Source organism: Gobio gobio (genome assembly GCF_949357685.1).
Source record: "Gobio gobio genome assembly, chromosome: 13".
NCBI lineage: Eukaryota > Metazoa > Chordata > Actinopteri > Cypriniformes > Gobionidae > Gobio > Gobio gobio.
Window position 1 is genome coordinate 13,438,766 of NC_137106.1, and position 258,884 is coordinate 13,697,649.

The following is a 258,884-nucleotide window of genomic DNA, read 5'->3' on the forward strand; positions in this document are numbered from 1 at the left end:
GCATGTTTAATATCATTCTGACATGGCAGAATTTTTCTCTGCAAATCATGCGTTTAAAAACAAGGGGGACATAATTTCAATTAATGGGAAAAAGCCATAAAAACCACGCAGCCAAAACCTTCTATTAGAGATTGAGAGAATGACACAACCTTTCATTTGCATGTTAAAACCTTGCTCTTTCACATGTGCCTTTGGTTTCTGATCCCAAATCAGATGCATTTCACACCTGTGGCTGCAGACTCTCAGTCTTTTATATGAGTGTTAATGAGTTACACCCCCCCCCCCCCCAACCCCACACACACACACACTCAAAACACACTCACACACATGCTGAAGTTTCTCTCCAGCAAGGGAGGATACACCTGTCCTATCACACACCTGTTTCAGGCTGGCAGCCAATCAGAGCAAAGAAGGCAACCTGGATAAATAGTGAGACGATTTAGATTCAAATCAAACCACTTCATTTGTCAGGATATAAACACACAGACACACTTTCGACCAGACGTACGCACATCTGGGAGAAGAGACAAGATAACAAACTAAGGATTTTATCACCACTGCCTGTCGGAAGAGTCATGACCAAGGAGATTGAGTAAGTGTCATTATTTGTTACATTTATTTCCATTAGATTTTATGGTCTAGGGCTTTTTTTTTTTGTTGAACACATGCCAGTTTTTTTTTTTTTTTAGATGAAGAGTATACCTTTATTCTTAAAATCAGCCACTGTCTAGACATTTTCAAAAGAGCCGTTAGCGCAGGACTAACAAATGCATTTCGTTTCATATGATTCATCAGATTTTTTTGTGTGGGTTGTGTTATAGTTTGCGGTTTCACCGCTCTTCTCCCACTCTCCCTCTGCTCACGTGTTAACGGGTCCCCACATGAATGAGAACATGAAGATAATTTCTGCTGAAAATTGACACCAGCACCCAAACACGCATTCTCTCGCTCACAGACAGCCTGATGTAACTGTCCTAAGGGCCCGAGTGCATAAAACCAAAAACACATCAGTCTATGTCAGGTCTATGTCAACATGCAGGTGCCTAGAATTCGTAAATAAGGGTATTTATTTAATAGGGATTTTTCCTCATCTGGAAGTTTTCATTTGTTTAAAGGAATGAACGGAAAACGCTCATTCATTAAATGTGAGCACAGGTGCCTAAACAGCTCTGTTTGCACTTCAGCTTACCAAAGCAGACCACCTCATTGCTAATCCTAGTAGTTTGGAGTTCTTTTGAAAGTCCCAAAACAAATCAAACCGTTTGAGGAGTTCTTCAAATCCTTGTCTATTATTTACGGTGCTTGTGTTACGTTAAAATTAAGTTCCTTCGCTTAGGCTTTGCTTCTGACCGTTGATCCGTTACAAGTGTAGGTGAGAAGAGAGAGTCAGATGTTTTGTCTTCACATTTTGTGATGGCATTATATAGGTTTGAAGTCTGACGGCTAGATGAAGAGCAGCTCGCATCTTCACTGAGCATCGTATGCGCACCAGAGGCACATTTTTGTGGCCTTTAAAGCTGTTATTAAATCATTTTGCCATACATCACGCTAGTTACTATGTTGCTGCTCTTGGGAATGCTTGGTGTTTTATCTATGCTGTCTATCCCTAGGGCTCTCATGGTACAACAGAACGAGAGTTTCAACTACTTACGCTATCCGGACAATTACATGATGGACTCTTGGACTTACGAGGACAGGTACGTTTGACCATATCGTTTTTTTGATTTATGAATCCAAATGCTTACACATACAGTGTCAGTAGCATTAGACGGAAGGCAAGACGAATATATGTCACAACAGTGCTAAATCATCCAGATGTAAATGTCACATTTCCCCCATCCAGTATATCGCTAGGTTGAGTAATTTAGCCAAAGATTGTCTGAGGTCAGAGCTGGTTCAGCTTTTAATCCTCTTCTTCAACCCATCCCAAAAACGACTGAGTCACTGCACAGCACCCTTTTGTGCAAGTGAAAAATAGCTATGCCTATAGAGCTCGTTGGTCTCCCTGATGTCAAACCCTGCCGAGAAACTCAAACAGTGAGAAAGAAAAAAAAGAAAATCAGCGTTAGGTAGCAAACAGCTCCCGCCCAGTGTGTTTGGCTTTGCTTTTCACGGAAAGAAAGCTCCATAAACAATGCAGAGATTGAGCAAAGCTTTTATTGACTTTAACACTTTTTTTTTTGTCGGCATTGTTTAGATAGGTAACAGATTCCCTTGTGTAAATAGCATTACGGATTGACTACCATATAATGTACAACTAGAAAGTTCACAATATGTAATGGCATTTATCCCTTAGGACATCCAACAGCTCTTCCCCTGAGCTGGCCACACTGGAGAACGCTCAGATCATGAAAATTCTTTCTGACAATATTCCCTTCAGCCACGTAAAGCAACCATTAGCGGGCACTGACAGCTACCCGGTCAACATCAACAACATCTTGGAGTCCCTCCTCCCTCCACCGTCACAGAAATCATGGCCATCTCATCAACCCTTTCTGGAGGTCACACCTGAGGTTTGCATACACACATTTATATTAATACTATGATACTTTTTATTTAAAAGTATATGAATAATTGTATGTCTTTTTTGTCGTTTCTGAGCCATTACAACAAATCGAAATTCCATGAATGCGTTGTCGTCTATAATTACCATCGATTTATGACACATCTGTTTGTTTTCTTCAAAAAACAGCCTCTTGGCAACAGCAATGCGTTTGTGGGACAGACAAGCCCTGTATACTCCTACCCCAACTCTTCTCCAGACAGATACAGGTGAGACCGGCTTCTTAACTGACGGAGTCTTTTTGACTCTATAAACAAATTTGGGGACTTTATACAAGCTATAAAAAGCGATAGATGTTTTAATTTGACTGTTTTTTTCCCTGCAGGAATGACTTCCAATTCGTTCTAGGCGCCCCACAAGCTTCCCAGCACAAAACTACAGAAATACCCATGGTGTACCTCAACAAGGGGCAGTTTTACCCCATCAAGCTGCAGGGAGTGGACAGCAATGCTGGGGTGTCATGCAGCAAAGTAAAAGTAAGTTATGCTTTCATAAACACACACTGGGGATTCCTAAAATAGCATACTTGTTGGAAATGAAGGTCAGAATTCATGCTTTTCCATGCTCCAAAAAGAAGGAGTAACTAGCCAATTTAGCTTCTTTTTTTGAAGTACAATATTTTGTGGCTTTGTATTCATGACGCACAACAGCAAAGAAGATTCAGGGCAACTGTAGGCCACTCGTATGCCTTTTGTATATAAGACTCTGAACACAGGTGACGGATAAGAAGGTGTGACAGATCGGCTCTTTTGTTTAAAGCATACACTGCTATGGTCAGTGACAAAGCAGAGAGAAAGGGGTATTAGTGTGGTGACATCGCTTGGTAAACCGCAAAAAGACGAGCATTTGTCCTACAGGGAGTCGCCGTTCTCTAAAAACCACAAAGTAACAGGTTCTAATAATGCTTTATTTTTCTTCCTTTATCTCTTTCAGACGGTGATCATGGCTGTGTTTGAGAATGACAAGAGCCCTGAGATGCAGCTGAAGTACTGGAACCACTGGCACGCTCGACAGCCTACCGTCAAACAGAGGGTGATTGATATCGGTGCGTATACCTCACTATTACTCTACCCAAAGAACAGCAAAAAATGCGCAAAAAATCTTACACTGTAAAACCGGATAAGTTGGCAAAACTCCCAAAAAATGGAGGCAGGAATTTTAAGTTAGAAAATGTAAGGTTTAAGTACGCAGAATTTGTAATCATACATTTTGATTGCTCTGCACTTGAAATATTTGAGTTAGCTAATTCATACATTTAGCTTAAAAATATCAATGCATTTTTAGTAGTGGAAACTTAACTAGCTAATTCAATAAATTCCACCTTGGTAATCGGTTACACAATGCTTTGATAGCATTAGCACTTGCTGAATGAGAAATATAATACATTTAATATATATCTGTTCTTAAGCTAAGTTCACGCTCCACTCGTCGTCATGATGGTAACCCTACAAAAAAAACAAAAAAAAAACAACATAAAAGAAACTCTTCTAAACTAGCATAACAAAACATTAAACACCACTAAATCCCCCACTTAAGTTTAATCTTGCACAAAAAAAATATTATATAACACTTAATTTTGGCATTTAATGTCCATTTTAAGTGTCATGGCAAAGCATGCAGGGAAATAGAAATCCCAACCCAGTTTTGGGTAAATTTAAGTTTGTCTAAATTAAAAGAAACAAGTTCATAATACTCATAAAAGTTCATTTGTTTGAACTAATTTGATTAATTTGAGTTGGCTCTATTCAAAGCCATTTTTACAGTGTAATATTTTGTCTATTTCCAGTTAAAATATAAAAAGATTTGTTGAATTACAATATTTTCGATTACCTCATTGGCTACATTTGATTATTTTATATACTGATTAAGAAAATGAAAATGTTTTTTTATTATATACTGGTAATTATAGCCGCACCCACCATTATCTTTAAGGTCAAATGTCATATAAGGTGGAAGGTTTTGATTTATGTGTTTAATTTATATTAATACATTCTTATATATTGCCTCTCAGCTGACTACAAGGAAGTTTTCAGTGGAGTGAGTAATTTGGAAGAGGTTGCTTTCAACGCACTGTCCTTCATCTGGAACACCAATGAAGAAGCAAAGGTACAAACACACACACGCACACACGCACAGATCCATCTGTCACTTGTTTTTGTTAAGTGACGGGTTAAAAGGAGGATCATTTAGAGGAGTGTCAGAGAGCACTGGTATCTACGGCATGCAGCCTCCTTAGGCACCTGTCATCATAGGGAATAAGAGAGAAAGAAAGAAAGAAAGAGGGAGGGAAGGAAGCAAGCAGGAAAGAAGAGAAAGAGAAATAGGGCACATTTCAGCATGCCCCCGGGGTAGTGATGGGTGGGACAACGAAACTCACAGCAGGTGGAGCAGAGACAGAAAGAAAGAATACAATCACTGTAACGCACTTTTATGAACTTAATTAAATGGCAGCAATGTGTTCAAAGTCATTTCTTTAGCTAATAATTGGAATAAACAATTCTTCTGCCAAATATTCATAAGTCTAATGTTAGAATGTTTATGGTTGCCAAGCAATGTAGCAACAACCCTTTTTTTTCCAAATAGAATTGAAATATTTCTAATGTTAATCTGAAAACTCATTCTGTGGGCCAGTGTGTGCCAAATTAATCACCAGCCTTGAGGAACTAGAAAGAAATTTCTGGACATCGGCACATGTTTTATTCCTTCAGTTTATCCATCATATTACTTAGATGATTGTTTTTTTATTGTTTTGCCTCCAGTTCTAACATGTCGGATCACGCCACGTCGTTCTCCATATGGACACTCCTTTTCTTTTGAAATTATTTGGAATTATTGAACAATCATTCATGCCGTATTTGCATATGACACATCTAATGTGTCTTATCCCTGACCCTTCCTTTTATCAAAGCATAGGTTTTTTTTTTTGACAGGCCTACGCATGAACTAAACAATGCATGTTCTTTTACTTTTTCTGTGTTAAATGTACAACTGTGTCATCTTTTTGAGTAACAAAACCCAGCTTCCTAATTTCCTTTCCTGAGATTTCATGCATCCAATGTGTTTTACAGGTGCACATTGGCATCAACTCTCTGAGCACTGACTTCTCCTCGCAGAAGGGGGTCAAAGGTCTTCCTCTGAATCTTCAGATCGACACGTATGATTTCAGCTCAGGGAACAACCGTCTCATTCACAGAGCTGTTTGTCAGGTCAAGATCTTCTGCGATAAGGTGAGCCAGTGCGCAATTATGTGTAACTTTTTTTTATTTATTTTTTTAAAGAAAAATGTATATTTAAAAACTTTTTAAAAATTTGTAAAGCAAAACCCACAAGGGAATCTTATAAGAGGCTTGATGAAAACGAAAACATTAAGATTCATTATCAGGGTGTGCATTAGATTTCTGTCGCTTGTTTGGCTCATCTTGGACTGCGTCATTAACTCTCAAACAAAACATAGTCCTGACTCATGACCTACTAAGTTATTTCCTCAAAGCGGTGCATGTCTGACCTCTGATCTCTTACTGGCACATTTTCAGTTATGCTATAACTGTTTTCACTGAAGCAGAAAAAAAAACCGACTAAAGTATTTGTGATTCTTTTTTTCCTCTCTTTCAATGTCTCTCACCCTCACTCTGTCTGCTACCTCTATCTTCTGATTCCCATTGATCCCTTTTGGTGAGCTGATCAGATAAAGTCATCACGCTGCCTTATCTCCTTAAAGCTCGTTTGTGTGTTCCACGGCGGCCATAGTTATTAGCTGATTGACTGTGTGGGGGCAATGCATGATGGGAAGGTCAGATTTAACACGTCTGACTGGTTTAGCAGCAGAAGGTGATCTGAGTGCATTACTGCATTGCTGTGGTTTCTCTTGCTGGATCAAATGCATATTTACCACACAGCTGGCACCTGAACTAGAGTTGTTCATAAGAAGGGATATAAATAGGGCCTATTAAATATATTTCACAATAAACATTATTATGCATGGAAGGAGAGAAAGAAATTAAGACATTTATAATGATATAATGATATTCCTTACTGGTAATACACTCTAAAAAGTGCTGGGTTAAAAACAAGTGATTTTAACCCAGCGATTGGGTTGGTTTAAGCAAAAATTGAACCCAACCGCTGGGTTAAAACGACCCATTCACTGGGTTAGTCCATTTTCAACCCAACTTGGGTTGTTTTTAACCCAGCATTTTTTAGAGTGTTGTACCTTTTGTTTCTTTTATTTTTATTAAAACCCCCAAGCATCTGTGCAGTTGCAGTGATTTAAGAGAATGGTTTTGTTTTGTGTATTATTGCGTGTTTTACAAGCTGTCCTAATATGCCAGAGCAATTTTGAATTCGCTCAGATTCTAAATGTTTTATTGCTCTCAAATGCTTGCAGGGGGCTGAGAGGAAGATGAGAGATGAGGAGAGGAAGAGAAGCAAAAGGAGAACCAAGACTGTTGCAGACTCCAGCAACAATAGTGAGTGCCATCAGTCACATAATTACATCCTGAGACTCTCAGGGAACACCAAAATTGTAAAGAGAACACAGTAAATATTTCCCCGTTTGGAGCCAATGATGTGTAAAAGAGGGCTCTCAAAACTTTTTCCACCAGGGTCTAGTTTTCATGAATTATGCCTGTATGAACCGTTTTCACTTGTTGCTTTGTTTTATATTAAAACTGTTTTTCTTCTCCTCAGGTTGCAAACAGGCCCTAGTCTCCAGCTCTGTTGGAAAGGACTCTACCTTCTTTAAAACTCTAGAGGATCACGTCACACAACCCGTTTTATTCATCCCAGAGATGCACTTCAGCACTATGCAGCGCTGTGGCCTGGTACGTCTGTCTTTCACGCATACACACACACACACACACACACACACACATGCTCTTCCCTACATCCTAGGATATGCGGCTTACCGCAGCATTGTCGAGTCATGTTCACCAACACCCCGAGGGCTGAGAGTATGGGAAAAGTGTGGGAAAAAATGTGGTGGGAAAGAAGTGGGCTTGGGAAAAAAAAAGAGAGAGAGAAAGTGATCTCGAGATCAGACATGCTAACTGGTGCGCTCCAGAGTTTACACGACAGCGAGCGAAACTCACCTGAGACGGGGACGGCCATGCTGACTGACACCGGGATTAACCCGTGGGAGCTCAAACACATGCGCGCACACACTTCTTCAGAGGGTGTTGAAGATATGCTTTTCAGCTGTGTTTACACAGGCTAAGAGAGGAGGGATGGAGACTGTTCCGACAGGCCTTTTTCCCACAGTCCAGATTTCAACATCATTTCATAACACCCGTCGTTTGGCCTTTTTACACGTAGCCAGAGCCCATATTAATGCTTTTATTAGCAAAGGATTTGGAAATCATGAGATCACCCTACTGCTTTGTTCTGCATTGGCGCAGCTTTTCGCATTCAAGATGTCACTTTGATAATATCGCTATCATGTGAACACGCAAGAGACATTTGAACAACGTTGATTTTATCTGTTTTTTATTGTCCAGGTGCCTCCTGTAAGCCTAGAGGAAATAGACAAGACATCACGGAAACGTACCAACAGCTACCCAGATGGCGGAGACCAGAGCAGCTCCCCTCCGACCAAACAACCCCGCCGGGACGAGCAACAGAGAGGTACGGAAGACACAAGATCTTTCTAGTTACGCAGGAACATTCTCTCTCACTTTGTTTTGCGTTAAGAATCACAGCGTGTTAATAGTCGATTCTTTCTTTTTTCCACAGTTCTACTGTACGTCAGACGAGAGACTGAGGAAGTATTTGATGCCCTCATGTTGAACGCGCCAACCCTCAAGGGCCTGAGAGAAGCGGTGAGTGTCTCAACCTCTCTTTCCGTTACACATATTTGCGAAGGTCTCACTTCGAACCTCGAGAGGAACTGTACCCAAGACGTGACTCATGTCCTCTTTCTGCATTCTCAGATTTCAGAAAAGTACGGTATGCAAGAAGACACCATTGGGAAAATCTTCAAGAAGTGCAAAAGAGGGTGAGCGAGATTTTTTCAAGCTGAACTTCATTGGGCGAAAACGTTTCGGGGACTGTTCGGGGACAGATAGAGGGATGTCGAAACGCTCTTTCAAAGAGATGAACGGCTGTTAAACCCATTTCTTATAATCTGAGCTCCATCTCAACAAGCTGCCAGGAAGCAAAGTCGACAGACCGGGTTGACAGGAGATCTGTAGTGTTTGGAATGTGATGATTGCTGCTCCCCTTCAAAAAAAAGAGGGTGAATTAAAACAAGCGAAACAAAAGGAGGAAGACGGGATGATTTCAACATAGGTAGAATCATCTGACTGCACTGTATGTGTGTGGTTTATGAAGCTCGGAGAGAACCAGTAGAGATGAGGGCTCTGATAAGAAGGCGACACTGGCGTCTGGTTGTGTAAGAGGCACTACGTGCAACCTAATGAGAACATCATTCATCTCTTTGGTTGGTGATCACCCATGACATTTCAGAACACGTGTGGGAATAACTCACCTCAGTGCATCATAAAGTATAAGGCACTGAAATGAAGCGTATAATTATATGGCTGTGTTTCACACGCCTGCTGGAAAGTTTAAGGAGCGTTCGACCTAGATGGGTCAAAGAAACATGTCCAGGGTTTTAAAAGGTATTTTGTCTTAATCAACCTAGCCTAGAGCTGTGTAACTTGGAGCTCGACTTTCCTCAGGCCGTTAGCTGGTGATATGGCTGAGGGATAGGGACAGGTCGGGCCGCATTCTCGCTGGTTCTCTCTCCCCAAACTTCAATCAGACTACCTCCACCCTCAGGGCTGGGAGAGCTGGCACAACCTCGCTCATACACCTGCACGTCGTATACATGTTAGACGGTGGAGACGACTGTTGTGCCAAATAATTGTTTGCGTAAGTCATGAGATAAGGATTTGTGTTTTCAAGGATCTAAATCAGGGTCTGCCCTTAGAGAAGGAATGATGAATGCTTTAGAAGAATGCTTAAGGTGTCTTTCAGCAGTCGGTAGGGCACAGTTCATCTGTACGTCAGTCAGTGTCACTCAACAGTGACTAAAAGAAATAAAGTGGAGTGATGTGCAAATGTCAACGAGCAGGCGTCAGGGTTACAGCGCAGTGGCTTTGAGCAACTTTAGATCGAAAATACGCAGTTTGAATTGAAATGGGAAAAAAGCGTAAGAGCCAATGATTGGATCATTATTGCAGTGATTTTAATCCTCTTTCTTACATCCACAGGATCTTTGTGAACATGGATGACAACATCATCGAGCATTACAGCAACCACTCGGCCTTCCTCATTGAGATCTCTGAAGTTATGATCAACCACTTCCAGGTCACGCTAATGGAGTTATAAAGGACATCATCAACTAGCGAGACCACACCTGGTCCTGCTGGCAGCTTCTCTCTTGCCCTCTCGATCGAAAAAGCACAACTGTGAGCCAGATTCTGCGGTGCCAGAACTGTCGCTATGGAAACAAAAGAGCTCAACTGCCAGTTATATACTTTTCAGTTTCAACAGACATATCAATATCGACCAGTGTAAATACCAGTTACCTCTTTTGTACCTTTTTTTTAATTATTTTATCTACAACTATTTTATAACGCGAGCAATTATGATCAACAAGGTACATTGTACATATTAATTGTAAATAGACATAATTATCATTATATTGTGTGTTGACATGATTTTTAAAAAAAGTTATATGTTATTATTTCAACGATAAACTTGCCTTTTTAAACGCTGCCTCTTTGCTGCTTATGATAGGCCCATCATTTCTTGGTCAGGATGTGAGGCGTTTGTATCGCTTTATGGTTTGCATGTTTATTAATCTTGCCGCGTGTTACTTAAGCATACTTCCAGTCAGGTTGCAGTAACTATCAGCCTTTTAGTTTCACATCTGAAACGCTCCACAAACACACACACACCCACACGAGTGTTTTAGATCTTTAAGTTGCACATTTCCCCCTTAAAGAGCTGTGCATCTGTCAGTGTTTCGATCATCACTTTTTGAAAACTGGCTCCACACATTTCGAATCTTGTGTGGCTGTAACGGTTGTCAGGACAACCGGCCATTTGTCCCCCGACATTTAAACAAGAAAGTTCGGACGAACCACTGCAATATCGAACTTGCCCAAATATCAGATTAAATAATGCTTCATTTTGGGGCTTTTGCTTCACAAAACTTGTACATTTCAAATGCTTTGTAATGCTGTCAAACATTATTGATATACTAAAGCTGTGTTTCCTTTTTTTTTACTGCCTTTGCTTTTGTAAGGAAAATAAAATCAAAAATCCAGAACATATTGGACTGTTTTGTCATTGAATTTCCTTGCGTAAATCAGCAATTCTTGCACAAATTAGGGTGAAGTAAGAAATATGAAAAATATAGCGCAAGTAACTTAGGCCTACTCAAATTCAAGTTCACAAATGGCCACAATCGGCACTTCCCTATTTCATGTGCCTATGTTCACAATCGACCCCGGAAAAAACTTATTTGGCACGTCGCCAATTTCAGTAAAATACAGTCGATTTTCGCTGTAGGCTAAAACATACAATACGCTTCAAACCATTATTCCTGTAAATATGCACTATAAAAGTTTCTTTAACGACACGACAAGGTGATGTAGCTGTCGTGGAAAGAAAATAAGTAAAGAAGAATACCATGCAAATCACAGTGCAATATCGTTCTCCCCTCCGCATATGTTGAAAGTTTATGGCCCACCCAACTCGAGAACGTGGGTGTTAAAATGATCTCAGAGTTTCCCAGTGGTAAATACGACTTAAGAGGGCGATTATGTCCTAATTTGAACTAGGAAACTCATATTTATGATAATTCCGATGCAGTGCAAGATCGATGCAATGCGTCTTAAACAGACTTAATAAAGCAAATATAGTCAATATTCTATGTTTATATGTAGGGTAAGATATGGACACCCACCTTAATATATATATATATATATATATATATATATATATATATATATTGAAGCTTTGGTCTCATTTTAAAGAAGACACTAGGCAGATTATTGTTGAAGTAAAAAGTGAAACCAAAAAAAGCTAGAGAGGTTAAAGTTTATAAAAAATTATTTATGAACATTATTTGATATAAAATATATATTTGATGAAACATGTTGAACTCTAAAACTGCTAGAAAATCAAAGCCATAAATCGAAACAAGTTTCGTTCCAAATTTGAGGTTGATATCTCAAAAAATTAGCTTTTGTTTGGGTGCAAAACCAAATTCTCCAATATTAGATGCCATATTTCTCTCTCAAATATTACAAGCACACACACATACAAACCACACTCTGACATCCATACCAACACTCACACACAATTATAGCTGCATAATTTATCCAATTGGCTCTATTTATGGCTAAATGCATAAATGTAATGTAAATGTCTATAATATCCAGAAGAAGAAAACAGGAATAAATTGACTATTTGCTTTATAGGCCAAAAAGAATATGGTGCCATCTGGTAAAAAACAATAGTACAAATTTAAATTTTGAAGCCTTGCCAACAGAATGAAAGCCTAACAAAGACTGCATCATTTTATAGTTAAATGGCCCTTAAAATTGCCAATTAAAAATTGCAGTTTTAATGGGCTTCATTGGGGACATTTTTTGTCCTTAAAGGGACAGTTCACCCAAAAAATGTTCTGCTTACCCCCAATGCATCCAAGATGTAGGTGTCTTTGTTTCTTCAGTAGAACACAAATGAAGATTTTTAACTCCAACCGTTGCCGTCTGTCAGTCGTATAATGCATGTGAATGGGGTCCAATTCTATTAGAGTAAAAAAAAACATGCATAGACAACTTCAAATTAAACCCTGCGGCTCGTGGCGACACATTGATTTCTTAAGACATGAAACGATCGGTTTTCGTGAGAAACCGAACAGTATTTTTTCAACAGTTATTATTTCACCTATTATCAGATGAATGACATCAGCTCTCCAGACCGCCATAACTTCCTGCGAATAAGGTCAAAATACCAGCGCGATCATAGATATATACATAGATGCCTCATATGTGCCTGCGCAGATCGGTCGAATGAGGAATCTACGTATATATATCTATGATCGCGCTGGTATTTTGACCTTACTCGCAGGAAGTTATGGCGGTCTGGAGAGCTGATGACATTCGTCTGATATGAGGTGAAATAATAATATAAATACTGTTCGGTTTCTCGTAGAAACCGATCGTTTCATGTCTTAAGACATCAATGTGTCGCCACTTGCCGCAGGGTTTAATTTGAAGTTGTCTATGCATGTTTTTTTTTACTCTAATAGAACTGGACCCCATTCACATGCATTATACGACTGACAGACGTCAACGGTTAGAGTTAAAAATCTTCATTTGTGTTCTACTGAAGAAACAAAGACACCTACATCTTGGATGCCTTGGGGGTAAGCAGAAAAACATCACATTTTCATTTTTGGGTGAACTATCCCTTTAAGGTCCTGAGAGGAACTATTTTGTGAATATTGCAAAATAGATTTATTAATGGAAATGGGGGTGAAATAGTAAAATAAAAAAAATTAAAAAAATCACACCTGTGCCAAAATGTATGCAAAATGTAACTAAAAAATGATAAATAATAATAATAAAAAACCCTGAAAAAGACAAAAATGTCAATAAGGGTTAAAGAATGGCTTATTTTGTCTCTGGAAAATAGTGATCTGTGACATTGTATGTTTTTGTGTCTATTTTATAATGAGGGATTTGTGGACACACACACAAAAATTATTTTTTTTATTTTGAAGTGCGAAGGTAAAATTAGACCCTTGGGGTAAGATTCATTATTAATAGATATGATAAAAGACTGGATTTTAAATTAATCTTCGTTTTCTATCCATATTTCCATGTCTCTTTTTCTTTCATCAGATCATCTGGTTCAGCAGGCAGTCTGCATTTTGCAGTCAGCACACGTCGGACTTGCTGTTTGTTCTGTTCTGTTGTGTGTGTGTGTGTGTGAGTCTGCTTAAAAGGATGGGGGTGTATGGAAAGCCTCATATACAAAACTAGAGAGAATCAGAGAATGAGGGAGAGAGAAAAAGGACAGAAAGCACAAGGATTCATCTCAGAATTCACAAAGAGAGCAGCTGAATGATCATTCATTCTTCTCCAGAGAGGTAAGTGGATGACATCTCTGCTATGTGTGATTCCAATAGAGAAGCAGATGACCGCAACATCTCCGGCAAACAAAAACCCGGGTCAGGATAAAAGGTCAATGCACTTATCTTTGCTTTCTCTTTGCGGCATCTGCTGTGAGTAGATTGCAAAAGCCTCATCTTTTTGATCCTTCTCGTGATGGAATGAGTTTATCACGCTGTCATGTTGTTTTTCCAGATATTTAATAACTAGTACGGTTTGAAGACAGCCGTCAAATCTGGCAGGTGCTTTCACAATGTGTGTAGCCACATTTCGTTGGTGTGGCAGATTCTGTTGTGTTTTCATTAAGGTATGGATGCCAGTGCACCCTTTTAAATGTTTGTTTTTCGGTTGCCATGCAACAAAGGTGACTGAAACAGGGAATTAATGTGATGATAGATAGTACTGTACTCCAAGAGCTTGAAGTGATTGACCAATCTGTTGAAACGTACACACACACCCCTTGCGCAGACACATTTGAAGGTGGTATTGTCTAGACGACCAAAAATACACTGCTGCTGTCAAACAATATTGGGTGACTGTGGAAGGTTCATGTATTAAAAAATAACATCAAGTCAATCGCAGGTTCCCTTTTGTCCTTGTCGTCTATGAATGTGTATGTTGGAACAGACATCAGCCCGCTCTCTCGGCGCCCAGATGTCTGGCTTCCTGTCTTAAATGTCCGTAAGATGTGTCCGGTTCGACATTTGCGTCAGAAGACACTCTTCAAAGACTAGCACCTGTGGCTGCGTATAGAACTGTTTCAGATGTACCACAAAAGATGCAACCATAGGATCGTCCAGGTTACTGTCTCTTAGCAACAGCAGGCCATTCACCTCCACTGTGCTGGTTGCCAGGAGTGACGATGTTTCTTGGAGCTCAAAGGAGAGTCAGCGGCTAACAAGACATGCATATACGCACTCTTTCTCTTGTAGATCTAACAGACTGCAAAACCAGGAGTGTATTTCTACCAATGGGCATCAGAGGGGATTTAAATGAGAGCATCTTCTAGAATCTGTCCTTCGGATGCGAGTTGAATGCGTGTAACTGACATTTGATTCTTTTCACCAGGTCTTCGCCGCTGGTTTCACCCTTAGCATCGTCCTGAAGAGCTACACGTCAACAAAGACATGATGCACACGCCGACGTCCATGCTGATGGGAGTGGTGTTCGCGCCCTTGGGCCTTGTGCTGATGTTCACTGCCGCAATCACACCGCAGTGGAGGGAGGGACAGGCGCGGCTAGGTGCTGCAGGGCGGGGCGGGGCAACGGAGCTCCTCCTACTCCGCTCAGACGGCCTATGGGAGAGCTGCCTGCAGGTGGTGCACTCAGAGGTCAAAGAGTGCTGGCCCGTGTCGGGGTCCTACCAGAGGGATGCTCGGGTTCGAATGGTCCAGGGGTTGGTGCTGTCGTCTCTCTTCCTGTGCGGCGCGGGGATCGTGCTCGCCAGCGTGGGGGTCCGCTGCTGGACCGATATCCCGCTCAGGAGTGTAGCGGCAGCCGGTGGCCTGTTGGTTGCGCTGGCAGGCGTGCTCAGTCTGGCTGCGTTAGGAGTGTATACATGCAATCTTACGAAGCTGGGGATCGAGGTGGATTCAACCGTATCGGAGACGCAAGGACTCAACGTACACAAGCCACCCCGACTGACACTACACCCGGCCGGGTCGCTCTACTTTGGCTGGGTGGGAGCTTGGGTCCAGGTGCTGGGAGGGGCCGCACTACTCTTTGGGTTCAAAAGCATGAAGTGTTCATTCTGCCACAAGCAGAGACTCAAAGACAGTGCTGAGATGTATGAGGTGAACTGTTAGACGGGCCGAACACTTATGACAGATGAAGAGACTCTAATGGCGTCCAAACACAATGAGCTTGGATGAAGTAATGTGAAACAATATGCGTGATGTTTCTAAAGAGAAACATGTAAGGGATAATCCATGACTAGCTGTGCATTAAACTATTTTAATGCATGACGTGGAGGCAATTGCCTCAATTAAGTGCATTAAAGTTGTTTAATGCACAGCTAGCCGTAGATTATCCAGCTTATACCATGGTCAATTGCCATTGACAACTTAAAGCTGGTATTGATGTTTGCAGTGCAATATTTCACCGAAAGGGTCAAATTAACAGTTATTTTCAGTCAGTTACAGTTCGTTAGATCTAGCATTCTGCACGCTTTTAATCAAACACAGAGATAAAGTAGTGCGTAAGATTACATTTATTTGAATTAATTATCAAGAGAGAGAGAGCGGGAGAGAGAGATGCGTACCTGCGTCTATTCAGCGTCTCTATATTAACAATGAAGCTGCATGAATGTAATTACCGGCACTTCAGAATAGTGATGTAACCCCCTCGTTGCTGAGAAATGTAATGTAGCGGTTCAGTAGCGAAGCTATTTTATGACTAAAAGTCGCGGGGCAGCGTTGATAACAAGATTCCCTGCTCCTGAATGTTTGTGTGTGTGTGCAGCGCGATCTCCGCTCTCTGTAATGCAAACAGCACATTAACATAGAACAGTGATTAAACTGACTTGGAACTACCTGTGCATTAAATGTTTTTATTGCACACCTTCCAGCCAATCAGAATCAAGTATTTAGACAGACCATGGTATAAATTAAAATGTTATATGTGCAAAACCCGATACCAGAAGCCTTAAGGCCCGTTCACACCATGAACGCTAACTATAAATTTAACGATAACTATTGAACTAACATTGTTTATCAGAAGCATGTAAGTAGTTCTGAAAGGGATTCCATTAATATCGTTCTTCTCTGTCGTTAATTAGAACAATTATTAAAACGTTATAGTTCAAGTTATCATTTTTTTGTGTGAGCAGGCCTTCAGGGCCGGTTCACACAGAATGCGCTTTTGCATTACACTGCAGTGTATTTAATTGTTTTTCTAGGTAAACATTTTCAGCATTTTGCACATGGGCGCCATGCTTTTAAGATGTCTTGTCAAGTTTTGTTAAAGGCACAGTATGTAAGTTTCGCTGCTAGAGGTCGCTTATTTAAAACAAAGGCGTAGCTTGATGATGCCTTCACCTCTACAGACGGTGGAAAATAATTCAACGGGACTCGGGCAGAAATCATATTCATGGATGAGCTGATGTATTAATGATTTATTAACGTTACTGTAGTATGAAGGAACGAGGCCGCTGGATCGTTTACTAATGAGAAACAAGCGTGACACACGGCTCGAAAGCAGCGGAGCTTTTATTATGCTGCAGACGAGCGCTTCCGCTTCTGGTCATGTGTATGTGCGGTAACAGCGCTGTTTTATCATATTAGATACATTTGAGTGTGTTGGGTTATGTTATAATGCTACTCTGTGCATTCACTCAGCGGCTACTATGAGACACTAGTTGCTCATTGCAGTAAGCTAGATCGATATTAGGCATGGTAAAACATGGTACTCGCGGTAAATCATGAAAACGAGATTTAAACAATAGACTAACTGTGTTGAGCTATATAACAATCATTAGTTTTCTGTTGTTGAATGTATCCAAACAGTTGCTCACTTGTCTAATAAAACACACAATATATTAAAGCATCTTTGGTGTTTCCATGGTTTCTACAAAATAAAACCTGAAATCGAGGGTAACGCAGGATTGATGTCATTGACAGGCGATGCACGGACACTGTGCGTGTCCTGGTTAAAATTGCGTATTTCTCTGGATTTAAACATTCTTGGAAACATTTGGGATAATGTAAGTACACAAGTCAACAAAATATATAACATTGTTCTAGTGGTTTGTGGATATTTTAATCCAAAAACTTACATATTGTGCCTTTAACTTCTTGTTGGCATATCGAGACCTTGCGTTCTTTTCCATTCTGCTGCGATGTGTCTAGCGTTTGAAGCACAAAGATGCCTTCCGTGTGAACGGTTCCTTAGTTGCTAAGACGTTAATGATTGTATGCGCTGTCTCTCTTGCTTTGTCTCATTTCGAAGTCTGCGTCCCCTGGAGGTCAAATTTGTCAGCCACACATACATTCAAAAGTAAAACGAAATAACAATCATTTATGCCAATTTAAGTAATTTTGTAATGGTTATTTTTCTGAAATGACCTCCTCAAATGTGACCATCAGAGGGCACAGCTAGCCTTCAAAATGACACAGCTTTTATTAACTGTTCATCATGACAGTACTGTAATATTCTTTCCAAAGCTGTCGTGAAATGTAAGCAATGTAGGCTACTAGTGTCACAAGGCTGTAGGCAATTTAGGCTTTTCCCCACTAGTGCGTGAGATGGGTGTCCTGTCAATTCGCTCAAGCCTTATGACTGACACATCTTTAATATTTGGACCAACAGTATTTATCTGTAATATACTGATCTGTATTACTAATTACTAACTGTACTTGTACATATTTATGTTGTAAATATGCGTTGTTATTGACTGTAATGCCTATGTGCAAGGCTACTGATTAAATGTTTCAAAGCAATGTTTTTTCCTGCTTCTCATGTCAATTTGAAAAGTCAGACTGCTTGTTATATTTCAGTCATCACATCTGCTCAAACTATCTTTTGGTTTGTCATGCTAACTAATGATTTTACACTAAACAGCTTGTTTTGGTAAATATATAGTCCTACATTAGCCTAGAAATCTAGACGCACACTAGCTGTCCGTTGGCTTGCGAGCTGGAAAAACCAACTCTAGTCAGGCCGGTCAAGGCCAATCACATTGTGTATAGAGTCGGTGGGCGGGCTTAACATAATGATGGCAGAGTTGCGCTTCACCTTCTTTGTTGCTCTGGTTGGTTGTTGCGTGAAGAGGGAATTTGAAAGACAACCGTTTATCCCGCCCCTCGGATTGAGCCCTGCTAATGGTGTGTTCCAAGACCCAACATCTTGATGTGGGTCTGGCTTGTGAGGCTAGTCCCACTTTACAGGATCACTCAATTACTTAAAAAAAACCCAAAAAACAGGCCTCTCACAATGTGATATTCTACTGATTTATAATATCTGATCAATTGTTACAATAAAAAATACTCCAAAACATTTCTATGCAAGAAGGAAAACATTGTTTAATGGTTTATTAGCACGGCAGAATTACTGTAAGGTAAGAATGAATGCTTAAAGTCTTTATGCATAATGCATTATAAAGGTATTCATAATGTACATTATATCTTTTAATAAATAAGCATAACCAAAGGTAAAATGCATTATAATATTTTCAGAATCCTTGTTATATCCGAACTTTCTAAAGGTGTGTTCAATGAATTGATAAGTATTCATACGGAGGAACAAATGCAGTGAGATTGGCATTGGCTCTGCATAAACAGTAATTGCACACTTTATATAAACATAAGGCAAATGACAAATCTCATTGAAATATCAAATTTATATTTCTTTTATCCTTTTTTTTAATCTACGTCTATACATTGTATGAACAGAAAATCAGCAACATGAAATAAATTATTATAACATATCGTGATTCCAATTTGTCTACAAGGGCATGATACACAAGTCATTTAACACTCACTCCTCTCTTTGTAGAGACGAGTTTAGCGGATTAGGACAAAAATGTCTGACTTTACAACCAGTTTTTGTCTTTGATCAACTGAAAAATTCTAGCTATTTGGCCGGTAATATTTTAGAATTTAAAAAAAAGAGAAGAATCAGATGCGACAACATATATAAACATGCAGCCATTATACGCATGAGTATACAGTGTTGGATTAAAAACACTGAAAGACTAAAAGGAACAGGTGGCATACGCAACACCTCATGAACAAAACACAGGGCGCCACTGTGTGGCAAGTCTGGGAAAATGACCAACGCTGGGCATTTAATACAAACGCAATGCGAGGTTGAGGTATTCATTTCTTTTTCCTCAGGAAATATAGCTTTTGAGCCTGCTAAACTTGTTCTCAGGATCTGCAAAGTCAGAAATTTTCTACATAATAAAAAGTATAAATTCTTATAAAAGAAATACTTTGTCTATTGTGTCTGAACATACCGAAAACATTCATAAAACTTTTCTTAAGCAAACCTTACACACATACCTAACGTAAAAATCAAATAATTAATCTAAAATATATTTGTAAAATTACATACATCAGTATAATCAACGTCCTTTAGCAAGTGCGTAAAGTTAAATTTGTTCTTTTGCCAGCATTGCAGTCCGTCAAACCTGATCGTTTAAAGTTAATGTACAGTAGAAGTACAAAGTTGTTCTGAAAAGCTCCAGATCTTACTTCTTGTGAAACAGCCATCGCTCTGTGCCAGATGGCTGCAATTCGGCTCCACACATTTGTCCCAGTGTTGCACTCTCGTTTCTCTATTTGTTTTAATACAGTGTGTTTGTACATTCTGTACACGTGTCATATGTAAAAGTAGTTCTCTGTAGGTGTTTCGCCCGTGACTGTGGTGTGCGTTTGCATCCGCACCTGTGCATCTGTAGGAGTGGAGCATCCGTCATCAGGTGTCTCTGAATCTACCAACTGTTCTCCATCACTCAGGGCCAGTCCGCTTGCCTCGTCGTTGGCCCTGGACACTGTGTCTATGATTGGCGACTCCGTCTGTTTCTGCTGTTTCTCAATGTCCTGAAGCAGCTCTTCGTTGAACTGCTTCCACTGACGGAACTTCTGCGGTGAGAACTCAGAATCCTCTAGGATCCTGTTAATCAGGTGAAGCTCCGCCTCCTTTGCCTAAGAAACACAGGCAGCCAATGACAAATGTTGAGACCTTTATGTGTAATTATGTAGAACTGCATGTAGTACTGTAACTATGTAGGACTGCTGTCCATCTATTATTGTTGACTTGAATAGGAAATAATCCCAATAACAGTTAATATTGGGTTTGGTAGTGTGTGTGAGCGTGTGTGTGTGTGTTCATGTTTTTCTATCCTGGTAGGGACTTCAACTTGAATGCACACTGACTCATGGGGACTCGTGTCACTGTGGTCTTTACTATGGCATACACATAAAACACTTTTTCAATGAAATGATTGTTAGGCTGCATTAACTAGGTCAGCCGGAACCGGGAACACTTCCCATAACACCTGATGTACTCGTTACATCATCAGAAGAATGGCATCTACGCTAATGATAGTCTCTCTGTTTTATCCCGAGGTTTACTGCAGTCAGCCGGATCCAGGCCGTATCCAGTTCAGATGGTGGACCTGCGCCCAGACATGACCAACGCATGACCCTGAAGTGTCTGCAGAGACTGTGTCAATTAGACTCCCCCTGAAATTGCCTCGTCGACACGGCATCCTCAATAAACCCGTCTCCGGCGTGATGACTCCGATTGTTCGAATATTACAATTGAATAATTGTTAAATCGATATGTCATCCTCAATAAACCCGTCTCCGGCGTGTTGCCTCCGATCCTTCGAATATTGCACTTTAATAATTATTTAATCAACACATCATCCTCAATAAACCCGTCTCCAGCGCGTTGCCTCCGATCATTCGCATATCGCACTTTAATAATTATTTAATCAACACATCATCCTCAATAAACCCGTCTCCAGCACGTTGCCTCCGATCATTCGAATATTGCACTTTAATAAATATTTAATCAACACATCATCCTCAATAAACGCGTCTCCGGCGTGTTGCCTCCGATCTTTCGAATATTCCGATCTATTATGACCTCTGACTAGGGGTGCACCGATCCGATATTAGGATCGGATATCGGCCGCGATACTGACAAAATAGCTGGATCGGGGATCGGAAAAATTAACAGATCCACAAGCCGATCCAGGTGTTTTTTTCCGTCGCAGCAGAACCTACGTCATTCGTCAGCTTCACGTGTGTCGCATGCTAGAAGGGAGCGAGCCAGAGAGTCGGCTGTGTGGAGGAGATATTTCACGCTTGCCACGCCAACTAGTTCGTCGCTGTTTCGAGGGTATTACTGCAAAGTCAGGGTCTTTCCTGCATTGACATTTTTTTGACGGCCAAAGCCTAATTTGATGAGTTATTGTGATTTACGAGTGATGTAGAACAGATGCTGCGCTTGTGACTGAGTGACAGAGAGACCGATCTGAGAGCTCCTCCCCCGCGCGCGCTCTCTGGGTCTTCAAAATAATCAGTGTTCGCTCTCATATTTCACATATTAATCCAAATCAAAAGCTCGGAAGACCGAAACCATGTTGCACGTGACACATTCGGACAATTTTGTCCTTGAATTATCACTGGGTGTGAATTGCGCTCAAAAAACATTTGACTCTTCTCTGACCAGCTGACATAAAGCATACTTTCAATAAGCGGGAGACAAATTATATCCAGTTATGAAGTGTTTTCTGTGTGTTGACATCTTTCGCGATGTTCTAACAGACGGGATTCGCACACAACGCGTCTGCTAATGTCCGATTCGTGACCTAATGACTCCTTTGAACCGAATCATTTTAACGACTGGCCAGAACAACTGATCTGTCCAACACTGAACTCATGAACTCAGTTTATTAATTTACTCAGAACGCAACTGAAATGAGAACACAAGTGTGCTTACCCATTTTAGCAAGAGTGGGTAGTAAGAATTATTTTTAATTATCAACAGCATTTCATCTTATTTCTGTTGACAATGTGTAGTAAAATAAATACACATTATACACACAAATACACACAAAAGTTTTTTGTTTCCACTGCTACATTTTATTTATTTAAAGAAGTTAGATTACATTCTATTTTAGATTTGAATGCACAATTGTTTTTTAAATAAATAAGAATTCAACACCTTACATACATCTGTTATTTTGTCTTAGTTATGTTTAGTTAGTAAAGTCTGGTGCCTTTAGTCTCTTCAAGGAAGGTATAAGGTGGAAGATATACAGTTTATTATTAATTCAACAATATATCGGATCGGTATCGGGTATCGACAGATACACAAAGCCCAGGCATCGGTATCGGGACTGAAAAAGTCGGATCGGTGCACCCCTACCTCTGACCTGTAAAGTTGCCAGAATAATAATCATAAGCTGCTTGTTAATTGGCCAGAGGAGAACTGGCACCCCGACTGAGCCTGGTTTCTGCCAAGGTTTATTTTTCTCCATTAGGTCACATGATGGGGTTTTGGTTTCCTTGCCACTGTTGCCTCTGGCTTGGCGTGCTCAGTGGGGGACACTAAATTTTTCAACTCAATATCCAAATAAATCTAATTAATAAACTAAATTAACCATATAAACTAAATTACTGATCTAATTACTGATCTAAAGCCCACACTGTCACTGTATGATAATTGAAATGAACTGATGACATCACCATTTTCTCCGGAATGGCTATATAGCTGAATAAAATTATGTTGCATTATTTTGCTGTTTAACACTGTAAAGCTGCTTTGCAACAATCTGCATTGTTAAAAGCGCTATATAAATAAAGTTGACTTGACTTGACTTGACTGTGGGGACCTAAATTGAAGTACTCATGAGGAAACAAGCTTATAAATCATATAGAATGAGTTTTTTTGAAAATGTAAAAATGCAGAAAGTTTTGTGTGATGGGTAGGTTTAGGAGTAGGGCTAGTGTAAGGGGAGAGAATATACAGTTTGTACAGTAAAAAAAACATTACGTCTATGGAGAGTCCCCACAAAGATAGCGAACCAAATGTGTGTGTGTGTAAATGCATGTCTTACCTTGAGTGTGCTCTGGAGGGTACGGAGTGTGTGTATCTTCTCATTGATAACAGGGTTTTTGTTGCGTTTAATGAAGGATTTACGAAGCTGGTCATGAGTCGTCGGCTGATTCTGACCAATCAGAGACACTCCTCCTTTCTTCAGGCTGTGGAACATTTCATCCATCTCATCTACATTTCCTGAGACATAGATAGAATTTGTCTTTAATTTCCAATTTGTCTTTTAATTTGTCTTTAAATCCTTTTTGCCAAAGGATTTAAAGATACAGGATATAAAGAAGCTGATAGGAGGATACAGTTTATGATGATCCTTTACCTGCAATTTTACTGCCCCCTGCTTTTGAAATGGTCAATGGCTCTGAAAACCTGTTCTGCTTACCCTTCGTTCGAGGAAGCGTGTTTGATTGAGTTTGAGTTTTCTGTGACAAAATAAAGGGGAAACTCTGTTAAAAATGTTATGTTCCAAGGAAAAGTATACAGTACACAGCCATTTTTCAATTTTTTTCAGCATTGATAATAAGAAGAAATGTTTCCATAACCAAACCAGTTAATGATTACAATAAGAAATGTTTTCCCTGACACTAGAAATGTGACACTAGAAACCGCTGAAAATTCAGCTTTGTCGTCAAAAGAATACATTACATTTTAAAATATATTTAAACAGAAAGGTTATTTTAAATTGTAATAATATTTCACAATATTACTGAATTTTTAATCAAACCCCAAACTTTTGAATGGTAGTGTAAATATCTAATTTTGTTTTGCACACAAAAAATTCAATCATAGAGGTTTGGAACAACATGAGGGTAAGTAAATGGACGATCCCTTTAATTTGAGGTTTTATTTTATTCTTGTTTTGTGCATGGGTGTGTCTGTGTTTATCCTCACCGTATTCAGTTTCTTCCGATGAGAAAGGGGGGAACGTGATGATTCCTCCTCAGATTCGGTTTCACTGTAACAGTCTGACAACAGAAACATCATTCATGAATCCAGCACTGCCAGCATTTCTATAATTAGTTTTAATTATAGAACACAACATAATATATGGTGACATACATTATGTCACCATATACTGGTATTAAAGCTGGTATTGCATGGTATATATTAGTTTACTGGAATGAAATGGGGATCAGGCATCTGTGTACTAAAAGAAAGGATACCAAACCCAGTCGAAGGCATGTAAATTTGGACTTTACAGCTACGCCAGAACTAAATCACAATTCTCTATGACTGTTTACATTGAAAATGTAGCATAGAAACAGCAAATGTATTGCCATATATAGGGGAGACCGGGGGGTTTTGTAACACGGGGTTATACTGTTATGTAACACTGTAAGTTCGACAGGTCAGAAAAGAGCTGTGGTAACGTCATCAATATCATTCACTCCCGTCTTCTTTTTGAGCTCACACAAGAAATGGCATGTGACTGTGAGCAAATTTGTAGATTTTATGTCCAAAGAACTTATTTTCAGGTAAGAAGTAAATTTTTTTTGAAAACGTTACAAGTACAACCAACCCCTATGATGATTTCAGTGAGTGAAGTTATCAATCACATTCTCAGTTGCGTATCGAAGGATTTATTCAGTAAATGTGTTTCCACCGTAGTCTATGCGCATGTCTTTTTATCAGATAAAAAAGTTTTTTGTGCACATTATTCATGTGCATCTTGATGATTCCATCAGCGTTTTTTATGCAAAATGAACCCTTATGTGACAGGAATACAGTACACGCACACTCACACAAACACGCGCGAGAATTGTTTTGCTCTACATTTAAAGTTCTAAAAAAAATACAATATAATGCTTTTGTCAATTTTAATTGTTTTCTTTGTTCTTCAGTGATGTTTATGCAAAAATCGGATAGTGTGGATGTTATTTCAGCAAATTGCCTCTTAGTGTTACATCTATCCCCGACTAGTGTTACAATTCACCCCAGTAACAGATTGTAACAACGGAACATTTTGTATTTGACATTAAATCATATAATCTGTGATTATGAGATACATATCCAAGTGAGCTTTGTGGCGCCAAGTGAGTGATGTCAAAATTGGAGACATCTATCACAAACAACCACTGAGCAACTGATGCTCAAACAAAAAGTGCTACAACAATCCCCGGTCTCCCCAACCATGAATGCGTTAACACACATCATTTCCTACCTTCTTCGTTGTCTGGTTGACTTTGGACATACTTCTTGTGTTTCTGAATGGCTGCGATTAAGCAGTTAATCCATCTGTTAAGAGAGAGTGAGAGAAAAAGAGATTTATCACATATCAACATGTCTCACCACTTACCAAGTGATTTGTATTGTGTTGTATTAGGCTATGACCAGTGGGGGGCATAAGTGACGCGTGAGAGATCCTGAATGTGTAAAAACTAGTGATTATGTGTGTGTGCAGTAGAAAAGAGTAATAATAGGCAGGTACACATGAAGTGGGAGTGTTAAATAGGTTAAAAGGTGTTGGCATTCACATTGTCTCCAGTGCAGCAGACAGACCGACACTGTTTCTCTCGGTGTCTGACTCTGAGCGTCTGCTGACTCACTGCTATACTGCAGCTCCTCAAGTGCTGCTCAAGAGGTCAAAGTCATTAAGAGCATTTCAGAGTTTAAAGCTTTTCACACTGAAGCTCAGAACAACCAGTGCAACTTGGCAATAGAATAACAATCGTGCCTGCAAATAATGGAAACAAATGGCATAAATCTCTTCAGATGAGACAAAGTCACCTAATTGGTCTAATATTATCATCTGGCGAATGAGTGGGGGGATGATACATGGTATGATAGTTAACATAACTGCCCAAGATTCTCTCCTGAACATCATATCATCGGCTCTATTATTAGATGTGTGAAGCACCAGAGTTTGACTGGTCATTGGACAAATCATGCAGTGTAAAAGAGAGCACCAATCTGTAGTGCTATTACATAAGGTGCTCAGCCCTGAATTACTGCAGAGGTGCTAAACTAAACTAAACTAAACAGCTATTTTCACAAAATATGTTTTTAAAAGAACAAATACAAACCTTTCCAGCTTATTCACTGTATTATATTAAATAGTAGGTTACACTTTATTTTAAGGTGTCGGTGTTACACTGCAATTATACATTTAAGTAGGCCTACTGAGTGATATTAAGTAACTACATGTACTTACTATAGGGTTAGGAGGATTAAGGTTTCGTTTGCTTTTAGGTTAGTTGCATCTAAGTATTCAGAATTGACAGTTATTACTATTGTAACTACATGTAACATATGTAACAATGACACTGCAAAATAACGTGTTCCCAATAATATTAATGGTGAAATATGGAATTTCTGTGCTATAGACACCAAAAGAGAATGGCAAAATCAAACAGGTTTCCCAAAATATCCTACTGTCCCTTTCGTCCTGTTTTAATGCAAAACTCTATCTCAAGAAAATTGTAATGTATTAGTTTTATGCTAAGCTTGTAGACTAAGCTGTTTGCTTGTTACCCAAATTTTTATTTTACCATTGACTTTAGACCAGGTTTTTGTGGGTCAATGGCACGGTCGTTTTCAGTTGCCTCAAAATAGCAACGCGCCAACAATGCGCCTGGACACGCCTCGTTCTCAGACTAGCGCACCCATGGGCGAACAGATGGCCGCCAATGCATTTGCTATGTAAACAACGTGGCATTGGACGTGAAAATGATAACTGCGTCGGGCTGAAACTAGCAAAAAATACTTGCGTCACGCCTGGTGTCGCATTGCAATAACAAGCACTTAGAACTGACCCACAAGATCAGGAATTGTGCAAATTGCATTAAGCACACATTTTTGAGTGTACTTACGCCATAACCTGATTTGCATATTTTTCTAAATCAATAAAACAGGGCAGAGAGTGTCCAAATTCATTCGGCTGTCAGTATATGCATGTTGTTCTGAATTCCCAGTGAACACCCAGTGTTTACACTTTTTGTTAAGTCAACCTGTTAATCCATCACTTTTATATATATATTTACTTGGCTATGCGCATAAAGTATTTTCAGAGGACAGAAGTTCCACATTACACTTTTAAAAATTCAATGTCATTGCATCTAACACATCTATTTCAATTCAAAGGTCAAAGCTCAGTCATTTGCACATGAAGAGAAACTGCAGATACACAGCAAGATCTAATCATTGTGACATTTTGCTACACAATGATTTTTACAAAACGCTCTCTAAGACATAATGCCAGGAATGACTGTCGTTTAGACGCGGCTGTCGGACAAATGCTTGTTTATATGCAGCCAGACTCACTTGCTCATGTCGGTTACATTATCAGCAGCGAAGAAAAAATCCTGGAAGCGCAGGTGGCACATTTTAAATACACTAGGAGAAAAAAGAGAAAGAGATCAGATGTTAATAACCATTAATCTTAGGGCAGAAGCTTTAGCAGCTTAATGAAAACTCGTTTGTCATCATGGTGGCAGGTTGTGCTGTTCAGCGTCTGTGGACTGCGGGGGAAGATCGGAAGAATGTAAAGTGTAATTCTGTTATTCACACATCTCCGGCTAACTGCCCTCCTGTGCCAGATACTCTCACTCTCACAGCCAAACACAAACACAGAGTCCGAGGGGCTTGGCGACTTCTGTTTCTTTATGACGGTGTGAACACAAACAATCACGCTGAACGGGGTTTAATGTCGTTCAGTCAATAGATATGCTTCAAATTTGATTCAGCATCAAATAATGAATGGGTAAACCAAAGCCAGCATGTTTTGTATAGTGCAGAAGATACTCACTACTTCCTCTTGTGTTCTCCAGCGCTCTCTATACTGTAGCTTCCGATCTTGATTAAGCCCTCCGCCTTCTCTTCCTGCACAAAAAAAGAAGAAGATACAAAGATATAAAAATTCTGTCTGATACTGATAAACTTATAATTAGTGTCATGTAGTGGGCGATATTAAAATTCTACACCATTTTGTCTCAGAAAATGAAAGGGATAGTTAAAACTCTTAATTTACTCGCTCTCATGTCCTTCCAAACCTGTATGCATTTCTTTCTTCTGCAGAACATAAAATAAGATATTTTGAAGAATGTTGGTAAACAGTTTTGGTTCCCATTGAAAAAAAATAAAAATAAATACAATGGAAGTCAATGGGAACCGAAACTATTTCACAGATTCTTCAAAATATCTTCTTTCATGTTTCATAGAAGAAAGACGTTCAGAAAGTTTTAGAATAGCATTTTCATTTTCCCTTTAAAAACGAAACTCTTGAAAATACAGTTAATGCTTTTAAATGCAAGTTAATTTAAGAATCACAACATTATAATGTACAGTATGAAGGATGGATATTCATTTTGAGATCTATTAGAGATTATATTTAACACCGTTATTAACTCTTTCCCTGCCATTGACAGAATTTTAAGACTTTCTGTGTTTTCACTGTTATACAATAGGGGGCGCAATGACACATCTTCTGAAAGAGTACCGAATCACCTGATCAAAACATATGCGAAGAAGACACAGAAACAAGCAATAGCATATGTAATCATATGCATATGTAAAATAATGTGATCATCAACCTTTAACAGCATATCAAAACTGCCTAATGTTACTGAATGAAATGTCGACCCAGGAAGTGGTTACGACTGTGTTGATGGACTCGATCTGCTTCATCTATGTTTTGATCATTGTTCTGAATATGATCCAGATGTAGTCTTTGACAAAATCGTGATTTTCTCAGCTTTTTGCTCAAAATGTTGCTTTTGTAGAATTGAAAATAATCAAATATATTTGAAAATGAGCAAATACATTTGCTTTACTATTTCAACCCTGCTCTTTTTTTACCACAAGGGCCATTTGGAATTCCTAGAGACAGAGGTGTTGATAGTCCTCGAGGTCTGTAGGCCAAAATGTGTGTCACACCTTTGGTACAGTGGGGGTAGTTGTAATTATCTGATTGGTCAGTTTGAATGTCTCACATTTGGGTTTTAGTCACATGGTCAAGGAAGGGATAAAAGAATATTGCAACTGTTGCTCTGCTCTGTTATGCTCTCTCTTTTCTTGGGGCCTGCTCTTTGTTATTCTCTCTCTCTCTCTCTCTCTCTCTCTCTCTCTCTCTCTCTCTCTCTCTCTCTCAGGTAACATTCTATACATGCTGGATAAGATTAATGGTATAAGTTTTTAACAACTCATTCATCTATTTTGTAACTATTTTAAGTCTAACATAACCATATTGCCATTTAATCCTTTCAGTTACAAATACTGTGCTAACTATTTTTGATTTTGGTATTAAATGTGCTACCTATTGCAATACAAACGTCACACTATAACGCTCTCCAACATATTTTGCTATTGTAACACCGCTTATTTCCGTCGTTGGTATAAGTAGCAGTGGGTGGTAATAGAAGAGAAATGTAGAGTTTTATATCATCTTGCCGATAACATTTCTTGTCATTCAGCAACCCTGAGGCCTGAACCACTGTAGGCGAACCACCCTTACACTTTTTTATGAAACATACCCACATTCGAGTATTGATTAAAAAAGAATGCATGAAGCTAGAATAATTAGGGCCCAAGCCCTGAAAGGGCGCAGAGCCCTATTGTTCTTCCTCAGATTATTAGGGCCCAAGCCCTGAAAGGGCGCAGAGCCCTATTGTTCTTCCTCAGATTATTCTTTGTTTTTTTTTTTTTTTTTTTTTTTTTCGACTTCTCGGGTACTTTTGGGGCACTTAACATGCTCGAAAACTCTTGAAACTTCGCACGGGCGTCGGAATGCGCGGCCATCAGAGCCGGGCTGAAGCTGGTACCCGGGCGTGGCAGGGGGGCTCGACAGCGCCCCCTAAAGTGGGGTCTGAAAACTTGGTCCATATATCAAACACACTTGCACGTACATGTATGAAACTCGGTACACATATAGATCTCATCAGGCCGAACAACTTTCGTGCTCTAAGTTATGCGTCAGCCCTACAGGAAGTGAGCTATTATGGGTTGTTCGGAAAACGCATGCTCTGGAATTTAATATACTCCTCCGAGGCCATTGTTTCGATCATTGCCAAACTCGGTCAGCATGAAGAGAACATATACAGGATGCTAAATTGCGAGCGGATTTTTGATATCTCAAATGGTTTGGCCGTGGCGAAGCAACGAATTTATGGCGAGAAAAGGGAAACAGGAAGTGTGTTATAACTTGTGCAAACATTGACTGGTTTGGATGAAACTTCAGCTGTGTGTTCGTTGTAAGAAGCCGATCACATGGATATGACTTTTGTGAGTCAAAGTTATAGCGCCACCAACTGGCAGCAGGAAGTGTGTCACTTTCAAAAATGCTTTGAATCACCATCTTATTTTGACCCGATTTATTTCAAACTTCATCAGTATAATGTGAAAACATGACAGATAGAGACGTATGAAATGGATTCCTGAAATTTCAAATACTGTTGCCATGGCAACGTGTCAAAGTTTAATAATCTTTTGGCTGTTCTGAGGCTCTTAGCATGCTTGAAATTGCTTGAAACTGCTTGAAACTCAACACACACATCAGAGATGTCAGTCAGTACACATGGACAAAGCCTCAGAAACGGGCGGGGATGAGGGCCTCTCTAGCGCCACCTTTTGACAAAAGTGGGGGGGTTAGTTTTATCTTCAGTCACCAAACTCGGTACATATATTGTTCTCTTCGAGCCGGACAACTTTCTAATTTACAGTCATTAGCTCCGACCAACAGGAAGTCAGATATTTTGGTTTGAAGGTGAATATTTATGTAATTCAGGGTCTGAGTTTTTACGTTCTCCTCGTAGGCGATTTATTCAATCTCCACCAAACTCGGTCAACATGAAACAAAGATACGGAAGATGCTAAAATGCGAACGAATATTGGATATCTCAAACGGTGTTGCCATGGCGAGGGATTAAATAAGGACAAAAAAAGGGGAACAGAAATTGTCTCATATCTTGTAAAATAATATTTTGATTTAAATTAAATTAAGATTGTATGTTTGGTAATTGAACTTAGATTAATTTAAAATGACTGTACTATTTTTCAGATGAATATATATATATTTTATAAATATTTATTTGTATAATGTATTGTGCCCGTGTGTGCTGCCCTTCCCTCAATGAACACAAGATGGCAGCATTGTGTTAGTTTTGAAGCAGGATAAAAAAAAAACTTGTTTCTCTCTCTCTCTCTCTCTCTCTCTCTCTCTCTCTCTCTCTCTCTCTCTCTCTCTGTGTGTGTGTGTGTGTGTGTGTGTGTGTGTGTGTGTGTGTGTGTGTGTGTGTGTGTGTGTGTGTGTGTGTGTGTGTGTGCTTCTGTGATTTCTGAGGACATACATTTGTAGACATTTCATGTGTCCCCGTACATATATTGTTCTCTTCGAGCCGGACAACTTTCTAATTTAACTAATCTAATTTAACTAATTTAAAACTTTCTAATTTTAAATAAAAACGTCATGTGCTGTGTTTGCCAAGATCACGTATGATGCATATGCAGGGTATATGCAGGAATCCTGAAGTAAATTTTAATACCTTTTTAAGACTTTTTTAAGACCTTCTCAAAATATTTAAAGACCTCATCGGCGATGAGAACTACTGTTGAGCAATAAAATAAAAATATATAATCATAAGCTATAACAAAAATATATATTAAATTAGGTGAGTGGATAGTTAAAAAAAATTGCAATTACAAAAAGTAATTCTTGAAAAAACATCTCTGGACTAATTATCTTATCACCTGACAGCCGTGATTCCATGTACTCATTCAGACATAACTCTTTTTTAAAACAGAGGAGTGTGAGTGTGTTTTCTATACATGTGCTTTAAGGTCATGTGCTGTGTTTGCAAAGATCACTTTTGACACATTTGTCTTTAAATTCATTATTTACTGGCATAGTTCAAATTTATTTTAAAACAAAATTCACATTGTTTTCTACAAGTGTCTGTTTATAAGTGTCTTTTTTTCACAGAAAGTTTTTGTTTGAACGTGAATATTTGTATAATTCAGGGTCTGAGTTTTTACGTTCTCCTCGTAGGCGATTTATTCAATCTCCACCAAACTCGGTCAACGTGAAACGGAAGCTTAACGCATTAAAAATATTTAACAAAAATAACGCAGCGTCCGTTTTTATATCCATTTTTGCTTAGCGTTACATGATCACGCTCCTATTCATGTAAATGCTTCCAAGTGTGTGTGTGTCAGTGTCCTGTCTGTGTGTGTGTGTGTGTGTGTGTGTGCCAGTGTCCTGTCTGTGTGTGTGTCAGTGTCCTGTCTGTGTGTGTGTGTGTGTGTGTGTGTGTGTGTGTGTGTGTGTCAGTGTCCTGTCTGTGTGGATGCGTCTCATGTCAGCTAATCAAGGGACACTGACACACACACACACACACACACACACACGCACACACACACACACACACACACTCACTCGACGCATAGATAGACACGCGTTAGTTTCCTGCTCACATCGAGTTCTCTTTTGCTCTTGAACAACCAATAACACAGAGGATTTTGAGTATTCTCATATTTAATCATCTTTAAGTGCACAAAACTATGAAAATATATGAAAGCGCGGCACAATGCGCTTATGCGCATCCCGGGTGCAGAATGATGCGCTTAAAGCAACATGGAGTCAGAGGGCGCAGTGCACCGCGAGTGCACATTAAAAAGTTCACGGCATAAAGAGACGATGAGCGTTGAGCGCACAAATCCTAGTCTATGTATATCGGTCGGTTTCTTCACAGTTTTAAATTCCGGTTATTGTGCGTGTGATGCCTTGTGTTGTCACCCGGGTAGGGAGCACAACATCGTTCAGAAACCGCTAGATAAACTCCAGGAAGATAAATTATTTTATCTGCATATCAAGTATTATAACGGGAATATATCATCTTGGAGTGAGCTTTACCGAGCAGCTGACTGACTGTAACCAAACACGACGCAAAGTTTGAATGCTGAACGGAGAATGATGGACAGCTACAGCGGAGGAAAGACATTCAGCTATGGAATGGCTTTAGATGACTTTGTACTAGCAAATCATAAAATACTAATAATGATTGCTGAAAGATCATGTGACAATATATATTTCTGATGATTATTTAATTACCACGACATGCCTAATCTGAGCAAGTGACTGCCTGTCTTGAGTTTTGTCGACAGACGGAGGTGGCACGAAATGTGACGGAGGCGGCCGCTATGCAGGAAAAACCATAGAAAAACCCTGCAGTCATTGTTTAAACTCATCCTACTCCAACCAGGAGTCCGCAAATTTACATTTCCCCATTTCGGAGTCTATTTCGCAACGTGTGGAGGGCGACACATCACCTAACTGCGCATTTCGCAAAATACGTGACATCACCCATAGACGGTGTGCGCGCCCCGAGCTGATCTCACTGACATATCACTATTCAGACAGGACTAGTTTTCTAAATTATATTTGAGTTACAATTCTCATCACCCAACATCTGTGATTTCAAATATATTCAAAATAATGTTTTCAGAGATTGAAGTAAAAAAAACTTTCTCCCACCATTTAGATTTTATTTCTTTTTGTTGTTAAAATCTTGTGAATCTTGTTCAATGTGCAGATTGCCTCTCTCTCAGTCCTTCCCCTCCCCCCTCACTCTCAGGCTCACCCTGGGTGTGTGTGTGTGTGGGGTCTCTCTCTCACCCTGTGAGTTTGTGTGTGTGCCTTTCTCTCTTGATGATGATAATTTACCCCTTTCATATCATAGACTATCACAAATAACTATCACTTGTGAATAAGTAAAAAAAGAACTATACAAATACCTTGAATTAAATACTGGCCTTCTGGACTTATAACATTTTGAGCAGGAAAAGATAACTTTTCACATATTTGAAAGAGATCTATTTCATCCCATGACATTAAAAATCATCTACATTTAAATGACATCATGGGTGTGGCTTGTGGTGATAGTGGCACCAGCTGCTGCGGTTAATGTGACATATTCGAGCGATTTAAAAAAATTATCCTGTTTAAATGCATATTGCCTGCCGTGCACAGTTATGCTGATGCCACCGGCGTGGCGGTGCCACCGGCTTGGGCCCGTCATCGCTGCTCGCAGCTTTAATTCTTTTTTTTTTTTTTTTTTTTTATTGTTTTTTTCGACTTCTCGGGTACTTTTGGGGCACTTAACATGCTCGAAAACTCTTGAAACTTCGCACAGGCGTCGGAATGCGCGGCCATCAGAGCCGGGCTGAAGCTGGTACCCGGGCGTGGCAGGGGGGCTCGACAGCGCCCCCTTAAGTGGGGTCTGAAAACTTGGTCCATATATCAAACACACTTGCACGTACATGTATGAAACTTGGTACACATTTAGATCTCATCGGGCCGAACAACTTTCGTGCTCATAGTTATGTGTCAGCCCAACAGGAAGTGAGCTATTATGGGTTGTTCGGAAAACGCATGCTCTGGAATTTAATATACTCCTCCGAGGCCATTGTTTCGATCATTGCCAAACTCGGTCAGCATGAAGAGAACATATCCAGGATGCTAAATTGCGAGCGGATTTTTGATATCTCGAAAAGTCTGGCCGTGGCGATGCAACGAATTTATGGCGAGAAAAGGGAAACAGGAAGTGTGTTATAACTTGTGCAAACATTGACTGGTTTGGATGAAACTTCAGCTGTGTGTTTGTTGTAAGAAGCCGATCACATGGATATGACTTTTGTGAGTCAAAGTTATAGCGCCACAAACTGGCAGCAGGAAGTGTGTCACTTTCAAAAATGCTTTGAATCACCATCTTATTTTCACCAGATTTATTTCAAACTTCATCAGTATAATGTGAAAACATGACAGATAGAGACGTATGAAATGGATTCCTGAAATTTCAAATACTGTTGCCATGGCAACGTGTCAAAGTTTAATAATCTTTTGGCTGTTCTGAGGCTCTTAACATGCTTGAAATTGCTTGAAACTGCTTGAAACTCAACACACACATCAGAGATGTCAGTCAGTACACATGGGCAAAGCCTCAGAAACGGGCGGGGATGAGGGGCTCTCTAGCGCCACCTTTTGACAAAAGTGAAGGGCTTCGTTTCATCTACAATCACCAAACTCAGTATATATATTGACCTCATCGAGCCGGACAACTTTCTAATTTACAGTCATTAGCTCCGACCAACAGGAAGTCAGATATTTTGGTTTGAAGGTAAATTTTTGGTTAAATCGGGGTCTGAGTTTTTACGTTCTCCTCGTAGGCGATTTATTCAATCTCCACCAAACTCGGTCAACATGAAACAAAGATACTGAAGATGCTAAAATGTGAACGGATATTGGATATCTCAAACGGTGTTTCCATGGCAAGGGATTAAATAAGGACAAAAAAGGGGAACAGAAATTCTCTGTGTCTGCTGCTCTCCCCTCAATGAACACAAGATGGCAGCATTGTATTAGTTTTGAAGCAGGATAAAAAAAAAACTTGTTTCTCTCTCTCTCTCTCTCTCTCTCTCTCTCTCTTGTTTGTGATTTATGAGGACACAAATTTGTATAATGACATGGGTATTACACTGGTATTATAACGTGTATGTGTGTGTGTTTAAAAACATACTAAAACAATGTTTTATTAAAATGTAACGAAATAGCTTTAAAATAATCATACTATTTTTCAGATCAATATATTTATTTTATTTAATATATTTCTTCTGAATATTTATTCTCTGTCTGCCCTCCCCTCACTAAAAGGTAGCAGTGTTGTTCTGAGGCTCTTAGCATGCTTGAAATTGCTTGAAACTGCTTGAAACTCAACACACACATCAGAGATGTCAGTCAGTCAACTTTCTAATTTACAGTCATTAGCTCCGACCAACAGGAAGTCAGATATTTTGGTTTGAACGTGAATATTGGTATAATTCAGGCTCTGAGTTTTTACGTTCTCCTCGTAGGCGATTTATTCAATCTCCACCAAACTCGGTCAACATGAAACAAAGATACGGAAGATGCTAAAATGCGAACGGATTTTGGATATCTCAAACGGTGTTGCCATGCCGAGGGATTAAATAAGGACAAAAAAGGGGAATGTGTGCTGCCCTTCCCTCAATGAACACAAGATGGCAGCATTGTCTTAGTTTTGAAGTAGGATAAAAAAAAACCTTGTTTCTCTCTCTCTCTCTCTCTGTGTGTGTGTGTGTGTGTGTGTGTGTGTGTGTGTGTGTGTGTGTGTGTGTGTGTGTGTGTGTGTGTGTGTGTGTGTGTGTGTGTGTGTGTGTGTGTGTGTGTGTGTGTGTGTGTGTGTGTGTGTGTGTGTGTGTGTGTGCTTCTGTGATTTCTGAGGACATACATTTGTAGACATTTCATGTGTCCCCGTACATATATTGTTCTCTTCGAGCCGGACAACTTTCTAATTTAACTAATCTAATTTAACTAATTTAAAACTTTCTAATTTTAAATAAAAACGTCATGTGCTGTGTTTGCCAAGATCACGTATGATGCATATGCAGGGTATATGCAGGAATCCTGAAGTAAATTTTAATACCTTTTTAAGACTTTTTTAAGACCTTCTCAAAATATTTAAAGACCTCATCGGCGATGAGAACTACTGTTGAGCAATAAAATAAAAATATATAATCATAAGCTATAACAAAAATATATATTAAATTAGGTGAGTGGATAGTTAAAAAAATTTGCAATTACAAAAAGTAATTCTTGAAAAAACATCTCTGGACTAATTTTATAAAATCTAAAAATGTTAATGAAAAGGTACAAATTACTTTGTGTTCTTATTAAATACATTTATAAAAAAAACAATTTATATTTAATTTATATATGAATGTAAATAATTATATGGGCCTACACAAATAATATAACATTTCAAGATTTATAGTTTATTGTAAACGTAATGTGCAGCTCTGTAAAGGGGCAACAAATATATGATAGATACGTGAGAACAAGATTTTTTTTAATCATCTTTAAGTGCACAAAACTATGAAAATATATGAAAGCGTGGCACAATGCGCTTATGCGCATCCCGGGTGCAGAATGATGCGCTTAAAGCAACATGGAGTCAGAGGGCGCAGTGCACCGCGAGTGCACATTAAAAAGTTCACGGCATAAAGAGACGATGAGCGTTGAGCGCACAAATCCTAGTCTACTATGTATATCGGTCGGTTTCTTCACAGTTTTAAATTCCGGTTATTGTGCGTGTGATGCCTTGTGTTGTCACCCGGGTAGGGAGCACAACATCGTTCAGAAACCGCTAGATAAACTCCAGGAAGATAAATTATTTTATCTGCATATCAAGTATTATAACGGGAATATATCATCTTGGAGTGAGCTTTACCGAGCAGCTGACTGACTGTAACCAAACACGACGCAAAGTTTGAATGCTGAACGGAGAATGATGGACAGCTACAGCGGAGGAAAGACATTCAGCTATGGAATGGCTTTAGATGACTTTGTACTAGCAAATCATAAAATACTAATAATGATTGCTGAAAGATCATGTGACAATATATATTTCTGATGATTATTTAATTACCACGACATGCCTAATCTGAGCAAGTGACTGCCTGTCTTGAGTTTTGTCGACAGACGGAGGTGGCACGAAATGTGACGGAGGCGGCCGCTATGCAGGAAAAACCATAGAAAAACCCTGCGGTCATTGTTTAAACTCATCCTACTCCAACCAGGAGTCCGCAAATTTACATTTCCCCATTTCGGAGTCTGTTTCGCAACGTGTGGAGGGCGACACATCACCTAACTGCGCATTTCGCAAAATACGTGACATCACCCATAGACGGTGTGCGCGCCCGAGCTGATCTCATTGACATATCACTATTCAGACAGGACTAGTTTTCTAAATTATATTTGAGTTACAATTCTCATCACCCAACATCTGTGATTTCAAATATATTCAAAATAATGTTTTCAGAGATTGAAGTAAAAAAAACTTTCTCCCACCATTTAGATTTTATTTCTTTTTGTTGTTAAAATCTTGTGAATCTTGTTCAATGTGCAGATTGCCTCTCTCTCAGTCCTTCCCCTCCTCCCTCACTCTCAGGCTCACCCTGGGTGTGTGTGTGTGTGGGGTCTCTCTCTCACCATGTGAGTTTGTGTGTGTGCCTTTCTCTCTTGATGATGATAATTTACCCCTTTCATATCATAGACTATCACAAATAACTATCACTTGTGAATAAGTAAAAAAAGAGCTATACAAATACCTTGAATTAAATACTGGCCTTCTGGACTTATAACATTTTGAGCAGGAAAATATAACTTTTCACATATTTGAAAGATATCTATTTCATCCCATGACATTAAAAATCATCTACATTTAAATGACATCATGGGTGTGGCTTGTGGTGATAGTGGCACCAGCTGCTGCGGTAAATGTGACATATTCGAGCGATTTAAAAAAATTATCCTGTTTAAATGCAGATTGCCTGCCGTGCACAGTTATGCTGATGCCACCGGCGTGGCGGTGCCACCGGCTTGGGCCCGTCATCGCTGCTCGCAGCTTTAATTTTTTTTGTTCTTTCTTTTGACATATTGCATGTTCAGATATAAATACAACAAAATATTCTAGGGGCCATGAAACTTTTGTGAAAATTATCAAAAACACTGGCGGGGAAATAGTTAAAGACTAAATAAAAATAAAAAACTCTAATATCTAATACCTTCTTAATATAATATGTTACTTGTGTTTATAAAGTGCAAATGTGTGTATCCAACTATAAGTTTACTAATTCAACTTCTTTACAAGTAAACTCGTACTAACCTGTTGGCTGGTATACCAATACATTGTAGGACCTTTCAGGACGAACCAAAATCTCTGCCATTTCTGAGTCAGGAAGACGTTTATTTCTTTTCTCTTCTTCCAGAGCCAACCATCACAGTCTGGGCGGCCAAGTTCACGACAGGACACCTTCCTGCGGCTCATCGCTGTCCGCGTTCCTTTACGTAAACATACGAATCAGGTTAGATTCATTATTTTGCAATAGATGAAATTAGCGAATGAACATCAAAACAAATCCATGCCTGACCTTTAGTAGAGCTCTTCTTGTTCTCCTTTTCTTCCTGCGGTTAGAAGAAACTTATCATTAGATCACAGGGTTTAAAGAACATCACCTTCTGCTGATGTCATCCAATGTCACTTTATTGTGAGATGCCTCAACAGATGCTTCTCAATGACTCATATACTCGAGTGTACCACACTTAACTCAAGGGCACAAGCGTGACAAATCATTATAGTATCTCTCCAAAATGCATCTTGCTTTTTTGACTAGGAGAAAGTACAAAGTGTGCTGAATTGTATGTCATACCAAATGAAAGTATTTTTTGTGTTCTTACTCTTAGTCCTGCCATGTCAGGACAGGAGCTGGTACTGCCTCGGTCAATCTCGATCTGTGGGGAGGGACTTCTTTCTGCAGATGAACTGACTTCCAAACTGTTTCGACTCGCACGCTGAGAGTCTACAAGTGTGAAGACACATATACTGTATATATTTATCTTATAGAGCTTAAAAGCTACAGATGCAGCTTTAAATGTATAGTCTATAAATGAAGAAACAATTACATGCTCAGCAACATATAAACAATGAAATTATGGCTGCTGAAAAGACCATGAGTTATGGAGCTGTTTCATGCTTTTAATGGTACCCTAGTGAAAAATACATAAACCAAAAAGTATTTGAAAGTATACAACAGATACATTTACATATTTATGTACTTAATATAAATACCCTGCAATTGTACTGTGGGTATACTAAAATGATGTAACGTCTGCTTAATTGGAACAACTAATTTTGTACTTGATGTCCTTTATTTATCCAGAAATAGTGCTGAGGTTCAACTAAAAAATGGAACTATTGCAAGTATACTTTAGGTACACTGTAAATATCTTGCATTTAAATACCGATATTATACAGAGATCATACTATCCTTACTAATAGTGATATTAAAAAAACATTTAAGGCTTAAAGGTGCACTATGTATGATTTTTGCAGTACAATATCAAAAAATCACTAGGCCAGTGTAATATATTTTGTTCACTTGAGTACTTACAATATCCGAAATGTTTCCAACTATTTGTAAATCGTGAGAAAATTGCTATTTTAACCAAGGAACCGGGATGTGTGAGGAGGTGCCTGTCAATAGCGTACTATCCACTTTACCCTCGATTTCCACTTTTACTGCCGTAGAAACCATGGCAACAGACGTGGACAACTGTGTAACGCTCAAACAATATAGACCATGGCAAACAGACTTTGGAACATAATGAGAAATCAAAAGAGGGCCAGTATCGACATGGCGTTTTCGAGATGGCGAAAGCTTTGCAACAAAATTCGACTTGACAGAGATGCCGTTCTTGCATGTGCTTATGTGCTTTATTAGACAGGTGAGCAAATTAACATAAAACGAATCAATGTTATGAAGCTCAACACGATGAAATATTAGAATATCATCAGTATGATGTTCTAATGTTGACAGCTAGTTACTGCTACCAACAAACTAACACACAGAATAACATTATTACTTTCAACACACTCAAATGCAATTTAGATAGTGTAGACCACGTGAAACAGCATTGTTTCCTCACAATTTTAATTTGTCGAATAAACTGACCTGTATGAGTAGTAATTCAGCACTTGCTGTAGTTCGGTAGAATGAAATGTCCTCCCCCGGGACTCACGTGTGATATCTGTCTCTTATTAGTAATTCTGCCCTGCTTCACACCACAGTCATGTTAAAAAAACATGAATACATTTACTCATCCAGAAACATTATAAGATCCATCGGTATGACGACAAGTTCCATGATCCCACGCTCAGTCACTGCGTTATCAATCTACACCTTTTTTATTGTTTTGAAGAGGTTAGCGACCCCGCGTCGAAAACTTACATAGTGTAGCTTTAATATTAAGAAATGTGCATTGTGCAATAAAAAAGTAGTACAAATACATTTTAATTATAGTATTTATATCAGTCTCAAGCGATATGCCAGTAAATATGTTAATGGATTTATAGTATATTTAGTATGAAATAAACATATTTTAATTTATATTTTGGTATACGTGTTTTTCACTAGGGTAGTTTAGCTGGTAGACATGCTGTTGACTAGAAAAATATTTTTCTTTCTTTAGGACATCCTTGGGACAATTTTATTATTTCATACAGAGATTCTGTATCTAGAACCATTTCTATTAACCATCTTCTTAATTTTCTCTAATAATTTTTCTCTAATAAAAATAATCTAAAAATATTTACTAACTTACCTCTGTTCTGCTATAATATTTGTCTTAGCCTTGTGTTTTTGTATAATGAGAAGAGATTGCCTGGATCATGTTAAATCAAAGCTACTGAGAGTTTTCTATTTTTATATATTTTAAAAGGCAATTTATTCCTGTGATGGCAAAGCTGAATTTTCAGCATCATTACTCCACTCTTTAGTGTCACATGATCCTTCAGAAATCACTCTAATATGCTTAGTTGGTGCTCAAGAAACATGCTGTCACTTTTGATCAATTTAATGAGTCCTTGCTAAATTATAGTATTTAAAAAACGCACAGAAGCCAAACCTTTGAATGAGAGTTTGCGTGAAGCTAACAGTACATATTATGATTTGTGATGTCTGTGAATTTTTTTATTTATTACTTCTGGGTGGACAAAATGAAGAAACTCTGCATACATAATTTTTTGGGGCCTGATGTCTGAAGTTTTTTTTTGTATGGTCTGCAGTGACTTTTACCTGTCCCTGGCTGGTGGCGTTTTAAGGCGTTCGACTGATCATCAGAGCTTTGATCACTAGAGAGCGCTGATTTCTCCCGTTTGAAATGATGTGTGCCGTCTGATGCTGATCTATGGTACATAAACACACACAAATATGTTATGATAGCATATTACACTGAAAAATTAATTGAGAAAAACACAGTCACCTAAATGGCCCTTTGCAATGCTATTTATACAGATACAGCATTAATGCTATGAAAGCTGACCAAACACACACATACTATAGTTTAGCCATGCAGTACACACGTCTGGTTCACTATCTTTGTGGGGACTCTTCATAGATGTAATGTTCTTTATACTGTATAACTGTATAACTTACAGCATTTATACATTTTCAAAAAAACTTGTTCTGTATGATTTATAAGCTTGTTTTTTTCATAGGGACCTCAATTTAGGTTCCCACTATGACACGAGTCCCCATGAGTCAGGTTGAAGTCCCCACCAGGATAGAAAAACATACACACAGAGACCTGAGATAGCGGAGTGCTCGTATGTCCTCACTGTAGCTCACAGAAAAGAGTTATGAAACAAGAATTCAGTTTATGAAACACACAGGCAGAGAAATGGAGACTTTCACTTCTTATACAATAAACTGAATACATGACGTTAACTAACCACATAATATGTATTATCGAATGGAAATTACTTTGACACACTCATCTCTGGCTGATAACAAAATACTTTTTAAATTGTAACAATGAAACAAGCATTTTCTGTAAAGCTGCTTTAGAAACAATTTGTATTGTGAAAAGCGCTATACAAATAAACTTGAATTAAAAATAAACTTAAATAAAATTTAATAAAACGTTTATGGTTAAATAGTAAAATGATGGAAAACAGAATCTGTAGTAAGCATCATGGGTTATCTGAGAGAAACAGACAAAACTGTTCTAGTACAGTATTGTAAAACCACTAGCTACTATAATTTCATCTCCTCAATGTTTGAACAACAAACATCATATGAGAGACTTGAAATGGTTCTATAGTGTAAGGTTGAAAATAATCAAAGATATTTGCTTTACTGATGGCAACCTCCACCTTACCCAAGATATTTGAAATTGACTCTACTGTTGTCAACCCTCACCTTAATCTCATCAGAAGGACAATTTGGAATTTCTAAGGACAAAGGAAAGCCTGCAGACCAAATGTATATCACACCTTTAGTACAGTGGGAGAAGCTTGGTCTGATTGGTTAGTTTGAACGTCTCACGTTTGGTCTGATTGGTCAATTTGAATGGGTAATGTTTGAAGTTGGTGACATCAGGGAAAAGGATAAAAGAAGATCACAACGGTAGCTCTGTCTCTTTTTACCCTCTGATTTTCTCTGGTTAGGGCCTGCTCTTTGGCTCTCTCCTTCCTCTCTCTGTTTCTCTCTCAGGTAACATTCTATACATGCCGAGTACAATTAAGGGTTTAAGTTTATCATCACATACATCCATTTGAGACTATTTTAAGTGTAACCATAACCAGAATTTGTGTTTCCATTTGAAAGAGATTTCTGTCTATTATGTAATTGGCATTATACATTTACCTGACTGTTAATAAATTGTTACATTTTCGATCTATTCTGACTTACTCTATAATTCTCTAGTAGATTATGGCAAGGAAGGGTTAAACGGAATGATTAAATGTGTGACTGACTATTAAATATAAATGACCAAAAAAACCAATTGGTCGTCTAACCTAAATTCGAGTTTATGATAAAATGGAGTCAGATAAAGAAAATTAGAATCAAATCCATTTTGCCCAGCTGAAACAAGAACGCGCAGCGACCTTCAACCGCGGATCGTTACGATTTTAGCGGTCTTACAATAGACCCTGAAATTATGCAAATTTAGCATCAGAAACAGGAGCATATAGTGATTATAGGAGCGTCTGAGGAAATTCAGCATCAGAAACAGCAGCATATAGTGATTATAGGAGCGTCTGAGAAAATTCAGCATCAGAAACAGCAGCATATAGTGATTATAGGAGTGTCTGAGAAAATTCAGCATCAGAAACAGGAGCATATAGTGATTATAGGAGCGTCTGAGAAAATTCAGCATTAGAAACGGCAACATACGGTGATTATAGGAGCTTCTGAGGAAATTCAGCATCAGAAACAGCAGCATATATTGATTATAGGAGCTTCTGAGGAAATTCAGCATCAGAAACAGGAGCATAGAGTGATTATAGGAGCGTCTAAGGAAATTCAGCATCAGAAACAGCAGCATATAGTGATTATAGGAGCGTCTGAGGAAATTCAGCATCAGAAACAGCAGCATATAGTGATTATAGGAGCGTCTGAGGCAATTCAGCATCAGAAACAGCAGCATATAGTGATTAAAGGAGCGTCTGAGGAAATTCAGCATCAGAAAAAGCAGCATATAGTGATTGTAGGAGCGTTTGAGGAAATTCAGCATCAGAAACAGCAGCATATAGTGATTGCAGGAGCGTCTGAGGAAATTCAGCATCAGAAACACCAGCATATAGTGATTATAGGAGCGTCTGAGGAAATTCAGCATCAGAAACAGCAGGATATAGTGATTATAGGAGCGTCTGAGGAAATTCGGAATCAGAAACAGCAGCATATAGTGATTATAGGAGCGTTTGAGAAAATTCAGCATCAGAAACAGGAGCATATAGTGATTATAGGAGCGTCTGAGGAAATTCAGCATCAGAAACAGCAGCATATAGTGATTATAGGAGCGTCTGAGGAAATTCAGCATCAGAAACAGCAGCATATAGTGATTGTAGGAGCGTCTGAGGAAATTCAGCATCAGAAACAGCAGCATATAGTGATTGTAGGAGCGTTTGAGGAAATTCAGCATCAGAAACAGCAGCATATAGTGATTGCAGGAGCGTCTGAGGAAATTCAGCATCAGAAACACCAGCATATAGTGATTATAGGAGCGTCTGAGGAAATTCAGCATCAGAAACAGCAGGATATAGTGATTATAGGAGCGTCTGAGGAAATTCAGCATCAGAAACAGCAGCATATAGTGATTATAGGAGCGTTTGAGGAAATTCAGCATCAGAAACAGGAGCATATAGTGATTATAGGAGCGTCTGAGGAAATTCAGCATCAGAAACAGCAGCATATAGTGATTATAGGAGCGTCTGAGGAAATTCAGCATCAGAAACAGGAGCATAGTGATTATAGGAGCGTCTGATGAAATTCAGCATCAGAAACAGCAGCATATAGTGATTATAGGAGCGTTTGAGGAAATTCAGCATCAGAAACAGGAGCATATAGTGATTATAGGAGCGTCTGAGGAAATTCAGCATCAGAAACAGCAGCATATAGTGATTATAGGAGCGTCTGAGGAAATTCAGCATAAGAAACAGGAGCATATAGTGATTAGAGGAGCGTCTGAGGAAATTCAGCATCAGAAACAGCAGCATATAGTGATTATAGGAGCGTTTGAGGAAATTCAGCATCAGAAACAGGAGCATATAGTGATTATAGGAGCGTCTGAGGAAATTCAGCATCAAAAACAGCAGCATAAAGTGATTATAGGAGCGTCTGAGGAAATTCAGCATCAGAAACAGCGGCATATAGTGATTATAGGAGCGTCTGAGAAAATTCAGCATTAGAAACGGCAACATACAGTGATTATAGGAGCTTCTGAGGAAATTCAGCATCAGAAACAGCAGCATATAGTGATTATAGGAGCGTCTGAGGAAATTCAGCATCAGAAACAGCAGCATATAGTGATTATAGGAGCGTCTGAGAAAATTCAGCATCAGAAACAGCAGCATATAGTGATTATAGGAGCGTCTGAGGAAATTCAGCATCAGAAACAGCAGCATATAGTGATTATAGGAGCGTCTGAGGAAATTCAGCTGAGATGGCCGAACTTACCTGAAGGACAGAGAACGGACTGAAGCTGCCACCCTCCCAAATAGAGAGTGTCTGTTTTTCTCTTCCTCTTCTTCCTCTTCCTCCTCTTTCTGAAAGTAAAGAATCGATGAGATCCACGATTGGAAAATCCCAACGTCACCGCAGAGAGTGACTCCTCTCATGTGTCAAGTGTTTTTTTTGTGGTGAGACATGTGTATGTTCATGTCTTGTGAATGATCATGGTTAGTTTGTGGCATGCATTAGTGCTTTTGTGTGCCTGTTTCAAGTGAGACTGTGCTAGTGCCTGTGTGTGTGGGTGGGTCAAAACTGTCCCCAAAAATAATTAGATATACAGTATATTTTTTCAAAAAATTCAAAAAATGCAAAAGATTACTTTTAGCTTTAGACTACATCAAACAGTAGATGTATATTTGTCCTTATTTAAATGTGTCTGGGTTATTATAGTTAAATAGTAAAAATTCTGTCATTAATTACTCACCCTCATGTCATTCCAACCCCATAAGACATTTGTTCATCTTCAGGGCACAAATGAAGATCTTTTTAGTGAAATCTGAGAGCCTACGCAACTAGCCCTTTCAAGCCCCAGAGTGGTAGTAAAGACATCATTAAAGTAATCCATGTGACTCTAGTGGTTTAACCTAATTTTATGAAGCAACACGAGTGCTTTGTTTGCCCCAAAAAAAACATAATTTACCACTTTATTTACAAAATATGAATCTCCAACGCTGCTCTCATGTCAACACAACACACATGCGTCGTGGTGCTCTCGTGAACGCGCATTGAAGGTCAATATTTTGTAAATAAAGTGCGTAGGCTGTAAATGGAGGGATGGAAAGCTGTCAGATTTCATCAAAAAGACCTTCATTTGTGTTCTGAAGATGAACGAATGTCTTATGTGTTTAGAACGACATGAGGGTGAGTAATCAATGACAGAATTTTCATTTTTGGGTGAACCCTTTAACTATGAGTAAAAGTAAAATTATAAAAAAAAAAGATTAGAATAATGAACATTAATTGAAATAAAATAAATTATTAGAATTTTTTTTTAGGATGAAGTACTAAAAGAACTAAACCTAAATAATTTAAAATATAAAAGAAGACAATTAAAAAAAAATACAAATGACAAAAACACTAAACGAAATTGAATTACTTTTGAGTAATTGAGTTTTTGAGAATTGAGTCCTTAAAATGAAAAGAAATATACAAATAAAATCTAATTCAAAATATATAAATAGTAGCAAAAACTATAATAGTATACTAAATGATAATGAAATAACACTGGAATGTGTTTGATAGCTCAGAAAGTGATTGTGTCCGGATTTATCAGTAAGTAATGGGTCTGGTAAGAATATGTGCGTTTGTCTGAGCTCTTTGTACAGACCCAAGGATCAGTCCCTCAGGGTCACCAACAGACCCAATCATTTTAAAAGCCACATGACTGCTACTACATCGCACACTGCTTCACTGGTAAAACACATACTAGATCAAACAACAAGGAGATCCAGCTGAGAACAGTACTATATATATATATATATGTGTGTGTGTGTGTGTGTGTGTGTGTGTATGTCTATGTTTGCATTGTTACCGGAGGGAAGGAAGTCACTGTTGTCATGACGATGCACTCAATAGACAACAAGTTCAAATGAAAATCAGATTGTTTCTTTCATTTGAAAACATTTATTGTAAGTGTGCAAGTCTGAGTAAGTATGTGTGAGAGACTGTGTATTCATAGCAGTGTCACAAAGAGGAAATGTGCTCATCGAACAAGAACGGCCATGTGTGACGTGTGAACATGTGATGTCAATAAATCTGTTGCAAAGCAACCACTAAAAGAATCAACAGTGTAAAACGCTGGCAGCACCTCATATGAGACTCATGTGTTCATGTCGTGCTTATTATTAACACCGTCAAAACACTTAGCTTTTGTTTCGTCAAACAGCAATACCAAATGAATGCAATACAACAACAAAAAACCTGTTTATAAAATGTTTATAAACCCCATCCAAAGCACATTTGTAATTGGTTTGAATTGGTGAAATCAGATTTTTTTTGGTCGTTAAAACTACCTGAATGTATGTCAGAGCTGATAGCTGATAGCCAGCACCAACATGTAGCACAATTGCTCTTCGGGCGACCCAAGTTCTAGTCCTGGCCTGCGGACCTTTCCCGATCCCATCCCCCTCTCTCCCACTTCGCTTCCTGTCTACTCTATACTGACTTGATCACAATAAAGGCAAAAATTGAATATACATTAACTTGCGCTCCCTCTTTCATCATATAAGGAACTACATAACATTCATTATATAGTGAATAGTAAATGAATGAACAAAAGGAGTGAATATACGCCTGAGATGTGAGATGTGACGCGTAATGAAGCCTATTTCAGCCACAAAAGAAAAAAAAATGCTTTGGGAAATCATAATTATGACATTAATCAATTAAGACATACAATGACAAAATTATGAGATACTACATCATAATAATGAGATAAAATGTCTAAATTATCTAATAGTCCTAATTATGATAATTTTTTTTAGTTATTATAAAAGTGTGAGATGCATAATAATGACATTATCACAGTTTATTTGCTATAGTTTAGAAAATGGTAATAAATGGTAATAAATCTGACAAGAACTCAGAGTTAAACTGTGTCAGAACAAATTCATCTTGATAATGTCAGATAACTTTGATAGAAAGGTATGTCATGGATTACAATCAACCAATCAGCTGTCAGCTGTTAAATTTAGGTCAACCAATTACCAAGCAATGCTTAATTTTGTTCAGTCCTCATCTATCCTAATCCTCATCTATCCTCACTTACATAAATTAACTATTGTGTCCTGCACCCACTAGTAAAAAACTATATCTGGTGTCTGTATAATTTTTGGTTTGACTATATACAGTGAGGAAAATAAGTATTTGAACACCCTGCTATTTTGCAAGTTCTCCCACTTAGAAATAATGGAGGGGTCTGAAATTGTCATCGTGGGTGCATGTCCACTGTGAGAGACATAGGGCCCTATTTTAACGATCTGAAACGCAAGTGTCAAAGCGTGAAGCGCAAGTAACTTTGTGGGCGGGTCTCGGCGCTGTTGCTATTTTCCCGGCGGGATAAATGGCTCTTGCGCCCGGCGCAAATCTAAAATGGGTTGGTCTGAAGTAGCTTCATTATTCATAGGTGTGGTTTGGGCGTAACGTGAATAAACCAATCCGAGCGTCATCCAACATTCCCTTTAAAAGCAGGTGCGCAAGTTCCATTATGGATTGCTATTATTATGGCGTATTTACCAGGCGCACGCCAGGAGCGGTTCACAGCCGAGGAGACTGATGTTCTTGTAAGAGCAGTGAAAGACAGAGAAGTGAAGTTGTAATGTTGTACATTATGGTAAAGGTGATTTCACAGTCTTTTTTTTTTTCAGTCTTTCAGTTTTTTCAGTTTTTCAGTCGATTTTTTTTCCTGGTTCTTGACGGACAAACCAATTTGTCAGATGTCCTTATATACATATATGTCTTGCCACTATTGGGCAAACAGGTCTTATCCTTAATTATTACAATTAGCCTGAATCATATGTAAGCTAGATTTATGCCTATTTTTTCACATCTTCGTGGCACACCACAATGATTTCCGTCATCTCATGTGTTAATATTTTTTTAGTGTAACAATTTATGATTTGCAAAAATAACTGTTGCATCTGTGTAGATTACATGAGCAAAGTGTATGCGCGTTGTGCACGCTAATTATGGTCAAGCATGCGCCCTTAAAATAGCATAATGAACAACGCGCAACGCGCCACTGACTTTAGACTAGGTTTTTTCTGGTCAGTGGCGCAATTGTTTAATGGAACAGCAAAATAGCACCAGGGATTGTTTGCGCCGGAACACGCCTCCTTTTTTGCGCTGAACCGCCCAGGGAGCGCAAGTTCATTCACTAGTTTAGCGACGTGCTTCTGTGGAGGGAAAAGCGCGCTTTGCGCGGGTGCAAAATAGGAATGACACATGCGTCGGTGTACAAAGTCAATTGCGCTGGGTGCAAGATAGGGCCCATAATCTAAAAAAAAAAAATCCAGAAATCACAATGTATGATTTTTTAACTATTTATTTGTATGATACAGCTGCAAATAAGTATTTGAACACCTGAGAAAATCAATGTTAATATTTGGTACAGTAGCCTTTGTTTGCAATTACAGAGGTCAAACGTTTCCTGTAGTTTTTCACCAGGTTTGCACACACTGCAGGAGGGATTTTGGCCCACTCCTCCACACAGATCTTCTCTAGATCAGTCAGGTTTCTGGCCTGTCGCTGAGAAACACGGAGTTTGAGCTCCCTCCAAAGATTCTCTATTGGGTTTAGGTCTGGAGACTGGCTAGGCCACGCCAGAACCTTGATATGCTTCTTACAGAGCCACTCCTTGGTTATCCAGGCTGTGTGCTTCGGGTCATTGTCATGTTGGAAGACCCAGCCTCTGAGGGAAGGAGGTTGTTCCCCCAAATCTCGCAATACATGGCCCCGGTCATCCTCTCCTTAATACAGTGCAGTCGCCCTGTCCCATGTGCATAAAAACACCCCCAAAGCATGATGTTACCACCCCCATGCTTCACAGTAGGGATGGTGTTCTTGGGATGGTACTCATCATTCTTCTTCCTCCAAACACGTTTAGTGGAATTATGACCAAAAAGTTCTATTTTGGTCTCATCTGACCACATGACTTTCTCCCATGACTCCTCTGGATCATCCAAATGGTCATTGGCAAACTTAAGACGGGCCTGGACATGTGCTGGTTTAAGCAGGGGAACCTTCCGTGCCATGCATGATTTCAAACCATGACGTCTTGGTGTATTACCAACAGTAACCTTGGAAACGGTGGTCCCAGCTCTTTTCAGGTCATTGACCAGCTCCTCCCGTGTAGTTCTGGGCTGATTTTGACCTTTCTTAGGATCATTGAGACCCCACGAGGTGAGATCTTGCATGGAGCCTCAGTCCGAGGGAGATTGACAGTTATGTTTAGCTTCTTCCATTTTCTAATGATTGCTCCAACAGTGGACCTTTTTTCACCTTGGCAATTTCCCCGTAGCCCTTTCCAGCCTTGTGGAGGTGTACAATTTTGTCTCTAGTGTCTTTGGACAGCTCTTTGGTCTTGGCCATGTTAGTAGTTGGATTCTTACTGATTGTGGAAATCAACTAGTTTTGAAGTGCATAGACTACACTTGAAGGAGCTTATTACATCACTGAATGAGATGATAAAACAGACCAGGTCGGTCTATTTGTCTAATCTTATAGTTGTGAACAAGAAAAATCCCAAAGTCTTGTTTGATACAATATCTAAGATTGTCTCTCCTCTAGCCCCAAAAGTGCCGGTTCACTCAAAGGTTGATTGTAACAGGTTTTTACACACTTTTGTAAACAAGGTACAAGATATGTTGTACCGACTTCATTGCTATTAAATGTGTTTGACTTAGTGGGACCATACGTTGTTAAACTGATCAATCTTTCCCTTTTAACCGGATCTGTGCCAAGCCCTTTTAAACAAGCTGTTGTCAGCCCCATACTGAAAAAACCGAACTTGGATTCTTTTGAACCAGCTAATTACAGACCTATATCTAAACTGCCTTTTTTGTCTAAAATCCTTGAGAGAGTAGTGGCCGAACAGTTGAATGCGTTCCTTGAAGGAAAAATGTTGCTTGATAAATTTCAGTCAGGTTTTCGCAAATGTCATTCAACCGAGACTGCACTTTTAAAAGTATCAAGTGACATTTTGATGGCTGCAGACTCTGGACATTACACTGTGTTGATTTTACTTGATTTATCATCTGCATTTGATACATTAGACCATAAAGTGTTGATAAATCGGCTACAAAATGATATGGGGTTTTCAGGGTCGGTTTTAAATTGGTTCTCCTCTTATTTGAGTGACAGATCTTTTTGTGTGTTTGCTAATAACATTCTTTCAGAAATGACCCTACTGTTATGTGGAGTTCCTCAGGGCTCGGTTTTAGGTCCTATTTTGTTTTTAATATACATTAGCCCTCTTGGTGAAATTATTCGAAATTTTAAAAATGTATCCTATCACTTTTATGCCGACGACATTCAGTTGTACTGCTCATTTAAAGAGTCAGAATTAGGTAAGTTAACTGAATTGCTGGAATGCATGTCTTGCATTAAGATCTGGTTAAATAATAATTACTTACAACTAAATGCAAAAAAGACGGAAACCTTAATCATTGCTCCAGACAAAAAAATACCTCTAATAAAACTGCATCTCGGTTCCTTGGACTCAACCGTTCAGTTGAGCCTTAGAAACCTCGGTGTTCGGTTCGACCAATCAATGTCTCTGGATGGTCATTCTAGACAGTTGGTCAGAAACTGTTACTATCATTTGAGAAATATCTCTAAACTGAGGACTTTGTTGCCCAAAGCTACTATGGAGTTGATAATTCATGCTTTTATTTCATCACGTCTAGATTACTGTAATTCTCTTTTTACTTGCTTTAACAAATCTTCTCTGAGTCGTCTCCAGACGGTGCAACACGCTGCTGCCAGGCTTTTAACAGGAACCAATAGAAGGACACACATTACTCCAATTTTATTTACATTACATTGGCTGCCTGTTAAATCCAGAATTGATTATAAAATTTTAGTTCTAACTTTTAGAGCACTAAATGGTCAGACCCCCCAATACATCACAGACTTGCTGTCACCGTACTCTTCCTCTCGTACTCTTCGTTCCTCAGGTCGAAATTTCCTGAGTGTCCCCAAAACCCGTCTTAAAACATGGGGAGACCGGTCCTTTCAGGCAATTGCCCTTAAATTATGTAACGCTCTCCCCCCGCGTTGCGTGTGGCAGAATCTGTTGATTCTTTTAAAAAGCAGCTGAAGACACTTTTATTCAGACAAGCTTTTAGTTAATTTTGGGCTTCTGTTTTATTTTGGGTTTGTTTTGTTTGTTAAATTGTATATTCTTTGTAAAGCACTTTGTGATTTGTATCTGTGATAGGTGCTATATAAATAAAGTTTACTTACTTACTTACTTACTTACTTGATTGTATGGGGTGGACAGGTGTCTTTATGCAGCTAACGACCTCAAACATATACGTATACTTAACCAGCAGCCATATCACCCTGCAGCCCAAGACTGGTTTCCCACTGAAGCTAAGCAGGGCTGAGCCTGGTTAGTATCTGGATGGGAGACCAACTGGGAAAACCAGGTAACTGTTGGTAGAGGTGTTAGTGAGGCCAGCAGGGGGACTGTGTGCTCACCCTGTGGTCTGTGTGGGTCCTAACACCCCAGTATAGTGATTGGGACACTATACTTATTTGCAGCTGAATCATACAAATAAATAGTTAAAAAATCATACATTGTAATTTCTGGATTTTTTTTTATTTAGATTATGTCTCTCACAGTGGACATGCACCTACGATGACTATTTCAGATCCCTCCATGATTTCTAAGTGGGAGAACTTGCAAAATAGCAGGGTGTTCAAATACTTATTTTCCTCACTGTATATATGTGTGTGTGTGTGTGTGTATGTATACTGTATATGTCGAATATTTTGAAAATGCTTATACTGGCATGTGTTGAATAAAAGGATGAGCCTTTAGTACCTCAGACTTGACTCGGCTCTCCTTGCGTTTCAGGAAACCTGGAAGCCTCCTCAAAACCAGAGTTACTCCATTTGGGTTCTCCTCCAGTTTTTTAACAAGGTTAGTCCTGCTCCAGCCAATCTGGAATTGTATTTATCATTTACATACACATTTACAAAAATTTCATTTTTTACATGAAATAAATATATATTTGCATCAAAAATGGAGAGATGCGGCACCTTTCTATGGGTCATTTTCAGAAAACTGTAGATTTTTTTATTTGTATTAATTTCATTTACAGACGACATTTTTTATTCAAAACTTTTAGCCAACCCTGTTGCATACCCTGTGTTTAACATCAAGAAGCATCAACGTTTGTCTTTCTTCTAGTCTGCCTATAAGTAATAATAGGGCACTGGGCCACAAACTAACAATAATCCAATTTAGTGGGCTAAAGACATCTGCTCAAATCCAGCAGGCAAGTCATCAAATGGACGAAAGAGTCTCACTGTGCTAACCCGGGGTTCCGCTCCTCTTATTAGAACCCCGCTCTAATTTCCTTCCTTACAGAATCTTTATGTAAATAACCCAGCATATTACTATTAGTACAGTTATCATTAGCATTGAACTGTTATCACTTACCACTATCTGTCCGTTGACCTGAATGACTTCATCTCCCGCTAAAATCTTTTCGCAAATCTCTGTAGGAGACTGTAAGACAGGATTTATGATTATGTACAACACAAAAGTGTTCTTATACACACTACTACTGACTATATTAGTACCAAAAATTGCAATGGCTTAGAAGGAACAGCCCAGAAACAGAAGCATCATGCCCTTTCAAACTGACACGTCCCCCTTTTGAAACCAAGTGCATCTCATATGCAACATCTCCTTCCTCCATCTTTAAGGTTGGACGATTATTATACACTACCGTTTAAAAAGTTTGGGGTCAGTAAGATTTTACAATGATGCATTAAATCGGTCAAAAGTGAGAGTAAAAACTTCAATAACGTTACAAAAGATTGCGATTTCAAATAAAAACTGTTCTTTTGAATCCTGTCATTGTCAACATTGATAGCAAATCAGCATATTAGAATGATTTCTGAAGGGTCATGTGACAATGAAGACTGGAGTAATGACTGCTTTGCCATCAAATGTATAAATACAATTTTATTAAAATAGAAAACCGTTGTTTTAAATTGTAATATTTTTCACAGTATTACTTTTTACTGTATGTTTGAAAAAAATCATACTGCCCCTAAACTTTTGAATGATATTGTAGGTTACGTAAAAACTGTTTGACTAGAAGTTGTGTGTGTGAATGATTAAATATGCCTATTTTCTGTATCCAATATATTTAATGAAACTAAAGGAAATGACATAACTCCCTTCTTCCCTCATTCCTGACCCTCAGGAAGGCAGTTTACGTTGAAGCATTATTTTCTCTTATTATAAAGGAAAGAAAAATGTGCAAAAAAACTAAAAACAATTCAAATACAAGATTCTCATTTAAACTAGCCCAGTTTTTCCCCAAGGAGGAAGTTAAGATTTCGTTCACACTGTTCTGAGAGCCAAGTTTGACTGACATATGTGCCGTCAATTCATTTACGGGATCATTTACAGCAGACTTCAAAAACACCCTCACCCTCATCTCCCAGCAGACGATTCAAAGTCTGTTTATGCTAGAAAAACACTAATGTTCTACCTAAATAACAAAATGTTTCCATCTTCTTAAAAAATATGAAGCACTGGGTTACCATTAACCTGTCCTACCTCAGCTGCTGTTCCAGTGACAAAATGATTTCTGGATCCTGTGGTGGTGATCTCAATTCCCTATGTGAAAGAAATAATGTGCATATCAAGCCAAGATTATCTTAGACCTCAGCTAGACTATAATTCAATGGCTTATATAAAAGAGATGAGAATCTGGGCTGCTAACTGGTCTGTGAACCCTGCTGGTTCGCTATAATATTCAGCCTTCCTACCATCTAGATCAGCGAGCATTATGGGGAAAAAATTCAAAGGGAGAACTGAGGGAGCATGTTCAAACCGGGGCTGGTCAATGAATCGACTGCAGTAAAAGATGTCAAACAAAGTCTGATCTAAATAGTATTAATTCTGCTGAAAATGTGCTGTAAATATAGAGACGTCCTGCTTAAAAGACAATTGAACCAGGCTGGTCCAACCTCTGTTAGTATCTGTCAGATCAATAATAAACAATCATGTCCGTTATTATATTCTCTGACTCTTGTTTCTCAAAGCATGCAGGCTAAAGGTATAAAAAACTTACAGTTTTTTCATTGGCAAGAATCACAAGACAGACGTCTCTTTGACATTAAAGTATGATGTACTGAACAGTGTTAAAAAAACGTTAGATTTCCGTAAATGGTTTGTGGATGACTGCCAATGTAATCGTGCATGTTGCATTGTGTGTTTGAGTCCGATATGAAGATACGCAAAACATAAAGACACCTCACAGAAAAGCTTCTCTTTTGTGGAGCTGCTTAGTGTTTTTTAAGGTACAGAAAGGATATGCTTTACATAATTAAACTCTCTTTACATAATTAAATGGCTTCTGCCTTAGCAACATATTAGCTGAAAACAATACAAAGTTCAAGGACTGTCTGAATAGAAATGATTTACGATCATTTCAATGAACTGTGTTTAATGAAAGAGAGTGGAGAAAGAAGATGCATTTGGTTTAAACTCCATCTGTACATCTATAAGCATGATTAGTTCTTTAACACTTGCAAAACTAAGTTGTAAATTTAATAGCACCAAAGTATTTGAATAAATTATGAATCTAGTAAATGAATTGAATCTTATAATGCTGAAAGCCCGAGAAAAACAGGGAAGCAAACTGGACAACATGGAGCGAGAATGAAACAGAGAAAGAATGAATGACTGTAAATAACTTTAAATAATATATATGATAAGATGTATTACCACATGATCTCCTGGTAAGGTTGGGACCAGGTCAACACTCTCCAGCTGTGCAGTATGGGTAAGAAGAGACAACGGACTAACTGTCAAAATCTCATCACACACTGCTACCAACTGACGACACTAGAAAGAAAGACAGAAAGAGAAAAACAGATGTCAGTTTAACTGAAGATGGATCATCTCTTGTAAAGTAAGTTATATTTTCATGTCACAATGTACACTACCGTTCAAAAGTTTGGGGTCAGTAATTTTTTCAGCAAGGACACATTAAATTAAATCAACAGTGACAGACATTTATAATGTTACAAAAGATTTATATTTCAAATAAATGCTTAGTTTCATTTGAACATTGTACAGTATTCAAAGAATCCCCAAAAATATATAATAGTTTCCTTGGTGCACATAAGAGATTTTCAATTACTTTAAAATACATCACCAACCCCAAACTTAAAAAAAAAAACTGTGTAAGTATACTGTACATATAATATAATGTAATATATGCTTTATCAACAGCATCTGTGACTCTTGTTTAGCACAGTTAATACATCTTCAACTATACCATATTTTAAATATGTAATAAAGTGCTGTAACAAAAATACAAGTTGCACATTTGCTCTTTCATTGTAAGCTCATTACACTAAATTATTATTCTGTGGTAAATGACAGAATACAACAGAATCTAATTGATTTCCACTGCCATTCACATGATAACGCATAATAACTATGATATGCATTACGTTTGTAAAAATATAAAGAATGTTTATATAAATAAAGTAGGGCTTTTGAATCGAATTAATCCCATCTAACAAAAGTTTGTGTTTTTATAATATATGTATGAGTATTATATACATACATTGATCAGGCATAACATTAATAACTTAATATTGTGTTGGTCCCCCTTTTGCTGCCAAAACAGCCCTGGACCGTCGAGGCAGCAGATCCTTTATGTCCTGTAAATTGTGAGGTGGGGCATCCATGGATTGGACTTGTTTGTTCAGCAGATCCCACAGATGCTCGATTGGATTGAGATCTGGGGAATTTGGAGGCCAAGTCAACACCTCAAACTCGTTGTTGTGCTCCTCAAACCATTCCTGAACTATTTTTGCTTTGTATCAGGGTGCATTATTATTTTTGCTTTGTATCAGCCACCAGGGAATACCGTTTACATGAAAGGGTGTACACAGTCTGCAACAATGCTTAGGTAGGTGGTACGTGTCAAAGTAACATCCACATGGATGCAGGACCCAAGGTTTCCCAGCAGAACATTGCCCAAAGCATCACACTGCCTCTGCCGGCTTGCCTTCTTCCCATAGTGCATCCTGGTGCCATGTGTTCTCCATGTAAGCGACGCCCAGCCATCCCCGTGATGTAAAAGAAAACGTGATTCATCAGACCAGGCCACCTTCTTCCATTGCTCCGTGGTCCAGTTCTGATGCTCACGTCCCACTGTTGGTGCTTTTGGTGGTGGACAGGGATCAGCATGGGAGCCCTGACTGGTCTGCGGCTATGCAGCCCAAACTGTGATCAATGAGCCTTGGCTGCCCATGATCCTGTCACCAGTTCACCACTGTTCCTTTCTTGGAGCACTTTTGATAGATACTGACCACTGCAGACCGGTAACACCCCACAAGAGCTGCAGTTTTGGAGATGCTCTGACCCAGTCGTCTACCCATCACAATTCGGCCCATGTCAAACTCGAACAGTTTTCCTGCTTCCTACATATCAACTTTGAGGACAAAATGTTCACTTGCTGCCTAATATATCCCACCCACTAACAGGAGCCGCGATGAAGAGACAATCAGTGTTATTCACTTCACCGGTATGTAATATATATATATATACACACACACACATATATTATTTAAACACAAACTTTTATGTTAGATGCGATTAATTACGATTCATCAATTTGAAAGCACTAAAATAAAGATAAAGAAAAACCTTTATATTAATTCAAATGGTCAAGAGACATGTGGAAAGTAAGAGTGAAAACAGAAGACCCATGATCTCTTACTATGGAGATGATGTCCTTCTCCTTTTCAAACACAGCGGTTTCCTACAGGGAAGAGAGAGAGAGAAGAGAGAACATTTACTAAAAATGCAAGTGCTTCCACCCACTGAGGAGTTTGATGCGCAATTCAGAGATCTACAAACACATCTAACCCACTCACTTCTTGGCTGATCCAGCTCGTTCAGCCCTCTCAATGAAACACTTCCTTAAACAGAGTGACGCTACACACCACTAACATACAACCAACAACCCTCAGACCACTGAATCCACAACAGGAGCTGAACTAAGAGCATGATTTCATACACACAAACACACTCTCTTATCCGTAATACCTGGAACATGTAGATCATAGTCTAATTAAAGGATTAGGGTGGCTGCTGAGGATCGGTGGCAACAGGAAGTCTTTAGACCAGATTTACTGATGAGCCACATCTTATGTAACATCCCTAAAGATAAACATTGAATCCCAGACCACAAACAGATTCACTTCAGCCAATAAACAACTCACTCAGCCATGAAGTTCAGTACAAATAAAAGCAAAACAAATAAGGGCTCATATCCAACCTCAGATCTATTTGAATAAGCTGAACGCTTTCAGTTAGTCCATCTGAAGCATAAAGTATGTACTTACTTGACTCAGGTGTGTGTGAGAGAGAGAGGATATGACAAGGCATGCAGCTGAATAATTTTAAGGGAGGTATGTGTGTGACACCGATGGCTCACTTCTCGTTACATTAAACAAGTGTGTCACTTCCCCTCCTGACAGAGCGACGCACACAAAAACATGTAGACACAAAGTCAGAATGTAAAAATATCAGCATGTGGAATACAGATTCAGAGAAATAAACAGACAGACAGATAGAAATTGTAAGATCACAGACAGACAGATAGACAGATAGATAGATAGATAGATAGATAGATAGATAGATAGATAGATAGATAGATAGATAGATAGATAGATAGATAGATAGATAGATAGATAGATAGATAGACAGACAGATCACAGACAGACAGACAGACAGACAGACAGACAGACAGACAGACAGACAGACAGACAGACAGACAGATAGATAGATAGATAGACAGACAGATCACAGACAGACAGACAGATCACAGACAGACAGACAGACAGACAGACAGACAGACAGACAGACAGACAGACAGACAGACAGACAGACAGACAGACAGACAGACAGACAGACAGACAGACAGACAGACAGATAGATAGATAGATAGATAGATAGATAGATAGATAGATCTTCTATAAACACAACAGTTTCGAGTTAAACAATGAGATCTGACAGAGAGTTGGTGCTTTAACACAGCAAAGATTCCACTTTAAATGAGAGCAATTATCTGCTTTGTTTGAGGTGTTTGGATAAGCATACGTTGTGCTTCCAAGCAGGTTTTTATGCACAAGTGCTTGGAAGATGTGCCGTTGCCATGGAAACAGATGTAAACGTAAAAGTTAATGGAATGACAGGATGTGGAAAGTCAAACAGGACACACATACACACTGGTCATGTCTTTAATACAATTTAGCATATATCTTCAATATTCACACCCTGTCAAAGAAAACTGCCAAAGTGTCTTTTTATAGGTCATTATGGTTCAGTTCAAGCACAGGTCAGTACTTAGTGTTGATTTGAGAGCCGTCTTGCTGATTTACCACATTAGATCTCATACTAGTAGGAACTATCTAGGAACTACAACTGACTTTGCTCTCACTGGTGACGTATGCTGGACTTCTACAATCTTTTAATCTGCTTAAAGGGATAGTTCACCCTAACATTAAAGTGTAAGTCATCATTTACTCACCCTGGTATTGTTCTAATGCTGTATGCCCTTCTTTCTTTTATGGACCACAAAAGGAGAATTTTTCAACAACAAAAAAAATCGTCCATATAATAGCAGTGGATAGGACCAACTCCAGCTGCTACAGCGAGGATACAGAAATGGCGGACTTCTCACTCATGGCTGTGTCTATGCTAATAGGGCAGATCGTCACCAATTGTGAGCGGGCTTCTCCCAACAATTATGTCATTGTATTGGGGAATCTGAATCAGCTCGTTTGAAGAGACTGCTCTTGATTTATGGGAATTATTTTAACAAATGAGTGAGAGGATTTTTATCATTATAGGCTGGTTGTTCTTACAAACTACAGACACACATCAGTGTTCAAACACCTTATAAAAGTGAATTTTGCATAATAGGTTCCCTTTAAATAATAAATTAAATTTTGGGTTGTTTTTCACTAAACCTTATCGTTTATGAGAACACGTGCATGTCGCATTGGATCATTCTGTGATACTTTTGCATATTTCTGTTTTTCTGCCAATAAAGACAAACACACTAAACATGCACAGATGCAATTATATCTGATAAAAAGAGATTAAAAAAGAGATGATCAGTTCATCAAAGCCACCACTCACCACCAGTGAGCAAGTCACAATCATCCATGCATGACACACACTGGTATCATCAGAAAGGTTTGCTTGACATGGTGACCTTTGGCTTTCATCGCAACTTAAATTGAGAGATTACTTCTCCTATTGCTTTTGCTTAATTTGCTTAAAAGTTTGCCCTTTCTCTACATTTATTTTATTGTATTAAGTTATTCTTTTTTTTGTCACTATAGACATTTTGTCTTGATAATTTCAATTGTTTGCCCTATTTTCTTTGCATGCACACAGCTGAGCAAAACTAAAAACGAGTGAAAAGGAGAGACATCTGTGTGTGAGAGACACACCTGATATTCATTTTCTCCCCAGTTCTGCTGTTTTCCTTGTCTTTTAGCTCTATTGAGGATGACATTCTCACACAAAGGAGCTTCGTTCAGCTCAAAAGCTTTTACCTTGTTATCTTCTAGTTCTCAACAAAGCTCCTCATTTCACACTGTAAATGGTCATTAACTCTGTTTTCAACACTGTAGAAAGAGAAAGACAGCTTCCCTCAGTGATAAAAGACAGGTCAGCTGTTTTCTCGTCATTATCTTTCTCTCCCTCTCCTTTTTCTATGGTTTACTGGCATGACAAATAACTGCATTTGCAGCTGCATACAAATCACAAAATTGGAGCACACCAAACTATTTGAATGCGTCTGTCTCCAGGCAGAGACAAACAGCTAAATCAAATGCTCTATTAAGGGGTCACAGGCCAGCAGCCCTGGAGATACTAAAAAAAGATCTGCCTCACATCCTGCATGGATTCGTTTACAGCTCTCCAAGGCATAAACAACACACATGCTTGTTTTCCCCATCATGGTGGGAACTTTCCATTGACTTTGAGCTGATGAGATTTTACACCCCTATAACTAAACAGAAACTCTCACTCTCACACTCAGACACCTTGCTACATTTTAAAGTGCTCCTATTATGGTTTTTCGAATATTCCCTTTCATGCAGTGTGTGATATAGTTTGTGAATGTAAACATTCTGCAAGGTTGTAAAGTCAAAAGTGTACGATAAATAAAGATTACATACAATAACAACTTGACCAGCCCTTCAATGCGGGATTTTGCTGATGACTGCTTCTCAAATCTCGGGAGTTCAATGCAAAACGCTTGCTCTTGAAAGATGGATCAGTACCCAGTTTATTTGGACCACCTTGCTCCTCAGAATCACAACTTGTAAGCATGAATAATTATTGATGTACAGGTGCTGGTCATATAATTAGAATATCATCAAAAAGTTGATTTATTTCACTAATTCCATTCAAAAAGTGAAACTTGTATATTATATTCATTCATTACACACAGACTGACATATTTCAAATGTTTATTTCTTTAAATGTATGATGATTATAACTGACAACTAAGGAAAATCCCAAATTCAGTATCTCAGAAAATTAGAATATTGTGAAAAGGTTCAATATTGAAGACACCTGGTGCCACACTCTAATCAGCTAATTAACTCAAAATACCTGCAAAGGCCTTTAAATGGTCTCTCAGTCTAGTTCTGTAGGCTACGCAATCATGGGGAAGACTGCTGACTTGACAGTTGTCCAAAAGATGACCATTGACACCTTTCACAAGGAGGGCAAGACACAAACGGTCATTGCAAAAGAGGCTAGCTGTTCACAGAGCTCTGTGTCCAAGCACATTAATAGAGAGGCGATGGGAAGGAAAAGATGTGGTAGAAAAAAGTGTACAAGCAATAGGGATAACCGCACCCTGTAGAGGATTGTGAAACAAAACCCATTCAAAAATGTGGGGGAGATTCACAAAGAGTGGCCTGCAGCTGGAGTCAGTGCTTCAAGAAGCACTACGCACAGACGTATGCAAGACATGCTGTCGCATTCCTTGTGTCAAGCCACTCTTGAACAACAGACAGCGTCAGAAGCGTCTCGCCTGGGCTAAAGACAAAAAGGACAAAAAGTGGTCCAAAGTTATGTTCTCTGATGAAAGTAAATTTTGCATTTCCTTTGGAAATCAGGGTCCCAGAGTCTGGAGGAAGAGAGGAGAGACACACAATCCACGTTGCTTGAGGTCCAGTGTAAAGTTTCCACAGTCAGTGATGGTTTGGGGTGCCATGTCATCTGCTGGTGTTGGTCCACTGTGTTTTCTGAGGTCCGAGGTCAACGCAGCCATATATCAGGAAGTTTTAGAGCACTTCATGCTTCCTGCTGCTGACCAACTTTTTGGAGATGCAGATTTCATTTTCCAACATGACTTGGCACCTGCACACAGTGCCAAAGCAACCAGTACCTGGTTTAAGGACCATGGTCTCCCTGTTCTTAATTGGCCAGCACACTCGCCTGACCTTAACCCCATAGAAAATTTATGGGGTATTGTGAAGAGGAAGATGCGATATGCCAGACCCAACAATGCAGAAGAGCTGAAGGCCACTATCAGAGCAAACTGGGCTCTCAAAACACCTGAGCAGTGCCACAGACTGATCGACTCCATGCCACGCCCCATTGCTGCAGTGATTCAGGCAAAAGGAGCCCCAACTAAGTATTGAGTGCTGTACATGCTCATACTTTTCATGTTCATACTTTTCAGTTGGCCAAGATTTCTAAAAATCCTTTCTTTGTATTGGTCTTAAGTAATATTCTAATTTTCTGAGACACTGAATTTGGGATTTTCCTTAGTTGTCAGTTACAATCATCAAAATTAAAAGAAATAAACATTTGAAATATGTATTTGTAAGTTTCCAGCTAATCGGCTAACTCGCATATTTCTGAAATGTCTTCCTGAAATATTTCTGCTAATCAGCTTTAGGACACTTTAGGACACTTATTTGTTAAATAAAACTGTCTATAAATGCAGATTGTCTGTCGCTCTTACTACTTTTAGTAAAGATAAAGGATGGAGCAAGATTTGTTTTACAAACTTTAATGTTACATCAGTCATTCTGTCATGTGCCTTTTACTGAGGTAACATAACAAAATAACAAAACGTATGTTATTTTGCATGCATGCATCCAGAAAGTATTCAGAGCGCTTCACTTTTTCCACATTTTGTTATGTTACATATGTTAGCCGAACACGTTAGTGTTATTGATACAGTTCCCGCATGTGCACTGCAATAAATGAGAAATATACACATGGGTTTGTTGATGGATATACACTTGTTAATGCTGATGTTGAGGAAATACAGCTGCAACATCTCATAATGTACCTCAAAATGAGTAGCATATCGTTGAGAAACGTCCTGCTCAAGTCGTCCTTGCGATGGAGGTTCGGGTTGAATAACTAGTTCTTCCAGTGATTCATCATCGGACTCGCGCTCGGATTGATATGGTAAAATGAACGTCATCGTTACTGTCTTTACAGTGTGTCGAATCACTGAGGACTGAGGAAACCTCCTGAGCTGAAGTTCAGTTATGGTAATAGGCATTTAGCTTTCGACACGCGCTATAAGCTGTAGACCAATCACAACAAACCATCTGACCAATCAGAGCAGAGTAGCTCACAGAAAGGAGGGATTAAAAGAGACTCATCCGTCGAGTAGTTTGAGAATCATTGAATATTGTGGTGATGTGCAATGTATATTATGAGAAAAGTGTTTTTTGACCTTTGATGCATGTAAACCTGTTGTAGGAGTCTTTAAAATGCTGTAGCATAATAGAGGCACTTTAACATTGTCAATAAGGCATTTTAGTATGTTTATTAAGCTTACATTCTATACTGTACTACCTTCTAGAACTCTGACCTTAATTTGAGGCACTCTACAGAAGAGACGACTTCAAAAAATTCCACGAGACAGACTGTTTATGAAATAAAACAACCATTTCCTCTCAATACAAACTGGAAAATATTACACTAAATATTTCTGAAGTAACTTCAGACATGTGAACGTTGAGGGAAAAGTGTATTTAGGGTAATAAAAGATAAAACAAGCACACACAGTACCTCTACCTAATCGACGTGATCTTTTCTTCTTAATCACTGATGTGTTATTTCAGTACAGTCAGTGTGTGTGTGTGTGTGTCTTCTTTTGCACCCTCCCTGCTCTTATCTCTCTTTTAATTAATCTATCTTTCACTCCTTCACCTCTCCTTCTTTTAAGTTCATTACTCCTCTCTCTCTCTCTTTCTCCTCTTTTTCGATAAAGTCATCAGCTGACTGCTAATTATTCCACACTCCCCGGGGCAGCGCTGCCAATACAGACAAACACACCAAACATGCACAGATGCAATTATATCTCTGATAAAAAGAGCTTCCCTTCATATCTGGGTTAACCCTGGAGACACTGAATATTTCTTCATCTGTTCATCAAAACCACCACTCACCACCAGTGAGCAAGACAAAGTCATCCATGTATGACACACACTAGTATCATCAGAAAGGTTTGCTTGACATGGCGACCTTTGGCTTCAGGTGACGTGGTTTCTATGAAGATCAGAGGCCCACCTGTCCCCTAACACCTGTTCTAACACTCACCTTCATGGCTTCAAATGTCACAAGCTTATTAAAATGTAAGCAGAATAAACACTCTATTCCCAGAAACCTTTAGACTTAAAATCCCACTGTAATTATTAATAGAGACTGGAGTGGTCTGGCCTCAGTAAGATGTGATTCGTTTTGATTTAGGGGTTCATATGTGATTTAATATAGACTACTGATATATATATATATATATAATATATATATATATATATATATATATATATATATATATATATATATATATATATATATATATATATATATATATATATATATATATATATATATATATATATATATATATATATATATATATATATATATATATATATATATATTATATATATATTAGTGGTGGGCATCGATTAAAAAAAATTTACTAATTAATCACACTTTTTTCTGTAATTAATCGCGATTAATCGCAAGTTTTTAATATTTTACGTTTTTAATATTTTGATATTGTAATAATTTCAGTTACTCTCCAAATGAATGTATAAACAATTTAAAGACAGCATATTTTAAATATGTGTTGTATTGTCATATTTTTATGAATGAAGGCCAGTATCACTGATACTAAAGTGTCTATGAAACATTAATGACGTTACATTACAGTATAACTGAAAGCTCCCAATTTCAACATTTATTAGTCTTTAAAAAACAACTTTTAATTTAAGTGAACTTAAAACAATCTTTACACAAACCCAAAATAATACATGTTATATTTACCCATGGCCTTCCCTGTTATAGGCTACATATACAGAAATGTAATAGTTATCTTTCTTAACTGCATAAATAATAAATTAAATATAGATGTATCATCATTAAAGCTAAAATTTTCTCTGTTACCGTTGTTCTTTGATGAACATTATTGATGATCATCAGCGCTCCTGTCACTTTAAGAACAGCCGCGGATCTCACGCGCTGTCCCGCGCATCTCATTTCCTCACAACTCTTTAAGTTCATTTAAGACATTATTTAACTAATTTAAGACTCCTAACATGAGAATACTCAAAGTCCTCTGTGTTATTGTTTGTTCAAGAGCAAAAGAGAACTCGATGTGAGCAGGAAACTGACGCGAGTCTTTCTATGCGTCGAGTGTGTGTGTGTGTGTGTGTGTGTCCTGATTAGCTGACATGAGACGCATCCACACAGACAGGACGCTGACACACACACACAAACACACACACACACACACACACACACACACACACACACACACACACACACACAGGACATTGGCATACAGCGCGTTCGCTTGTGTCTTGTCACGCTTGGAAGCATTTACATGAATAAGAGCGTGATGATCATGTAATGCTAAGCAAAAATGGATATAAAAACGGACGCTGCGTTATTTGCGTTAAATATTTTAATTGCGTTTAGCTGAAAAAATTAATCGCCCGCGTTAACGCGTTAATTTGCCCAGCCCTAATATATATATATATATATACCATGCATCCGGAAAGTATTCAGAGCGCTTCACTTTTTCCACATTTTGCTATGTTACAGCCTTTTTTTCCAAATGGATTAAATTCATTATTTTCCACAACATTCTAAAAACAATAGCCATAATGACAACGTGAAAGAAGTTTGCTTTAAATATTTGCTAATTTATTAAAAATAAAAAACAACGGAAAAATCACATGTACATAAGTATTCACAGCCTTTGTCATGACCCTCAAAATTGAGTTCAGGTGTATCCTGTTTCCACTGATCATCCTTGAGATGTTTCTCCAATTAGATTGGAGGCCACCTGTGGTAAATTCAGTTGGACATGATTTGGAAAGGCACACACCTGTCTATATAAGGTCCCACAGTTAACAGTGCATGTCAGAGCACAAACCAAGCCGTGAAGTCCAAGGAATTGTCTGTAGACCTCCAAGACAGGATTGTATTGAGGCACAGATCTGGGGAAGGGAACAGAAAAATGTCTGCATCATTAAAGGTCCTCCATCATCAGTAAATGGTAGTTTGGAACCACCAGGACTCTTCCTAGAGCTGGCCGCACGGCCAAACTGAGCGATAGGGGGAGAAGGGCCTTAGTCAAGGAGGTGACCAAGAACCCGATGGTCACTCTGATAGAGCTCCAGCGTTTCTCTGTGGAGAGAGGAGAACCTTCCAGAAGAACAACCATTTCTGCAGCACTCCACCAATCAGGCCTGTGTGGTGGAGAGGCCAGACTGAAGACACTCCTCAGTAAAAGCCACATGACAGCCCACCTGGAGTTTGCCAAAAGGCACCTGAAGGACTCTCAGACCATGAGAAACGAAATTCTCTGGTCTGAAAAAACAAAGATTGAACTCTTTGGCCTGAATGGCAAGTGTCATTGTCATGTCTGGACGAAACCAGGCACCACTCATCACCTGGCCAATACCATTCCTACAGTGAAGCATGGTGGTGGCAGCATCATGCTGTGGGGATGTTTTTCAGTGGCATGAACTGGGAGACTAGTCAGGATCGAGAGAAAGATGAATGCAGAAATGTACAGAGACATCCTTGATGAAAACCTGCTCCAGAGCACTCTGGACCTCAGACTGGGGTGAAGGTCCATCTACCAACAGGACAACAACCCTAAGCACACAGGCAAGATAACAAAGGAGTGGCTACGGGACAACTCTGTGAATGTCCTTGAGTGGCCCAGCCAGAGCCCAGACTTGAACCCGATTGAACATCTCTGGAAAGATCTGAAAATGGCTGTGCACCGACGCTCCCCATCCAACCTGATGGAGCTTGAGAGGTCCTGCAAAGAAGAATGGGAGAAACTGCCCAAAAATAGGTGTGCCAAGCTTGTAGCAGCATCATACTCAAAAACACTTGAGGCTGTAATTGGTGCCAAAGGTGCTTCGACAAAGTATGAGCAAAGGCTGTGAATACTTGTGTACATGTATTGTGCACTTTTAATACATTTGCAAAGATTTCAAACAAACATCTTTCACGTTGTCATTATGGGGTTTGTAGAATTTTTAGGAAAATAATTTGTATATATATATATATATATATAGTCAAGGCATTTATGTTACAAAATTCTATTTCAAATAAATGCTGTTCTTTTGAACTATTAATCAAAGTAAAAAATCTTGGATTCCATAAAACTATTAGGCAGCACAAATGGTTTCTTGAGCACCAAATTTCTGTTAATTTGTTTAATCAAATACATGCAGCTTTGGTGTTTCCTCCAACAACAAAAAAACTTATCGACCCCAAATGTTTGAATGGAAAAATGTGTATTTTCACTGGTGGTCTCAGATTGTTGTACCCCACTGTATGTAAGAATGATCATGTAAGGATTGGTGACCCAGAACAGCCCTCAGTTTGTACATTAACTCTTCTTTTACTGCTACCATTCTTACATTAAGAAAAAGAAAAGTTACTGATTGCTGCACAAGAAAGCATTTGCACCTATAATAAACACAGAATATGGTGTGTAGTGTAAACAGGAAGTATACAAACAATGCACTTAAATTGGAAAAGATCCCATCAGCTTTAGGAAAACGAACTCAGCGACAAAACCTCACGGGAGAGAAAACAACTACCTAGTGATTTACAATGTCAGGGTTTACCTGCATTGAAAATTTTTGGGCGGCCGCCAAAACGAATTTTTGTCCCGCCAAAGCCTAATTTGATGAGTTATTGTGATTTATGAATGATGTAGAATATGCTGCGCTTGTGACTGAGTGACAGAGAGAACGATCAGAGAGCTCAGAGCTCCTCCCCCACGCACACTCTCTGGGTCTTCAAAATAATCACTGTGTTCGCTCTCATATTTCACATATTAATCCAAATCAAAAGGTCGGAAGACTGAAACCATGTTGCACGTGGCACATTCGGACAATTTTTTCCTAGAATTACCGCTGGGTGTGAATTGCGCTCAAAAAACGTTGACTCTTTTCTGACCAGCTGACATAAAGCATACTTTCAATAAACGGGAAACAAATTATATTCAGTTATGAAGTGTTTTCTGTGTGTTGACATCTTTCGCGATGTTCTAACAGACGGGATTCGCACACAACGCGTCTGCTAATGTCTGATTCGTGACCTAATGACTCCTTTGAACCGAATCATTTTAATGTCTGGTTAAAACAGTGTTTCCCAACCGGGGTGCCGTGTAAAAGTCCTTTAAATAATTCTCTCTTTATAAACTTTGTTCAATGCATGCGAGTGCTGCCGTATGTTCGAATATGACCAGTCATTTTCTCCATCATCACCTGGGTTTAGTGCCAGAAGACGCGAATGAGAAGTCACGCGCGCTGTGAGAACATTTGTCTCTGTGCAGTCATCCGAAAGCGCGCACACGTCTCACAGCAGGCAAATATTGAGTTCTCTCTCAAGTCTAGCTCTTGAACGGACAAACTCACACAAAAAGTATGTCAACATGTCCATCTTGATGAGTATTCTAGCAGACATAGTCTGTATATGCCTTAAGTGAACTTTATACAGTCGAGAAAGGCGACGCATATCCGTGCTTTAGGTCTTAAAGGGGCAGTAGCCTTTACTGCTGTCTGTTTAAAGGGTTAGTTCACCCAAAAATGAAAATTCTGTCATTAATTACTCACCCTCATGTCGTTGGACACCCGTAAGACCTCCGTTCATATTCGTAACACAAATGAAGATATTTTAGTTGAAAGCTGATGGCTGAGAAAGGCTTCAGATAGGCCTCCATTGGCATTCAGTACATTGACACTTCCAAGATCCATGAAAGGCACTTAAAACGTCGTTACAAAGTCCATCTCACCACAGTGGCTCTACAATAATTTTACGATGCGACGACAATAGTTTTTGTGCGCAAAAAAAAATCAAAATAACACCTTTATCCAACTTGTTCTCGACTTCCGTGTGTGCCTCCACGACGCATGCGCGAGAATATGACGTAGCGCCGGCGTTCGGGAATCCATGAAATACACACTTAAACCCCATTTTGAGCACTACGCCGAGACCTAAAGCACGATCAATGTAGAATCGAACAGCTTAGACATGCGCGTCTTCCTCTGCTCGTAAACAAATCGCTTCTGGGTCATATGTCCGAACGCCGGATCTGCGTCATATTCTCGCGCATGCGTCGTGGAGGCACACACGAAAGTCGAGAACAAGTTGGATAAAGGTGTTATTTTGATTTTTTTTTGCGCACAAAAACTATTGTCGTCGCATCGTAAAATTATTGTAGAGCCACTGTGGTGAGATGGACTTTGTAACGACGTTTTAAGTGCCTTTCATGGATCTTGGAAGTGTCAATGTACTGAATGCCAATGGAGGCCTATCTGAAGCCTTTCTCAGCCATCAGCTTTCAACTAAAATATCTTCATTTGTGTTACGAATATGAACGGAGGTCTTACGGGTGTCCAACGACATGAGGGTGAGTAATTAATGACAGAATTTTCATTTTTGAGTGAACTAACCCTTTAATGTCAAAAAACAAAAGACAAGGACATCACTCACTGCACTTGATTGAATAGCTTTTGTAAGTTTAATAGGATTAATCTTTTATTTATACAGTCAAATATACAATGCTATTTTACATTTGATCAATTTCTGTAACTGAAAACTAATGTTAGACGTACCTGAAAAACAGTTTATTTTATTAGTATCTTTGCTCAATAGTATTTATTTGTACTGCTGCTTGTATTTAAATTATTTGTTCTAATTATTTTCTTTATTTTTATTTGACAGTAGTCCTTTTTTCCCTGAACATAGCAAATACTGAACCGTACCGAAACTGTGATTCAAACCGAACCATGAGCAATCTGTACCGTTACACCCCTAGCATAAAGTATGCAAAGATTTTCAAAGGGTACCATGACTGAAAAAAGGTTGGGAAACACTGGGTTAAAACAACTGATCTGTCCAACACTGAACTAACGAATCAGTTTATTAATTTACTCAGAACGCATCTGAAATGAGAACACAAGTGTGCTTACCCAATTTAGCAAGAGTGGATAGTAAGAATTATTTTTAATTATCAACAGCATTTCAGCTTATTTCTGTTGACAATTTGTAGTAAAATAAATAGTCTACAATCATTTAGACTGGAGTGAGGTGAAACCAGAACAAAGTTGCTATTAGCTAGCTGATGATATGATTATATACAAAAACAATTATCTGTAAATAGTGTAAAAAATGAGGAACAAAAGAAACAAACATCGATGTAAGAGATAATACATAATATGAGATATCAAAATAAGATGATCAAAAGTACTAGCATTTTTTAAATGTATTGTCAGATCACGTGGGTAGGGTGTGTGTGTGTGTGTGTGTGTGTGAACCACCACCGAAGACCATTTTTGACCCAGGAAAAACCCTGCACTGTGTGTGTGTGACAGCTGACAGAGAGGAGCTGATAGCATCAAGTGTCAACATACTTAGTGTGCACATTGCACATTGTTTCTCCATACACACACACTTAGGTTCTGTCTCATTTCCACACTTTCCTTCCCCTCTTTAAGCAATGCTGTTTGCTCTCAGTGTAAGAGTCACATCATCAACGATCCAAGCCCATTTCTGTTATTTTCCTCTGTGATTACACAAAAAGCACCAAAAAAGTCCTTGAAACTTTAACGCAAACAAGAAATCTGCAAGAAACATTGAGCAAATGGTTCAGATGCCTTTCGAATGACAAAGCAAACACCAATCTTGAAATAGATGCTATCTGATTTCCAACTACACTGTGAGCCAGTCACCATGTTTTATCATTGATATATCTGTGTGTATGGGTCTGTGTGCACCCAAGTACACTGTAAGGCTGTTAAACTTGTCAAACTTTCTATGTAAAAGTATAGGAGTTTAATGAATGAATGACAGAAAATGAGAAGAAAGCAATCAAAACCTATTAAAGTATAAAATTGTCAATAGACAACAAATAGAAAACAAACCTACTATTCCATGTCCAGATGAAAGATACTCTTCTGACGAAGTGAATATCATGTGACCTCTTCTTCTGTACGCTCACCACAGGTGAATAACACACGACCAAAACCTCTTTCAGTTCTCATAGTCTGTCTATTAATGCCCCTCCCCTCTCTCCCTCTCTCCCTCTCTCCCTCTCTCTCTCAGACAGTTTTAGCCCTCACGTTGGTTAGAGTCCAGTGAATACACGTAATGAAAGACATATGTGTTTCAGCATCAGGCACGAAGCAAACAAACAAAGCAATTATTGGATAACATGCAAAATGCATCTCAAAAAATATTTAGGTTAGAACATCTATTTGATCTTGTTCCCTTCAGACTGATTTTAAGTCACTATTGCCAGAGCATACACACTGCAAAAAATGCTTTTCTTACTTAGTATTTTTGTCTTGTTTTCAGTCAAATTTTCTAAAAATTCTTACATTAAGAAGCATTTACTAGACAAGCAAACGTTTTTGTCTTGTTTTGGGGGAAAATAACTCAAAATTAAGGCATTAAAATAAGCAAAATAATCTGCCAATGGGGTGGGGAAAATAATCTTAATTCAAACAGAAAACAACATTATATTTCTTACCCCATTGGCAGATTATTTTGCTAATTTTAAGCAAAAACTCCCTTAATTTTGAGTTATTTTCCCCCAAATAAGACAAAAACTTTTGCTTGTCTAGTAAATGCTTCTTAATGTAAGATGTTTTAGATATCTGGACTGAAAACAAGACAAAAATACTAAGTAAGAAGAGCATTTTTTGCAGTGCATTCAGATATTTTCAATGAATAACAATCTAAATTTCAGTATGTTACTTGCAAAAAGTTATTGCATGGTTTCAGAAGACAAGTCATATGGACCACTTTTATGGTGTTTTTCGGAGCTTGACAGCCACCGCCCCATTAACTGGAAAAAGCCACTTTGATACTCTGATAAAAATCTCCTTTTGTGTTTCATAGAAGAAGGAATGTCATATAGGTTTGTAACAAAACTAAGGTGGAGCGACCAATGACACACTTTCCATTTTTGGGTGATTTCTCCCTTGAAAACTGTAACATGAACACACTCACCTTATGCACTGTGGTATCCAGATCTTTACACAAAGTGGTGAGTTTCTCATTGGCTGTGTATCCAGTCTGCTGTGCAAACTGATACCTATAAAAGACATATACATTATGACTGAGAATGAACAAAATATCACAACACTACTCCACGCTCAAACTCATGGCCTGAATAGGAGCATGGTAAACATTGCTTTGTGGTTCAGACTGTGATTCTCACCTGCTGAGCATGGACGCAAGTCCATTGGATGCTGTGATCATGTCCACCACCGCCTGCAGTACCTGTTGTGGCAGCTTGGTGGTGCTTTGTCCGTCGATGGTATTGACACGCCAGCGCCCCTGTATGCTCATCTGCAGAGTGTGAGCCACTGCACGCAGCTTCTCCGTCAAACTGCGCAGATTGTCACCCCCAACACTGTATGTCTGTGCAGACATGGGAAATATGTAAGGTGCCATTCACCTAGTGTTCAGAACGTGTTTTTGCATTTAAAGTGGACCGGAAAAAGAAGAAAAACCCGCAAGAGATGCATTTTTAAAAGCTGAACTTTTTAATGTCATTCTTATGGTGCGTTCCATTCCTCCTGGGAAGTTTGTATTTACAAGTTGGGAAGTCGTAAGTATTGCATCAGGTGCATTTATACTTTGGTTGGAGCAAGATAGCTTTTTAAAATTTGATTTTGAAATAATCGATAAAGAATGCGCATCAAGTGTGTTTTGTGCTTTTTTTATGTAACCGTTATACACTCACCTAAAGGATTATTAGGAACACCTGTTCAATTTCTCATTAATGCAATTATTGAATCAACCAATCACATGGCAGTTGTTTCAATGCATTTAGGGCTGTGGTCCTGGTCAAGACAATCTCCTGAACTCCAAACTGAATGTCAGAATGGGAAAGAAAGGTGATTTACAATTTTGAGCGTGGCATGGTTGTTGGTGCCAGACGGGCCGGTCTGAGTATTTCACAATCTGCTCAGTTACTGGGATTTTCACGCACAACCATTTCTAGGGTTTACAAAGAATGGTGTGAAAAGGGAAAAACATCCAGTATGCGGCAGTCCTGTGGGCAAAAATGCCTTGTTGATGCTAGAGGTCAGAGGAGAATGGGCCGACTGATTCAAGCTGATGGAAGAGCATCTTTGACTGAAATAACCACTCGTTACAACCGAGGTATCCAGCAAAGCATTTGTGAAGCCACAACACGCACAACCTTGAGGCGGATGGGCTACAACAGCAGAAGACCCCACCGGGTACCACTCATCTCCACTACAAATAGGAAAAATGTTGCCTGGTTTGATGAGTCTCGATTTCTGTTGAGACATTCAGATGGTAGAGTCAGAATTTGGCGTAAACAGAATGAGAACATGGATCCATCATGCCTTGTTACCACTGTGCAGGCTGGTGGTGGTGGTGTAATGGTGTGGGGGATGTTTTCTTGGCACACTTTAGGCCCCTTAGTGCCAATTGGGCATCGTTTAAATGCCACGGCCTATCTGAGCATTGTTTCTGACCATGTCCATCCCTTTATGACCACCATGTACTAGGGCTGTACGATTAATCGAAAAATAACCGAAACCGACATTCAGAACCTCTAACCGACGTATTTTTCCCATGTCAGTTATTTCGGTTTTCAAGTGACTCCGCCCCGTCAGTCAAATCAAGTGCAGTTTGAAGGCACACACAGAGATGCAGGAGCGGTTATCTGTGTTTATAGATACCCAGAATCACTATAGTAACTGCATGTTTTACACAGTTTATACAGGTCAGTTAATTGCTGTTCTTATAGCCTACACGCTGACACACACACACACACACAGACGGCGCGTGCAAGCCCCGAAGCCGCTTTCACTTTCGTGCTCATAAAATTTGTCAAGTAAATTGCGTTTAAAGGCTTGCCGGTTTCAACATTTAAAGCGATTGTGAACTATTTAAAAACAACAATATGGAAAACTTCTCCGTTCAGTGATCAGCTTTTTTCAGTGACACAGAGCCGAGCCATGTTGCCTCTCTGAAAACGCGCGCGCCCTGAAGGCAGACGTCTTTCACCTGCGTCCTCACAAAGCTTGTCATTTGTATGTGGTTTAAGCCCTGCCAGTTTGAACATTAAAGCGAGTTTCGACCATCAGATGTGTATTATGTTGAACTAATGCCTGATAAATTTTGACAAACGATCACTCAGACAGAAGCTGTGACTAAAGTAAAGTCACTAAAGTAGCTTAGAAACTCAACCGTTATAGGCATACATTTTAATACCTTTGAAGTAAGTACAAACCACAGCTTCATAATGAATAGAGACAGTAAGAGTAATTCACACACAATCACTCTCTCATTAATGCATTCAAATAAATGTAATGTAGGCCTACAGTGTTAATTTATCTGTATCTGATGTACAACAAACAGAAATCTGCCCCATAGACAATAACTGCTGAAAGTGAACCGTTTCCTTCAAGTATTTTAAAATCACAATGCACTTTTTCATTAGAAAAAAAAATTCCACCTTTAATAGTAGAAAATATTTACAGTACAAACCTTATCAGTGAACTTACTCAAAAACCTTATGAGAGCAAAAAAAAAAGAAGCTAAATAATCGTTCATTAATCGTAATCGAGGTCAAATGTTCTATTAATCGAGGTTTTTATTTTTGGTCAAATCGTTACAGCCCTACCATGTACACTCTAAAAAAAAAAGGCTCGTAATCATAGGGGAACCTTTTTTAGTGCTATATAGCACCAATTTTGGTGCTTCAGTGGTTCTTCAGCGGTTCTTCAGAGGTACTATATAGCACCTTAGTCAAAGAACCGGTGAAGAACCTCTGAAGAACCGCTGAAGAACCTCTGAAGAACCGCTGGAGCACCAAAATTGGTGGTATATAGCACTAAAAAAGGTTCCCCTATGATTACGAGCCAAGAACCATTTTTGGTGCAATATAGAACCTTTTTTTTTTTTAGAGTGTATACCCATCCTCTGATGGCTACTTCTAGCAGGATAATGCACCATGTCAAAAAGCTTGAATCATTTCAAATTGGTTTTTTGAACATGACAATGAGTTCACTGTACTAAAATGGCCCCCACAGTCACCAGATCTCAACCCAATAGAGCATCTTAGTGTACAATGTTATACAGTATAATATAGAAAGCTTTTTTTTTAATCATTATGAACTTATTTGTGTCATATTAACAGCAATAATAAGATTTTCCTGTTGTTGCTGCCTAGTGTTGTCATGGTAATATTCCATGTGAAGCTAATGAGGAAATGACATGGTCTTTCATTGTTCCCTTCGCCAAGTGCGTTCCAAACAGCTTCATTATGAAACACAAGTACCCTGCTCCATCCAAAGTCCCCACTTCAAGGGCTCTGCCCTTCAGAGTGAGTAGGGCATAGGGATGCTCACTTCTGATTGGAATTCATGAGATAACTCACTTCAGAATCTCGCCGGACGAAGTAGGTCATCCGGGTACTTTTTGCCTACTCTTTTATGAGTACTGTGAATTCGGACACACTACTCTTGATTTCGACAAATTTACCATCAATAAAGACGCTGCATTTATTGCATCCGGCATATTTTCTCAATGACGCCCCCAACTCATAAACTTCAGAGTTCACCACTTGTAATTGCAACTTTGTGTTGTCGTTCATGTGTTCAAGTCATAAATACGATCTTTCCGACATGACTTGAACACACCATTAAAATCAGGCAAAAAACGTGAGCACAACGTTTTTTCAAACACATGTTTATATGGAAAAACTATTGTGTGAACGGCCTATTAGCATGTTATTAAGTGCATGTGTTCTGAATTCCAACGGAATAATAATCACAATTCTCTTTTTTCCTCAATTAAAATCATCTGATGTCCCTAATTAATGTATACAATACCTTGTGTATAACATTTATACAGTCAAACCAAAATGTATTCAGAAACCTTCAACATTTTCTCACATTATCAGTTTATTCGCTATAGTTTAGAAAATGGTATGACAAGAACTCAGAGATAAACTGTGTCAGAACAAATTCATCTTGATAATGTCAGATAACTTTGATAGAAAGGTATGAAATGGATTACAATCAACCAATCAGCTGTCAGCTGTTAAATTTAAGTACACAATTAGATAATATTTAGGCCGACCAATTACCAAGCAATGCTTAATTTTTTTCAGTCTGTGGTGTAAAAGGTCACATTAGCAATTAAAGAAAAAACACTGAAGCAAAACATGGTCAGGTCAAAGTGTCTGAATAATTTTGGTCCTAACTTTTTAACAATTTTACTGGTAGTCCACTGTATGAAGAATTTTTCGGTATAATATGTCACTTTATTTTGCTATCCTCACTTACAAAAATGAAATGAAGCCAGCGCAAGTTCTGCCAGGAAGACTCAATCGTTACGTCACTAATTACCTGCTCATCTATCCAATCATATCCTTTTCTGTAGCATAAAAAGGTAGTAATTACTCATGTCTGAGTTCGCAGATACTGTCGCTTCACCACCACCATCCTCCCCACCACCACCAAGATGGGACCTTTCCTCCATCCCCCCCTACACCACCAGTCGGGCCCTCCTATCATCCTCAACACCACCAGATGGGCTCTCCCCTCTACCCCGAAGACTTCAGGATGTTCTTTTCCTCCATCTACCACACCACCACCAGATGGCCCCCTTCCTTACTTCGCGGGGGTGGGCTGCACCCCTGCCTTCGTCTTCAGGCAAGATACGCAGATTCCGTACCCTCGGAATGAGAAATTACGAATGGGGCCTACGCCAAAGAACTTGATTGCTTGCTGAGCTCCTAAATAAATGTTATTGTTACAGCATTAATTCTTATGAGTCTTTCTGGTGGAACTATAGTGTCCTGCACCCACTAGTAAAAAATTATATCTGGTGTCTGAATATTTTTTGGTTTGACTGTATATTTTATCCCTCACACTAACGTAATGTCTGACATGTTTCCTATCCTTTATCTCTCTCTCTCGCTCGCTCTCTCTCACACACACACACACACACACGCACACACACACAGCATTCATTTTGCTGTTACGACACACACTGGGAGTCCTGGCACCATCAGGTCCACATTAATCCTCCCAGCGGGCAAAACATTTACACCACATGGAGCACATCCACTGTCAGCTCACTGGAAACTTCAGTCATTGAGCCAGAAATTAACACATTTATACTCTGAAAATGAAGTAAAAATGACTATTTATGACTACACAAAGTACACTATAAATCAATGATATCACACAGCTGAGATGACTGAAGACAAGCATGGATGTGCTAACAGTTTAAAAAAATAGGCAAGGCACGTGTGGAAGAATGTCGTCTGAGATTTGGCTTGGGTTTTAGTTAGTGTTACAGGCCATTGAGAATACAGCTTAAGTTAGCAGGGTGAGCAACTCTCACAGATGTAATGAAATTCACAGAGGGAGAGAGAGAGAGAGAGAGAGAGGGAGAGAGAGGGAGAGAGATGGCATACAGAGTAGTTCAGTCACAGACTAATGCCATAACTGTTTAAAAATGATAGTCATTTAAGTGCTACAGCATTCCTCCCCTCCATTACAGAGGCTCTAATATGGGCAGCAGACAAAAACAAACACATGCTAACAAATAATCATACAGAAATAATTGGGATTAAATGGAATGGAATTAAATTAACAGGATTATTACAATACAATTACACCCTGTATTCACAAATCATACACTCAAATCCAAACTTTATCGTCTTTATAATGCTCCATTCACATCTGTTGTTCTAAACAAAGGGCTAATAATAAATAGACTAAATTTAGCACTGAAAGCACGCTGAAGTGTGAATTAAGGTATTATTTAGTCAACCGGGAGCATTTTGAGATGTTTTCACAAAGATTTTCACACGCACACACACACATACACAGAGAGAGTCCTACCAAAGCACAGAGTTTTTCCACAGCCTCTAGTATTAGCTCCTGGTGTCCGATTTTATGCACTCCGAGTTTCTCCAGCCTGAAAGAGGAAAGTTGCAGCAGATCTGAGCCAGAGAGCTGCCACTCAGAGATTGAGTACTGCTGTAGAGGAGCATCCAGACCTAACAGACACACACAGAAATATCACAAAGTTAGCACTGAGAAATTTAAGTGCATCAATAGTTCAAGAGAGAATTCATCCCATCAAATGCTCATCACCTTACCAAATGTTACTGCATAAAAACATAAAATAATATATTTAAATTTATATTTTTTTAAATATTTTAATTCAGCAAGGACGTATTAAAAGGTTATTTCACCCAAAAATGAAAATTAGCCCATGATTTACTCACCCTCAAGTCATTCTAGGTGTATATGACATTCTTTCAGACGAATGAAATCGGAGTTATTTTAAATATAACTGCTCCACGCGGCTCCGGGGGATTAATAAAGGCCTTCTGAAGCGAAGCGATGCGTTTGTATAAGAAAAATATCCATATTTAAAACTTTATAAAGTAAATTATCTAGCTTCCGCCAGATCAACTTCTGTATACAATTTACAGAAAAAGTGTAGCACCTCTCGCCGTTCAAAATGCTTACACCATTGCACACCAGTTATGTTTTTTTCCACTCTGCCGGAAGCTAGATATTTTACTTTATAAAGTTTTAAATGTGGCTATTTTTCTTACCCAAACGCATCGCATCGCTTTAGAAGGCCTTTATTAACCCCCCGGAGCCGTGTGGAGCAGTTATATGATGGATAGATGCACTTTTATGGACTTCAAAAACGACATAACCATTCACTGCCATTATAAAGCTTTGAAGAGCCGGGACATTTTTAATATAACTCTTAATATAATATTATTTTTATTTGTCTGAAAGAAGAATGTCATATACACGGATGACTTGAGGGTGAGAAAATCATGGGCTAATTTTAATTTTCAAATTATAAATTGACAGTAAAGCTTTCATATTGTTACAAAATATTCATCAAACAATCCTGAAAAAAATTCACAATTTCCACAAAAATATTAAGCAGCACAACTGTTGCGAAGAAGAAGAAGAAGAAGAAGAAGAAGAAGAAGAAGAAGAAGAAGAAGAAGAAGAAGAAGAAGAAGAAGAAGAAGAAGAAGAAGAAGAAGAAGAAGAAGAAGAAGAAGAAGAAGAAGAAGAAGAAGAAGAAGTCTTATTAACAAGTAACAAAACAGTATATCAGAATGATTTCTGAAAGATCATGTGACACTGAAGACTGGAGGAATGATGCTGAAAATTCAGCTTTGCCATCACAGGAAATTACATTTTAAAAAGGATTCAAATAGAAAACAGTTATTTGCATTAATATTTCACAATATTATTGTTTTTACTGTATTTTTATCAAATAAATGCAGCCTTGGTGAGCATAAGAGACCTCTTTGAAAACCATTAAACAAATCTTACCAACCCCGAACTTAAATGCATTTTTTTTTAAATAACAAAAAGTTAAAAGAAAAGAAAATATATATGGCCTAACTGTCACTGTTATAATAGAGAATTAAAAATTATAAAAAGAATTATGTTTTGACTTGGATTTAAAATAGTTTTACTCACTAATGCCAACAGAAAGGTCTAATGCCGCCTTCACATGCTCTCGGAAATGTCCTACTTCCCAATTCTGAAATTGTGCATACGAGCTCATTCCATTCAAATTTTGACTTGAGAGGGCATTCATATCATATTTTTTAACTAGGAAACTAGTATTTAGCCTACGATAATTCTGATAGCACGTGAAGGCAAGGCAGCATAAGTCGAATGACCTAAAGAGTTAACTAAGCTGATCAAAACACTTGCAAGTTGGCAGGGAGGGAGTCTGAAAGCCATCAATCTCGGGGGGCAAAGAGAAAGTAGAAAGGGAGAGATGCCAACACATTATGAAAGAAAGGAAATGGCTACACGAGGAGCCCAAGTGCAACCCACTGAACAATCCACATATACACATATGAAAACAATTCCACATATCTGTTATAATGGAAGGAAATGAGCACAAAGAAGCTGCCCAGGAGGCATCTGGGTCATACACACTGAAGCTGTGCAGCCAGCTGTTGTTGAAACAAAATCATGTAAACACACACCTGCTATGTGTTTACTTTAGGAAAAAGCACTTTAGAACCCTGATCTGAAAGCAGTTTCTGTTGTTAACTTTGGAATGATCAAGATGAAGATCCGGCTGAAGGTACTAGATGGATTCTCGCCTGCACATACTTTACTGTAAACTACTGTACGCTCATACACACACACACGTGACACTTAAAACATTCAGAGTTGAAGTTTTTTTCTCTAAGCTGGTGAAACACAAAGATTTTAGGCCCTGAAGGTAATTCCTTTGCGCAAGATTTTTACGCAACTACATCCGCAGCCAAAAGATTTTTATAACTATGAGACTATTCTCTAGTCAAGATTCATAACACACGTATAGTATTTTACGTGTTTTGTTTTAATATTCAAATTAAATTCCTTATGAAATGCAATCTAACAGCAGTGAATGTGACTTTTTTTCATATATGGTTTGATATAATGGTAACCCTTTATTTTATGGTTCAATTCTCGCTATTAACTAGTTGTTTATTAGCATGCAGCACATATCAATGCCTTATTCTGCATGACCTTATTCTACATCCCTTAGTCCTAAACTTAAATGCTAACTACCTTAATGAGCAGTAAATTAGGAGTTTATTGAGGCAAAAGTCATAGTTATAGCGAATATGTGTTCCACATACTAAAGTGTTACCGATATAAATATTTATTCAAAGAAGTTAAAAGAATTTTGGTAACCAAACAGTTGATGGGCCCATTGACTTCCAAAGTGGGGGGAAAAAAAACTACTATGGAAGTCAATGGGGTCCATGAACTGTTTGGTTACTGACATTCTTTAAAATATCTTCTTTTGTGTTCAACAGAAGAAAGAAATTCATACAGGTTTGCAACTATCCCTTTAAATGATGTGCCAACTAAAACTGATTTTCAGAAACATTCATTTAAGTAAAAATTAAACTGTTTCATTAGCTCATAGTGTCAATAACAATAGAAATACAAAGCAAAAACCAAGCTCAGCAGTGCAGAATCCATGTTATACTTTACACTTTATGGTTGGATAGCTATGTAACTACATAGCCTATGTAGTGTTTACACGCAACTGCACAACATAACCATAATGATTCATAAGTATTACGCAATACTACAGTACTAATGTAACAACAATTCAAACACACAGCGACACAATCACTGATGAAAAGTATAAAAGAAATAACATTGTATAGAGTAGCCTATGTGTTACGAGTGTTAAAGTGAAACCACAGAAAATGGATCAGAACTGAGCGAGAGCAACAGAGACATGCGCATACAGAACGATGTGGGCCAGTCTGGACTCGCAGAGAATGACAGCAGCAGATTTTATCGCTTTACATATGATATAAGGCTTATCGATGCAAATACTGTTTGTGAAGTTTGTTAAATCGCTCTTGTGTTCACCGGCTGGGTTAGTTACGCCCGAGCGTTAATCAACAAACTAAAACGCGCTTCCTCATTCCACAAACACCTTCCGTTCCTTAGGGATTTGTGTCGTTCCTGTTTTATTCTGTCGACTGACATAGAATAACCTACAGTCTCTAAAAACACCAAGACACAGACACAAACATAAACACAGCCCGTTACCTTTGAGCCACTCGCTGACTCTCTCGTTGCTCCAAGACGTGACGGGCTCCATGACCTTGGGAGCATAAAATTAAATCCCTGAAGTGGATCAGAGCAAAGAAAAGTTCATCCTGCTGTCTGTCGGGTTGGCACACCTTCCTACAGGTAAAGCTGCGCTCTCAGCCAATGGGGTGCGGCGCATGGTGTCCGCGCGCACTGCGCCTGTCTCAGTTGGGCGGGGTTCATGAAACTCTTTCAGAGCCTGTTCACTCACTACCCCCCGAGATTGATGATTTCCTAGGTTTAAATTGCGAACGCCCTCTGATGTCGTGTTTACCACTGGGAAGTTCGGAAATAATTTTGATACCCAAATTCCCGAGATGGGCGTGCCATAAACTTTAAACGTGGTGGCGGGGAGAACTACTGTTGACAGGTAGGATTTATTAGTTTTTTCCCCCCACAACAGCTACATCGTCTTGTCTTCATTAATGTAGTGCACATTTACATATACGAGTAATCATTTGAAGCATATTGTATGTTTTATACACAGTCAAAATAGCCTTCATTTGACCAAAATAACAGAATCGGCAGATAGCAGACTTTCTGGATAGCATCATAAATGTTTATATGGTTGTCAGTGCATGTGACACTATGTTTTTTTTTTTTTTTTTTTTTAAATAAGATTTTCTCAATAGGCAAGAATAAACCTGGTGTCCCCCATGACTCCTGTTCATTCCGACAACAAAGCACTTGAATGCAACAAGCTCGTATCACGACTTCTGACGAGGGAATGAACACATTTCCGACTTAAAGGGTTAGTTCACCCAAAAATGAAAATTCTGTCATTAATTACTTACCCTCATGTTGTTCGACACCCGTCAGACCTCCGTTCATCTTCGGAACAGAAATTAAGATATTTTACTTGAAATTTGATGGCTCTGAAAGGCCTCCATTGGCTCAATGGCACGGTTCACTCTCAAGACTTTTAAAAGGTACTAAAGACTTCGTTACAAAGTCCATCTCACTACAGTGGTTCTACAATAACTTTATGAATCGGCGACAATAGTTTTTGTGGAGGACTTTCAGAGCCATCAGATTTCAACTAAAATATCTTAATTTCTGTTCCGAAGATGAACGGAGGTCTGATGGGTGTCGAACGACATGAGGGTAAGTAATTAATAGGGGTGTAACGATTCATCTACTACATCGATGTATCGATTTATTTTCCTACGATCTAACTACATCGATCTGTGCTCGGCAAGTTGGCCTTCCGGACGACATATATCGATCTAACATCGTTTTAAAAGGTAATCAATCGATTGTATCGATCATAGGAAATAACGCATTGGATTTAAGCACGTCAGACTTTAAATGGATGTTTTTTCTTAGCACTTTTAATGATAAAGCAGTTAAACGTTACTCGATTCAGTCTGCCTATCTGTGACATCATCGCAAAGCACGCACCAGCAGCAGCGCTAAGAAAACAAAACAGCATGGCGGATGGCAGAGGAGAAGCCAACCAGCGAGAAATTATCAAGCCACCAGGAGAAAGAGCTAAGTTAGTAACGTGTTACCTGTACTTTCAACCCTTGCTAAATGTTACCTGTGCATTCCTGACACCAGTGTGCCAGCAGAGCGAGTTTTTAGTACTGCTGGCAACATAGTGAACGCACAGAGAAGTGTTCTGAGGTCAGATCATGTTGATATTTTTGAAAAAGAAATATGTAGAGTCATTGAAGAGTAGTTGGTTACATTTTATCTTTTGTTAAATATTGTTTGTTTATTAAACTGAGAGTAGTAGCAGGTTCAGCCAGTTTATTCAAACTGAAGAAATGTTGGTTGCACTTTATTTTTGATATTAATATTGTATTTGTATTATTTTAATGTTGAAAAACAACAGCAAAAGTAACAGGTACACCTACTATTAATTAAACCTGAAGAGAAGTTAGTTGCACTTTATTTTTGATATTAATATTGTAATATTATTATGTTGGATAACAAAAGCAGAAGTAGCAGGTTAACCTACTGTTGAAATTTTGGTTGCACTTACTGTGCTTTTATTGAAAATGTATTGAATATTGAAAATGAGAGCAGAAAAGGTTAACTTCCTGTTAATTCAACCTAAACTGTTGGCTGCACTTTATTCAAATAAAATTTGAATGCATTTGCCATTAATTGTTGTTTACTTGTTTGTTTATATCCATAATATATGGATATGGATACCTGATTCCCTTACAAGAAACAACAGGAATCTAGGAAACTTCACCTGCACTGACCAGTATCCAGATATTTATTTCAGTCACACAATTTTTGGCTAAAAAGTTACTGAATCGATTTCAAGTCACTGAATCGTTTCGGATCGTATCGTTCTAAATTAACCAAAATCGTCCTTGAATCGTATCGACAACCTCAAATCGTGATACGAATCGAATCGTTGTTAAAACGAATCGTTACACCCCTAGTAATTAATGACAGAAATTTCATTTTTGGGTGAACTAACCCTTTAAGAAGTGGGAAGTAGGACATTTCCGACAGCACGTGAAGGCGGCATTTCTGTTGGCATTATCCAATTTCCCGAACTAAATCGAAATGTACATGTATTTTACTGTCATGAAAAGAAACTGTATAGCCTTTTTTTTTTTCGATGTTTTTGACCACTGTTGTTTCTAATTATTGTCATCATTGTTTCTTTTGAGGGTTTTCAGTGTATAGGCCCTATGTGAATGACAAAAATACAGCTTAGCTGGGGGAAACTGGAATTTAATGAGTTAAAATAGTTTACTGTAGGCAAGGGCGTAGTTTTGGTTTGAACATTTAGGGCGGTGAGGGGGGGGGGGGTGAAGTGTAAAACCGTTTTAGCGGGGTCTCAGGGCATGCTCCCTCGTGAGATTTGTTTGTTTGTTTATTTATTTTTGCAAAATGGTCTTTTTTGGTATCATCCACACATTCATTGATGCAATAAAGCAATAGCCTAGTAAACAATTACTTGTTTACATGATGTATTTTATTTAAGCACCAAAAACCTTATCAGTTTGACATCATTTTCTGAATCAAAGTGGCATGGTAGGTCAACATAACTTAACTTAAAATGTTCTTATACTGAAAATGGCATCTCTTGGGATGTCTGAAACCCAGATTTTTCCTAAAATCTGTCATTATTAGCAGAACACATTTTACACATGCGGAAAACCAATTGTTTAATAATTTCAATAATTTAAGAAGGCCCTGACTTTAAAGCTTTTACATGACCTTATGAAAAAAGAACAGTTCTTTTAATTGTTTAACTATAGCATTTGTTGCAATAATGATATAATTAGATTATAATTAGATGGCTCCTCATTACCATGCTTAGGCCAATTTTTACTTTCTTTCTTTTTTTTATCCATAGCATTTGTTAAGAAAAATAGCTATAGCCACAACATTCAAGTTTTAATATAAATCTTTAGTGAAAAGTCTGTTCCCTTAACAGATTATCTATTTTAAATTCTACAAGTTAGTCAGAATTGACCATGCACAATACAATAGAATGTGATGCATTGTAAATGTGGTCATGAGTAGTTTAAAAAGCTTTCTAATTCATGTTGGTCGTTTTAGTTTATGTGGCTGTTTTAGATCACGTTTGTCTTTCTCCATAGCGCTTTAAAGTGGTAAAATATCAGAATTCAAATGGGTAAATAAATAAATATATTTTGTTTCACTTTTTTTCTTCAAATATGAACATAATATTTAAAATACCCCAATCATTATCTAATTAATCCGGTGTACAGTCCAGCCTAATGTTTGTGGGTTTTAGCCAGCTAGTCTCTGGTGCAATTTGATGCTTTAAGATGGGGTTTGGGAGACCACCTTAAACCAGCAAAAACCATTAGGCTGGTTTAAGTGTTTGTTTGTTTATTTTTTCAGCAGGGCTTTGTTCTACACTATAGCGCCTCCTGATGTCTGTGTGATAGATGCATTTTTTAAATAGGTGACTTAATGTTCAAACCTGATAAGACATGTTTTAAAAGCACTATTCAGTCCTGGCTCCAATGCTCTATAATTCATTCCTCCCATTCGGATCCAACATAAACAGAGAGCATCATGTATACAATAAGGCAATAATGCAGAGAGGATATGATTCAGAACATATGGCTATGGAGTAGATGATAATGCAACATAAAAGAGCAGTCGCTTCAAAAGCAAAGTAAGTGCATTATTTGATTCGCATTCTATTGTAGAGCACAGAGGCGGCCGAGCATTGAGTGGCCTTATGAAACCTATCCTTGAAGCTCTTGAAATTTTTACTGAGTTATGGTGGCATTGTGTCCACAGAGATGACCTGACCTGATATATATCATTCAAAATCCTTTGTTCTCAGTCAGAATCTACTACAGATTCATGAGCAACACAGTGTTACGAAAAGGTCCTGCATTTTGCTGCAATCTATACATAGAAGTTCATTAATGAAAAATCAATAATACAAAAAAGGTGTGCACATCCCACCTATGTGCCTATAGGCACGTGCACTCTGCTTATTACACACACAGGGATGCGCAGCATGCAGCACACAAACATTTTTAAATATTACAAATAAAAGGATTCCTCTCCGGTCCTCGTTCAGCCTTTCCGCTCGCAAATTCCGCCATGGTGCAAGCGCAACTGGCTTTTAAAGGGAACGGGAGACTCTGATTGGTTTATTGCATGTTACGCCCAAAACACACCCATGACTCATTAAGAGAATAGGGACAACCCTTTTAGGCCAGGCGCGCCGACCATTTTTCCCGTCGTTAAACTATAGCAAAAGTGGATTCGGACACGCCCTAAGTGCGCTTGTGCCATGTGCTTCAGACTATGCGCTTAGATCGTTCTAAATGTACAGCTCCAAACTACACTCTAAAAAAAAAAAGGTTCTATATGGCACCAAAAATGGTTCTTGGCTCGTAATCTTAGGGCAACCTTTTTTGGTCAATTTTGGTTTTTTAGTGGTTCTTCAGCGGTTCTTCAGAGGTGCTATATAGCACATTAGTCAAAGAACCGATGAAGAACCTCTGAAGAACCGCTGAAGAACCACTGAAGCACCAAAATTGGTGCTATATAGCACTAAAAAAGGTTCCCCTATGATTATGAGCCAAGAACCATTTTTGGTGCCATATAGAACCTTTTTTTTTAGAGTGTACATTTATTGAAAGCTCAATGTTTCAACCATAAGCTCTTCATCAGGCACAAAATCTGATGGTTGAAACTTTGAGCTTTCAATAAATGTAGTTTGGAGCTGTATATTTAATGTGCCGACATCACGCTTCCGTTTCCCATAGGAGTTCATTGATCCAATGATATGGAAATGGGTGAATAATATACATGTTTGTTCCAGTGAAAGAATTTGGCTGTTATAATATTTTAATCCAACATTTATTTTGTATCACACCCATTTGAATTTGAACTAGTTCCTTTGAGCTAGTTTCAAACTGTGTACTGGTTCTCTTAACTGCAGTATAACATATGACAGAGAGTCCCTGAGGCTTTAGTCTTCACTTTCAAGATAAAATGAAGTAGCCAAATACCATTCAGTCTTTTGCATGTCTGAACACATCAGGTTCTTCATGTTGACGATGGTAAGTGTAAGAAATGAGAATCGCTGTTCTGCCAGCACACTTGCTAAATCTAGATCCAGATAAATCATCAGGAATACTACATCCCTTTCCCTGTAAAACAACCATATCCTCCTGGGACCCAGAAAAAAAAAGTTTTTTGAATTTAGTATTTTTTCATGGCATTACATTGTTTACATACTTTAAAAACAATGGGATTCATTTTTTATTCACCAATCAATTTTTAGGTTTCAGGATTTTTTTTAAACAAACTGTTTAAAGATGATTCTGAACTTCGTTATGAAAGATATAAGGTAATGCATTGATATACCATTTTACTTTATGCAGTATGTGGGTAAAATGGCACTTGGATTTTCCCATTCAATACAATTTATATTAATGTGTTCTAGGTGCAACATGTAATGAAAAAAGAAGTGTAATAATGGGAGTAATAGTTGGCAACATTTTCATAATAATATCTAATATTTCATAGGAATATTGATATATTATTTCTTTCCCTATTCACTTATGTCTCCAAAATGCCTGATACATGATTTAAGTCCTGGCGTCCACTACAGTGGACAGTTATGAAATCAATGCCCTGTTTTGTAACAGAAAGTCATATTTTGATTAGAAACCCCATAACATTTTCCTGAGATGTTGATTTATAACAAACAATTTGAAAATTAATCAGATTTAATTTATAATTACAAAATATTATCATATTTCCATAAGAGTGCTAAACATTAATGTCAGCCATTTTTAAAGACCAAAGAAGAAGTTGTTGTCCTGGTGAAACCTCCAAACATTTGGTATATCTGCAAAGCCCCGAATGTGCTCTTTACAGGACATCCAGACTAATTCACTAAAATATGATGTCCACTACAGTGGACAAAAGTCTATTCCTAGGTCCCAGGAGGATATGAAAATAAAAGGCCTTTTCTGTAATCAAGTTTGGCACTTTGAACTTAAGTAATCAGTTCTGCACTGTAAAATCGAATTAGTTAGACTTACTTGAAAAAAGCATGCAAACAAATGCTTAGTTAGTATAGTTCACTTACACAAGAGTTCTAGTAATTAAAAAAGAACTTTAGAGACTACTTGATCTTTTAATTTAGGTTTACTCTTGACTTAGCTACCATTGTTGTTACCATTGTTGTGTCTTACATGCTGAATGTTGAAGCCTGTGTGTGACTCAGGCATGATCAGCTGCAAAATATTGTTACAAATATAGAGGGATTATGTCAACCCACTTAAAGGTTCCACAGGTGTTTATGACGTAAGTGTTAGCAATACAATTGTAAACGATCATTATATGACGTAAAGGGAAAAATTACATAGCTTCATTTTAAAAGAAGATCTTAATTTCTGACTTAATCATTATATATTTACATTATTACATATAAAATGATATATCAATGTACAAGATATTCAAATCAATGTGATAAACGAGTTAGGTCAAAAGTAATTAAAAAAATCAGTCAGAATACATTTCCTAAAATGAGTAATACATTACTAACTACATATTGTGTTAAATAATTTGGAAAATGAACCAATAATTAACCAGTTTTATTGCGATCCTCTGGAACACTTCCTAATCGCTCTACTTCTCTTGAGTAAACAACTTTATTGATGCATGCTTTCATTTGGATGTTGACATCTTGCATGGCCTGAACCATTCTGTGTTTTTCGTAATTAGTGTTTGCAGGTTCTTTTTCTCAAGGTGGCTGCTAAGGAAAGACTAATTGCGCAACGCAGAAGCAAATGAATTCACACCTGGCAGACGGAGGACACGGATAAACTTCCTGATGGCACAAGAAATGCACATTTGCAGCAAATCAACCAAACTCACTCTCTTGCTCTCAAAGAGAAGCTGTGCTGTTTCATTTTAATCTACATTAATGTATTCAAATGGGCTGCGGTTATGGTTTTGCATAGCATTTAAAGGCAGCTTTACTGTGTGTTTTGCATACAAGATTTATTTAATGCACAAGATGGCTCAAAATGTTGGAGGATATTTTTGAATTTGGAGACTCATTACATTCCCAAACCTCCCTTCTGCCTCCCAACTAAGGCCTCTCTAGCTGAAATAACATATTCAGAACGGCATGCTGTGTTTGAAGGGAGGTCGTATGCAGTGCATGGACTAGCTATGTTTGCCGAAATGTGCAGAATACAAACCCACCACAATGCACTGAATACTGAATCCCACAATGCAATGTGCTCAGCTTGACGTTACATTTCCAAAGTGATGAATGAACTGGAAACTCACCATTACATAATAGTGAGCACAGCGTCTACTAAAGAATTCTTTTTTTTCCAGCGGGGGAGCCCAGTACATAAAATGAAACTGACATCACTGAATCATCACTTCATGGGGGTGGGGGAACATTTGGCAACAGCTGGAGTGCTCACCATCAGATTGTGTGTGTGTGTGTGTGTGTTTTATTTGATCTATTATTTAGCACTAAAATTATTGTATTGTTATTGGTACACTTCTCATGTCAATAAAGTATTTTAAATGGAAATTGAAATTGAAAAACAGACAAACATTTTGTGTTTCATGTTTTATCGGGACTTTCCATAATGATTTTTACACTGTACAAACTGTATATTCTACTCTGCGTTTTTACATTTTCAAAAAACATCACTAAATATGATTTAGCTTAGCTTTACAAGCTGTTTGCCTCATGGGGACCAAAAAATGCCCCCACAAGAACAATATTTTCGGATATTGCCATCTTTGTGGGGCTATTTTGTCCCCATATTGTAGGGTTACCAGGCCACAAACATACACGCTCACAAAACACCTCTACAAGTTAGAAGTAGAATCAAATTTATTTGGTCTCATTTTATATACAGCGCTAAAGCCCTTAAAAGCTTCACATCTATCCTTTGATCAGTGTGCTGTATTTGTTTGTGCTTTTGCATGCAGCCCTCAGGAACAGATTGCACAGAATGAGTGTTACCATTGTAATTTGTGGTACAATGTTGTGTTATCCTATCACATTCACTTCAGATTGAAAGCTCACAAATCGGGTAAAGTATTCTTTCACCAAGGCACAGTAGGTTCAAGCAGTATAGGAAATGCTGACTGAGTAACAATGCACATGCGCAAGAACTTTTAGCGCAGAACCTTTGGGAAGGGAGAAAAGGGGTGCACTTCTGAGGAATAATTGACCGCATATTTTTTTATCTGCCTTATTTTCTGGTCAAAAACGAGAGAAGTATCCCAGATAGCAATATTGTGTCACCATCAGGCTTTTTCGTGATGATAATAGGCTTAGTACGGCTGAGATGACTCCATATTTAATATACACAGATTGTGGCTCAGATAAGGTCCAGTTCTGGTTTGTTTATTTGCTCTTGACATGTGGCATTGCTATCTCCTGCTTGCCTTGTGTCTCAGATCTGGCCATCAATTCCACCCAGCACGTGGGCCAGATCATCACTGCACATGTGTTATATGTGGGCAGGATCTGGGCCGACACAATGTTGCTATCTGGGATTTAAAAAGTAAACTAATCTTTGTATGGGTCCTTTAAAACAGGGGTTTTCAAACTGGGGTCCGGGTACCCCCAGGGGTCCTCCAGAAGGTTCTAAGGGGTTCCCAGAAAATTTCAGAGAATAAAAAGACAAAGCAAAAATTTGTAAATTCTTATTTATAGCTACATCCAACATTAAAGGGTTAGTTCACCCAAAAATGAAAATGATGTCATTAATTACTTACCCTCATGTCGTTCGACACCCGTAAGACCTCTGTTGATCTTCGGAACACAAATTAAGATATTTTAGTTGAAATCTGATGGTTCTGAAAGGCCTCCATTGGCACAATGCACTGTACACTCTCAAGACCCTTAAAAGGTACTAAAGACGTCGTTACAAAGTCCATCTCACTAAAGTGGTTCTAAAATAACTATGAATCGGCGAGAATATTTTTTGTGCGCAAAAAAACCCTAAATAACGACTTATATAGTGATGACGATTTCAAAACACGGAATTATGAAGCTTCGAAGCGTTATGAATCAGTGAGTCGAATCAGCAGTTTGGATCGTCAAATTTCTGCAGTTTGGCGGTTTGACACGCGATCCGAATCATGATTCGACTCACTGATTCACTGACTAAACTTTTTCACATGTGTCCTCAAAATGACCCACAACCTAATCAGTTTATATGTGAAGAAATCCATTTATTCCCAAACTTCTCACGAGATGAGTGTTTGACAAATTATTCAGCAAACTACTTCCTCTCATCGCTGCTTTTTGATGGTTTGGAGAACAATTACTCAGAGTCGCCCCCTGTCGTTTCACAGAATTATACAACAGAGAGCACGTCAAGCATTAAAGCCTCATAGGTTTACTGAGGAGCGCGCGCAGTAAGCAGGTTCGTGGCGTAGAGCCATGCAAATTGCGAAAGTATAAACAAGGCTTCAACTGCACAAAGCTAAAGAGAAAGTGGCAACGGCTTGCTGATTCCACCGCTCGCCGTTAAAAAGGCCTTTAAGTCAAAAGTGTAGGCCCTATTTGTCAGCTTTCTACTCCATCTCAGAGCGCGCGCACAAAAAAAACTGCCTGCCAACGTGCAAGTGTGAATTTGAATTCCTTTCGCGGCAGTTATAATAACACAAATCACATCACACCCAAAAACTCATTTGCCCTTGCTTCTTTTTCCATTCCAATTATTCCTGCCCACTAAAAGCTGCACAGATATATGTGCTTACATAGATATAGGCCTATATCTATGTAAACGATTTAGAAAAGGTTCCATCGATTCACAATTTAACGAATCTACGATATGTATTGTCACATGATATCACCCATCCCTAAAATGCAGTAACGTTAATGCTTCAAACACATTTGACAAGCTACTTTAATCAACAAGTAGAATTGACCATGATATTATTATTCCAGAAAAGTTGTGCATGAATTTTGGGGTTGGGGGGAGGGGCATGTCTGGTCTGTTGATGCATGAAAACAGCACCTGATAAAGAGGTTGACTGGCTCAAAGTATTTTGAGTATTTTGAAAAGACAAAAATACTCATCTTAAATGTATTTAAATACAAATTACATTTGATTTTTTCCAAAGGTTTTAAAATACAAAATAGTATTTTGTATTTCAAATACGTATTTTAAATACATCCCTGTCCATAGAGAGCAAAGCAATTTACACTCTCAAGATCCATTAATGTAGTAAAAACATATTTAAATCAGTCCATATGAGTACTGTGGTTCAATATTAATATTATAAAGCGACGATAATATTTTTGGTGCGCCCAAAAAAACGAAATAACCAAACGTCAAACCACCAAACTGCGGAAATCACGTGACTTTGCTGCTCCGAACCACTGAATCGCGCTCTAGCGGTTAATAAACAGAATTGCATGCGTCTTACAGAAGAACATTGCAGCCGGAGCTACTTCTCTCTGTTTATGTCTATGGCGAGTCACGCAGGGACTGTGCTCCTCCGCAGCGGAGCCTACCTGACCGGTCTGAAATAGTCCCAAAATAAACACTTATTATAAGTGTACCATAATGATTCTAAGACAAAAAACACGGTTTGGAAAATGGATGTTGTACATTCTCACTATATAATTTTTGTAAATCTTGAACACAAAAAAAGTTACAGACAGCAGCTTTAAGTTTGAAAACGATATGTTGTATTTATAATGTCACACTTACTATTTATCTAACAGTTTAAATGTTTTTCATAGATAAAATTAGATGAATTTTAGGAAGGGGGTCCCTCATAAAAGTTCATCATATTTGATGGTCCTTGGCATCATAAAGTTTGAAAACCCCTGCTCTAAAACATCATAAATAGCCTACTGTTACTTAATTTAGATTCAACCCAACCATTTTCATGACTCATTGTTTGATTGGATTGCCAAAGATATTTTTTGTACAGGATTGGATCCAAAATGCAAAAAAGTCCCATTTATTTCAGCAATGATAACTAGATAGTATTTACTGAAACAAAAATGCAACAGTGAGGTCATGTGATAACGCTATTCTTATAGATTGTGCAGTATGCAACATGTACTCTGCAGGTAGCTATACTGTCAAAACATACAACACTAAATTATATATAATAACAAATTTTATACTGCCTTCAGAATATTGCCTACTCCATTCATTATGGACTAATTTGTCAGTTAGCTCTTAGTACACACTAGAAACTTGGGGAGTGCCTCGGTACACAATGAATGCTCACAAACACAATGACGATACGATGCATGGCTCATAAATCTGCAGGGGTTGAACTATGTTAAACTAGTACTGTATGCTGCCTGCTACAACAAACGAGAGACCCACTGTATTTTGAGAATGACTATGCTAAAGCTAATGAACTCTGTATAATGCAAATATTGGGTATTTGTGCATATGGAATATTATCAACAATACTTTACAATACTAACACACCACATGCAAAATTTATTTCAAATAAAGGAGTGTAAGTTGGTGTGCATGTTCAATTATGTCACTCAGAACTGTCATTAAGATTTAAATGCAGTCCAGTGATTATTCTGCCCACAGCAGCTTCATGGCTCCTGCAGTCTGTTGCATGCTTGTTTTACGCCCACACACACCTCCTACTGATTGTCCAACAATTCACATGCACGCATGGGTGTGTGTGATGTAGTGTGGGTGGGAGGCGGGCGGACATCCTGCTGAATAGTTTCTGTGTGTGTGAAGATTGGGAGGAAGGCACACAGTTACTCAATAAATATAATAAAGCGAGCATATGCTAGACTATTGTATGTATTTGTGCGTGTAGGGTGCAGGGTTTTTATTATGGCATGTCTTAATATAATGTGCACCTCTGCAATGTAATGTGTTAAGTATGAGTCATCTTCCCGTGATGCTTGAGCGTGAGCCAGACAGGGACTCCCTGGGGTCGTTGAGGGTGAAGCGATGCAGCTCTTTGTTTTGAAATCAGATCACAGCACTACACACAATTACCCACGGTTGGAGGAAGTGCAGGTGATTCCTAGCCAGGTTTTTAAGGTCAAATAAATGCCACATAACAGCAGCGCGGGGAGGTAAATTCACTGCTCAAAATAGTGTCAAAAATATTGTATAATGTTTAAAGAGGTGATGAGATGGATTTTTTCATTATTTTAATATGTTCATTGAGGTTCATATATATATGGGGAGTGGGGAGAACAAGTATTTGATACACAGCCGATTTTGCAGGTTTGCCCACTTACAAAGCATGTAGAAGTCTGTAATTTTTATCATAGGTACTCTTCAACTGTGAGTGACGGAATCTAAAACAAAAATCCATAAAAATCACATTGTATGATTTTTAGGTCATTAATTTGCATTTTCATGCATGACATAAGATACATCAGAAAAGCAGAACTTAATATTTGGTACAGAAACCTTTGTTTGCAATTAAAGAAATCATACGTTTCCTGTAGTTCTTGACCAGGTTTGCACACACTGCAGCAGGGATTTTGGCCCACTCCTCCATACAGACCTTCTCCAGATCCTTCAGGTTTCATGGCTGTCGCTGGGCAATACGGACTTTCAGCTCCCTCCAAAGATTTTCTTTTGGGTTCAGGTCTGGAGACTGGCTAGGCCACTCCAGGACCTTGAGATGCTTTATGGAGCCATTCCTTAGTTGCCCAGGCTGTATGTTTCGGGTCGTTGTCATGCTGGAAGACCCAGCCACGACCCATCTTCAATGCTCTTACTGAGGGAAGGAGGTTGTTGGCCAAGATCTCACGATACATGGCCCCATCCATCCTCCCCTCAATATGGTGCATTCGTCCTGTTCCCTTTGCAGAAAAGCATCCCCAAAGAATGATGTTTCCACCTCCGTGCTTCACGGTTGGGATGGTGTTCTGGGATTTTTCTCATCCTTCTTCTTCCTCCAAATACGGCGAGTGGAGTTTAGACCAAAAAGCTCTATTTTTTTCTCATCAGACCACATGACCTTCTCCCATTCCTCCTCTGGATCATTCAGATGGTCATTGGCAAACTTCAGACGGGCCTGGACATGCGCTGGCTTGAGCAGAGGGACCTTGCGTGCGCTGCAGGATTTTAATCCATGACGGCGTAGTGTGTTACTAATGGTTTTCTTTGAGACTGGTCCCAGCTCTCTTCAGGTCATTGACCAGATCCTACCGTGTAGTTCTGGGCTGATCCCTCACCTTCCTCATGATCATTGATGTCCCACGAGGTGAGATCTTGTATGGTGCCCCAGATCGAGGGAGATTGACCATCATCTTGAACTTCTTCCATTTTCTAATAATTGCGCCAACAGTTGTTGCCTTCTCACCAAGCTGCTTGCCTATTGTCCAGTAGCCCATCCCAGCCTTGTGCAGGTCTACAATTTTATCCCTGATGTCCAGCTCTCTGGTCTTGGCCATTGTGGAAAGGTTGGAGTCTGTTTGATTGAGTGTGTGGACAGGTGTCTTTATACAGGTAACAAGTTCAAACAGGTGCAGTTAATACAGGTAATGAGCGGAGAACAGGAGGGTTTCTTAAAGAAAAACTAACAGGTCTGTGAGAGCCGGAATTCTTACTGGTTAATTATTTAAAAATCATACAATGTGATTTTCTGGATTTTTGTCTCTCACATTTTTCTCTCACAGTTGAAGTGTACCTATGATAATAATTACAGACCTCTACATGCTTTGTAAGTAGGAAAACCTGCAAAATCGGCAATGTATCAAATACTTGTTCTCCCCACTATATATACTGCTGTTATCTGCCGGATTTTAAGGTGCTGTATGTAAGTTTTTGACTGTACTCAAGCATAACAATACAATAATGTTTGCAGATATTTAGGAAACATGCTAAGTTCACATACTTCTTTCTCTGAAAAGCAATGCTACAGCCAGTTATTATACTTTGAAATGTGCATTCCGTGTCGGAATGTCTGTTTTTGTCTGTGCGATAACGCACTTGCCAGTTTATCCAATAATATTTTGACACCACAGGTTGCCAATTGCTGGAGAACACAGCGTATTGCTGCCATGGAAGCCAGCAAAAAAACTTTATCAGAGATCGCAGATCTCCTCGCTTTCTATTGTCAATTGGGTTCGCCCGAGTCTGAGGAGGAGGGGGCGGGGACGGGGGCGGGGCAAACAATATTTTGAATTTGGACTGCAGTACCCATTTTAACCACTAGCTATCATTCTTACATACGACACCTTTAAATAGGCAAATGATAAAGAGTCTATGATTGGATCATTATTGCAGTGATTATTATGTTTCTATGTTATATGTTTGGCAGCAGTTCTTCTGATGCAGTGTGTAGCTTTTCATTTCTTAAAGAATCATGCAGGAAGTCACATCATGGCCATATTCCTGGATGACAATGTCAAGATTCGTCATGCTCAAATTGTGAATGGTTGGGAGGCAGCATGAAGAAGCATTTTCACACATGAATTGGCACCTCTGAGTCCCGACCTTAAATTCATTGAAAGTCTTTGGGATGTGCTGGAGGAGTGCTGGAGTCTTGCATTGTCAATACAAGACCTTTGATGGAAACAACATCACAGCATGTATTAGGTGCCAATTCATGTCTGAAAACGATTCATCATACTCAAACTTTTCATAATCAAATGATTTTGTCCATGTGACATAACAAATCCCACCCACACTATCCAAACAAGCCATTTTAGAGGTTTATTGGATAATTTTTTGTTCATGAGGAGAATGTTTCGAGGAAGCTATGACACTTGCAAGGTGTTCTATTAGTAAAAGTCCTCTTATATGTCAAAAGATCAAGGGACATTTGATTTGTCATTTCATGGCCCCTTTAATTAAACAGGAAGTCTTATACACCCTAGACGAGTGGTTTGTAAACTGTGGTCTAGGGACCCCCATGGGCCACATAGAGGTGGAAATGTTTAAAGAATTTTTTATTTTATTTTATATATATATATAGCCTATATATATATATATAAACAGTGCACAAAAAAAATAAATACAATTATTTTTAATTAATTTAAATAAATCATTAAAATTATATTAAAATAAATAAAGAAATAAATGATTAAATAAAGAAATAAATTAATAAAATAACAGGACATTAGAAAAAATTATATAACTTAATATAAACTACATATTTTTCCACCTAATTTTGGACAGGACGGACAGTTGCATCAGAGTATTTATTGATATTTAAAAACCTGAGCTGCATTTCAGATTGCTTTTAGCTTCATAATTTATTTGACTCATTTCGGAGCAACAAATGTGATTATTTAAGTGGGGAATAAAACAAACACTCATCTCTAGAGGGTTCTGGCTGGCCATATTTCTTTGCCAAGGCTTTGCATCAACATCAATTGCACACCAGTCCAAATAAGCCACTAATTATCTGCAGTGTGTGATATATCACCAGCCTCTAGGTGGCATTATTGAGCACTAATCCACTAATACCATTATAGTAATAAAAACCCCCACAGAGATTTCTTAATGTTCATACAAAGTCTCTCATACTTCTTATGACATTTTTTTCCACTATGGAAATTTATAAATGTTATGTAATGTACTATTTTATATAAGCATTAGCCTATATAAAAAATATACCTCAGTCTGAATTCATTCAGCTTCTACTGCCTGTATGCATCTAGTGGTTCAGCAATGCATTTTAATCTTGCTTTTCTGCACTTCATTCCGTTTTCAAGGTCAAACTGGGTGAATTTTAAAAGACTTGACGTTGTGAAAGAGGTAATCGCTTTGGTAAGGAACTAGAAATACCAAACCGACCAAATAATAAGTACATCCGGCATTAAGTATGTGGGTTTCAGTTGTTTTTGTTTTTTTAAACCTTTGGATGTCTGCCGGTGTGCTTAGAGGCTCTCTAGACTAAATAATAGGGAGAATCACCTTGCATAGAAAGTCATGGTGCTTATACTGGATTATAACCACTTGCTGTTCTAGCAGACCCTTTGATTCAAAGTGGCTTACAGTACAGTAATTGTGGGAGCAGGCAGATTGCCAGGTCCTCAATGGTCCAGCCAACAGCAACAGTAAAGAGTATTGAAGACAGTGGTACAGCTGAGCATGTGCATCTGATAGCTGTGTACATAATAGCTGTTTGTACTGCTGCAGCATAATACAGAACACACACACACACACACACACACACACACACACACACACACACACACACTCAAAAGCGGGTAACAAAAGTGTTTGTAATATCTATGATATTTTTTGTGTGAAAAGGATTGATAGACAATTGACTTTATGTCTGCGGATTTTTGCATGTCTTTCATTGAGGTCTTCTTGATGCCTTTTAAAAATGTCACAGATTAGCCTGACATAGCCCTACATTATCATTAGTGTATTTGAGTGCCATTAAAAACATTTTGTGCTTTGTGCCATCATTTGACTCAATGAAACATCCTCACCGTGCACACTCCATATCCACCCACTACCATCTCACAAAGACAACCATTCATACACTGTTTTACTCTGGCAACAGATTCACCGGCACGCTGGCAGATGGTCTGTGGTTGCCAGTGGTAACCACTCTCAGCGAGAAGCAACAGTTGCTCTTCTCTGCTCCCTTTGAGAGAATAAAAAAGTCAAGAGGTATTGGCATATCGCTGCCTTGCCACAAAATGGGCAAGCCTACAAGACAACACGGAACAGCAATCCTGGCGTGATGGAAAAGGAAATTGTGCCAGTACTGGGGAATACTTTGTTACATCGATCTCTACTTTTCTTGATAGTATTTGAGCAAAAAATGCTCAATACGCAGTCGCACTATGATTATTTGGCCAGTCAAATGCAACTGAAACACAGAACAGATGTGTTGTGTCAGTGTTGGTTGATGCAAACTTGATGCAATCAAACTGTCGGCTGTTTTTAGAACCGCAGGGAGGGTGGGATGGTAATGCTAGCAGGCTAAAGTTAGCATTTCCAGATCCCCTATTGCACCTTTAACTTTAGGGCTGTTTAAAAGTATTTTCTAAATGTGTGTAGTATGAATGTAATCTGGATGTGTACAACATTCATCATGTTGTCAATATCGTGCGACCTACAGCGTCAGTTGTGTTTCTTCACTGCCAGTAAAGTAAAGTAAATTGCGTATAAAGTGGTGCAGGTATGGCGTCACTTTTTAGGCCAACCGGCAGTTAGCATCACGCTGGTTCCCATGAGAAAAATGTAATAATTTATGGTACTTGCACGTTTTGTCACAGATGAACACAACTGTTATGCATTTTGAACTACACCACGTTCACTCGACTTAAACGTTACCATCACTAAAGCTTCTGACATTTTTCTGGTAAACATTTTCCCAGAAAGTTTGAGTTAGAATAGTTGATAAGAGCACAATTATGAGCATAACAAGTCTGTAAAAGCGGACTGTTTACCTGTTTGCCCTGATAATCTTTTAATCTCGTTTAATCTCCTTGACAGCTCTGTAGTCCCATTTAGCCACTTGTTAGCAACTGCCTTTTTCAAGACAGGTAACAGATTTAAAAAATCCAGAATGGGGTAATACTGATTTGAACAGTTTATGTGAACACTCACCTGCTCCTAACGTGGTCAAACTCAAGACAGAGACCAGTTTATGTCCATATTTTCATGGTGAAACGTCCAGAAAAAGGAAAGAAAAGAAAGAAATATGAATATTTGCACTGTCACCACAAATCGCTCTCTCTACACAGTATGTACACTCACCTAAACGATTATTAGGAACACCATACTAATACTGTGTTTGACCCCCTTTCGCCTTCAGAACTGTGTTAATTCTCCATGGCATTGATTCAACAAGGTGCTGAAAGCATTCTTTAGAAGTGTTGGCCCATATTGATAGGATAGCATCTTGCTGGAGATTTGTGGGATGCACATCCAGGGCACGAAGCTCCCGTTCCACCACATCCCAAAGATGCTCTATTGGGTTGAGATCTGGTGACTGTGGGGGCCATTTTAGTACAGTGAACTTATTGTCATGTTCAAGAAACCAATTTGAAATGATTCGAGCTTTGTGACATGGTGAATTATCCTGCTGGAAGTAGCCATCAGAGGATGGGTACATGGTGGTCATAAAGGGATGGACATGGTCAGAAACAATGCTCAGGTAGGCCGTGGCATTTAAACGATGCCCAATTGGCACTAAGGGGCCTAAAGTGTGCCAAGAAAACATCCCCCACACCATTACACCACCACCAGCCTGCACAGTGGTAACAAGGCATGATGGATCCATGTTCTCATTCTGTTTACGCCAAATTCTGACTCTAACATCTGAATGTCTCAACAGAAATTGAGACTCATCAGACCAAGCAACATTTTTCCATTCTTCAACTGTCCAATTTTGGTGAGCTCGTGCAAATTGTAGCCTCTTTTTCCTATTTGTAGTGGAGATGAGTGGTACCCGGTGGGGTCTTCTGCTTTTCTGCTTTGTGCGTGTTGTGGCTTCACAAATGCTTTGCTGCATACCTCGGTTGTAACGCGTGGTTATTTCAGTCAAAGTTGCTCTTCTATCAGCTTGAATCAGTCTGCCCATTCTCCTCTGACCTCTAGCATCAACAAGGCATTTTCGCCCACAGGACTGCCGCATACTGGATGTTTTTCCCTTTTCACACCATTCTTTGTAAACCCTAGAAATGGTTGTGCGTGAAAATCCCAGTAACTGAGCAGATTGTGAAATACTCAGACCGGCCCGTCTGGCACCAACAACCATGCCACGCTCAAAATGGCTTAAATCACCTTTCTTTCCCATTCTGACATTCAGTTTGGAGTTCAGGAGATTGTCTTGACCAGGACCCTAAATGCATTGAAGCAACTGCCATGTGATTGGTTGATTAGATAATTGCATGAATGAGAAATTGAACAGGTGTTCCTAATAATCCTTTAATTGAGTGTATAGTGTGAGGTGACTGCGTCGTTAAGGTTTTGTTTTGTTTTTTTGTTTTTTTTTTAGTTAAACCAAAAATATAAAATATGCTAAGAAAAAGCAAGAATATTTGCACACACCTTTGCAGCTGAAAGGTTCTTGCACCTGTGTCTTTGTTTTCTTCTTTCTCCAAGCGGGAAATAAAATCCTTTTTGGGATTGGTCAGGTTTCACGGCAAAAAATGTATACTATATTTCGAATCGATTTACAGTAAATTAAAAATACTTTATTTTGGGTGCCAGGGGGTTATTTCCCCACAATGCAACTTTAAAATTCAGTAACATACTGTATAACTGCCCTACTGTAAAATACAGTTAAATACTGTGAAATTTACAGAAATTGCTGTACTTCTTTTTGTAGGATCTGCTTTCAGCCCACTGTGTTTATGTTTAGGAGTGGGGCTACTTTTTCTCTAAAAAAAGAGTTTCCAGTTTCCAAATTTGAATATGGAATAACACATTTTATTAAATAAAATGCAAAAAATTTATAAATAAAATCAATCTATAAGTATTCAAATCCAAAGTGTTATAGGCTGCATTCAAAAAAATGTGCATACTTCAAAGTAGATTAAAAAAACGTGTGAAAAGAGTAGTCTGTCCAATTCAAAGTGTTCATAAAACAGTAGGCAAAAAGTTGAATATGAGGTGAGGTGAATATGCATAATATGCATTTTTTTTCATATTAAAATTTATTCAAATGTAGTATTTTTGTTCATTTATTTTATAAATGTTTCCTTTTAATGAATCTTAACATTTTCTTTATGATTTCTATAGTCTATGCATTAATTTATTCATCATTAATCATTCAATTCCTAAATTCCTGCATTACTTGATTATTATTTTACATGTTATTGATTTCTTTAACCATTTACATATTGTACAATATACTCTGATATGTTTGATTCTTTTCAAATGTAAGATCTTTCGTGTCTCTTCTGTGCTGTTAAATCGAGTGGATGTTTTCTTTAGGAATGAATTATGTGATGTGTCTGCAGACATGAAATAATGCAAGCTCTGCAATATTCTCTTAAAGGTCTTAAAGGTGTTAAAACCACAGTTGCTTATTAACTTATTCCATTGGCCCTACAAGCACCATGGTGACCTAATAAGACCTGCCAGGGTACATTTTACATCTTGACTGCATCATTAAATGGTTGCAAGAGCAAAGAATTTCAATAGGTACTTCCCCTAGTCCCTTCCTGTTACAGTCACATCGTATAAAATGTTTAGTTTCAGATGACTCAGGCCTTCTTCTTCTTCTGCTGCTTCTCTTTTTCCTCTCCCTGCATTAGGCTAATTATCTTACATCTTTTGGGCTATATACTTTCTCTATACTCTATACAAACTTAATCTGTAATCGAAAGCCCTTGAACTACCAAATACACCGTTGCAATGGAGAACCTACCATTTTGGAAATGAATTAGTAATGTATTCTTTGACGTACCATGTAAATAGCATTTTACATTACAGTTTTTCTCAAATGCTAAAACACATTTCACAAACGTTTCCTCCATGTTCCCCAATGTCTAAACACAACACCCTTTTCTAAAGCTACATAAAACACAACCACACCTTCTCACTTCAAAACTCAAACTTTCACACCAAAAGAGCAGCTCGAAGCTTTCAAAAATGTAAACACTATACACATCATTACACACTACAGCAAAACAATTGAAAACACAATGCTCAATTTGTGAGAAGGTTCTAGGTTTCATAACTGCCAATGCATATTTTTAGAAACTTTACAGTAATGGATCTTCTTAGATCTCTGCAGAGGATTAGGCATTTAGATTTGTGAGTTTCAAATGAAGAGTATAAATCTATAGTCAATTCTGCATGTACACTACTGTAACACAACTCAATGCAAAAACAGAATCTATTGCACACAACAGTACTCTTGAAAACATGATCAAGGTGTGAAGTTTTTTTTATTTACTTTATTCACACCACACACCACAATCACTGTGCGGCATCATGTCGCTGAGCTGCATCGGGCCACATCACCTCATCCACGTCGCAGGCTATATTGTCTCTTGCCAGGCACCGCGGTAAAAATGCCCTGGAATGGCGAATCCATCCTTGGAAGGCCTCCACTGGGATGTCAACACAGGCCAGCTCCATTGCCCGTAGGAGGTTCTCTCTAGTGTATGGTTGTCTGTCATAAACCTTCCATCTCCACGATGAGAAGAACTCCTCTATAGGGTTCAGGAAAGGGGAGTAGGGTGGCAGACAGACGTTTAAAAAGTGGTTACTGTTGGTGGTGAACCACTCTCTGATTTGGTTTGTTCTGTGGAAGCGTACATTGTCCCAAATGATCACATAAATGTGATGTGCGGGCCCAGGATGGTGTTGTTGGCGGTCCAGGAGGATGTCTTTTAGCTCCTCTAGGAAGGTGAGGAGACGTTTGGGTGTTGTAAGACCCAAGGACAGCATGCCGGTGGACAAGCCCCTCCAAACCCATGGCCGCACAAAGAGTAATATTACCCCCCCGTTGGCCAGGAACCTCAGTGATGGCTCTTTGGCCAATGATGTTACAGCCTCTTTGCCTTCGTTTCTGCAGGTTGAAGCCAGCCTCATCCAGGAAGAGGTACTCATGAGGTCTGGCCATCACGTCCAACTGTAATATCCTCTGTGAAAATGTGAAAGTGCACAGGTGTTCAGAACAACAGTCAATTAGGTAGCACAGTATTGTCCAGAAGTAATGTAGGCCACTGAGCAACACAGTATGTCCACTAACTGTACTGTGAACATGGATGTATACTTACTTGCACATACTCGTAACGTAGGTCTTTGTGTCGCGCAGAGTTGCGCTCAAAGGGAACCCTATAGACCTGTTTCATCCGCATCTTTTGGCGCCGGAGAACTCGGTCTATTGTGGCTAAGCTGACATCATCAATGCTCTCAAAGTTGACATTATCGGCAATGACTTTGTCTCTGATCTCCCGCAGTCTGATGAGGTTGTTCTCACGAACCATGTCCACAATGAGGGTTTCTTGTGCCGCTGTAAATATGGCAACCCTCCCACCTCTATGTGGCATTCTCGCATCTCGTCCTTAATGATGGTGCGAGGTTGTCTTGCTCTCCCTCCTGGACCTTCTCCTCTCCCTTGTTGGCCTGCTCTTCTTCTTCCATGGCCAGCTCTTCTCCCTCCTCTGACTCATGTTCCTCTTCCCCTGACTCTGCCTTCATCCATTGTGTTTGTTTGGAATCTTCAGCAAACTGTGCACTCTGAACTTGCTTTTATACATGTGGTCATTAGCAACAAGTGTCTTCAATTTTGAGTCGTTGTGTGTAATGAATGGCACCAGGTGTGTTCATTGTGTTCAAATATTGCTGACTGGGGAAGCATTTTGCATCACATGAGCTTTCATTTGAGAATATGAGCAGAGTTCTTTTGCAACTTGTGTTTTAGCAAGGACAAATGTGTTAAGATTTATGAGAACGGAGGATTGTGTTTTGTGAATTGTGTCTTTATGTGAAATGTGTTTTTGATATTGGAAAATGATGGCTAGATTTAGTAAATGTGTTGACAACTGGTCATTTGGTTTAGAGGATTGGTTTTTGTGTTTTAGCATTTGAGAAAAACTGTAATACGGTATATATATACTGTGTTTTATGATGTGTCAATGTAAATCAGGCTGCATCCAAAATCACATACTTCCATACTATATAGTAGGCGGAAAACAGTATGTGACAAGAGCAGTATGTCCAAATTCACAGTAGGTACTCATAAAAGAGCAGACAAAAAGTACCAGGATGACCTACTTCATCCGGTGAGATTCTGAAGTGCGCATACGATGTACACTTTACGATCCCATGAAACGACTGCAGTGAAGCGAATGCAACTCGTGGTAATGACAACATGGTGAATGTATGTCCGCATGCATTTTAGCTACATACTATTTTATTAGCAATCGTAAAGTAATATAGAAAATAAGTACATACTCAAGAGAGTATGCAATTTTATACGCAGCCTTTAAAGCTACACTATGTAACTTTTCCGTCCACTAGAGGTCGCCTGTTCAAAACAAAGGCGTAGTTTGATGACAGCACGTTTGAGCGCAGAATCTCGGGACATGTGGTCTTCACCTCACAGCCGGTGGGAAACAGTCAGGATAGGACTCGGGCAGAAATCATGTTCATGGATGCGATTATTAACATTACTGTAGTCTGAAGCAGAGCAGGACCGAGTGTTGTGGAGCTGAGCAAGGCCGCAGGAGCGATTGAAGAGCGGGACTGTTATTATGGCATAGTCGCTGGCGGGACTTTTATTATGACACAGTTGCCGGCGCCACTTCCTCTTTTCCAGTCATGAGTTTGAGGTAACGCAACTCTGTTTATCGTATTAGATACATCTGAGTGTGTTGAAAAGGAAGTTATGACGTTCGCTCTGCGGCTGCTATGACACTTGTTCACAATGCAGTGAGAGTAAAGCGTTTCACTGAATAAAACCGGAAACCGAGGGTGACACAGATATGACGCAATCGACAGGCGACTCCCTCACACGCATAGCTCACACGTCCCGGTTCCTTGGTTAAAATCGCAATTATCTCACGATTTACAAATAGTTGAAAACATTTGGGATATTCTAAGTACTCAGCTGAACAAAATATATAACACTGGCCTAATGGTTTCTGGATATTTTACTGCAAAAATCCTACATAGTTCACCTTTAAATGTTTTGTTTTCTTATAAACATTCCCCCGGTTTCTAGACGAGGCTAGTCCCAGACTAAAATGCATGTTGAGCTGTTTTAACTGAAAGCAACTTGCCCTGACTACTGCAGCCTATCTTAAAATATGTCAGTATCATTGTTTTGTCTCAAGATGCACATCAGCAAGGTTTTTTTTCTAAGGCATGTTTACAAAAGCTACTTAAATGCCCTAATTGAACCAAGGACCTAATCCTGGCTTAATCTAAACCTTGCCTGTGAAACCAGTGCCCGTATTTATCAAGCTTCTCAAAGTGCCGTTTTACTCTTCAGTCAATACTAAGCAGTGTTCTTGTGAGTAATTGTCAGAGGTTTGATAAATACGGGCCCTGGCCATCATATTATAAAAAAAAAAATGTTTATCTATGAAATATCTTAAATGTGCACTATGTAACCGCACTCTAGCGGTTAAACAATTGAAACTGCATGCGTTTCGCGGAAGAACATTGTTTAGGTTGTGGTGAGGCTCTGCTCCACTGTATGGTGGATGAATGTGGTTCGAGACACCGGTGTTCACCGAGCAGAAGCAAATGGTCAAACAGTTTTTTCGTGATTCCCCAGAGGTTTGACGTTTTAAACGACCTATGGTTATTTTTCTCTCGTTCTCGTTGTGGCGACAAACTTTACGCTACCAGTAGCCGGAGCTACTTTTCTCTGTGCGAATCACGACACGCGCACAGGCGAATGGCGTACATTCTCCCGCTAAAACTGTCCAGATATCTCTAAAATAAACAAAATAAAATAAATAAAAATATCATTATTATAGGTTTATCGACATGTATTTGGGTAAAATAGAGACATGGTTTAGAAGATGGACTTTTTTGCCCATTTTTTTAAGTGATACATTTTTTTGGTTTAAAGGGGTTAGTTCACCACAAAATGAAAATTCTGTCATTAATTACTTACCCTCATGTCGTTCGACACCCGTAAGACCTCCGTTCATCTTCAGAACACAAAAGAAGATATTTTAGTTGAAATCTGATGGCTCTGAAAGGCCTCCATTGGCACAATGGCACGTTACACTCTCAAGACCCTTAAAAGGTACTAAAGACGTCGTTACAAAGTCCATCTCACTACAGTGGTTCTAAAATAACTTTATGAATTGGCGACAATAGTTTTTGTGCGCAAAAAAACCCTAAATAACGACTTACATAGTGATGACGATTTCAAAACAAGGCATCATGAAGCTTCGAAGCGTTATGAATCAGTGAGCCGAATGATGATTCGGCCAAACTGCTGAAATTTGGCGATTCAAACCGCTGAATCGACTCGCTGATTCATAACGCTTCGAAGCTTCATGATGCCTTGTTTTGAAATCGTCATCACTATGTAAGTCGTTATTTAGGGTTTTTTTGCGCACAAAAACTATTATCGGCGATTCATAAAGTTATTTTAGAACCACTGTAGTGAGATGGACTTTGTAACGACGTCTTTAGTACCTTTTAAGGGTCTTGATAGTGAACCGTGCCATTGTGCGAATGGAGGCCTTTCAGAGCCATCAGATTTCAACTAAAATATCTTCATTTCTGTTCCGAAGATGAACGGAGGTCTGACGGGTGTCGAACGACATGAGGGTAAGTAATTAATGAAAGAATTTTCATTTTGGGATGAACTAACCCTTTAAGGATTACATAAGCTAAATGTAGCAAACTACATTTCACTGACCCAGGCTGTGTCGAGATGTCCATGCGGCTGAAAGCTTGCAGTATCAGCGAGTGTCCAGAGAGGGGCGTCAGTAAAGGAGTACTAGGAGAAAGGGGCTGGACGAGAACTGTCTTGATCGGCTGAAGCTCGTGCGCTTTTACACTGTGGATTCGGTTCAGAGCGGAACACACTGACAGCATCGGCTCCTCTTTATGCGTCTCTGTGCACACCGATAGTCAGTGTCAGCAGACACTTGCCACTGCATTGCAAAAACATCTTTTATCTCATTTCCTCGCAGGAGACGCGTTTCATCGCTGCAGACGCACAGCGCATGTTCCTCTAAACCCGAGTCCACCTGTGTGTATGTGTGAGTGGGAGAGATTTCCAGGAACGGGGCTGTGCAACTCTTCTTCCTCACAGGACCGCGGGGAAAATCCCTCAATCTCATCTATACGGGAATAACAGCTCTGATTTTTCTACGGAGTGATTATTATGCGCGTCCTGTGCGGATTGTAAGAGAGGAACTTTAGTCGCCCGTTTGCTCCGGATCCAAAGGGACTGATCTGCTCGTTCCAGCAGGGAATACACGCCTTCGGAAGAAATTCCCGTCCTAATTTGAGTACTTGGGAGAGACAGAAGGAGCCCGCACAATGCCACTTGCTCAGCTGGCAGAACCATGGCCCAAAATGGAGCTGGTGCAGTTGGAGACGGAGGTGAGAGGTGGTGAAATCAAAGCACTGAAATGAACTGATTTAATGTGTCCTCAAGGTTCCGCTATCCGTGCCAGAGATCCACGTGTTTGTCATGTGGAGTTCATGAGAATTACAGCAATCGTATAGAAATGTGAAACTTTATAATGGGATGAAAAAAAATCACTAGAGTTCTGCAGGTATTTGCAGACTTGACTCGATGTTCTTTTGGAGCGCGAGCATGACGCGCGGCGCTGAAGTAGCGCAGGTGAGATGTTTTGAAACACTGGAGGGTCATTCCACGAAAATGTGCCTAGATCAATGGTTTCTGCCACTAAGTTTTACTCTAACTTACTCTTACAAGAAAAAAACAAACAAAAACAACAACCCCTAAATATAAAATAATACAATAAGAAAATAAAAGCTCTTTATAGTTTTAACCCAGGTTATGCGTCAGCTATCATAACTCTTGTTATTCAAATGATTTACAATTCATTTAAAAACAATTCTTTCAAGATTCATGGACAAGTGTCTTTGTATTTTGTTTATAATTTTACTTAATATTTTGATGATTTTAATTAATTAACCCTGTTACAATGAGTTTGCTCAGTGAACCACAGAATATTAATACAGAAATATAAACATTAAATTAACTTCTAATGACCATGTCATGAGGGCACTAGGCTAGAAATGGATAAATTAACTGCAAAATTGTCAAGCCTGTTATTATAACCTCTAGTTCCACAGACAAGGCTTAAAGGGATAGTTCACCCAAAAATGAAAATCAGCCCATGTTTTACTCGCCCTCAAGCCGTCCTATATGACTTAATTTTTTTCAGATGAATACAATCAGAGTTATATTAAAGGGATAGTTCACCCAAAAATGAAAATTCTGTCATCATCTACTCACCCTCAAGTTGTTGTAAACCTGTATGAGTTTCTTTGTTCTGCTGAACACAAAAGAAGATATTTAGAAAATTGTTTGTAACCAAGCAGATAGAGCTACCATTGAGTACCATAGTAGGTGGAAAAAATACTATGGTAGTCAATGGTTGCTCTCTCTCTGCTTGGTTACAAACACTCTTCTAAATATCTTCTTTTGTGTTTTCATTTTTGGGTGAACTATTCCTTTAATACAATATCATTGCTCTTCTAAGCTTTATAATGGCAGTGAATGGGGAATGAGATTTTGAAGCCCAAAAAAGTGTATCCATCCATCATAAAAGTAATCCATATAACGCCAGAGGATTAATAAAGGCCCTCTGAAGCGAAGCGATGCGTTTGTGTAAGACAAATATCCAAATTTAAAACTTTATAAACTAAAATAATCAGCTTCCGACAGTCGGTCGCATGCATAGATTTACGGCGAAAGAGTAACCTCTGACCTGATGTATGACGTATTGACAAACGCGCAAGCGCTTGGGATAGAGCAAAACAAAACACAGATCACGAATTAGAAGTCTAAAATGAGAATTTTTAAAGAGAAATATCGGTGGAGCTTGAGTTTGTTGCCCATCCCTGTTTGTTTGAACTGTGAGAGGCGTCAAAGCTTGCGCTACTCCTACATTTTTCTTCATACATCGCGTCAGTGGTTAATCTTTTGGCGTAAGTGTGTACCGGAAGATATTTTTTTTTAATCTATAAAAGTTTAAATATGGATATTCTTCTCACAAAAACCCATCCCTTCGCTTCAGAAGGCCTTTATTAACCTCCTGGGAGCCGTGTGGATTACTTTTATAATGGATGGATGCACTTTTTTGGACTTCAAAATCAGGACCGCCATTCACTGCCATTATAAAGCTTGGAAGAGCAATGATATTGTATTCGTGTGAAAGAAGAAAGTCATATACACCTAGAATGACGGGTAAATCCAAGGGGGTAATCCAGCACCCGGATAGTGTACCTTCCATAGGGGCAGCCATTGCTATCCAAGCCATCACCTGCTGTTAGCATTCCATTGACTACCATTCATTTTGGCGTCACTTTGACAGCGAATAACTTTACATCTGAGGCGTTTAAAGACTCTATTTGTCTATTGTTTACTTCTAAAGAAACACAACAATGTATAAAAGGCTCCATTACCTTGTATCTTACACTATCGCCCCGTAGAAGCCGTTTTTGTAAAAATAGGCTAACGATTGCGTCATAACCACACAACTTTCTGCCGCACAGTAGAGAAATGAACGTATATACCTGTATAGACAGGAGGAAAGCTCGCAGGCAATCTTTTACTGTCTATGAGGCAATTTATTAAAATAAATAAATACTATGCAAAATGACAAAATAATTAATCAGAATACTTACCAAAAGTTGCTCCTGCTCACGCTCTCCGTCTCTGCAAGATTCTGTGATTCGGATTTGACTTTGCACAAATACTAGAAGACTTAAAACTGTCAGACAGGTTGCTCACATCAAGGTCGTCAAGCTCAGTCTGATGCTGCGTTCACACCAAACGCGAATAGAGCGCCAAAATCGTGTCTACCACGGGCTTCTAGTTGGACGCTTGAACATTTTGAATCCATTCGCGCGTCCACAGCGATCGAGCGTTTGAAGCGAAACAGACGTGCGTTCAAGGCACTCCATGAGTAATATGTCATAAAACACCGCTCTGCATCTTTTCATTTTCATAAAAACATATATATTAAACATTAATAGCCACACAAATGTGGTCCAGGCAACGCACTACATTATCTTCACTGCATGTATATTTAAATATCCTTAAAAAATAAAGTTATGAAACTTCTGTTTGCCCTCAGTCAAAACGATTTGGCAGACAACAAATTATAGATTCATGACACCAAAGATCGGCCGTTAGATCCACACAAGACAAACCACTACAGGACATCAGAGCCAGCGGCAGACCGCAGAAGGACTGGCTGAGGAAAGGCTGCTCTCGCCAGGGTTAATGAGCGCTGAGTGCCCGGGGATCTCCTGGATCTCACAACTCCAAAACGCAAGATTTTTTTTTTTAAATAGGCGCTCTCTTTATAAATAAACCACTTATTTGAGCTTTAAACAACTACATTCTCACGTGAAAAAGTCTTAAAACTACCTTTTGTGACACAATAGTAGTATTTTTAAATTATGCAGGGTTTCTCATCACGTCACTTTACCACGTGACAGCAGCAAGCAGGCTCCTGATTGGTTAACGCGGCGCGAATTGACGCCAAAGTTCACATTTTTCAACTCGGGCGTCAGACACGAATTCGCTTCAAACGCGTGAATGCACAAAAAGCACCATTTGTGCAAGACGCTCAATTCGCGCGAACTGGACGCGCGAATGAGGCGGAATCGCATCCATCGTGCCGCAGGACCTCCAGACGCGCGTCAACGCGCCTTTCCATTGACTTAACATTGAAATCACTCGCTCCTGACGCTCTATTCACATTTGGTGTGAACGCAGCATGAGGCTGCGCAGTGCGCTCAGCCATCAGGAAGTGAGTGCTTCTAATTGACTTCACTTTCCTCCGTTGAAGTCTATGGGGTCGCTGTGTCCATTTCTTTTACTGTCTATGGGTAAATCATGGGATGATTTTAATTTTTTGGTGAACTATCCCTTTAAGACTGGTCCCAGATTAAAATGCATTTTTATAAAGTTAAAGTTAGCTGGAGGTTATATAATGAAACGTATGAACTCTTAAAGAACGCTTTAAAATAAGAAAATTACATAAAATATCTTGTAGGCTTTTAAAAGTAGAATAGGCTCCAATTTCATGGAATAACTTTACAGCTATATCTTATTTAAACTATAGTGGAAGAAGATTCAATTTCTTACGTTCTGCTCAGTGAACTGACTGTTTCTCCCTGTTTTTTGCTGTGCCGTCTTCTCTGGGGTACATGGGAAATGTCAAATAAATAATGCAGCAGTCTAACGTCATAAGAAGCACTAGGAAATAGTTATTTTTGAATTTGTGTTGCCAGACTGTTTAATTGTGGTGTATGGGGGAAAACTGTTGATTTTTTTACTCCTTTAAAATGCATCCCATCCCAATAACAGCTACAGTACATGTTTGTAATGATTCACTGGTATCTGTAGTGTAAGCTGATCTCTTGTCATGCTTTGCTTTCATACAGTGAGAAGATTTTTATTTCTAAAAAAACATTTTTACTTTCCTTTTTGTTTGCAAAGATGCAGTCAGATATGTTGGTTCGAGGAATCGTATCTTTTGATCATAGACCACAGTGCTAACAACTCCTTGTTAATATCTGTTGAACTACAGTAAACTTTCAGTCCTTTGCGTTGTACAGCACTGGAATTTGCTCCACCGGCTTGGGCTGGAGACCAATTTTATAACTACAGGGCAAGCAGAGACAATATGGCCTGTGATGTCCATGATTAATGAGTATGAAAGGGACAAGGAAGATTTAGTTTCTTATCTTGCTCTCAGATTAATGCAGATCTCTTTTGAGAATCGCAATAAGAGACGTGTTATTTAGTCTTTTGTTCCTGTCATAATCTGTGCAATTTTGGGCTTAAATTAACTTTGCTTCTCCCTTGCCTTCTGGTCGCTCGCCACTATAATAGGTTCACCAATCGGGCGACAGCCGGTTCCCTTCAGAAACATTCTCAATTCTTATCAGTACTTTGAGTAAAATTCTTTCTGCAGATGAAAAAGAGAGGCAGAAATGAATTTATATTTATACATTTTGCTGATTATAATCTTGCTACAGGCGGCGTTACAGCAAGTACCACAATACCATAAAGTGCTTCCTGATGTAGACTCGACAGGATGTCAAACCACTTGATTTGTATAAAATTTTATAAAAGTCATTTTCAGCTTCATGCTTCATCCTTGACAGTTTTCACTGGCAGTTTTTACATACTTACAGTGCTTAAAGACAAGAGCCTCCAAACACGCGTTGCGTGGAGATACAAGATGCTGGGAAAATGTGTAGGCAGAGTCCAAGTATAACTTTTTCACACCTGCCATTAGTGAGTAAATTGATGTTGATTCTTACCAGCCATGTAAATGTGTTTTGCATTATAAAAAAAAAAAAAAAAAAAACTCCAGGTAGAAGTTGCATTAGTTTCAACAGAAGTGTTCTTTAGTAAATATCTTATGCACGTCACAGAATCATCAGCAAGTATCAGGCCTTTTGTCCACACTTAGACAGCATTTTTAATTGCAAGAATGATGCTTTTTGAAAATGCTCTCCAAAGTGGATACGTTTGAAAACAATGTTTTTGCGTTGTAGTGTAGACTGTGAAAACGGAGGTATTTGAAAATGATGATGCATGTTTTGTCATGTGACACATAATTGTACCAATAGATATTCATGTTTATTCCGGTTTTGTGCCTGTTATGTGCTCTTCACTTTCACACAGTTGCACAAAAAATTGCAAAAAACTCGAAATCATGCTTGCAAATGCTATGTTTTTTTATGTGCAGCTTGTCAGTGAAGCACGGCTCTGTGATCAGTAGTAAATGCTGCTCCATCTGAAAGCACTGCGAGTTTGATTTCTTCAAACATGAGAAGCATTTATGAACCTCTTTTCCAACAAAAGACAACATTTAATAACATGTTTTCACTCCAAATTCACTTCATAACTACAGTTGAGCATCCTTCTGTGAGATGATGGCTTTTTACACAGAATAAGGTACACAGCATATTATTTCATATACTTTATCACGGTATTGAATACTATGTCCATTAGCATTGAAGTGTAAATAAACTTTATTATCATGAAAATACCCCAGAAGGCTGAAGATGAACCATATATTGTCGTAGTCGTGTGTTTATTAGTCATGTTTAATCAATCAAGCGCTTCAATCTTCTGTCTATTCAGCTACAGCGATAGCATGATGCCCATTGGGATTTCTTGGAACAACGTGCCATACTTCTGCGGGGCATATTTGCGTGAGAGCGCCCTCTGGCTTTCAGATGGAACAGCATTTATAGATCACAGAGCTGTGCTTCACTGACAAGCTGTGCATAAAAAAAATCCCAGCCTTTGCCAAATCGCCCAAATCGTGTGAGGTTTATTTTTTATTCCTGCAAAGACAACAGAGAATTTACTCGCATTTGCTGTCCTGCGGCAAAACATGAGAACAGTTGCATTTTTGGCCAAACATAATGGTGAGTGAGTGCTTTTCACTGTGGATGAGAAACTTTTGGAAAACGCTAGTGTAGACGGAAAGCGTTTTCAAATGTATCTGGATTAATGTAGACGTAGCCTCAAGGCCTGTTCAGACCGGGACAATTTTCGTGCACGTTTATCGCCGACGTTTAACGCCTCGTGACTAAACAAAGGGTGCCAATGTGAGTGTGCACACCGACGCGCAAAACGGCAGGCGTAAAAGCGTCATCTTTTAAAAAACGCCTTGGGTTCGTTTTTTTATTTTGACGCAGCGTGTTAAAAACTGGCTGACCAATGAGATCAGTGCTTTTGTTCACGTGCCTGGAGCTGCTGAAGTGACAGTAAAACACGGCTTGGTGGCGCTCAAGTGCAAAACGGTCTTGCCGAGCACACATTGATACGACGAAGAAGTAGTAAGTAGACAAAGAAGAAAATGAGCTGTTAATGCTGCTTGCCAGTTAGCAAAAAGTGTGTATGTGGTTTTGGCCATAGTCATAATATGTCTATGGTTTTGGTAAGCACGTAAATACTGTCTCTCTTCTTCTTCTGTGCGACAAGCGAGTGTCAGAAGCGTAAAGTGCCGCATAGGGCTGAAACGATTCATCGAGTTAACTCGATTACAAAAATTCCTTGAGGCAAAAATTCTGCCTCGAAGCCTCGTTAAATTCCTATGACGCGCACTATACACGCAGGGATCTGATTCACACGGACCGCTGTTCAATGTTCAGGAAGCACACCATAGCGTGTGATACATTTTGAATTTAGTTGGCGCTATGGCGGAGAGTAAAGATGTCCATAAACGGCAGAGAATGTCTAAAGTTTGGGATCATTACATTCTTAAAAGAGAACAAGGTGCAATGTGTCTACTGCAAAGTAGACCTGGCATTCCACAGCAGGACGACTTCAATGATTCAGCATCTGAACCGAAAACATCCACTCCATGCAGTTTCACCAAGCGTCGCTGAAACGTAGCCTAAAGGCCTGTTCACACCGGGACGATTTTCGCACGCGTTTATCGCCGACGTTTAACGCCTCGGGACTAAACAATGGGCGCCAATGTGAGTGTTCACACCGACGCGCAAAACGGCAGGCGTAAAAGCGTCATTTTTAAAAAAACGCCTCGGGTTCGTTTTTTTATTTTGACGCGGCGCGTAAAAAACTGTCCGACCAATGAGTTCGGCGCTTTTGTTCACGTGCCTGGAGCTGCTGAAGTGACAGTAAAACACGACTTGGTGGCGCTCGAGCACAAAACGGTCTTGCCGAGCACACATTCATACGACGAAGAAGTAGTAAGTAGACAAAGAAGAAGATGAACTGCTAATGCTGCTTGCCAGTTAGCAAAAAGTGTGTGAATGGTTTTGTCCATATACATAATATGTCTATGGTTTTGGCAAGCACGTAAATACTGTCTCTCTTCTCCTTCTGTGTGACAAGCGAGTGTCAGAGGCTTAAAGTGCCGCAGCACCATCTTGTGTACCAGGAGCGCATCGACTGAATGTGCACGTTCACTCGGCGCAGCGCCAGTGAAAATCGCTTGGGTGTGAACACTCAAGACGCGCCGAAAAACGGCACGAAAAACGCTGCCGATAAGCGCGCGCGATATTCGTCCCGGTGTGTACAGGCCTTAAGCCTATACATTGATGTCCGCTTTTTTTAATCCCATTCTGTATTTGTAGCGATGTCGTGATGCGGTTTGACTAGATATGATGTTTAGCTTTGATGTTTTTAAGTAGTAAACGTATTCACGTTCAATTGCAATAGAGTATAGCCTAAAAAAAGAAACCCTTCACACACACACACACACACACACACACACACACACCCTCGTCTCTCTCACGCGCCAGTCAGACCAATCGTGGCAATGCATCACATATGCTTAAACTTTTATGTAGCCACGCAACAATAATTTCAGCAAGCGTTCACTGTATACACTGGGACGTGATGTTGTGACGCGATTTTTCGAACGGATGCTTCAACTAAAATGCACCGCAATGCAAGTGATGCAAGCCAAATGCAGCGCTCTATTGAAAATTAATGTATGTGTTTCTGTCATACCAAACTGCAATGAAGCAACTGGAAGCAACTGGTCTGACCCTCTTCCTCACACATGGCATGCGTGCACACACACACAGAGGTTGCTAGGTTAACATAGCAAATAGGCTTACCCCAGAAATGATATATTATTTGTTAGTAGCCTAATGGTAAATGCTGCAGGTGTAGAAATCTACATAAAACAGATATTTACTTTGATGTCAGGGCTAGATTACAGCATGAAACCTGTTGTGCATATTAATAAATTAAATAGCTTTTCCTCTTCATTTTCGTTATGCATTATTTGTTTTGGTTGTTTAAAAACACACACATTTTGTATCCGACTAATCGATTAATCTATCGATTAAGTGCTAGATTAATTGATTACAAAAAGAATCGATAGCTGCAGCCCTAGTGCCGCAGCACCACCTTGTGTACCGGGAGCGCTATCTACAGAATTTGCACGTTCACTCGGCGCATTGGCAGTGAAAATCGTTTGGGTGTGAACACTCGAGACGTGCCGAAAAACATCACGAAAAACGCTGGTGATAAGCGCGCGCGATATTCGTCCCGGTGTGTACAGGCCTTCAGATTATCATTGTTAGTTCAATTTAAAGGGGTACTTCACCACTGGCAAAATGGGCTTTCAAAAACTTGACTGCCTATATGCCTATTTTTTTAAAATTCGGTGATGCCTGACTAGAGAAAATAAACAATAAAGACTGTTGTCCTTTCTTTTTTTACATATAATAGTCTTTCTCAGTCCTGAAAAACGCAAACCATTTTCCCAAGTAGCTATATATATATTTAAAGGTGCAGTATGTAAGGTTGACAGCTAGTGGTTGAAATGGGTAATGCAGTCCAGATTCAAAATATTGGAGAAGGTTGTTTCTCCCGCCCCCATGTTCCTTAGACTCGATGCTCATGCGGATTGCCAGATTGAGAACAGGAACGAGCACAATTGACAATGGAAGGCGAGGAGACTTAATGAGGTGATTTATCCGCTATTTAATATTCTCCCGATCATAGACCTTTTTAGATGGATGGGGAGTTCATACCTAGTTCATTTGCTGGCTTCCCTGCATGCAGTATGCTGTGTTTTCCGTCAACTGGCAACCCGGTGTGTCGAAATACTATTGGGTAAATTGCCAGTGGGCAGGATTACACAGATCAAAACAAAAACAGACGTTCTGACACGGAACGCACAATTCAAAGTAGAATAATTGGCTGTAGCATTGCTTTTCAGAGATACAAATATGTGAACGTGGCATGTTTCCTAAATCTCTGCAAACATATGGTATTTTTGTTATTAGTACAGCCAAAACATACAGCACCTTTAAGTAGCCTAATTAAACGAACACCATAAATGAGCGACTTGTCGACTAGTGCTTAAATGAAAATGCTTTAGTTAAGGGCAGCCATAATATTTTGTTCAGGTTTTGCTCACAGCACCTGCTGTTCACCTCTTTGATGACCGCATGCGCTCTGGGATTCAGCCGTGATGCGTGTTTGTAATCATACATACTGCATGATGATTGGTATTATTATTTAAAAACCCTGCAGCTACATGGAGCCTGGAGCCTGTTCAACATGGACTTCCAACCCTTAGTTAGATGGTGGAGAACAACATAAAACATTTGAGGCTGTATGCTTCCATTAAAGGACAGGCATTCTGTGAGCCACGAGTCACGAGTTCTGTTCTCACTCCATCATCAGAAATGTATTCCTGTGAACCCAGGAGCTTCCCAGATTTGCTGGAAGTGTTTGGACGGTATATTATAGCGTATGAGGCCCTGTCTGTCCCCCAGGGACGGGTTATGTTTCACTCGGAAGAGCCAGTTTGGCGGTGTCCTATGAGCCAAGTTGTTAGATTTGAACTGGGATGGATCCAAACAGAATTCAAACATTAGAGTCACTGCATTCACGTACATTGATCAGATATTCTCTGCTCTAGATGCTTACAGTTTCAGTTCTAAGAGAATTTTCTAATAGAATATTAATTAAATTCAGTCAGATTTCTCCCACTTGCTTTCTTGTTTTTGCATCTTCGTAAATACCACACTCACATGTTCCTTGGGAATATCAGTTGTGTGTTTCCGGTCTCGGCTGTCAGTGCGTGCAGCGGTTTGAAACGCGAGAAGGCATAGCACTGCATGATGGCCGGGAATATGGAGATGATGTGATCCGGAACTCTGAACTAAAAGTCGAATTTCTTCCTGTCATCCTTATCACCTGTGAACACCATTCAGATTCTCACTCTTTGAAAGTATTTATCCTTGATTCATCAGAGAGTTTTAATGATTCATTTGTGGTGTCATTCATGATTGGATTCATCTGGAATTTTTTTGTCCTCCTTTCCACTTATTTCTCTGTCTAACTTTGTCCCCATCACTCCTGCTTTCTGTTTCCTTTCTTTTAACTGGGGCACACACAGTCAGACCTTCGTCTTTGTGCCACATCCATTGTTGTTCAGTCTTGTATAACTGCTTACAATGCAGTCTTGCATGCCTGTCGGATTTGACATTGAAATACACACACAGTCTATTTGTGTCTGGGTCAATGACGTGACGCCTACATTTTCTGTCCGATTGCATTTTTTTTTCAGTTAAAAACTGATTTAAATGCATAAAAAGATACCATATATATGTAGTACCTCTCCCATGTACATACTCACTTTCATTTTACAAAAAAATATTAGTTATTTGTTATTTTTCTGTTATTTAAAGTGTCAAAATATCATGTGGTGCGACCGTCCGGCCATAACTTACCAATTAATCTAAATGTATTCAAATGTATTTTCTACACTATTTGGCATGATTTAGTAAAAAAAAATGTATTTCATAATATAAAAAAAAAAAATTGTCCGATGATGTCCATTTTATGATACATCATGTGGTGCGACCATCAAAAACTACCAATTTTTGGACTTTATGTTGAAATCCATTCAGAGACAGGAAGTGGCATCATATACCAATTTGCCAAGGACCCATTGAAGCAGCAAGCATGTTTGTTACTCTCTCTCAAATTTTGAAATTTTAATGACTGGTATCCAGTTCCCACATTTGGATATCATGTGGTGCGACCTCAAAAAAACAATGAATATTAATTTTTTTTCTACAAATATTTTTATTATAAATTTCATAGTGACCTTTTGTGGGAATCTAGCTTGTTTTGTTTAGGTGGCTAATTCTATGCCTGTAAATTTTGAGTAAATTTAAAAATATCATGTAGTGCGACCAAATATCATGTGGTGCGACAACTACAGAGTGTTTTACATCATAGATATATGTCCTAGATTGGTTTTTGTGCTTTTATATTCAATTGATGGTTTATATACATAAAGTACTTTTATTTTAGTATTATTTGGAATATATTTTTGTCCAATTTGGGTAATTTACAAACATTTCAGACGGTTTATTTTTTAATCTTTGTACACTTTGATAATTTTTTTATATATAATAATTTAGAACATTCATTTAATTTGAGAAATTATGCATTTATTAGTCATTTATTCTTTATTAATTTATAACTATTTATGTCTATTTTAAAGAGCACCTATCATGGCATTTAAAATGTTCCAAATATTGTTTTAGAAGTCCCCAACAACAGTTTTGCATGCATGCAATGACAAAAAAGACTTTAGTTTTCTTATAATATGCATTTATTTTTACCTGTTTTGACAGCGATTCTCAAATGATTCCTTTAGTGATTCACTTTTCAAAACCCCGCCTTTACGTGACGCTGATCTGCGGTGATTGGTCCAATGACCCAGTCAGTTGTGATTGGTATAGTCTGTGCAGATATTTTCGGAAACGGAACGCCCATCAAAGTCTTATGACAGTAATTTGTTAATATGTGTCAGGAGTTATGAATATGAAAACCGCGTCGGTACTGTTTGATTGTAATATGAGCCTCAGCTGATCTCATTCATAAAAAAACTCCTCACGAAGACTCGCGACAAATCAACATCCCTCAGGGCTTTTAGTTCAAAAGTGTGCAGATGAGGAGACATATTGATAGATTCTCATATGTCTGTGTCAAATTTCTAAACAGAGGAGTATTTTTTTATTCAATACTTCCTCAAAATGGGCAGATATAGCCTAATCATGAGCGATTGAGTCTCTTATGTGTTGTTTTCAATTCATACTGGCAGCCGGAGGGCGCTCTGTGCACATGTAATCCATATATGGTACAGACAGACGAAGAAGATACCATGTGCCATAATAAAAGTCCATAATAAAAGCTTCCTGAGATCGCGAAACATACATTTGACGACTAATAATAAACACTCAATCGCGACGATGTATGGTTTGTCTTCAAGCCACTAGTCTTCAAATGCTCATCCTTGGGCAGATGAAAGAAGTTTGCTTTTGAGTCGCACTTCAGAACACCGCGTCTCGTGGCCATGATGTTTTCTAGTTTTCACTGGCGTCTTGGAGCGCAATAAGTGGGCGTATCGTATTCAAATAACTTGACAAGTTGACGTCATCTAGTCAGAGAAAAAGCTTCGGTCTTCTAACGATTCTTAAAAATGACTCCGAGTCGACTCTTACTTTTGAAAGAAAATAACTATATATACGGTGCACTGTCATATTTCAAGCTATCACAGGATGTTTTTGTTCACTTAGATCTATGTTACACACTACATGAAAGGTAAATTTCAAAATTCCATGATAGGTGCTCTTTAACAGATGCCACTGCCAAGCAAAGAAAAAAACTCTCGCCTTAGGCAGCGTGTTAACTCTGACCCTGCAGCAAGAGCAGAGTATCTTGCCCGGAGAATAGGAAGTTGTATTAAAAAAATCAGCAGCATGATGATTGTCAAGTTTAATTAAATGTTTGTTCACAAGAAGGCCACAAGTGTGACCCTGGACCCCTGCCTTTAAAGTTGTCCAAATGAAGTCCTTAGCAATGCATATTACTTCTAATAATACATTATTATGGTAGGAAATTTACAAAATATCTTCATGGAACATGATCTTAATATCCTAATGATTTTTGGCATAAAAGAAAAATCAATAATTTTGACCCATTGTTGGCTATTGCCACAAATATACCCGTGACACTTATGACTGGTTTTGTGCTCCTGGGTCACAAAAGTGCATTTACTTAAAACTGTGTAATGACAAGGCATTATTATACATGGATCTGTTTAAAATTGAATCAAAATTATTATTTTTCCATTGTCTCCGTTGACAAGTTAAATTAAATGTTGCAGTTGTTTGCAATTTGATTTTTATAAAAATAATTCTGTGAAATTAATAAAATATGGTTTAAATCTATTTTTTGTATGACATTTATTGTTTATTGATCTCTTTAAATAGATTTTTAATAATATTCTAGATCTTCATGTCATTTGGAGCGATCACTCATCATTGTGGTGCGACCAATAATAGCAATAACTGTGTTAAATTAAAAAATTAAATATGTAATTTCTGTGGTTGAAATAGGAATCACTGATACAGAATGCGTAAGTGAATTAGTATTTTTAAAACATTTTTATCAGTTTTATGCAATTTACAAGAAAAATAAGTCTGTTAACTACATTTAAGAAGGCAACTCTGAAATTAAAAACAAAAATATGAGATAATCTTTTGCAAAAACTCAAAAGAAATGCAAAGACTTTGTTTATAAACACTTAAATTACTGAGAACTTGTAAAAGCATGTTAAGGAAATAAATAAATTTTAAGATAAATCACGGTCGCACCGCATGACATTTTTTTAAGGCTGCGGCCAATTCATCTAGATGAAAAAAACAGTAAAATCACTTAATTTGACATTTTAATATGAATTTATGTGTACACAACATTCTTAATGTTTGACCAATTGCAATAGATATTATTTTTTTGTATTTTAAAATTGGCCTGTTGAAAATCCTTATACGTCATTGACCCGTCTATGTCGAATGCCTGAATCGTCAGCAAGTTGAAAATTCTTTGTTTCCTTTCTTTTATTGATAATTTCCCTTCCTTACTTTTTTCCTTTCCTTTACTTGCTTGCCCTTTTTTAATTTTTACTAACCTAAATTGCTCCCTTTCTTTGACATCATTGGCATATTTGAACAGCATCACCTAATCTGTGGGTTAAAATTGAGATTAAATAATGGATTAGATGCATGTTCCTCTTTCTATGAGGAATGGTGTGACCTACTCAGGGACTTCAGAAAGACCCAGAAGCCCTCAACTCCCGCTTTCACCTGTCAGTCACATTTGTGAGGAAGTGAGTCACGCATACGGACAAGTCTGACTTTGCTTGATATTGCTTTCTTTAGGGCCTGGAGAAATGAGATTTGTCTCTTCACCTAGTCAAGATGAGTTTTCTTCAGTCTAAGGCTGCTGGAGAGTTGATATTTAACTGGACTAATATTACACTATTGAGAAAAATCCAGCATTTCTTGTTCAAATACAGGAAGTATGTAATTTTTCTAGTAAGTGTTTCTGTTATTAACTCTTTCCCGTTGCCAGCCAGCATTTTTGATCTTACACTATATTGCCAAAAGATTTGGGACTGCTGCCTTTACATGCACATGAACTTTAATGACACCCCATTCTTAATCCGTAGGGTTTAATATGGAGTTGGCCCACCCTTTGCAGCTATAACAGCTTCAATTCTTCTGGGAAGGCTTTCCACAAGGTTTAGGAATGTGATTATGGGAATTTTTGACCATTCTTGCGCAGAAATAAATAAATACACATTTCAGTTCTTAACAAAGAAGTCCACCCTCTGCAGCAGCTCTTTGTTAAGAACTGAAATGCATATTTATTTTTTTTGCATTCATTATATGTTTATATATGTATTTCTTTTATACAGTATGACTGGTGATGCTTGACTGCATGATAGACTTTACAAAGCTCTGCAGCGGAGATTTTGTCATCCTGAGGTGATGTTGCTTCTCGGAAAAAAAAAAGACCTAAGGGAAGATGTACCTGCGGCTCGTCGGTTACTTTTATGTTTTTCCATGCTGGCATGTCGGTCAATGGCGGCTTTCCCTTCACAGCGTTACAGTGTGCAAAATCCATGAAAAGCATCTTTATGATATAAATTCGTGCTCTTTTGTCCATTCCGGATTAAGGAGGTCTGAGGTTTCGGCATGTTAACGTTATGATATGACGTAGCCAGCACGTTTTGGAGGCTTGTTTACATTTTTAACCAATGATGTATCAGATATTTATTTGACACCGCTTTTATCCAATCATTTGTTTGACCAGAGATCTTACGGCATTAGACGCTATGCTGCTGTGTCCCAATAAAGATTCAGTTTAACTCCAAAAAGGAGGACAAATGAGTGTCCGGCTTGAGGTTGCGCCGCTGAGGGGGCTTAAAATCCGGACTGTCCGGCCAAAATCCGGATATATGGCGACCCTACCTGTCCCAGGTGGTAAAGCGTTGTATCATTAATGACATAAAATCTTGTCCAGAGTAGGGAAATGGTTAATATTCTGTATATAAGTAAAACCAAATACTGCTGAGAAAGGACAAAGATGAAGGTCTTCATCAGTGGACTGTAAAACACTGTAGGTTTTCTACCCGTGGTACTCAAGTAGTTTTACTTAACCAGAATTTCATTTGGACATCAGATTATTTGGACGTCAAGTGGCGACCCAACTGACAAAGGTCAAAACATTTCTTTAAAATCAAACATCGAAATGCATTAATAGTACCCCGAACCATTAACATGACAGGCTGAATAAGAAAATTGGAGTTTCTGAAGGTCTCTTGATAGCCGGTAATTCACCCATAAACCCATTGTGCTCAGCAAAAAACATTTATCTTTTCAAGGGAACTTTTATTCAAATGTATTTTTGTTCATGGTTTTTGGGTCTCAGAGAGTGTCCATTTTAGCATCTGTCTGATTTGACTAGCTTCTTCCATGTGGCTGATGAATTTGCAATAAAATAGTATTTCCTCTTAAAAGATTTACACACACACACACACTACTTCCCAGTATGGTCCCAATTACTCACATGCTATTTCTGTAACAGGGTCACATTATGCATTAGGTATGTCTTATACTGTATAAAGATTTCAATAAGCTGGCTTGATCAAAATGTTGTATGCGTTAAATGTGTGCATTAATTAAGCACAGCTCATATTCCCTTATCAGTTTCATTACAGGTATCTGGTGTTCACAGGTCACTTTGACACAGTCTGTTAATGATTTACATAAGCGCATATGAGCTGAGTTATATAAGCCGCCGAAGCATGTTATTTCTGTGCCGCTAGCATCATTAAACAAAATTGCAAATATAATGGCTGTCTTTAAACCCATCTTCTATTGTTTGGTAGACAGTCTCGGCCCTAACTCATGCCATTTGTCGAGGTGCTCAGTGTTTTGATACCTCCAAGTTTTTGATCTGAGCGTATGGTCTGAAGCACATTGCGCAGGTGCATTTTAGGGCATGTCTGAATCCACTTTTGCTAGTTTAACGATGGAAAAAATGGTCAGCCCAAAAGGGTTGTACCTAGTCTCTTAATATTTCATGGGTGTGTTTTGGGTGTAACGTGCAATAAACCAATCATAGTCTCATCTCCCATTCCCTTTAAAAGCCAGTTGCGCTTGCTCATCCAAGAATCAGCCACGTTCAGCCAAGAATTAACATTTTTGGCTGAGCTATTCCTTTTAGTGAGCTGAATTGCCTTGCTATTTGGAGCCACTTGGATCTTTTTTTTCTGTTAAATGTTTAGTTATTAAGTTGTTCACACTTGTAGTTCGGTTCGTTTGTTCCGGACCAAAAAACAAAAACAAAACATATAGTCCTGGTCCGCTTAGCGTTCACACTGGCATTTTTAACAGCGAACCTAAAGTTACCGAACCAAAGGCTTATGGATACGGTCACAACCTGATTGGTTGGCTTTTATGACGTATATTTTGCAACGGAGCTTGCTTACCGAACATTCAAAACAATGCTGTGTGCTGGATTAAACGGCATCATTTTATGCGTGTACATATGGTTTTATTTTTTTACAAGCTGAGAACTCACGAAGAGCTCATAAAATGTTCAAAACATTCAAAACAGCACCAGGATTTCCTCCGTTGTATGCAGAAACGAAGATCTGCTTATATTGATGAGGCACTTTACCTCCTCATTGCTCCACGTTTGCCCTCTACTCATTTTGGATACACCGATCTTTCCGCGTCGTCAAATCAGCGGACTTGAAGCGTCGCATTTTGTGACAGCACGTCCTGTTTTTGGTTCGTTTACATGTTTTTGCTCTGTGTTGCGTTTTTGTCAATTTCTCATTTCGATCATCGATAGGTCTCAAAAATCGAGTACTCGAGTACTCGGGGGCGGGGCATGTGCAGGGGGCGGGGCATGTCCGTCATTGAGATAATGAAAATACTATTATGAAAATGGTTGTTGACAAATACAAACGTGACATGAAAACGGGTATATGAAAACATGAACATATAAAGCAAAAAATAACTGCTAGATTATGATGCATAAATGTCTTTGAAAAAGAAACATCTTTATAAAATGACCGCCTCAAATAACCAAGTCAGTAATATCGAGCATTGCCTTTGAGCTGAAACTGTGAAATAACACCACCCTGCAGAGCTTGTTAGCTGGTTCATAAACTCAACCAAACGCACCCTATATCAATATTAATATGAAGATTATTATGAACCTATTACATAAATCAACACAAAAGGACGTGAATGCGCACGTGAACTTCAGCGTTCTAGATTTTACAGGCTATGGTTTGAAACGGAACATTTTGAATGCGCTCTTCCCTTAACAACGCTGATACACGGACAACGAAAGCACACAGAAACAACATTTTATTAAAATCGTGTTCTCATTATAATACTTTGACAGATTGACTTAATTTTATTATTCATGATCGAAGTTTTAACAGACATCACTGCGGGTTTTCAAACTCATAACGAAAAACAACTTTAAATAAACTAGGTCTACTGTTAAAAAAATATGAGAACGGTTTAGCACTGCTGCATTACTAATATCAAGGATTCTGAGAAATAAATAGCCTATATCTAAAAAGAATATGACCGTCTCTAAACCATAATGTCGAGCATTAATGCATTTGAGCTGAAACTGAAGAGAATGAACAACAGCCGGTATAACGGCAGCGCTTTGCTAGCTTATTAAGCTCAACCGAATGCTTCTTATATTAGATTAATCAGATATAGACAACATAAAAGTAATCTTACAACGTGCATCTGCAAAAAAGGACGCGAATGCGCACATGAACTTCACGCACTAGTCTGAGTGTTCTCGCTAGTTTCTCTGTGGATTTCCTTTAACAGCTGATACACGGGGAACTAAGCACAGAGAATTTACAGCATTCCTATTCCATCGTGTTCTAAAACTAATAAATTTTTCAGGCGATAAGTCAGGGCGATCATCGTTCTCATGATCGATGATCGCGGTCACGTTCGAGTAGGCTACTCGATTACTCGACCACTGTTGCCCATCCCTAGTTGCGTTCATATATCAATGAACCGCACCAGAGTTTGTTTGGAAGCGGACCGAGACCCATCTTTTTAGCGGCCTGAGCCGGCCTCTGTCCGCTTGTTTGGTGCGCACCAGGGTTCGTATGGCAGCGTTCACATATGTTCAAATGAACCGCACTAACCGAGCAATCGCACCAGGGTTCGTTTTAATCGAACCAAACATGACCAGTGTGAACGCACCCTTAGGTTCATGCATCAACATTTTGAATGATATTTGTTGTTTGTAGATAGTCTTTCTACACAATTTGGAGACAATATCTGAAGGTCTTTGCAGTTCCTACAGAAACTTTTCTCAGACCTCAACAAAAGTGACGATTAACTGGAGCTTTTCTAAGACAAGTCTTCTTAACTTCCAGAGCACTTAAGTGAATCGATCTGAAGTCAGCATAAATAAACTAAGCTCTGACTTCGCATTTGACAAACCCTTGATCTTTGTCTGTTTTTCCGTGTTTCTCTGAGCAGACAATTGTTTTCTTCCTTCCTCCAAATCTTTTTTTTATTTTTGTCTCTTTCATTTCCTTCACTTCTCGCTCAAGGTTCTGTATTGAATGAAATTGAAAGCAATCGCCTGTGCAGGATGTGATTGTGTGTTTTTCTGATGGTTCATGAGAGAATTCACAGTTAGGACTGCAGAAATCAGTTGGCATGCTGGTAATTCTGCATATTTAGAAAAAGCAATAAACATGACACACATTCTCTCTTTGTCTTTACCTCACAAACAACCTATTTATATATACGTAGAGACTTACAGAATTCCATTGTGCTTTAATAAATGAAGAAACTATTCATGTTTAGCTAAGTTCAACTAGGGTAAACGTACCTATTTAGCTCCCCAAAATCTACGTTGAGACATTTAGTGCATAGGGTATTGGATTGAGTACAAGAAGTTATGTTAAAATAAAATATTAATCTCTCACACAATAATATTTAATTTAATTTTAAATGACAAAAGCATTTAAATTAAGATATACATCATTAAATGCAAAAAGTCTGGCTGTGCTTAATGGGTACATGTTTGTACCCTTTAAGCACACCCCTGTTGCCATTAAGCTCACATGTTTTTTGGGGAAAATTCTTGTTTATTTTAAACAACATTTTTAAAGAATAATTTGATAAAGATTAACTCGAAGTGACAACCATGTGTTAATATTTAAAGTCTGTTTATGAAGTATTTACATAGACGTTTAATGTGGATGAGCTTAAAGGGAGCACACTGAGCTTAATTGGAACAGCAAAACTTTTTTAAATTAATAAATATTATTAAATGACATTTAAAAGGACAATTCTGCTAAATAAATAATCTAGGTTATGGATTAAGTTCATACATATTTTAATATGTAAAGCTATTATTGAAAATATCTATTAAATTATAATTTTTCTTATTGACGTCACACTGAAGCTGTGATTTTCATAGTAGTGCACCCTTTAAGCTCACCTTACAATAATATGAAGTCTTTAAAAAATACAACAGTGTAAAAACCACAGAACATCAATAAACTGTAAATTTATAATATAATGAATTTAAAAGTACAAGCCAGGAATGCCTGTGAAGTAATATCTTAGTGTAGCGCACAATCTTATACAGCTAGTAAGCTAACAACGATGTGTAGCATCTGCGCTATGTTGCTAAAACTATCTTTTGACTCTAACTGTAATTAATTCCCACATCCAGGTTCCAGGTTATAACATGCAAAAGTCTAAACATTAATCTCTTAATTTTGCAGTAAGAAGTTATACTTATCGAAAATAAAGGCTTACACATCTAAAAAAATGCGCATTTAAGGGGTTACTCTTTTGGTGACAGTTTTCAGACAGCTTTCAAAATGGCCACCAGACAGTGTGAACACATGAATACCCATATCTCTGCGCAGTGGACTGATTAGCTTGAAATTACATGATAGTAACAAACATTAATTGGTTAAGACATCAAGAAGGATAAATATTTTTTTTTCTTTTTATAATCTGAGCTCAAAGATAGTACTGTGCTTAATGGGTACTAGACAATCAGGGCAAAAAGGCAAACAGGGACAGTGCAAGATGAACGAAAACTAATTAGTTTCTCTATTTGAGCGTGCTTGCAAAAGACGCAACATGTGAACAGCTTAGTCAGTGGTTACATCAGCATAGCAGTCAATAAACAGGACAGTCATGTACAAGACATTTAGGCCCCTAAACGGGATGTCCCGGCTAATACGGGAGAGTTGGCAACCCTACTTTTATATCATGCTGTGTTTAATATTATAGAGCATAAAATATTCCCATGCTGTACGTGTATCTTTATTTAGCATTGAAAGGTTGCCTACCTATTTCATATTTCAACATGTTTCCGTTGATTTTACACTTTTTAGTCCGGCAATAGTTCAACTAATAGCCTATGCGAAGTTTATGCACCAATAACGCTAATATAAGTGAGAAGACATTTTTTTCCTTTAAAAATTCTCATGTTAAAATCAGGGTAAATCTAAGGTAAACTCACAACGCGTCTTCCGAACTCGATGAAAAGCATAAGAATGATGAAGAGTCATTGTTTTGAGGTGATGGGGGCGTCTACAGGTTTGCGTTCCTTTCTCGTGGACGATTTGCATACAGTCGCTTTGAGCGCGCGTGGGTGTGGTCACATTAAAGATAATGAGGCTCCGCTGGAGGAACTGTGCCTCTCGCTGTTTTAGACATTCCAAGCTTTATACAGAGATCTCTGTCGTGTCTGTGTGGCAAGTTTTCTCTTGAGTTCTGAGTTCATTTTCAGACGCATTTTAGAATGGACTTCACAGGGAGACAAACGTGGGAACGCGCATCCTGTTTGTTTTCTTTATTTAGCGTAAAGCACAGCATTTAGTTTTTATTTTGAGTGTACAGAAATAAAAGTAGACACTTTAAGCTTTGTAAAGACATATCGTTCATGTCTGTGAGGCCAAAAATGACGGAGTATTTTAAGTTGTTTTACACTGTCATGAGGGAAAATCCAGCAAAACGCGCGGGCGCGTTTACATTTACATTTATGCATTTAGCAGACGCTTTTATCCAAAGCGACTTACAACTTGGGGGTACAATAAGCGATTGGTCGTGAAGAGTCGAGTGAGCGCAACAAGTGCCTGAAATACTTGGTCCGTGTACATTTCTCAGTGTAGCACAGGCTAGAGTAGGGCGGGAAAGAGGAGGAAAAGAGGAAAGGAAAGTGTTTTTTTTTTTTTTTTTTTTTTTTTTTTTTAGGAGGTTAAGTGCTCACGGAAGAGATGAGTTTTTAGTTGACTTTTGAATGTTGTCAATGAATCTGCATTTCGGATGGCGGTGGGCAGATCATTCCACCAGCTGGGAACGTTGAATGAAAATGTTCTGGAGAGGGATTTTTTGCCTCTCTGTGATGGTACCACAAGCCTTCACTCCTTAGCTGAACGAAGGCTTCTGATGGGGGTGTGACGACGTAGAATCGAGTCAAAGTATGCAGGAGCTGAGTGCGTGGTGGCTCTGTAGGCAAGCGTCAGCGACTTAAACTTGATGCGAGCAGCGAGTGGTAGCCAGTGCAGAGAGATGAAGAGTGGTGTGACGTGGGTCCTTTTGGGCTCGTTGAAGACCAGACGTGCCGCTGCATTCTGGATAATTCGAAGTGTTTGGATCGCACAAGAGGGGAGTCCAGCCAGAAGCGCATTGCAGTAGTCAAGTCTAGAAATAACCAGGGCCTGGACAAGAAGCTGTTTCTCGGGTTCTAAGGGTTAATAGGTACGTTTACCCTATAGTCAGGTAAATTCTTCTCCAAGGGGGTAAATGAAGGGGAAATTTTTATTTTAATGTGTTCGTAAATGTTGAAATGAACATTAACTAAGATTGATAAATACTTTACAACTGTTGTTGTTAGTTTATGTTAACTAATCTAGGTAACTAATGTTAACAAATGGTTACAAATTATTGTAAAGTGATAACGTATTCACTTTCAGATGTTTCACCCTCTGAAAAATGTTGAACTATAATGCTAACTAGAGACTTTTTGTTGTGTATTTCAGACTATTCAATTCAACCAAAACTGATTTATGTGATCACATTTGCATAAAAGGACAAGATGACAATAAGCAGGTTGCAATTGCATGGTTCTGTATTTCTCCAGTCAATTAACCTCATAAATACGCCAATGTTAAAGTTGGCATGAAACAGAAACTGCGATCATCTTTTCTCCCCTATTCTGATGTATATATCGGAGTAAAACGGCTTCTTGAATAAGAATAAACGTAAGGAGTGTCTTGGTTTTGTCAAATCAGGGATTGATTGGATGGTTGGATCTTTATCATTTGCTAATTGCATTCTCATGCGAGTGTCATGCTGTTGGAGAGCAGGATTATTGTCCAGACCTTGTGCCGCTGTACACATCATCAGAGAAGAGATGATGTTGCATGGGGGAGAGGAATTTAATGTTGAATAAATTAAAAGGGCAATTGAATTTATGCTGTATCAATTCCACCGTATAATCTCCACACACAAAACAGTGGAATAAATGTAAATGTCCTTTTATTAATGTTGTACAGTGAAATCTGTGTGATAGAATTACATCTGGAGATCCAGCTCGTGGGCAGAACAGATGCTCAAGCACATTGACAGAAAGAGAGTGTGTATGCGAGTCTATATAAGCAGCCGAGCCTGTATAAATGCCCCGGGAGCCAATGATTATGTCATCTAGACATAACACACAATACAGCTGTGAGCCTTAAAGTAAAAAGTACATACATGCACACACCCATGTTTTGCTAACAAGTGCTTTTATTCTAATATATCGAAAGTAGTCAAATAAGAGTAGTATTGTCCAAACTAGTACTGCGTATACATGTATAAATAAATCTCTTTCTGTTTCTTTTTCAGAATGGACAGAGCACCACTGAGGATGGAATCACTGCAGATGTTAAGGTAGGACACAGCATTGGCTATCACTCGATGACATGAATCCGAATTAGAATGAGCTTTATTGCCAAGTGTGCATGCACACACAAGGAATAGACTAGACTAAATGCTAGGTTAAAGGCCCCGATATACTTACAACAAAGTTATTTTTGTTCTTCGTTTAGGGGTAAAAAGTTTGAAATGCGCTACAAGCAGTATACTGTTAGCGAACATCTCGATGTCGCTCATGCTGTGACATTTTGATGAATATGTAAACATGTGCTGCACATTTATGTGTCTCTTTCATTTAGAATTACAACTTCAAGTTGTACTATAAAGGGACTTTCCAGTGTGTTCATGTTTTTGCTCACTAAACAGAAGAAATGAGAATTTCCATGTTAAAGAAGGCGGAGCATCAGAGCATACCTACCTATTACGCCATTAGCCTTGTATGTTATGGTGTTTCTTGAGTAAAGAAAACACTATACTTATTTAAACAACTAGTTCTTTATTTATCATTGCATTGCAAACAAGCAGAGACAGTCCAAAATGTTTGCAGCACTTCATTCACGATTGAGGCAGGGTGGAATTGTAAGATTTTACAGACAGTTTGAGGATCCAATGGAGTTAGCAAGCTTTTTTAAAACGCTTTTCATTGGTTAAATATTTTCAAAACCCACAGACCGATGCAAAGCGAAGCCAATAGTAATGAGGAAACAATTGACATGAAATGAAAATACTCTGCCCGAAAGCGAGAACATTTGACAAATCAATTTAGTCTCTTGAAATGAGGAGATTTGTTGGGGGAAAAAAATATTTGATGTGTGTTCTCATGTTTGAGCCAATTGTGAGTGCCGTATTTAAGAGACCTCAGATCCGCTTCAGTCTCACAGGAGTGGTTTGGGTATATTGGCAGCTTTTTGAATCAATCAATGGAACAAGTGCTAAAAGAATTCAGTCTAGAGTTCTGGCTCAGAGACTCAGAGCCCTCTTTGTGTGTCTGAAGGGGTTGAATTACTCATAGCCTATCTGTTCCAGGGTGCATCTTGACTTTTTGCAGCCTGTCTATCTTACTATATGAGGCAAGCCTCTCTCTCCCCCATGAACCCCTGCATTTGTTGTGTTTTTTTTATGTGTAACATGAGCCTGATGTGATGGACAGAGAAGACAGCCTGTCTCCTCCTACAGCATGTGCTTTTCTCTGTCTTTCTGAACAGTGAGCTCTCAGAAGCTCAGTCAAGGTCTTGTAATGCTTAAGACCCCAGAGACTGCGGATGGATATATTTGGGCCTTTAATTTATCCTGTCCAAAGACAAAATGACCTCACTTGAGCAATAATGTTACTAGTCTTTGAGACTTTCTCTGAATGATAAAATATTATGTGCATGTTATTATAAGTACTATGCATAGCATCTAATTAGTCAAGACTATGGCCAATCAACTACCGATTAATTATTGATTATGTGAATAATCAATCAGCATTTGCTTAAATGTGACCGTAATACTTTAGTGCTTGTATTTCCTGATGTTTCTTGACCGTAATTGCATAATGACAATTTATGTTTGCTGCTAAATTCTTATTAAGGTGTCCTGACATTTGCTTTTAAGTATCTAATTATTTATTATTGTGAGCGGTGATTTCCATTAGATTCTCAGAACTGTAATATACTGAATTAAAAAATAAAAAATAAGAACAAAGACAGTTTACCCAATATTACCATCACTGTGAAGCTGAAGAAGTTGGCAAAACTCAAAAAATTGAGGTAATCAGTTACGAAATGTAAAGTTTAAAGTAAGCAGAACTTGCAGATTTTTATTTTGTACTCTTATCTTCAAATATTTGAGTTAGCTAATTCATACACTTAACTTAAAATGATCAACTTAAATATTTTTAGTAGTGGAAACTTGGCTTGCTTAAACTAGCTAATTCAATAAATGCTACCTTGCAAATTGGTAATATAATGCTTTGATAGCACTAGCATAGCATAACACTTGTTGAATGAGTACAGCGATATAAAACAATGAACCTACTGTATATCTGTTCTCAAACAAACCCCCAAAAAATCCAACATAACAGAAACACTTCTAAACTAACATAATAAAACATTAAACACTACTAAATCTCCTACTTAACATTAATCTTCTTGCACACAAAAAAAAAATGTTTAGCATTTACTGTCCCTTTTTAAGAGTCATGGCAAAGCATGCTGGGAAATAGAAATCCCAGCCCAGTTTCGGTTAAATTTAAGTTTGTCTAAATTAAAAAGAAACAAGTTGGTAAAACTCAAAACAATGAAACAATTCAGATTACTTAATATGTGACAGTTTTGTGAACTCAAAAGAAAAAGAAAGTTCTAAATACTCATAAAAGTTAATTTGATTGAACTAATTTGTTTAATTTGAGTTGGCTCTACTCAAATCAATGAATTATTTGGAGCGTTGTGGTTTACAGTGTGATGTTTAATCACTGTACAAAGTTAACTGTCTGCCACAACTGCAAAAGGCCTGGTGAACAAAATATAAGGATATTTCTTATTTGCCATGAAACTGTTTTTTGAAATATTTCATTAAAATATACATACTTTTTTGTAGGGATGCACGATATATCGGCCACCATAACGGTATTGGCCGAAATATGTTACTAATTTTTAATGTTATCGTTATTGGCTCAATATATTGGCCAAATCTTCTTAAAGCCTGTTAATAATGGATTATTTCCTTCAGCTCAGAGACATAAGATGGCCACAGTTCATCATGATGATTTTGAATTGCTTGAAATATGTTCACTTCTAAAAGGAAAATATAGTTGCAACATGTGTAGCGCTAGTCTGTCATATAGGCGGCATAAAATTATAATGAGAACATTATAATTGTGTGCTTAGGACGTCATGGCTTTTAATGGTAAGACTTTAGTTTTTGTAATCAGGCTTTCAAAAATTATATAAAAACTTGTATTTAGATTTATCGGGCAGTATCGAGCAAATTCCCTACTTTGTTGTTCCATCATTTTTTGGGATCATTTTCACATTACAGTAATGAGACTGAGAATTTGGGGTTGTCTAACTGTCAAGAAAATATTGTCAGTTTAATGTTCAAAATATGTCTTATTTCTTTTGATTTAGGGGTGAGATTTGACCTGGACATGTTTTCGAACGCTGAAACATATTACAGAACTAGCGCGGAACATAGCAGATGCACTGATGACAAGCTAAGCCCGTGATTCATGAGGCCATTACTGCTGGCCGATCCACCAGCACCACCAGCTCCACCAGCTCATGATCTGTCACCGGTCCCTTTGATACATGCTGTTTGGTTGTTGTTGTGGGAACACTTAACATAAATCACACAAGTTTTTATTTTATTTTATGTCAGCAAAGAGTCGTTGGTGAGGGTCGTTTAACCGGTGATGAACTTAGATGTGATCTATGGTCGTCATAAATAGAGAGAAGTCAATCTGTTTAGAAGGACAGGGTCGGCAAAACAATCCAGCTATGGATTGCAGCTAATCTGAAGCAAAACAAGGCCGCACGCACACACAAGCAGACATTTTATGACAGATTTACTGGGAATACTTCAAAAGCCCTCAAGCTAATATCACTTGTCCCTGTTTGCTAATTTTGAATTGGGATGTGTGGATAAATGGAGGGTTTTCTACCTTGTCTTTAGTCTCTCTATGCAGAGAGTATTTTGAAGCATCTTTTTTCTCTTTAAAGGGGAACATCATGTCTAGGTCTAATAGAATGGTTGATGAGTGGGAACGATTGTTGAACGGATGGATTTAGGAGATCAATCATTAAAAAAAAAGAACAGAAACCGCTAATGAGGTAAAGTCTGTTGCCCTTTATTTCACTCTCCCTAGTGCTTTGATATTATTTGGCCTTGTTAAAGCTGAAGTGTTGAGTTTTAGTGTTAAAATGCTTTCTCCTCCTCTCCCAGTTTAATATGTGTGTAGCCTCCTTCCCGACCAGCCTGACACAGCAACAGTAGCTCAACCAATAGTCTCGCATAGCCAGACCTTCAGGCTGACGGCAGAAGGTCTGGACTCTTTCACAGCTTTCATTGGTCAAGGACCGCCCAAGAGGACGTTTGACTGACATTTAACACAACCAATCACAGTTCTGTGTCATTTTTAGAGGCGTGAAAATATAAAGTCAATGTCCCTGCAATAAAAGATCGGCGTGAATCTATAAATTATTAATTCAAAGACTGTGCAAATGTACTGCAACAATGGATCCATGAACTTCACATGCTATTGAAAATCCAGCGTTTAGTTGATCCTGGTAAGCGTTCATTGTCCCAGTTGTAAACACGACGGCGTTCTTCTTCAACGAGGGGGTTTGGTGTTACGGCATTTGTTTCCAGGCGGACCATTAAAGAACGCAACACGCACGTCTCTCGGACATCCTCTAAAATTCAACCAATCAGATGACGACTTCGAAAATCCTGAAGTAGGATGGTATTGGTGCAAACATAATGCATTTCAGCTTTAAAATGTTCAGTTCTCAATGTAAAATTATAAATAGCAGTTTAATCATTGTAATGAATGTTCGAACAGGGTTTTTTTTTCAAGATGGCCATCTTGACACAGATCTAGAGCTCTATTTTGCATGTTTTCAGCTGTAGGACCCAGGCTTCAGGATCAATATTCAGCATGAACGCTGCTAATAATACTCCTCCCTGGAGAGAGCAGGCAGGAATAAATAGCTGCTTGTCCAGGAATCTCTGTCAGCCTGGGTCTTTAGTTGAGCAGAGTCAAGCGTAACAGAGCTACAAGAGACAGTCTTGGGTGATAAGAACAGAGATTTTAATGAGACCTTATCATCTCTATTTCATGTAATTTTTCAAATTCTCCCTTTCATCCCACTTTCTTGCTTCTCATCATCTCTTGCTTCCTCTCTCTTTAACTGTCCATCTTTTTGCTCATGTTTTATGTATTATCCTGGCTGATTTGTCTTTTAAAAATGTTTTTATAAGTTCTTTTTAGATCCTTATTTTGAATACTTTTTAATGAGAGAAACATTACTTCTGTTACTATTACTACATTTACATCTGTAACTTTTTTTAAATTAATATTAAGTGGCATCATTTGGCATCAATTGTTTTGCAGGGGACTTTATTTTATGAGGATTACACAGTAATAATGGCTGTTATCCATAAACTCGTACCTACATCAAATACAAGTATTTTATATATAATACACAATGTATAATAAAGTCATAAAAGCTTTGCTGGAATATTTGAATAATTTTCCCATGATAAATTGTGCAGTTGTAAGGAACTCTACAACACTCATAATATATATCCTAATATATTAGTATTTAGTATATAATAAACTTAAATAAACTTGAAACATACATTTTAAACGATTTATTCATAATTTATTACAGCTTTTGTTAGCCCAAGTACATTTCTGATCCTGATTTACCATTTTGTGAAACATACATTTGATATGAAAGCCAAATTGGCTAAAGTGCTTTCTCTCTGAACAAAGTGCACATGGAGCTCGAAACCTTGCATCAGTTTCCAGTGTGAGTCTTGGTATAAATTGGCTGTGGTGACTGTCAGATCACATCTTCACATAAGCTGAACCTTCGCTATCCTAAGGGTTGTTGTTGTTGTTGTTTGTTGGCAAGTTCGGCGGTTCCGAGATATTATGCTATTCTTAGTCTCTCAGAATTTGCAATCGTTTTATTCGTTTTACTGGTAACGCTTTATTTTAGTGTTCAATTCTTGCTATTAACTAGTTTCTTATTAGCATATATATTACTAGGATATTGTTTATTAGTACTTCTAAAGCACATATTAATGCATGACCTCATTCTACATCCCTTAGTCCTACTCAATACCTAAACTTAAACACTACAAAAACTACCGTACTAACTAGGGTTAGGGTTAGGGTTAGGGTTAGTAAATGTAGGAGTTTATTGAGACAAGTCATAGTTAATAGTGAATATGTGTTCCCCATACTAAAGCTTTTACTCAAGCCATTTGATTCTGTCATTTCTATGGCCAAATCTTATTTGTGTAAAAGTAATTTTATTACTTTTAGTGATTCTATTAATTTTACTTTTAGTAATTTTACTAACAGTGTGAAAAGCCTTCACCTAAAGACCTCAATCAGTGTAATAACATCTGACCTGAGAATATAATAATAAAAAACTTGCTATACTATATACGGTATAAAAGATCAGATTTAATTGGTTAAGGCTAACAAATTCTGTCCATGTAAACATAGACGAGTCATTTCAATAAATGATTTAAGGTTATGAGACCTTCGTCATTTTCCCAAGCACATGCTGTACATTTTGGCTCCATTAAATCCTCATTCTGAAGTAAAGTGGAAGATTATGGTCCTCTTCCATTAGCTTGAAAGTGGACAGACAATTAATGGCAATGACTCTGACTGTTGCAGTCTATGCAAGTGTGATCATTTGAGCAGAAGGTTTATATATAGGATTTTACATCAGCTATTGGCGAATCTTTAACTCATTGCTTGTAATTTGAGAATTATGCTGGGGGTGCTAAATATTTCCCATTATTTGTGCCCTGCCCTCTTGTCAAAACACACTCTTAACTTCTGAGATCATTTTGTTTAAGGGTGGTTCCTCGTGCCCTCATGTTCATCATGTCCTCCCCCGTTTCCTCTCTTTTTGTGGCCAATATAATAATGCTGATGGCACCAAATAACTTTCATGCGCTCCAAAAACTGCTGAGTATGGCTGCACGATTATGACAAAAAATATAATTGTTGATTATTCCCTTGAAATTTGACTTTATTAATTTTTTTAAAGTTTATTAATTACGATTATCACAATTTACATTGAATGATGTTTTGAATAGCTTTATACCATTGGTTGAAGCATCTGGATGCCATATTTTCATATGAAAATGAAAAAGCTGAAAACACTCTTTGTGAAAAACTTTTATTGTTTTTCCGTAACATTAAGCCTCAAATGTCAACTATACACTCACCTAAAGGATTATTAGGAACACCTGTTCAATTTCTCATTATTTGCAATTATCTAATCAACCAATCACATGGCAGTTGCTTCAATGCATTTAGGGGTGTGGTCCTGGTCAAGACAATCTCCTGAACTCCAAACTGAATGTCAGAATGGGAAAGAAAGGGGATTTTAAGCAATTTTGAGCGTGGCATTGTTGTTGGTGCCAGACGGGCCGGTCTGAGTATTTCACAATCTGCTCAATTACTGGGATTTTCACGCACAACCATTTCTAGGGTTTACAAAGAATGGTGTGAAAAGGGAAAAACATCCAGTATGCGGCAGTCCTGTGGGCGAAAATGCCTTGTTGATGCTAGAGGTCAGAGAAGAATGGGCCGACTGATTCAAGCTGATAGAAGAGCAACTTTGACCGAAATAACCACTTGTTACAACCGAGGTATCCAGCAAAGCATTTGTGAAGCCACAACACGCACAACCTTGAGGCGGATGGGCTATAACAGCAGAAGACCCCACCGGGTACCACTCATCTCCACTACAAATAGGAAAAAGAGGCTACAATTTGCACGAGCTCACCAAAATTGGACCGTTGAAGACTGAAAAAATGTTGCCTGGTCTGATGAGTCTCAATTTCTGTTGAGACATTCAGATGGTAGAGTCAGAATTTGCCGTAAACAGAATGAGAACATGGATCCATCATGCCTTGTTATCACTGTGCAGGCTGGTGGTGGTGGTGTAATGGTGTGGGGGATGTTTTCTTGGCACACTTTAGGCCCCTTAGTGCCAATTGGGCATCGTTTAAATGCCACGGCCTACCTGAGCATTGTTTCTGACCATGTCCATCCCTTTATGACCACCATGTACCCATCCTCTGATGGCTACTTCCAGCAGGATAAAGCACCATGTCACAAAGCTCGAATCATTTCAAATTGGTTTCTTGAACATGACAATGAGTTCACTGTACTAAAATGGCCCCCACAGTCACCAGATCTCTACCCAATAGAGCATCTTTGGGATGTGGTGGAACGGGAGCTTTGTGCCCTGGATGTGCATCCCACAAATCTCCATCAACTGCAAGATGCTATCCTATCAATATGGGCCAACATTTCTAAAGAATGCTTTCAGCACCTTGTTGAATCAATGCCACGTAGAATTAAGGCAGTTCTGAAGGCGAAAGGGTGTCAAACACAGTATTAGTATGGTGTTCCTAATAATACTTTAGATGAGTGTACATTGGTTTTGTTTCTTCTTTAAATAAAAAAAGTAAAAATATGCATGGTATTATAATGCTATACTAAAACTAACAATAAACCATGGAAAACCCCTTAAGATAACCTGTAGAAAGAAAGAAAAAAAAACACATCTTATGCAGAAAGAATAATGGAAGTAGACATTTTACATAATTGTGGCATCCGTAATTGTAATCACGATTTGAAATTTGATTAATTGTGCAGCTCTACTGCTGATATTCAGATTTTTTTCTCTTTTGGTTAACCTCCTATCAGAAGAATTTACCAGGATTCATTTAACCAGGTGCAAAGCAGGGCTCGACAATAAGGACTGCCCAATGTTCTGGCGCCAGTGTGAACGATGCTCGGACCAGTTGATGGAAATGTAAAGTGTATCGTCATAAAAGTTTAGCATTTGCACTTGTTTTTTTATGCTTGCCATTTCAAATAGTCAACCGCAAGAAGATGCAAAAGAGAACTCAATACGGATCTCGCGCTGTGTGAGAAGTTTAATGTGCGCAACACACATCCGAAGTGCGTGCCAAGACCGTCTCTTCTCAGATAGCACGCGAATACTGAATTGTCAAAATGCCCATCTTTGCTAGTATCCTCTTAAAAATAGTCGGTTATGTCCTAAGTGAACGTAAACGGTTGAGAAATATATTGCATGTGTGACACTAAATTTTGTTCTAAGCTCCATACACAGTGCCAGAAACTTTGTCTCTGTATGTTGCTAATCTCTGTACTGTGAAGGCGCTTGTGGGCGTTTCCAATGCTGTCGCTCTAATTGGTAGACTGCACGTCTGGCCATATCTTTAGAAAATTCAATCACAAATGATATATAAAACTAAGATATCAATCTAATTTGACTAAGAATTGGACTTAAAGGGGTGGTAAACCACGATTTCACTATTCTAACTTTAGCTAGCGTGTAATGTTGTTGCTTGAGCATAAACAACATCTGCAAAGTTACAACGTTCAAAGTTTAAAGCAAAGGGAGATATTTGCTTTTAAAGAAATCAGTTTCTAAGTAGGGCTGTAGCGATACACTAATCTCACGATACGATACGATACACGATATTCAGCTCACGATACAATATATATCACGATAATCAGCCAACGATACGATTCGATACGATTCGATATAATTCGATACACTTACATCATTTTCTGAAAGATTTAAAGGGGACAGAGTGATTTTGGTGACATCTTGTGAGTGTTTCATTTACTTGGATTGAATTAACTGAACTGAAAACTAAAATCATCAATTACACAATATATGTCTCTGACTGGACAGAGAGTCTACAGCTTGCAAATGCTGGACAAAATGAATCAAAGATATGTTGAGAAAATTAGTTCCATTTATTAAAACAGTGCAAACTGTAGCTTACAAGCCTTTGAAAAGTAAATAAAGTGCAGTATTGCAATTAACAATGGAGTTTTAAAAATTGCAGCAAGTGGCCTGTTCTGAACAGTATCTTTGACAGCTTTTTTAGCTTGACACTGACGTTTGGTAGTATTTCCAGAGTATTTCACGTTTGTGTCACACAGCTTGCAAACCAACCGCGATGCTTTGTCTAAGTCAAGGGTCTTTTTTTCATTTGAGAGCTACTTTTTAAAAAAGAAAGTCAAAGAGAGCTACTCATGTTATATAATACTTAAAACTCTTAAATAATGCATCATAATTCTCATATTAACAACTATCCAAACTGTTTTACACCTGAAAGAGTATAGTAGTAGTTCCAGTAGTTGGTACAATACCACTATTTTTTTTTAAATAAATGTTTTATTATATATGATAATCATAAGTAAATAATACATAAACATGTAAAGGCTGTATGCTGTTTAAAAGTAAACATTGTTTATAAATGAAAGATCAAGTGAAAAATAAGCAACCATTAATAATTATATAATTAGTATTATTTATTTCATAATTATTATTATTAGTAGAGACGTATTATTATTACATAGAGACGTAGCTAAATGTACTGTAGGCTACAATCTGTAGTCAATCTCTTCACCTTAAACTGAACTTTTATTTTGACGGGTTGCCGTGATTACCAGTGTCTGTGTTCATGATGGTATGACAGTGGGTGCGCGTCTCAGTCATTCAGCTCCCTAGTTCAGTCAGGGCACTGATCAGGGATCAGCCCATTGACTTGTGTCCTGATCAGTGCCCTGACTACTGAACCAGGAGCAGAATGAGACGCAGCCAGTTTTCTCAAATGAAACGGTAAATTCTCATGAAGTGACGGTCGGCAGAGACTACAAGAGCGAGTGCGCGCGCGGCGCTCGTCATCCACACAGACGCAGAACATGCAGGAGTAATATTTAAATAGTATTTTGCAGTTTATTATTTACAGACACTAGTATATATTCGGCTTCAGTCTGGAGCCCTGCGCTTAAATGAACACGGAAGCGACTGAACGCAGCTGCTATGGTGAGCTATTTTTAGAACAGACCCGCGGGCAACTCGTGTGGTCCTTGCGGGCGACTCATGTTGTTGACCCCTGAGTCTAAGTCGTCGCTTTCCTTCTTCTTTTTAAACTTTTTCAAAGTGCTCCCACACATCTGCTTTTAAGCATGAAGGCGCTGGATTTATATTCGCCGCCATTTATTTGAATCTCCTCGCTCTGACTCCGTAAACAACAAGAGGTAGACGTCGGCGTAAAGTTAGTAGTACGGGACGGGTAAGTTAACTTGCTCTACAGCGGTACTACCAAATCGCTCTTCCTGCAACGCAAATGGGGGTAAACACGGGGATTTGAATGGGACTTATGTATGTATCGATACTCGCGGCTTAAAAATCGATACTTTCTTGGGAGAAAAAATATCGATTTATATCGCAGAATCGATTAAATTGCCCAGCCCTATTTCTAAGAACTACAGCAAACGGCCAGTAGGCGACTACACACATTCCTCCAGGGTTGGTGACATCAACAGGCTCAATATTTACATAAACCCCTCCTCCGAGAATATTAAATAAGGGAGGGTGAGGCCATTTTGTATCGCGGCGCTGTTGTGGTATAAGTTAGTTAGGCTGGAGTGTTGTTGCCGCGATGCCGAGGAAACGCTGTTATTTTCATCCGGATTGCAGGTCTGGGGTACTTGCTCTGTTCAGCCTTCCTTGGGACGGGGGTGCGTTGCAGAGCGTTTAACATACAGCATGTTACATGCATGTGTGTTTGAGTCAGTGGGGAATCAGGCGCGCGCAGGGCTCCCTGCAGCACATCTAACAGAGGAAAACATCCACCGTCTTCGCGATTTCAATGCCGGATTTGCAGAACGTCAGCTGCGTGAAAAAAACACTGCCGGTGCGTGGATGCACGACGCGCTGCACATTTCACGGAGGACAACACAAACTTCCACAAACTTCGCGAGTTCAATACAGGATATGCACAACGGCTTGTCCTGAAAGCTGGATTTACAAACAGAAGCTGTTTACGGGCCACAACCTGTAAGTCTGATTTATATTTCATCGATGTGTTTTCCTGTAATAGGTTGTAGCAAGGAAGTAAACAGATGACAGCGCTGTTCTGCAAAACAGTCTGTTAAATGCTCATTCATACTTAACGTTATCCGACGAACACCTATCGTTACAAACACTAACGTTAAAATCTCAACAGCGAACCTGGCATTAGTGTAAATGATTATTTGATTAGAGCTTTTATGTATTGTTTATCTTCAGGCATGCTAAACATGGTTCTGTGTGTGATTTGGCCAACTTACTAGTTAAAGCCAGTGCTTAGTGTTCGTTTTGGGTTAGTTCTTGCGACAGATATTTGGCTATAATCGTTCTAAAAATACAAAAGTTAAAGTGCCATTCAGTAGCGATCACTATAGATCCGCAGTCTTTACTCTTGAGGACTGAACAGGTTCTGCTCGATCATCTTCACTCAAATGTTCTGGGTCTGATTCGGGCTCAGATGGTTTTATTGACGCCGACCAAAGCACAGCCTCCAGGTAAGGGGCGTGACGTTTCCGACAACCGTGCACTGCGGTTAGCGAATCAGAACACACTAGGCCAGCTAACCAATCAGAGCCCACTGCGTATTTTTGAGGGACTGGCTTCATACAACCCGGAACGCATCAGACCGTTTTACAAGGAGGGACAGAGCAGTGTAGAATAAAGGTCAAATATATGAAAAATAAGGCAATTTTTTTTTAAACGAAGCATGAACACATGTTACAGTGCACCCCACAAACACAGTCAAGCCTTCAAAAGAATGTGTTTTACCACCCCTTTAAGAGAATTAAAAGTAGCATACATTCTGCTGTTACAGACTGTTATAAACTACAGCAGTGCTCAGTGCATTACCTAGATTAACGATCGATCAATCAACAAATTAAACTCATACTGTCAAAAAAATATTAAAATGTCATTTGAATTTGACAAATACATTTTCTTGTCCCTAATAATCAACATAATGCAGGGTAAACTGTAACATGAACTGCCGCAGTGTTCACATTTCTTAAAGTTCACTTTTCTGAGCTCCCGTCGCTTGACACACCTACATTCTGTCGCCAACAGACACTGTCGCTCATGTCGCCTGAAGTCGCCAGCGCTTCATTGAAAATGAATGGAATCGTGTCGCTGCATGACGCTGGTGGTGTGAACTTGGCTTTAAAGTGACAGTAGCCTTATATTACAGCGACTGTCTGTGTCATTAATGTTAATCAAAAAACAAAGGACAAAGAAAAAATCACTCACTATTTTTACTGAATAACTTCTGTAACTTTAATAAGAAATAAATGATATACTATATTTTGTATAAACTATAGGCTATATTTAAATAATCGTGAAGACTAGCGCTAGGGCTGGACAATGACCTAAAATCAAAATCTCGATTAATTGAACATTTTACCTCAATTACGATCAATGAACAAAGGTTTTTTTTTTTTTTTTGCGATCAGTTTACTTGGTTCACTGACAAGGTTTGTATTGTAACTTGGGCTGGACGATTTACCGAAAACTAATCGAAACCGAAATTTAGAACCTCTAACCAACGTATTTTTCCCATGTCGGTTATTTCGGTTTTCACGTGACTCCGCCCCGTCAGTCACATCAAGTGCAGTTTGCAGGCACATGGAAAGATGCAGGAGCAGTTATCTTTGTTTATAGATGCTCACAATTACTATGGTAATTGCATGTTTTACACAGTTTATACAGGTAAGTTAATCTCCGTTCTTATATGCGCTGATACACACACAGAGACGGCGCGTGCAAGCCCCTAAGCCAGATCACTTTCACTTGCGTCTTCATGAAGTTTGTCAATTAAATGAGTTTAAAGGCTTGCCAGCTTAAACATTAAAGCGATTGTGCACTATTCAAGAACAACGTTATGGAAAACTTCTCCGTTCAGTGCTCATGAGCTTTTTTCTGTGACTCTGACAACGTGCTCCAGATCACTTTCACTTGCGTCCTCACAAAGCTTTGTCATTTGTAGCCTATGGGTTTTAAGGCCTGCCAGTTTGAACAATGAAGCGATTTTAGACCACCAGATGTGTATTATGTTGAACTAATGCCTGATGTATTGTGACACACAAACACTCAGACTGTAGTTCGCACATCACATGAAGATCTCGCGCAGAGAGCAGCGCAGAAACTCATTGTCAACGCTGCCCTTTGATTTATCACTAAAGTAGCTTAGAAACTCAACCGTTATAACATAGATTTTAATACCTTTTGAAGTAAGTACAAACCACAGCTTCATAATTAATAGAGGCGGTATGACTAATTCACACACACACAATCACTCTCTCATTAATGCATTCAAATAAATGTAATGCAGGCCTATGTGCTAATGTATCTGTATCTGATGTACAACAAGCAGAAATCTGCCCCATAGACAATTTCCTTCAAGTATTTTAAAATCACAAAGAAATGCACTTTTTCATTAGAAAAAGATATCCCACCTTTTAATAGTAGAAAATAATTACAGTACAAACCTTATCAGTGATCTTTGAGGGCAAAAAAAAAAAAGAAGAGCAAAATAATCATTCATTAATCGCAATCGAGATTTTTATTTTGGGTCCAATTGTTACAGCCCGAATTGTAACATGCTTGTAAAACTGTAAAAACTGCTAAAGGCGGGATACTTTTTTCTAATGAAAGAGCTCATGTTTATGATATTAAAAAAATTGAAGGAAACTAACTTTGATGTTGGCTTCAGAAAGCCCGAACCTTGAACCGGAACTCAAACTCAGGTCACCTTGTGCAGAGCTATGGCAAATGTCATGGCGCTGGCTGGACGGGGCGGAGTCACTTGACTACACATGTGTTAGTATGTTTTTCTGGGGAAATATTAACAGGATTGAAAAAAACTAAATAACTGACATGGGCAAATTATGTCGGTTGGAGGTTCTGAATTTCGATTTACTTATCGATTAATCGTCCAGCCCTGATATGCAATGTTATTTTACTTTTGATTCCTTTTATTCAATTTCTGTACCTGATAGTCCTACCTGAAAATCCCGACCGGGCCAGTAGAAAAAACCCTTAGCGTTGAGCCCTGCAAAGTATCTCCTTTTTCCATTTTCATCTTCACTGCTCCAGTGATGAAAGACAGACCTCTTCTCAGTCATCATTCCGATTTCTGCTAGTGAATTTGGCAAATTTAATGGAGTAATTTCCAAAGCCAATGCCGAGATTGGAACAGAATCAAAGGCTTGTGTGAAATTTGAAAGCGAGAAATTGGTCCTGTATGAGACAGTTCAGATCTAGAGAGCAGAAGAAGTACTAAACAACCAGTCAATTCCATGTGATGGATGTATTAAGATTCTCATCTGGCCTTGTGGTACAGTTCAGTCCTCTTGGCTCCACTTTCTGTTAGTGTATTTGCTGAAGTTTGTTTAAAAGAGACCAAGCTGTTCTGTCTTCTGTTCTGTTTCTCTTCGAGTTGAGGATTCCAAGTGCAGGAACAGGAACGCCCCTCTGGGAGAAGTCAAATCATTTATTTTGTCTTTAAAGTGCTGTCAGAACTTCTGCTCATTCTTTAGAGAGCCAGGAGAAAAATAAACAATGATTAAAACAGATTTGGTTGGACGCTTAAAAGCAGGAAATTGGAAGTTCATCCAAAAATCTAATTTTGAATGTTTTTTTAGAACTGTTCCGTCATGATGGTCAATTGTTTCAAAACTGATTCAGGAATTAAAGCGAGTTCACCCAAAAATTAAAATGTTGTCATCATTTACTCACCCTCATGTTCCAAACCTGTATGAGTGCAGTTGACGGTAGCCATTGACTTCCATAGTATTTTTTTTCCTACTATAAAAGTCAACGGTTACCGTCAACTGTTTGATTACCAACATTCTTCAAAATATCTTCTTTTGTGTTCAACAGAAGAAAGAAACTCATACAGGGTTGGAACAACTTAAGGGTGAGTAAATGATGATTTTTGGGTGAACTGTACCTTTAAGTGTGAAATAGGTCACCTGTTTTCTTCATTTTTAATTTGGCTTCTATGTAATGCAAAGTTTAGATCTATTTTGTTGATCAGCATGCAGAGACTTTTAAATTGAGTGAGTGTGTTAAGTGCTTTATTGGATAACAAATTTGCCTATAATTAAATATGAGTGTAAATGGTAATTACTCAAAATTATTGAAAATACCAACCTACTTAGTAATAATATTTTCATTCTTTTAATGCATCTTTTTTTCTTTATGATATCAGGACAGCTCTATCAACCTGGCATTTTTAACTTTATACCCCCCAAAAAATATTAAATTAATGTTAATTAAAAAATGTAAAACAAGTAATTGGATGTGTAAACTGCCTTTTTATTATTCTTGTTGCATAAATGTTGATGGGCCAATAATTACATCATTGGTCCACATAGTAATAGTCTATTTAGTTTTTTGAATCTTTATTAATTCTTGCTTAAATTCCTTCACATCACATATAGTCCCACTTCTGCTATTTCACTGGATTTTAAAATCCCTCGACACAGACATGCGGTTGTGTTTGCGTCCTCCATAATTGATGTCCACACGATGTGTTGTCCTGTTTGTTCGAAAATGTTGTTAAATTGATGAATGTTGCCCCTGTTGCGTGTTTGCTGTTAGCCGCTTTGCTGACTATATTGACCTTGTTGTCATGGTGTTTTATAATCGGCATGGCAACAGCATGAGGTTTCGATGCATTAAAAAGAGAGGGAGAGAGAATGTTGAAACATTGTGGCTCATCGTCAGTTGTCAGAGTTAGAGTAAAAGGTTTTTAATGAACGCGTGTTCATAAATAGTGACTACTGGCACTAATGAGAGCGAAGGGAATCTTGCCATAAAAATTGTTTGTGTGAGAGGTGTTTGTGTTAACGTGAGAGAGGTTGATGGATGGAGAAGCGCTCTGTTAAAATAAACCATGATATAAACAATCATTCACAGTGTATCGTTTTCAAACTCTTACAATATGTTCACCAGCTAACATGCAATGCAGTCTCAGTGAAGTGAAATCTTTTGTCTAGCGAAATATGGATTGTGATACAGACTTGTTCTTGTTTGTTGAAAATGATGTGTGGTCCCTCTAAATGTCAGGTTTTTGTTTTCTGCCGAACCTTGCCTAAACTCTGGGCCTCTATAAATACTCATTAATATTTCATAAGCTCTTGTTCTTATACAGCAGAAGAGACTTTGGGCTCTTAATTACGCACCACTAACTGTTGCCTACACTTACACAAATCAATCAATTATTTATTTGTCCATGTTTATTTGTGCATAAACTTAAAAGTTTTGGTTTCTGTATTATATTTTTGTATTTTTGAAACAAGTCTCCTGCTCATCAAGGCTGCCTTTATTTGATCAAAAATTCAGTAAAAACAGTAATATTGTGAAATATTATTACAATATAAAGGGGTCATGAACTGCATTGTTTTACAATGTTTCCTGGGGTGCACTTATAATGTTAGTATGAATTTTTACATCAAAAATTGACATAATTTAGAAATAAAAGGCATTTTTCCTACCCTGATTTTAGCCTTTGATTTGAAAGCTCTGTTTGAAGGGGCATGTCTGCTGTGAGACTTCAGTGTAAACGCCCACTGCGGTCATTGGCTGACACCTTTGCGTATGAAATAGCTAGTATTACATGTTTTTACTATTACAGCTGTCAAGGTTATTCATGAAAAGTGTTGATTATAGCATTATATTTAGATTGTGGAATGAAAGGTTGCAGTGATGAGCATTAGCCGATCACAGACATGTTGAACGCATGAATGCAATGATCTCGTCATTGCCACTCAATTTCTGTACACTAATCATAACTAACAGTGCAAACACAATGTAAATACAATGTAAGAGATTTGTTGATTATTACAGGAGTTTTGGCACGAGTCCAGAAATCGGTCACTGATAAACTCGCACTGTTTGATTAACAGCTCCAGCATTTGCTTTCTGTATATATAATATACATATATAATCACAGTTTAAAGGCATGGCATGGCATTTTTCTATTATTTTATAATGTTTCCTGAGGTGTACTTATATTGTTAGTATGATATTTACATCAAAAAATGTCATAATTTAGAAATAAAAGGCATTTTTTCTATACTGATGTTTGCCCTGTGGCTGAATGCCCTGTTTCAAGGGGCGTGTCTGCTGTGAGACTTCAGTAAAAACGCCCACTGTTGTGATTGGCTGACATCTTTGCATTTGAAATGAGTGTTAGATTATGTTGCGGAGGAGGCGTGGTTTAGCGAGGCACTGCATGCATGAGAGAGAGAGACTGACTGCGCACTCGTGAACCACGGAGAGCTGGAGGAAGTTTTATTGTAACAGACTTCATTGTAATGTATCTTATAGTTTGTTTTTGTGTACATTTTTTACATTTCTGTGCATTTAAATAGGTTTTAGGTCTGTATTATCTGTGTAAATAAGTAGGGACTTTTTTTTTGACGGGTGTTGCAGTCTACGGAGCAATATGAAAAAAGGGGTAGCGCTCGTGAGAGCTCGCGGTTCATCATTCAATGGGTTTAAGCAGATTTAAAGTTTACAGTTTGTTTAGCACCCCCCGAAAAGACAATAGGTGTGTATGTGCTTGTTTACTGTCATTTGTAATGAGTATGTTTGTGTATTTCGCTGTATTGTTATTGATAATGCTATGGAGAGAGAGTTTGTGTAAGAGGTGTTAATGCGCACTTTGTTTTTTGTTCAGCTCTTACGGTGATTTTTGGAGATAAATGGTTTCAATAAACTCCTGAAACATCAGTAAAGTCTAGCCATCATTCGGACGGGGTCCGCTACATTTATTGTACTGAGTTGTTGAGAGCGCTGTGCTGTTAGCGCGAGCTTATTTGTATCTGAGAGTTCTGAATAAACAGTCCCAGTCACATTGACTCTGTCATTGCAGCGTGTTTTTTTCTCTTACAAAATGCTTTCACCACAACTAACAGCAAACACGACATGGACATGAATACAGTAAGAGCTTTGTGCAGCATAACAGCGTCATTCATTATAATGGTAGTTTGGGCAAGTGTGCAGATACACTCGCGACGTGTGATTGACAGCTCCGGACATTATAAAGAGTGTTCTTTGATCGCTCTCTGTAGTTAAATCACTTAAAAAGTTTTTTTTTTTTGCTACTAACAGAAACTATCGTTTTAGTCACTGGCTTGATTCACTGATGCACTACGCTTAGGGCATCAAGACGGCGATCATTAAACGATCTAGAAAGAAAGTCTGAGTGAACTTGAATGATTAGCTACACATCAGAAATCACTGATCACGGATCATGCATTAATGAACACTGTTACTCACTGTTTGTCGCGGTGCTGTCGAATCCATATCGTAAAGTCTGTTTGTAAATCCTGTGCTGACATAAACTGAATCCATTTTCTCTGAGTGCTCTGGGCAGGCAAAGCAGAGGAAGGGGGAGGTAACCTTTCCTGTTATGACGTCATAACAGGAAAATTCCAGATCGGCTCGTCTGAGCTCTCATTTTCTCAAAGGCAGAGAAAGACAGCCAGAACTCGGTTTACACCCATCAAAATGGCTAGCCACTTGGGGACCATATACAGGCTAGGGGAACTCATATTAATGTTAAAAAACCTCATAAAATGAAATTTTCATGCCATGGGACCTTTAAAATAACAGATAATTTTCATCCTGCTTAGAGAAACAATGTGAAGTTGACCCGTTTAGTCATTGGTTTGATTTACTGACACATAGACTAAGAACATCTGACTGTACATGAATCATCAGAAATCACTGATCAAAGATCAGGCATTAGAATTACTTACTTATTAGTTACTTACATGTCAAGTCCATATCGTAAAAGTCTGTTTGCAAAACGTGTTGAAATATCAACTGATTTGCCAAAAAATCGACAGTGAAATGTACCGAATACAAATAAATAATGCTCAGCTGAGACATTCACATTGTTAATAATAAATAACCACATTCCTAGCATTAGGATCCTTTGGAAGGAAATGTTATTGTAGTCCACCCTGTATTGCTCTTCTCTCCTCGTCATCTCACTAACACGCCAGTGGGCGTGACCGAAGTTGCAATGATGAAGTAGCCCTTGATTTTCTGCTGCAGAGGCGGACTTTCACCTATTATAGATGCACATTCCACAATGAGTCGTTATCTGGGCTTGGTTACAATAAAAGCTGTTTTTGGACTAACAAGGTTAATAAGTTTCCAGTTCTGAAACTTACAGGATATTCTTAGTATGATGACCTCTTATATGTCAAAAACTCAAGGAAAATTTGATTTCTCAGTTCATGAACCCCTTAAATCAAAATATATTTCAAAATCTAAATAATTCTGTGACAGTAAATCTAAATATTCAGCATCATTACTCCAGTCTTCAGTGTCACATGATACTTCAAAAATCATTCTATTATGCTCAAGAAACATTTAATATCAATGCTGAAAACAGCTGTGTCGCTTAATATTTTTGTGGAAACCATGACCAATTTTTGTCATGTTTTTGTTTTTCTTCAGATTTTAATTTAAAAGGATTAAAAAAAAAAAAACCTGAATAAATGCAGAGAATAAAATACATTTTAACAGCGGAGAGGAATATTCTCAATAATTTTTTTCATAATTTTTTGGAGATTTACAATCACTGTCTACTTTCTTTGAATGCCATGTAAGCAACTTGGACATTTCTACTAAAAATCCCATTTTGCGTTCAGCTGAAGCAAGTTGGTCATGTGGGTTTGAAACAACATGAGGTTGAGTAAATGATGCCAGAATATACATTTTTGGCTGAACGACTATTCCCTAGTGCTGTGAAATTTCTAATGTAGGTGTGACTTAACTCTGGACCTTTTAAATGCAACACTGCAGTGTGAAAAGGGGGAGGGGGACATTGTAGAGTAAACCGAGTCTGTGTGTGTGTGTGTGTGTGTGTGTGTGTTAGTATATCCCCAATGGAAAAGGGAGGGTTGAGTAATAATGTCTTTTCCATCGGTGTGAATTTGATTAGTATGCACACTTATGTTAGATAATGGCCTTTTAGTTTCGATCGGCACAGCTGGGGTGCCTTACCATAGCGTGAGTGTATGTGCCTTGCACACATTGAATCTTGAGTGTGTTATAGAAGTCTGTGTGTTTTGAAAAACTGTGTGTGTTTGAGAGGTTTTGATATCACTTTCAGCATCTGAGTGAAATCTCTTTGAGGTCATCCTCCCTGAAGAGGAACTCTTGTGCTTGCTCATCAATTTTTCAGCAGTCTCGGCCGCTTTGTGGCGCTCGCTGGCACTGATGTTATCTGATGCCCTTAGCCTGTAGCGTGTTTGAACCCTGGTCTGTGGATGAGAGCGTGTTTCTCGTGATCTGTGTAATTAAAGCTTCTGTTTAGGTTGCCACTGCACCGATTTGCAAGCCACTCATTAATTGTTAGTCTTGTGATTCTGGAATATTGTTGGAGTTAGGGTGTGGCGATAGGGCAAAAAAAATTTTAATCAGTTTTTTTTTTCTTTGTTTTTCTTTTTTTTTCTCAGAACGATTGACTGATTCACTATTTATTTTATTTTATTTTTTTATTTTTTTAATAGTCAACTTAAGAACGTAACTACAACATGATTTAAATACCATTCTCTTTATTAACCATCTGGTTAGAAATGGTTATATTCCAGGTACACAAAGGACTTGTTTGTTAAATATCTTTGCAGAAAATATGAATGAAATATGAAGGCAAATATGGTACAAAACAGATCTTAAACATATCCTATATACTCAGAAATAATATAAAATAAAACAAAATGCTAAATATTTCTTAACAAAAAAGCAAGAGCAATAAATAGCACCAGTAATAGGCTATTATTAACAGCAAATACTTTGTAAAAACAGAAAAAAACAGCACTATATAAATCAAACATATAGTAGTAATTCTTTACAGGTTTTTGCATTCCATTGCACTATTTGTCCTATTGTTTTTATGTTTGGGGGACGTGTTTGGCTGTTGCACTTGTGTCCAGTGGCGTAGGCAGAATTTTATTTTTGGTCGGGTCTGGGCAAAAGTGAGCGGGCACTTTCAACATAAACCAAAACTGTAGCTACAACCTGTCCACAAACAAAACATGAGCAGCGGTTACAACAAACGTTAGACACTCAAATATTTTCTTCATTTTTAATTGAAAATAAACTCATTTCTGATCTGATATGTGATGGGAAAAGGAAGTACAGCGAGTTCGGCAAAAGGCGGATTTGAACTGCGTCAAAACTTAGTGCCACGCACCTTACCCCTACACCATCTCTACTGACAGACACTGATGGCGTGTTCCTGGCTTTACAGAATTAATCTGCGCTTGGAATTGAATCATCATAATGAATCTGTGCCCGTCAGGCCCGTCCACTGGCTTGTGTTTCTCGTCTTTTGCAGCGCATCACACATGAAACCGCATTCTGAAAACGCGGCGCTCAAGTTAAAAAAAGAGTTCAACTCGCGTCTAATAACTTAGCTTTTTTCCCATTCCGTTTTTTTTCAATGCTATAACGCATTTCTGAGTGAGCAGCCGCTTAAAGGAACAATCCACTATTTTTGAAAATAGGCTCATTTTCCAACTCCCGTAGAGTTAAACAGTTGTGTTTTACCGTTTTCGAATCCATTCAGCCAATCTCTGGGTCCAGCGGTAGCACTTTTAGCATAGCTTAGTATAGATCATTGAATCTGATTAGACCGTTAGCATCTCGCTCAAAAATGACCAAAGAGTTTCAATATTTTTCCTATTAAAAACTGTAGTTACATCGTTTACTAAGACAGACGGAAAAATTAAGTATTGTGATTTTCTAACCTGCTTACACAGGAAGCGTGCTGGGGACTATTTTCAGGCACTGCGTAATATCATTGTGTATATAGTGGCATGTTCCTTTAACACCAGCGATGTGTTTTACGTTCATAGAGAGCGTCACACGAGAGTGGTTAATCAGGCGTGCCGTTGTGTGGTCGGATCATTATCTTCTCTTAACTGTTATCATTACTGAATTTTCAACATGTATAATTGTAACGTTTACTAACATTTTATTCAAATTTTAAAATAAAATTGCAGCAAAAAATTATATTTTAATTATTTAAAAAAATCTGAAAAAAGAAGAGAATTCCTCGTAGTTATGGTATTCAATGGTTATTTCAGAAATGATCATCACAAGATTGGTTGCCCACTGAAGCTAAGCAGGGTTGAGCCTGTGTGGGTCATAATGCCCCAGTATAATGACAGGGACACTATACTGTAACAAGCACCGCTCTTCAGATGAGATGTTAAACCGAGGTCCTGACTCTCTGTGGTCATTAAAATCCTATGACACTTCTTGTAAAGAGTAGGTGTGTAATTGGTCAACCATATTTAGGGGTTAAGGTTGTTTTGACCCTGTATATGTACATATTGCTGTTATATGTGTGTAGTCTTTTCTGCTATTTGCTGTCGAGATATGCGCTTGCTGTGCTCCTCTCTGGTAATCCTGCATTTATTCAAGCTCTTTTTTTGATTCATGGTGAGGATTACACCGATTTGCCCTCTCTATACCTTATCCTTCAGTAAACCAAAGCTGTCACACTCAACATGAATGTGTATGTTTGAGGGTGTGTGTGTGTGTGTGTGTGTGTGTGTGTGTGTGTGTGTGTGTGTGTGTGTGTGTGTGTGTGTGTGTGTGTGTGTGTGTGTGTGTGTGTGTGTGTGTGTGTGTGTGTGTGTGTGTGTGTGTGTGTGTGTGTGTGTGTGTGTGTGTGTGTGTGTGTGTGTGTGTGTGTGTTTGCACTCATTAACCTCCTTTCCCTTAGAATGTCCCTTGTAAAACCCTGCTGGCATATAGTAGAGCATTAAGGCACAGCATTCGGTTCGGTTCGAGGTCATTGCACTTGATGGGGAAAATGTGCCATGTGTAAAGAAGTTGCCTCTGTGAATTGTTTTAATTGTTGTGACATTACATTACTAATACACAAACTGTAACACATACATTTAAATGAATTCCATTAAACTGTGTATTGCTCTCAGGAACAAATAATGCATTTAATCACCTGGAAGTAGTGTTGTCACGATACCAAAATTATGACTTTGATACAATACCAGACTAAAATACCTTGATACCGATACTGAATAGATACCACAGCAAAACAGCTAAAACAGTAAAAGTAATTGAAAAATATGACAGAACGCACAATTATTAATTTTTTTTATAAATTAATAAAAAAAACTACAAACTGACTTGACCAGCATGTTCCTGCTCTGCTTATTGACCATTCCCTCCCCTTTATTAAAAAATAAAATAAAATAAATAATTGCATGCCAGTGTGAACATCCTTAAAGAGAGGTTTGCAACAATCACATCAATCATGTTAACATTCGCCAACCTTTCACAATTCTGACCAGGTTGTGATGACCAAAATCTTATTCCATGATTAATTGAGTACTCATGATCCATATAAAATGTCATTTTATAATTGCAAAATATATTTCAAATTATGTCCAGTTTATTATGAAATTGAAAAACATAGGCTACCGTTTTGGCGCTGTGGCGTGAGATCGATCTGGCCCAGCTCGAGAAGCGGCACATGAACTGATCTTCTCTTCCGCCTTAATCCCAGTAACGGTGCGAAATAAACATGAATGAGCATCTGAAAGTGTGTTAAAAGAGAGTACAACTTACCGAAATCCGTATCACGTCACACTCAATCAGTGTTTCAAACACAGAAAGATGTCAGTAAAACAGCTTGTAAACAATGTCATGTAACGTCACATTTACTTCAGAAAAATCATATACAGCGTCCATAAACTCATTAGTCAGCTAGAAAAATGAACCCTAGAGATGAGCATTTTGATAAATATATACACCATATTAAATATTCATTATAATTTTTTATGTTCTTCAATATTTAATACATGTTTGAATTAATCTGGCGAGTTTTTATGACAACCACCGTTTAAATGTTTATATTTCAAAAAACTAATTGGAGTAGAAATATGATTGTGATTTGTAAAGTTAACATTATAACTTTATTATTATTAAAAAAAACATACCAGTTAATTTTTTTTCAGTTATTATTATAGTAGGCTAATGTAGCCTAGTAGGCTACAACTGACTCCCAGTGTTTACAGCATTAGTTAAGAGATTTGTTTTCCTTGAAAATTTGGCATATATTGTACCTGATATATTTCCAAAATAATCAACATTGAATCGAATCGAAATCGAATCGAATTGCAAGCTTGTGAATCGTGAAATTTGTGTCAATACCCAGCCCTAATAAATATACAGTGAGGAAAATAAGTATTTGAACACCCTGCTATTTTGCAAGTTCTCCCACTTGGAAATCATGGAGGGGTCTGAAATTGTCATCGTAGGTGCATGTCCACTGTGAGAGACATAATCTAAAAAAAAAAAATCCAGAAATCACAATGTATGATTTTTTAAACTATTTATTTGTATGATTTTCTATTTCCTTTTGATGTTTGATTAACATTAATCACACAGAATATTAAGCTACCAGTCCAGCCCTTTAAGACCTGCATGGATTCAGTACATTGGAACACATCCGATTTCTTTTTACAAATACCCGACTGTGTTTACGTGAATACTCGCCAGGATGTGCATTTTTATATATTTTGATCATTCAAACCAAATAATCCGCGGAAGAGAACTGAAGTTAACACACATCGACGCAAATTAAAAAATACTGCTATTATTAGAGTGCTGCCATTTAAAAAAAAACAGTGCTAATAAAATTTAATATTGAACCGTTTTTAATAGCAGGGTATCGCGATACCTTTCTAGTACCAGTATATCGTGAAACATTACCTGGAAGTACATATAATTGAGCAATTCAAGCTTGAATTGCCACCTAAATGCAAATTGTGTATTTGACTTTGTCATTTTCTTTGATTGCCGAAAACTAAGACACAACAACTTATTCTTACTTGTAGTCAACAGTTAACCTGCTGCTATGGAATAGCAAGTTCGTTCAAATGTTCAGGTGCCAGAGGAGCCCTCCTCCATGTGTCCTGTGAGTGAAAATACTCTCTCACACGGCTAGATATTTCTGTGCTAGCTAGGGATGAAACGGTATGAAAATTTCATATCACGATTGTAGTGACCAAAAGGATCACTGTTATCAATATTCTGACGTATTGTTAAAATGTGTTGGAAATGTTCTGATGCACAAACTGAAATAATTTCACCAACTTTTGTATCCAAAAACATGTAAACATACCTAGTGATTACAAGAGGGATGGGTGAACTGACATATCTTTTTTTTCTGTTGGTGCCGTACAAGTAAACACACAAGCACCTGTGGTGACTGCCTCCCCTTAAAGTGGAGTGTATTTGTGTATTTGTGAGATTACACTGTGATATAACGACCCCACATGACACCGTTCTGTGGATTGAGATGTCTTTATGGCACATTAGGGGACAAATGTGTTATTTCTTGAAGTAAGGTTACTCTATAAACACTCCCCTCAGAAACATAGAGTCTTTTTGTTAGTCTGCGCAGCTAAAATCACAGAAACTCACTGGATTTCAAACAGGCATATAATATGATCTGCATGTCAGATGTCAGAGGGCTTTGTCAGGAATTCCAGGTTTCACTCTCTATCCTCACCCGGCATAACACTGAAAGCATGTATTATGTGTGATGCAGCATTACAGCCAAGTACTTTGAAAAGTAATTTCTTCCTAAGTTCCTTGGAGAATCATGTAATTCAGGGGTTGTCAAACTGGAGGTTTTTGGGGGTACGCGGGAAAGTTCTCAGAGAACTTAATTTTCAATTTTAACCTAAACGTTAGGTTTTGCATTAACCAAAATTTGGATTCAATCTTTTTGTCAAATTGAATTAAATTCGGACGGGTTTTATATTTATTTTCAAAACCGTTTGATCGTAGGCCTTGTTGATCAGAGTTTATACAGGTCAAAAATGACTGCCCATTGAAAATTAATGGGAGAGTCGAAAATCAGAGAAACAATTAATGTCAGGAGCGTTCATCTTCATGTAAATTTGGCAATTATCCACAAATAATGCTTTTCACTCAAACATTGAGGTACTGTACATAAGCTCAGATGAATAAGGCCTATGATCGATCAGATAAATACAAACCCTGTCCTAATATCCGCGAGAGTTTATATGCTTTGAGGTCAAACATGGATACAAAAAACCTTTCCGTATAATTTCTAGGAATTCTATAAATTCTAGGAATGCTCCAAATGATCGGCCACTTATCTGAAAATGTTGACAATTACTTCCTTTGATTCTATACGTGGTCTCAGCTTGCCGATCACATAAACTTAAAATCTCATTTTAATGACGCAAAAGATGCAAGCTTGCTTACACCAGCTGTGAGAGCTGCGGTCCTCAGAGTTTCTTATATGTATGGAGGGGGTAGCCTGGTCTTACCAGACTCTCGTACATTTCATTTGTACAGAGAGTCTGGCCACTCTCCATTGACAAGCGTTTACTTCCTTGAAGACGGGAACTCTGTTGAAGTTTAAAACTATTGGATCTGCCCAGAGCCACTCTGGATCTGCCATAACCAATCGCTAACGTTTGATTGTGACGTATGTCGGATGTTAGCCTTTATTTCTCACATGGAAGTCCGTAAAAATAAATGTGCAGCCACCTCAGTGATAAAACCTTGTGCATTCGGATTGTGATTTATTCACGGTGGAGGGGAGAGTTTTGTGATCGGGAATACTCTGCCCACGTTGTCCATAACATGATTGTATGCTCAGGGCTCCAGACTAACTTTTTTCACTAGGAGCACAGTGGCCCCCAACTGAAAATTTTAGGGGCACAACCAGAAATTTTAGGGGCGCGCACCGTAAATCAACATGCTAACCAAATCTACTAATTTCCACTGTATTACTAATAGGGATCGGTATTGTTAAGGTTTTAATGGTATTACTGCTCTTACCCATACTGCTTATCGATCCGGTACTTTAACAGTATTCTTACCGGTTCTTTTTATTATACTTTTTTTTTTTTTTTTATATAAAAAAAACATAATTAAGAACATAATTAACATGGCTTTATAATCTGAAAAGTAAAATATCTATAGCAAAAGAAACAGCCAAGTTTGAACAAAAATATAAAACATCTATTTGTAAATGGACCAGTGTGCAGGCATTCGGAAGGTCTGCTAACATTAATATTACAGTAAAGAACAAACCTACAAAGAAATCTAATAAAGTAATGAAATGTAAAATAACACTGCATAGTTTTCACTGTATACATTGATAGATTAATGCTTATAAAAGCTTAAGTTATTAATTCAAGAGATGTGAATATTTTCTATTTGCCTTTTGTTCGTTTCGAATTAACGGCTCAATCGTCAGCAGGTTTATTAGACGCTGCCCCTTTAAGACCGATCGAATGTAGAACTAATAATATCATATTCTCCTATTTCTCCAAACTATTTACGCCCATTTAAGATATAAACTGTTAAAGTAACTACTCTCCAATCCGGTCATTTTGACACCGGCTATTTGTTGTGTATTTGATGGTTTAGACGCACACGAAGCCTAAAATATTAAGTGCAAGTCGGTCCATTTCGCAGCACACACACATAAGCCGCCTTGAAGTTGGAAACAGCGTCTCTTGCGCGGATTATTGTGCATTTAATATCTCTTTATAATCAAACACATCCCGCAGTTTAGCAACAGTAGAGACTGCGGTTTACAACAATCACTGAATCTGGCGTTTAGTTTAGGTTTAGGGAGAAATGACAGCGCAAGGCTGTGAAGGGAAGGATGAGCTCGACGAACACGGCTATAGGAATAGTTTTACCTCATATCATCTTTTTAATTCTTGGAAGCCAAAATCGAAAATAAAATTGGATTAATATCACAGCACATCCCTAAAGTTTAAGCAGACTAAACTTTTGTTTAGTCCCTGGCCATCGTCACTCATTAAGCTGACTGTGGTGTTGTGTTCGCTGTAGCTCCACGTGAGAGAGCTCGCTCGCTTTCTCTCTCTTCTGGATTGCGAATAGCAAAAATGCATCACGGACAAATGGTTTAATATTATCTCATATAGAAACGGCTGGCAAAGATAGAATTTGCCAGAAATGTCTATAAATTATAATTAGTAAGTGTATTTTCTTCATTTCTCCAGTATGACAGCAGGCAAATTTACTGGGCGCACATGTGTGACTGGATGTAAAATTCAGTCGCACACTCTCAAATTTTAGTCGCAAAATGCGACCATTTAGTCGCACTCTGGAGCCCTGATGCTGTAAATAAAATGTCATTGGCTTGGTATGATAAGAAAAAATGCTGCCGTAAATAACGGCCCAATTCAAATGTTTACGTGCTTTTCTTCCTTTTAATTTTTGAGCGTTGATGAAAAATATTGCTCTTGAAAATACTTGCCAGCATTTAAAGAAATACAAGTCTAGAAATGCATCCAAATTACAGCGAAGCGCAACCGTACGGTGCTCTGCAGGGGTCAAAAAAGATATAATAAACAGTGAATTTTGAAGTGATATATTCTTGAAAACTCAGATGTGGTTTCAGCCAACTCCTTCACCACTAACGGAGCGAGCTGGAAAATCAAACTTTTCCCGGGACACAACATCATGGCCACCAAAAAAACTCAGCAAAGATTGTTCTTGCTCTGGCTTTAACTTCTGGATATTCGGCAGCGGTGCCCCAACGGAATGAACAGCTTCGCTCGCATCTTTTCTCCGCCGCCATTACTGAACCACAACTCAAACTAGCGCACGACATCAACGTCATCACTCTCAGCCACTCCCTCTGTTCGCTGATTGGCCCGGTAAAAATTTGTTTGGAGAAAACCTAAGACTATACAGCAGTCCCAGACTGAGTACTGAAGGAAAATGAAAATTGAGCAGAAGTACGTAGGAGGGGGGAGCCAGGCTATGGAGGGGGGGTTTCATGGACAAAAGGTTGGGAACTATTGATCTAAAGTATAAGCATGTTTATTTTAAAGATTTAATTATTTAAGTTTATTTTCATATTTCAAATTCATTAAATATGAATTAAAATAAATATAAATTATGTATATTATATTTAGGCTTTATTGGTCACCCTGCTCTCTAAGATATCGGCATCAGCCATAAAAAAAAACAATATCGGTCGACCACTACTGCACAACACACAGACGTGATAAATCGATAATCAAATTAATTGTCGATTATTGTCATTATCGATTATAATCTATTTTATTGATTAGTTGTTGCAGCCCTACACTTTTTAATGTCATGTTTCGGAACATTTGCTTTGTTTTATTTTTGTGCTGTGGACTATTTTTGCATCTGTTTTTTTTTTTACTTGCTTGGAGAAAAAGCCCTTGGTTTATGGTAATCATAATGTAGTATGGTGTGTTTGCATTGTATTACAATCGGATTCAATAATTTCATCATGGGTAATTCTTAGAGATGCTCCGATCAGCATTTTTGGGGCCGATCACCGATTACCGATTACCAAGATCATGATCTGCCGATTGCCGATCACAGAATGGCAGGGGAATGGCAATCTTTTATCTATAATCTTGCAGAGTTTGCACCATTTGTAGAAATGAAACTAACTCTAAATTGACTGAGTCAAGATCTTGAAGAACCACCAAGTGTTAATTTTAGAAAATGAGATAACTTAAGGCTACTGTAGGCCATCTTTCCCAAATAAATGAATATAATAAATGTATATAATTATCTCACCTAAATATTTGATCATGCAGTGCATTTTTGTTTTTAAAAACAATTTTTCAGGTAGGTCTAACATTAGTATTGAGGTAAGAAATACTAAAGACATTTAATAAGAAATCAAAGGTAAATTAATATTGGTCTTCCCTGAATACATTAAATTAGATTAATCCTTACACTTAAGGTTGCAAAAGTTAGTCATTCAAGAGCAGTGAGTGTCATAAAGGTTCAGCAAACAACACAAGACAAAGAGAAACTCAGAGACAGCAGCAGTTTATTCGACAGCTGTCACTTTAAGAGCGAACACGGATACGCTTACATGCAGTTGCACAAACGTTCACTCGCGAGTCACGACGGGGTTTACGTGCACACTCGTCAAGACGGTCATTTAGTGCATACATTTGTGTGTATCTCCATTTCAGCGCAATTTGTACTCGCAAGCTTTTTGTGAGATGGCCTGTGTGTGTGTGTGTGTGTGTGTGTGTCCAGACCGTGCGCGCGAGTGCTGAGCGGTTTGAACACTGGCAAGACTTAAAGGGTTAGTTCACCCAAAAATGAAAATTCTGTCATTAATTACTCACCCTTATGTCGTTCGAGACCCGTAAGACCTCCGTTCATATTCGGAACACAAATGAAGATATTTTTGTTGAAAGCTGATGGCTGAGAAAGGCTTCATATAGGCCTCCATTGGCATTCAGTACACTTATACTCCCAAGACGGATAAAAGGCTCTCAAAACATCGTTACAAAGTCCATCTCACCACAGTGACTCTACAATAATCTTACGATGCGACGACAATAGTTTTTGTGCGCAAAAAAAAATCAAAATAACACCTTTATCCAGCTTGTTATTGCCTTCCGCGTGTGCCTCCACGATGCATGCGCGAGAATATGACGTAGCGCCGGGGTTCGGGAATTCATGAAATGCACACTCTAACCCCATTTTGAGCACTACGCCGAGACCTAAAGCACGATCAATGTAGAATCCAACAGCTTAGACATGCGCGTCTTCCTCTGATAGTAAACAAATCACTTCTGGGTCATCTGTCCGAATGCCGGATCTGCGTCATATTCTCGCGCATGCGTCGTGGAGGCACACACGGAAGGCAGTAACAAGTTGGATAAAGGTGTTATTTAGATTTTTTTGCGCACAAAAACTATTGTCGTCGCATCGTAAGATTATTGTAGAGTCACTGTGGTGAGATGGACTTTGTAACGATGTTTTGAGTGCCTTTTATCCGTCTTGGGAGGATTAATGTACTGAATGCCAATGGAGGCCTATATGAAGCCTTTCTCAGCCATCAGCTTTCAACAAAAATATCTTCATTTGTGTTCCGAATATGAACGGAGGTCTTACGGGTCTCGAACGACGTGAGGGTGAGTAATTAATGACAGCATTTTCATTTTTGGGTGAACTAACCCTTTAAAAATAAATGCAAATGATAAACTTTAGTGACGATGCGACACTGCCTCGATTGTGTAAGTGGCAAATCTTGTGTCAACTGTGTAGCTCGATTTTAGTGCACATGCGATGCGCTGATGTGAAGCCATTTGAGCATTTTCAAAAGGGAGAGAGAGAGAGAGCGCGCACGCGGTGATTCACGCGCGCTGTTTGTGAACTTATGTCCCACAGAAAGTTTTCAAATGACTGCGTAAGTTATTTAATATAGAAATATGAATTGTACCTCACCTTCAGCATTATAATTATTTTACCCGCGCTGGAAAGAGACGGTGTCGCTGCATATGCCCTAGCTCTCACGGCAGGTGCGGGTTTATGTGTCGTCAGCTGAGATCGGTTCATGAGATCGGCCTTTTTGGAGACCGCCGATCAATCATCCCAAAGCGATTATCGACCGATCAAGATCGGTTGCCGATCAATCGGAGCACCCCTAGTAATTCTGTTCTTTCTCAAACACTCAAGAAGCACTATGTGAACAAAAAGGCCAAAGTTTGTTTTTAAGTGTATGCAAGGGTCAGCGCACATTATGTGTCATCGGAAGAGTATGCACGTACTGTATATGCACTGCCGGATTTTTGTAACCGCACATTCACATTTTCCTTATTTTGCAGTGTTGTTACTCGTGGCGTGAGATTGCTCAAAACGGCCGTCAAAATAAGTATACTTTGCAAGGTTCAACTGTGCAAGCGCACGCATAAAAAAAAAAAAAAAAAAAAACGAAGTATACTTTGGGCTTAACCGAACAATAGACCTTACATATTGGAGTCAAGCTGGAATGTGGGCAGAGCATTACATGCATTTGTGGTTTGGGTCTATGACACGATGTACGTATTATGTTGTGTAAGCATGGTGATGTGTAACCATGGTGACACTGCAGGCAAGCCAGGGTTCAGTAGAGTAAGTTAATGCTCTGTGTGTGTGTTTGAATGTTCACTGAGCAGTGAGCACAGGTCACACTCGCTCACTCCGTCTTAGTAATCGCTCCCTTTGAAAATGACAAATCGCCTGCCATCCCAACACTGAGAGAGAGTGTGTGGTGTGTGTGTGTGTGTGTGTGTGTGTGCGTGTTCCTGATGAAATTATGATCCACTTTGAAGAGACCTCCAAGCAGTCTGTACTCTTATCCTGCACTGTGACTCCAGGACAGTTGGTGTGTGTATGTGATCATGCTCTGTTTAACAGAATCGGAGTGTGTATCCTGCTCGGACTTGCCTCTGGGAGGAGATATTTTACATTCCAACATCATCAGGTCCCACTCCAAAAGACAATTTGAGACAAGGAAAGACATGAACAGAACTGGGTTTGGTCTTTTAATGGGATTTAAAGATGAAAATAAAGGATTTTTACAGTAGAGAGATAGGTACAGGTACAGATTTCCAGCTTTTAGACAAGTAACCTCGGTTAACCAGTCGTGTTTTAGTAGGTTTTTTTCATATTTTATGTCTACCTTGACAACTGAAATGCAACTTTGTGTGTCTAATGTCATGATTTCACTGCAAATACAGGAATACAGCACACAAAGCATAACATTTACTCCGACCTCTTAATGCTGCACTGAGGTGGCATAAATGCCTTTAGATGGGAATTGGGAGGTTTTTTTTGGTTTTGAAAGTATATGTTCACCAAGGCTGCAACACAGTAAATACTGTTATATTGTGAAATATTATTACAGTTCAACTGTTTTCTATTTTAAAATGTTTGAAAATATAATTTATTCATGTGATGTAAAGCGGAATTTTCAGCAGCCTTTCATCCAGTCTTGTCACATGACATTTATTTTCTTGTTATCAATGTTGAAAACACTTGTGCTGCTTAAAGGAAGTGTAGGCAATATCGGAGAGGCTAGCAATAGCAAGCTAGCTTTGAAAGCATGAGATCTTCAATGCATCTCCAAAGCCACACCCCCTCCAAAACACCTGAATGCATACGGTAGTCTGCAAAACGTTGCGAAATGAGACGGCGTTAAATTACCTCATCTCAAAGCACATATTACAATAATAATACATGTAAACTACTTCCAGAGCTCTTGTTGTACCTGACAGCTGCAGATTAATTGGGTTGATGACGTGTGATGTCAGTGCGAGCAGGCTGCGCAGAGGTATGAAAATAGGCCTACATATATTGACATGCAGGTAGAACATCCTATCATTGAATTCGGACCGAATGCAATGATTGGACAAACTTTTTTTCTTTTTCTTTTTTCGTCCTGAGAAAAAAAATTGTTTGACTACTTTTTAGGGGTGTAACGATACACCTATGCCACGGTTCGGTTCTGTTTACTATGGAGTCATGATTCATGGCGGGCACCAGCAATATTAACACTAGATTCACTTTTAACTTAATAATAACAACAGCAATAATTTATCTTTATACATTGGTTTCACGTTTTCTTTAGAGCAGTTAGCATACCTGAGTAAACTCAAATGAAATAAATGTCTGCACTGTGGGCTAGTCAGAAATAATCTACAAAAAAAAAGCACATTTAATAAAAATGTATGACACACACAAGTAATGTCCCACTGTAGCCTACTTAACAAACACATTAATTGTATTATATGAAATTAAATGGCAGTTTTTGTTAATACTATAAAGTAGCCATCACACTAATTTAAAAATAAACAAAATTACATAAAGTGAAAATAAAGTGGCATTTTGTGGTTATGGAAACAACAGTTAGGCCGCGTGTCCACCAAAGCGTTTTTTCACGCGGCTGGCTGGCTTATTCAATTGTTTTCAATGGGAGCGCCGCGTTTTTAGAACGCCATGAGCATAACGAGGCGCTGAGCGAGTATTTCACTCTCAAGCGTTGAGCGTTCAGCGTTTTTTACTGGTCGCCTAGAGTTGAAGAATGTTCAACTTTGAGTAAAACGCAGCGCTCATCACTGTCACTTTTCACCCAGCCGTCCAATCAGAGTGGAGAAGGGGCGGGACAAATACAACACCGACCAACCGCCACATTCTGCTTGTACTGTACAACGTCAACAGATGAAAACAACAAGCAGTATAATAACGGAAAAAATAATTTAAAACAAGAGCCAGAGCAAATACTTTACATTTTATACAGAATCAATACAGAAACAAACTATCTGTGAAATGAGATACTAGTAACACTTCCACGGATATTCCGTATCATAACAAGCAAAGAGTCTCAACTGAAAAAAAATGCTGAACTGCCAAAATACTCAAGTGCCCACAGCCTGCCGTTTTCAGCTGGCTAAAAACGCTTTGGTGGACGTGCACGCGGCCTTACCATGGCGAATACACAATACTTCATGAACTGTTAATGAAACATGAAAACTGCTCCTGATGAACAGAATACACATCATAACTGCGTGCAAATCCTTCCCAGCTCACACACGTCGAACCAGTTACGTGATTTATTGGTACATTACTTTTATTTCATAAATTACAAATTGACATCGTAACGTTGCATGCTCTTAGTTTTTCTTGCGCTTATAATATACGGGCCGATAGGGCGCGCGCAGAGGTGTTGTGGTAAAAAAAAAGTTGGGTAAACTATAAATTCTCGGTGACCGCATCATGGTCACGGTAAGGTGGGCCACTGCCTACCGGTGTATAGCGTATCCTGATGATACGCTATATGTCTGAAAAATATGGATCAGTGTTTCCCAAAAGCCCTCAAATGTCTCATTTTGTCCACAACTCAGTTTACTGTCACATATGAGAGAACACACTAGAACATATTCACATTAAACAAGCTGGAATCAAAGAATTTTACTTTTGTCTTAAAAAATTACTCAAGCCGACTAATCGATTATCAAAATAGTTGTCGATTACAGTTTTTGCCAATTGCTAATGAGGCAGGTGCAGATTAACGACAGAAGGATGAATTTGGTGAAGAAGAGCGAGAGCTTTGTGTTGATGATGTCAGGGTGCAGACAGCAATCGCTTGCGATTGCATGTAGAATGTAAACTTTTGGTGAATTTATGAGAAATCTACAGACGCAAACAGGAAGTAAAACTCTCATTGATTTTTCTCCATAAGGATTTAGATTATCAGCCATAATGTCTAAAACATCTGAGGTAGACTGACCACGAGTTGTGAAACGAAAGTTTCTGCTTCTGTAGCTAGAGGTCTGTAAGAAAAACTACACTACCCACAGTCCTAAGCTTAACAGCGACGGCTCTGATTGGTCCAACTCGCTGTTATTACCATATAAACGTTTACCGTACCCGCGAACGGCTGTAGCGATAACAATAACTAGCTAGCTGACTAGCAAAGGGAGCTTGTTGTCACAAACTTTCAGTGGTTTAAATACCAGAGAATGCATATAATTACATCCAGTTATTTATCTGATAATAATGTATCCTGAATTTTACTTGTAGGCCTACATTGGCTAATGGGAAAAGGAAGAGGTGACTTGTTGAGTCAGTGCAATGAATCTAACCGTGAACCAAATTAACCCCAAAAACATAAAGTTTATTACTGTTTCCGGGCTCACTCACTTTGGGCTTGTAGCCGTGCCAGTTTGCTGGCATTAGGAGGAGGGCTGCTGTCTTGACGGCGCTTAAAAAATTGCCGGATATCCATGTTTGAATCTTGGTTGCGTGTCGTTCATGAATGATTCGTTCATTTTGAACGAATCTTTAATATGACTCGGGACTACCGAGTTGTCTCAGAGAGTGATTCGTTCATTTTGTGTTGACCGCGCATGCGCATTACGCAACATATGGGTTCTGATTCTGAATCGACAGGTGAGATCCGAGTCTTTTGTTATTCCTGTCAGTCCCTTAGAGACAGAAAGAGAAAAGATTAGTTCATTTTGCTGAACGAGTCTCAAAGATCCGAGTCAGTAAAATGATCCGAACTTCCCACTACTCACACTGACAGTTGCAGCGCAATATGAAAGACTTCGTCTAACTGTACAACAAACAACCAATGAAAATGAACAATATGAAACTAAAACGACATAAGCTTAAAGCTACACTGTGTAACTTTTTTAGTCTATTCTTAGCTAAAAACACTTAGTTCTTTCAAAAATATATGTGCTCATTAATGTATATTTACTTCTTTCAAGTAATAAAGTATTCTCGTAAGTTTATAATATGCCATTGAAAATACATAAGGTAATGGGATCTAACGGTGGTCGCCATGTTGCCCCTCCATCTTGAAAGTACATTAGCCAAAGAGGGACATACCCGTAAATTCAAGCTTCGCCTTTCGCGTTGCGTCAACTTGTTCAGACTTGTCTGGTGCATGCGCAGAGAGTTTTCATCTCAGCAGCTCCAGTAACAGAATTATACGGAGTTTTCCTGGCTTGTTTATTCCTCAAAAGTCTGTTTTTCCTTGTGTGGTATTTCTGTGCGTTAATAATAATAACTCCGTAAGTAATAATAGTTATTGTCATTGTGGATGTGTTTCAGAGTGTGTCATCGCGTAATTCAGTTGATGTCACCTCAGAAGTATTTTTGTGTCATACAATAGCGTAATGCTCACCTATTTGAATAATCATTCAGTTATTAACAATGTTTATTCGTTTATAGAAAATATTTGCTTGTAATGTATATTGATGGAAATATGTATCAGGTCTGATCGGCATATTAACACTTGTTATATAGAGCTAAACCTGCGCACACACTTTTGTAATCCGACACCGCTTGTTAGCAGCGGCAGCTCCGCTCCTTTTAATGCAGCTGCATTTAGCGCCTATATATGGTACAATAAGCTCTGGTTTACGGTTACATTATACAAATGTAACTTATAAGTATAGTTATACAGTTCTTAACTGTGTATATTCTGTCATGTCATTATCATGTATATTTACCATCCTAATTTGTTCTCTCACAGAAACCACATTTATGTACATATATCCATGCAAACCTGTTTATGTCTTGCAATTGGATGACTGAATAAACATTACTATCATCAAAGTTCACTCTGGATTAGCTGCAGTTCTTTCTAGCCGAATAATTAGGCCAGTTGAGTTCCAACCATCCCACTGCGCACAGAATATCCCACAGGCACCGTGTCGAATGTGGACGAGGTCGAACAGGAAGCCATATTAATCTTGGACTAAATCGGCCACCGTAGGAGTTAAAACGAAATCGGAATTGAGAGGAACAGAAACTAAAATTCACTGGATGGTCATATACATGTTCACCACTAGATGGGGGAAAATATCACACAGTGTAGCTTTAATTTAAAATGGCTTAGGAACTGTAGGCTATTTAGAGGTGGATAAACTCAATTTAGAGGTGGATAAACGCACTTTGGAGGTGGGTAAACGCTATTTAGAGGTGGATAAACGCACTTTGGAGGTGGGTAAACGCTATTTCCGAATTTTGGGAGGTGCGTAAACGGCGTTTACGTGCATTTAGCCTCCACTACATCCCTGGGCGTGCGCGCAACTAAAGAGTGTGCGCTACGAGCGCAGTATAATGGCTGACAGGACAGGAAAGCGGTTTTCTGAGGTGAGAGAGATTTTTTTTTATTTGGTAACAAGCTACGAAAATGACGATGTTGCTGGGACTCCAAGGTAGCATTTTGCCTACCTAGCTAAATGGGGAAACTGGTTCTCTTTGCCTTTTCATGAAGCTTGAGCGTGAGCGATCGCCCAAGTCACGTATCATGTACTTGGAAGACAAAGGTTAGTGTATACTTAGTAAATAATATTATTATAATAATATTTAGTAAAAATACAGCTCTTATTAGTTGTTAAAAGTGTATTAATCTAATGTCAAGGAAGATACATTTTTTTTTTGGGCATAAGGTGAAGTGAGAGCTGTGCTGGGGCAGCAGGGGGCGGGGCGGGGCGCATTCAGTTCGACATGAGAGTATCGCAGTTTGAACCATGGGTGGTGTATCGCGTTTTTCTGGATCGGTTTGAATATCGTTATACCCCCTACTACTTTTATTGATTGCTATCAGGATGTGAAGAGAGTTTCAACCAGTATAACAAAAAAGTGTTTATAATTGCCTACCCTACCTTTAATATTTTTGTGGAGACCATGGTGCATTTTTTTCAGGATTACAATATATATTTTTTTATGTAACATTATAAATGTTACTGTGACTCTTGATCAAGTTAATATGTACTTATTAAATAAAAGTAATCATATCTTTTATTTAAAAAAACAAACAAACATTTGAATGGTGTGTGTGTGAGTGTACACTCCATAAAGTTTAAAACTGCATTTCATTTGCACAGAAGCAAAGCAAGATCTGAGCTGCCTTTAATACCAGCGGCTGCACATCATTGCACAGAGTCAGACTTTGATCAGAGCAGCTTTACCTCAGCTATGCTTAGTCAGCTTTATTCTCTTTTTACAGATGTGTATGATGGTGGTTGTTCACAAGCTAACTCTTTGTAAGTGATAGAAATGTCCCATAATCCTCTGACACCAGAGTCAGCCTGATTCAATCCAAAGTATGAAATGAATTGGGTCATACTGTTCTGATTTATAAGTGTCGTGGGAGATCTTTTACTGTCTCAGACGTGTTCAGTTCAATGCATTCCATCTGTGGAAGATCTGACTGATCTTTTTATGTCTTCCATGAGTCTTTTGAATTATGTTCTCTGAATTATGTTCCTTCATATATTTCTCAGGCTCTCACACATGTACATGTTGGGATTGATGTGTTAAATGAGTTTCAGAGCACCTTCCACCCAGCAGTGCTTGTTGTGTGTGTATTGCTCTCTCATCGATTGATGGAGGTTTACACAGTCATGAGATGCCTTGTTTTTGTGCAGAAATTGCATAAGCCCACAATGATTGTGTTTCTTCAACTGTGGTCACTTTTATGTCAGCGATTGTTTGATTTGATTTTTTTTTTTAAAGAGGAAGCTTTTACAGTACCTTTTTTCATTTATTTTTTGCTGCTTTTTAAATGCCTTATTTTTGAAATTATCATAACATTTTTAAACTGGGTTTTTTTGTATCATAGAGATTCTTTTACAATGTGTAATATATCAAATTAGATTTTATGTTTATATTTTCCATTTTTATTTTTATTTCAGTTTGTTTTAATAATTTTGAAATATTTTTAAAAAATGACTGTCTATGGTGAGTCACGCAGGGACTGTGCTCCTCCGCAGCGGTTCCTACCAGGGCGGTCTGAAATAGTCCCAAAATAAACATTTATTAAAAGTGTACCATAATGATTCAGGGTAAAACAAAAACAAGGGTTGGAAAACGGATTTTCACAAATTTTCATTACATTCTCATTTTGAAAATCTTGAACACAAAAAAGTTACGGAGAGCAGCTTTAAAGGCCCACTGAAATCAAAAAGTTTTTTAGCCTTTAGTATGATTATCTTAGCCTTAAAGGTCCCATGGCATGGCATTTTTCTATTATTTTATAGTGTTTCCTGAGGTGTACTTATATTGTTAGTATGATTTTTACATCATAAAATGTCATAATTTAGAAATAAAAGGCATTTTGTCTATACTGCTGTTTGCCCTGTGGCTGACTGCCCTGTTTCAAGAGGCGTGTCTGCTGTGAGACTTCAGTAAAAACGCCCACTGTTGTGATTGGCTGACATCTTTGCATTTGAAATGAGCGGAGGGGGCGTGGTTTAACGAGGTCTACGACGCACGAGCTGCTGCCAGAGAGACGGATGGACCTGAGTTCACTTCACAACAGTTTCTCTCAGCATGTCTCAGTTCAGGGTGAACTGTTGTAGTTACTAGAATATACTTCAGGTTATTAGTTTATTTCTAGTCGGAGGGGCTGTCACTCATGTCAGAAAGTTAGTAACTTTAGTAAATTATGGATCAGCGCTGACTCGAGACGCGAACCGTTTAGAACGATTCAGTCCAATTTGGTGAACTGGTTCGGTTCACTAAAAAGAACCGATTCAAAAGAATGATTCGTTCGCGAACCGGACATCACGGAGACGGAGCGATTGCTAACAAAGTTATTTATAGTAACTACTGAGTTATGAGAGCGCTGTCTGTCAGCGCAAGTTTATTGTGTTTGTATCTGAGAGTTCTGAATAAACACGAGTCCCAGTCACGCCGAGTCCGTCTTCATCATTATTCTACCAACTTTGTAACACATGCAATGTACCATTACAGCGAGATGAACGAGTTAGTAAGTTTGATTAAAGCATTATTTCTAGATATGTTCCAATCATATGAAAAGCGTCAGTGACGCGCATTGAGTAACTTACACAGCGCAAACAAAGACACAACAGCAGTAATCGAATGTAATCCAGTTTATTGTGGGAATAGCTGGCTAGCCTAGCCGGATACCCTCACGCTTACCCCCCTTCTGCTAAATCTCACGCCGCATTTGGTGCCTCCGCTGTGGGCCAGATGCAGTACTAGGGGTCGGGATGTTGAAGGCCGAGCTTCGGCGTGCGTGAGGTTTATCTCTAAAGATGTGGCTCTGCCGATGTTAAGCAGAAACTCCCGACTGTATGCACATTTAAAAACAGATAGACGCGACGAGGACGGACAAAAACACTGACTCACAAGATAGAAAACACGAAAACACCGTTCTGTCTGGAGAGAGAGAAGCCGCAGTGTGTGCACGAATAATAAATAATTAGCTACACATCAGAAATCACTGATCACAGATCAGAAGGAACTGAAAAAAGACTTCTGTTTTCATTTGTACATACAAACACTGAGAAACTGCCAGCATTCACTCGTTCACAACCCATGATCTCTCGAGCGTTTGCATGGGCGTGCCAGATTCTCTGGGCGGAGGAAAGGGAGGAAACCGTTCCTGCTTGGACGTCAAACCAGGAGACTTCAGGATTGGCTCGTCTGGCCTGTCATTTTCTCAAAGGCAGAGAAAGACAGCCAGAACTCGGGTTTACACCGATCAACATTTCTATCCACTTGGGGACAATATTCAGGCTAGGGGAACTCATATTAATGTTGAAATACCTCATAAAATGAAAATTCCATGCCATGGGACCTTTAAGGTTATGAATAAGCTGGTGTGTTCCAAAACAATGACAAAAATTTGTATTTAGGAGATATAAGCATTCAAAACTTACACTTCCAGTCTCTCACTTCCATTAAAACGAATCACAGATTTTGATGACATCATCGCAGACTTCACCTTCTCATTAAATCTTCTGTCCAATCAAATGCGCTCTAGAATCTGAAGTCCCGCCCCCTGCATTATAAATAGACCCTGAAATGCGTCTGAAAATGGTCAGTTGTTCACGCATTTACTATTTTCTACATGGTGAACGGCACATAGCGCACTATACATGCGATAGGAAACGATTCGGACAGTGAAAATGTTTTCAATTGAGGCGACTGAAGTCTGGGTTCACGATAGTTTCACGCGCACCGCAGCAGTGCACACACATAGTCTAGACCAGAGCCGTTGACTACAGACCAAGCCTGTAGTGCTCCTCTCAGAAACTTAAGCCTCCGCGCTTCGATCGCCCCCCGGTGGCCGGTCCCAGTATAGCTCATAAACTCCGCCTCTCCATGTATTAGAATGGACGCGAGACACACTAAACAATTCAATTACACTTCAAATAATTGTTTCCTAAAGATGGTTTCTGTCATTTTAGGCAGTTTTTATCACGATGATTTCATTTCAAGTGTTCGTTTTTTAAATAAGTTTAGTTTTAGTTAGTTATTTGATGCTATAAAAACGGGGGGTGTGACGTCATGATTGACAGCTGAGATTGACGGCTTCTCTGAGTGAAGTTGTCACTGAGGCACTAACAGACTTTTTTCGGGTATCTTTGGGAGGAGATTGGAGCTTTAGCTTTCATTTCTACATTTCCATAACTGATTATTTTACACCATCATTGTAGATCTGAAAATTCAGCTTTTGTCCCCGTTATGATTGAATCACAGGACCGGAATACCAGTTGCCTTGTCAAAAAGCTCTTTATTGTCATATGTCTCGACATAGGAGAGAAACGTGTTGTTATCGTGCCAGCTGTATGTTTCTCTGAGGTTGTACATTAACAGTGAGCATTATATACCACTGACCACAGGATTTGCAAATCCTTACAAGGTAAAGAAACATGTTGGTCTGTTTAAAATAGAATGTATACTTCATGCTTACATCAGTTGATAATATAAGCTACTGTTACATCATCGGAAACAGGTGCTACATGTACAGTGAGGTCCTTCATACAGAACATGTACACACATTCTTGTATGACCAAAATATCTCCCTGTCCTTCTCCATCCATATGACAGTAATATGTCATGCAAACTTAAGCTCATGCAGTATATATAACTTTCTCATGCACTTAAACTTCACAAATACATTATAGATTTAATTATACATATAAATAATATTAAAATAACAAATTTCTGATCTACAGCTCCCTCCATTGGAACTACCGGCCGTCAGTTCCACACCATCATCGCCACCTAATGGAGTGATAGTAAGGAGAGAAAAGCAAACCAAGAAACAAAAGACATACGAAAGACATAAAAGTAGAAACATGAGGAATCGGGAATAGAACAAACAAACAAAAAAAAATAAAAATAAAATGACCCCAACCCATGATATGTTCCCGCATACTATGTGTGTAACTTACGTCTATGTGTACGTATTTAAAATGTACCCCATACATCTAAGAAAGGAAACATTAATGAGTCTTCGCCAGTTCCTGAACTCCTTCGGTAAAAATACCTGAATTCCTTCAGTTCCTGGTTCAAAATAACAAACTAAAACAAACGTTGATATTAAAGAATCCTATCCCTTGGGGTTGTAAATCAGTAAGCGGGTGTTGATTGTTTGTGGGGTTGTGTTTTGTAAGTGGTGCAATGTATAAAATATCCTATTTTACTCTGTATTTTCCATTTTCGGCTTTATCCATATAGTTAATCAATGTCAATGGAATTGATTCCTAAAATGGAAGCAGAGAAATCATTAACACCACTCCTTGTTACCCAGTCTTTAAAAGTAACTGATGAACATTGCTCATTTTCAGGCCATAAGCTATCGCTATCATTTTGTTCATTCACTAAACAAGGTTTAACTTGTGACCAATGATACCATCTATCTGTCCCTACACCCTTCCCTTTAAGACAAACACTCGTATCTGTAGTTAAGATTATTTCATATGGTCCTTCCCATCTAGCCTCTAAACCTTTCCTAGCAATTCGTTTGACCATAACAAAACTGCCTAACTCGGGAATGTGTGGAATATCAGTAGTGGTGTGTTTTTCATCCCACTGCTGCTGAGCTTCTCGCACTCTCTGGTTGTTTCCTTTGGCAGCTTTGTCCAGCATAGTGAGATAACGTTTTAACTTTTCTTGGAACAGAGTGGAATCTCCTCCTGTTCCCGCAGGGGGCGGAGCATCAGGAGGTAGAACCATTGCTCTTCCAGTCATCAGTTCAAAAGGGGTTAGTCCTGTTACTCTGTTTGGAGTTGCTCTTAAGTTCCATAGAATAGCAGGCAATAACTTGTGCCAACCTTGGCCAGTCTGCAGAATAGCCTTGGTAAGTGCCGTTTTTAACGAGCGGTTCATGCGTTCTACGAAACCCGAACTTTCTGGCCTGTAGGGGATATGGAACTTCTGTTTGATCCCAATCAGTTTCATTGCTTCCTTCATCAATTTTCCAGTGAAGTGAGTTCCATTGTCAGAATCAATTTCATATGGAAGGCCCCAGCGTGGAAAAACTTCCTCCACCATTACTCGTGCTGCAGCTTCAGCAGTGCAAGTTTTTGTCGGAAATGCTTCCACCCATCTAGTAAATCGATCTATGATTACTAGAATGTATCGGTATCCTCCACTGGGTGACAATGGTCCTGTGAAATCAATTTGAAGATTTGTCCATGGCCCTGTGGGTCTGGGTGCATGTGACATTCTCACCTTTACAGATTTTCCCACATTTGCTTTTATGCAGATCAAACATCTCCTACAATAGTCATCAATGTCTCTCATCATTCGCGGCCACCACCAAGTCTCGCTGATTTGAGCTTTCATTGCTTTTGCTCCAGCATGCACTTTTCCATGATACAGCTGCATTAGTTCTTTCCTTGTTCCGATAGGCATTACCACTTGTCCTGTTGGAATTCTCCAGATACCTTGATCATCTTCTTTTGCTCCTGCTTTTTTCCATTGTTCTTTCTCTTCTTCTGTCTCTGTGTGATATGACAGAAGATGCAGCTCAGGATTATCTTTTCTGTTTTCTTGAACCAAGGTAACAGGAGTAGGGGAAAGTAAAGCCGCTTCTCTGGCTGCCGCATCAGCTGCAGAATTTCCTTTGCTTTCCTTGGACTTGTCAGATTGATGTGCTTTTACTTTGACCACAGCTGCTTCTCGTGGTAATTGACATGCTGCAATTAAGCGACGAATTATGGAAGCATGTTGTATTATGCTCCCACTGCTGGTGATGAGTCCACGTCTTTTCCATAGGGCAAGGTAGTCATGGACCACTCCGAAAGCATAACGACTATCTGTATAGATGTTGACTCGACCTCCCTCCGATAGCTCAAGAGCTTCCGTAAGCGCTATGAGCTCAGCTACTTGTGCTGAAAACTGCCCAGGAAGAGCTCCTTGCTTCACAACAGTTCCATCAGCCTTTACTACAGCCCATCCAGTATGTCGTTTTCCATCAATGTAGTAACTGGATCCGTCGACCCATAACTCATTATCTGGATTTTCAAGAGGGATTGGATTAACTGGACCAAGGCTTTCTTCTTCTACCTGTTTTTCACACTCATGTGGTATTCCTTCATGCGGTTCCAGCATCATTGTTGCTGGGTTAAGTGAAGTGTCTCTGATGATTTCCACTCTCAAGTCCTTGTTCAGCAAAGTTGCTTCCCATTTTGCTCTCCTCGCATCAGTGATAGTCTTGATGTTTGTGTTGTTCAACAGCGTTACTATACTGTGTGGAGTGTGCAGTGTGACAGTTTGTGCACCAATCAGATTTTCCACAGCATTCACTGCCCACGTGGCACCATCAAGGGCTTGTATACATCGTGGTTGACCTATCATGGTGACAGGAATCTTTGTGGAAAAGTATCCAACTGGTTTGTATCGATCACCTGGTTTTTGACACAGTACTGCTGAGTAGGTCTCATCTCCCACCCTGGTCCACAAATGAAATGGCAAACGACCATCAGGAAGACCCAAGGCTGGGGCTGAAATCAGTTTCTTTTTCATAGCAGTAAACGCTTCCTCAGCTTCTGGTGTCCATTCCAGCTGTTCCACTCCAGGCTTTCCCCCTTTATACAGATCAATGAGAGGAATAGTGATGCTGGCAAAATCAGGGATATATTGACGACAATAGTTAAAAAGTCCCATCACCTTCCGCATCCCTGTAACTGTCAGAGGTTTTGGAAGTTGCTGCAATGCCTCTACACGCTCTGTTGTCATTCTTCTTCCCTCAGCAGATATTTCTTGGCCTAAATAAATAACTTTAGCTTTGGCCAGCTGTGCTTTGTCGGGGTTAACTTTAAATCCACCTTTTCTTAGAGCTTGCAGAGTAATATTTAGAGCAGATAGATGGCTTTTTTCATCTGGGCTTGCAATCAACAAGTCATCAACATATTGGAGGCAAACACTTCCTGAACTCTCAATTTCAGCTTTTCGCTCAGTTAAGAATTGGTCCAGGGCTCTATGAAATACAACTGGAGAAAGGTTAAGACCTTGCGGAAGTCTGTTCCAGACATACTGGTTTGCGCCGACAGTGAAGGCCAATTTCTCTTGAGATTTTTCATCAATAGGTATAGACCAGAAAGCTGACAGCACATCCAAGACCGTGAAGATTTTTGCATTCCCTGGAATATCATTCAAAATGGTAGCAGGGTTAGCCACAATAGGGTGTGGTTTTGGCGTTACACTGTTAAGTCGTGTGTAATCTATGGTTAATCTATATGAATTGTCGGACTTTTTTTTTGACAGGCCAGACAGGGCTATTGGTAGTAGAAGAAGTTCGTCGAACAATTCCCTCAGCTTCCAAGTCTGCCACAATCTCAAAAACAGCTTGTCTTGCTTCTGGTCGAATGGGGTATTGTTTATGAGGGGTATGTATCGGTCCCTCAATAATAACAGGGTCAATGTTGGCTTTACCACAATCCAATTTGTGTTTAGCCCAAACATCTGGATATACGCTACACAGAAGACCCCACACACCGTCTTTTCCCCAGTCTCTGATAATTGGTTTTGCTATACCAACAGAACTTATATTACATGTGCGATCTTCATGTGGTATTATTCCAGCTGTTGTAGTAATTTGACGACTGTCAGTAAATATGATCATGTTTAACAATGGTAAAATGTCCATACCTATAAGGCTTCCTTGTGAATTCGGCCCCACCCAGAAAGGTGTCCATAAAACTTCATCTTCATGTATTTGCAGAGGAACTGGTATACTTTTGTGAAATATCATGATATCTCCTCCAACTCCTTCAACTTCTATGGTTTCATGTGTTGTAGGTAGGTTCAAATCAGTTATGGAGAGTGAGGCTCCTGTATCGATTAGACAGTCACATTGATGGCCCCCTATCAAAGCAGGGATGAAAAGTCGATTGTCTCTTTTGTTACTCTTACAGGGGGCCGCTAATTCCTATTGCGGACGTATAATTCCCTCAATGAGCTGACGAACTTGTGCTTCAGTCCACGTCTTTCCTCGAAAGGTTTTATCATTGTTTTTGGCATTTACCTGTTTAAATGATGGGCCTTTACCTTCTGCTCCACCTCCTTTAGCCCAGCAGTCTTTTACGATGTGGCCAGTCTTTCTACAATTGTGGCAGAACTTCAACATCCTATCTGCGTCGATGTTGGATTGAGCGAATGCCACTCCTCTTCGATTTGGTTTGTTTCCTTCATCCTTGTTTGATCTAATAGCCATCTCTAGACGACCAGCCCATTGCATAATTTGGTCAAACGTTTCTCCTGGATTGACTCCAAGTGATAAGGCTTGTTGGTATTTTGTGCTAAAACCATCCACAAGTGTGTCAGTAAACTGTACATCATCTCTGTCTGGTTCTTTTTTAGCACAGAGGGCCCATCTTTCATAAGCATTCCATTTACGCAAGGCATATTCATCTGGAGATTCATCATCTTTTTGCTTAATCAATGTTACTGATGTGAAAGGAATCTTACCACTGCCCAGGATCTCTTGGATTTCTTTTCGGAACACATCTAAGGCTTGCCAAAGACCCAGGGGTCGTCCCTGGCCATCAACCCACAAGTCTATCCATTGGGCTGTTGTTATTGACGCTGGCAAGCGTTCCCATCTGTCTCTTGGGATTTTAGCTTTCACAATGGTGTGTATGTCTCTCAGTGTCATTTGATGTGCTTCAACCAAGGAATCTAATTCTCGCCAAAACTCTGTGTTTGGATCTTGTCTCTTCAGAGGAGGCAAGGCTGTGAGAATGGCTTGACGTTCTCCTGGTGTGAATGGTCTTTCCTCCATCATCATTTCAGATTGTACTTCTTCCCTTTTAATAGCAGGTGAAGAAAATTCAGGACCAACCTTATCAATTGTTATCATGTCGTCCTCTCTTGTCTCATCGCCCCAATCAGAGGCAGGTGCTGGTATAACTCGCAGCATGTCTCTGTTTGACTGGGTTGATTTGGATCTGGTTATTACTGGAGCGGCCTGTGCAGATGCAATAAATATTTTGTCAACTGGCCCTCCATTTGGCTTACAAGAAGTTTTACATTGTTCAGGCAAAGTTGGATAAATTGGATTGTAAGGAGGAGGCATTACAGTTTTTGCTGAGTTTACTGGTGCTTGCAAAAATTTACTTTCAGCCTCAGCTATTATATTTGTCCAATCTGGATCAAATGAATCATTAATGATTGTTGTATCTTTTTCTGAACATGTAATAGACATGATTTTATTCAACTTGTTATATGCTTCAATCTGTGGCTTCATTGCTTCAACAAGTGGAACTGGACTCCCATCCGCACTGCAACAAATCCCTCCTTGTTTCACAATCCAGTTAGCTGCAAGGATCGGAAAGGCTTTCAGTTTAACAGAGTCTTTTTGGATCATGAACCATCTAAACTGTTCATCCAAAGAGGCATCAATGTCCAGTCCTTTCTTTGAAAACTTGGCTTGTTTTTTGTTCTTCTTTTCTAAGTACCAAGCAGATATTGTTCTGCTATTATAAACACCCTCTGCCATTTTGCAGATGGTCTGTGTCTCTGTGCTTCTCAGCAGCAGGGCTATGTATAGCTTTGTGTGTGCGTGTATGAGTGTGTGTCTATGTGTGTGCGTGACTGTGTGTGTGTGACTGCTGGGGGTCCTGCCCTCCACTCTCTCCCTCTCGCTCTTTCTCCCTAGCTGACAACTCAGAAAACAAAGAAAGAAGAGAAAGAAAACAAAAGTTAAATCCTAAATATTCTTATAATTCTTACAAATTTACAGTTGAACTCAGATCAGTTTCTTCCCCAAATATTGAACAGCTTTACAGTCAAAATCAGAAGGCCAACGATTCTAGCCACTTTTATTCATCAAGGCGCCTTTATACCTTTAGCGTGTTTAAACGTTTTAGGGTTTTCTAAAGCTGCGCACCCTTTAGCGCAGACCCGCCACTTTAAACCGCTTTAATCTCACAGTTCGTTGCACTTCCCCGTACTTCTTCTAAGCACGGTTCTAAGGCCCGAAGGACACATTAGAGATTTTTCTCTGCTCCAAAAATAACAAAATTTAAAAATAAAACAAAACTGCAGTCTCGCCGTGTTCCGACCACCTTACAGTCACAACGAACTAATTGCTAAATCGCATTACGGATTAATCTCCCGAAAATTTGACTAAATGGTCTTTTGCACAAAAGAATCCACTTAAAACCCAGCTTCATTCAATATTTTGGAGGTACACTGATCAGAACAACTCAAGTAAATCACATCCAATTAAATTACTTAAAATGTAACTATGTCTGACACATATTCATTGGCAACACAACTGGTATTTCAAAATAACACAGATCTTTTTAGCAGTTTCAGTCACTGTCTCAACAATATAGATCATCAGGCAGACTTTGAATCTTTAAGAAAAAGAAAATGTCTTACCTGATGAATTGATTGAGACCAATGTCTGAAATGCAGATCCTGTTCGTGTGACGCCAAGTTGTAGATCTGAAAATTCAGCTTTTGTCCCCGTTATGATTGAATCACAGGACCGGAATACCAGTTGCCTTGTCAAAAAGCTCTTTATTGTCATATGTCTCGACATAGGAGAGAAACGTGTTGTTATCGTGCCAGCTGTATGTTTCTCTGAGGTTGTACATTAACAGTGAGCATTATATACCACTGACCACAGGATTTGCAAATCCTTACAAGGTAAAGAAACATGTTGGTCTGTTTAAAATAGAATGTATACTTCATGCTTACATCAGTTGATAATATAAGCTACTGTTACATCATCGGAAACAGGTGCTACATGTACAGTGAGGTCCTTCATACAGAACATGTACACACATTCTTGTATGACCAAAATATCTCCCTGTCCTTCTCCATCCATATGACAGTAATATGTCATGCAAACTTAAGCTCATGCAGTATATATAACTTTCTCATGCACTTAAACTTCACAAATACATTATAGATTTAATTATACATATAAATAATATTAAAATAACAAATTTCTGATCTACAATCATAATGAATTGTTCTACATCTGTGAGAGTGTGGGCGGGCTTTTGATAATTGTGCCTCTACTTCCTGCTCTCTACTGCGCAACTTCGGTCCCGAGATCGCTACTGCGCAGACTCGGTCCCAAGATGTCAGCTCCGTGTGCGGCCTCCGAAAGCTTCAACTCTGGTCAGCGGAAGTCAATGAAGTCGCGTTGTCCATATTTTTTTACGGTCTATGCTACAGACACGAGAGCGCAGCGCGGATCATATGCGCGAGTCGGCGCAGACAACAAAACATATCGGACCCATTTAAATGGTGCACAGAATGCTGTACTTCAAAGAGATATGGAGGAGATTATGATGATAAACGGTTAGATGGCTTTAAAAAAACAGAAAGGCTCTAGTCAAACTGTGGTAATAACGAAACGCTATTGGCTGTTTCAAAAAAGGGGAGGAGCTGCTAACAGCTGCAGCCGTTTCAGGGGAAAAAAAAGTCAACACATTGAATAATGCTGAGCATTCCAAGGCACTTCAGTGGGCCTTTAAATATGTTTATAGTTATTATTAATTTTTTATTTTCAGTTTTAGTTTTATTAGTACATCAACTTAAACTAAATGAAAATGGGAAATGTTACCTTGGCAAGTAGCTGAAAAAGTAATATATACGTTTCATTTATAATAATAACCCTGGCGTGAAAAAGTTATTTGTATACATTTTTAAACAAATTATGGGTGTCCCACAATTGTCATTTCCATCAATTGTGTAATTTCCAAAATGTTTGCACCATTAAAGTTTTTTCAAAAGTTGTTGTTATAAGGAGACTGAAGTGCATGCTTGATGAAGAAAACTAAGAAAAACCAAGCAAAATGTTTAATTTCTAAATTATGCTTATAGTGTGACCATAATTAAATTGTGTGTATTTGGAAAACATAAACTAGGTATGAAATTACCACAGCGAAACGAATGAGTTTGCCACTTTAGTCCAAAATGTTTGAAGTCTCATTTCCATCACTTCTCATGACCTAAATGGCTGGCTTCTCTAGGGATACATTATACTGTATAAACACTTTTTGATGTTGTTAGCAGACAAATGAAATTAACTAGTGTGAGAGTTAAAAAACAAACTTAAAGCTACACTGTGAGATGGTGGTCCAGTGGGTTAAACCATGGAACTGATATGCAGAAGGTTGCTGGTTCGATCCCAGCGGTCACCACCAGTGTGTCCTTGAGCAAGGCACTTTACTCCATGTTGCTCCAGGGGGATTGTCCCTGTAATAAGGGCTCTGTAAGTCGCTTTGGATAAAAGCATCTGCCAAATGCATAAATGTAAAATGTAAATGTACACTATGTAACTTTTCCGTCCACTAGAGCAGGGGTTTTCAAACTTTTTGTGTGTGTGGACCACTATTTGTAATCAAAAAATGTTGCGGACCACCTCATAACACACATGATAAAATATGTCTACACACAGTCCTACCTGAATTATTCCGCACCTCTAAATAGGCTTACTAGCACCAAAACTATAACTAGTCATCACATCAGTACAACAGGCTTGTTAAAAGAAAGTTTACTGCAGACAACGGCTGCTACATATTTAATGTATTTATTCTGGCTCATAGATGCATCCGACTCACTGTCAATCTCTTAATTTTTTGTAACTTCTGCCTCTGTCTCTTTTCTCTTCAAAGAACCTGTTGCTATCCACCGATCCATACACTGAACTTGAACGTCACGGCTGAGCGCCACTAGCCTATTTTTGTTATCGCACAATAACTTGACAATTAAATACAAATGTTATATCAATATAGGCCTACATATTCTTTTTACTTTTTATTTTTTATGGGAATTTCCTGGTAAAATGAAGGTAAAAACATATTATTTTATTTTATTTTGCCTTTCCACGGACCACCTGCAGTACCCTCACGGACCACTAGTGGTCCGCGGACCACAGTTTGGGAATGACTGCACTAGAGGTCGCCTGTTCAAAACAAAGGCGTAGTTTGATGATGCGCAGAATCTTGGGACATGTGGTCTTCACTTCACAGCCGGTGGAAAAGAGTCAGGATAGGACTCGGGCAGAAATCATGTTCATGGATGCGATTATTAACATTACTGTAGAATGAAGCAGAGCAAGACCGAGTGTTGTGGAGCTGAGCAAGGCCGCAGGAGCGATTGAAGATTTATGACACGGTCGCCGGCGCCACTTCCTCTTTTCCAGTCATGAGTATGAGGTAACGCAACTCTGTTTATCGTATTAGATATATCTGAGTGTGTTGAAAAGGAAGTTATGACGTTCACTTGGCGGCTGCTATGACACTTGTTCACACTGCAGTGAGAGTAAAGCGTTTCTGCTAAATAAAACCGGAAACCGAGGGGAACGCAGATATGATGCAATCGACAGGCGACTCCCTCACACGCATAGCTCACACGTCCCGGTACCTTGGTTAAAATAGCAATTTCTCACGATTTACAAATAGTTGGAAACATTTGGGATATTCTAAGTACTCAACTGAACAAAATATATAACACTGGCCTAGTGGTTTTTGGATATTTTACTGCAAAAATCTTACATAGTTCACCTTTAAAGTGCACCAAGTACACAGGTCTAAAAGCGCCTGTAGCTACCATCTATATATTTGCACTAACTTGCATTGACATGTTTTCTTTTCTTGAGCGGCTTGGCTCTGTGTCCATTCATATTGTTGCTGATCCAGGATGCCAAAAGTGCTGTGCTGACACCTGCACATGCTCTGAACTCACAGTGAGTCATTTCAGACGTGTTTCGGCACAAGAGACTTCTGTGGTCTTACTCAGCATTGCGAACACAGGGGAAAATCTGATCTGCTCTTTACTCTTACGCATGTTTTTTTTCCCTCAGTCTGTCAGGTCATTTGAACCCTCCGTGTTGTGTCTCACTCTATGGAGTGGGTCCTTTTAATAGACTGGGATATTTTCCCCTCTTGTGCACTGCAGCAAATCGCTGGCACATTTCGCTCATGTCATCAGCGCGGAGCGAGGATTTCTCCCCTTCTCCCAGCAGGATGACATCATCTTGTGTGACATCACATCAGACATCAGTTAATGTGTCTGACTGCAGTGCAGAATACTAGAGTGAACTAATCCGATGCCCGTTCAAACAGATTTCTCACTCTTTCTACCATTAACACTGTTTTTTTTAACAGTTGATTTAGAAAGGGAAGGAGTTGGAGACAGATGGCTAGAGGGAAAAAGGAGCTACATCATCGAGTTTGTGGCGTATGATGTTCAGTTGTGTAATCCTTGTTTATGGTTGTATGTGACTTGTGTGTGAATATTTTATGTGTAATAGCTCAATGTCATTCACATCAATGTTGAAATTTTACTTGTGATGGGAGCAAGTTTGTACTGAATATAACCATTTAGCCATCTGCTTTTTGTTTATTTACCTTCTCCTACAATGCAGATGTGAGTTGCGTCATTTATTTATTTTGTTTATTGATTGCACAAATCTAGTTGGTAGTTCCTGTAGCTAAATGTAAGAAGGCTAGCAATGCCAACATGATGGGTTTGATCCCCTGAGAATACACAAAGTGAAAAATTATATACTTTGAATACAATCTACACTACTGTTCAAAGGTTTGGGATTGGTATGTTGTATTGCATTTGAAAGATTATGCTCACAGAGGCTACATTTATTTGATCAAAAGTAAAGTAATTGTGCTGCATAATATTTTTGTGAATACCGTGATACATTTTTTTCCAGGATTCTTTGAGTAGAAAGTTCAAAAGAACAGCATTTATTTGAAAAGGAACATTTTGGTAACAATGTAAAAGTGTTTTTAAAAGATCGATCGAATGCATTCTTGCTGAATACAATGACCGCTTGAAGTTTTGAACAGAGGTTTGAATCACTGTAGATAAAGCTTTATGTAAAAAAAATATAAAAGAAACCTTGTAGGTTGTCTGCTTTTAGTACTCCTTTAAAAGTTCAACATCACTTGCATGACTCATGAGATCAAAACAGGATATTTTACCAGCATTTCATACAAAATTTTTTTCTACATTTGATTCTACAATTCAATTCCTTCCAAATGTGTGAAGTAGAGAACAGTGTTTGTGTGCACTGTAAACCACGCTCAAAATACAGTAGTTAATTGGTTTGAGTATGGTAAACTTAAATTAAACCAATTAGTACAATCAAATAGGGATGTCACAAGTAGCGGTACTTCGGTACCAAGTCGGTACTGAAATTATAAAAATGTGACGATACACTCTAAAAAAAAAAGGCTCTTAATCATAGGGGAACCTTTTTTGGTGCTTCAGTGGTTCTTCAGCGGTTCTTCAGAGGTGCTATATAGCACCTTAGTCAAAGAACCGGTGAAGAACCGCTGAAGAACCACTGAAGCACCAAAATTGGTGCTATATAGCAGTAAAAAAGGTTCCCCTATGATTACGAGCCAAGAACCATTTTTGGTGCCATATAGAACCTTTTTTTTTTAGAGTGTACCAGCATTTCTGTAGTAGCCTGCGTTCAGTCGCTTACGTGTTTATCTAAGCGCAGGGTTCCAGACTGTAGCCGAATATATACTAGTGTCTGTAAATATTAAATTTCAAAATACTATTTAAATATTACTCCTCCATGTTCTGCGTCTCTGTGAATGATGGGCGCGCACACACACACACGCGCGCGCAACACTCGCTCGCTGTCTTTGTAGTCTCTGCCGTGTGTCGCTATATAAGGACACGAACGCATAAACTGTCACTTCTTGAGAATTTACCGTTTCATTTGTGACAACTGTCATATCATGAACACAGACACTCAAAGGTCTTCATGGCAACCCGTCAAAATAAAAGTTCTGTTTAAAAAAATTGAAATTGTCAGAATAAATTGGGCTACTGCTGTAGCCTACAGTAGATTTAGCTATATGTAATAATAATACGTCTCTACTAATAATAATAATTATGCCTAGATGGTTGATTATTTTTCACTTGATCTTTTTTTATAAACAATTTTTAATTTAAACAGTATAAGCCTTTAAATGTTTATGTATTATTTACTTATAATGATTATCATCATAAATAATAAACTTAATACATTTAAATAATTATTTTTAAATAGTTAAAGGGATTAGTTCACCCAAAAATGAAAATTCTGTCATTAATTACTTACCCTCATGTCGTTCGACACCCGTCAGACCTCCGTTCATCTTCGGAACAGAAATTAAGATATTTTAGTTGAAATCTGATGGCTCTGAAAGGCCTCCATTGGCACAATGCACAGTTCACTCTCAAGACCCTTAAAAGGTACTAAAGACGTCGTTACAAAGTCCATCTCACTACAGTGGTTCTAAAATAACTTTATGAATCTGCGAGAATAGTTTTTGTGCACGAAAAAACCCTAAATAACGACATACATAGTGATGACGATTTCAAAACACGGCATCATTAAGCTTCGAAGCGTTATGAATCAGCGAGTCGAATCAGAGGTTTGAATCGCCAAATTTCAGCAGTTTGGCGGTTTGACACGCGATCCGAATCATGATTCGGCTCATTGATTCAAATGGTCAAATATTTAGACACGATTGTTCATCATTTGTGGTGATTCACACAGAAAGTCAATAAATTGCAATACACAGATTGCAATAAAGCTAATCTTCCAGCTATTGATGTCTACATAGCAAAATAAAATCTCTCTCTCTCCAGTAGCCTAGTTATCTTTAAAAAAAATATTCTGACACAGCCTTGCACTGTTTAAATATTCTCTTACAGGGTTATTCACCGTCAATAGTTTATTACATGACTCGGTGTCACAGCTGTGGATAATATTTTCTTCATAAAGAATTAATTGGTTTATGCTGAGCCTGAGATTTATTGTATAAATTTGTCCTCAACTGGACTACCGCAAGGGGGAAAAACACTTGCAGCTTCATCAGCTTACGATGGCTCTCCCTGCAGTGCTTTTAAAGTTTAAACTAATAGACCTTAAATAGATTTCATGATTATCCACTTAATCTGTCTAATCTGCTGTAACTGCTGATGGCCTGGTCAAGTTTGCAGGCCAGTGATCCATCCGGTCACAATCTATGACTCCCCTTAGAGGAGTCCTACCGGTTTCAGAGTGAAGCGTGCCATTTACACCCGTGTAGTTTATGATGCAGTCTTTCAGAGTCTCAGAACTGCTTAGTTCTTTTACTGCACATCAAACTGTTCCAGATGCTGAGCACGAAAGGCATGTAAATGAGCAGCACCTTCACTCTGATACCGCAGTGCATTTATTTATTTGCCAGCAACCCGTTGAAATAAAAGCTTGATGGGATACCATTTGAAAATGAAGAAGACGTAAATATTGAAGATGATCTGTCCATTCAGTCGTATCCGACTCTCACCGACCTTATTGGACAAGCCATGCTATCCTGTTGAGAACTGATTTTTTTTCCCAACCGTTTAATGTTCTTATTGGTATCCATTTTGATGGTACGGAGTCAGGTTGTTCTTTGCCGTTCCCTTCTTCTGATTGCACTGACCATTTCCAACATTACTGACTTCTCTAGTGAGTTTGCACACATAACATGGCCAAAATAAGTCAGTCATAGTCTAGTGATTTCACCTTCTAATGACATCCCTGGTATTATGCAATCTAGTACTACTCTATTTGTTTTCCTGGCTATCCATGATATTCTTAACAGTTTACGGCAGCACCACATTTCAAATCCTATCTTCCTTTTTTAAAGGGGTCATGAACTGCATTGTTTTATAATGTTTCCTGTTGTGCAATTATAATGTTAGCATGATTTTTACATTAAAAAAAAAATCATAATTTGATTTGAAAGCTCTGTTTGAAGGGGTGTGTCTGCTGTGATACTTCAGTGTAAACGCCCACTGCTGTCATTGGCTGACATCTTGCCTATGAAATAGCTAGTATTACATGTGTAATTCTCTCGGAAACTTTTAGCACATACTATTACAGCTGTCAAGGTTAACTAATCGAGAACGGTTTTGATTATAGCATTATATTTAGATCTATGGCATTATATTTATATCTTCTAGCATTATATTTAGATCTATAACATTATATTTAGATCTATGGCATATTTAGATCTTCTAGCATTATATTTAGATTTATAACATTATATTTAGATCTATGGCATTATATTTAGATCGATAACATTTTATTTAGATCTATGGCATTATATTTAGATCTATAACATTATATTTAGATCTATGGCATTATATTTAGATCTGTGGCATTATATTTAGATCTTCTAGTATTATATTTAGATCTATAACATTATATTTAGATCTATAACATTATATTTAGATCTATGGCATTATATTTAGATCTTCTAGCTTTATATTTAGATCTATAACATTATATTTAGATCTATGGCATTATATTTAGATCTTCTAGCTTTATATTTAGATCTATAACATTATATTTAGATCGATGGCATTATATTTGGTGGCATTATATTTGGTGGAGATGGTGGTCTAGTGGGTTAAACCATGGAACTGATATGCAGAAGGTTGCTGGTTCAATCCCAGCGGTAACCACCAGTGTTTCCTTGAGCAAGGCACTTTACTCCATGTTGCTCCAGGGGGATTGTCCCTGTAATAAGGGCACTGTTAGTCGCTTTGGATAAAAGCGTCTGCCAAATGCATAAATGTAAATGTAAATGTATTTAGATTGTAGCATGAAAGGTTGCAGTGATGAGCATTAGCCGATCTTAGACATGTTGAGTGCATGAATGCAGCGATCTCGTCATTTCAACTCGATTTCTACACACTAACAAAATGCTTTAATCATAACTTACAGTGCAAACAAACACAATGTAAATAAGAGATTTGTTGATTATTACGGGAGTTTTGGCACAAGTCCAGAACTCAGTCACTGATAAACTTGCACTATTTGATTGACAGTTCCAGCAATTGTAAAGGGAGGGTTCTTTGACCGCTTTCCGTATATATTTTAATCACAGTTAAAATAACAGATTATTTTCATCCTACTTAGAGAAACAATGTGAAATTACTGTATAAGTCCATATCGTAAAAGTCTGTTTGCAAAGCCTGTGCAGAAATTGCGACTAATTTACCAAAAAATCCCATCCATTGTTAATAATAAATAACCACATTCCTAGCATTAGGATCCTTTGGAAGGTAATGTAATTGTAGTCCCTCCTGTATTGCTCTTCTCTCCTCGTCATCTCACTAACACACCAGTGGGCGTGGCCAAAGTTGCAATGATGAAGTAGCCATTAATTTTCTTCTGCAGAGGCGGTCTTTCACCTATAGATTCCACAATGAGTCAATCTGTGCTTGGTTACAATGAAAGCTGTTTTTGGACTAAAAAGGACATTTTCAGTTCTGAAACTTACAGGATATTATTATAGTACAGGATATTCTTATAGTATATAACCTATAGTATATGTCAAAAGCTCAAGGAAAATTTGATTTCTCAGTTCATGAACCCTTTAATGTCCAACTCCCGCACCCATACAACATCATTGGAAGAAGATCTCTTTCAGGTCTTATTCATGTCAAGCATTGCAGTATGGCCTAATGCAACCCTGTGCTTGTTTCCAGGGGTGGATTTCCCATCTGTCAATTTTTGATCCACGGAAGATGAAATCCAATTTCTTTGTAAATTTTTGTTTTGTTTTTAAACTTAACTACTCCACTAGCTGCTATCATCATGATCTTTGATTTTATGTTAAGGTGTAGCCCCAAAATTTTTTTAACTTTCTTTCCTCTTTTTGTTTTTTCCCCAAAATTAAATGTATCAGGTCCTCTTCCCTTTCAGCCAGCAAGATTGTATCATCTCAGATCGCATATCTCCGATCTCTTATCTCAGATCCACTAAAAGTGGGCAAGCCCAGGTCTGAATTTCTCCTGATCCCCTCAGTGTTGAAGTTGAAAAGAAATAAAGACTAAATACAGCCCTGTCTACCGATTCTTAAGCAATCTGTATCACCATAGAGTGTTTGACCTGTTGCTTCCTAATTGGTGTATAGCAATCTAATAAGCTTGATCAAATGAACTGGGATGCCATGGTTGCGCAGAGCCACCCAGAGCTTGTCATGTTCAACACAGTCAAAAGCTTTGCTGTAATCAATAAAACGCATATACCGATCTTTCTGGTATTTGCGGGTCTTTTCAATGATCCATCTGATATTGGCAAGTACTTTGAAAACTTTATTAGCAACGGTCTTTGTTTTGGTCTTCCGATATTACTTGCACATTTTTAATGTGAGAGGCTTGTTTTGTTTAATGGGTTGTGCTGTTTGATATTAGTTACTGTTTATATTTGTTTTTGGCTGCAGCGCTCTATGTGTGCAGATTCATGCGGGACAGATGGTGTGTGGAGGCAGAAATAGATTCAGACGTCTGTAGGTGTTGAAGCAATTTTTTTTCCCACAGCTGTCTGGCCCGAAGCGTGAAGCTCGTTGTGACCCTGCTGTCACTGTTGAACAAAACTGTTGAACTCTGCTCAGAGGCTTTAAGGATTCCTGCTGCGCATCTTGACCTCCATAGAGGTTCAGTTCAGTCAACAGAATGCTGTGAGGAAATGTTTATTTGTGAGATGTTGCTTTGTGGGACACGTTAGGGTCGTTTTATGCTGTTTGTGGTTGCTGTGAGTTTCCAGGTCATTTTCAATGGGAGAGAGGGAGAGGCAGAACGGAGGCAGTTCTGAAACCTCTTGCCGCGCTCGTGCATGACCGCTAGTGAGGAAATACATTTTTTTTCTTTTCAAGGCTGCCCCATGTCACTGACCAATCAGAAGAGATTTTGTTCATAACCAGTACAATGGCATGTAGCTTTTATGTGGGTTATATTCATGTGTAGCCTATTTTATGGAGAACCAAAGGTTTTATTTCAATGAAAGGTGAGAATTTTGTGAAAGATCAAAAGGATAAACAATGCAGATTTATTTTTTGCTCATATTTACCAAGGGTGCCAATATTAGTGGAGGACACACAATAAAATAATGCAAAATAACAGAAAATGTAACGCAAAACATTGGACATTAATCAAATTACAGGTTTTAATTGTAGCAGTTTTACAGAATATTTCTGTAAAAATAAAAAATAAATTTTTAAAGCGTATTTAAAGTGATCGGCTTATTCATAGACGCAGCATGCTTTTTTTTTTAACTAAAGGAGTAAAGGAGGTATTTTTGCGCTGGCACTTTTCACACCACCTCTTGTATTTATAGAAAATGTCTTTACAAATGCAAGTTCCCATATATCCAACCTTTTACATAACCAGATTCTTATCTGCGGAGCTTAAAGGTATAGTTTGCCCAAAAATGAAAATTGTGTCATTAGCGACCCATGTCTTTCTTCTGTGAAACACAAAACTACATTTGGGTGAGTAAATGATGCAAACTATTCCTTTTAAGATAGTGAGGCTCTACCTCTCACTGTTTTCCTGTCATGTTAAAGTGACAAACACACTGTACTGCGGCAGTGTTTTAAATTACACACAACACCGTTCCATTTATCATCAGCCCTGGAGAAATGAGAAAAGTCAGCCAGGCTTGAAGATGCCCGTCTGTACTTCACATCCATCAGTTGTTTAACTGCTCAGGACGCTGCCGCTCCTGGCTGACCTTCAGACACTCATTTCAGGTGTGAGCAGTATATATCTACCTGAGCTCTTATACTACTGCCCTCTTTGTGAACACTGTGCTTCCGCTTTACAAAGTCTGATTCATCTCCTCTTCCGTTTCTACTCTCAGATCACCCTGGTCAAAGCCAAAGGTTTTGAGTAGATAAATCATTACCCTTTATTGCCGCTGTCTGTGCTGAGATGTGTTCGACTGCAAATGTAATCGCACCAGATATTGTTTGAATTATCGGTGATTATTCTAAGGTTGTGCCTTGGTTAACAATGACTTGCTGTGCTAGCTGTTGATTCAACTACAGTCAATATAGCAGTGAGTCACAAAATCAACGCTGATGTGTCTGTATGCTATCACAGATGCGTAAATCTCATTCACTCCACGCAAAACATAAATGGCTTTTAGAAGATAGTATTGATCCAAAACTCCTCACAGACTCTGAATGCAACTCGCCCTCACCTATGCACAATCACCCTGTGTGCCCTGTACTCCCGACTATGATTAATGCATGTGGAGATATTTTTTTGCCCTTCAAGCAAGAATGTGTCTTGTGGGGAACAGAAAATAAGACATTTCAACTGTTTTTGTCCATTCAATGAAAGCCAATGGAGTTGTACTCCATTGACTTTCATCAATTTTTCAGCGTTTCTTCTGTGTTCCACTAATAAAAGGAAGTCATAAAGGTATGAAATTACTTGACGGTTAAGTAAATGATGACAGAGCAGTGGTTCTCAACCTTTTGACTCCAAGGCTTCCATTATCCACAACAGTATTCGAAGGCACCCTAGCCTTAGTTTGGCTATTTGAATCTATAGACATTCTTTGTTTCTGTAAATACATTTTTTAAAACTAAAATTATTATAATTTATCCCACTTTTTAAACCCATGAATTTTTAACCAAAGACTTTTACATGTGCACCAATAATGCGATTTTATTTCTAATAATCAGAGAAAGATCTTAATCGCAGTAAGATGTTTACATGACACGAGCAGAACTTGTTATTCGCTAATAAAAATGGTTATGCCACACTCAGACAGGCATACAGTATATGCATGTTACAACCCTAATCTACTCACACACTTCATCACGCCATGATGAACATCTAAATGCCGGGTTGGCCCACGCTGCCGTCACGTTCTATGCGCCGTCTGGATGAAGATACAGAGCAGAGACAAGTTGTGTTGACAGACTTTGTAGAAGAAAAAACTTCAGAATAACGTCACCTGAGTTCATTCATGAAGTTGTGTGAACAACACAAGGCATATACACGTTGATCAGAGCAGTGGTAATGAGATTAAGGTGTTTACATGCCTGTTTATTGCAATTAAAATCGGCGCACACCAGTTTAATGCGATTTATGGTTACTACAATTATGAGCTTAATCGCATTAGCTTGATGTATTGCGTTTACATGAGGTACAGTTTAATTGCAGTATTGCCAATATCCCATTATAATTGCATTATGTAAACAGGCTCATTGTGATTTACTAGATTATGATTAAGGATACACATTTTCTACTTGCTTGGTTCAACTAGACAAATATTTATTCATTATAAAAATGTCCATGGCATTTTTTTATTACTTTACATGACTTTTCCAGGTTTAGAAAACACTCCTTTAATATCAGGTTTTCCAAGGAATCCTGATTCTTCAAAGAAAGCAAACCGTTGTTGATATGGTAAAGTAAAATTAGACGCATCTTGATATGTGTATTTTCATATTGAGGCCCCCTTTGGGGACCCAATTTTTCATACTGTGCATTATAATGTTAGAATGCATAAATGTACTTTACTGCTTTTATTAACTGATTGATTTTTGTGTTTTTTTTATTATTTAAAAACACTTTAAAATAGTTTCGAATTTCAATATTAGCCAGATAATTTTTGCCTTTTTTCCTGTGATGAGCAGAAGCTAGTTAAAGGTCCCATGGCATGACATTTTTATGAGGTTTTTAAACATTAATACGAGTTCTGGGTGTCCTGCTCTGCCTTTGAGAAAATGAGAGCTCAGACGAGCCGATCTGGAATCTTCCCTGTATGCCGTCATACGGGGAAAGATTACCTCCCCTTCCTCTGCTTTGCCCGCCCAGAGAACTTGGAGAAAATGGATTCAGTTTATCAGTCGCAATTTCGGCACAGGCTTTACAAACAGACTTTACGAAATGGATTTGACAGCACCGCCACAAACAGTGAGTAACAGTGTTCATTAATGCCTGATCTGTGATCAGTGATTTCTGATGTGTAGCTAATCATTCAAGTTCACACAGACTTTTTCTAAATCGTTTAATACTGTTTATGCATCAGTGAATCAAGTCAGTGACTAAACGATAAACTTCACATTGTTTCTGTTAGTAGCATGAAACAAATCCGTTATTTAAATGATTAAACTACAGAAAGCAATGAAAGAACGCTCTCTTTATAATGTTCGAAGCTGTCAATCACACGTCGCGAGTGTATCTGCACACTTGCCCAAACTACCGTTATAACGAATGACGCTGTTATGCTGCACAACGAAGCTCTTTCTGTATTCATATCGATGTTGTGTTTGCTGTTAGTTGTGGTGAAAGCATTTTGTGAGAGAAAACGCGCTGCAATGACGAGATCACTGCATTCACGCGATCAACAGACTGTCTGTGTACTCAATGCTCAAGCCTTTCATGTGATGGGAAAGATCTAAAAATAATAATATAATCAACACTTTCACGATTCGTTCATCTCGATGGCTGTGATAGTAAAAAAACGTAGTAAAAGTATTCGAGAGGGGTTCCACATGTTACAAAGTTCGTAGAATAAGGAGGAAGACGACAGGGTCGCGTGACTGGGACTCGTGTTTATTCAGAGCTCTCAGATATAAACAAAATAAACTTGCGCTCTCAACAACTCGGTACAATAAAACTTTCTCAGCAATCTTTCTCCGCAAAGCTCTCCGTCTCTCTGGTCCACGGACAGTCTCTCTCTGGCAGTGCTTGCAGAACTTGCTAAATCGCGCCCCCTCCGCCACATAATCTAACACTCATTTCAAATGCAAAGATGTCAGCCAATCACAACAGTGGGCGTTTTCACTGAAGTCTCACAGCAGACACGCCCCTTGAAACAGAGCATTCAAGCCAGAGGGCTAATATCAGGATAGAAAAATGCCTTTTATTTCTAAATTATGACATTTTGTGATTGTATAAATCATACTAACAATATAAGAACACCTCAGGCAACATTATAAAATAATTAAAAAAAATCCACGCCATGGGACCTTTAAAGAAGAGCCGTAGCCAGAGATGGTCTAATTACTGGGAGATGCAAGGGTCTGTGGCATTACCATTGGAGAAAGCATAACGGCTAACTTGGATCACGTGTGCCTTGATAACCAATCACATTACAGCCTTGACGTCATTAAATTTAGTTAATATTTGTGCGACAGTCAATCATTGTTTGCGGATAAATGAATAAGAAATGTGCTGTAAACTGAATCATACCTGTCGCGCAATTGATCATGACTATATATATAATAAAACAGCATTTTTTTTGCTGTAAACTTGATCAATCAATCCAAAACGAATGTTCAAGTGCAAACATGTTGAAGATTAGCCAATGGGCTGTTGATTCATTAAATAAGCAGTTTTCCCACAAAAGCGTATTCAGCATAGTGAGGCCTCTCCTTTTTTTTGTTGTTGTTGTTGCTAACCTTGCAGGTTTGCCTTCCAGTGGCTTTGCCCTAGCCCCCCTCAGAGCCGTGCACTGGGGGTGATTCATGAGCCCTGGTCTTGTTTAATTGTCCCTTAATTTAATATGGTGCCCTTAAGAAAATCATGTAAAAGTATAAAGGAGTGTGAGTGGTGGTGTGTTTGGGGGTCTGTGTACGTGGTGTAAGGTGTCCAGGGTTGAACAGGCCTCCTCAGAACTTGCTTTATGAATTAATGAGCTTGTGCTGATGGACAATAATAATCTCAGAGTGTGTGTGCGCGCGTTAATCTGTTTTGTATGGGTTTTGTGTGCACATAAAACATAAACGTTTGTCCAGAGTCAGTGTGTGACGCAAGTATTAAGGTCATCTGGTTTTTCCTTTTGCACAGGTGTACAGCTCTATGAGTTTAACCAGCATTACCAGGTCCAGTTTGTTCTGATTCGATGCGTTCTGTTTGAAACAGACTGAATGTGCACACGTATAAATCATGTGAATTACTATACATGCATATCGTTATATAGAGCCTTCTGATGCTCCCATGGCTCTCATCTTCATCCTGACAGCAGTTTCCATGGTTACCCTGCTCGTCCTCATCGCTACAATGACTCCCATTATTTTCTGGCACCCCCCACAACCCTAATCTTCCATTCACACCTGACCGTTGTAACTTATTCACAAATCTCTAGTCACTAGACTCTACGGACGGGCTCCTGCCGTCGCCAGTAGTGGAGCAATTACTGATTCACTAATTAAACACTGATTGAAACCCTTTGCACCTCCTCTCCTATGTAATGAATCATGTCTCAGGGTGAAAATGAAAAATTACTCTGGACTTTGTTGCTTGAAGCAATAGTTTCTGTGAAAAAATGCTTTCCCATTTTGTTCTTTTCTTAAAGTCTCTGTTCTTCTCTTGGGAAAGGTTGTATAAACATGTACTTGAAATGAGTCTAAAGATTTGTGTTGCACCTTAATTAGCAAGATACAAATAATAAAACGTGATGTAAATCTCATATTATACGCATTACTGACTATAATTTTGTGGCCGTTATTCCAATGGTTCACATTGAAACTAAAAGATTATAGGCCTCTTATGTCATGTCATGTTAATTATTTTGTTATATTAGATTAGATTACATTATATTGGATAACATTACATTATATTGGATTACATTTATATGATATATTATTAGATCACATTATATTATATTAATAGTATAGGCTAGATGGGCGGTTGCTAAATCAGAACCGCTCAAAACACACGATCTACAACTGGTCAGTTTTTAGTTTTATTTTGGCTGATCTCTATTCCGGACTTGCACACAGACTGCATTGCAGTTATTTCTAAAAATGTTATTTCTGTGGAAATACTACAAAGTCTGTAAACAGGACATTAACAGGCCAGAGACTGGACACGGCGAAGACGGACACAAAGAGGAGAACAGACACGCCAGCAGAGCAAATACTGCAGACATAACAAGCTTACTGTTCACGATGCACAAAATATTAGAAAAATATTGAATTTGGGATGGGGGTTTATATGAATGCATCTCTGAAAGGAACTGGCTGTCTTCAGAAAAGTTTATTTTCCTCATACCTCCGTATAAAGTAGTGTTTATAAGCGCTGCTTTCTGTACAGCGGTAACCAAAGACATCGCTACTGTTCTATAAGCGCCACCTACTGACAGTGAATTTGCGTTTTCATTCAGTCCTGCTGTTTTTGTTTTGTTCAGGTGTCGTCTTTCGCATAATTTCAAGTCAGACTCAGATCTAAAGTCAGACCATTCTGTTTTTGCTTTAAATCTTGAAATGATACCATCTTATTTGAATAAAAAAACAACAACTGCTCATGCTACATGTGAAGCATCTATATTTGGATCATGATTACAATTCTGTGGTTGCCTCTAATTTCAAATTGTTGCGGATAATTTTTATGTAAGGCCAGTTTGCCTGTTATAGAGCAAATAAACAAATACATTTTGCTTAAACATAGGGAGGAAAAAAATGGCAAACGGTATTTACATTTGCTTGTAAAAAAAAATCTGAATCGGCCATGAAAAATAACTATTTATTTATTATAAGTTTGACTCTTTTTCTTTTACATATTTAGATGTCTTTGCATATTCGGCATTTTCACAGCTTAAAACAGGACAACAAATTGGAGTGTTTGTAAATGCTTGAAAATAACTAAAAAAAATAACAATTAAAAAATCTTGCCTGAAGATAGTCCTGATCATTTTTTGTTTTTCAGGCATCATTTTTGTTTTAGTATTTGAAAGGATTAGTTCACTTTCAAATAAACTTTTGCTTATAATTTACTCACCCCCTTGTCATCCAAGATATCCAAGTCTTTCTGTCTTCAGTCGAAAAGAAATGAAGATTTTTGATGAAAAGATTTCAGGATATTTCTCCATAAAATGGAAGTCAATAGACTCCATATGGTTCAAGGTCCAAATGAGAGGTTCAGTACAGCTTCAAAAGGGCTTTAAACCACATCAAACGGTACCAGACGATCAATAAGGATCTTATCTAGCGAAACGATCTGTCTTTTTTTTTTTTTTTACTAAATAAAGTTTTATAAGCACAAATGCTCGCCTTGCTCGTGATGCACGCTCGTGACGTCACGTAATACACAATTACGTTGAAAAGGTCACGCTAGACGCAGGCGGAAGTACAGAGTGAGTGTTTACAAATGAGCGGAAAGAGGACCTTATCCACATATTCAAACGTCTTTGCGGCTGCGTCTAGCGTGACCTTTTCAACGTAATTGCATTTTACGTGACGTCACGAGCGCGCATCAATGAACAGATCAAGGCAAGCATTTGTGCTTATAAAACTTAAACTTTATTTATTTTTTTAAAAATGGCTGATCGTTTCGCTAGATAAGACACTTATTGATCGTCTGGTACCGTTTGATGTGGTTTAAAGCCCTTTTGAAGCTGTACTGAACCTCTCATTTGGACCTTGAACCGTATGGGGTCTATTGACTTCCATTTTATGGAGAAATATCCTGAAATCTTTTCATCAAAAATCTTCATTTCTTTTCGACTGAAGACAGAAAGACATGGATATCTTGGATGACAAGGGGGTGAGTAAATTATAAGCAAAAGTTTATTTGAAAGTGAACTAATCCTTTAATTTACTCACCCCCATGTCATCCAAGATGTCCATGTCTTTCTTTCTGCAGTCAAAAAGAAATTAAGCTTTTTAAGGAAGACATTCCAGGATTTTTCTCCATATAATGGACTTCAATGGGCTCCAAACGGTTCAAGGTCCAAATGACAGTTTCAGTACAGCTTCAAAGGGCTTTAAACGATACCAGACGATGAATAAGGGTCTTATCCAGCGAAACGATCAGTTTCTGCGAGAAACCGAGCAGTATTTATGCTATTATTTTACCTCTAATCAGACGAACGTGATCATCTCTGAGCTCCCCCATAACTTCCGCAAAATACGAGCGTGGTCATAGATTGATTGTAGATGCCTCATTCCACTGATCCGTGCAGGCGCTAATGAGGTATCTACGTATATATCTATGACCACGCTCGTATTTTGACCTCACTTAGCGGAAGTTATGGCGGAGCTCAGAGATGATCACGTTCATCTGATTAGAGGTAAAATAATAGCATAAATACTGCTCGGTTTCTCGCAGAAACTGATCGTGTCGCTGGATAAGACCCTTATTCATCGACTGGTATCATTTAAAGCCCTTTGAAGCTGTACTGTCACTCTCTTTTCCTGAACGGCTATCTGCCTTTGAACAGCTCACATGGGTCGTGATCTCACCTTTGATTCTTTAAATTAGAAAATGTTGCATAAATCAACAAGGTTAAGTAAAGGGCATCTGAAATGTGACTTGCGGAACTGTTCAAATATTGTGATCTGATAATCTGGCACCATTTTTTCCCAGTATGAATATCGTTCACAGAGTACGCCTATAGAGCAAAATGAAACTTATTGTGTCACGGACTCTCAATCACCGTAGACATTGAGGCAGACTCGTCCCTCACAATATTTCGATGACCAATGTGATTATTCAATTCAATTCATTCTCCATCCAATCTTGAATATTTGTTACTACTTAAGGTACACAGTTCATGAAAAAGCAAAGACATATGTGGAGGAAAAGAGCCTGATTGAGTAATCAGCCTCTCCGCTCTACTTCTGTTAGAAACAGCATATATTTAGCCCCTCCAGTCTTGACATGACTCACTCCAAACTCTCTGAATTTATTTGCATTTTAACAGCCTATTATGTTTCACTTTTTGTGTCAGACAGGCTGTTCACTTAAGCTGGGTTAGCTTCATCCGCTCTTTCTAGTTCTCAAATAGCCTATCAGATTTGCATGGTGCTGCCACTAAATTTGCACATATTAAAAAATAACAGTTTTAAAAATAACATGTTTTTTTTATCATAAGACTGAATGCACTCAAGAATGATGTGTAAGAAAGATAAAAATCTTGGGTAGACGGTGATTCGTACTTTTTTTTTTAATGCTTCACAATTGTATTATATTGAATTTTGAACGTTTTATTGATATTTTGTGGCAAACTAACACATTGTCTATTGTCCTTGAATTACATTTTGTAATTGTATTTACGTTTGACTCTGAATTGACACTCTGTGTCCTAACCAGAAGTATTGCGACAAGCAATTTTGGTTGCACTTTATTTTAAGTTGTCATTGTTACAATGTAATATATGTAAGTCTGAGTAATATTGATCGACTACATGTACTTACTATAGGGTTAGGGTAGGCTTAAGGTTTGGTTGAGGGTTAGTTGCATGTAATTATGCATACTTTACTGTTATTACCATAGTAATGTAACATATATGTAACAAGGACACTGTAAAATAAAGTGTTACCGCAATTTTTCTGTCCATATTGAAAATGAAAAACTGATATAATCACATCCAGTCAGAAGATGTTTATTTTACCGTTACATGCTGTGGAATGTGCACAGGGCTTCTCAGCGCAACACTGCAGAAATAGAAAGAATAAAAATTGGAGAGGCGAGCATTCCTGAATGCCATAAATCTAAACAACTGCATTTTTAACCTCTGAAGTATGTATTTTAATACTACAAGCACTGTTGTTTGTGTTGGAATGGAACCGGAATCACGGGATAACAGGAAACAGGAATCTGAATTTGATAGCCGGAATCACTCCAGGGTGTTCAGTGCAACTTTTAAGGCTTGTTTGATTCTCAGTACTTTAGGCAGGAAAAGCTTTTTAGTGGACAGATGAAATATTAATGGGGTCATGAACTGCAATTTTTATTTTTGTTTTATAATGTTTTCTGAGGTCCACTTATGTTTTACATCAAAAACATCCCAATTTAGAAGTAGAAGCTATTCTCTGCACCACGATTTTTCAAACACCCGACATTATTACATATGCTTTATAAATCTTTATAAAGTTGTGGCAAATGCATTTTTTAAGTACTTGGAGTTTAAAGGATGACTTGCGGTAGTTTGGGTGAACGGAATTTATGAATAAATGTACCATTGTTTGTCGCACAGTCGTTCTTATAGGCTTTTCATTGTTTATCCTGAAGCGTCTAGCATTCGATAGTCTCTGACAGCTATAAGATTCACTGAATGAGCTGCTCGTCAGGTTATAGATGCTTGTTCAGATGGCATTAGATCAGATATTAACACTGTTCCCCTTTTGAACAACTATGATATTGAATCCAGAAGGTGTATCCCTGATAAGAAAGAAATTTCACTAAAGAAGGTAAAGAAAAAAAGGCTCTGCAATGTTACCTTGTGTTCAAATTGTGCTGGTGTGAGGTGATTCTGAAAGAAAAGGCAGGGCTTCTTTAACGAATTTTGACAGCAGCACTTTTTTGTGTATGCCTTTTGTATAAAGCATGTTGAAACATGATGCTTAATTTACACAGACCTGCGCTGCCCTCTATCGGCCGGGTACCGCGCTGCAGCAGCGCCCATTCGCTCGTTCCAAAGAAAGACATTAGAGAACAACGCGTGCCTCTTAAACTATGAAGTGCTCGGCCACTTACCACTAGTCCAAACAGATCATTAGAAGCTCATGTTTATTCGCTCAGTTAATGAGGGTGGCATACATATTCATGAACACCTTTCATTGATCAAAGGGGCTCAAACAGTTTTTCCCACTTCATGTCTGCCTATTAATTCTTCAACCCCTCCGAGCCCGTTTGCCAGATTATTGGCGTGACCAGTGCGTATCGCACACCAGCTGCACGCGCCTCTTTGTTAGGAATGAGCAGTTCTGTAAATCCAGTGCAACAGGTGGCCGCACAAAAGAGACGAGTCGCGTGCGGCTCTCGCGCCAAAACTCTGCAGCGCTCGCTGCTTAGCAACACACTCGGAGCCTTGACCTGTGAGCCAGCCGTGACTGTTGCATTCAGGGTTTTTTTAAGACTCGGTAGCTCGGTAGTGAAGTTCGTCAGGGGCAGGGCGTGCTGTTGGGCGGCAGCATCAGTGCGGACTGCTTGACCATGATGGGTGTCACTTTGCTTTTTTAAAATTGGGGGGTGAGTAGGGCAGGTGTAGACGTGATGATATAAGGTCCCTAAACTTTTGAATGTTGATTCACAATACATTAACTAACGATAACATATACGACTTATGCTAATAGGCCTACATATTTATCAAATGTTGAAATTATTAATCCAGATTAATAATGCTGTAAAAAAAAATCAATAACAGTTTTAATAACGCATTATCTGACTGAACAATCATTCTTCCTGACCAATTCAACTTTTACTTACTGCATTGTTTTATAGTGTTTCCTGTGGTGCACTTATGTTAGTATGATTTTGTACATCAAAATTGTCATAATTATAAAAGGCATTTTTCCTGCCCTGATTTTAGCCTCTGATTTGAACGCTCTGTTTGAAGGGGCGTGTCTGCTGTTCTTTGATCGTTTTCTATATATAATTTAATCACAGTTTAAATAACATTACTTTAATAACATTGATTATTTTAATCTTACTAAGAGAAAACAATGTGAAATTGATTGTTTAGTCATTGGTTTGATTTACTGACACAGACAAAGAACATCTGACTGTACATGAATCATTACATATCAGAAATCACTGATCACAGATCAGGCATTACAATTAACACGGTTACTTACATGTTGAGTCCATATCGTAAAAGTCTGTTTGCAAAGCCTGCGCCAAAATTGCGACTGATTTACCAAAAAATCCACAGTGAAATGTACCGCATTACAAATAAATAATGCTCAGCTGAGACATTCACATTGTTAATAATAAATAACCACATTCCTAGCATTAGGATCCTTTGGAAGGTAACGTTATTTTAGTCCCTCCTGTATTGCTCTTCTCTCCTCGTCATCTCACTAACACGCCAGTGGGCGTGGCCAAAGTTGCAATGATGAAGTAGCCCTTGATTTTCTTCTGCAGAGCAGGGGCGATTCTAGGATTTTCATTTTAGGGGGCTCAGCCCCCAGAGAGGGTATGAAAAAAAAATGGTAACACTTTAGTTTAGGGTCCAATTCTCACTATTAACTAGTAGCTTATTAGGATATTGGCTGTTTATTATTACTTATAAAGCAAATATTAATGCCTTTTTCTGCATGACCATATTGTACATCCCTTAATCATACAATGTAGGCAGGTTTATAATCAAATATCCCAAATGTGAGGTAGTTAGGGGGGTTCGGGGGCATGGCCCCTCGAGAAAATGTAGATTTTCATGATCTACATATGTGCATTTTAAGATGATCTGAACGCCAAAAAATTAGATAACAATAACTTGAAAATCATGTCAGAGGGCAGATATGACTGATAAAGTTTTTCCATTTTCGTCAGTGAAGACAGTAAACATATGTTTAGCTGATATGTATATGTTTTATTAATCATTTTCATAGACATGTTAATTTACTGATGGCTACCAGGAAAGCTAGGTAACTAAATGTATTTAATTAATTTACAATATGCACACATTCATTACTATTATTCATTACTATGCCTAATCTGATATAAACTGCTTTGTGAATATTTCTTGTTTGTTAATTATATCATAAATGACATTACATAGGCCTATTTCAATTCAAAATGGCGAAATTAGACAAAAGTTTATTAATTTGCCTGAATATTTTTGTCATTTGTTTAACATTTCTGACTTAAAGAAGCAGCTGTCAAATATGAAATGTTTATTTTAACTACTTGCATATCTCGCACTTGACGTCAAGTCCTGCTGCAAAAATTTGCGCTAGGCCTCAGCAGATTCTGTGTGTACATAAAGCCTGCCTACTCTGATTTGATTGGTTTTCTCAAATATTTTGACATTAACAAGCGGTGACACACCAATGAGGCTCAGATCAGCGCACACACCTCTGCTTCTGATGTGCGCTCTGCTCGACGCCGCTGCAGATTGAAGAACACGCTGATTAATGCAGGTTAAATATGTGCCAGAGGTTAATGTGATGTGTCAGGCATATTCCACAATGAGTCAATCTGTGCTTGGCTACAATAAAAGCTATTGTTGGACAAACAAGGAAGTTTCCAGTTCTGAAACTTACAGGATATTCTTATAGTATGATGACCTCTTATATGTCAAAAGCGCAGGATAACTTTATTCCTAAATCTGCTACTATTACATTTGTTGATTTGGCATATGTTGGAATGCTTAGTGAATTACAGTGCAATTCCAAGGAAACAAACCCATGACTTTAGTGTTGCTAGTGCCATGCTTTACCAATTGAAATAAATTCCAAATATTACTAGTTGGTCTAGTCACTAGAGCAAAACAAAAATGTTACTAATGTAATGTCACCAGACTCTAGTGACATTACATTAGTAAACTTTTTTTTGTTTGCAGTATGAGGTCATCCCTTTTGCTTTTTGTCACTGATGACAACAGCATCATTGAAAACATTTAAATAGCTTATTATAACATTCAGAAATTAAATGAAAGCCCCTCAACATTTGGAGATGCTCGTAGATTGCACAAGTGCTGGGGACAGAAAGAATAGGTTATGGCAAATATTGGTGGGGATATGCCCGACTGCTCAGCTAAAGTCACCGGAGTGTGGAAACATGTCTGTGTCAATACAAAGAAAGGAATTGAGTGACTCAGGTTGACGTGTGGTTTTTTTCTGAAGTTTCACCATTTCCTACTTTTGCGCCCTCATCTGAATACACATGACCCTTATGTCCCTTGCGTTTTTTTTTATTTTTACATTTCCCTATTTCTCGAGACTCAAGAGGTCTGTGTTAAAGCGCCAGAGAGAGAGACAGCGAGCTCTGTGACGGACAGCCTCTGTTCTCAGTGACATGGGTCAGGGTGGAGATGTGGAGGCATATCTTCCGCACCAAGCCACGCATGCAACAGGCAAGTGTACTTGTCCTTTACCTGAGGGGATAGAGAGAAGTAGAGTAGATAGGTTTGTTAGGGATGTGATGAGAGGGACAGGAAACTCGTAATATCGCCTGTGTTACCTGCTCTTTTCAGTTGTGTTTGAGAACGAGAGAAGGTCTGTCGTATTTGTTTTGACTGCAGCTTCATTTGCGCTTAAGTTCTCGGTTTAAAATTCAACAAGTGTTTTTTTTTTTTGCATCTTATATATTTTTTTTCTTTGTGGGCACATCCCTCATTTTCAGTATGACTCTTCTGTGTGACCAAACTCTGGTTTGAGAATATCTGAAACAGGAAACGTCTGGTTTACGATGCAAAAAGCTGCAGGCTGAAGCTTAGTGGGTTGTTCAGTGTTGCGAGAAATATATTCTGTGTTAAATCCTGTGTGGTTTCACTTTAATATTTTTTGTCCGCTGTCATTAGAACAGGCTTGTTTTCGGCAGAACGTTTAACTAATTCTGCCGAAAACGAGCCTGTTCTTAGCTCGCACCGGAAAGCTTACAGAGATGGATGTGCTCACTGCTATTACAAAATGTGACGTTGGGTTAATGACACCGGATGTGCTTTTTGTGCAACTGTTTTCCCTTTTGCCATTCGTGTTGTGGTACTGGTCATTTTCAAGCAGAGTGAAAGTGAAGTTGAAAGATCAAATAAGAAGTTTTCTATCAATGCATAACTATTAAAGGTGTTAAAAGGTCATTGTTGAATGCAAGAGTGCCTGCAGAAAGAGCGTATTAGAGAAGTTTCACCCTCTTTCTGTCATCCTGTGCTGAAACAGGAAGTTTCGACTGATGCTATTAGTTTCAACACAGTGAACAACCATATTCAGCTCTTCACTATAGCATTTCTAAGGGATTAGGGATAGTTCACACAAAAATATTCGGTAGCACTTTATTTTAAGTTGTCATTGTTACAATGTAATGATATATTTAAGTACTGAGTAATATTGATTAACTACATGTCCTTACTATAGGGTTAGGGTAGGATTAGGGTTTGGTTGAGGGTTAGTTGCATGCATTTTAGGGATGCACCGGAATGAAAATTTTTGGCAGAAGCCGAATAATAATAAAACACTTGGCCGAAGCAGAATACCGATCGCGGTTTTTCGATTTTTTTTTTCCCATTTATTTTGCCAATTTTTTCACCATTGCATAAATTAAATAGTAAAAATGAGCTTTTTACTATTTTGTCTTGCTTTTTTCAAAGAAAAATAAATTACAAAACTGCTATTTAAAAATATTTATTTAACACAATATAACTTAAAATACATGTTTGTAAAAAATGTAATAAAAAAAACAACATTATTTGGCCATCTTCTGCCATCTTATCTTTGGCATATAATGCCTACAGGTACCATACGATTCATTTACTGAACTGACTGATTTAGTTTTGTGTCACAGAAAGCTTTCGTATAACATGATTTAGATTTTCGGGTGCGCTATCCCTTTAACTATCAAAACTTTGGTGGAAAGAAGTGTCTTGAGTTCTTAGTGCACAGGAGTTTTAAGTTTTTATTTTTATTTTGAGTCATTTTGTTCTCAGTTTGATTTACTCTGTTCACTTCTTCCTCCCAACCCCACATGAGCAGTCCAAGTCACAGATCACCTGGGTAGAGAGAGAGTTTGCTGATATTAGTGTGAAGGTAAGATCCCTGATTTTGTTTCTTCTGCTGCCACCTGCTTTCCTCTATGAGCTCTACTATCACACTGTCTGTCAGCTGAGGTTGTAACAGGATTTACAGTAAAGGAAGAGGAGCGCTGGGGCATGCCACAAACTCTGAGCTGTTCCGCCACACCCACCGTTCTGAGAGATTGTTGTTTCTTCTGATTATGACTTCCTCTTGTAATATCAGGCTGAAGTGGTCAGAGGAAGAACCTGTGTGTTTTAAAGCGCCACTGTATTTTTAGCTCAGTTGATGGTGAGGGAGGAGAACACTGAGAGGGGAAACCAGCAAAGCATAATGGGACAGGATGAGCATTTAAGTGTCCACCCGACGGAAACAGACATTCAGCTACAGTCATCTTTTTCTGGCTTTTTTAGGAGTCCGATTTTTGTAACCCTATTGTATTTGTTCCAATGGTCTTATTATGCTTTTATTTTCTTACTTGGTGGGATGGTCTGAAATCCCCCTATTACTCAGGCGGCCAGGCACACATCTGTCAGACATTAGGTGGCTCTATAGTAACATCATTTTTTGGATTCATATCTCTGGAACCATAAAGGTTCAAATATAAGCATTTAAATGTATCGTTTTTTGGGGTTTTGCCGAAAGACATACTTTTTCAAACTTGGCTGTTCGTCCAATCTTCACCAATCAAAGTTTCTACAAAGCAGCTATTGACTATGCTGGAAAATACATTAACCAATTACATTGTCTGGCATTATGCATTTTAACAAATTTACATATCATGTGAACGCATCTAAACTAAACAAAACTTGATACATTCTGAGGACACATGCCAAATCTAGGCAAACTCTATCCATAGAGGGTGCGACTAAAGCCGGGTACACTCAGACGATTTGGCCGTCTGAGACTAATTTTGCGAATCCTACATTTTCAGAAAAAAAGGTACAGCGCTGTCACTAGGGCAGTACCCTAAAGTACAAAAGAGAAAAGTTACTAATACATACTCTTAAAGGATCAGAGAAATCGATGTACCATTTAGGGATAATGAAGGTAAGGAAGTTTTGTCTGATCCTAGGCTAAAATCTGAAGTCTTTGATCGTTAGTTTGACATGTTCAACGACAGCAGGTTAATGACCGTTGCGATCAAATTTGACCTCCGAAATTCTGGCAGTGTCAGAAGATTGGACTAAAGGCCCCGATATACTCACGACGTTAATTTCTTTTTCATTCTTCGTTTAGAATGAAAATTAAGTTCGAAATACGTGACCAGTGATATTCTGTTATTGAACATCTGACGCTGCCCACTCAGACGGTTAGATGAATATGTAAATATGTGCTGCATGCTTTCCTCTCAATAGTAAAATAAACGCACGACAAAATTGAGAAAACAGCAAGCATTTTAATAAAGCATAAGAAAAGCATCTGATCATAGCAACGTGGTTGTTTACATGAGCTCTATGGCACTCCAGTAAAATCACGTCACATTTATTTATCACTTTATATACAATACAGTAGGAGTGTAACGATATTCAAACCGAACCGAAAAACCGCGATACACCACCCATGGTTCGAACCGCGATACTCTCATGTCGAACCGAGCGCACCCCGCCCCCTGCTGCCCCAGCACAGCTCTCACTTCTCCTTGTGCCCAACATTTTTTTTTTCTTCCTTGACATAAGATTAATACACTTTTAACAACTAATAAGGGCTGTATTTTACTAAATATTATTATAACAATATTATTTACTAAGTATACACTAACTTTTGTCTTCCAAGTCACGTCACTACACGTAGGCTACAGTGGGACATTACTTGTGTGTATCATCAATTTATATTAAATGTGCTTCTTTTTTTAACATTATGGTAAAATGAGTAGATTATTTCTGACTAGTCTACAGTGCAGACATTTATTTCATTTGGGTTTATTCAGGTATGCTAACTGCTCTAAAGAAAACGAGAAGCCAATGTATAAAGTTAAATTATTGCTGTTGTTATTATTAAGTTAAAAGTGAATCTAGTGTTATTATTGCTGGTGCCCGCCATGAATCATGACTCACAGCAAACCGTGACATGAACCGAACCGTGGCATAGGTGTATCCTTACACCCCTACAATACAGTAGATTGCTTTAAAATAAGCAGCTTTACCGTATTAAAGTCCCAGTGAACCGGAAGTTTCAACTGATTTTATTTCAGTGCTGTGACGTATTTCCAAGTGAAATGGAATATTGAATAGAGGGCAGGGTTTTACTTCAGCGCACCTCCTCTCCATCTCTCGCTCATAGCAGACTAACGGTTGGAGGGGAGAGGCCGTCAAACTGCCGTCATCGGAAAGGGAACGCCATTCCAGACCGGAACTTACTTTTCAGATTCAGATTAAAGAGTACCTCGGCAAACAATTCCACGCACACCTACCTATATGTAATAGCCACAGACCAATGTGAGTACAAAGGTGTTTACCAGCCGTAGCGAACCTTTCTGGAAAGTTCACTTTGGCAAGCTGTTTTGAGCTCCAAACGTACTTCGTTTTGCCTGATTTTGTTCAAAATGATTTAGCTTGAAGCAATCAGGGCCTTAACAGTCCTGCAGTGGGACTTCTCCTACAATGACCGTCAAATTGCCTTCGCTTTTCAAGACAAGCCATGACCAAAATGAATGTTAGAGATTTCTTTGTAGCCACCATTTCAATCCATCATGTAATGCAGCTCAGCTCAATGCAGTAACAATGTTAACAGAGCAAAATATCAAACAAGTTGCCAGCAATGTAAAAATACTTATAAAATGCTAATAAACTGATTAAATAAGAACAAAAATAATACAGATATAATGTTTTTGTATTTATTATAGAATTTATTTAAAATAATAATACACACACAAATATAAAACTAATGTGTCAGTAAGGTAAATAATATAATTTCTAAATGCTGAAATATAATAGTTTAAAAAAAACTGTCTGTCTGTCTGTCTGTCTGTCTGTCTGTCTGTCTGTCTCTATCTATCTATCTATCTATCTATCTATCTATCTATCTATCTATCTATCTATCTATCTATCTATCTATCTATCTATCTATCTATCTATCTATCTATCTATCTATCTATCTATCTATCTATCTATCTAATCACCCTTTCTGACACGCATTACTTTGTCACATCCTCTCCCTCTCTCACGCTCTCTCTGTGTTTTTTTTCTCTCTCTCACCAGTTCTGTTTTCAGGTCTCGGTCTCTTCCTTCCTCTTCCTGCCTACTTCACTTTAGTTTTCGAGCAGGGCAGAGCACACACCCTCACTCTCACTGCCATACACTTTCATACACACGGCCAGACCCTGCTCGCTCCCTCTCTGGGATGAGTTTTGTTGTCTATGGCTGCCCCGACTGCAGGAGGATGGGGGTAACAGTGGAGTGCCCTGGCTAGAGGAGGGATGAAGAGATGGAGAAAGAGAAAAGGAAGTTTAAAGTCAGTCAGTTATTGAGTCTCTACCTGTTCAGGCGGCAGCACAGTAAGACTTTAGCGAATGCCACCCAGTCCAGAGAGGAGACGAACAGCACCACGAACTCTGCTCCATCTAGTGCATCTTTAACCGATGAACATACAACATGGACGGCGGTCAGTGCGCACACACACCGTATAATCACATTGCTTTGTAGAGGAGTTGTCGTTTGTGGTTGTTGTTGTCAGGGTGGTTGTTAGTCGAGAGGAAATGTTACACTTATTTTGTTGAATTGGACCAAACTGGTTGTCAGGTAAACACAAGTTTATGTAATCATATTCTTCTGAAATCAATTGCTTAGAAAATCATTTAACACAAACATAAGATGTTAGTGACTGTAATTTTGTTGTCCTTTTTAAGACAAGACATCATGTGCGTCTCTCATGTGGTGTATCTGCGGGAGAACAGCTATGAAATGCGTTTCAGAGCTCTTTGACACTTGGTGGTGGCTGTTTTCTCTTTTCTGTTTCTCTCCTTTTTTCTTTTTTTCATGTTGCAAGTGTCAGCAACACCCTAAAATTTCTCTTTTTTTACTTTGACTTCAGCTGACTTGAGTTTGGTATTAAAAGTGCAACAAATTCCATCTTAAAGAAATGCTTTTCAGACATTGGTAAAACTGAGAGCTTTTTGAATCAAAAGTAGTAAATGTGGTATTATAAAATAATGAGAATAATAACAACAATGTGATTAAATTAACCACAGAGAAATGAACAAATGAATGATTTGAACCAGGAGTATAGCTCAGGGCCTCATTGATTCATGTGCAAAATAGCTGGTGAATATAAACTGGATACCTAGACTAGAATTTATTACATGTTGTAGACTTGCGTTTTGTCTGGTTGTCTTCAGATAAATATCAATTTAGCTTTCATTCTTAAAGAGATAATGTGTATGTACATATACTATAAAACTGTACATAACACAAATATCAGCTGCAGCATCTGCCACAAGGATAAAGGAGCCGTTCCCCCAAAAATGAAAATTACCTCATGTTGTTCCAAACCTTGATGATTTGCTTTCTTTTGTGGAACAAAAACGTGGTGTTTTGATGACCATTGACTTCCATTGTAACAAAAAACAACAACAACAACAACACTGAGACATTTCTCAAAATATCCACAATATTACAGGTTTGGAATGGCATGAGGGTGAGCAAATGATGAATTCTCATATTTGGTTGAACTATTCTTTTAAATGATTTATACATTGGCGTATTAGTGTTTCCATTCCAGTGATGATTTTGAAGGTCAAGTATTCAGCATTGTGGGTTGTGTACAAGTACACAAGTTTTTTCTGATATTAGTCTAACTGGGATTGATGCTACCGTTTGTGTGCTTTTAAATGTGCCAGGTTCTCAGAATGCAGAGTTACATTTTATTTGACCCATTAACCATTTCCTCCCAAACATATACTCTTTCTCTCTTGTCACAGGGGAAATGTGACATACAACACTTTTATTTCCAGCAGAGCTTACTTGATTTCTATCATATACTAATTTGAATTAAGAATTAACCGATTACATTCTGATCTGATTGGAGTGTTTTTCTTTGTGGCTTTAAATCGCTTGAACTTCTCACTTGCACCTCTGAAACAAAATTGCAAAATAACTATTGAATAACAAGTGGTGGTGGCACCTTAATGTTCATGGATGACAACACAAAAGTTGCAGTTTCAATTCAAAGTAGGTGCAACTGATCCCTGGGGGGGGGGGGGGGGGGGGGTATAAATAGTATAAATATTATATATAAATTTTTCTGTATATTTTCTGGGGGGGTATAACTAGTATAAATATTATATATACATTTTTCTATCTCCTACAGGGGGCGCTTTCTGAAAAGTGGAATCCCCCTCTGAGCCTCATTCAGATCTCATAATGTTGTTTAGGCCACTGGAGATATTTGTCATTAACAATGGTATTGCATAAATCTTGAAATAGCGAGCTTGAAATCTACTCAAGCAGCTACTGTGCAATGATTAAAGCAAATTGCTCATCGTTCAGTGTCTTCTGGCATGGGATATTATGTCCACTTAACCCAGCTTAAAGCTATTATAATCAAACTTGTCTTTCTGGCCAATCGGATGGTCTGATATGGTGGGTTTAATATTACATATTTTACTACCCTGATATTTCTGTTGCTTGTGTTGTAGGAAGATGGTGACATCAAGGAGATCAACATCACACATGTGGTTAAAGAAGGGGCAGAGAAAGCAGACCCCTCGCAGTTTGAGCTGCTCAAAGTGCTTGGGCAGGGCTCCTTTGGAAAGGTAAATATATTTTCATATTCACACACTTTAAAAGCAAGATGCTTTTTATATTGCATCTGTTTATAGATATCTATCTTGTGTTTGTCGGCTTTGATGTGTGTAGGAGTTATTTAGCTTATGATGCTGCTAAAACGGTGACCGCACTTTCTAGAAGCAAAGACTAGTTTCAATACATATCACAATATGTAGACTTATAACGTATACATATGCTATATGACAATACATGTCACAGGTCAGCCTCACAATATTATATTATTGCTTTATTACAAGACAAATGGTAAAAGATTAACAAATTTTACTGTTTACTGTTGATTTTACTGTTGATTTTAAAATGCTAAATTTGGTATTACATCGGGGGTGGGAATGAATCAGCTTGGACTTGGAGCTGGTAACCCAATGCACAGGACAATGGTGACACCACAATTAAATATTCATGATCCTGAAGCTGAAAATACAGAATTATTTTAGACAAATATGCTTGCACTTTGTCACTGATTAGATATATTTAAAATAATTTGGGCCACTTTTTACTGGTAACATAAGACATTTGGCATTATAAGGACCCACAAATATTCCCCCATCGCATTATTATACATTTATATTCAACATTTTATATATATATACAGCAGTTTAAAGGGTTAGTTCACCCAAAAATGAAAATTCTGTCATTATTCACTTACCCTCATGTCGTTCGACACCCGTAAGACCTTCGGAACAGAAATTAAGATATTTTAGTTGAAATCTGATGGCTCTGAAAGGACCCTTAAAGACCCTTAAAAGGTACTAAAGACGTTGTTACAAAGTCCATCTCACTACAGTGGTTCTAAAATAACTTTATGAATCGGCGAGAATAGTTTTTGTGCGCAAAAAAACCCTAAATAACGACTTACATAGTGATGACGATTTCAAAACACGGCCTCATGAAGCTTCGAAACGTTATGAATCAGTGAGCCGAATGATGATTCGGATCGCGTGTCAAACCGCCAAACTACTGAAATTTGGCGATTCAAACAGCTGATTCGACTCGCTGATTCATAACGCTTCGAAGCTTCATGATGCCTTGTTTTGAAATCGTCATCACTATGTAAGTCGTTATTTAGGGTTTTTTTGCGCACAAAAACTATTGTCGCCGATTCATAAAGTTATTTTAGAACCAATGTAGTGAGATGGACTTTGTAACGACGTCTTTAGTACCTTTTAAGGGTCTTGAGAGTGTAAAGTGCCATTGTGCCAATGGAGGCCTTTCAGAGCCATCAGATTTCAACTAAAATATCTTCATTTGTGTTCCGAAGATGAACGGAGGTCTGACGGGTGTCGAACGACATGAGGGTAAGTAATTAATGACAGAATTTTCATTTTTGGGTGAACTAACCATTTAATGTAGTACTTACTCTAAAACTTTTTTCTCACACTGTAGTTTTTATTTAGGGTGAACTGTACACGATAAAGATTGTCACTTTCCATGATAGATATTGTTGCATTTTTGTGTTGCGATATAATGTAACGCAATATATTGTTAAACCCCAAGTCTGTAATCTGCCTAACAACACAACCATCACCTGTGTGCTGGGTTATGTACCATTCAGAATAGAGAATGCCTTATAATTTATAATTCATAAAATTTCTGAATTTGCATTCAAGATGCAAACTGTGGTCATCATTATTCACAAGTTCCATTGTAATCAAAAACATTAAAAAAGTTATGGGGTTGGAACTACAACTCTGTGGCTAGCAGCATAGTTTCTTGTCAGTATGATGTGGACTCGAATCAAGCATTTTTGCAAAATAAACAATCTAAACATGCAGTACAATCGATGTTTTTCATTCCATATGTACTGTATACACATTTTATTGTATGTCTTTTAATTTGTCAAGACAAGAGAATGTCATTTTTAAAAACTGCTTACTCTAGTACACAGGGGGAGGGGTAAAATAGCAAAAGTAGCCCTCAGATGCCAGTCATGCCATTCTTGTTATTTAAAGCAATAATCTGTTCATTAAACAGAGTTCATTTGAACTCAATCCGATTCATTATCAGAGGTTATCACTAGGCCTGTCACGATAACACATTGTGCTGGACGATAAATTGACCAAGAAATTATTGCGATAAACGATAATGTTGTTATTCGGAGACCATTTTCATCTAAAATAATGATAATGGCATAATAATGCAGGTACACCTTTTCAAAGATCAATAAACTTTTATTTCTACAGACTATTTAACACTGAAAACGGAAAGCATTTTAAATATCCACAATAAATGAACAAAACAACCAAAACAAAAAAAAGCAATGGACTCTCAGTCTGTTAACAAAAAAATGCACTTGAATAAACAGCTGGGAAAACTGCAACGGATGATTGTGTTTTAGGTAGAGCTGGGAATCGATAAAAAAAAATTGACGCGAGTCTGTGTGTCGAGTGTGTGTGTGTGTCAGAGTGTCCCTCAATTAGCTGACATGAGACGCAGCCACACAGACAGGACATTGACATACAGCGCATTCTCTTGTGTCTTGTCGCGCTTAGAAGCATTTACATGTATAAGAGCGTGATCATATAATGTAACGCTCGGCAAAATGGATATAAAAAAGGATGCTGGAAATTATCGTGGCCGGAAAAATTATCGAGCTCATTTTTTTTATTGTGCGATTTAATTGATTTATCGACTATTGTGACAGGCCTAGTTATCACTCCACCTCCTATGTGACGTCATTAACGACAGTTCTATATCGTTGAACCAATGCAACAAAGTTATATTATGGTTTGGTTAAACTGTCGTGACTAGCTAGTTGATTTCTCCAACGATGCATGGTAGTTAAACAATGGTTATGCTCAAAAGTTTGTAATGGTACTCAAATCTCAATGACAAGACTTTAAAAGACCTTTTTGTTAAGTAGCTGTAACAACATTTTGCTATGGCTTGTTGAATATAATTACATTTACCTATTTTGAATATGTTCATTAAAGATCTCTTCCTGTCATTCAATTCAAATTCAACTTCCTGTGGGAAGTTTTTTAACTCATGAATTAGAAAAGAGACAGTTCTTTATATTGTTTTTCCCACAACCTTAGTGTGTGTAATCAGCAAAGCTGAGTGAGTTTTTACTTGGGCTTTTATAGCAAATTCCTTTAATAGCTTTACATTTTTCATTATCTTCAAAAACTGACTTGACTTGAGTTGCATTTGGACAATATGACTCAATTGTTTAGTGAAAGCATGTTTTTTTTTTGTGTGTGTGTGCACAGGTGTTTTTGGTACGGAAGGTAACCCCTCCTGACAATAACCAACTGTATGCCATGAAGGTCCTGAGAAAGGCTACACTCAAAGGTACAGCATCAGTGTAAACACACACACCACAAACCACACAAGCTTCCTTTGCTAACAACAACAGCTACTTTCATTTCGCATTGTTCTCCCGGGCTGTTTATTTTTCTTTAATGTCACTCCTAGTTTCCTCGTAACCACATACTGTATACCAACCCTGATCATTACACCAACCATGCAATAGTGACTTTACCTAGTTTTTCATCTACTGTGTCAAACTTGTCAGACAAGATTTGCAGTCTGGATCTGTATACACAATATTTTGGTATATTCCCTCAATTGAAAATTTGAATTCATGCCACTCTGAGTGAGGTACGGTTGCAGGTTCATGTTAACTTCTGTGGGTACACTCACTTCCTGTTTTTGTGTGTGTACCCCAATGACAGAAAATCCCACCCTACTTATAAACCTGTGGTTTTAGATTCAGGTATCTGTTTACTGAAATTTTGGTTGTTCCTTCTTTACATCTCCTCAGTATGTGAATTAGTACGCACCTTTTGAGCTGATAACATCACTTCCTACCAACAAACGCTATCTGATGAAACTTCTGCTTTAGACATCCGTTCAGCTGAATCTTTGATTCATTAGTCATGAAATGTTTTCATGCTTGGCTGCATTATTGCATTCTTGAATATATGAATTGGATAGTTGTGATTTGCTTAGTTGTTTTACAGATATGTGCCCAATATTACAATCCATGAAGTAAAATTAATCAAAGCCTGACTTTATGTTGACTGTGGCCATACTGTATATTTGATCTCAAAACTCATGTGAAATTGTTCTCGTCACAGTGAGGGATCGTGTGAGGACTAAAATGGAGAGAGACATCCTGGCAGACGTCAACCATCCATTTGTGGTTAAACTCCATTATGGTGAGTTAGTGTGATGTCTGTTTTATGGTACATTGTAATATTTTGTCATGCCATTTCCCATTCTTTAAAGGAGTAGTTTATCTAGAAATTAAAATGATATACTTTTTTTTTCACTGTCATGTCATTCCAAATCCATATGACTCCATGGAACGCAAAAGGAGAGATACTGAGGACTGAACTAGTCCCTTCTTTCCCATGTAATTTAAATGCAGAAGCACCATTAAGGTATTCCAAAAGCAGCCCATTCAAAGACTCTAGAAGTAACACTATAGCTTTGTGTGGCGAACACAACAAAATGTAAACCTTGCCATCCACCCTTACTCTCCTTGACAAGTTAACGAAAGTAGTAGTAAAGTCCGATTGAGTTGGATCAGGGTTTGTTGATGGATGCACAGTTGTTAATGCTGATGGTGAGGTGAAGTCTCATAATGTACCTCAATCTGAGTAGCATCACAGAGAAACGTCCTGCTCAAGGTTCGGGTTGCATAACTAGTTCTTCCGATGTTTCATCATCGGTTCGGACTCGCGCTGGGATTGGTGTAAAATCCACGTTATCGTTACTGTCTTTACAGTGTGTACAATCGCTGAGCTTTAGGAAACCTCTGGACAGAGCTGAAGTTCAGTTATGGTAATGGCATTGAGCTTCTGAAATACGCGCTGTACGCGGTAGACCAATCACAAACGACTGGGCCATCTGACCAATCAGAGCAGAGTAGGCTCGTGGAAAGGAGGGATTTACAGGGACTGATTCATCCATCGAGTCGTTTGAGAATCATTGAATATTGTGAAAATTGATTGTGAATATTGCCAAAACTAAATTAGGAAACTTTAAAATAGCATAATAGGGGCACTTTAATGACACGATGATGAGTAAATTATGATAAGATTTTCATTTTTGGATGAACTGTCCCTTTAAATGTCACAAAAGGCATTTTGAGTGGAAGTGGAAATCAGAATACAGATTGTTGGTAAATTGTTGCTCTGCATGTGATTTTTTTTATAAAGCAGGAATTATTCAATTAAATTCAGTGTTCCTGAATGATTCTGGTCCTCCAATTAATGTGAAGAGTAAAGTTGTTGTTGTTTGTTTTTTTTACAGTTCAAAGTCCATGTTTGCAGGGTCATTACATTCATATCGAGTAATTTAACGTTTGTAGTCATGCAATTTACCTGCTTGATGAAGGCCTTATATTATACAGGAAGCTGTGGGAGCTTATCATTAATGACTAATAGATCAGATAAACTTCATTGTTAATACACTGGTCATAAGTGCACTCTCTCTGTGTGTGTGTGTGTGCGTGCGTGTGTGTTCAGCCTTTCAGACCGAGGGCAAACTCTATCTGATTCTGGACTTCCTAAGAGGGGGCGATCTATTCACCAGGCTGTCAAAAGAGGTATATAATACTCATAACAATGAGCACAATATCTTCTCCTTTTTCTCCTTTGATATGCACTCAATCTCTTTGGTGTTCAGGTGATGTTCACAGAAGAAGATGTGAAGTTTTATCTGGCTGAGCTGGCACTGGGTCTAGATCACCTACACGGTCTCGGCATTATCTACAGAGATCTCAAACCTGAGAAGTACTAAACACACATTCAACATAAACTCATTGAGGACATACTTGACCTTACACATGTACACCCAATGAATTCTGCAACTTGTACTGGATAAAGGCCGTAACGTCACCAAGAAATTATATTGTTGGAATCACTGTCAGAAAGTTTTTTTTTCCAGCTGATGAACGATAAAAACATAGCCAATCAGAATCCTTTTAACTTAAAAATAAAAAAAACTTGAGCTTTTAAAGCGGCAGACAACAAAACTGCAGCATGCGCTTAGAACAGGGTTGTCCAAACTTTTTTTAAAGGGGGGGTATATACATTTTTTATATACATTTTTTAAATGTATATATATATATATATATATATATATATATGTATATAAAGAACTCTATTCTTATCTAAATTTAATAAGTGCTCTAATTAGGTAAAACCAATACTTTTCGTACTTGGTATTTATGTCTTTTTCCAGTTTTATTTTTTATATACATTTTTTAAATGTATATATATATATATATAAAAATACATCGTATTTAAAAATACATCGTAATACGTAAATACATCTTGCTTTAAGAATGTTTAGATATATTTAGACTAGAAACAAGACAAAAATACTAAATGACAGCATTGTTTTTCAGTGCACACAAGGCAAAAAGTAAAAAAAAAATGATATCTTTCTATATCTAGAATGGCTTTAAGATATTTAGTCTATAAACATATAAATACAAATGCACAAAACTGCAAGTTTATGACAAAAATAGTCTGCAATTTGGCCTTTATTACTCATTTAATACCTGTCTACATTACAAACTAAATAAAATTAGATATTAACCTACATTTCTGACAAATTACCACGGTTACAGGTGTTACCACAGTGAATCCATGATAAATGTTGGCGAATTGTTGTTTGAAAAGTATTTTAACTGAATCGGCTCAGCTGATTTGCTCGTTAGTGTTGTTGATGAAGTCAGTGCTGTTTAACTGGCTTTAAATTAAATCAAATCACAGAGAGATTGGCAGCTCGTACCGGAGACTTCTGCGCCGAACTCGAATGCTTCTCACGGCTGTTTAGTGGCCGCGTGATCGAGACTCTAAGCAGGTAAACACATTTGTTTAGAGTCAGAGCTCGCGAGTTGCGCAGAGCACAAGCAGCGCTGTTTCGTTCCGCTTTGGGCGCTGTTTCCCTGGCCTAAAGTCTAGTTCTGCCACCTTGCGTTGACATCGTGAAACTGCACGACTTGTAAATTATCCGTGGCGGGTCACATATAATATATTTTAATAGACACGCAGCGGGCCGTCGGACTTTGGACACCCGTGGCTTAGAATAAACAGAACAAGCCTTTATAGTTATCATTCTTAGTGTGAATGGGCCTTAAAAGAACACGCCACTCTTTTTTTTAAAAATAGGCTAATTTTCCAACTCCCCTAGAGTTTTACCGTTTTCGAATCCATTCAGCCGATCTCCGGGTCTGGCGGTAGCACTTTTAGCATAGCTTAGCATAGATCATTGAATCTGATTAGACCGTTAGCATCTCGCTAAAAAAAAATGACCAAAGATTTTCAATATTTTTCCTATTTAAAACTTGACTCTTCTGTAGTTACATCGTGTACTAAGACCGATGGAAAATGAAAAGTTTCCATTTTCTAGGCCGTTTCGAAAACAGTAAAACTCAACTGTTAACTCTAGGGGAGTTGGAAAATGAGCATATTTAAAAAAATAGTGGAGTGTTCCTTTAAGACCTCAGTTACGGTCGAGTATGAGTGTGATATAGTTTAGAACGTTTCAACGTGATTTTAACCTGACTGACTGTAAATTGCATAAATATATTTCTATGTTCTTTTTTCTAGCATCCTCCTAGATGAAGAGGGCCATATCAAACTCACAGGTACAATAAAAGCACTGTGGTTTACCAAAGGATAAAGATTAAATGTTTTGTTTAATTGGTGTAATTGGTCTTGTTATTTCTCTCAGATTTTGGACTGTGTAAGGAAGCTATCGACAATGAGAAGAAGGCTTACTCCTTCTGTGGGACGGTGGAGTACATGGCTCCAGAGGTGGTTAACCGGCAGGGACACACCCACAGCGCTGACTGGTGGTCATATGGGGTACTGATGGTACGTCCAGATTCACGTAGAAATAAAGAGAACCTGCTTTATGTCACTTGCATTTTGTCTGATTTATTTGTTTTTAATGGTTGCTTTCTGTTTCTCTTTCGTACAGTTTGAAATGCTTACCGGGTCACTGCCATTCCAGGGAAAAGACAGAAAAGAAACGATGAATCTCATCCTGAAGTGAGAATCCATTGAGTTTTGAGCTTTTTTATAGAATTAAAGCCTAGTCTTAAAATAAATAATACTGTGAAATTGTTATTTTAAATGAAGCATTTAGGATAAATGTGTTTTTTTTTTTGTTCTGGGAAATAGTCTTCGGTTAATCAGACACTTTCCATGTCAAGCTAGTAAGCTGTTAAGAGAAAACCAATGTATGCTGTTATACAACAATTGCTCTGTGTTATGTAGGGCTGCTCAATTATGGCAAAAATCATAATCACGATTATTGTGGTCAATATTGAAATCACAATTATTTAACACTATTATTGGTGGGTGATATGATTAAAGTCTTATTTCATGATTGAGTCATTTTAAATATCGGTGAAATTTCACAATTATCGATACTTCTGCAAAAACTAATACTAATTAATGTAAGTAAAATGTCCTCAAAACAGTTACAGAAGACAAGTAACGAGTCCGCAAAAAAATAAGATCAAAGAAACGAATTACTGTACAAACAAAACCAACAAAAAATACAACAGAACATAAATACAAATGAAATAAACAGTGCTTTAGGTTTTTCAGGAAGATATACTAACAGTGGTATTCAGATAAGTAATAGCCTACCACATAAATTGAATCAAGCGATCAAATGTAAAATAACACTGCTGTATACATTAAATATATACTAATCCTTAAAGTCTTTTGTTGTTTGATTAACATTAATGACTGCAGCAGATTTATTAGGGTGCTGTTACTTTAAGAGCTGCACTGATCCAATATATTGTTACACGCGTGTTTCACACCCGCTTTCTCAAATGTTTACATTCACTTAAGACATAACCAACTATGTTTATGAAGATACTTACCAAAACAGCATTTCAACATATTTGTGTGTAGGCTATTTTACGTTTTAGGTGCGTATCTGAAGCCCACTTTGCGTACGAACGTTCCGCCCCCGTCTTGGAGCATGCGCATTGGAAGCCGCCCAGGGAACATTGTCTCTTTCGTGGCTTAATGCCGCTTTTAATAAACACTGTTTAATATCAAGTAAGTTTAGCAACAGTAGACTGCAATTTACTACACTCACTTATTTGTCTGATTTGGTTGTTTACACCAAAGGCTTAGGGAGGAACAAAAGCGCACCGCTGTGAAGGAAAGGATGGTGCACTGGGCGGAATGCAGCACAATAATCATTTTACGTCGATTGCCTTTTTTTCATAATTGAAAAATCTATTACGATTAATTGCACAGCTCTGTATTGTTGATTTTGCCTACACTAAATGAACTTTTATTCAGCAAGGATGCATGAAATTTATCAAAAGTGGCAGTAAAGATAATTACAATTTTACATTTTTATTTAAAAAAAAAAAAACTTTCTATTTATCAAATAACTGTTGTATAGTAAATAATAGTAAGATATGTTTCTTGAGAATCAAATCAGCATATTAGAATGATTTCTGAAGGATTATGTTACACTAATGTCAAATGAAAATTCAGCTTTCCCATCACAGAAATAAATCCTAATTTAAAATATATTAAAACAAAAAGCAAAAAATAATATTTCACAATATTACTGTTTTAATTATATTCTTGATCAAATAAATGCAGCCATGCTGCAACTTTTGAATGGTAGTGTACCTGTATATGTTGTGAGTTGTCTGAGTCGTGATCGTGGGTTCGGTTATCTCTTTAGAGCAAGGCTGGGGATGCCTCAGTTCCTGAGCGCTGAAGCTCAGAGTTTACTGAGAGCTCTCTTCAAGAGGAACCCCACTAACAGACTGGGTAACGTATACACATTCCGATGTTTTATATATTCTTTGTGATTTATTGTAACCTCTCAAACAGCATTAATAGCATGTTAATCTTGTGAATGGCTTCCTTTTAAAATTAAGCCAGTTGTATTGATGGATTTGACATTAAAGTAATTTCAATGTGGTATATTTTCATAGTAAGGAGTGTTTTATTATACTTGAACTGTTACCAGGATCTGGATCAGATGGAGCAGAAGAAATCAAACGGCATTCATTCTACGTGACAATTGATTGGAATGTAAGATCGTACTTCAAATTACTGCAAATCAGACTCGTCCTCCCCACCAGTTAAAGCTGAATGCAACAACAAAAAATGTATAATCATTTCCAGAAACTCTTCAGGCGAGAGATAAAACCCCCATTCAAGCCAGCAGTGGCCAGACCTGACGACACCTTTTACTTTGACTCGGAGTTCACTTCTCGAACCCCTAAAGGTGAGAGGTCATATCTATGATCTGTGAACAGTCTCATTAGGTCTTTTTTTTGGCCATGGCGAGATTAAACTGACATTTAAAACAAACTATAGGGGAATATAAAGGGATAGCTCATCTTGAGGATAGTTTACTTCTGTGAAAAACAAAAGGAGGAGTTTAGAAAAATGATTGGCATAAAGTTGCTCTTTTACATAATACATGTGGATGGAAACCAGGGACTGTGAAACTCCAAAAATGACAAAAAAAATATCATACTGTAGCTATTCTATTGAATCTGTACAGTAGCTCTGCGTATGGGACGGCCAAAATTTTAAATAATTATTCACAAAAAGACTAGCAAGATTTTTTATACAGTAAAAAATAAGTTTGAAAGCTCCCCATTCACTTTCATTTTATGAAAAAGAGCAGAATGAAGATTCTTACACAGAAGAAACAAATGTATCTTTGGATGACATAACTGTTTTCCTGTTTGGGTGAACTATCCCTTTAATAGTTTCCATGGTCTTTTCATGAATAAGCTAGTCATAGAACTGTCTGTGTTTTCTTCCTGATCTTCAAGCTGCGCTCACTCACTACAGTAGATTTGGAGCTTTGGGCGTATTTTTCAAATGTCATCAGCAGCTAAAATGAAATGGGAGTGTGAGCTTCATGGTTTCTCTGCTCTTGGCCGTTCTCAGATTCCCCAGGCGTTCCTCCCAGCGCTGGTGCTCATCAGCTCTTCCGGGGCTTCAGCTTTGTTGCCACAGCGATGCTAGAGGAGGAAGGCAAAGAGGAGCCCTCTCAACCCCCACCACACCCTGTGGTACAGGTAAAACAACTCATTGTGATACTTCCCTTCAGCTTTTAGATGCTGCATGACTATATTAACGGGTTGGATCTTAATCTGTGGTATACTTTGAATAAGACTAACGGCGTACCACAGGGATCGGTCCTTAGGCCATTATTATTTATATTAACAATATTTGGGATTAATATCATACATTTATATTTTCATTTATATGCTGACGATATGGCGATTTACTCCTCTGCGTCAACGCTGGTTCAGGTGCTGAGCCATCTTCAATTTGATTTTAATGCAGTTCAGCATGCATTGAGATAAACTTATGTTTTCAAATAGAAAGTCTGCACTCTCAAACTCATGCTCAATTACAACTCTTCAAGGTTCGATAATTGAAATAGTTTCTCAATATAAATATCTGGGATTTTTAATTGATGATTCCCTGGCTTTTGGGCCTTATGTTCAGCAGCTTTTTTCTTTAGAGTTAATTCCTGTCTTACTTTTGATGCAAGGAAGAGATCGGTAGCTGCTACTTTTCTGTCAGAGTTGGATTATTGTGAAAGTCTTAATGCAGGCGCCTAAGCATTGTTTATAGGTATTGGATTCTGTGTATCATGGAGGTTTATTTCTAATTCAAAAGCTCTTACCCATCATTGTTTACTGTACTCTCGGGTTTGATGGCCTGCATTGTCATCCCGTAGACTCGAGCACTGGTACACATTTATGTATACAATTATTTTGGGTTTCTTCCCTCTTACTTACTATTAGCAGCATATTATTCAAAACAGTGTAAAGAATTATGGTCTTAGTTCACAAGTTTATCTTTTAATCATCCCGAAAGTCTGTATGATTGGAACCAGTTACAGTATCTTAAAGAACTTGGTCTCGTATTTACTTGATTTTAATTGTTTTGAGTGATTTGTGTACATTTTTGTACATGTAAATCAATGTATTTGTTGTTTTTATGTTTAACTAAGTTTGCTGCCTGTCTTAGCCAGGACCCTCTTTTAAAAGATTTTAAATCTCCTGGAGTTTTATTTCCTGGTTAAATGAAGGTTAAATAAAAATGCTGTCAATTAGCACAGAAAATAATTATGCTGTTTTTGTGCCAAGTTACAAGTCGGCAACTTTTATGTGATGCTCATAAAGATATCAGAAAAGATATGTGTGACATTAATATCTGCAAGGACTGTTTAAGGGGCATTCACTTATATCACTATTAAATCACTTGAGGTTAGACCCACCGCTTGATTTTACCTCAGAACCATGTCTTTAACCGTAGTCATCCTATGATTTAGGATTTAAGTGAATTTATCTGACCACTAGGAAGCAGTATTTCTACCTTTTTCACTTTCATTTACTGGATAAAAGAATGAGTGTAATACAGTTCAATGGAGATGATACAGTGGTTAAATGTTAATGAAGGATACGACTTGTGGAAAAGGATTTCTGTAATCATAAGTGCATTGTAGTAGTTCTTGTAAAAAACAAATGACTTTACTCCATTTTAGTGATATTCTGTGTTATCCAGCATAATCTGTACTGAGTTTGAAATAATAATGAGTCTGTAGTGTTTGTGTCTATGTGTAAAATAACTACTGTGCGTGCGTGTGTTCATGTTTTTCTATCCTGGTGGATAGACTGACTCGTGGGGACTCGTGTCAATGTGGGGACCTAAATTGAGGTCCTCATGAGGAAACAAGCTTATAAATCAGTTTTATTTTTGAAAATGTAAAAATGCAGAAAGTTTTGTGTGATGGGTAGGTTTAGGGGTAGGGTTAGTGTAAGGGGAGAGAATATATACAGTTTGCACCGTCTAAAAACCATTACATTGATTGAGAGTCCCCACAAAGATAGTAAACCGTGTGTGTGTGTGTGTGTGTGTGGACTGGTAATCATCACGACAAAATGTCCCCACAAAGATAGCAATATCCGAAATCCTCATCCTTGTGGGGACATTTTTAGGTCCCCATGAGGAAAACATCTTATAAATCAGACTAAGTGATGTTTTTTGAAAATGTAAGATTGCAGAATGTCTCCTGTGAGGGTTAGGTTTAGGGGCAGGGGCAGTGTAGGGGGATAGAATATACGGTATGTACGGTATAAAAACCATTACGCCTATGGAAAGTCCCCATAAAAGATGAAAACCAAACGTGTGTGTGTGTGTGTGTGTGTGTGTGTGTGTGTGTGTGTGTGTGTGTGTGTGTGTGTGTGTGTGTGTGTGTACACATCTGTGTTGCTGTTCTAATATTCTATTCTCCGTTGTGTACCTGTCTCCAAGCAGCAGCTTCACGGTAAGAACATCTTGTTCAGTGACGGTTACGTGCTGAAAGAGGACATTGGCATGGGCTCTTTCTCTGTCTGCAAACGCTGCATACACAAAGCAACCAACACAGAGTACGCAGTGAAGGTTAGAGACTCACTCCCTCAAATTGTCTTAATATTTTACTCAAGTCAAACAAGTGTCTATGAATGAAAATGTTTTTCTTTGATCTGTGACTTTTGAGGATACTGCCTTCAGTAAATAATTAATCTAAAACGCTGCATTTCAGATAATATAAATCTATATTTTTTCATTTAAATAAAATACATTTGCCCTTGAATGCTCTTTTAACAAAATGTCATAATTAAAAAGATGAAGGTTATGTTCACTAAAAGGGCTTTTAGATACGTGTGGTCCTCGGGTGACTAATACATAATTTACTGTATAATGCTGATAGGTGATTGATAAAACAAACACCGACCCATCCGAAGAGATTGAGATCCTGCTCAGATACGGCCAGCACCCCAACATCATCACTCTCAAGGATGTAAGTACAACAACTTAAACAATTCACAATAAACTAGTGCTGTCAATCGATTAAAAAAATCGGTCACGTAATTGTGTCTGTAATTGGTCACGATTAATCGCAATGAAAAACAGTGGAGTTTTTATATTGTAATAATTTCAGTTACTCTCCAAATTAATGTGGAAACAACTTAAAGACAGTATTTCTTAAATATTTGTAATAGCATCTTTTTATGAATGAAGGCCATTATCACTTAGCCTGACGTTGTCATACTCAATTCTAGTAAGAATATGAGTCTGATACTGCTCCGTTGGGCTGTGATTATGGGGCGTGTTTCAACCGAACCAGGAAAGACCTCAATTGGATAGACCTACAACCAATCAGAGCAACGGAGTGACGCATAACGTTAGTTGTCAAATGTCAACAGAACTCAAATGCACACAGTGTTGCCAAGTCCGCGGTTTTCCCGCGGGCTGTTTTTCCATGTCCGCGGGTTGAAGCAACCACAATTATGTGATATTTAGACCCAGGAATGCACATTTTAGCAGACAACCCTGCCAAAATAACATAGATTTTACCCCCCAAACACCATTTTTTCCGGAGCTTCTGTTTGGGTATAATTGCTCCACAACAGATCAAGTCCAGACCGAACTTCCCGACGTCAAATGTTGTGGGCAGGGCTAAGTTCGCTTGGCATCCAGGCTAATTATCAATGATACTAATACAGCTATTGATGTCTCTATGAAACTGATTTTTGTAAACATTAAAGGGTTAGTTCACCCAAAACTGAAAATTCGGTCATTAATTACTTGTTACTTAAATTACTTACTAAAGACCTCATCTTCATCTTCGGAACACAAATGAAGATATTTTAGTTGAAATCTGATGGCTCTGAAAGGCCTCCATTGGCACAATGCACGGTTCACTCTCAAGACCCTTAAAAGGTACTAAAGACGTCGTTACAAAGTCCATCTCACTACAGTGGTTCTAAAATAACTTTATGGAGTGACGAGAATAGTTTTTGTGCGCAAAAAAACCCTAAATAACGACTTATATAGTGATGACGATTTCAAAACACGGCATCATGAAGCTTCGAAGCGTTATGAATCAGTGAGTCGAATCATGATTCGGATCGCATGTCAAACCGTCAAACTGCTGAAATCGTGTGACTTTGGCGATCCAAACGGCTGAATCGACTCGCTGATTCATAACACTTCGAAGCTTCATGATGCCGTGTTTTGAAATCGTCATCACTATATAAGTCGTTATTTAGGGTTTTTTTGCGCACAAAAACTATTCTCGTCACTCCATAAAGTTATTGTAGAACCACTGTAGTGAGATGGACTTTGTAACGACGTCTTTAGTACCTTTTAAGGGTATTGAGAGTGTACCGTGCATTGTGCCAATGGAGGCCTTTCAGAGCCATCAGATTTCAACTAAAATATCTTCATTTGTGTTCCGAAGATGAACGGAGGTCTTACGGGTGTCGAACAACATGAGGGTAAGTAATTAATGACAGAATTTTCATTTTTGGGTGAATTAACTCTTTAATGATAGCATTCAAAACAAATCATTAACAGCACTACAATTAACTAGTCTGCAGGAATCATCTTCATTTTAAAATGTATACATATGCACAATACAGAGAGCGAAACATACTACCACGCCATATTTAATGAAATAAAACTGTTGTATTGCAGGTCTATGATAATGGGAAGCAGGTGTACCTGGTCACTGAGCTGATGCGAGGAGGTGAGCTGCTGGACAGAATCCTCAAGCAGAAGTTTTTCTCTGAGAGAGAGGCTAGTGCTGTGCTGCACACTATCACAAAAACCGTGGAATACCTGCACTCTCAAGGGGTGAGAAAACATGCATGGACGAACACAATCACACTTGTAGATAAAAACTTGCCCCTAAAACAGAAATCTGTCATTTATGATTCCCAGCTTGAGACAGAGCCTAGTTTCTCCCTTCCTCTTTAAGAGTGTTCCCCAAGGCTCTTCCTTAGGCCCTCTTCTGTTCTACTCCTCTCCTCTGTTTTCAACATTTAATGTGATTCAATAGTTTTTATGTTGATGTCTTTCCCAAAAGAACCACAATAGATAGGGTTATGTATAATAGGGTTCTTTATTATATTATACTGTAGCTTTTTAAAGCATGCATTATAGCTGCGAATGAGAGAGAAAAAATGGACTAAATCAATTCCGTTAAACCACTCTTCCTTAAAGTCTTACCCCCAATCTAATATAAATTGGGGCAATTGTAACACAACATTTATTTTATCACAGTATTTCATATAATATAGACTTTTTATTTAAACACATTTCCAATTACTTCAAGGTGTCCTCTTATTTAAAGGTGTACTGTGTAAATTTTAGCGGCATCTAGTGGTGAGGTTGCGAATTGCAACTGCCCACCGCTCACCCCTCCCTTTCGAAACACATAGAGAAGCTACAGTGGCCGGCACAGGACAAAAATGTCATCGTCTGAGACAGCAGAGAGTAGCTAGTTCTCTGTAGAGCAGTTTGTCCGTTTAGGTCTACTTTAGAAACATGGCGGCGCAAAATGGTGACTTCCCTGTAAGGGGACCCATGTAGATAGAAAGGGCTCATTCTAAGGTAATAAAAACATAACGGTTCATTATTTAAGGTCTTTATACACCACTGAAAATATAGTTATGTATATTATATTGCATTTCAGTCAATAGATCCTCATAAATATTACACATTGCACCTTTAAGATATAATGGGTTAATAAACGTTATATTTCAAGTGATACAATTAACCAATTACAGAGCAAGTGTAACACTCAACTTGAAATTTGATATTATAATGTAGTCTTTTTCATAACTATTATATTATTAAAAGGGTGGTTGCATGTGATTTCACTTTTTAAACTTTAGTTAGTGTGTAATGTTGCTGCTTGAGCATAAACAGTATCTGCAAAGTTACAGTGCTGAAAGTTCAATGCAAACGGAGATATTGTCTTTTAAAGTTATGGCAGTTTATTGCCTACAAAAACGGCCGGTTTGGACTACAACAAGCTTCTTCCAAGCTTGGTGTTATAATCAGTTATGGCCTGATTGGTTGGTGATATCATAAACCTTTGCTATTAACATAAACACCCTCCCCGCGAACACGCAGCAAAGTGGGCGAGGCCAAGTCGCAGTCATTACGAAAGAGGGAGAGCTGTTGCAGAACTACAAACTACATTTGGCCATCTAACCAATCTAAGACCATTGCGTTTTTTTCGGAGGGATGGGCTTCATAGAAGCAGGAAGCATACGAGCCGTTCAAAGGACAGTGGAGACAGCGGTGTGGAATAAAGGTAAAATATAAGAAAAATACGGCGTTTAAAAAAAAAAGAAGTATTAAGACATGTTATACTGCGCCCCATAAACACAACCAAGCCTAGAAAAAAAACACGGAACCACCCCTTTAATGGTACAGTTCATATTTGGTGCTTATAAATGCGTTTTGCACCTAAAGATTGCAGGTAGATGAGTTATGCAGGAAAATGCATGGTATTTGATCCCCTGTGTTTTCCTACAGGTTGTGCACAGAGACCTGAAGCCCAGTAATATTCTGTATGTCGATGAGTCTGGAAATCCAGAATCTCTGCGCATCTGTGATTTTGGTTTTGCCAAGCAGCTAAGGGCAGACAACGGTCTCCTCATGACACCGTGCTATACTGCCAACTTTGTAGCACCTGAGGTGAGTGGTAGTTATCACAACAGAATGCTGTTTGGACCAATAAACAGTTTCCTTTAATCTTTGAAATCTCACACACCTACTCCTAAAGCAGTGGTTCCCAAACTTTTTCTGCCGGACCCCCTTTTGTAGAGAAAAATATTTTCAAACAGATTGAACATCAGTGGGTTCTATTTGATTTTGTCAATACGGAAGTGACTTAAACTGCATCGACTGGCCGCTAGAGACAGGCTCCAAAAGGGAGCAGAATCTCATTGAGCCCCATGTTAAAATGCCCAACTTTACAGCAGAAAGACATGTTTACAGCCTGGTACAAAAAGTGATTTTGGTCTATATAGCTAATTTTGTCCTTCATGACAACTGTGAGGGGGGTGATTTTTGTTTTTAACTCATCCGTTTGAATTATATTAAGCCTTAAAGTTCTGCATAATTGTGTGGCCACTTTGAGTGATAGATTTCGGTGGATTGCTGTTTGTCTACTGTCTGTTAAAGGTCCCATGGCATGGATTTTTTTATTATTTTATAAGGTTTCCTGAGGTGTACTTATATTGTTAGTATGGTTTTTACATTAAAAAATGTCAGAATTTAGAAATAAAAGGCATTTTTTCAATACTGATATTAGCCCTCTGGCTTGAATGCTCTTTTTCAAGGGGTGTGTCTGCTGTGAGACTTGTGAAAATGCCCACTGTACACTATCCCTAAGCCTTGCCCCCCAGTTTTGAACCACTGTCCTAAGGGAATAAAGAGCCCTCACAGGCCATGCCCTGCAAACTGCCAATCACCTCCCTTTACTACTTTAGTCTGCCCATTGTTTTGAACTTTAGTGTTACTGAAAAACATTAAATTGAACTATGTGGTCTTCTCTACAGGAATTATTAGTAGTAAAGGGCAGTTTTTACGCTGCAATGTCTTCATGATGTAGAGTTTATTATTTCTCTCAAAAACTGTTCTGATATTGTTTGTGTTGCAGGTACTGAAGAGACAGGGCTATGACGAGGGCTGTGACATTTGGAGTCTTGGAGTATTACTTTACACTATGCTTGCTGGGTAAAAACACACACACATTATCTTCCCTTATTAAAACAAATTGCACTCTCAATTTCAACACATAAAACCTGAAAACACACCCACAATCTTTTTTCCTCTGATTTTTAATCATTCCAGTTTTACGCCATTTGCCAACGGACCAGAAGACACTCCGGAAGATATTCTGAGTCGGATAGGGAGTGGCCGCTTTACTCTGACGGGAGGCAACTGGGATGCGGTGTCTGATGCTGCCAAAGTAGGCCATGACCCCACCATCATCCATACAGCCATTCAAACCTCTCTGTCAGGATTTTATTTTCTCACACACATGCTTTTCCATGCAGGACTTGGTCTCGAAGATGCTCCATGTGGACCCTCACCAGCGGCTCACAGCCATGCAGGTCCTGAAACATCCATGGATTGTTCAGAGAGACAAACTTCCCAACAGCCAGCTACAACACCAAGATGCCAAGCTTGTCAAGGTACCGCTGCCATGAGGCTCTTACACTTATAGAGTGGTGCAGTTATGACGTCACTTTGTTGGCCAATCAGCAAATTAGAATCACGCTGGTTCCCTCAAGAAAAACCTGGGATTTTCCCTAATGGCTTTTGGATTATTGTTAAAAACAAGCACAACAAAATCAACTAAAGTTTGATACTTGCATGTTTTGTTCATCAAGATAATTATCACAGATTAACTTTTTTGTATTCATTTTGAAGTTTAAATGCAGTCGCCGGAAGTATAAAGCTAAAGGTTAGGAGTGTCGAAATGAATCGTTTCTACGATGCATCCCGATGCGAGGATGATTCGGTATCGGTTCAGTAATAGGGCATAACTGATTATAATGTAGGCTACTGATTCTTTTCTGATGTCTTTTGTCACGTACGTGCTGTGTCGCGGTAGCATACAATAGCAGAGGGAGGCAGGACGCGAGTGCGTGTATAAATCCGATCTTCAATTTCTGCACTATATGCAGATTTAATGGAGTTCACGCCACCAAAAACAACAGATACGAGCTGCATTTTATTAATCAGCTAATCTAAAAATCTAAGACCGCAGAGAAATTGCGGCAACAGCACTGGTAAGATAATTCAGTTTCTTTACTTTTAAAGGGGTGGTAAACCACGATTTCACCATTCTAACTTTAGCTAACGTGTAATGTTGCTGCTTGAGCATAAACAACATCTGCAAAGTTACAACGTTCAAAGTTTAAAGCAAAGGGAGATATTTCCTTTTAAAGAAATCAGTTTCTAAGGACTACAGCAAACGGCCGCTAGGGACTACTACACATTCACCCAGGTTTTGCTGACATCACCAGGCCCAATATTTACATAAACCCCTCCTCCGGGGAATATGAAATAAGGGGGGCGAGGCAATTTTGTATCGCCGCGGGGAAGCGTTAGTAGGCTGTGTTTTTGCCGCAATGCCGAAGAAACGCTGTTATTTTCATCCGGATTGCAGGTCTGGGGTACTTGCTCTGTTCAGCCTTCCTTGGGAAGGGGGTGCGTTGCAGAGCGTTTAACATACAGCATGTTATATGCACGTGTGTTTGAGTCAGCGGGGAATCAGGCGCGCGCAGGGCTCCCTGCATCCACCGTCTTCGCGATTTCAATACCAGATTTGCACAACGTCAGCTGCGTGAAAAAAACACTGCCGGTGCGTGGATGCACGACGCGCGCGCTGCACATTTCACGGAGGACAACACAAACTTCCACAAACTTCGCGAGTTCAATACAGGATATGCACAACGGCTTGTCCTGAAAGCTGGATTTACAAACAGAAGCTGTTTACGGGCCACAACCTGTAAGTCTGATTTATTTTTCATCGATGTGTTTTCCTGTAATAGGTTGTAGCAAGGAAGTAAACAGATGACAACGCTGTTCTGCAAACCAGTCTGTTAAATCCTCATTCATACTTAACGTTATCCGACGAACATCTAACGTTACAAACACTAACGTTAAAATCTCAACAGCGAACCTGGCATTAGTGTAAATGATTCTTTGATTAGAGCTTTTATGTATTGTTTATCTTCAGGCATGCTAAACATGGTTCTGTGTGTGATTTGGCTAACTTACTAGTTAAAGCCAGTGCTTAGTGTTTGTTTTGGGTTAGTTCTTGCGACAGATATTTGGCTATAATCGTTCTAAAAATACAAAAGTTAAAGTGCCATTCAGTAGCGATCACTATAGACCCGCAGTCTTTACTCTTGAGGACTGAACAGGTTCTGCTCGATCATCTTCACTCAAATGTTCTGGGTCTGATTCAGGCGGTAAGGGGCGTGACGTTTCCGACGTGCACTGCGGTTAGCGAATCACAACACACTGGGCCAGCTGACCAATCTGAGCCCACTGCGTATTTTTGAGGGACTGGCTTCATACAACCCGGAAAGCATCAGACCGTTTTACAAGGAGGGACAGAGCAGTGTAGAATAAAGGTCAAATATATGAAAAATAAGGCAATTTTTTTTAAAACGAAGCATGAACACATGTTACAGTGCACCCCACAAACACAATCAAGCCTTCAAAAGAATGTGTTTTACCACCATTTTAATGAATTTGATTGTGTGTTGAGCGTCTGCTACCTACTTTCGTTTTTATTTGCGGTAGTTTGTGCGTTGGCTTGATGAAGAGATACTCATCTGCTCGTCTGTGGCGATGCGTGCTGCAGTAGCACTGTCATATCTGACTATAACTAGGGGTGCACCGAAATTTCGGCCGAAATGAAAAAAAAACAGCCGAAAACGTAAACCGAAAATGAATGTCACCCGCCCCTCCAATCCGTGCACAAGCACTTAGGTTTCACTCACGGTCGAGCTGTTATAACGTGTCTGCCTATCAAAGATTAAGCATGAGAACAAGAGAAGCGCTATGAGAACAAATAGAGACGTATCCAGCTGAACTACCCATTGCCAGAAGTGACAATCCCCTTGACTACTGGCGCGCAAAAACGAAGGCCGCTTTCCATTGCTTGTGCGGATTGCACGCAGGTATTTATCTGCCCCAAGCACCAGCACAGATAGTGAGACACTATTCAGTGCAGCATTTCATGTTCTTAATGAGAACCATTCTGTGATTTTTGTGTGCAGTTATTCAGATAATTGTGGACCTTTTTAAAAAACTATTTTATTTGATGGAACAAAACTTGAAGAATAATATTATTTGGTATTATTATTTATATTTATTGTAAAAACATTTTAGATTTTATGTACCGGTAACTTAATAAAAGTTTGATATATATATATATATATATATATATATATATATATATATATATATATATATATATATATATATATATATGTGTGTGTGTGTGTGTGTGTGTGTATATATATATATATATATATATGTATATGTATGTATATGTGTATCTATATATATATATATAGTGTGTATATATATATATATATATATATATATATATATATATATATATATATATGTGTGTACGTTTTTAAAGAAGCCATTTTTGGCATCAATTTCGGTTTCCGGCCAAGTGCATCCAAAATTTTTGGTTTCGGCCCAGAATTTTCATTTCGGTGCATCACTAACTATAACATGTCATATAGCCCATAACACGCTCACACATATATTTTTTTGTTAGGAGTAACATTTAACTATGTGGTTTCAACAACCAGATGCATTTAGACTTTAGTTTTGACTTTAATGAGGCCCAGACCACCTCCTGAAGTGGCTTTTAGTTTTTACTTTTGTGTATTTGTTCTTAATGCTCCTGTTGTCTTCTTTGCCCAGACTTGAGTTTTGTTTGATGTTTGATACAAGAAGCGTGTTTTCTTTGGGCAGGTAAACTTAAACGTTCAGTTCAAATATCTGACTGCTTGTATTTATTGACAAAATTGTATACATGAGGATGCAGTGCATTGTGGTATCAACTTGAATTGCATTTGACGGCATGATAATCGTAATCGAAACGAACTGAGACCAGTGTAGGTTCACACCCTTACTAAAGTTAAGCTATAAACTGATTACACCACGGTCCGCGATTTCAACTTCACCATCACTAAAGCTTCCGACAACTCTTCCAGTTTTTATCTAAAAACATTTTCCCAGAAAGTTTGAGTTAGAATAGTTTATAAGAGCACAATTATGAGCATAATGAGTCTGTGAAAAAGTCTGTATTCACCACAGACCTTATTTCAACGTTTAACCTAAACCCCATTCAAAAACCCCATTGAATTCAGGACAACGGAACCGGAAGTGCTAAAATGCTAACTCGATTCCGCATTTTGGCCTACAAAGTAATGTCATACCTGCACCATATAACATATAAATGATGGTCTGTTACTTCACCAACTCTCTCCTCACAGGGGGCGATGGCCGCCACATACTCAGCGCTGAAGAGTTCCCAACCACCCCCTGAGCTGAAGCCCATCGAGTCCTCATTCCTGGCGCAGAGACGGGTGAAAAAGCTCCCTTCCACCTCTCTGTAGAGAACGAGGAGAGGAGAAATGGAGATGTACTCCTGACTGAATGCAGTTGTGGAAAGGATGAATGGATGAAAGAACCACACTGAAGCTCTACAGACTAAAGACGGTCTCTTGAACCTGCCCATGACATCAGCACTGGAGTGAAGCTGTCAAGCGTGCTATGCAAGGCAGGTGATTGGCTGATGAAATTTGAGGGGCGTGGCCAGTGAGGGTTCCATACTCCATTAGGAGTAGGGGGGTGTGTGTGTGTTCGCGTGCGAGATTTCAAAACCGGGTAAAAGATACTGTTATAAAAAAAGATGATATTCCCAGTGCATTTATGTCTTGGTACTGTAATCCCTAAATATCAACACTGAGTTTTTTATTTTTTTTTTCTCCGTTTTTGTTTGTTTTGCTTTGTTTATTTTTTATCTCTGTAGTTTGTTCAGCTGGATTTCCGTGTTGATTTACATAAGATTTCTCTGTTCTTGGAAGCTTTTCATGGCCTTCAGCAGAAAGATAGATGTTCCAGTATAACGTGTCTCCCAGATGAACGAGTAAAGGTTAAATATAGCTTCCATAATGATCCGGTGAGCATGTTCAAACGACTATCAACCCTAAACGTAGTGGAGAATGAAAGCGCTTTCTGCATGGATTTGTACAATGCTGTCTTGTTTCTTTCTTGTTTCCCCCGACTCGGCACTTTTGCTTGGTGAACCTGTCAGCACTGGTGAAGACTGTTCAGAAAATGTCTCCTTTTGTGTTTATTAAACAAAGTAAAGAATGAAAAAGTCTGAACGTGAGATGACATCTGAAGCTTGTGGCATGGAAAAATGTTTCTCTTGTTGCTTTTTTCTGGATATTGACTGATGTGTCCTGTATTTTGCTTTTGTTGTGCGTTGTTGTTGCGTAAAGAGAAGTTGTTTTATAAAGGCACATTGAGCACAAACTGTATAAACATGACAGCTGAGAAAACGATTTAATGATTGTGTATATTTTTATCTTGTCTGTCCTATTCCTTGTTCTCCCTGCGTTCAGAAGCCCAGTGTGGTGGAACTATCGACTGTATTGTGCTCAGGCTGTTATTAGCGATGCCTTGCTAATTCATGAAGTATTGTACGCATTACCAATCAAACATGTCTTTTCAGTTTTAAGACATGCTTGCAGTATTGTTTTGCATTCCCCTTAAAGGGTTATTTCACCCAAAAATGAAAATTCTGTCATTTAGTTACTCACTTTCATGTCGTTCCCAACCCGTAAGACCTTCGTTCATTTTTGGAACACAAATGAAGATATTTTGGATGAAATCCGAGAGCTCTCCGACCCCTCCATAGACAGCAATTTAATGACCACTTTCAAGGCCCAGAAAGGTAGTAAAGATATCGTTAAAATAGTCCATGTGACTCCAGTGGTTCAACTTTACTTTTATGAAGCGTCGAGAATACTTTTTGTGCGCAAAAATAACAACTTTATTCAACAATTTCTTCACGTCTGTGTCAGTCTCCTACGCTGTTGATGTAGTAAATACAGTGCAGCGCTTCCGCCCTACGTCAGAGCTACGCCAGAACGCCGGCTTACCATTGGCCGATGCTTTTCACGTGAGCACCACGACACTTGCGTGTGATGTTGATGCAGGAGCTGGCCAACGTAAACTGTGGAGGAGACTGACACGGACATGAAGAAATTGTTGAATAAAATCATATTTTGCGCACAAAAAGTATTCTCGACACTTCATAACATTAAAGTTGAACCACTGGAGTCACATGGACTATTTAAAGATGTCTTTACTACATTTCTGAGCCTTGAAAGTGTTCATTAAATTGCTGTCTATGGAGGGGTCAGAGAGCTCTCAGATTTCATCAGAAATATCTTCATTTGTGTTCAGAAGATGAACGAAGGTCTTGCGGGTTTGGAAAGACATGAGGGTGAGAAACTAATGACAGAATTTTCATTTTTGGGTGAACTAACCCTTTAATTCAGATTTTTTGAATTAAGAATGATAAAAATCACATACAGAATCCGATTATTTGTTTTACCAGAGAAAATTGTAATTATTTACGTGCTTTCAAAACTTTCTATATTCCACAAAAGAAAAATAGGGACCAGGAATCCACTTTTACCCTATTGAAAAGAAAAGCATGGGCCTTCGTTTGGGTTTGGAATGACAAGAGGGTGAATACATGCTGACAGAATATTCATTATTGGGTGAATTATTCCTTAGATTCTTTTAAAGTCACTTTAAAAAGTAACTGGAACAGAATTTGGAATTGTACCTAAAGTGTTAAAAAAAAAAAAAAAAAAAAAGTCCATCTCTGTAAGTGTGCATTCTGTTTCTCCCAAGCTTTATTTGCTTTTTGTGTGGTATTTTGGGTCATTCTTGCCTAATCTTAAAAAAACGAAAAAAATCAATTGTGATTCATTTGTCTTTACTTGAAGCTTCATTTACGGGGAGTCACAGCATTCGGTTGTATTACTGTGTAAATGTGTTTGTTTCTCCTGCTCGATGTTTGGGTGGATGGGCTGGGTGGTGTTTGTGGTAAAGGGGTGTAAATTATCACCCTTTGCTTTTACAGTTAAGGGTGAATTCGAAAACCTTCATCCCGAAGCCTTTCTATTAAAAGAAAAGAAAAAAAATAATTAACTGACTTGTCCTGTCTCTCTTTCCCATCTTTCTTTTTTACTTAATCAGTGAATGAATCATAATTGGGACCATGTAAGGTCCTCACCTCGTATTTATCATTCTTGGGGCATATTATATATTTTGAATCTGCTCATTGGATTAATGTAGTAAAAGTCAGACAACATGAAAGCTTTGTAAATCAGAATTTAGGCCATGAGGTGGGATTATTCGAGTCTAAACCCATAATGAATGAATGAATGACAAAGCTCTTGTACATACAGTATCTCTGTCTGTCTGTTATAATACTTTCCTTGTTCTCTCCCTCTTTGCAACATATTTCTCTCCTCTATCTGTTTTCCCTTCTCTCCCCAGTAAGCTCTCCCTCAAATATACAGACATTTTTTGGACGCAATTGAAGGATCTGAGAACCCCTTGAGGAAAGGTATCTCTATATATTCCACCTCTTTTGCCTGCTTAAATATATGGGAGGTTAGTGTCTTGTGTGTTTATCAATAACTCCGAAATAAAATGTGGCTCCTACTACTGAGTGATATCTTTATTTAGCTCAAATTTGCAACCTCCTGTTACTCATTCTTTTTATTTATTGATTTTTGTATACATTGTCTGATTCAAGGGGTTGATGCTAAACTCTAGGCCTATTTAGTCTTAAAAGTCTCAAAAATATCATTTAAAATGAATAAAAGCTCATTCACTTGACTTGAATGATTTCTTTTCCAAGAAAATGTTGTAAAGCAAGACAAGCTTATTCTTTCCAGACCTAACATTTTCAATACACGTCCATCATCCATGCTTGCTTTCTCTCTCTTTGTCCTCTCATTGTATTTAATCACTAAAGTAACATCTGCAGCACCTCTCTGAACATTACTGATGAAATGCTTGAAATAAATCCATTATTAATCCAACATTGAGAGCCCCCTTCCCTCCCTCTCCTACCAGTAACCGCTCTAATCTCAGACGGATGAGGCTTTTAAAAGGTTATTTAAAGCATTGCTGAGTGATTCTCACTTTGTACAGTCCCATCTTATTTTTCACTGGTCAGACCACAAAAGGGGGCTCATCAGGTCAATACTGCTGCTGATTTCACAGCTGTTATCTGTTCTGCAGACTAGCGCATGTTTTTCTCCTACTCAGATAACAGTGATCTTCTATTGTATTTGAAACAATGAGATCAAATGCACAGTGTCAAATATTGCTTCTTATAAAACCTTAGGCTACTTGATTTTCTTAATTAAGCAATAATAATACTATTGTGCCGGCGATGTTTGTTTTTCCTTTTACCTTAAGTGTCCTTGAGATCTGACCCATATTTTAAGGTGACCAATTTTTCTGAAATGAAAATTTAAATTTGAATGGTCAAACTCAAAATATCACTAAAAATCTTATTCTTATTATCTATTAATTAAAAACTATATTTTTTTTTTTGGGGGGGGGGGGGGTGCTTGTTGTTGTTGTGGGCTCCCTATTATTATTAACATTAATTATTATGATTTAGTTTGATTAGTTTTTGGTTTGGTTTTAATACAATTCACCGCACCCGCAGAAACAAAACAAAAAAATACACAAACAATGAATACAGTTAATAGTAACCATTGTAAATCACAAGCCGTTCAAAACAATATTATAACATGACTTTACAAAAACACATTACAAAAATAAAACTACAAATATGATAATGAATAAAACTATTTAACAAATATAATTCTATTTAATACTTTCATTTTCACAAGATAAATTACTTTTTTTTTTACTTCAAATGTTTTGTTTGTGCTTGAAAATAATAAGCTAACGTACTATCTTTAATTTGGCTAGTTATTTTGCATTTTAGGCTTATTTTAAGCATTTGTTAAGTGTTAATACACATTACGTGTGTGTATTCTGCAAATGTACTTGTTGCAAGTGTAATTGTTTTGGGTTTTTTTTATAGTTCCTGTCTTTCAGTCTGACAGTGAAGCATGATAACCAGGTGGTGTTAGTGTCCCAATTTCCAAATATTCCCTTTCATACAGTGTAATATAGCTGTTTGTGAATGTAAACGTTCTGCAAAGTTGTAAAGTCGAAAGTGCACGATAAATAGTTTCTATGATAAGATAATACATTTGCATAATTGTTGTGGGCTACGTTGTCCGTCTTAATTTGACAACGCGGGATTTGCTTCTCAACGCGGGATTTTTTTATTGACGACTACTTCTCAACGCGGGATTTGCGAAACGCTTGCTCTTGAAAGATGGGTAACGTTACCCAGTTTGTTTGGACCAGCTTCCTCGGAATCACAACCTGTAAGTATGAATACTTCTCTATTATCTACTGGGTGTTCAAAATACGTAGTTTTGTGTTTTTATATTGGGTAAGTTTCCGGATAACCGGCTAACTCACGTTATTACGGTCTTACTGAAATACTATTGAAAAGCTGTAGGCCACTGTTACCTAAAATTGTGTCTAATGCAGATTGTCTGTCGCTCTTACTACTTTGAGTGAAGATAAAGAATCGAGCAAGATTTGTTTTACAAACCTTTGTTACATCAGCCATTCTCGTTAGTTCTTTTACGCGCTGTTATTGATACAGTTACCGCATGTGCACCGCAATAAATTAGAAATATACACATCGGTTTGTTCATAGACAAACACTTGTTAATGCTGATTACCGCTGCAACATCTCTTGTACCTCAAAATGAGTTGCGTATGTGCTCAAGTTGTCCTTTCAATGGAGGTTCAGGTTGAATAACTAACGTTAGTTCTCAATAGCCACGTTTAAATGCACATGTTTCATCTTCGGACTCAAGCTCAGATTGATATCGTAAAATCAATGTTATCTTTGCTGTGTGTACAATCACTGAAGAAGCATCCTGAGCTGAAGTTCAGTTATGGTAATAGAGGGGTGCAGGTATGACATCAAGGCCAAAACGCTGAAGCGAGTTAGCATTTTAGCACTTCCAGATCCAGCTTCCCGAAGTCAATGGATTTTTTTTTATGGTATTTTGGTTAAACGGTTGAAATAAGGTCTGTGGTGAACACAAGCTCTAGACACTCACATTTTATTCTACGATTTTGTTTTTGTTCGAAGCGTTATGAATCAGTGAGTCGATTCAGCTGTTTGGATCGCCAAAGTCACGTGATTTCAGCAGTTTGACGGTTTGGCACTCGATCCGAATCATGATTCGACTCACTGATTCATAGCACTTCGAAGCTTCATGATGCATTTTGATATCGGTCATCACTATATATAAGTCGTTATTTAGGTTTTTTTTGCACACAAAAACTATTCTCGTCGCTTTATAAAGTTATTGTAGAACCACTGTAGTGAGATGGACTTTGTAACTTTAGTACCTGTTGATCACAGAGCTTAGTTTTTTTGCGATAATCCAAAAGCCTATGGGAAAATCCTATTGGGTTTTTCTTGAGGGAACCAGTGCGATGCTAACTGCCGGTTGGCCTACAAAGTGATGTCATTCCTGCGCCACTCTATCTGGTTGTTAAAGGGGTGGTAAAACACGATTTCACTTTTCTAACTTTAGCTAGTGTGTAATGTTGCTGTTTGAGCATAAACAACATCTGCAAAGTTACGACGTTCAAAGTTTAAAGCAAAGGGAGATATTTGCTTTTAAAGAAATCAATTTCTAAGGACTACAGCAAACGGCCGGTAGGGACTACAGACATTCCTCCAGGGCTGCTGACATAACCAATCTCAATATTTACATAAACCCCTCCCCCGAGAATATTAAATAAGGAAGAGTTGTTGTGGTATAGTTAGTAGGCTGGATTGTTGTTGCCGCAATGCTGACGAAACGCTGTTATTTTCATCTGGATTGCAGGTCCACTTTGTTCAGCCTTCCTAGGGACGGGGGTGCGTTGCAGTGCGTTTAACATACAACATGTTACATCGCTGCGCGAGACAAACACTGCCAGTGTGAATCATGCACGACGGGCCCGTGGCTCCCGCTGCACATTTCACGGAGGAAAGCTTCCACAATCTTCGCGAGTTCAATGCAGGATTCGCACAACGATTGTCCTGAAAGATGGATTTAAAAACAGAAGCTGTTTACGGGCCACAACCTATGATTTATTTTTTGTCGATGTGTTTTCCTGTAATAGTTCGTATTGTTAATTGTATGTTGTAGCAAGGAAGTAAACATATGACAACGCTGTTTGGCTCTGCAAACCAGTTTGTTAAATGCTCATTCATACTTAACGTTATCCGACAAACACCTAACGTTACAAACTTTTTTTTACATCTCAACAGCGAACTTGGCATTAGTGTAAATTAATCTTTGATTAGAGCTTTATGTATTGTTTATCTACAGGCTTGCTAAACATGGTTCTGTGTTTGATTTGTCTACTATAGTAAAGCCAATGTTTAGTGTTTGTTTTGGGTTAATAGTTCTTGCGACAAATATTTGGCTATAATCGTTCTGAAAATACAAAAGTAACAGTGGCATTCAGTAGCGATCATTATAGATCCGCAGTCTTTACTCTTGAGGACTGAACAGGTTCTGCTCGATCATCTTCACTAAAATTGTCTGGGTCTGATTCGGGCTCAAATTTGTATGGTTTTATTGACGCCATTGTTTCTAATACTACCCAAAGCACAGTCTACCGGTAAAGGTAAGGGGCGTGACATTTCCGACAAACGTGCACTAGGCGGTTAGCGAATCACTACACACTGGGCCAGCTAACCAATCTGAGCCCATTGCGTATTTTTGAGGGACTGGCTTCATAGAACCCGGAAACCATCAGAGCGTTTTTACAAGGAGGGACAGAGCAGTGTAGAATAAAGGTAAAATATATGAAAAATAATGCTATTTTTTAAAAACGAAGCATGAACACGTTACAGTGCACCCCACAAACACAATCAAGCCTTCGAAAGAATGTGTTTTACCACCCCTTTAAGTCTGACGTCACGCGGCAGAGCTTCCGGTTCCAAATCTCATACCACAAGAAAAACAACAAACGGTGCTAATATATACACACACACACACAATGTGGTGTAATACTACAATACAAATTATAATCATAACCTTTATCTCCATCAGGCCCGGTTCTATGAGGGTGCTAGAGGGTGCAAAGCACCCTTAAACGCAAGCATAAGCACCCTCAGTTGATAATATTGGATATTGGCAATAATATTGGAGAAACAGATTTGGCAGATTCAAATGCATCTATTTACAGCGAGTTTTTGCAGTGGTGAGTAATGTAGCCAATCACAGAAAAATAATGCAATGAGCTCGTAATCACGATTTCAGAAGTCGGAATTATCAAATTTCCGATAGCATGCGAAGGCAGCATTAATGCAGGCTCACGAAACCTCTCATTAACAAACCAAGTCAAGGCACGATGCAAGTAAGATATTTTTGTTGACGACTTTATTTTTATAACGGAACTTTATGAGATCGCGATGAACTAACAAAGCAATAGCATTTTAGTGATCCTAGCGATCTTGGCTTAATCTTGGCTCACTTTCGAGGCTACTGTCATTCATTGAATACTATTATTGCTAAGAGGACTGACGCCCAAATGCATGCAGCAAAGTTTCGGAAGTGACATCTAAATATAAATGCCACTCTGCACGAGAATATTCTCCTGAGACCCAGAATAGAGGTTTTGCCTCTCTAGAGGAAATAAGCGAATTTCTCTGACAACAAACACAGTTTTAAGTCTGTATATTCTTATGAAATACAAGACATTCTTATGAAAGTATTATTACACGTCTTTTACATGTACATATTGTTCCAAAAACCTTTAATATGCTAATTAGAGACAGCATATAGATGCATTGCCTAGAATGGGAATGGCATTTATTTCATAATATTGAGAATCATCTTTATACAAAGTTTGGATTAAAAAAAAAAACTAAAATCCCATTGTTTGTCTGTTCATGACTTTTAATTTTCTCAATAAAGGGTTCCTCTACAGAGCAGAGGATTTAGCATATAACATAGGAAATTAAAAATATATATATCAATTTGCTCCAAACAACAATGACCGGGAAAAAACAAATCTAAATTCACAAAACCTTTTCTTCTGGTTCTCAGGAAGATATGTTAATATACTAGTAAAGCATTAAAGCAATGTAAAGGCAGACTAATAGACAATTTGTAGCAAAATATTTTTGAAATTCCAATTATTGGTAAATAAATAATCATATATTTCTCACTGTACACTGCTGTGGTGGAGCAGTTGCACTTTACTAGAGCACCCTCAGTAATTTCAGACTGAATGTGTTAAAGGGGCTATTGAAGGAAAGATTATGAACTATCGTGTGTGGAGGAACTATGTGTAATGTATTTTGTTGGATTGCTTTATTCACTTGGCTGACCTGTAAGGTTTATCTGGCTGCTTAAAATTCAATCACGTATTGTATTTTTTTTTCTTTCTTTTTAAAATGTATATAAATATATACAGTTCTGTACTACAAAATTGTATGTACCCCTTACCGAATCGGCGAGATGTTTATCATATTAAAAGTAAAAAAAATGTAAAAAAAAAAAATATTTTAAAATTATGTGAACACTACTAGTTTAAAAAAAAAAAAAAGCTATAATTTAACCTAAATAATAAAGTATTTAAACTGAGCAGTATTGTATGAATTCAGCTTCACATTAATAAAGGTAAATAAATCTCTTAAGTGTTTTGCAATCGAAACAACACTCAACATCTTGATATTTTCTAACTGGAGCAGGTGTTTTAGCATTGGAACATGTAAGAGCTTGTGAATTACCTCCCTCAGAAATAACGCATTTATTGTTATGCATGATTTGAAATCCAGAATATACACATAAACTCATGTTTTATGAGTGCCAAAATCTGTTGCTTGGCAACAGCAGATCGTGGCATGTTACATTTGCGAATGATCTTGCATTTCTGGCTTTATATGACCTCAGCGGGGGAGGACAAGAGTGAGAGAGATGCAGAAGGATAGAATAACTTCAAAGAGAACAAGAGAGGGAAGTGTGTATGAGTGTGTGTGGGGCAGGCAGTCAGTTCTGCTTTTTCTACAAACCATCTGATGGCTCAGGCTGTGTTGCTACGGGCAACACACAGAGGGCGGGAACAGGGTATGATTAAGCAGTGATGCAAAAAAAAGAACCACCTTTTGGCTTTTTTTCGTTGCCTGAGCTGACGTAGACCTCTGTAGGGACGGCAGAGAGTGAGAAAGAGAGGATGCTGAGTGGGCAGGAATACAGTCGGCGAGCGTCCAATCAGCTGCAGCAAAGTCAGCGTCTATTTGTCCAATAGAGTGTGACGATGCTCCTCCAGTGTGAGCTAACAGCGCTGGTGGCTGGTGTCTTATTAATGAATGGAGCGTCTCACGGGCAGCAAAACGGTGCTTGAGCTCTCTCTCCCTCGACGGAGAAGGCAGCACAAACAGAAAAGTATGAGCACTTCGCACCTCGACAGAAAACAAATGCAGCAGCCGTGTGAAAATATGAAGAAGCACCAGCATGAGGATGAAAACTCTGACAGCGATGCAGAGGAGGACTCCTCTCTCCCTTCTGCCATGGATATCCATCCCTCTTCTTCCTCGTCCACCCTACTCCTGCCCTCATGTTCTCAGCGGAGGTCCATCTCCATGGGGGACTTTCGGAGAGTCCCTGCTGGACAGACCGGCTCCGAGCCCCCCTCTGCAGCTACCACTGCACCCTCGTCCAAGCTAGTAACCCCCAGCTCGAGTATGGAGTTCGAGGCAGCTCGTCGACGCCTCCTGGAGGTGGAGGAGCGCCAGCGTGTCATCAGAGAGATGGAGAGACGACTGGAGGAGCTGAGGGAGGTGTTCGTGCGCTCCGAGCAGGAGGCGGTGGAACACGGGGAGCTGGTGGCGCGCATCACCGCTGCCGCCCAGCAGGGCGAGCTATACGTAGCGGAAAACGGACAGCGGCTGAAAAAAGGATTGCGGTTTAAACGGCACAAGCCCACCATTGTCTTCTCCTCCATGCTGGGGCTGAGAACGTGCCTCCCTTGGCCCGTCAAACTCAAATAGCGAAACAACCACTGCATACTTGCAAGATGGTCCTTCACTGCTGTCCCAACAATATCGCTCTCCTCAGATCCATGGATGTCCAAGGCTCTTTTTCTACCCGCTGTTAGTCAGGAAATGCTGAAACACTTGCTTTGTCTGTATATATTGTTAACTGGGATCTTAGATGGTGCTTCATTTGAGCCCATCGAAATGGCGCTGGCCTCATATTTGCTGCTTGAACAACCCAAGACACTGGGGATTTGCTGTAATGTGTGTAAACTTTGCTGATGTTTAGAGCTCTGTGCATGTGTTACACTTCATGGCGCTTGGTGTGCGTGAGAGCGTGTGAATGTCAGAGAGGAGACACAAGGGCGCTATTCATCCAGAAGAAGTCACTCCGGTGTCCTGTGATTGGTCCGAGGCGAAAAGCGTTCTTTCATCTGCAGTAATGTGAAACGGCATTTAGGCTAAAGGCCTGTTCACACCAAGAACAATACCTACAACAATAACTATATTAGCGTCCACACCAATGGATGTTAAAGGTGCAGTAAGTGATTTTTGAGCGGACCGAGCAACGCCACACACTTGTAGCCAATCAGCAGTAAGGGGCGTCTCTACTCATTAGGGGGCAGGTGTGCCTGTGTTGCATAATGTGTTTGAGGATTTGGGGGACGGAGCTATCAAGATTTTTATCAAGATCAAAAGGTTTGATCCTCAACAGAAATCGCTTACTGCACCTTTAATGTTTTGTTGCATTTGTCGCCTGCCGCTTTAAAATAAGATTCTGATTAGCTGACAAAAAAATCACTCTGTCAGTGATTCCAATTATATCGTTCCTCCATGACATTATCGTTATCATTGTAGCTGTGTGGACTTCATTATTCCCATAGAATTAGAATGATAATTTATTAACTTTATAGTTATTGTTCACATCCTTTGTGTGAATGGTCCTTAATGTCCCAAGGGACAGATAAATTATACGTGATTGTACGATTTGTGCAGATATACCGGGGACATGCGCTTTGGTCCTCTAGTGTCCTCGTCTTGTACGTCCATTGGGTTTGTGTGGATGGAGCAGAGGAGCAGCGATTTCTCTCTCTTCTCTGTCAGCATTCCATCTGTGGCCTCTCTGGTCCCTTTGTCGCCTAGCAACCAGGACCTGACTAATTTCCTTCAGAATGTATTTGACATCAACAGATCATCCAAAACTACAGCTCATGAATGACAGGCGGAGGACATTTTGAGATTCTTGCTGTGTGATTTCATTGGCCGCAGATTGCTAGTTAGTTGGAGCGTACACTACTAAGAATGCATTCAAATATGTAGTTAAAATATAAGATAATGGCTGTGTCCGAAATGTAAGTTCCAGTCAGGCAGGGTTTTTTTTTTTTAATAACGGGACATACCAAGGGTTTCAAACTGGCTTCTAAAAGCATCATGTCATGTGGAATGATCAAGAACAAATTCGTGTGAGAGTTAACCATACAAATATTTAATGACTGCAAATGCTTGTTCCTTGCCAGAAAAGTCATACGTTATGAATGTACATTTATGAATTATTAACCGCTCCATCAGATACCATTTGCAGTCTTTCCACCAATCCCCAAACCAAACGCATAGAACTCTGAAATAACACTGGCAGCAAAGGATCAAGACCTTCAAAAACCAACCAGATAAAGGCATCTATTAGTAGATAGACAGGATGTTATGCTAACATTGGTTTTAGATTGGATGCCTTCCTATCGCTGCTTTTATCGGGTTTCAGACACAGCCAATATCCCTGTTTAATAATGAATAGAAACTAAAACCAGTTTAGCATGTAGGTTGCTATAATCTCTTTGGTTGGTTATTTGGTGCAACTGCCCTCATGGAAACTTCCTGTCTCTTCTGCGTTTCATCTCTCTCTTGCTTAGCCTTGTTTGAGTGAAGTGCGTTCAGGGACTTCAGCAAAACACAGGAGACTGCTATTCTTGGCTTAAACCAGTTAAGGCTGGAAGATTCTGGGCTAGGTAGAGAGAAAAATGATGTGATGCTGGCTAACCTTGTAGGTCTTTAGTGAGTGGAATAACCTTTCCTTCGGCAGATAGATTTATACTATACTGCAGGGTGAAAGCCAGCAGGACTGTACATCACCACTGAGAATGTAGTCTGCACCTGGCATCTTGCCTCATTGTGTAAGCGGACAGTCGCTCTACTCGCTGCATCATATCAGGAAAAAACAAACATTTAATATATCTATTAATATACCATTTATTAAATAAACACGCGTTAATATGAATTGTTTTTATGAAATATAGTCCAAATATTTTGCATAAAATTTACTGATCCAATTCTGATTGGATTCAAGATTTTAAAGCATTCATTTACTCTTATGTAACATGAATTATTCAATTGAAATGCTGTGATTACAATCATTACATACACATCGAATGTCTTTTAACAGGGTCCCTTTGCAATACACTCCTGTCTTCTATAAATACTACTGCATGCGTGGTGCTTTGTGTCTCTCTGCGTGACACCTACGCATCTGTGTGTGATGCAGTTAGATTTACGTCATTTGACGGGCAGGATGCCTGCAGACCACAGTCTTTATTCAGTTATATCGATCAGGCATAAAGCAAACTCTTAATCTCAGTTCAAGGGCTACTTACAATTCTTTATTGAAAGAACATCTGGGTGTCCATAATGGTTGCGCTGATCTCCCTCATTTTAGAAGGGATTTGATTTAGGCAGCTGTAGATTATACTAGATTTAGGACACGCGATTGGCTGCTGTAGAGTGAAAGATGATGTTCTTCAGCGACATATCAACTGCTAACCAAATTAAGATGTTGTGATGAAAGCCTCTGATGTGAGATGTTATTAGCGATCACTGTCGGAAAGATGTTATGAGTTTCCCTACAAACATTTACCATGGTAACCAATGTTACTTCTTTAAAATGTATTTTTTATTTTGGAACAGAGTAGTAAGGTTTCAAAAGCCGACATTTTTTTATTTATTACGAGGATCTCTGGAATGCTTGATTCTGATTGGTCGAATGCAGCATTCAGCGATCTGATATTTTCTAATATAGAGTGCAACAGTACCCGTCGATTTTTTTCAGCGACCTTGGCTCTGGAAATTTTTCATTCCATTCCCTTGGGGATTTAAAAAAAAAAAAATTCATTTAAGAGTTATAAGCCATAAATAAAACCAGCTTATCGAGGTGAATCACAATGTTATAAACCTTCATTTGAAACAAAAAAGTGAAAATTTGACAAAAAGACAACTGAAAAAAACTGTGTATTTAAATGCACAATATGCAAGATTTCTGGATTAAAATATCCAAAAACCACTAGAACAATATTAAATATTTTTTGACTTGTGTACTTACATTATCCCGAATGTTTAAATCCAGAGAAATAAACTATTTTAACCGTCGCCTATCAATGACATCATACCCGCATCATACCTATTTTGTAGAAACCATGAAAACACCAAAGATGCTTTAATAAATTGTTTTATTAGACAGGTGAGCAACTGTTTGGATAAATTCATCGACAGAAAACAAATTATTGTTATATAGCTCAACACAGTTATGGTACTCGCGGTAAATCATGCACACTTATAAACTTGTAAAACAATGTTCTACCATGCCTAATATCGATCTAGCAATCTGCAATGAACAACTAGTGTCTCATATGATGCGTTCAAGTCATGACGTAAAGATCATATTTACGAGTTGAACGGCGCCACAAAGTCGTAAATACCAGTGGGAAGTTCGGGATTTTCTTTAAGCCCCGATCTGTACGAGTTGGGGCGTGTCAGTGAGAAACATGGCGGAATCAATGGATGCAACGTCTGTAGTTGAATATAACGGGTATTTAGCAGTGACACTGTCGGGCTTTGTCATTTACAACAAAGTAAACTAGCATTGTAATATAACAATTAGCCTAATATATAACGATAGAGTTTACAGTGGCTTCAGAGATGACTTAAAAGATTAAACTCACCTGATGCGCATTCTTTGTTCTTAATTTTCTATAAGCAGAGTTAACAAACCTTGCTGTATTTTCGTGAAATTCATTCAAAGAAGGTGCACCGATATCTTACTCCGACCAAAGAGACATGATGTCGTAAACACGACTTCTCACCTCGTAAATACGAACATCCCAGGAGGACTTGAACATAACATGATAACATAACTCAACTCAAATTTTTCTAATTTGATAAAACAGCACTGCGTTACCCCACATACGCATGACCAGAAGAAGCAGAAGCGCTCGTCTATGGATATATAATAAAAGCTCCATGAAATAAAGGCATCATCAAGCTACACCTTTGTTTTGAATTAGCGACCTCTAGTGGTGAAAAAATTACATATTGTGGCTTTAAAGACTTTCATGAGGGAAAGAATCCTATAAAGCATTGTGAATTAAATCATTGAATTCAAATTGATGGAGAAATATAATTGATTGATGGTTTATTTTATATAAAGAAAAAATATATGCATCTTAAGCATACACATTTTAAGTAGTTTGAAAACGTTGGGACCCTACGTCATTCACTATGGTGTGGGTGGGCGCGCGCTAAAAGGGCTTTTCACACTGTGCTTAACCCAGAGTTATCGTGATTCTAAATCCCGCTTCTAACCCCGAGCAATATTTCAATTTAGAAGTGGGGTTAGTTAGCGCTGCTTTTTATCCGGGGTTATGAAAGCCTGCTCCGGGGTAAGGTTGGCACTGGTTTTGCATGTGAACAGTGTGAAACGACGCAGCGTTAAAATGTTACAGCTAGATGCTTGGCAACAGACAACCAATCGCATTCCTCGTATTTGCCTGCTTTGGACGGAAATGTCAGATGGTGACCATTTAATTCTTAAATTTTATAGTCCAATAAGTCTATTCAGAATAAACTTGATAGTAGAGTCGGCAATATATAATATGAGGATGTGCCATGCTGGATTACCTTAATGATTCTGAACCGTAAAAAGCTTTTATGTGCTTGTTGAACTTGTAATTACGTGTAAACTTGTACTTTTCTAAGAGCTAAGACTTGTACAATGTGGCCGCTGTACCACCTGACCATTGCAGATTTCAGGTGTGTTAGACTTGAAGCGGCACTGTGCAGACCGACATAAAAGTACCATACAACATGGTGTGAACGCCGCATATGTCAACAGGTTGTGTGCTGCGATTGTCCAATCAATCACACTGACGCCGCAAAAATATGCAAATAAGGATGTTAACCAAGGGTTTAGGAATGTACAGTAGAGCTGCGTTCAAGCTGTAATTCCCATAATTCGAGCTCTTTTTGGAGCTGTTCATGTCTTCAGACTGGGAATTGTGTTTTTATGGCAACGCTATCAACGCCTAAATGAATCACGTGGTACAAGTAGGAGCTCTCAGAAGATTCATAGCTTACAAGTTGTAAATTCGAGCTCTACAAGAACGTGAATGCTTTTTACAAGTTGAAATCTCGTAATTGCAGTATAGCGTGGACACATCTTATGAAAAGGCAGTTTATGAATACCCATGATTAATTGTTAAGTTAACCACAGGTAAATTATGGGCAGTGTAAAACATTAAGCAAGATAACTCGGGATTTGGTTTACATGGGGTTTAGAATGACCCAGGGTTAACTATTTCAAGTGTGAAAAGCCCTAAAGTGTTCTTTTGGTGCAATTTGCTTGTCACGGTTCTCTGAATCATGGGTAATGTAGTTCTTTTTCTCCATTCTGCTGTTGAACACGATTATTTAAACATTAAGTTGAAATAATGCTGACTGATTGCTTCAACAAAAGCATATACCAATGCTCACAGTAGGTCTGTCTTTAAAAGGTTATCCATAAACAATTCCCTTATGGAGAAATAAATGGGATTTTACTTCCGTAGTCCTACAGTTGCACTCTATAATATAACTAATGTCAGCTACCATGGTTTCTAGTTTGTAGAAATCCAGCAATGCTACCAGTTGAATGGTTTCTCGTGGGTATTCGTGAGTTGTAGGCTGTATGCTCTCAAAAGCTATATAGAGTTAAACATTCATCAAATGCCTTATCTCGTTGACTGTACATACGAAGTTCATTAACGCTGTGGTTAAAAGACACCTCAGCCGAGATCTCTCACATGCTGATTTTTGCACTGCACCTTTTATGAGTTTTGCTATGACCGATGTTAAAAGAAAAGCTTTCCCAAAGATCTTGGCCCACTTGCAGAATGAATGTAAAGTCTGTCCTTGTGTCCATGTCTACAGTTATGAGGCTTTCATCAGGTAATGCTAATCTTTGTAAAAAAGTTTTGTTGGATATTCAGCTTCTGTTGTCAAATCTACTGTACTTATTAGATAAGCCGATTCATTATTTCTTGTCTCAGCTGTAAAATAACTTTAAGCTAATGTAATCTTAAAGCTCACAGACGGCCTTTGCCATTGAGATGCCCGTTTCAAAGAAACAGTTGGTGGAAAAAACATTGAATGCAATGCAACTGCAATTACTTTATTATCTCGGTTATATTTAACAATGCCTTCTCATATTTCACACTAAATAGTCTATTTATAAACACAATCTATCTACCACTATCCACACATTCTATCTTTTTAACTAGGGGCTGGTTGCACAAACTACTAGACTAGTTTCGATGTGCATTTTTTTAAAGTCTGTTGCGTAAAAACATAGATTGGTCTAATCTGATGCAGAGAAGATTGATTTCCCCTAACTGTCTGCTAGTTGGTCATACTAGTTCTTACCGACAGTCTTCACTTAATGGCAATGTTTATGCAACTGAAAATAAAAATAAAAACGGCGTTTAATCTTCACCGAACAGTGACATCTCGTAGCATTGTTTTTAAATTACAGCAAGTGTGGAAACGGACAATTTTTCTAGCAAAATATAAAAATATATATAAAAGAATATATAAAAAAGAAATTATGGGGAAAAAAATGATAATGCTTTTATACATGGTACTTAAACCGTCAGTAGGTGGTGACAAATCATTGAATCATTCACATTGAATCATTCAATCAACCAATTTGTTCAAAACGGCTGATTCATTTAGGGACAAAGCAGAAAAAGTGACTGGCTGCGTCTGAAATCGCTACGCTTTAAATAAGTAATTACTTCACAACCGCTAAAAAAAAGTATGTTCTATATAGTACGACTGTGTGTAGTATGAATATAATCTGGATGTACTACATTCACCATGTTGTCATTATATGACCAGTCAGCATCAGTTAAGCTGCTTCACCGTATGCACACTTCAGAATCACGCCAGAAGAGGTAGATACTTTTCGCCTACTCTTTTACGAGTACTAGTCTTGTCACATACTGTTTATTGCCTACTTTATAGTAGGGAAGTATGCGATTTTGGATACAGCCACTGTGTCGCTCGGAGATGTGCAATGGATCTACTGTGGATTTGTTTGGAACTATTCCTATTGGCAAACTAAAGCAAAAACTAACAATCTAAAGTGCAAGTCGCCTAATATTAACTTCTCGTTTATTGAACTGTTGTATAAAATTACTATCACATTTGCAATCATGTTAATATTTGTGAAAACCGCACACTTGCTTGTGTGGTATTGTCTAAATAATAAAATCAAAAACTCATTCAGGGACTTTTTTACCCATATTTTGAAATTTTGCTTAACGACATTCTTAACTTAATGGCTATGTTTATGCAACTTGCCTCAGAATCATGTGACCAATCATGGCCAAAAACAAAAACAGCGTTCGGTCTTCGTCACTCACAGCCCCATTACTTAATTAAGCCACCTTCATTCATTTCCGAGTGGTGTGTGTGCGGCGGGGACGGGGCTCTTTTTCAGAGTGCATGAAGAGTTTCAAGTGAAACGGGTGAAACGTAGCAAAGGCCGCTACTGATTATTTACACTAGCTTTTATTTTTAGTCACAGTATAAGTGAAGCTTTTCTGGTAAAAGTAGGGTTCACGAATTTAGCCTTTGACTGTATTGTTTTGAACATTTATAAGAATGTATCACGCTTTGAATTTATGTATTTAATGTGCTTTGTAAAGTTCTGTTCGCAATCTTTAAAAATAGCCGATTCTGTATTTGCGGTTATTGAATGTTTCAGTTCTAAAAACCCTTGTCTCTTGTCTAACATTGAAAGGATGTATTTTTATTGTCACTGTATGCTGAAGTAGCTCATTGGATTTTTGCTACGTTGCATTTGCGAAAGAAGAAAAAATGAATGGAAATGAAAACTATTCCACATGCTATTGTACATTTATTGATAATACATTGAATATTAAAATAGTTTTTTGCTGACTGTTTTTGCGTAACGAGTCTATGAAAATGCTGATCTTGCGCCAAAAGGAAAGAAACCGATATGCCTGTGTCTATTTTAATCGGCCAGTCTCAGCAGAATTTGATAGGACAACAGGACCGGAAGAAACGCTTGATCCAGCACAGCTTGGAACGATTTCTGCTGAAATCAGTACCAACAGCCTCGTTTCTTTCCATGAGCCATCTGGCAATCTGACAGACATCAGCATTAGAGAAAACAGACCGCTAATGTCAGTACATCTGACAGAGATATTTATGTATGCAAAGGTCAAATGCTTATTTGGATTAAGATCGATTTTAAATCCATTGCCTCAGTGTCCTACAGTAGAAAAGAAACCTGGAAAAACATGCATGATTGTCATGATGTCACACATTGAGGCTTCATACAGTCTGTCTTTCTCAGTGTGACCAGATTCAGAATCTAAACCCCACACTTCAGTTATCTGCAATAATAACTTCTAAGGATTTTTCTTGTTTTTAAGTAAAAGTCAGTTCAAAAATCTTGCATAAGAGATCCTAGAACTTGTTCAGTAGCTGAACATGCAACATTAGTGACTATTAAAGCTCTGGAGTGCATAAGAGCACCTATTAGTTACATAATTTGTAGTTTATGCAAAGATTAGTAAAGCACTCATATTGTTGTTAGCATAACATAAGGCTTGCATAATATTTTAACCCATAATGGCAAAAGCTATGACTTATATAATAGCCCTGATTCAGTCGCCGGGTTTAGTCGAGTGTAAAGCTTAGCCTACACTGGAGATTCTTTTTACACATTAAGGGGGCTTGTGCTTTCAGAGATTATAAAATCATGCACCCTTTAGTAAAAAAAAATCTGCTTTTAGAATATTACATTAACCCCTTAATTGTCACTATCATTTCTATGGACAAAACGCATCTAAAAATAGTGAAGTGGAAACAGCCTGACAAGCCAGACCCACATCAAGATGTTGGGTCTGGGAACACACCATTGGCAGGGCTCAATCGAGGGGCGGGATAAACGGTTGTCTTTCAAATTCCCTCTGCACGCAATAGGATAGAGCTACAACCAGCCAGAGCGCTATCAGTGGTGAGGCAACAATCACAAGTGGTTGAGTCCCACGCGTTTTCCTACTACTAGATTAAACTTCTGCCGTATCGGGTCGGCAAAACTCAGAACACATCTTCCTTTTTTTAAGAATGACTTCAGCGACGTTACATTCTTTGTTAGCAGGGATTTCACGCGGAACCGTTGCAACTCTGCCGTCATTATGTTAAGCCCCGCCCACCGTCTCTATACACGCTGTGATTGGCCTGACCAGAGTTTGGTTTTTCCAGCACGCACGCCAACGGAGAGTTGCTAGACTACCTTGGCTGCAAATTACATTGCTGCCGCTGGGTGCGTCTAGATTTCTATGCTAAGCTGATGCGGGAAAGGTGCCAAGCGCCCAAAACTTGAGAAATCTTTATTTTAGCGTTTAACATACGCGGTCATGCACTTTGACATGTGTCTGCGTCCTCGGCGCAAAACGTTCATTTTACAGGTTATATCCTTATCTGTAATACGTGAGTATTTCCACTGCATGAAAGCGCGTTCTGACAGTCTGCATTAAAGGACATATTGCAGGTTAAATTATTATTATTTTTTACGTTTCAAACTTAACTGAACTAGTGCGGGTGTGTCAAAACAGAGAGAGCATTTTCTTGTGGTGCCCTACACGCAGTGCATGATGCGCGTGGTGGGAGCGGCGGCACTGATCACAGTTAAGGGGTTAAAGAATACATTTTATCAAATCAATGTCAAGTTTTAGGTTAAAATTCATGTAAATGACAAAGTATATTTTAGTCCTGTAACTGGTCACCATTTTACACCATATTTGTGACCCTGCACCACAAAACCAGTCATAACTGGTTCAGTTTTTTTTTTTTTTTGAGATTTATACAAATAAGCTTTTCATTGATGGTGGAACATTGAGCACGTTTACATGCACACCAGTAAGCTGATAACTCACAAATATCAGCTTATTGAAATAACCAGTTTTCCAGTAAACTGACAACGCAAGTAAACGACTTTATTAATAAATCTGATTATTTCCTTGTAGTGACGTCAAAAATAATTTCCGTGTCTGACTCAGAGTATTCCATATGTTATGTCAGTTGTGATGTTAAATAAAGCTTACAACGTGTCAGCAATAAACTTACGGCTCATATATTACTCTCTCATGCAGTGTTTTGACTGAAACACTTCTACTGCACAAGAGATGAGAACACAATTTTCTGGGTCTTAAAATAGTCTGTTTTTTTAATATATATTTCCTTCTTTCTTTCTGTCTAGATGTTTAAATCTGCTCCGAGTATGCGTTTCTATCACCTATAACACATGCACACTTCAATAAGTTGACAGAAAGCAGGTTAATGTGTTTACATGCCGCGCAAAATCGGGATAAGAGGCAAAAAACGACCTGTTCCGACCGGTTTATGCTTGAGCCGTTTATGACCTTACTCCGATAAAAGAAAACGGGTTACCGCACTCAGTGATGTATGTATGGTATATGATATATTTGTTAGGATAGGACAAAATTTGGCAAAGATACAACTATTTGAAAATCTGGAATCTGAGGGTGCAAAACTCAATATTGAGAACATTTCTAAAAACACATTTCTAAAAACTTGCTATATATATATATAAATGTACTTATTGAAGTCATACAAACTGCATATGTAATGAGCAAATTTGCTTGCATGTGCTTTCTTAAAGTGAATATATTTATGGAAAGAACAATTCAAATGACTGTAGATCAGAACAAAGTGCAGGTTTGTGGCACATGTGCACTAGTCAATAAATGTAATTGAAGCACTGAGAATGGAAATCTTGTGGGATTATTTGCCTTAAATGCAAGTGGTCAGTCATTTCAACGATCTAAGTATCAGCATCTCTCACATATTTGATTAAATTTTCCATAATGTAATCCACACTACTGTTATTTCAGAGGGGCTGACCAATTTGTCTAATTATAGACCTCCTGAACAGCTGATATTACATTCTTTTTTTTATTGTACATAAGCACTTTTTCTTGAAATATTTTTTAATGTTTAAATTCTGCT

The 258,884-nt window shown here is 38.4% G+C and overlaps 4 protein-coding genes across 12 annotated transcripts; 3 read left to right on the forward strand and 1 right to left on the reverse strand.

Annotated features, from left to right (window-relative positions):
* The first annotated feature begins 458 nt into the window (after window positions 1-458).
* Window positions 459-10,812, forward strand: grhl3 (grainyhead-like transcription factor 3). Of its 2 annotated transcripts, none has more exons than XM_079832582.1 (14): window positions 459-592; window positions 1,611-1,697; window positions 2,297-2,513; window positions 2,693-2,772; window positions 2,889-3,039; window positions 3,497-3,608; window positions 4,575-4,669; window positions 5,632-5,790; window positions 6,948-7,029; window positions 7,250-7,383; window positions 8,056-8,182; window positions 8,291-8,376; window positions 8,488-8,552; window positions 9,772-10,812. In XM_079832582.1, the coding sequence occupies exons 1-14, from the start codon at window positions 576-578 to the stop codon at window positions 9,887-9,889; spliced, it is 1,530 nt and encodes a 509-aa protein (XP_079688708.1). In that variant the 5' UTR covers window positions 459-575; the 3' UTR covers window positions 9,890-10,812. The 2 variants fall into 2 exon arrangements, with proteins under 2 accessions (XP_079688708.1, XP_079688709.1); XM_079832583.1 differs by having other exon boundaries at window positions 2,381-2,513.
* A 2,491-nt stretch (window positions 10,813-13,303) lies between these two features.
* On the forward strand, window positions 13,304-16,278 carry cldn23l (claudin 23-like). Its single transcript, XM_079832940.1, has one exon. The coding sequence runs from the start codon at window positions 14,820-14,822 to the stop codon at window positions 15,495-15,497; it is 678 nt and encodes a 225-aa protein (XP_079689066.1). The 5' UTR covers window positions 13,304-14,819; the 3' UTR covers window positions 15,498-16,278.
* A 2,345-nt stretch (window positions 16,279-18,623) lies between these two features.
* cnksr1 (connector enhancer of kinase suppressor of Ras 1) lies at window positions 18,624-83,069 on the reverse strand. Of its 5 annotated transcripts, XM_079833229.1 has the most exons (22): window positions 82,771-82,937; window positions 79,048-79,205; window positions 73,368-73,570; window positions 73,157-73,241; window positions 58,320-58,361; window positions 56,309-56,428; window positions 55,136-55,195; window positions 54,002-54,070; window positions 53,381-53,500; window positions 45,781-45,869; window positions 42,407-42,436; window positions 41,896-42,005; window positions 39,500-39,621; window positions 39,193-39,226; window positions 38,928-39,103; window positions 28,004-28,077; window positions 27,520-27,591; window positions 25,421-25,494; window positions 24,151-24,224; window positions 23,579-23,681; window positions 23,264-23,442; window positions 18,624-20,336 (listed from the first exon to the last, which is right to left on the reverse strand). In XM_079833229.1, exons 1-22 carry the CDS (start codon window positions 82,820-82,822, stop codon window positions 20,010-20,012), a joined length of 2,373 nt encoding a protein of 790 aa, XP_079689355.1. In that variant the 5' UTR covers window positions 82,823-82,937; the 3' UTR covers window positions 18,624-20,009. The 5 variants fall into 5 exon arrangements, with proteins under 5 accessions (XP_079689355.1, XP_079689356.1, XP_079689357.1 ...); XM_079833230.1 differs by lacking the exon at window positions 42,407-42,436 and having other exon boundaries at window positions 82,771-83,031; XM_079833231.1 differs by lacking the exon at window positions 55,136-55,195 and having other exon boundaries at window positions 82,771-82,906.
* A 25,572-nt stretch (window positions 83,070-108,641) lies between these two features.
* On the forward strand, window positions 108,642-238,167 carry rps6ka1 (ribosomal protein S6 kinase a, polypeptide 1). 4 transcript variants are annotated; one of them, XM_079833856.1, is made up of 23 exons: window positions 108,642-109,250; window positions 132,657-132,701; window positions 208,135-208,188; window positions 213,809-213,925; window positions 217,169-217,250; window positions 218,039-218,119; window positions 219,434-219,513; window positions 219,594-219,700; window positions 221,528-221,565; window positions 221,652-221,794; window positions 221,901-221,971; window positions 223,647-223,735; window positions 223,938-224,002; window positions 224,096-224,198; window positions 224,876-225,006; window positions 227,261-227,386; window positions 227,697-227,786; window positions 229,466-229,624; window positions 231,317-231,478; window positions 232,446-232,522; window positions 232,640-232,757; window positions 232,846-232,983; window positions 236,827-238,167. In XM_079833856.1, the coding sequence occupies exons 1-23, from the start codon at window positions 109,188-109,190 to the stop codon at window positions 236,947-236,949; spliced, it is 2,262 nt and encodes a 753-aa protein (XP_079689982.1). In that variant the 5' UTR covers window positions 108,642-109,187; the 3' UTR covers window positions 236,950-238,167. The 4 variants fall into 4 exon arrangements, with proteins under 4 accessions (XP_079689982.1, XP_079689983.1, XP_079689984.1 ...); XM_079833857.1 differs by lacking the exon at window positions 208,135-208,188; XM_079833858.1 differs by lacking the exons at window positions 108,642-109,250; window positions 132,657-132,701 and adding an exon at window positions 206,386-206,522.
* The last annotated feature ends 20,717 nt before the right edge of the window (window positions 238,168-258,884 follow it).

Coding starts and splice junctions, on each gene's coding strand:
- grhl3 (XM_079832582.1), top strand. Junction 4,670..5,631: donor ACACCAATGAAGAAGCAAAG/GTACAAACACAC, acceptor TGTGTTTTACAG/GTGCACATTGGCATCAACTC. Junction 8,377..8,487: donor TCAAGGGCCTGAGAGAAGCG/GTGAGTGTCTCA, acceptor CTGCATTCTCAG/ATTTCAGAAAAGTACGGTAT.
- cldn23l (XM_079832940.1), top strand. CDS start 14,820: ATGATGCACACGCCGACGTCCATGCTGATGGGAGTGGTGTTCGCGCCC.
- cnksr1 (XM_079833229.1), bottom strand. CDS start 82,822: ATGGAGCCCGTCACGTCTTGGAGCAACGAGAGAGTCAGCGAGTGGCTC. Junction 55,196..56,308: donor CCTTACCAGGAGATCATGTG/GTAATACATCTT, acceptor TCTTTCACATAG/GGAATTGAGATCACCACCAC. Junction 23,443..23,578: donor AGGGGGCAGTAAAATTGCAG/GTAAAGGATCAT, acceptor TCTATGTCTCAG/GAAATGTAGATGAGATGGAT.
- rps6ka1 (XM_079833855.1), top strand. CDS start 211,600: ATGGAGAAAGAGAAAAGGAAGTTTAAAGTCAGTCAGTTATTGAGTCTC. Junction 213,926..217,168: donor GGCAGGGCTCCTTTGGAAAG/GTAAATATATTT, acceptor GTGTGTGCACAG/GTGTTTTTGGTACGGAAGGT. Junction 224,003..224,095: donor ACGTGACAATTGATTGGAAT/GTAAGATCGTAC, acceptor AATCATTTCCAG/AAACTCTTCAGGCGAGAGAT.